This window comes from Chiloscyllium punctatum, chromosome 18 (genome assembly GCF_047496795.1).
Source record: "Chiloscyllium punctatum isolate Juve2018m chromosome 18, sChiPun1.3, whole genome shotgun sequence".
NCBI lineage: Eukaryota > Metazoa > Chordata > Chondrichthyes > Orectolobiformes > Hemiscylliidae > Chiloscyllium > Chiloscyllium punctatum.
Window position 1 is genome coordinate 94,371,141 of NC_092756.1, and position 224,904 is coordinate 94,596,044.

Below are 224,904 nucleotides of genomic sequence, written 5' to 3' on the forward strand. Positions count from 1 at the left end.
GAATTCGTGAAAGCAGAGGTGACATTCTTGGGACATAACATCGGTCATGGAAGATTGACCCCACAGAACACAAAGACAAAGGCCATCAAAGAACTTCCACATCCAACCTTGAAGAAAGAGGTGCATCGATTCTTAGGACTCAGCAGTGTAGTGCTACCATTAACCAATTTGCTGAAGAAGAGCACAAAGTTTCGGTGTACAGAACAATGCCAGGAGACATTCGATCATTTGAAATCAATATTAACCACCAAACCAGTTTTAGCTACACCAAACATTTCAAAACCTTTTAAAGTCGCCATCGATGCTAGTGACATAGGAATTGGAGCTGCACTCCAACAGGAAGGTGAGGATGGGATTCAACTGCCAGTTGGTTACTTTTCAAAGAAGATCAGCATCCACCAGAGGAAATACTCCATGATTGAACAAGAACTATTGAGTTTGATACTGACTTTAAAACATTTTAATGTGTATGTCACGAACAAAGACAAAATGAGACTATTTCATTAGAGTCTTATGTTACAGACTTTTAATTTAAAAATCGTACATTTTGCAGGTCATAATGTAATCGCAGGTGTGTTATCGTGGATTTAACTGATTTGTATTTATTTAATGTTATATATACAAGTATATGGGAAGAAGTTAAGGTTAACTTATATTAAAGTTATCTGTGTGAAGGTAATGTGTTTAAAAAAATAGAAAAGAAATGAAGCCATCTTTTCATTATGATTGTTCATTTTTTTTCTTTAGTGGAGAGGGATTATGAAGCTGTAGAAGTGTACTGTACCTTTAAGAAAGTTAGAAGTTAGCAGAACTCCTGACAGCACTAAGTGTTCTGAACAAGATACAATGTAACATGTTGGTCCAGCAACTAGTGTAGCTGGTTGCCAGGAGACAAAAACAAATTTGAATTAGGCCAATCAGTTTAAATTGTACCCCCCAAATAAACAGACTCCAATTAAGTTTGTAATTAGTATATTGCCACTATTAAAAGCCAATGATGCAATCCGATGCTTTGGAGTATAAGACCAGAAAAATTTGAGCAGTTGGGAGGAGAACTGCCAAGCCACCAGCATGTACAGACTGCCCAAAACACAGCTTTCTCTAAGGTACATTTATCTGTCAATGACCTGTGGGGAAAAAAATCCTAAGAAAAAAATCTCCAGAGGAAGATACAAAGAGAAGTTTCGACAGCGGCTGGTTTTGAATTTGAATTTTTTTAGTAACTCTTACTCGGGGGGTTTTATCGGGCTAATATTATAGAAGGGAATGTAAAACATAGGTTAGAGGAAGTAGATGTAAATAGTTGTTAGTTAGTTATTCTCTGATACTTTAAGAAAAGTTGTTACTTTTTACTTTAATTAGTTCTTGGCCTCTCAAATTTTCACAGATTACTGCATGGGCTAAATCATTTCAGTATTGCTAGCTTAAAATTAACAGAGGGGGTTTACCCCATGTCGTAACACTAGTGATTGAATAAATGACTTGCTCACCATTCTATTGTATTGTGGGGGTGGGGGGGGGCTATCCTGGTGGTAATTGGTTTCTCTTGGCTGATTTGAATATTGTATGTGGATGCTATGGGGAGTCAGAATTTCAATCATTTGTCTTAAACTGTGCAGGTTCTGAACTACTCTTGTAGTTTCAAACTTTGTGACTGGACCATTTAAATTTCTGGTGATCGTCTGGATACTGATGGTGGGGTATTCAACATGAAAGTGTTATTTTAGGGCCAGAGGAGATGATTGGACTGTGTTGTTGGATATTATGTTATTTGCCACTTAGCAGCCTGTCAGAATGTTGCACACGTCTTGTTATGCTCAGAAACAGACTGTTTAATAACCTGAGGAGCTGTGAATGAGTTTTGTGGCCACTCAGTGACTTCCCAGGCAATTTCAGACTGTAGCTAAGAGTTAATCACATTGTTGTGGTTCTGGAATCGACAAGCATAAGTTGAGACCGAAGACTTTTTCCCCCTAAAGGATGTTAGTGGAGCAGATAGGGTTTCTTTTAAAAAACAAATGTATGGTAGTTTCATGGTCACTGTTACTACATCAGTTTTTGTTTTCAAATTTATTTAATTGATGGAACTTTAATTTAAATTCCCTACCTGCCTTAGGAGTGTTTGAACTCATTACATGTTAAATCTAGTAATGTAGTCAAAATGCTACTGTGCCTGGATTTACTACTCTTTAAACCTAAAATATGTTAAGTGCTTTACAATTCTCATTTAATGCTTTCTTTTAACTATGCATCACTTCAAATACGGAGATGTGTTAAGTGCTCTCTGGGTCATCAGTCACAAGAAAAGTATACGCCAACTCAATATGCAAGCACATGGTCTGGCATAACCCCTATTCAATATTACCATCAAGCCAAACCTAAAAATGAGGTGCCAACTTGGTGAAGCTATGACATAGGACTATTAACATGCCATACAACATAAACAGAGAATGATTGACAGAGCTAAGCGACTGATCAAAATATCACTTCACATCTAATCTCTTCAATAACTCATGAATGGACAATGAAACAAATCGTTGGAGAAGAAGGCTACACGAGTTCATTTTCTCGGTGACAGTTGCAATGGGAGGAGCAACAGCAAGGACCAGAGCCCCGATGGGAAGTGGGGTAAAGTTTAAAAACTTTCTTCAGGTATGGGCAGAGCAAACACTGAGCAGGAACAGACACAGGACTGCTAGATAAGTGAGGCTTTATATTTGGGCAGCTGCTTTACCCAAAACACTACTGGAGTAGTGTCTCCCACCCATCATCCTCCTCTAACCAAAAAAATGATTCTGTGCGCTGGATTGATAAGATGATTAGTCTTTTTCTTCCTCTCTTTTAGGTTTCAGTAGGCTTGTTGGGAATTCAGAACAGTGGGAATGGAGGTGAGGGCAGTTGAAAGTTCCTCCTGCAGAATGTGGGAGGTAAGAGTCACCATTAGTGTCCCTGCTGACTGCATCTGCAGGAAGTGCACCCAACTTCAGTTCCTCGAAAACAGCGTTCTGGAGCTCGAGATGGATGAACTTCAGATCATTTGGGAGGTGGAGGGGGTTATTGAGAGGGGTTACAGGGAGATAGTCGCACCTCAATTGCAAGAAGGAAGTACATGGGTTACCATCAGGAGATGGAAAGGGGACTGGTAGGTAGTGCAGGGATCCCCTGTGGCAGTTCCCCTCAACAAAAAGTAGACCATTTTGGATACTGTTGTGGAGAACGACTTACCAGGGATAAGCAATGGGGCACAGGTCTCTGGTACAGATTCTGTCCCTGTAGCTCAGAAGGGAAGTGGGGAGAGGAGCAGAGCTTTAATCATTGGGGACTTCATAGTTAGGGGGACAGATAGGAGGTTCTTTGGCAACAAGAGAGACTCACAAGTGGTGTGTTGGCTCTCAGGTGCCAAGGTTCGTAATATCTCTGATCGTGTTTTCAGGATTCTTGCAGGTGAGGGAACAGTCCCAAGTCTATTGTAAATAGGAGTTGGAACTGTACTCCTACAGCAAGATGAGGATGGGATTCAACTGCCAGTTGGTCACTTTTTGAAGAAGATCAACATCCACCAGAGGAAATACTCCGCGATCAAAAAAGAACTATTGAGTTTGGTACTGGTTCACATAGGCACCAACAACTTAGATAGGAAGAGAGATGGGGATTTAAGGCAGAAATTCGTGGAGCTAGGATGGAAGTTTAGAGCTAGGACAAACAGTTATCTCTGATTTGTTGCCTGTGCCATGTGCTAGTGAGGTGATGAATAGGGAGAGAGAGGAGTTGAACACGTGGCTACAAGGATGGTACAGGAGGGAGGATTTTCGATTCCTGGAATGTTGGGGCTCTTTCTGGGATAGGTGGGACCTCTACAAACAGGATGGTCTTCACGTGAACCAGAGGGGTACCAATATCCTGGGGGGGGGGGGGGGTGGTCAGGGCATGGAATTTGCTAATGCTCTTTGGGTGGGTTTAAACTAATTCAGCAGGGGGATGGGAACCTAAATTGTAGTTCGAATATAGAGGAGGTTGAGCATAGAGAGGTCCAAAATAAGGTTTCAGGGTCGCAAGAGGGAACTGGTAAGCAAAACGTTGGTGTGAAATGTGTCTATTTCAATGCCAGGAGCATTCAGAAAAAGATGGATGAACTTGCAACATGGGTTGGTACCTTGGATTTCAATGTTGTGGCCATTTCAGAGACATGGGTAGAGCAGGGGTAGGAATGGTTGTTGCATGATCCGGGATGTAGATGTTTCAGTAAGAACAGAGAAGATGGTAAAGGAGGTGGGGGTGTGGCATTGTTAGTCAAGGACACTATTATGGCTGCAAAAAGAACATTTGAGGACTTGTCAACTGAGGTAGAATAGGCTGAGATTAGAAACAGGAAAGGAGAGTTAGGAGTTTTCTATAGGCCTCCAAATAGCTCCAGAGATTTAGAGGAAAGGATAGCAAAGATGATTCTCTACAGGAGCAAGAGTGACAGGGTAGTTTTTATGGGGGAACTTCAACTTCCCAGATATTGACTCTGAATACTATATTCAAGTACTTTAGATGGGTCAGTTTTTTGTCCAATGTGTGCAGGAGGGTTTTCTGACACAGTATGTAGACAGGCCAGCAAGGGGCGAAGCCACATTAGATTTGGTACTGGGTAATGAACCCGGCCAGTTGTTAGATTTGGAGGTAGGTGACCACTTCAGTGATAGTGACCACAATTAAGTTACTTTTACTTTAGCGATGGAAAGGGATAGGTAAACACTGGAGGGCAAGAGCTCTAGCTGGGGGAAGGTAATTATGATGCGATTAGACAAGATTTAGGATGCATAGGATGGGAAAGGAAAGTGCAGATGACCATAATAGAAATGTGGAGCTTATTTCAAGGAACAGCTACTGTGTGTCCTTGATAAATATGTTCCTGTCAGACAGGGGGGAAGTTGTCGAGTGCAGGAGCTCAAATTTACTAAGGAAGTTGAATCTCTTATCAAGAGGAAGAAGGGGGGTTATGTTAGGATGAGATGTAAAGGTTCAGTTAGGGCAATTGAGAGTTACAAGGTAGCCAGTAAAGACCTAAAAAGAGAGCTAAGACGAGCGAGCAGGGAACATGAGAAGATGTTGGCAGCTAGGATCAGGGAAAATCCTAAAGTTTTCTATAGGTATATAAGGGATAAAAGAATGACTAGAGTACAATCAAGGATAGTAGTTGGAAATTGTGTGTGGAGTTAGAGGAGATAGGAGAAGCGCTAAATAAATATTTTTCATCAGTATTCACACTGGAAAAAGACAATGTTGTTGAGGATAGTGAGAAATGGGCTACGAGTCTACGTGGAATTGAGGTTCACAAAAGGAGGTGTTCAAAATTCTGGAAAGTGTGAAAATAGATAAATTCCCTGGGCCGGATGGGATTTATCCTCAATTCTCTGGGAAGATATGGAGGAGATTGCTGAGCCTTTGGTTTTGATCTTTATGTCTTCACTGTCTACAGGAATAGTTCCAGAAGACTGGAGGATAGCAAATGTTGTTCCCTTGTTCAAGAAAAGGAGAAGAGCCTCTAATAATCATAGACCAGTGAGCCTTACTTTAGTTGTGGGTAAAGTGTTGGAAAGGGTTATAAGAGAGAGGGTTTATAATCATCTCGATAGGTATACATTGATTAGGGATAGTCAGCACAGTTTTGTGAAGGGTAGGTTGTGTCTCACAAACCTTATTGAGTTCTTTGAGAAGGTGACCAAATAGGTGGATGAGGCTAAAGCCATTGATGTGGTGTACATGGATTTCAGTAAAGCGTTTGATAAGGTTCCCCATAGTAAGCTACTGCACAAAATACAGAGGCATGGGATTGAGGGCGATTTAGCGGTTTTGATCAGAAATTGGCTAGCTGAAAGAAGACAAAGGATGGTGGTTGATGGGAAATGTTCATCCTGGAATTCAGTTACTAATTGTGTACCGCAAGGATCTGTTTTGGGTCCACTGCTGTTTATCATTTTTATAAATGACCTGGATGAGGGCGTAGAAGGATGGTTTAGTAAATTAGCAGATGACACTAAGATTGGTGCAGTTGTGGATAGTGCCGAAGAATGTTGTAGGTTGTAGAAGGACATAGATAAGCTGCAGTGCTGGGCTGAGAGGTGGCAAATGGAGTTTAATGCAGAAAAGTGTACGATGATTCATTTTGGCAGGAGTAACGTGAATACATAGTACTGGGCAAATGGTAAGACTTCTGGTAGTGTAGATGAGCAAGGAGATCTTGGTGTCCATGTACATAGATCCCTCAAAGTTGCTACCAGGTTGATCAGGTTGTTAAGAAGGTATATGGTGTGTTAGCTTTTATTAGTAGAGGGATCGAGTTTCAGAACCATGAAGTCACGCTGCAGCTGTACAAAACTGCAGCACAGTGATGTGCACAGGGCAGACAGTGGCTCAGTGGTTAGCACTACAGTCTCACAGCACCAGGAACCTGAGTTCGATTCCAGCCTCGGGCGACTGTCTATGTGGAGTTTGCATATTCTCCCCATGTCTGTGTGGGTTTCCTCCGGGTGCTCTGGTTTCCCCCACAGTCCAAAGATGTGCAGATCAGGTGGATTGGTCATGCTAAATTGCCAATCGTGTCAGGTACATTAGTCAGAGGGGAATGGGTCTGGGTAGGTTACACTCTGGAGAGTCGGTGTGGACTGGTTGGGCCAAATAGCCTGTTTCCACACTGTAGGGAATCTAATCTAAAAAAAAACTCTGGTGCAAACACACTTGGACTATTGCATACAGTTCTGGTCTCTCCATTATAGGAAGGATGTGGAAGCTTTGGAAAGAGTTCAGAGGAGATTTACTAGGATGTTGCCTGGTAAGGTTGAGGAACTTAAAGCTGTTTTTGTTAGAGAGAAGAAGGTTGAGAGGCAACTTAATTGAGACTTACAAGATAATTAGAGGGTTAGATAGGGTGAAACAGCGTGAGGGGATGTAACGTCAAATTGAGGGGTGATAGTTATAGGACAGATGTCAGAGGTAGTTTCTTTACTCAGAGAGTAGTAGGAGCATGGGATGCACTGCCTGCAACAGTTGTAGACTCACCAGCTTTACAGGCATTTAAGTGGTCTTTGGATCGGCATATGGACGAAAATGGAATAGTGTCGGTTAGATGGGCTTTGGATTGGTTTCACAGAGCGCCGCACCGTCGAGGGCTGAAGGGCCTATACTGTGCTGTAATGTTCTATCCTTATCTTCAGTGTGAGGGAATAGAGTGCATTAATGCAAAAGATAAGGTTGAAGTATTTGCAAAATTTACAACCAGATGTGTCAACTAGCTGATCCACCTCAGCATGTGGACAGATGCCAGTCTTCAGCCAATTTGATTCACTCCCAGTGGTGGAAGTCACTGAATACTGCAAAGGATATGGTCCCTGACAATATCCCAGCATTAACACTGAAGACCTGTGCTCAAGAATTTGCACGCTGTAGCTAAGGTGTTCCTGTGTAGCTACAACACTCCATCCAGCCTGGCAATTTTTACCCCATCCGTGTATTCTCTAAAGCCAGGAAAGTTATGGAAGTGGATATTAACAGTCCTATAAAGTATCCCCTCCTTATGCTCAGCTTGGGTTCTACCAGCACCACTTCGTGTCTGACCCTGTTACTACCTTGGTTCAGACGTGGGCAAAAGCTGAAATCCATAGTGAAGTGAGAGTGTCTGCTCTTGCCATTAAGGCCACATTTGACTGTGTATGGCATCAAGGAACCTTGACTGTAATTTTGCTAAAGCCCAGGTCCAGAACACCTCTTGTAGAAGTTTTGCAAGGTGATGTCATACACCTAACCACTCAGCTCCTTCTTCAATGACTTTCCCTCCATCATAAGGTCAGAAATGATGTTAAGCACCATTCACAATTCTGAAGTAGTTCCTATCCAAGTGCAACAAGGTTTAGAATATATCCAGAATTAGACTGACGTGGCAAGTAACACTTCTGTCACAAGTGCCAGACAATGGCCACTTTCAATTAGAGACAATGTAGTCATCACCCCTTGTCATTCAATGGTATTGCCATTGCTGAATTTCCCACTATTAACATTGTAGGAGTTACAGTTGTCTATAAACTGATCTGACAAAGCCACATAAATGCTCTGATTGCAAAAGCAAGTCAGGTGCTAGGAATCTTGTGATGAGCAACTCACCTCCCGATTCCCCAAACTTGTCTACTGTCTGCAAGGCACACGTCAAGTGTTATGGAATACTCCCCACCTGCAACAACACTAAGGCTTGATACCATCCAGGTTCCTTGACTGGCAAACATCCTCAAACATTCACTCTCACCACTACCAACACATGAGCTGTAGTTTGCACCAATTACAAGATGCACTGTAGAAATACATCAAGGCTCTTGCCAAAGGACTTTCCAAACTCACTACCACCTAGAAATTCAAACTCAGTGGATTCATAGGAAGATCATCACCTGCAAGTTCCCCTCTAAGCAACTTACTACCCTGACTTGAAATATATCACCCTTTCTTCACTGTCACTGGCTCATAGTCCATGAACTTCCACCCTAACAGTACAGTTGGTGTAGCTGCGCCAAATGGACTGCAGCAGTTGAAGAAGGCAGCTCACCAGTTTCTCAAGGGTAATTAGGGATGGGCAGCAAAGCCCACATCCCCTGAAAGAATAAAATAAGTAGTGTGGGCTCTCTTTCCCTTTATCTTACTACACATTTGAGAAGAACAGCCAAAAGCCTGTAGCTATTGATGCAAGAGGTCTGTTAGTTTTGTTACCTTAGTAGTTGGTTTGTGATGCAGCGTGATACTAACGGTGGGTTCAGTTCCTACCCTGACTGAGGTTACAATGAAGGACTTTTCTCAACCTCTGCCCTTACCTGAAGCATGGTGACCCTCAGGTTAAATTAGCACCTGTTGCGTCTTTCTCGAGAGCAGCCCTATGGTCCAATAGGACAGTGATGGGACGTGACTAAAGCATGAGCAATCCACACTGCTGCTTATCCTGTTTTGTGTGAGCTCTTTGCTCCTAGTTGTGGTAGGGGTAAACTAATTGGTTGTCTAAGGAAAAGAAGCTCATGTCTTTAAACAAGGTAAGATTTATTTCATGATAGTAACTATATACAGACATTGTGAGAAAGACCAAGATAATAAGACTTATTCCTTTGCGGTCCTTCGATGGTCTCCCACCCAGTCCATGTGACATTATCATAATAGTGCTTAAGGCATTCTTTAGTCTTAACTCTTTCAGACCCTTTCATTCTATACATCAGTTGCTATTAGAGGAAAAGAGTTTACTCTTGTTTTTGCAGCTCTTAAACGTAGTACCTCTACATTAACTTGATGTGACACAGCGCAATTGAATATGTGGAACCATGTAACAAAGAAGAAGGGCATTCAGTCTATGATGTATCTACAGACGCTTTCCCCTTACTTTTCCCTTTATAACCTTGCAAATTATCCCTTTGAGTGTTTATCCAATTCCTCTTTGAAAGTTGCTACTGAATCTAGTTTCCCCATTCTTTTGGACTGTACATTCCAGATCATAAACAACTTAGCACATTAAATTATTTTTTCAATGTTCCATTGAGTTCTTTTGCCAAAAATTAGTGGCCTCTGGTTATTAGCCCTCCTAGTGGAAGCAGCCTCCCTAGCTACTGTATCAAAACCACTCATTATTTTGAACACTGTTAATTCTTTGGTAAAACGTCAACTCAGTCTTGCTGTATAAACACGTCCAAGAATTTCTGTAAAGATTTAATGCTTTCTTTCAGAGACAGGTGTGGTTTAACATAGACATCCTCAGGGTTAAACATCCCCAGCATGTAAAGCTGAGTAAGAATATCTGAACAAATATGCACTCCACTGGCATTAAAAAAAGCAAGTGAAAGTGGGGAGAAAAAAACTTCTCTCTAAAACTTTAAAATTGCACATTAGCTGAGTTGCTAATCCATCCTCATCCTGGCTTCCTCAATATTTCAGATGCCAGGCTTCAGCCAGTTTGATTCAGCTGATGCAACAAAAACTATGACTCCCAATGACATTGCTGTGATAGTATTGGAGATTTTCAATCAAGAATTAGCCAGGCTCCTGGCCAAGCTGTTATGAGACAGCTACAATCCTAGCAACCACCTAACAACAGGACAATGGCAAGATATGTCCTATTCACAAAATGCAGGACATATTCAATTGTAGCCATCTCCTGTCCCATCAATGTATTCTCCAACATCAGCAAAGTGACGGAAGGCGTTGTCAAACATCAGTTAATGTTGCACAGATTATGAACCAATGCTGAGTTTGGGTTCTGTTAGGAGCACTCGGCTCTAGACCTTGTTAAAAGCCTTGGTCAAATAATGGGCAAAAAAGCTTGAATTGAAGAGGTGAGGTGCATGTGTCTGCCCTTGACAACAAAGCTGCATTTGACCAAGTGGCATGGAAAAGTCCTAACAAAATTTAAATAAATAAGAAATGAAGGTAAATTTTCACATGTTGGAGTTTTACGAAGCACAAAAATAATTATGGTTTTAGGGGGATAATTATCTGAGCCCCAGGATATCATGGCAGGAGCAAGTTCAGCAATGCAAATGTTTCCCAATAATCACACAAGGTTTAGCATATTCATGGTTCCTCTGGTATTCTTGACACACACAGACTTCAACAACATTCTGGATTTGGTTGATAAATGCTAACATTCAAGTCATTGCATGTCTTAAGCAATGCCAGTCTCCAAAATGAGAGATCAAACCATTCAAAGGTATTCATAGACATCCTCACTATGAATGTCTTGGTATAGTATTGGGGTGTAGGTGCTACTATTGAGTAGAATCTGAGCAGGGCCAGCCATATCAATATTATGGCTATAAGAGCAAGTCAAAGACCAGGAATTATTCAGCAAATAATTCATCTCCTCACCAAAGCTGTCCGTCATCCACAAGGCACAGATGTGATGGAATCTCCATCAGGTTGGATAAATGGACCCCCAACGACGGTCAAGAAGCTTGACATCATCCACAATACAGCAGCTTATTTGAATGGATCTCTTTCCACCAGTTCACACCTTTCAACACCAGTGTATTGTAGCAGACTGTGTGCCATCTACTTGCACTGCAAATATTCATCAAGGCTTCTTCAACAGCACCTTTCAAATCCACACCCTAATACCACCTAGAAGAACATGGGCAGCAGACACATGGGAACATGCAACTTGCAAGTATCCCTGCAAACCACACACCATCTTTGACTTGAAATTACGTTCTCAGACCAAATTCTGCAACTCCCTTCCTCACAGCATTGTGCATGTTGGTATGCAAGATGGACTTGAGAGAGCTTACCACCTTTCTGTCAGCATTTGGAGAAGGACAACAAATGCTGGCCTTGCCCAATGGTACTCACATTCTAAGAATGAGTTTTTTTTTAATAAAGTGCATTTTTTTCCTTTCAGTTATTAAACTTTAAGCTTGGCCTATTGCATTACTTGTATTTTACTGTTAATATTAAACTATTGAACTTACAGGATAACAACCGACCATTCAGCTCAACTGGTCCATGCCAGTGTTTATGCTCCACAAAAGAGTCCTTCACCCTACTTTGTTTAAGCAGAAATTCTATTCCTTTCTCTCTAATGTACTTACCTAGCTCCTTTTAAATGCAGCTTTACTTTTCCACATAGGATCAAGTTCGATATTTCAACCAATCTGAGTAATTATATTTCTCCTCAATTTATCATATAATTTATGAAGAATTGTCTTACATTTATCTAATTTTGGTCTCCCCAATGAGCAAAAACTATTTTCTCTGTCTACCCTTTCAAGCCCTCTTATCATTTTCAAGTACAGGTCCCTCCACTTTTCTGAAGAAGGAAGCCCTAATTTGTTCAATCTTCCCTAAGTGCAACTTTCTGCCAGTTACTTTGTTTTAATGGCACCAGCTCAGCTTCTTAAGTTATTAAAATAAATGAATTAAAAACTGAACTGATGCTTTTGTGGCTCATTGATTGTTTCAGAGTAATTTACAAAATGGTGCCCCCAAAAGATACAGATTGAATAAGGGATCCACATTTGTCACAGTACAATTCATGTGTAAGTGCTGAACACAGCTATATTGTGCATGTGTCTTGTATATGTCATTGTACACTAATGAGGCTTTACTTATGATGGCCATTGGAAAAGGTATGCAATTGCCAATTACCTAGAGAATTACCTAGAGAATTAGTATGCAATTACCTAGAGAACTGTGAACTTGAACATCACAACTGAGCTATGTGGGAGGAACTGCTTCTTTCACATAGCATACATTGGCTGTGTTCTTGCAGGAAGCTGGAATTTTAACTTACCAGCAATTATATAGGGTTATATAAAAATAGGTGGGGAAATCCATTCAGTTGTACCTAAGAACACTTCTTGATATAAAGACGAACGAAAGAAATAAAAGAGACATGTGGTGAGGATGACACAAAGAGTCTGCGGAGGGATATGAACAGGTTAAGCAGTTGGGCAAAAACTTACAGATGGCATAGAATGCTGGAAAGTTAGAGTTATAGAGTCATATAGCACGGAAACAGGCCTTTCGATCCAATCAGTAACATAGTCCCAAAGTAAACTAGTTCCACCTGCCTGCTCTTGACCCATAACCCTCCAAACCTTTCCTATTCATGTACTTATCCAAATGTTTTTTTTAAATGTTGTAATTGTGCCCACATCCACCACTTCCTCAGGAAGTTCATTCCACGCCTAAACCTGTGTAAAAATGTGAGATTATGCACTTCAGATTAGATTACTTACAGTGTGGAAACAGGCCCTTCGGCCCAACAAGTCCACACCGCCCCGCCGAAGTGCAACCCACCCATACCCCTACATCTACCCCTTACCTAACACTATGGGCAATTTGGCATGGCCAATTCACCTGACCTGCACATCTTTGTGGGAGGAAACCGGAGCACCCGGAGGAAACCCACGCAGACACGGGGAGAACGTGCAAACTCCACATAGTCAGTCGCCTGAGGCAGGAGTTGAACCCGGGTCTCTGGTGCTGTGAGGCAGCAGTGCTAACCACTGTGCCACCGTGCTGCCCACAGGAAGGTTGTAGAGCTGAATATTATTTAAATGGAGAAAGCAGAGAGCTAGAGCTCTGAGGGATTTGAGATTCCTTACGCATTTATCACAAATAACAAGCATCCACATTCAGTGGGTAAAAGGAGGGCAAATGGAATGCTGACCTTTCTTTCAAAGGGGATGATGTATAAAAATGGGAAAGCCTTGCTAAAGCTATACGAGGCACTACTGAGGCAGGAATAAAGTTGACTGTTTCGGGCTCCTTATCTAAAAGGATATGTACTGATATTGGAGGCAGTCCACAGAAGGTTCAATAGATTAATCCCTGAAATAGAGGGACTGTGTTATGAGGAGAGGATGAGTCGACTGGAATTTAAAAACACAAGATACATTTTTATTGAAGCACATGAGATTCTTAGAGGACTTGACAGGATAGATGTGCAAAGATTGTTTCTCCTTCGGGAGAATCTAGAACCAGAGAGCATAATCTCAGAATAAAGGGTTGCCACTTTAAGGCAGAGGTGAGGAGGAAATTCTGTAAGAGGATACTGATCTGTGGAATTCTTTACTGCAGAGGGTATAGAGACTGGGTTGTTAAGTATATTCAAGGCTGAGATAGATTTTTAATCAGTAAAAGAAGCAAGTGTTATGTGGAAAAGGCAGGAAAGTGCAGTTCAGGTTATCAACTCAGGTACCATCTCAATAAATGGAGGAGCAGGCTCGATGGGCTGAATGGCCTACTTTTGCTCCTACATCTTATCTTATTTACTACAATCTTCAACTATATGTTATTCCCTTAGCTTGAAGAGGGACAGCATTCAGCTAGAGTGGCAACTGCTTAGTAACATCCAAATTAAAAGTCACTGTAGTCCTAACTAGACTATAGGGTTGCTCTCTCATTAGAATCAGATGACTGTTTATGGTTTAACCTGAGGGTCACCATGCCTCAGTTAAGGGGAGAGGCTGAGAAAGAAGAATCCTTGATGGTAATCTCAGCCGGTGCAGAAATTGAACGAACGCTATTGACATCACTTTTCATTGCAAACCCAGCCACCCAGCCAACTGAGCTCACTGATTCCCCCAATCCAAAATGAGGAATGTCATTACAAATAGTACCTTTCACAACCTTCCAACCTTCTTACAGCCAATATGGTTTTCTTAAATCTCCTGTGTTTTGTGGACTTCAAATTTTGGAACGTAGATAATGCTGCAGCAAATTGGCACTAGATTGGTTCTAAATTACTAAGGTAAAAACAATGACTGCAGATGCTGAAAACCAAATACTGGATTAGTGGTGCTGGAAGAGCACAGCAGTTCAGGCAGCATCCAACGAGCAGCTGCTCGTTGGATGCTGCCTGAACTGCTGTGCTGTTCCAGCACCACTAATCCAGTATTTGGTTCTAGATTACTAGCCTAGTGACATTATCTCCCCAAAATGTGTACAGAACATGTAGATTCGAAAGGTTGTAGTGTAGATATGTGAAACATAGATGAAAAAAGATAATTTCAAAACTAACTAGAAAAGTTCTTACAAACAGCGATATGATAATGACCTAATAATATTTTTGTTTTGCAGGAGTAGAAAAATAAATGTTAACACATGCTGTGTTCTCACTGGCCCAAGAATGGATGGAAAAAACATTAATGTTTAATCCTTCTATACAATGCATGTGTAAATCAGGGAGCAAACAGAGGAGTAGAAAGCATGTACAGGCAATCCGAAGGAGTTGAACTCAATATTTATTTCAGAAGGTTGTAAAATGCCTAGTTTGGAGATGAGATGTTATTCCTCCAGTTTGCATTGTGATTCACTGGAGCACTTGGCATGCCGAGGACAGACAAGTGCAAATATGACCCCGACCTTGCCATAATCAGTCATTTTAACACAGCATCGTTCTCGCATGCCCACTTATCTATTGTCGGCATGCTGCAGCGCTCCAGTGAATCACAGTGCAAACTGGAGGAACAACATCTCACCTTCAGACCAGGCACTGATTAGCTCTGATGAAGAATCATCTGGACTTGAAATGTTAGCTTGCTCTTGCTCCATAGATGCTACCTGACCAGCTATGATCTTCAGCATTTGTTGTTTTCAGAGAGTTCATGGTCTTCACTAGGCAATGGGGGAATTTGAATCCATGCTTCTAGAACATTAGTCTGAGGTTCTAGCCTAGTGACATTATCCCCCCCAAAATGTGTGCAAAACATACAGATTCGAAAGGTTGTTTTCTGAATGTAGATATGTGAAACATAGATGAAAAAAGACAATTTTAAAACTAGCTAGTTACATGAAGACAAAAGGAGAAGAAGGATATGTTGAAAGTGTGATATGGTATAAAATCAGGGTGCCAGGAGGTTTTTTTGGAATATAAACCAGATGGGTTGAATGGCCTGTTTCTATGCTATAAATCCTACCTAGTTCTGACAAACACTAAAGAGCACTCTCTTCTCATACAACATAATCTGTAGGAAGCATGTTGTTAAACTTGAGAGGGTGCAGAAAAAAATTACAAGGATGTAGCCAGGACTGAAGGGTTTGAGCTATAGTGAGAGGCTGAATAGGCTGGGGCATTTTTTCCCTGGAGCATCAGAGACTGAGGGGTGACCTTATAGAGTTTTATAAAATCATGAAGGACATGGATAAAGTGAAAGTAGGAGGTCTCATGACACCGGATTATAGTCCAATAGATGTATTTGAAATCACAAGCACTGTTCCTTTGTCGGGTGAAGGAGAATAATTTTTCCCCATCTCAGGGACTGTAAACTGTAATTTGGTCAACTTCTGGCTCGCCAACGTTGATTGAAGCAAATTGTTTTGTTAACTTGTTTTATTTTGTGCCGTTCTGATTGCCCAGTTATAGGAATGATGTCATTTAATTGGAGAGGGTTCAGAAGAGATTTACCAGGATGTTGCTTGGAATGGAGAGTTGGAGGTAGAAGGAGAGATTGGATAGGCTCGAACTTTTCTCACTAGAGCTTAGGTTAAGAGGTGACCTCATAGAGATTTATAAAATCATGAGGAGTATGGGTAGAGTGTCTCTTCTCTCGGGTGGGGGATTTCAAGACTAAGGAGCGTATTTTTAAGGTGAGAGGGGAGAGATTTAAAAAAGACATGAGGGGCATTTTTTTACACAGAGAATGATTCATGTGTGGAATGAACCGGAGAGAAAGTGGTGGATGTGGATACAATTACAACATTTAAAAGGCATTTGGATAAGTACATGGAAAAGTAAGTTTTTGAGGGACATTGGCCAAGCGCAGGCAGGTGGGACTAGTTTATTTGTGATTATGGTCGGCATGGACTGGTTGGACCAAAGGGTCTGTTTCTGTGCTGTGTGACTCTGTGGCTGGCTGGATCACATTGACCCTAGGAGAGCTTGTAACCAATCAACTATTTATCTGTGATATAGGCACATTGAGGAAGCAGGGAAAAGAGGAAAAATGTATCAGTTAAAGGTTCCCCTGAAAGCAAGTTTTTAAAAAATATTCTTTCCTGTGAGCGCTGCTACTTGAGACTTAGCATACACACACCTGCTATTACTTAGAGCTCTCCATAGGCTGGTTGTGGCTCACAAAAAGCTGAGCAGATCCTACTTGGGCTTCTGAAAACTGAAACTTTGAAACAAATACTGGAGAATCCCAAATGGAGCTTGTACTAGCATCTTAAAATTGTCCGCATTCACTTTCAAATAGTTCTTGACCTATAAGACAGATCATCATTCAATCAAAGTTCACACACACTGCATTCTAGACCAGTACAACATGAGATTTTGAGTTTAGACATAGTTTCGATGGGAGGAAGCAACCTTCAACAGACCTAAATGGAGACGTGTCCATCGCCAAATGATTTTGACATCTGAAGAGAACAGGGTGAAGTCAATAGACACTTGGATGATAATGATCTGATTGAGAATAGTCAGCATGGAATGGTGAATAGGAAATCACGTTTGACAAATGTATTGTAGTGTTTGCTAACATAAATTGATAAAGGAGAGCTAGTTAATATAGTAGATTTAAATTTTTGGAAAGCTTTTGTTAAATTCCCCTGCTGGAAGCTGGCTAGAAAATAATTAATGCATGTCAGATAGTAGGTAATGTACTGACATGGATTAATGGCTGGCTGGTAATTAAGGTAGTTTAAACATCCTGAAATATATCAAAAGGATAGTTATCAACAAACGTTTGTGGTAAGCTGGGTATGGAGATATTTGGACAAGTTAGACAAGGTAGAAATACTTTCAAGGAAAGAAGAAAGAGGCCAAGGGAAGAAATCAGGACCTTGGCAGCTGAAATCATGAGCACTAATGGTGGATTGATGAAAAGTGGAGATGGGCAAGGCCGTATTTTACAAGACTGCAGAGATTGCAAAGATAGGTTGGAGAAGATTACAGAGTCGGTGAGGAATTTACCTACAGCTTGATCTTACGTGTTGCTTGGCACTTGTTCTGAACCCTTATTTGGACATTTCTATGCAGAATTACAATTCCCTTGTACTTAATTCTGTCAGCATTTCCATTTAAAAGACCAAACTTTATCTTGTTATCTTTTTATACTGGGCATCAAACCAGAAGGAGCAATATACTGAAGTTCTTGTTGCAACCTGACTTTTGACTTGTTTGGTCATTTTATACATCCTTTGAATTTTTTCTGCCTATGACATTGCACCAGCCAGGTTGATTCATTGTTCTTGTGCCATGCTGGTTTGAAGTAAGGGTCTAAATCAATTGATCAAAAGGCATCGAATCCTCACCAGGTGTGGGAGATTTTGCCAGCAATAAACTTCTAAAGTGAGTGTAGATGAATTTGATATAACAATCATTATCTCTCCACATTAGCAATTCTGAAGGAAGGTCACTTGATCCAAAATATTAAGTCTCCACTGATACTGCCATAACAACTGAGTTTTTCCAGCAATTTCTGTTTTCATGCCACTTTTCTTGTTTTCAGTATCTGTAGTTCTTTCAAGTTTTTTTTTCGTTAATCATTATTCACTTTGGTAGGGATACAGGCCACTTTAGGGTTTAGAGGGATACGGGCCAAATGCTGGAAAATGGGACTAAATTGTTTTAGGATATCTGGTCAACTTGGACTGGAGGATCTGTTTCTGTGCCATATGTCTCAATGACTCTGATTCACCTTGATATCATGTTGAAGATTCAGAGAAGCTCCTAGATAAAGTGAAGCCATTTCAGGTTCGACCGTGTAAACCTTTTTTTAACCTGACCGATGCACAGATGAGTGGGAAAGGGGATTGGCTTCAAAGATTGCAGCAGAAGAGAAAATGACCGCATTGGAATCCTCAGTGGGGCAGTTAGCAACTAAAGGTGAACCATAATGAACTGCCACCATGGTATGATCTTTGTCTCCAGCAGTGCAATGCTTATATTATCTGCTATAACTAGATGTGGTTAACATGGCATTGAAAGGTTCAATAGACGCTTATCACAGCGCCTAATATTTATAAATATTACAGTCTATATTACAGTCATATTACAATATTATGTGCACTTCAATATCTTTGCAAATGAGCTACTCATTCACTAATGTGTCATGCTTCAAGTAGCCTCAATTGGAACCATTCTTGTAACTTGCTTCTGCGCTCTCTCTCCAATGCATTCATACCTTTCCTTTAATGTGGCGCCCACACTGTAGACAATTGATCATTTGCAGTGAGCACAGTGACTACACAGAGAATTCTATTCAATGTCTACAGTCTGGAATTGAATTATTCCACTGTTAGGTATACACTCACAGGGGCAAAGGCCACCCTAACCTACATTAAAACATCTTTCACCAGAAGTATTCTTGTCCCTTGGAGTAGACAAACAATATTGCTGTGGAGTAGAGAAGTAGCAATAATAACAATGACTGCCTTTGATGCATCAATGTAATTAATTCATAAATCTGGGTTAGAAAGTGTAATAAAACACGGGACTGTTAACCCATCAGTTCCAATCCTCCACAGAACATTTACAACACATTGCATCATATACCTTTTTTCCCAATTACTTTAACAATATTAATTGGGAAATCCTGCTTCCATTGAACTGCGTACTTGAAGAAATTCCTACTCAACTCAAGTCTTGCTCGAGGCATGTTAATGCTGAACTTCTGTGATCTAGCTGTTAACAGTTCAGTTGAATAATTCATTTGTATTCACGTTACCTGCTGCTCTCCTTGTTAAAATTTGGATCTCATCTCCTCAATTGTCTCTACTTAATGAACCACGAGAGTCGTCGCTTAAGCTCTAAATAACATAATCACCGCTTTTACTACTCCTTGCCAATCCTTTTTCATCTTGTTTATGCTTTTTTTTGAGATAGATTGAACACAGAACAGCACAGCACAGGATCAGGCCCTTCAGCCCATCATGTCTGTGCCAAACAGTGATACCATTCTAACTTAATCCCATCTGCCTGCACAGTTCAAAGATGTGCAGGTTAGATGAATTGGCCATGCTAAATTGCCCGTAGTGTTAGGTGCATTAGTCAGGGGTGAATATAGGGGAATGGGTCTGGGTGGGTTGCTCTTCGGAGGGTCGGTGTGGACTTGTTGGGCCAAAAGGCCTGTTTCCACACTGTAGGGATTCTATTAAAAAAAAACACCTGAACCAGATGAACTACACCCCAGAGTTTTAAGACAGATAGCTGAAGAGATAGTGGAGGTGTTAGTGGTAATCTTTCAGAAATTGCTAGAATCAGGGAGGGTCCCAGAGGACTGGAAAATCGCTAAGGTGACATTCCTGTTTAAAATGAAAGTAAGGTAAAAGACGGAAAATTACAGACCGATTAGCCTAACCTTGTCTGTGGGTAAGATCCTGGAATTTTAGATTAGATTATTTACAGTGTGGAAACAGGCCTGTCGGCCCAACAAGTCCACACCGACCCTCCGAAGAGCAACCCACCCAGACCCATTCCCCTACACCTAACACTACGGGCAATTTAGCATGACCAATTCACCTAACCTACACATTGTTTGACTGTGGGAGCACCCGGAGGAAACCCACGCAGGTACGGGGAGAACGTGCAAACTCCACACAGACAGTTGCCTGAGGCGGGAATTTAATCCAGCTCTCTGGTGCTGTGAGGCAACAGTGCTAACCACTGTGCCACCGTGCATTCCACTAATCTATTGTGATGGATGAGATTTCTGAATACTTGGAAGTGTATGATAAAATAGGGCAAAATCAGCATGGTTTCATCAAGGAGAGGTCATGCCTGACAAATCTGCTAGAATCCTTTGAGGAAGTAACAAGCAGGTTAGACCAAGGAGAGCCAATGGATGTTACCTACCTAGACTTCAGTAGTCCTTTGACAAGGTGCTGCACAGGAGGTTACTGAGTAAGATAAAGGCCCAGGGTGTCAGAGGCAAGGTGCTAACATGGATAGAAGCTTGGCTGTCTGGTAGAAAGCAGAGTGGAGATAAAAGGGTCGTTCTCAGGATGTCAGTTGGTGTTCTGCAAGTGTCACTGTTGGGACCACAACTTTTCACTTGATACATTAATGATCTAGATGAAATAATTGAGCGCATTCTGGCTAGATTTGCAGATGATACAAAGATAGGTAGAGGGACAGGTAGCATTGAGAAGGCAGGGAGGCTGCAGAAGGATTTGGACAGGTTAGGAGAGTGGGCAAAGAACTGGCAGCTGGATTACAATGTGGGAAAGTGTGAGGTCATGCACTTTGGTGGGAAGAATAGAGGCATGGACTACTTCCTAAATGGGGAGAAAATTCAGAAGTCTGAAGTGCAAAGAGATTTGGGAGTTTTAGTCCAGGATTCTCTGAAGGTAAATTTACAGGTTGAGTCAGTAGTTAGGAAGCCAAATGCAATTATGGCATTTATTTTGAGAGGACTTGAAGATAAAAGCAGGGATGTACTTCTGAGGTGCTATAAGGATCTGATTAGACCATATTTGGAGTTTTGGGCCCCGTATCTGAGAAGGATGTACTGGCCCTGAAGCATGTTCAGAGGAGGTTCACGAGAATGGTCCCAAGAATGGAAAGCGTAACATATGAGGAACGTTTGAGGATGCTGGGTTTGTACGCGTTGGCATTTAGAAGGACGAGGTGGGATCTAATTGAAACATACAAAACACTGAATAGGCTGGACAGAGTAGATGTTTGGAAAATGTTTCCATTGGTAGGAGAGACTAGGATCCGAGAATCAAGGGAAGACCTTTTAGAATGGAGCTAAGGAGAAATGTCTTCAGCCAGACAGTGGTGATTTTATGCAATTCATTGCCACAGAAGTCTGTGGAGGTCAGGTCATTGAGTATATTTAGGACTGAGATAGATAGGTTCTTGAGTATCAAGAGGATCAAGGGTTATGGGGAGAAAGCGGGAGTATGGTGTTGAAAAAATTATTAGCCATGATTCAATAGTGGAGCAGACTCAATGGGCTGAATAGCCTAATTCCTGCTCCTATGTCTTATGGTCTTATAGCATCCCTTCCAGACCCACCACCCCTATCGCTGTATCCCTGCATTTTCCGTAGATGATCCATCTAATCTGCACATCCTTGGACATTATGGGCAATTTAGCATGGTTTTTGTGGTCGTGCCCCTGGGCCCAGGGGAGGGAGGGCGCGGTTTCAAGACTACCTGCCCTCGAGGTGCATGATAAGATCCCTGAGAAGATTGATGAGTAAATATCTAGAGTTAACAGCGGATAATTAGCCTAGAAGGCATGGGTTGCAGATGTGTAAGTTAGGTGTATTGGTCAGGGGTAAGGATAATAGAGTGGGTGAATGCGTCTGAATGGGTTGCTCTTCAGAGGGCTGATGTGGACTTGTTGGGCCGAAGGGTCTGTTTCACACTATAGGGATTCTATGAGTTGGAGGGCTGTTTGCAACAAGTGAGGCTTTAAAGAAAGAGAACAGGTTCCAGCCTTCTGGTTACACAAGAGAAGGCGCTTATTTTTTCACCAGTTGGTAATGCAATGATTATAATTTAAGCAATCATTTGCTGCACCTGTTGTTTTTCCTGAAAGATACTGCACACATCCTACTCCCTTTTAATTTAACCTTCTGGGTATTATTGTGATTTCTATCCTATTCTGAATTTGTTTCTAGATTAACTCCACCTAGATTGACTACTCTGCCTCTTTAAACTTTGATGAGAGATGAATGTTGCAGTCCATGTGAAAGCATAAACCAGCAGTGAGCATTATTATAAGGCCAACTCTCCCAAAGCCAGCCAAATATTTTGGAAAGTCTTCATTGTAAAATAATAATGGAACACAGCTACTAATCAGCCAGTGAAGTTTAGTAAAATTGTCTCCAGCTCAAATTCAAAATCCTCATTTGTTAAAAGGGTAATGTATTTTTAATTTGTGCCTGTGTTAAAAATTGCCCATCCCAAAAATGGAAAGATTTTAAAAAGTTTTTTAATTCAGTGGATCTGAGCAGTTTTTGATATATTCTAATCACACCTCCAATTTTGGTGTCATCTGCAAACTCACTAACTATACCTCCAATGTTCACATCCAAATCATTTATATAAATGATGAAAAGCAGTGGACCCAGCACTGATCCTTGTGGCACACCACTGGTCACAGGCCTCCAGCTGAAAGGCAACCCTCCACCAACACCCTCTGTCTGCAACCTTCAAGCCAGTACTGTATCCAAATGGCTAGTTCTCCCTGTATCCCATGAGAGCTAACCTTGCTAACCAGTCTACCATGAGGAGCTTTGTTGAGCGCCTTACTGAAGTCCATATAGATCACATCCACTCCTCTGCCCTTATCAATCCTCTTCATTACCTCTTCAAAAAACTCAAGCAAATTCGTGAGACATGATTTCCTACACACAAAGCCATGCTGACTATCCCTAATCAATACATGTAAATCCTATCCCTCAGGATTCCCTCCAACAACTTGCCTACCACCGATGTTAGGCTCACGAGTCTATAGTTCCCTGGCCTTTCCTTACTGGCACTACATTAGCCAACCTCCAGTCTTCTGGCACCTCACCTGTGACTATCGATGAACTAAATATCTCAGCAAGCGGCCCAGCAATCACTTCCCTAGCTTCCCACTGCTCCCAAACCTCACTGCTCACTGTTTGGTCACTCTATTTGTTGCTATGCAACACTGACATTTCTTCAAATAACATTGATTGTTTGTGAAGTGCTTTACTGGGATGACCCAAGGATATGAAAGGCACAGTGATTCTGTTCCACCACTCCTCCCAGCAAAGGTATTTGTCAGCTACAAGGCCCTAATTACTGAACATTTTCAAAACACAAATTGGAATTTAAAAGTAATTGGAAGACACACGCCCTTGAAACTCTCCACAAACATATCAAGGTAGCCCTTGAGACAAAAAATCCAAAAGATGACTCGTTTGCAGGCACTTTAGCAGCATATTCTAATATTTGCATCAAATTCAGGTCAATAACCATCTTGCAAAAAAAAAGGAACTTATTTGATTTCTTGAAGGCCCCTACCATTAATCAAAGACCATGATGAATTCTTTTGCCAGTTGTAATCCATTAAATCAGGCCTGTTTCCTTTTCATAAGGACACAATACATCCTGCAGATCTAAACTTGTCCAGAAGTCGTACAGTATAGCAGGTGAGTTGAGATGAAATCATGTGTTAATAAGTAGGTTAGATTCTCCGCTCTGCTGGAGGGCAGAACAGTTAGTCCGCTGCAGCTACACATGTCTTGCTTGGGTTTGAAACCTGCCTTTCTCTGCTCTGAGGTTGTATTTTCGTAAGCTACACTCTCTGAGTACACAGGAAAATAAAGGGAAGGTACAGTCGCCATTGTCCTACTGGACCATTAGGCTACTCTCTCTACAGAGACGACTGGTGGTGGTTTAACTTGAGGGTCACCAGGCCTTAGGAGAGGACAGAGGTTGAGAAGGTAAGATCTTCGTGGTAGCCTCAGTCAATGTGGAAAAATAGGAGCATGCCATTATGCCCATCAAGTCCACTCTGCCACTCTAGATCTTGGCTAATCATCTCCCTTTTTCCAGCACTAACACGGTTCCTTAACACTACCTTGTCCAGAGATCTTGTTTTGAATTCTTTTATGGGATGTGGTTGGCCAGCATTAATTGCCCGTCCCTAGTTGCCCTTGAGAAGTGGGGATGAGCTGCCTTCTTCAACCGTTGCAGTCCACCTGCTGGAAGGTTGACCCACAGTGCGCTTAAGGAGGGAGTTCCAGGATTTTGACCCAGCGACAGTGAAGAAACAGTGATATATTTCCAAGTCAGGATGGTGAGTGGCTTGGAGAGGAACTTGAAGTTGGTGGTGTCGCCATGTCTCTGCTGCCATTGTCCTTCTAGATGGAAGTGGTGGGTTTGGAAGGTGCTGTATGAGGATCTTGGGTGAATTTCTGCAATGCATCTTGTAAATGGTTCACAATACTGCTACTGAGCATTGATGGTGGAGGGGGTAGATGCAGTGCGATCAAGCAGGCTGCTTTGTCCTGGGTGGTGTCAAACTTCTTGAGTGTTGTTGGAGCTGCACTCATCCAGGCAAGTGGGGAGTATTCCCTCACACTCCTGACTTGTGCCTTGTAGATGGTGGACAGGCTTTGTGAGGACAGAAGGTGAGTCACTCGCCACAATATTAATCTTTATCTTGAATATACTCAATGACTGAGCATTCGCAGCCCCACTGGGTGGAGAATTCCAGAGAATCACTCCCACACCTTCTAAGGGAAGACTTTCCTCCTCATCTCAGTCATAAATGGGCTACCCCAATCCTGAGCTCGTGTACCTGGCACTAGACCACCTCTTCCAGTCAGGGGTTATATCCTTACTGCCTTTGCCCTGTCAAGAGGTCATGCCTCTCCACTGGGAGAGGTGCAAGTTAAGGGCAAGGGCAATCTCTCAGCATTTCAACGTCACACTGGAATTGAGGCCTAGCAGACAATAAGCAAAAGTGGATCCTAACTGTGCCATTTGCCATGAGCCAGAGAGACTATCTGACGGACATTACCTTTGAGAATGATATGTTTAAAATGAATTTGTGCTTTAGTTTCAAAGCTAGGGATGTCTAATCTACATTACCTGCAGAAGCTAACAGGAGGGAAAAATGAGGGTGGGCAAGTCAAGGACTGCAAGATTCATATTCAATATTGAACCCTGTGTAGGCTCAGATCCAACCTAGAGCAATACAGTAATAATTCTCCACCCAGGAGATGTGTTTCACTCCAAGTACATGGAACATGACAATAAGGAAAAGCTGTGCTTAGACCTCATTTTAGGCATCTCAATAAATAAACATTGATACTGAGCCTCGTAAGGAGATAATTAAATCCCAGGTGATCAAAGAGAGAGGTTTAAGGAGCATCGTAAACATTGAGTGAGCAGTGACAACAACCTGAATAACATCGAAGAACTGTGTTAATTTAAAAAAAAGTTAAAAGTAAGAGTTTACAAATGGCAGCAGGAGGAATGAGGAGGAAGTTCTTTGGCCAGAGGTTGATGTATCTGTGGAACTTATTGCCAGAGAAGGCTGTTGAGGCCAAGTCATTGAGTGTATTTAAGGCAGATAGAAAGACAGAGTCATGTAGCACAGAAACAAACCCTATGGTCCAACCAGTCCATGCCAAACATAATCCCAAACTAAACTCGTCCCACCTGGCTGCTCCTGGCCCATATCCCTCCAAATCTTTTCTATTCATGTACTTATCTAAGTGTCTTTTAAACATTGTAACTGTGCCCACATCCACCACTTCCTCAGAAGGTTCATACCAAACACGAATCATCCTCTGTGTAAAAAACCATATCAGTCATAATCAAATGGCAGAGCAGGTTCAATGGGCTGAATGGCCAAATTCTGCTCTGATGTCTTATGATCTTATGGAATGTCATTTATTGTGCTGCTGAGTAACCAAAGTGTGGATTTGCAGTTTTGTGAAAGGACAGGAATGTTATGAACAAGGCAAGATTCTTGTTCTTTCTGCCAGACAAATAACTATTGTGACAGGGCCTTTCATTATGGAATGAATTTATAATCGTAAGTGGCAAAGTTAACTTTGTGCATTGATTAAGTTGCAATAATTTGATTAATCGAACCAATCTGATTTGACAGTAAGCCGGAGTGACAGGTCTGACCGTAACAGGGGCCTGGCTTGGATTATTGATTATCGATTACCTGCTCCATCGCCCAACAGCCTTTGGGGCAACTTCCTTGCTTTGCAAAGGATGCTGGGAACAATAATCCATCTGGCATGTCACGGAATGGACTTGCAGTCACATGAAGTTTAATCTGCTAACAAAACATAAAACAAAGGAAGCAGACTGCTTGATGGGAGGAGAACTGCTGTCCATGAGGAAGGTTGTGGGTAAGTCTTCACTCCCCATCTTCACTCCTCGTAACCCCTCCCACCTCACCTCCTCCCCCCCTCCCCCAGTTCTGCTTCTTGGATTTTTGTGAAAGTATTGAGGTTTCAGGAGTATTCAGCCTTTGCTACCAAAAGGTTAATGCAACACTCCACCTCCTAAGATAGAGCAGGGTCCTGTAAAAGTGAAACAGTTTTAAGAAAGGTGAGGCAACAGAACGTTAAGATTAAGGCTCAGAGATGGCTATCAAGTGAGCTACAGGTATTCATTTGTATACTTGAATATTCAACCAATTCCTGGAAGGATTACCTCCATTGCTACAGTCAGTGAATTACTGCAGGAGACCCTGAAGTCATCAGTAAACTCTGTTGATGTTTTACATCCACAATAACTGCTCTGCTTTTTCTTTATTCATTTGTGGAATGTGGCTGTCACACTCTATGCCAGTATTTATTTCCTGTCCCTAGTTGCCCCCCGAGAAGGTGGCGGTGAGTTGCCTTCTTGAACCACTCCATGTGTGGTAGTTAGAGTCACAATGCTCTTAGGGAAGTAGTTCTAGGATTTCAACCCAGCAATAGCGAAGCAATGGCGATATATTTCAAAGTCAGGATGGTGAGTAGTTTGAAGGGGAACTTACCAGTGGTATGTTCCCATGTACCAGTTGCCCTTCTAGATGGAATCGGTCATGGGTTTGTTTTGCAGTTCATCATGTGGATAGTACACACTGCTGTGACTGAATAGCAGCAGTGAATGTTTGAGGATGTTTGTGAATGAGGTGTCAATCATGAGGGTTGCTTTGTTAAGCTTTACAAGTGTTGTTGGAGCTGCAGCCATCCAGGCAAGTGTGGAATATTTCATCACACTCCTGACTTTGCCTTCTCAATAATGGACAGGCCTTTGGGGAGTCAGGAGGTGATTTATTCTACTAAAACCTTTACGGACTTATAATAATAACGGACCACATACCCCTGCTAGGTCTACTTAAAGAGGGCAAAGCAATCCTGGCCATAGCTTCAGGCCGAATTCAGCAGTGGGCTCTCATTCTAAGTGCGTATAATTACAATTAGAACACCATCTGGGAGGCCAGGTAGTATATGTGGATGCAGTGAGTGCCACCAGTGGAATCACAACTGGAAGAGTCCATAATGGTTTTAAATTTTCTGGACACACTTCCAGTCACAGCTGCCAATATTAGAAGTTGGATACAGAAGGATCTGTTCCTGGAAAAACTGAAACAGTTGGTGGTGATGGGGAAACCCAAGGGTTGTCACAACCAGAACTGAAACTCGGAGAGACCAGATCACAGTAGAGGTCGGCATATTATTAGGGGGATCAAGAGTGATTGGCCCAAGCAAAGGTCACTGCCAGATACTTGATGAAATCCACCTGGTGAGAAGTTATGTCTGCTGGCCAGGATTGGATACAGATATAGCTGCATTGGTGGGGCAGTGCCCAGAGTGCCAACGAGGACAAAAATTACTGCCAGCAGCTCCCCCCACTTTCATAGCAATGGCTCAGTTACACATTCACTATTCAAGGGCTCGATGTTCTTAGTCATTGTGGATGCCCACTCAAAATGGCTGGATGTGCATAGAGTTCATTCGTCAAACATGGGGACAATGATAGAAACACTGCATGCATCTTTTGCAAGACACAGACTGCTAGAAGTGTTAGACAGAGATAACAGGTTTGGCGGCAGAGAATTTACGTATTTCTGAACATTAAATGGAATTTGAAATAGAAGAACAGCTCCATACCATCCATGACCCAATGGTCTGGCCGAAGGAGCAGTCCAAATTTGAAGACAGCCTTAAAGAAACAGCCTATACCTTCACGAGATACCAAATTGTCCCAGTTCCGATAAGAGTCTGCACCAGGCTATATTGGATCATCCTGCACCTAGAGAGGGAGGGTGAGGGTGAAACAGCATCAGAAAAGCTAATGCTGACACTAGACTCTGCTAAGTGAGAGAGACAGTTTACTTTATGTCATTGGACTAATAATCCAGAACCAAGGATGTGGCTTCAAATCCTGTCATGGCAGATGGTGAAATTTAAATTCAATTTTATAAAAATCTGGAATTAACAGAAAAGTTCAGCTGACTATGACCATGAAACCATTGTCAATTGTCATAAAAACTCATCTGGTTCACTAATGTCCTTCAGGGAAGGAAACTACTGTTTTTACCTCACTCTGGCCAATATGTAAATCCCAGACCTACAGCAATGTGGTTGACACTTTACAGACCAATTAGGGATGGCAATACATGCTAGTCTAACCAGGGATCCCACATCCCATGAACCAAAAAACATTTTTAAGAAATACTTTGTATGTGACTACTTTGGATCAATATGGAAACATTCATGTGTAATCAAGTACAGAATGGATTCTTAGTGGTAAAGTGGAGATACGAGACTGGGAGCAATAAATAATTGGATGTTTTGAATGGGGGATGGCCTTCAACATCAGGAATGGTCTTGTGATAATCAACACTCAAGTCAGTGAGGGTTTATTGAACAGAATATCTCTGAGCACTCCTGAACAGAATCCATTTAAGAGTGTTGATCATGCACAGGCTTGTTTAAAATACTGCGTTCATTAAATCACTGTGAAACCTTATGAAACATCCGGAGGTGCCTCAATGGAACACAATCAGGCAAAGGTTGTGGGCTCAATTCCCATTTCCAAGCAACAAGCTCTGACCCTCCAGTACCCTACTGAGGGAAGAGGTGCATTGCTGCAGGAGCAGTCGTTTGGAAAAATGTAAATGGAGGCTTCATCTGTCCTTTCAGGTGAATGGTACTATTTCGAAGAAGCATGGGGAAGTTATCCCTGTACTGTCAGCCTATTCAACATTTGTCTGTCAATTGAGATTAATAAATAGAGTTTGTGGCAATCATCATTTTGTTGTTAGTGGGAGCTTGCTGTGCTTGAATTGGCTACCTCATTTCCTACGTGATAAAAGTGACTGCAGTTCAGAAGGTAGAAGACAGAGGGTGGTGGTGGAGGGTTGCTTTTCAGACTGGAGGCCTGTGACCAGTGGAGTGCGACAAGGATTGGTGCTAGATCCTCTACTTTTTGTTATTTGCATAAATGATTTGGATGCGAGCATGTGAGGTACAGTTAGTAAGTTTGCAGATGACACCAAAATTGCAGGTATAGTGGACAGCGAAGAGGGTTGCCTTGATTTACAACAGGATCTTGACCAGATGGGCCAATGGGCTGAGAAATGACAGATGGAATTTAATTCAGATAAATGCGAGGTGCTGCATTTTGGGAAAGCAAATCTTAGCAGGTCTTATACACTTAATGGTAAGGTCCTAGGGAGTGTTGCTGAACAAAGAGACCTTGGAGTGCAGGTTCATAGCTCCTTGAAAGTGGAGTCACAGGTAGATAGGATAGTGAAGAAGGCGCTGGGTATGCTTTCCTTTATTGGTCAGAGTATTGAGTACAGGAGTTGGGAGGTCATGTTGCAGCTGTACAGGACATTGGTTAGGCCACTGTTGGAATATTGCATGCGATTCTGGTCTCCTTCCTATCGGAAAGATGTTGTGAAACTTGAAAGGGTTCAGAAAAGATTTACAAGTCATGTTGCCAGGGTTGGAGGATTTGAGAGGGAGATGCTGAACAGGCTGGGGCTGATTTCCCTGGAGTGTCAGAGGCTAAGGGTGACCTTATAGAGGTTTACAAAATTATGAGGGGCACGGATAGGGTAAATAGGCAAAGTCTTTTCCCTGGGGTTGGGGAGTCCAGAACTAGAGGGCATAGGTTTAGGGTGAGAGGGAAAAGATATAAAAGAGACCTAAGGGGCAACTTTTTCACCCAGAGAGTGGTACGTGTATGGAATGAGCTGCCAGAGGAAGTGGTGGAGGATGGTACAATTACAACATTTAAGAGGCATTTGGATGGGTATATGAATTGGAAGGGTTTGGAGGGATATGGGCCGGGTGCTGGCAGGTGGGATTAGATTGGGTTGGGATATCTGGTCAGCATGGACAGGTTGGCCGAAGGGTCTGTTTCCATGCTGTACATCTCTATGACTCTAAGTACTTCATTGGATGGTAAAGCATTTTGGGATGCCTTGTATTCGTGAAAGGCACTATATCAATGCAACTGTGATTCTATGAATTCTTTCTTTCCTATAAAATTTAACATTAGACCAGGTAACCAAAATACTCAGTCAAGGAGATAAGTTTGCCATTGACAGAGATAATAACCTCTCTTGATTTGTGTTTTAACTCTGCGCTGATATAACTTATTACTTTACTTTCCTTTATGCTTACAGTTAATCAGATTCATGGCTTTCTCTTCCATACCCACTTGATCTCTTCTTGATCAATGTAGGTTCCTCAGGCTAGATTTTCGAAGAATCAGAAAGATTGCAAGTTCAGATGGTGAGTAGCTTGTAAGGAAACTTGCAGATGGTGATGATCCCATGTATAAGCTGCCTGTGTCCTTCTAGATGGTTGTGGTCATGGGTTTGGAAGGTGCTGTCTAAGGACCTTGGGTGAATTTCTGCAGTGCATCTTGGAGATAGTACACACTGCTGCTACTGACCATCGGTGATAGAGGGAGTGGATGTTTGTGGACGTGGTGCCAATCAAGCGGGCTGCTTTGACCTGGATGGTGTCAAGCTTCTTGAGTGCTGTTGGAGCTGCACCTATCCAGGCAAGTGGAGAGTATTCCATCAGACTCCTAACTTCTGTCCATTTGGTAGTGGACAAGATCTGGGGAGTGAGGAGTTGGGTTACTCGCTGCAGGATTCCTAGCCTCTGACCTGCTTTTGTAGCCACTGTTCTTACGTGGCAAATCCAGTTCAATTTTTAGTCAATGGCAACCCCTAGGATGTTAATAGTGGGGGGTTATTACTACTTGCTCTCATACATGCAGGTGTGACTTGGATCTGTGATGCTCCCACAATTGAGATGCTCATTCAATCACGCATTGTAATGCTACTGAATGTCAAGAGATTCAATGTGTTGATCAAGCATAGAATGGGTTCTCAGTGGTCATTGAATAATGAATAATTTTTGGTGGAGATGGTCATTGCCTAGCATTCGTGCATTTATGTGGCGTAAATGTTACATGCCACTTTTCAGCCCAAGCCTGGATATTGAACCGGTCTTGTTACATTTGAACATGGATTGCTTCAGTTCCTAAGGAGTCACAAATGGTGCTGAACATTGTGCAATCATCAGCGAACATCCCCACCTCTGACCTTATGACGGAGAGAAAATCACCGATGAAGCAGCTGAAGATGGTTGGGCCTACGATACTACCCTGAGGAACTCCTGCAGAGGTATCCTGGAGCTGAGATGACTGACCTCCAACAACCATGACCATCTTCCTATGTGTCAGGTATGACTCCAACCAATTGACATACCCATCGATTCCAGTTTTGTTCAGGCTCCTTGGTGCCGCTTTCGATTGAATGCAGCCTTTATGTCAAGGGTTGTCCCTCTCCCCTCCCCTCTGGAATTCAATTATTTTGTCCATGTTTGAATCAAGGTTGTAATGAGGTCAAGAACTGATTGATCCTGGCAGAACCCAAACTGGGCGTCACTGAGCAGGTTATTGCTGAGCAGGTGATGCTTGATAGCACTGCTGATGACACCTTCCATCACTTTCTGACAGTCGGGAGCAGAATAATGGAGCAGTAATTGGTTGGATTGGTTTTATCTTGCTTTTTGTGTTCAGGGCATACCTGGGCAATTTGCCACATTGTCAGGTAGATGCTAATGTTGTAGCTGTACTGGAAGAGCTTGCAAGTTCTGGAGCACAAGCCTTCAATGCTATTGCCATAATGTTGTCATGGCCCATAGCCTTTGCAGAAACAGTGCCTCCAACTATTTCTTGATATCACATGGAGTGAATCAAAAGACTGGTATCTATGATGCTGAGGGCCATTGGAGGAGGCTGCAATCCACTCAGCACTCCTGGCTAGAGATTGCTGCAATTGCCTCAGCCTTATCTTTTGCATAGATGTGCAGGTCTCTTACATCATTGAGGATGGGGATATCTGTGAAGCCTACTCTTTCAGTCAATTGTTTAATTGTTTATCACCATTCATGATGTGACAGCACTGCAGTGCTTTGGTCTGATCAATTGGTTGTGGGATTGTTGAACTCTATCTATCACTTGTTGGGCACCCAATTTGGGCTGTGTTAGAGCTTCACTAGGTTGACACCTCATCTTCAAGTATGCCTAGTGCTACTTGTGGCATGCTCTTCTGCGCTCTCCATTGAACCCCTGGATTGATCATCTAGCTTAATGGTAATGGTAAACTGGGTGATATACTCAGATTTGAGTTGCAGGCTGTGTTTCAGTATAGTTTTTCTGCTATTGATAGCTCACAGCACATAATGTATGCCTAGTCTTGAGTTGCTAGATTGTTATGTCTTTCCCATTTAACACCGTAATAGTGTCACACAATATGATGGAAGGTATCCTCAATGTGAAGAAGATTGGGCTTTGTTTCCATGAGGACTGTACAGTGGTTATTCTTACCAGTGTCATAAATCTGTAGCCAGCCGATTGCTAAGAATGAATCAAGTATGTTTTTCCCTCTGGTTGGTTCACTCACCACCTGCTGCAGACCAGTCTAGCAGCTATGTCCTTTAGGACTCTACTAGCTCGATTAATAGTGCTGCTGCTGAGCCACTCTTGGTGGTGGATATTGAAATCCTCCATCCAGAGTACATTTTGCCATCCTCAGTGTTTCCTCCAAGTGTTGTTCAACATGGAGGAGTACCGAGGGAGGATGGTACATGTTAATCAGTAGAAAGCTTCCTTGCCAATGTTTAACTTGATGCAATGAGATTTCATGGGGTCTGGAGTCAATGTTAAGGACTCCTAGGGCAGCTCCCCACTGACTATATACCACTGTACTGCCATCTCTGCTGAGTCTGTCCTGTTTGTGGGACAGGATATATTCCAGAATGGTGACTGTGATATCTGGACATTGTGTCTGAAGTTTGATTCTGTGAGTACAATGCTGTTGCTTGACTAGTTTGTGAGACAGCACTCCCAATTTTGGCATTAACTCCCAGATGTTATTAAGTAGGACTTTGCAGGGTCGACAGGGCCTAAATCAATGCAAGGTTCTCTGTTCAATTTCATTCCTTTTTTGATCATTTTTAGCAGCTTGTTACTGGACATAAAGTTTTATGGAAGGTGGATAAGGTTTGTTTAATTGCAATATCTGAAAGGCTTTTTAAAAAAAATTCCCACTCTTTAAACGTGAAGAAAACCATGCTGAGTTGTTGATAATAGTTCAAAAAGAAAACTCTGGTTTGATTGACAGGCCATCTGGTATTTTTTAGAAATTAATATTGCTATCTGTCACAGCAGTTTCAATAAAAGCCTTTTTTGACAATTCACCAAGGGCTATTATGAGGTCACTATGGATGTTTGGCTGATTTACAAAAGCTCCAATTATTCCAACAGGGATTTTGATTTTACAGTTTGATTGACAGTTTAAGGAGGCTATTAAATGATCGGCTGTTTTTGATATGCAATGTGAATAGAAATTTGTTTTTATAGAAGACTAACCATTTGAAGTTTTAAAAGTGCTTAATGGATTACTTGAATCGAAGAGTTTTTTTTTAAATGCCAAGTGTGTATGAGTCAGAACTATATTAGTTTCTTGGAAGTTTGTTTTGTCTCCCCATGGTGAGGTCGGTCAATGGTGGTTATTGTGTGAATGGCTATGGAGATACCATGGGGGTCTGTGGTAGAATGAAGGTGAAATGGGGGAGATGGATGGGGTGATGGGTTGTCATGGAGATGGCATGGAGGGTATGAGGGTGCATGGGATTGGGTGGAGATATAAGTTGCTCTACAGGTATGAAGGATGTGGGAGTTGAGAGGGAGCAGGGTAGTGAGGCTAACAGCATCTAAAGCAACTGGGCCAAGTCCCTGCAAAGACCAGCCCTCCTTGTGTTAGTGTCATCAAAGCCCAGAGGTGACACGGTGTGAAAGAGAACACAGTCCAAATTGAACAGCATCCATCGTTGTTAGGAATGAGTCAGGAAGGAGAGTTAACTGGAAAAGAGGATTTTAGTCATGGAGAATGGATCATGTGAGAGCCGAACAGAGCATCTGGAACTTTGTGAAGGTGCTGTTGGAGTTTCAGCGACTGGTAAACTTCTCAATAGGTGATGGAGACAATCTCATTCAAATGGGGTTGAGTCCTGGGTTAGAGCCCGGCTACAAATTCAACCTGGCCTCTGAATCCAGGTCGGTTGGTTATTCCGTGTCTTGAAAAGTTCTTTGTATTTCTTTAACAGACCAAACGCAGCACAAACCTTCTTAAAAACTGACTCACACCATAACTGTCACTCATCCTGAGAGGGATTCTCCAAACACTCTATGAAAAGGTAGCGGATTAAACAGGAGTCTGCAATCGACTGCACTTGATTTGACAAGACTGAACACGATACCCTGTGTGCAGAGAAAAAGAGAGGTACAATCCCCTTAGGCAGCTTTTCCCGATAGAGAGCTGTGCAAACTGTCAGATGCTTCCACACATACTGCTCATTGTTTCTTTAAGTTCCCTTCTGTCAGTTAATAAAAGCTCCTGTTGAAAGATAATTGTAATGAAGGACGTTATCTTTGGCACAGCACCACCTTCTACACCAAATTAAATCTCCAGGGTAGCTCCCTCGTCCCTCCTGATACCTCCTGCATCCACTGCCATTGCCCTGCTGGAGAACTGTTTGCCACAACTGACCTTTGGCCGCATTTTGTGCAGGAAAGGATTTGCATTTACATAGCGCTTCTCACAATACCAAGGACATCAGAAAGCACTCGATAGCTGGTAAAATACTTCTGAAGTGCAGCTGCTGTTGTAAAATGTGGAAACGCACATTTGGAGCAGACCTGAACACTCCCGCTCATAGTCCATACATAATTGTTAAATAGAAAGATCCACAAACAGCAATGAGATAATGACCAGATCAATGGATTTGTTTTAGGGATAATGGGTGAGGGCTAACTGTTGGCCCAGGATACCAGGGAAAACTCGTGTGTTCTTCAATATACCATCATGGGTTCTCCAATGTCCAGCTAAGACTGTAGGAGGGCCCCCAGCTTAGCATCTTATGAAGAAGATGGCACTTTGACAATGCAGCACTCCCTTTTTATAATTCCACAGATATGCATCCAGATGTCTGAATAGAGCATTCAACCACCACATTCTGAGTCTGAGACAATAGGCACAGAGCCACAAATAGCACAGTTATTAGCAACGTGGCTAATATGAGATTATAAATGCCCAGTTGCACATATATCTGTTGTATTGTGACTGAACTGATAATCAACAGATAGAGACTAATGCTAAAATGACATTGGTTCAAATCCCACAATGGCAGAAGCTGAACTTTGAATTCAATTAATAAATCTAGAATTTAAAACATTTGTCTCTCGGTTACCATTGTCAATTGTCTTAAAAATCCATGTGGTTCACTAATGCCCTGCTGACAAGGAAATCTGTTGCCCTTACCCAGTCTGGCCTGCGTGGGACTCCAGACCCACAGTATTGTGTTGACTCTTAACTACCCTCTGAAATGGCTTAACAAGTCATTCAATCCAAAGGTAATTAGGGCGGGCAACAAATACTTGCCTTACCAGTGACACCTACATCACAAAAGAGATTAAAGAAGATCAAGGTTTGTATTATTGGTTGCTTGTATTGGAAGAAGCACCACAGATGACTCAATGTTATTGGGTTGAGGTTGTTTCCCCTTGTGGGAGAGTCTAGGACATGAGGGCATCATCTCAGAATAAGGGGTCACATATTTAAGACTGAGATGAGGAGGAATTTCTCCTCTCAGAGGGGAGTGAATCTGTGGAAATCTTTACCACAGAGGGCAGTCAAGGTTGGGTTATGAAGGCTATTCAAGGCTGAGATAGACTTTTGATCAGAATAGGAAGCAAGAGTTATGGAGAAAATGCAGAAAAGTGGAGTTGAGAATGGTAAAACCAATTCAATTAATACATCTGAAATTCAAAGCTGTCTCAATGACAGTGACCATGAAACCGTCACTGATTATTGTAAAACCCAACTGATTCATTAATATCCTTCAAGGAAGGAAATCTTACCTGATCATTCCCACTACAGAGGAACTGAATCTTAACTGGCTTCTAAAGGGATTAGCAAACTGTTCACTTCAAATGATGGGCACCAAAAGAAGGAATTAAGCTTATTTTTTAAAAAGCTATTTCCGATGTTGTCTTTGGTTCTTGAGCCAATCCAGCATAGGAGGTTGAGAAGTGATCTTATAGAAGTTTATAAAACAATCAGGGGTGTAGATAGGGTTAATGGTAGTTGGGTTTTTTTCCCTTAAGGTGGGAAGATTCAAGACTAGGGGGCACAATTTTAAGGTGAGAGGAGAAAGACTTAAAAAAGACAAGGGGGCAATTTTTTTTACACAGAGGGTGTTGAGCATGTGGAATGAATTTCCTGAGGAAGTGGTGAATGTGGGTGCAATTACAATATTCAAACAAAATTTGGATAAGTACGTGAATAAGGAAGTTTTGGAGAGATATGGGCCAGGAGCAGGCAGGTAAGACTAGTTTAGTTTGGGATTATGTTCAGCATGGACTGGTTGGACCAAAGGGTCTGTTTCTGTGCTGCATCACTCTATGACTCTGTGCGTGCTACATTAATGGGAGTAGATGCCCTGTTTCTAGATTGGTCCTCAATCCTGTCTTCTCCATTCAGCATCTCATATGTGGATCTGCTCCCATTCTTTGTGAGATTCTGACAGAATATGTCTCCTGACAAGCTTTTGTGCCAGTTTCCAGATTGACATCTGGTTAGGCTCCCTCAGCAAGGCACTGAATGTGGTTTCTGAGGGAGCGGGTGGATGTAATCTCACTCATGGACTGCAGCCGATCACTGGCAGCCAAAACTCTCTGGTTTCCCACACGCTCCTCACACTTGGAATGGTTTCTGGCTTCTGCTTGAAGTTTGGATTCTTCTTGGGAAAAATAAAATAAAACACAGCCCAGAGTAGCACAGCAACTGAAACCATACTTGATGCAAGTCAGTTATTTCAAGCAGATGGAATGAATCTGTTTCTTTTTCCTTTCATTACTTCAGTACATTCATCAGCGTTCAACTGGGAATACTGTTCATGGGCTCGGCATAGCTCAGTAAACAGCACTCTCACCTGAGTAACTGGTTCAAGTCGCATTCTGGACCACAGACTGAAAAGCTGACACTTTAAGTGCACTATCAGAACTGTTAATATTTCAGGGACAATATTAAACTGAAACCGTTTGCTGTTATATTGCAGAAAATCTCATAGCCAGCTTGCTCCTATAAACAGCTGGGTGATAATGGCCAAGAAATCTGTTTATTTTTTAAAGTATTGGTTGAGGGATGAAAATTGACCAGAGCACTTGGTTAGAATTCTGCTGTTGCTTTTCAGAAGAGTTTCAGAGTTTGTGGTGCAGTGGTCTAGCCTCTGAGCCAGGGAGTCTCGGTTCAATCCCACCAAATCTAGAGATGTGCCATCACATGTCAGAAAGTGGTATGTAGAAGGGAAAAGGCCACAGACAGGCGCCAGCTCTTGATAAGAGTAATTCACCAAATGCCACTCCTCTGGATTTCTGCAATCTTTTCCTCTACAGATAACATTCTTATTTAATAACTGCAATGGAGTTTACCACACCTCAGTGATAGAGACATAGTGGTAATGTCAGTAGACTAGTAGTCCTGAGCTAATGCTCTGGGGTTATAATTTCAAATCCCATGCAAGGCAACTAGTGCATTTTGATAAATCTGAATTTGAAAGTAGACTCAGTTAGAATGAACAACAGAGCCATCAACTCATAAAGATATGCAGCATGGAAACAGACCCTTTGATCCAACTCATTCATGCTGACCAGATATTCTAAATTAATCTAGTTCCATTTACCAGCATTTGACCAATATCTCTGCAAACCCTTCCTATTCGTATACACATCCAGATGCCATTTAAATGTTGTAATTGTACTAGCCTCCACCACCACTTCCTCTGGCAGCTCATTCCGTACACCACCCTCTGGGTGAAAAGGTTGCCCTTTAAGTCCCTTTTAAATCTTACCCCTCTCACCTTAAACCTATGCCCTCTAGCTTGGACTCCCCTTACCCTGGAGAAAAGACATAGAATGGTACAGCACAGTACAGGCCCTTTGGCCCTCGATGTTGTGCCAGCCTTCAATCCTACTCTAAGATCAGACTAACCTACATACTCTTCACTGTACTAACTTCATTGTGCCTATGCAAGAGTTGCTTAAATGTCCCTAATGTCTCTGACTCTACTACCGCTTCTGGCAGAGCGTTCAATGCACCCACCACTCTCTGTGTAAAGAACCTATTTCTGACGTATCTCCTAAAACTTCCTCCAATCACCTCGTGATAGCCATTTCCGCCCTGGCAAAAGTCTCTCTTTATCCACTTTATCTAAGCCTTTCATCATCTTGTACACCTCTATCAAGTCACCTCTCATCCTTCTTTGCTGCAATGAGAAAAGCCCTAGCTCCTTCAAACTTTCTTCATAAGAGATGTCTTCCAGTCCAGGCAACATCCTGGTAAACCTCCTCTGCACCCGCTCTAAAGCTTCCACATCCTTCCAGCAATGACCGGAACTGAACACAATATTCCTAGTGTGGTCTAACCAGGACTCTAGAGAGCTGCAACATAACTCGTGGCTCTTAAACTCAATCCCCCTGCTAATGAAAGCCAACAACCATATGCCTTCCTAACAACCCTATCAACTTGGGTGGCAACTTTGAGGGATCTACAGACATGGACCCCAAAATCCCTCTGTTCCTCCACAATGCCAAGAATCCTGTCTTTAACCCTGTATTCTGCATTCACATTTGACCTTCCAAAGTAAATTACTTCACACTTTTCCAGGTTGAACACCATCTGCTACTCATCAACCCAGCTTTGCATCCTGCCAATGTCCTGTTGCAACCTACAACAGACCTTCACACTATCCACAACTCCACCACCGGCAAACTTACTAACCTACCCTTCCGCTTCTTCATCCAAGTCGTTTATAAAAATCACAAAGAGCAGAGGTCCCAGAATCAATCTCTGCGAACACCACTGGTCACCGAGCTCTGGGCCGAAAACTTTCCATCTACTACCACCCTCTGTCTTCTATGGGCCAGCCAATTTTGGATCCAGACAGACAGGTTTCTGTGTATCCCATGCCTCCTTACTTTCTGAATGAGCCTACCATGGGAACCTTATCAAATGCCTTGCTAAAATCCATGTACACCACATCCACAGCTCTACCTTTATCAATGTGTTTTGTCACACCCTCAATAATTCAATAATTCCAAAAGGTTTATGAGGCATGACCTGCCCCTCACAAATCTCCCACACCCTCACAAAGCCATGCTGACTATCTCTAATCAAACTATGGTTTTCCAAATAATCATACATCCTGTCTGTCAGAATCCTCTTCAACACTTTACATACCACAGATGTAAGACTTACTGGTCTGTAATTCCCAGGATTATCCCTATTCCCTTTCCTGAACAAGGGAATAACATTAGCCCTCTCCAACCATCTGGCACTACTCCTGTGGGCAGTAAGGATGCAAAGATCATTGCCAAACTCGCAGCAATCTTTTCCCTCACTTGCTGTAGTGGCCTAGGGCATATCCCATCTGGTCTGTGGGACTTATCTATCCTTATGTTTTTCAAAGTACTATTCATCCTATTCATGCCACTCATGATTTTATAAAATTCTATAAAGTCACCCCTCAGCCTCCAACACTCCATGGAAAAACAGCCCCAGCCTATTCAGCCTCTTCGCATGGCTCAAACCCTCCAACCCTGGCGACATCCTTGTAAATCTTTTCTGAACCCTGTCAAGTTTAACATCATCCTTTCTATAGCAGGGAGACCAGAACTGAACAGAGTATTCCAAAGTGGCATAATCAATTTCCTGTACAGTCACAACATGCCCACCCAACTCCTGTACTCAATGCATTGACGAATGAAGTCAAGCATATCAAATGCTTTCTTCACTACCCCAGTGCACTAAACTGTCCAAGTTTTAGGGAGGGAAATTTGCCATCCTGGCCTATTTGTGACTCTCGACCCAAAGCTTATATGACTGACTCTTAACAGCCCTTTGGAATGGCCCAGCATACCATCATATTTAAATGTAGATACGGATGGACAACAAGTGCAGGCCTTGCACTGTATTGCCAGAATCACTGAATGACAAAAGAAAATATATCCTTAGAGGGTGAAAATGTCTTGGTATAATATCTCATCTGAAAGATGGTATTGTTCATCACCTAGCTATCTGATGAAAGGTAGACACCTTATTGTATTTTTAAAAGCTGCTGTTTTAATTAATTTTCATTAAATTGTTTTACCAATTCTGAATTATGGCCACTTGAGGAGATTATGTTTCAAAATAAATACTGTTTATAATACGAACACTTGGCTGGGCAACATTTAAGTGAAATCTTAGCTGTTTTTATTCAATTGAAAATGGCTTTGTGCCTGGAGCAATATCAAAGGGTCTCAAGGGCATAGTTCAACATAAAATATTTTTGTTTATTATCGTCTAGTGCCAACTTTTCTGCAGCATTCAGTTCAATTCAAGGGCCCTGATTAATGTGCGTGTGCCGTTCAGGGACTCAGAGTACCACCCCTGAGTGTTTGTATCTTGGATTTATTGCGCTGTTCTTTAAGTAGGAAGGTTTAAGACTTTTTTTGCCAAAACATGGAGTCATTCTCCCATGAAATGCGTGCGCAGTTTTAGAAAATTTGGCTGTTGTCCTCCCGCAATTTCTCTCCTAACTTAAGGTCGAGTTTAAGGATGCTCCTGGAGATGCTCTTGTTCTTTAGTCAAGGGGCCATGCTGCATGAGTGAGTGGACATCTCAATTGTGGGAACATCACAAATACTACAGTAAGAAGCAAGAATCCCACACTATCAACATCCTTGGGTTAATATTGACTAGAAACTCTACTGGACTCACCACACACACCTTGCAAGATATCCATATTACAGAGGAAGAGGTGCTGCATGTCTTAAGATGCATAGAGGTGGATAACTCCCCAGGACCTGATTAGCTGTACCCTAGAACTCTGTGGTAAGCTCGGGAAGTGATTGCTGGGTCCCTTGCTGAGATATTTGAAACATCGATAGTCACACGTGATGTGCCGGAAGACTGGAAATTGGCTAACGTGGTGCCACTATTTAAGAAAGGTTGTAAGGAAAAGCCAGGGAACTTATAGACTGGTGTGCCTGACATCAGTGGTGGGCAAATTGTCAGAGGGAATCCTGAGGGACAGGATTTACATGTATTTGGAAAGGCAAGGTCTGATTAGGGATAATCAACATGGCTTTGTACATGGGAAATCATGTCTTATGAATTTAATTGAGTTTTTTAAAGAGGTAACTAAGAGGATTGATTAGGGCAGAGAGGTGGACATGATCTATGTGGACATCAGTAAAGCTATCAACAAGATTCCTCATGGTAGACTGGTTAGCAAGGTTAGAGTCGAGTGTGGTGCTAGAAAAGCACAGGTGGTCAGGCAGCATCTGAGGAGCAGCAGAGTCGACTTTTTGAGCATAAGGCTCTTCATCAGGAATGAGGGGATGGCCCAAGGGGGCTGAGAGATAAATGGGACGTGGTGTGGAGCTGGGGGAAGATAGCTAGGAATGCGATAGGTAGATGAAGGTGGGGTGAAGGAGACAGGTTGGAGAGGAGGGTGGAGTGGATTTATGAGGAGCAAGATGGACAGGTAGAACAGTTCAAGAGGGCAGTGCTGAGTTGGAGGGTTGGATCTAGGATTAAGTGGGGGGGGGGGGGGCGGGGGTGGAGAAATGGGGAAACTGGTGAAATCTACATTGCTCCCATGTGGTTGAAGGGTCTCAAGGCAGAAGATGAGGCTTTCTTCCTCCAAGCGAAACATCAGCAGCAATATGGTTCTGAGAAAATTGAAATCGATCTGTTCTGACACACGACTGGAGATGGTAGGACTTGGACTTTGGCCACAGAATCCAGAGGAAGGGACATTACTACTGCATCACAAGAGACCTTAAAGCAGCATCCCAACTAAGCTAACCAGCTTGATTTCAAATCAATTGATGACCTGAGCCTCATTGTTAGGCCTCAGTAGACTCTTACCCAAGCTTGGTAGAGCCTATCAGCAGGCAGGTGTAAGGGGGGCCCTTGCAGGACTTTTGGGTTTTTGGGAGGGTGTCCTGGTGAGGCAGAGGCCCACAGAGAAACAAAATGACCAAATTTCTCCTGGTCCAAACCCCTCTTGGCACCAAACTGACTTGATGGGGCAAGCCACATCACCGTTGTTGTTGTTGTCATGACCCCATCATATTGCAGCCTATTACTTATCTCTACAGACTGTAGACACAGGAATCGCACTCTTATTGTTGGTGACAGACAAGGCTGAGTAAGTAAGAATTCAAAACATGTTCCCAAAAGCTTCTCACCATCGACATGGCACAGGTCAGGAGATTGATGGACTGCTCTCCACTCGCCTGGATGGGTGTAACCCGAACAACTCTTGAAAGGATCGTCAGGGTCCAGAAAAAAGGGGCCTACTTGATTGTTACCATCCTACATCTCAACCACCGCTGCAGTCTCACAGCAGTGTGTACCATCTGCAGCAACCTAGCAGAGCTCAGTAGAACAGCACCTTCCAAACCCACGGCCTCCACCTTCCAGAAAGACAAAGGCAGCAGATTCAGAGGAAAATTGTTGCCTGCTATTACCCCTCCAAGCCACGCACCATCCTGGCCTGGAAATATATCACAGTTCCTTCAATGGCACCAAAACATCCTGGATCCCCCTCCTGAACAGCGTTGTGGGTGTCCCTACACCGTGTAGAGTCATACAGCGCAGAAACAGACTCTTTGGTCCAACCAGTCCATCCTAAATGTAATCTCAAGCTAAACTAATCCCACCTGCTTGCACTTGGCCCTTATCCCTCCAAACGTTTCTTATTCATGTACTTATCTAAATGTTTTTTAAATGTTGTAATTGTACCCACATCCACCACTATCCTTGAAAATTCATTCCATACACGAACCAATTGCCCCTCATGTCTTTTTTAAATCTTTCTCTTCTCACCTTAAAAATATGCCCCCTAGTCTTGAACTCCCCCACCCCAAGGAGAAGACACCTGCCATTCATCTTATCAATACCACTCATGATTTTATAAACCTCCATAAGGTCACCCCTCAACCTTTTACACAACCAGTCAAAAAGGTCCCAGCCTCTCCCCATAACTCAAACCTTCCATTCCTGACAACATCCTGGTAAATCTCTTCTGAACCCTCTCTAGCCTGACAATATCCCTCTTATAATAGGGAGACCAGGACTGGATACAGTACTCCAGAGGATTCTAGTACATCACAGGAAATGACATCACCAACCCAAAGCAACCCAAATATATAAGTAGAAAGCAGGAATTATCAGCAGTGCTTCGCCCGGAGGCCCACTGAAGATGTTACCTAGTATGGTGACGAAACATCTGGAAATGAACCTTCCAGCTCAGCGAGCAAACCTACATCCAGAACCTCAACCTGAGCTACAAATCTTCTCAAAACTCAGTAAGTACTCCAGAAGAGGCCCCACCAATGTCCTGTACAAATTGAACATAAAGTCCTACCTTTTCTACTCAAAGGTCTGAACAATGAAGGCAAGTGTGCCAAATGCCTTCTTAACCACCCTGTCTACATGCAAACTCCAAACAAACATCAAAAGATTATGTACCTGGACAGCAGCAGTTCAAAAAGGTGGCTCTTGAACATTAACACCTCACAGTTTCATAAGACTTCACCTCTTCCAGTCGGAAGAGGAGGCTAAAATTATGTGGGAGCAGACTTGTATGTCACTTGAACTTCCTCTTCCACTTGTATCAAAATCAGAATCTCTGGGGGACAATTGATTTACTCTCAACTGAGAGTAAACTCTCAATTCAAGAGATGTGGGAACTTGGAAAATATCTCAGCTGCCTTCACACCAATATTTAATCCCATAAATTTTCCAATTGCTCTCAAAGCAGGCTATAATCCCAGGTGTAGCTGCACAAACAGCAATGAAACTGTCTCTCTCTCTCTTCCCCCCTCCCCTTGTGATTTGTTGCACGGGACATGTTCAAATTCACGCTGAGTGATAGCAATGTGAGTTGCCAGCCAGATGAAAATGCTTCCCGGATTTCAGCCAAATTTACAAACTGCAAATTGAAGCCAGGTTCTTGGAATCTGTTGCAGCATCGAGGAGCCCAAAAATCCAACATTTACAGAATCTTGGAATTGTTCCAGCAAAGAGGAGGCCATTCAGCCCATCCTGTCTGCACTGGCTAGTTAAACAAGTGTTATTGTCGTGTGCCAATCTCCTTATTCCTCCTGATATCCATTGCGTATTATTTCTATCCAAATAATCATCCATATCCTCTTGAATGCCTCAATCAAACTCGCCTTCTTTGTATCTCCAGGAAGTGCATTCCAGATTCTAACTACCCACTGTGTAAAAAAGCTTTATCTCACATCACTCTTGCTTCTTCTGTAGATCTTTTTAAATTGATTCTCTCTTGTTCCTTTTACGAGTGTTTGACCCTCTCTACTCTGTTCATGATTTTGAAAACCTCCATCAAATCTCCTCTCAGCCTGCTCATTTTCAAGGAGAACAGTTCTCAATTCTTCAATATCACTGAAGTTCCTCATCCTTGGAACCATTCTTGTGAATCACTCTTCCCAGAGCTGCCCACAATACTCCAGCAGCGGTCTAGCAAATTTCTTGTACGAGAGAGAGAGACAGATGACCCAACCTTGGGAGTTAATAATACTTTGGAGGTCCACTTAGACTCAAGGCAACTCATTGACAGGAGGCGAGGGTATGGTAGGGGTAGTAGATGAATTGTTCCTTAAGAGAGGTAACACAGACATAAAGGCACAAATGACATTCTTCCGTGCTGTAATGGTACTATAGTTCAAACTGCTATCCCCTAGAGTCACTGAATGGTTCACAAATATTCAATGATGGGAGTCAAATCATGCACAATATCTCAGTTTAACCTGTAATGTTCTCATCTCGGTTCCACATCTCAAATGGCAAATCTGGGATTAGTACTGAAACCTGAATGGTCGTTCTAAGCAGAATTGTTCTTATCAGAATTGATGAAAGTTTATCGACCTGAGACATTAACTCTGCTTCTCTCCACAAACAGTGTCTGACCTGTTGGGTATTTCCAGCAATTGCTTTTTGTCCATATTTCAAATTTTCAGTATTTTGATTGTGAGAAAGATTTTTCACCCCTCTTTACAATTCTCTCTCTCTCTCTCCCTCTGTTTCCACACACACAAGCCTCCGAGATTCCAGTGCTCTGCCAAATCCATCCACAAAACCTCTTTAACTTTTCCAGCTACCCCTCCCTTAAGATTCTGATCAGGATCTGCCTCCTCAGCCACATTTCACCTGTCATAACATCTCCTCACATGAGTCAGTGTCAAATTGTGTTTGACAATACACTTATGAAATGCCTTGGGTTAGCTTGCAAGTTAAAGGTGTTATCCAATTACAAGTTGTTGTTGTGCCAATGTCAGAATAAAGTAATTTATCACTTCTTATTCAATAACAGCCCATGGCGAGTGCATGATTTTGTCTTGTGTATTATTGACACAGCTGGAGACTGCTGCTATGGAATAATTTGATGCAGCGTGTGATAACTTTTTTTTTGCTACTTATAAATCATAATGATCACTGTTGAAGTTGTGTTTTCCCGGTGTTACATAAATGTATGTTGTAAATTATTCCCGTATCCTGGATATTAGACCATAACTGTCAGCATAACATCATCATTCTATGGACACCACATCGCTGTGTATTTAAGACAGAGGTAGATAGGTTCTTGATTCGTCAGGGGATCAAAGGTTATGGGGTGAAGGCGGGAGAACAGGATTGAGAAACATGTTAGCCATGATCGAATGATGGATAGACCCGATGGGCTGAATGCCCTAATTTTGCTCTGCTATCTTATGGTCTTAGGTAGTAATGGATCTGTTCCTTTAATGTAGTGAAGGAACTGACCTTAACACAGGAAGATTGCTCTCACAAAGGAATTGAGGAATGGAAACCTCACATGATATTCCTTCCCAGTGTCTCAAGAACAGATACCACTCAAGTGCCAGGTAATTATGGGGTAAGTAAGTAACTATGCCAATGCCCTAATCTCTGAGAAGCTGAATGGCCATGGCATTAACCTTCACCAGTGCCACAGCTGAGCAACTTTCTAGCTGCCCTGTGTCGATGATTTTATTTTTTATTCAGGCGTCACTGGCTAGGCCAGCAATTATTGCCCAAAGGGAAGTTAAGAGTCAACCACATTGCTGTGGATCTGGGGTCACATGTAGGCCAGACCAGGTAAGGATGGCATTTTCCTTTCCTGAAGGACATTCGTGAACCTGGTAGGCTTTTCCACCAATCGACAATAGCTTCATTAATTCCAGATTTGTTATTGAATTCAAATTCCCACATCTGTGATGATAGGATTTGAACCCAGGTCCCAGAACAGTACCTGGGTCTCTGAATTAATAGTCCAGCTATTATACCACTAGACCATTGCCTCCCCATATTTTGGGTGAGGGATTAAACATAGGCAGAACGTTACAGAGAACTCCCTACTTGCTTTTTGGCATTGTTTGTTTTCTTAATGGAGTGCCCTTAGGACCTCAGTTTGGATCCCAGATCTCAACATGGGCGGCACGGTGGCACAGTGGTTAGCACTGCTGCCTCACAGCGCCAGAGACCTGGGTTCAATTCCCGACTCAGGCGACTGACTGCGTGGAGTTTGCACATTCTCCCCGTGTCTGCGTGGGTTTCCTCCGGGTGCTCCGGTTTCCTCCCACAGTCCAAAAATGTGCCGGTCAGGTGAATTGGCCATGCTAAATTGCCCATAGTGTTAGCTAAGGGGTAAATGTAGGGGTATGGGTGGGTTGCGCTTCGGCGGGTCGGTGTGGACTTGTTGGGCCGAAGGGCCTGTTTCCACACTGTAAGTAATCTAAAAAAACAAGAGAACAGCACTCTTGGGAGTGGAGCACTCACTCACTCTTTCTTTTTCTGGTGAGTTCCCCTTGTGTCCACTCTTGTTCAGTGGGTGCAGAGATAGCCACTGAGTCCCTTGCATGATCTGCAGCCTCTGCCATGCATGGGGCAGATGGTGTTTGGAGAGTTGGGTGAATGGGTTTTATGGAGGTCTGCACAGCTTCATCTCCACCCCATGCCGATGAAGTCTCTTGCTCCCTTCCCAAATAAACCTTTTCTATTTTGACCAAACGCAAGTCAGAGTCTCCTACAAGCTGGCAAGCAAAGGTTGACCACTTCCAGCAAGCTCTGAGCACATCCCCAAAGAGTTAATGCTGCGTCCTACTGTGACCAAGTCCCTTTGCTTCAGGCGTTCTGGTGTCAGAGTCAGGGGAGTTGGTTTTGAATGATCAGTGCTGTACTGAACCAACAATTAAGCCTGAGACACATGTTGAAGTCTACGCAGGACTAAAAACAATACAGGGTGATATTTCCCCAGCATCCAGGAGCCCAGAAGGTTGGGAGAGTTGGGGGAGAAGCTATTGCAATCTCTCATGGCTGTTTAAGCTGATGACAGGAGAGTGGCGCAGCAAAAACGTGGTAGGCCCATAACCCAGAGGTCGATAGATCAAAACATTTGCTATTTATAGGAGGACTTCTTGAAGTGCAATGGTAGTGTCCCTGCCCCGGGCCAGAATGCCCGGTTCACGTCCCACCTGCTCCAGGGGTGTGAGATAATGTCTCTGAATAGATTGATGAGAAAAATAGGTAAATGACATCAATTTTAGAAAGCAGAACACAACCTTCCCCAGCCATAAAGAAAAGGGATCAACCCAGAACATCTGGACGGTGTTGTTGGTGATTTGCAAGAAAACCTTTGCTCATATTGCAGATCTTTCGGAATCACATCAAACTCTGAGGAGCACTCTTCCTGACAGCAGGATTAACCTTCAGTGACAGTTACATTATCAGCTGCACTGATCTTCTGCAGAGATTTGGCAGAAGCCCAGCTGGTTAAGTTGTGTTCTGTCTCATCCTTGGACAGATCCTGTTATGTTTGCCAGCAACTCATTAAACATTCAGACCCTTGAGGGATTTCGCCAGCATTCCATGATGGGCCAACAACAAAGTCACAGCTTTCCGACTTACTCCAGGATCGAAATATCCTGACCTTCCACAGATTTCTGCCCTCTCTCCATACAGATTGACAGAGGGTTGTCTCTGTGGTGACTTTTTGAAAGAGTTTTGTTGCTAATGATTGAATCATCCCCTTAATCTTCAACATGATTTGAGTTTGGATACTCATATCACTCCTCAGTTCCTTGGCAAAGCGATTTGTTCTTCCTTAGACACCAGCCAAATCACCGTCACAAGCAAGCACTTAACTGAAAAAGAGCCTATACGCAGAATGTGTTGAAACCTGTTACAAGATGCTGGGTGCCATTTGCCAAATCACACCCTCAGAATTACTTCTCGATCTGTAGTAACTCACCAAGACTCCTTAGACATCACGTTCCAAGCCCATGACCACTTCCATCCAGAAGGGCAAGGGCAGCAAATAGTTGGGAACACCACCCCCTGCAAGTTCCCCTCCAAGCCACTCACCTTTCTGACTTGGAAATATATCACTGCTCCTTCAGTGTTGCTGGGTCAACATCCTGGGAATTCCATCCCTAACTGTATTGTGGGTCTAGGTTAGATTAGATTCACTACAGTGTGGAAACAGGCCCTTCAGCCCAACAAGCCCACACCAACCCTCCAAACAGTAACCCACCCAGACTCATTTCCCTACATTTACCTCTGACTACTGCACCTAACACAATGAGCAATTTTACTTGGCCAATTCACCTAACCTGCACATCTTTGGACTGTGGGAGGAAACCAGAGCACCCGGAGGAAACCCACGCAGTCACAGGGAGAATGTGCAAACTTCACACAGATAGTCGCTCATGGCCAGGATCAAACCCAGGTCCGTGGTGCTGTGAGGCAGCAGTGCTAACCACTGAACTACCATGCCACCCATTATACAGGGTTTACTGACTGCACTTGGACTGTACCAGTTCAAGAAGGCAGCTCACCACCACCTTCTTAAGGGGCAGCTAGGACGGGCAACAAATCCTGACACTGTCAGAGATGCCCACATCGAGTGAATGATTTTTTATTAAAATGCCACCTGACCCTGGCTTTAAAATTTGCATCTCCTATTCAAATCCTTTCATTACATCATCCTTTCCTAGCTATAAAATCTAGTATAACAACCCTGCACAACTCAACTCTGGCTTCTTCAGAATGCACCCCCCCACACCCTCATCCTCACCTCACTCTAATGTTGGCAACAGCGTCTTCAGTCAACTGGACTGTGAACTCTGAAATTCCCTTCCTATAACTCTCCACCTCATTCCTGTTTTAAGTCGCTCAGTTGAATCTATCTTTATTTTTAGTCCAAGCCTGGCCTCGATAGCTTCTTGTCTGGCTCCGTGTCAGATCATGTCAGTCAGCATTCCCGTGAACCACCTCAAGAAATGTCATTTTGGTGAAGATGGTACTCAAATGGAAGTTATCGTTGAAGTGATTATTGTGCTCACCCCTACCTTGTCTTCCAATCTGCTGAATGTCAGGGCGATAGAAAAAACTATTCTTCTTACAGCAATATAAAGATGTAGAGAAGAAAAGTTTGATTGATAAAATCCTGTTCGGTTAGTACGTTAATGTGTTCATTGCACATTATGGGATTTACTGAACTTGTTCTTGTGAAGTAATTCTTGGCGAGACAAGTCATTTAACGATGTAGCAACTAGGGTGTGACAAAATGTATTGTCTGCTTAGAGTTCTTAAATTAATGGTAAAAATTGCCAATTAGAGTCATAGAGATATGAGACATGGAAGCTGACCCTTCGATCCAACTCATCCATACTGACCAGATATCCTAAATTAATCTAGTCCCATTTGTCAGCATTTGGCCCATTTCCCTCCAAACCCTTTCTATTCATGTACCCATCCAGATGCCTTTTAAATGCTGTAATTGTACCAGCCTCCACCACATCCTCTGGCAGCTCATTCCATACACGTACCACCTTCTGTGTGAAAAAGTTGCCCTTTACATCTCTTTTAAATCTTTCCCTTCTCACCTTAAGCCTATGCCCTCCAGGTTTGGACTCTCCGACTCCAGGAAAAAGACCTTGTCTATTCACCCTCTCCATACCCCTCATGATTTTATAAACTTCTATAAGGTCACCCCTCAGCCTCTGACGTTCCAGGGAAAATAGCCCCAGCCTATTCAGTCTTTTTCCTATACTTCAAACCCTCCAACCCTGGCAACATCTTTGTAAATCTTTTCTGAACTCTTTCAAGTTTCACAACATTCTTCCTATAGCAGGGAGACCAGAATTGCACACAGTATTCCAAAAGTGGCCTAAAAAAAATCCCGCACAGCCGCAACATGACCTCCCAACTCCTATACTTAATGCACCGACCAACTATAAAGTAAATAGATCTTAATAAGTCACTGCATTCTGGAACACTTCTCTAAATTGAAGGAAGTCTACAGAAATAAGTAGTTTGATCATCTGATCAGAGGAATAAGGCTTCTCACGCAAAGCAGGTACAATATTGTGGCATGTTTTATCTTCAATGTTCTGTGTTGGTAATAGCAAACAAACTATTATGTCAGTAAGTCGACATGATGGCTGCAAAGAAGAGGCCTTCCTAGATGGTTCACCAAATGGGTTTTTGCTACAAAATCTCACTCAAAATCGAAACCAAGCATCACAACCTCACTGTCATCCACATCGCTCTGTTCCCTAAAGTTCTTCAAAAACATGAAGTTATTAAGAGAGTGGAGCCAAGATTCACAAGAATAGTTCCAGGATCAGGATGCTTCATCATTAAATAGGAAAAGTAGGGATTGATCTCCTTTGACAAAGGAAGAGCAGGAGGAGATTGGATCGTTATATTTAACTTTATGAGGGGTCTGGACAGAGCAGACGGGGAGAAGGTGTTCGGTCTGGTGAAATTGATCAAGAAAGAGATCAATTGACTGAAGAAGCAACATGGGAAACTTTGTAACATAGAGAAGTTAAGACTTGGATTATTTTTCTGAGGAGGGCGAATCAGCAGAGTCAGCAGAGAAATGACCTGAGGTGCATTGCTCGTTCAGAGAGCGGCACAAACACAGTGAGCTGAATGGCCTCTTCTGTACCATAACTTTTCTGTGATTACAGGACGGCACATTCATTGTATCCCTTATAAATGTGACCAACGTTTCTACCAGCTCTTAACTGATAGATCCCATCTTGTCTCCTGCTGCTTGTTGTGTCCATTAATGATCTAGAATGAATGTGGGAGGTATGATCAGTAAGTTTGCAGTCTACAAGAAAATTGGCGGTGTAGTAAATAGAGAGGGGAAGACCCTTAGATCACAGGGCGATTATAGACAGGCTGGTCAGAATCGTGACAAATCAAATTTAATCCTGAAAAACATGAAGTGATGCACTTTGGAAGGACTTAACAAGATGAGGGTACATGTTGAATGGTAAGAACCTAGACAGCACAAGCTTGGTATGCAGATCCACAGGTTCTTGTAGGCAATAGGACAGGGAGATAAAGCGATTAAGAAGGAATGGAAATATTTGCCTTTATTAGCCAAGATGTAGAGGAGCTGGTGTTGGACTGGGGTGCTCAAGGTCAGAAGTCACACGACACCAGGTTATGTCCAACAGGTTTATTTGAAATCACAAGCTTTCAGAGCGCCGTTCCTTCGTCAAGTGACAAAGATCACCTGATGAAGGAGTAGCACTCCCAAAAGTTTGTGATTTCAAATAAACCAGTTGGACTATAACCTGGTGTCGTGTGACTTCTGACCTTTATTAGCCAAGGTATTGACTACAGGAGCAGAAGATTATGATGGAGCTATATGTAACATTAATTAGGGCACAGCTGTATTACTGTATGCAGTTCCGGTTCCACACTTTAGGAAGGGCAAGTGGGGAGTGTTGCATCACAATCCTAACGGGCTCTGGGGAATGAGGAGGTGAGTTATTAGGATTCTTAGCTCCTGACCTGCTTTTGCAGCCACAGTATTTACACGGCTAGTCCTGTTCAGAACAATGCAATACTTGCTTTAATATAGCGTTTTTCACAACCCCAGTACCTCCTAAAACGTTTGCAGCCAAAGATGCATTTCCAAAGTGAAGTCACGGCTCTGTGGTAGGAAATGCTGTGCGGACAGCAAGATCACACAAACAACAACACGACGATGATCAGATATAATACTCGCTTTTGCTGTAGGCATGTTGGTTAAGGGATGGGTATCAGCAAGACCAGGGAGAATTCCCCCAAATGGTGTGATGACAGCATCTCACAGACAGCTGAGAGGGAATCATCTAAAAGACAGTGCCCCCAACACCACAGTGAGACCTGTGAACTACAATGGGTCTGACAGTTTGGGAAAAGCATATTCCCCAGCAAGGGATGTGCCTTGACTCAGGCAAGTGAGCTGCAACAATTCCACACGGAGGGAAGTACAATCAATAAAAATAAACTAGAAAATGCAAAACAGAAAAAAGTAGTGTTTAGATGCAGTGTACCGCCTGAGATGACAGGCACCATGACAGATGATATCTTCCAATTTCAAATCCATCGTCAAAAATACCCTCAGGGCTGGGCTGGAACTGGAAAGACTTTCCTCCTTGTCTCTTTTTTGAAATTCTAATAACTGCCTCTACGTAGCGCCAAGTTGAGTGATTAGCCCAATTGAATTTCCTGTCACCTTTCCTTGTCTGTTTTTAGCCTTCTGTACGAACCTATGGATTTGAATCAGGAGTAGGCCATTTGGCTCCTCGAGCCTGCTCCACCATTCAATCAGATCTGATTGTACCTTCTACTCAACTCCACTTTCCTAGCAACCTCCCAATAACCTTTGACTCCCATGTCAGTCAAGAATCTTCCCACTTTCAGTGATGAAGGCTCTTCACGGTTGCTGTTTATTCAGATGAAGGGAGGAGGAAACAGAGAGGCTATTGGCAGTGGAATGTGGAGGAGAGGAGGCAGGCTACGGTGCACTGGTTAGGCCACAAGTCAAGTATTGAGTCCAATTTTGGGTCACCCCATGTCAAGGTGAATGCGAGGGTATGGAAGAGATTTAGCAGAATGACTCCAGAGATTGGGTGAGGGGATTGGGCGCATAGAATTTCGAACATAGAACAATACAGTACAGTACAGAGATACAACACAGATTTCCAGTTCACAAGTCAGGCTCTGAACAACCACATCCCCTCCTCTCCCACAAGCACTCTCCCTCCAACCCCCACCCCTTGATGTTGTGTCGAACTTTTATCCTACCCTAAGATCAAACTAACCTACATACCCTTCATTTTTCTGTCATCCATGTGTCTATCCAAAAGTCTCTTAAATGTCCCTAATGTATCTGACTCTACTACCACCGCTGGCAGAGCATTCCATGCACCTATCACTCACTATGTAAAGAACCTACCTCTGACATCTCCTCTAAACCTTCCTCCAATCATTGTAAAATAATGCACCCTCGTGATCTTTAGAACAAGATTACGTTGGAGAAATGGGGGCCATGTCCCTTGGAGCAAAGGAGAGTGGGGGAAGCTTTGAGAGAAGCGTACAAGGTTCTGACAAGTTTGGATAAGGTTAATGATGAAAAACTAGTCCCTGTAGATGATGGTAGATGGACTAGAGGCAACCCACATTTTAGGTGTTGGGCAAACATGAAAGTGGGCTACAATATTGAGCAGTAATGACCTGGAACTCATCATCTTCGGGTAGGAGGGATGTTGGGGAGATTTTAGAAGCAGTGGTGATCAGTAATTTCAAAAGGAAACTCAATGAGAGAAATAAACTTGTATACGTATGGGGATAGATTATGGGAATGGGACTGACTGTAACGTTCTGCAGAGAGCCAGAATGGCCTCAATGGGGCTGAATGGCCTCCTATTCTACAGTACTGATTCTAAAATTGATTCTGGGCTGGACTTGTCATACAACCAGCAAAACTCCTGAGTCAGAAGTACGGTTAAGCTTTTGATGAATATATCCAACTCACCCTGATCCTGTTGGATGCCTCAGTGGTTGGCACTGCTGCCTTATAACACCAGGGCCTTGAATTCAATTCCACCCTCCCCGTGTCTGCATGGGTTTTCTCTGGGTGAACCAGTTTCCTCCCACAATCCAAACATGTGCAGGTTAAGGTGGATTGGCAATTCTAAATTGCTCCATAGTGCCTGGGGATATGCAGGCTAGATGGATTAGCCATGGAAAATGCAGGATTACAGAGATTGGATAGGATGCTGATCAGTGTGAACTCAATTAGCCAAATGGCCTGCTTCCACAGTGTAGGGATTCTGTGTCACATTTTGTTAGATCATGGCCTTTCGGACTGTGTTAAAGGCAGTACATCAATGAAATTTACTGTGGTGGCACAGCATCAAATGGCTTCTCGTTGTTCATCTTAGTGTCTACATTTCACACATCTGAACCTGGAAGGTGACAGTAGACACGAGGACACAAGGGGAGAAACAAAAACACAAATAATAAGAGTGAGTGTAGACCATTCAGCCCATTGAACCCACTCCTGTTCAACCCACAGTGTTCAACACAATCATCATGGGCTCTAGGGTTGTTGACGATTTGCCACGGCAGATTCGCCGCCAATGATTAGCCATTGCTGGTTCTCCACCAGCGTTTCTCCACTGGGGTCGTTTGACCTCTGGAGACTATTCACCACCGGAAATATATACATGTACTGATTGTTTTCCCTCCCACCTGTTCTTTCATACTTCTCAGTCCCCTTTATTTATACAACTACATACTACATATTGATTAAAAAAAGAAGTAAAATAAATATCATTTTATTGGTTTATATATAAAAATGAGTTACAAACTTTAACCAGAAAAAGGAAATATATTTTAAATATCTTTATTATGGCAGTAAAATCTCACATTAATATTAAAAAATGAAATTTTAGTTCATTTGATAGTCATGCGCTATTCCTCTAAGATATTCCAAACAATCTCTCACCATATTCAAGAACAATTTTTTGTATTCTGTCATCTGCATCTCCTATCATTCCTTTTTCGTCAAATTATTTTCTTCATGCTGCTTGTCGTCGGTAAAGATGCTAGGACTGACTGAGGGACATCAGCTACACATTCGTTAATAAGAACGCAATAAGAATGTTCACATTGCCAAAACATAATACTTGAATCACTCTTCGACAGTTTATCATAAACATCAAAAGCTTAAAAAGAAACTCTCCTGTAACGAAAATAAGTTGTGACTGAAACAACGCAAACACTACCTTAACCAATATAATGACAATTTTATATAGTTTAGATATACTTGTTCTCTAACATTTTAAACTTATTTGCGGTGGCGAATTGTCTTCAGTGGCCAATGAGCGGTGGTTAAGTGTCCTCGGTGGTCAAAGGGCAGTGGCTAATTGTCGGTGGCAATTCTGCTGTGGCGAATGGTCCCATCCAGGAGCTCTAACCCCATCTTTCCACCCGGGTGTCAATGGGGGAAGAAGATCCTTGTCTGATCGCCTCAAAACTCATACTCTTTGGGGTTCAGAGTGGAATAGTCACTTTTTAACATTGAGAAGCAGAGATTATGGATGGTTTTCATCTTACTCTGCTCGGGAATGGAGAGGCCAAAGCACAGTGACCACCCCCCCTGTGCCCTGCTCAGTTTGATTGTGGCAGACCAAACACTTCTCTCAGTCCATCGGAGGGTGGGGTGGGGGTTGGAGGGAGAGTGCTTGCGGGAGAGGAGGGGATGTGGTTGTTCAGAGCCTGAATCATGAACTGGAGATCTGTGTTGCATCTCTGTCATTGAGAAGCAGCCATGTGTGTCCACTTGGCTTCACTGATAATAATCTTGATTGAAGGTCATGGGTTCAAGACCTCCTTGAGGACAGACAGACATAGGTTAACCCTTGGGACCTGTCTCAAATGATTGGTATTTTGTTTGACTGCAAGGCTTTTGAATGAGAGGTTAAGCTATGGCCATGCCTAATTGATCGAATTAATATATGGCTCTTTAGAAAGCAGGTCAGGGAAGACCTCAATGCCACCAAAAACCGATTAACTAGTAATGGGCACAAGAAGAGCCTATTCAGCCACTCAGCTTTATTCCATTACTCAGTTGTGGCTGTACAGGACATTGGTTAGGCCACTTTTGGAATACTTTGTTCAGTTCTGGTTTCCCTACTATAGGAAAGATGTTATGGAACTTGAAAGGGTTCATGAAAGATTTACAAAGATGTTGCCAGTGTTGGAGGGTTTGAGCTATAGGGAGAGGCTGAACAGGCTAGGATTGCTTTCCCTGGAGCGTTAGAGGCTGAGGGGTGACCTTATAGAGGTTCGTAAAATCAACAGGGTAATGGATAGGGTAAATAGACAAGGTCTTTACCCCCGGGTAGGAGACTCCAAAACTAGAAGGCATATGTTTAAGGTGAGAGGGGGAAGATTTAAAATGGACCTAAAGGACTTTTTCACGCAGAGGGTGGTGTATGTATGGAATGAGCTGCCAGACGAAGTGGTCGAGATTAGAGTGGTGCTGGAAAGGCACAGCAGGTCAGGCAGCATCCAAGGAGCAGGAAAATCAATGTTTCGGGCAAAAGCCCTTCATCAGGAATGAGCATTCTTGATGAAGGGCTTTTCCCCGAAATGTTGATTTTCCAGCTCCTCGGATGCTGCCTAACCTGCTGTGCTTTTCCAGCACCACTCTAATCTAGACTCTGATCTCCAGCATCTGCAGTCCTCACTTTCGCCTAGAGGAAGTGGAGGCTGGTACAATTACAACAGTTAAAAGACATTTGGATGGATATATGAATAGGAAGGGTTTAGAGGGATATGGGCCAAGCGCTGGCAAGTGGGACTAGATTAATTTCGGATATCTAGTCGGCATGGATGAGTTGGACCATAGCATCTGTTTTCATGCTGTACATCTCTGAATTGAAACATATCATATCCTAAGGGGACTTGACTGGGTGGATGTGAAAAGGATGTTTCTTCCTGTGGTAAAAACAATGACTGCAGATGCTGGAAGCCAGATTCTGGATTAGTGGTGCTGGAAGAGCACAGCAGTCCAGGCAGCATCCAAGTAGCTTCTTCCTGTGGGAGAGTCTAGAACTAGGAGTCATAGTTTAAAAATGAAGGGTTGGCCATTTAAAACAGAGATAAGGAAATAATATTTCACTCACAGGGTTATGAAATCTTTAGAGTTCCCTTCCTCAAAGCATAGTGGGTACAGGATCTTTCAATATTTTGAAGACAGAGGTAAATAGATTCTTGATGACAAAGAGGATGAGAGATTATCAGGGGATATGCAGCAATGTAGAGTTGATGTTAAAATCAGATCAGCCGTGATCTTAATGAATGGTAGAGCAGGTTTGAAGGGCTGAGTGGCCTATTCCTGATGTTTGTTCATATTTCTAGATTGCCATTCTCCCTGTCACATCATAGAGCTTTCTGAGGTGTTTTTCCAGAGCAGTGAAGGATATTGCTTGCTCACCCTGGCTGTCTCTATGATAATGTAGCCCTTGAGAAGCAAAGGGCTTCAGGACCAGCTGATGGTCTGGTAAGGGTGTGAAATCGTGTGATCCTTCCTATCCAGGCTATATACAGAGGGATGTTTGCACTTAACTGCAGAAAGAGCCATCGCTTTTAGACTATGGATTGCTGCAAGGCAAGATATTTGTCAAGAAAGTAAATGACAGGGGGTTCCCTTTTATTTTAAGGAGATTTGTGGCCTGTGTCACACAGCTGACCAGAGAGATGTCAGACAGATAATTACATTGCTGTCTCTCACTAATCAAGGATTTGTCACAGTGAAGCCATGTGGATCTCCACAGGTCGACAACACATAGTAACAGCTGCTTATGACTGTGTCTGCTTGTTTGTGTATCTGCATGCATGTCTTTATGTGTGTCTGTGTGTGTCTCTATGTATGTGTGTGTGCCTCAATGCTTGTGTGTGTGTTGCTTGTGTACGTGTGTGTGTCTGCTTCTATGTGTGAGTATGTATCTGTGTGTATAAGTGAGTGTGTATGTCTATGTCTGTGTCTCTGTGTGTGGCTGTCTCTATGTGCGAGTCAGAGTGTGTGTGTGTGTGTGTGTGTGGTACACAGTGTCATCATTGGACAGATCATGTATCTGGTTCAGATCACGTTGCATCCTTGGTTACTTTCTGAACATCCAGCCAGCACTTTGATCAGGTGGGCTGCCTCGATTGAGAAACCTTTTGTGACCCCTCCCAGGGAACCCATTGCTTCTAGCAGGAATAACAAGTAAAGGAATTCAGTGACACTTGTTTAAAAAGAAAGTGTGTCTGTTGAACTACTCTGAGATTGTGTCCAGAATCTCAAGGTTCAGCTATATCTTAGGGGTTTGCTTAAATTCTGTTTCTTTGGTTTGTTTTCTGGGATGCTGGGGATGAACTCTACCTTCGATTGTTGCCTTGACTAAGATCTCATTCTTATCTATGAGCAGAGGTGCAGGAGGTTGTTGAAGTATGACAGTACGGAAGGCGAATCCAGCATAGTTCCTTTATTTAATTCATAATCCATTTAGTTTGATTACAGTCAATATGTATTTTCACAGTGCTCTGATTCCATACCCCATCACCAATGAATTTCTATCAATTTTAATTTTCAGTCAATAGGATTTTTGGAAGGATGGTTCCAAATTTCCAATACCATTTGCGCAGAGAAATATGTTTTCTTAATTCATTCAAGAGATGTGAATCACTGGGCTGGGCCAGTATTTATTTCCCATCCCTACTTGCCCCTTGAGAAGGTGAGATGCCTTTTTGGACTGTGCTGTAGGAGCACCCATAATGCCATTAAGGAGGCAAGTCCCAGGATTTTGACTCAGCAACACTGAAGGAATGGCAATATCTTTCCAAGTCAGGATGGGTGAGTGGCTCGGAGGAGAACTTGCAGGGGTTGGTGCTCCCATGTGCCTTTCTCCAGGTGTACATTTAGGAAGAGTTGTTTAGTTGGTATCAAGAGTAGAAACACCAGCTGATTTCTCTGATACTGAGCTTCAGAAGGACAGAGGCCAGCCACTACCTGCCTGAGGAGCAGACGGCAATCAAACTTGGGATAGGGCAGGAGGGACTTTAATATCTAATGTGAAAGGCAGCACCTCCAACAATGCAGCACTCCCTCAGTATTGCAGCAGGAGTGCTAATGTGGATCTCAAGCTCATGCCCCAGGAGTGGGAGGCGAATTCACAACCTTCTGCCCTTGAGCTACAGCTGCCTTGAAGGAATACTGTACTCTTAGTAACTAGTAGCAGTCAGAAAGACCCAGTCCATGACCTATTCCAGCATAGACAGGCTGAATGGCAGGAGGGAACATTGCAGCTTTAGAGTGCTCCCTCAATTATTGATAGCAGTACCATCTCAGACTCAGTCACAGATTCATGCCAATCTGTTAAGCAGGTATATATACGCAAATCTCCTTAGCTTTCTGTACCTCAAAATTTAAGAACAATACTAGAGGGAAAGACACCACATAGCGTCATAGAGCCATACAGCATGAAAACAGACTCTTCCATCCAACCAGTCCATGCCAGTCATCATCCCAAACTAAACCAGTCCCACCTGCCTGCTCCTGGCCCGTATCCCTCCAAGTCTTTCCTATTCATGTACTTACCTAAGTGTCTCTTAGACATTGTCATTGTGTCCGCAACCGCCACTTCCTCAGGGTGTTCATTCCACACATGAACCACCCTCTATGCAAAAGAAATTTGCCCCTCATGTCTTTTTTAAGCTCTGTCCTCTCATCTTAAAAATGTGCCCCCTGGTCTTGAAATCCCCCACCCCCAAAAGACACTTACCATTCACCCTATCTATACCCCTCATGATTTTATTAACCTCTATCCCGATCTCTCTCCAAACATTTCACTGGCGCCCGTAGACGAGTACTGAGGGAGTGCAGGAGTTGGACGGGAGCCAATGGAATGGCGTCTTCCACTGTTTGTCCAGACCAAGAGAGAAAGAGAGCACTTTCAAATTTTTACATTAATCCTCATGAGAGTGAGCTACAGTGGGAGAGACGCAAGACAGGAAGTGCTTTCTTTTTGGGCAATTATGGTAGAGCACCATCAACAGGTGGGTTTGGCCTAGTGGTGTTATTTCTGGACTGTTAATCCAGAGACCAGGTGATGTTGTGAGAACCTGGATTCAAATCATGCCATGGCAGATGGTGGAGTTTTAATTCAATGGAAAAAGAAATCTGGAATTCAGAGTCTGATAATAAGTATGAATCCATTGTCAATTGTTGGGAAAACCCATCAAGTTCACTAATATCCTGAAGGGAAGGAAACTGCCATCCTCACCTGATCATGTGACCTCAGACCCACAGCATTGTGGTTTCCTCTTAACTGCCCTCTGGGTAATTATGGATGGGCAGTAATGCTGGCCTGGCCAGCGATACTCACATCCCATGAACAAATTTAAAAAAAACAAAGGTCGTGGTGGTAGGGATGCTCTCCCTCGAACCCCAACCCTACAGTCTGATGTTGGGATAATGCCCGAAATGTCGATTCTCCTGCTCCTCAGATGCTGCCTGACCTGGTGTGCTTTTCCAGCACCACACACTCAACTCTGATCTCTAACATCTGGAGTCCTCACTTCCTGTTACAACCTGATGTTGTGTGATTTTTAACTACATATTGTTTGACAAGCAACCAAAACACATCATGTGTTTTGGACTAGAGTCATAGAGTCATACAGCATGGAAACAGACCCTTCAGCCTGACTTGTCCATGCTGACAAGGTTTCCTAAACTGAACAAATCCCATTTGGTTGCTGTTGCTATATTGAGTGCTACACATTCCTTCTCTATGTAGCATGTTATGACCCGTGTTCTGATGGAGTGAGCCATCTTGTAGTGTTCACCAATATTTAGCCTGTAATTTAAGATTTTAAAAACTTGCTTGCCAAGATAACAACGAGGCCATCTGTGACTTTGGAGCAGAATGGGGCAAATAGTAAACTTCCTTAAGCAATGTGAGTGAAGAATTAAGAAACAAAGAGAGAAAAGATTGTGAAGGAAGGTGAATTAGAGTCAGTATATAACATGTTCAGAATAAAGAATCAGAATTAGGGAGGAAAAGGAAAATTAGATTCAGAGAGAGAAAAAAGAGAAAAAGAATTAAAAAGTGATATTTTTAATATAGGATCTACAGTTCAGTTGTTCATTTTCTGGGCCAGAGAGGTAAAGTCGAAGTCATTGACAAATCTCATGGTGTTACAAAGATGCTCAGAAACCTGTTAGACCATAACCTGGCGTTGTGTGATTTTTAACTTTGCACACCCCAGTCCAACACTGGCATCTCCAAATCAAATTAATAATTACGAGATGTAACCTTCCAATGAGATTTTGATGTGGTTTCATGTATCTCATGGTGAACTGAAGAATAAGTTGCAGTTTTCAAAAAAAATTAATATGTCAATTTAAACTGAACAGCAATTTTTAGTAATTTGCAGCTCACAGGATAGCTTCCTTACCAGGGGTTCCAAATGAATAATAGCATGTATCATTTATTAGGGAAATGCATATTCGTGTCATCAGCTGAAGTTTTAGAATCATACAGCACAGAAACAGACCATTCAGCCCAACTTGCCCATGCCAACCGGGTTTCTTAAACTGAACAAGTCCCCTTTGCCAGCATTTGGCCCATATCCCTCTAAACCCTTCCTATTCATGTACCCATCCAAATGTCTTCTAAATGTTATAATTGTATCCACCTCTACCACTTCCTCTGGCAGCTTGTTCCACACACATGCCACCCCCTGTGTGAAAACGTTGCCCCTCAGGTCCTATTTAAATCTTTCCTCCCTCACCTTAAACCTATGCCCTCTAGTTTTGGGCTCCCTTACCCTGGGGAAAACCCTTGGCTATACACTCTATCCATGCCCCTCATAATTTTATAAACCTCCATAAGGTCACACCCTTAGCCTCCTACACTCCAGGGAGAAAGGTCCCATTCTATCCAGCCTTTCTTATAACTCAAAAGCTTCAGTCTCGGTAATGTCCTTGTGAATCTTTTGTGCACCGTTTCCAGTTTAATAATATTCTTCCTATAGCAGGGTGACTAGAATTGTACACAGTACTCCTCCACAAAGTTCCAGGTATTAAGCCAGATCATGAAGTATCACTGTGCAGTGTTGACAGATGCAATCTGTTCTGATATAAAGCAATAGTTCCATTCCCATGCGATCCTTTATTACAAGAAAATCACTTAATAGCAGCACCATTGAAACCAATAGGACTGGAATCATGCTGTCGCCAATGCAGATAAGGAAAGTTTAAGTTCTACAAATATTTGTCTAAATTCTTCAATCATATTAAAGAAATGAGCATTATAGCAGAACCGACTGTATTAATTAAAGTCATACAGCACAGAAACAGACCCAACCAGTCCATTGAGACCATGTTACCAATCTAAGCTCATCCCACCTGCCTGCTCCTGGCTCATATCTCTGCAAACCTTTCCTGTTCATGTACTTATCCAAATGTCTTTTAAATGTTGTAACTGTATCTGTATCCACCATTTCCGCTGGAGATTCATTCCACACACAAACCACTCTGTGTAAAAGGTTACGCTCATGTCCTTTTTAAAACTTTCTCCGCTCACCTTAAAGGTATGCCCCTTAGTCTTGAACAGCCCCACTTGAGGGAAAAGATGTCTTCTTTTTCACATTATCTATCATCCTCATAATTTTATAAACTTCTCTAAGATCACCCTTCAACCTCCTACACTGTAGTGAAAATGTCCCAGTCTAGATTAGAGTGGTGCTGGAAAAGCACAGCTGGTCAGGCAGCATCCAAGGAGCAGGAGAATCGACATTTTGGGCAAAAGCCCTTCATCAGGAATGAGGCAGGGAGCCTCCGGGGTGGAGAGATAAATGGGAAGGGGGTGGGGCTGGGGAGAGGGTAGCCAGGAGTACAATAGTTGGATGGAGGTGGGGATGAAGGTGATAGGTCGGAATGGAGGGTGGAGTGAATAGGTGGGAAGGAAGATTGGCAGGTCGGACAGGTCATGAGGATGATCTGGTGAAGTCCACATTGATGCCCTGGGGTTGAAGTGTTCCAAGGCGGAAGATGAGGCGTTCTTCCTCCAGGCGTCGGGTGGTGAGGGAGTGGCGGTGGAGGAGGCCCAGGAACTGTATGTCCTCGGCAGAGTGGAAGGGGGAGTTGAAATGTTCGGCCACGGGGCGGTGACATAAATTTCAAAGAATTATGTACCTGAACGCCTAGGACTCTCTGTTCTACATTACCCATGCCCTACCATTAATTGTATAAGCCCTGCCATGGTTTGTTTTACCAAAATGTAGCACGTCACATTTATCCAAATTAAACTTCATCTGCCACTTCTCAACCCATTGACCCAATTGACCTGTCATTTGCAGGATATTGCAAAATCAGGCTATGGATGTAAGACTCTGGATTCTGGGTCTGTTGAAATGTTGAAGCCTTGCAGAATGATCTTAGTAGAAATGGAATTAATGCATGTGAATGGAATTCAGTCATGGATCTGTGACAGTCTAATGGAATAGGAGAAGATCTCAGCTGACAGCAATTCCTTGCATTTATATAGCACCTTTAATGTGCTAAAGCATCTCAAGTTAACGTTAGCAAACAAAATTTAAGACTGAAGCACAGAATGACATACTAGCGCAGCTGAGTGAAAGATCTGTCTGAGAGCTTGGTTGAAAGGAGTTTCGTAGTGGTGGAGGGAGTTACAAAAGGAGTCCCCGAATTTGGCTGCTAAGGTACAAATTAGTGATGGGCAATAAATGCTGGCCTAGCCTCATTCCATGAATAAATATTAATTTAAAAAGCCATCAGTAGTGAAGACCATAAGACATAGGAGTAGAAGTAGGCCATTCAGCCCATCGAGTCTGCTCCTCCATTTAATGAGATGATGGCTGATCTACTAAACCACAACTCCCCTTGCCTCCCTTAGCCCCATAACCAATTATTCCCTTCCTGATTAAAAATCTATCTCGGTCTTCAGTGTATTTAATAACTACAGCCCTCTGTGGTAAAGAATTCCATAGAATTCACTCCCCTCTGAGAGAAGGAAATTCCTCCTCTTCACAGACTTACTTATGATTCTTTATTCTGAGATCATATACTGAGGTTCTAGACTGTCCTACGAGGGGACGCAACCTCTGCCTGTTGAGATTTTTGAGATGCATAATTGGCCAGAATTGGAAATTAGATTAGATTAGATTAGATTACTTACAGTGTGGAAACAGGCCCTTCGGCCCAACAAGTCCACACCGCCCCGCCGAAGCGCAACCCACCCATACCCCGACATTTACCCCTCACCTAACACTACGGGCAATTTAGCATGGCCAATTTACCTGACCTGCACATTTTTGGACTGTGGGAGGAAACCGGAGCACCCGGAGGAAACCCACGCAGACACGGGGAGAACGTGCAAACTCCACACAGTTAGTCGCCTGAGGCGGGAATTGAACCCGGATCTCTGGCGCTGTGAGGCAGCAGTGCTAACCACTGTGCCACCGTGCCGCCCACCGTGCAGATATCTCAGAGGATTGTAGGCTGGAGAAGATTCCAGAGGACAGGGACACCCCTGCGCAGTGAGAATTGTGGAGGGATTTGAAAACAAGGTTGAGGATTTTAAAATTGAGGCATTGGGAGTTGACATAGTTTAAGCAGCTCAGGTTGAATGAGATCGTTTCTCCTTATGGACTTTGAGTGACTTGGGGCCCTGAAAGGGAAGGGTGGGAGATCAAAATTAGTTTTCAAGTAATACAGAAGTTAAAATGCAACGGTAATCAGATCCTGACAGGGGTTAAGTCTGCCCTTGTGTCTCACATCCTGAGACTGATTACATTCTCACCGATTAAAAACCCATTCCTTTTCCCTTGAATCAGTAACCTGACCTGCGTTTATTGTAATCATGAAACAAGGAACAATGCCTTCATGCCCTTGATCCTGAAGTCTCATGTTGTCCAGAGGGTTTGGGGAGAGAAGGGAGGCTTGACATCTGTGACCTGTGTGTTCCTTCAATGTCAAAAAGAAGTGATCGGACTGATTTCGTGAAAATTACCTTTTGCTCAGAAAGCTGAAAGTAATTAAAGATTGGGGTTGGTGCAGACATTTCTGTAAAACCCTCCTTTTGGAGTTTGGAACTGAGTTATAAAGTGAGGTATCTTGAAAGTTCTTTGAAACACTATTATTGGACATCTTCAGTTAATTATTGAACTAGCTCCATTGAACAATAACAACCCGCATTTATCTAGTGCTTTTGCAGCATTGAAATGTCCTGAGAGAGACAGACAGTAGATCTGCGACCAAGCTATGTACACCTTTGTTAGCATGGTCAAAGAGGTAGGTTGTAAAGGAGTGTCTTAACGGAGGGAAGGGTAGTATGGTATGAGGTTAAATACAGGTGGATGTCCAAAGAGACTTGGGGGATTTAGGTGCATAGATCTTTAAAATGTCATGAGTGGCTGTAGAAAATAATCAAGAAAGCTAATGGAATGCTGGCCTTTACATTGAGAGGGCTGGAGTACGAGGATGCAGAGTTTTGCTGCAGTTATACAAACCTCCTGGTTAGACCCCACTTGGACCACTGTTGAGCAGATCTGGACACTGCCTTCGGAAGGATAGATTGTCCTTGGATGGAGTACAATGTAGTTGTACAAGAATGATATCTGGACACCAGGGCTTAAGTTATAGAGTCATAGAGCTGTGCAGCATGGAAACAGACACTTCAGTCCAACTCGTCCATGCTGACAGATATCCTAAATTAATCTAGTCCCATTTAACAGCATTTGGCCCATATCCCTCTAAATCCTTCCTATTCATGTACCCATCTAGATGCCTTTTAAAGGTTGTAATTGTGTCAGCCTCCACCACTTCCCCTGGCACCTCATTCCATACACACACCACCCTCTGTGTGAAAAGGTTGCCTCTCAGGTCCCTTTTAAATCTTTTCCCTCTCACCTTAAACCTATGCCCCTATGTTTGGACTGTGGGGAAAAGTCCTTGTCTATTCAGCCTATCCATGCTCCTCAGGATTTAAAAACCTCTGTAACGTTACCCCTCAGCCTCTGATGCTCCAGGGAAAATAGCCCCAGCCTATTCAGTGTCTCCGTATGACTGAATCCCTCCAACCCTGACAACATCCTTGTAAACCTTTCCTAAACCCTTTCAAGTTTCATAACATCCTTCCTATAGCTGGGAGACCAGAATTGAATGTAGTGTTCTCCAAAAGGTGGGAGATGTTTGGAACACTCTTCCACAAATGGCAGTGGGTGCTGGATCAGTTGTTAATTTTTAATCTGTGATAGATAGATATTTGTTGAGCAACAGTATCAAGGGATATGGAGTTAGGCCAAAGGTCAGGCATGACCTCACCAAATAGCTCAACAGGCCTGAATGGCCTACTCCTGTTCCTGTGTTCCTGGGCAGTGGGGCTTTAGTGAGAGAATTCCTGAGCTGCTGAAGGCATGGCCACCAACGATGGAACAATCAAATCAGGGATGTTCAAGAGGCCAGAACTGAATGACCACAGAGATTTTAGGAGAGTTATTGGTGCTAGAAAAAGCTAAAGAGATAGGGAGGAATAAGACCATGGAGGGGCTACAGATCAAGGTTGGGGATGTTACAATTGAGGCATTGCTTAACTGGGAGCCAGTGAAGGTCAATGAGAAACAGGCCATGATAGATGAAGAGGACCTGAGCAATTTTGGATGATATGAAGGATAGAGCAGGTATATGACACAGACACGGGAATCCAGGAGCAAAACTCCAGGAGAGAATGCCAGAAAAACTCATCAGGTCTGGTAGGATCTGTGGAGAAAGAAACAGTTAACATTTTGAGTCCAGTGACCGTTTATCAGAACTAAAAGCAGCTGGGAAATGGTGGTACTATTGCTGGTAACATGGTGGGGGTGTGGAAGAGGGGCTGCTGGTGGGGAAGAGTCACATGAATAGATGGAAATGGTGCCAAGAAGAAGGGAATGTATGCAGCAGAGACCATATTGCACAAGGACGGAAGGAGATCAGAGGTGCAGTAGAGTTACTGGTGCCTGAAATAACTCCTGTGTCCCGTTACCAAGCCACCCTTTGCTTACATGTGGAGACAGTGATCCAGCTCCCTCAGAGCCAGCTCTCAGCACCTTTGACACTCCTGTTTATGTCTGCCAGCCAGGGCTCCCTTACTGGACCAGATTAACAGTCCTAAACAGGGAACTCAGATTATGAGGTCCACCTGACTGACGTTGTTACAATCATTACATCCCTCCCCCTCTGAGTCCGAGAACATAGACCTGTTCTTTTTTTTTGGAGATCCTCCTGGGGCATTTTAGCACTGGATCAGGTTCGTGCAACTCTGCCTTGGATATGGGTGGCATGTACCGTACCCACATCGCTCAAGATAGCAGCATTGCATTGGTCATCCAAAATTTATAGCTCAATATGACAGGGAACCAGGTCCACGCTTTTGATCAGTTTATAAGGAATTGCATTGTCTTATCAATTACTTCCACAGTCCAGGTCAGAAACATCTGTATTCACAGAATTCTGCACATGAACCACATGCAGTGACCTACTGTGTCAGGTACAGTCTTGACCATGTCATGGGTCATTGTAAGTTAATGTTTGCCATCTCTGTGAAGCAGAGGCAACCTTACAATCCACGAAGAGAATCCAGTGTCTCCTCAGACAGCACAAGGGCAGAGAAATAGTTTCTTCAGGAGCAAGGAGCTGCATACTGAGTACACATCACATTGAGAGCACCATGTTATAACGTGGCTGACTGCAACATTTGAAAACAATTCCTTTCGGTCAACGTACAATCATTTGTGATTATTAGTACCACAACTTCAAAGTTTGCACCAAGTACCCTGAGTGGTGCCATGATGTCCATATCCTCAATACCTCAGCTTCCTGCTTCATCTCATCACACCTTACAAAGATGGCTGCTGGGAGACAGGACCTACTCTGTACAACTGTGGCTGATGACACAACATGGAGATTGGGCTCGCTAGTAAGGATCCTTCCAGATCCAGTGTGCCCCAAAGTCCTGCTCAGCACAATTGGGGCATGACAGAGAGAATGTGATGGGTGCCGAAGAGCTGGGAGAGCAGCAGCGATCTTCTGAGGAGGAGGATGAGAACATGGAGATGAGGTATATTGCTCTCACCATGATAGACTGGTGGAATAAGCCAGACAGGACTCAACTGACACCCACTTCCAATAGATATAAGCTGGGTGAAGTCACTATTCGTTGACTGTAAATTTCTTGCTGCTCTGAAGACCAGCAGCCCCTGTTTATTCCCCAAATGCAAATGCAGCTTTTGTGTTTGCTATTTCTTCACCTTTCCTTCAATAAAAGCTATCTTTAACTACCAGCCTTTAGGGAGAGAGTACTCAGGACAGATAGCCTCTGTAGCTTAATTCTTTTGGCTACAAGGATGGTCGATCAGACAAGTGATGATTTAAAGTATCAGATGTAATTTATGGATGTAATATTCTCCCATGCCACCCATCTGCCCTCCAAAGCTTTCCTTTATTGTCTCCCTCCCACCACATCCACTGTGAAGGGCTATTTCTGACTGCCAGCTATTAACCAGATTAACCACTGACCAGAAACTCAGCTGGACTTACCACATAAACACAGTGGCTAGGAATACTGCAGTGAGTAGCTCACCTCCTGACTCCCCAAAGCCTGTCCACCATCTACAAATCAGGAGTGTGTGGGAATATCCCCACTTGCCCTGGATGGGTGCAGCTCCAACAATACTCAAGAAGCTTGGCACCATCAAAGCAGCCCGCTTGCTTAGCACCAGATCCACAAACATCCACTCCCTCCACCACCAACGGTCAGTAGCAACAATGTGTACCATCTACAAGAAGCAGTAACTCACCAAGGCTCCTTAGACAGCACTTTCCAAACCCACAACCACTTCCATCTCGAAAACAGGGACTGCAGATATATGGGAACACCACCCTCTCAAGTTCCCCTGCAAGCCACTTACCATCCTGACTTGGAAATATATTACCATTCCTTCACGGTTGGGTTAAAGTCCTGGAGTTCCTTCCCTGAGGGCTTTGTACGTCTACCTGCAGCACATGGACTGCAATAACTCAGGAAGGCAGATCACCTTCACCTTCTCAAGGGCAACTAAGGATGGGCAATAAATACTGAAATAGCCAGTGATGCCTCCATCCCATGAGTGGGATGAGAAAAAGTAGAGGCACAGCTGGCTTTGAAATGTTGCGCTGACGGTGAGAATCCTGAAATTTCCAAGTGGCAGGAAACACTTGAGGCCCTGGTGAGGCCAAGCTAGTGGCAGAGTGGAATTGTAGAGGTGCAGTGTGTGGAAAACAAGGTAAATGATGGGGAACTGTGTGAGACAACTTGCTCCAGGCCTCGGAGAGAAACTCTCCTGTGCCGATTTTTGGGAAGGCTCAATTGTACATTTCGAAAGAGCTTCAAATGTTCCAACATATCCCAAGATTGGGAAAGTTTTAGGATAAGTGCATATCTTTGACTTTCAGTTCATTGTTCCTTCAGCTTCTAACAATGACCTTTGGTTTTCAGCTTCTTAACAATATATCGATCTCCATCTGACACTGGATTAAACTTGAAACTTGGATTCCATTCCCAGTTTGTGTACCACAAGTGTTTTCTCATATTGAGAATAGCCTGTTCAGAACTCAGTGTGGTGAAATGTGGAACTCTGTTTTGGTATATTACACAGCATAGTAACAGGGTGTGGTGAAACACATCTTGTAACCAGGGTAGATCCACACAAATATAATCCTGGTGGTTGCTGGCCACTGAATTGGCTTTAAAAAACAAATGTTGTGACGGATAACAGGCTCCTCTCCGCCTCATCTCAGCAAGTGACCCGTTTGCTCAACTTTCCAAACTTTCCAAGCAGTGGAATTGTTGGGAGAGAACTGACAAGTCAAGTTTCACGGCCAGTGTTCCTGTGATGTCTGTTTTGGATTATTCCCGAACTTCTGCCGTAAGGCATGGAGAGGCTGTCAGATAAACCACAGAAACGCTTTGCAGTCCTGCTCCAGTCCTATAGTTAAAAGCATTCCCTATCACTGAGCTCTCCCCAGCTCTGATGTCTCAGCCCTTGTCCACTTTCCCTTCCCTCCACTCCAGTGAGACTGTCTGTTCTTTCCAGTTTGGCAGTTAGACACAGCATTGTTCTGCCATTCTCACATTCCAATCTCTTCATCTGAACCATCAACATCCTTTCTCCCCCAGCACTCCACCTCCCCACCACTGCAAAATGCTGCCCCTTCCAAGCTTCATGCCAGCACTGATGAAGCGATGTCTAGACTCAAAACATTAGCTTGCTCTCTGTCCACAGATGCTGCCTGACCAGCTGTGATTTCTAGGGTTTTTTTTGTTTTCATCCCTCTCAGCCCTAAGAACCCAGTTCCTGTTTTAAATCAACAATTTAAGGAAACCACTTAATCTCATAATGAGGTTCATTTGCATTTGCTGAAAGTGAAATGGAATCACTCTCCATTCCCATTGTTTCCAGCTAAAACAAACAGGTTCAAACCTTGAATCATTTTTGAGCCACTCAGTAACTTTGGGAACAGAGTTCCATATTGTGTACTCCATGGCCATGCCTTAGCTAAACAGTGTCCAAGATTCCAGTCAATCAGTGTCTTTTTCTCCTGTAGTATAAATTGTGTTCGTTTGAAATTTGGCATTGTTGCATGTGTCCTGATGAGTGTAAAATGAAGACCTTCAGCAACACAGCTCTCTTTTCACTTGTTTAATCTTCCAAAGAATCCCTACAGTGTGGAAGCAGGCCATTCAGCCCAACAAGTCCACACAGACACTCCGAAGAGCATCCCACCCAGACCCAGACCCCTACCCTCTCCCTGTAACCCCACATTTCCCATGGCCAATGCGCTCAACCTACATATCCCTGAACACTATGGGGTAATTTAGCACAGCCAATCCACCTAAACCTTTAGACTGTGAGAAGAAACTGGAGCAACCAGCAGAAACCCATGCAGACACTGGGAGAACATCCCATGGCAGCTCATTTTACAAACACATCTGTGGCACTGCATTAGCCACCCTTCAGTCATCCAGTACCTCACCCGGATTTATTTATGTTGTAAATAAAATATAATAGAATATATTCCCTGTATTACATTTTGATTACTTACTGTATGTTTGTATATTGATTTTAGGAAGTGTTGATATTTTTACATGGACCTTTCGAGGGATGTTGATGTCTTGAAGTCTCGCTTGCTCAGGGTTTACTGTGTACCTGTTGATTATCTAGAATATTTGGTCAACCTGCCCACTCCTAGTCCCATAGGTGCTGGGTAATAAAAAGTTTGCTGTCCTCCAAATGGTCTAATTTCCAAGTGGAAATGTCACAATGATGTTCAAAGCAAAACCTGATTTTTTTTTGTAAGGAAAATATAATTCATTTCAGTTTTGCATCTGGCCCTGGCCTCTTAGATTAGATTACTTACAGTGTGGAAACAGGCCCTTCAGCCCAACAAGTCCACACTGACCCGAAACCCACCCATACCCCTAACCTAACACTACGGGCAATTTAGCATGGCCAATTCACCTGACCTGCACATCTTTGGACTGTGGGAGGAAACCGGAGCACCCGGAGGAAACCCACGCAGACACAGGGAGAACGTGCAAATTGAACCCGGGTCTCTGGCACTGTGAGGCAGCAGTGCTAACCACTGTGCCACCGTGCCGCCCACGGTGTGTGGAGTAAACTTACCCAAAACTGTTCCTCAGACCCTCACCTTCGCTGTGCCAAATCATGTGTTGTCAATTACACGCCAGCCTCCCCTGTGCCAGATTGCCATCGACTGTGTGGTCTGTGCCCCCTCAGTGAAACTATGAGCTTAAGTATTAGGTCACCATAGTGTCACCTTACCTGACAACCTTAACTTTACTCCTTTATTTTTCTAATTTATATTGAGAGGGACTTTAATGTTAACTATTACCTTATTTCTTTATTTTCAACTTATTCAATGAAGGTCTGTGATGCTTAACTTTTTAAACTTTGCTTCTTTTACTTTGTACCTGCATTCTTTGTGCCTAGGTACCTTTGTATCTAAGGAGATGCCATGTGCAGCAATGTTAGACACTTTTCTCTGAACCCTTGTACTCCTATACTTGAGTACACATGAAATAAGATCTAAATCTAAAACCTGAACGCAAAGCACCTTGGGAACATCTTCTTGTGACAAAATTGCTATTTAAATGCAAGTGGTTGTCACTCAGCTTAGAAATTGCCATTTATTTATTTTTATTCATGCTCAGAATGGGAGTGTCACCATTTCTTGTTCAGGTACAGAGTGGCTTGCTATGCCTCTGCAGACTCCACATACCATCGTAGGTCCTGATTCACATGAAGGCCAGACTGGATAAGGATGGCGGATTTCCGTCCCTAAAAGGCACATCAATCACCAACAATTTTACGGTAACTATTTCCTTTTTTAATTCCAGGTTACTTTGCTGAATTTTAATTACCTCCAGCCACCATGCTGAGATTTGAATCCACATCTGTAGACCATTAATCTGGTCCTCTGGCTGACTAGATTTGTGACATTATCAGTGTCTCTGTTATGGCTCAGTCTATGAAACACTAAAAGAATGAAGCTTGGCCATGCATTGTGAATATTTTTATGAAGTGAAATTGACCTCATACATCTAAAATTTAGCCATGCCTGGGCTCTCTCCTGTTCTATACTGTATGTCATACAGTGATGAAGTCTTGGAATTATTGTCTCAATTTTGAGTAAATTTTCTTAAACTGCTTTTTATAATAACACTTTCAATTTCTGTCAATACAAATTGATATGTTAAGCCATGATCACATTAAATGGTGTAGCAGACCTCATAGGCTGAATGGCCTCTCTCTCTCTCTCTGCCTCCTTGTGTTTTATGGTGTTAAGTGAAGAGCCAACAATTTTGAAGACAGTAGCTTGCATTATTTCTTTAAATAATTGGATTTACCAACTATTTGGAACCATGTATGTAATGAGCTGCCACATCTCCCTTCTCCCCGGCCTCTTTCCCATCATTTCCCACCCCAGACAAGCACAAACTCTGCTCACCCAACCCTCCCATCCTTCACTGCCATTCCAGCCTCCTTCCTTTGAACCATCATAATGAGACAACATTTTCTTTTTACACGGGTGAGTTATGGTCTGGGATATGGTGCCTGGATTGGGGGCAGATTCATGACTAACTTTCCAAAAGGGATTGGATGTAAATACGTAGAGAAAAGGAAATTGCAGGGCCACGGGAGTGGAGTATAATTAATTGTGTCAGCTCCTTCACAGAGCCGGCACAGGCATGAAGGGTTGAATGGTCTCTTATTTCTGTATGATTACTTAATTTACTTTTATTGGTGCATCGGCACCACAAAGGCTATCTTCTCAATGAGGCATGGACAGCTACCGCCCCATAAAATGAAAATAAACAAAAATCAAGATCTGGATCTGTCTGACCTTATGTTTCAGACGGATATTAAAGAGCCCCTGGCTCTATTTGAAGAAGTGCAGCAAGTTACCATGGGATCCTGGGCTAGGGTTTGTTCCTTCTGTCAACATGACCAAACGAAAGCAGATTAAGTGTTCATCTTGAGGCTGCTCATGTTACAGTACTGGCTCAACGACCTTCATTATCTACACAAAATAGACAATAAAAATAACTGTGGAAATATGAATATTATTACACATGGTATTGGCCAAAAAGAAAGGCTTGCACTTATATAGCACCTTACACAACCTCAGAACATCCCAAAGCCCTGTACCTCCGATTTGAGGTGATTAGTAAATGGTATTACCATTAGATAGTTAATCCAGAGACCCAAGTCATGTTCTGGGGACCTGGGTTCAAATCCCACCACAGCAGATAATGGATTTTGAATTCAGTAAAAATCTACGATAAAATATTAGGTCAATTGCAACCACGTAAACACTTTTGACTGTCACAAAACTCATCTGGGTCACTGATATGCTTTAGGAAAGGAAATCCGGTGTCATTACCCAACTTCACTCCAGAGCCACAGCAATGTGGTTGGCTCAGCTGCCCTCTGGGCCATTCGGGATGGGCAATAAATGCTGGCTCAGCTAGCAACACCCACATCCTGTGAATGTATAAAAGAAAGAACGACTTTCAAAGTAGTTGTTGCTGTTTTCTTGTGCAGTTCATTGTGCATAAGGATGACTTGCTACCACTCCAGTTTGATGGGACAAAAGATGGCCGATAGGCAATCTTCAGACTCTGCCACATGGGGGTTCACATCGTGATTGAAGGGTTGGGGAGGTGAGTTGTTTGGGAGGTTTGTGCACTCCCCCTGACACCCTGACTACTTCCAGTAATGCTTCTCAATAGTGCATTTGGTACCAGTTGGTCCATTCCCAAATCATCCTTCTCAATTCCGGTCAGTCAGAAACCAGGGATTTCCCTGAGTTGGAGGAAGATGCTTGGTCTCCTCAGGGATAATTTGAGGACATGGCTAAAATGTCTCCTGCCATGACTGAGCTCACAGGAGAGGAATCAAGCATCGGGCAGCTAAGCATCATGCCTCCCCACCTCAAAGCCAGCCAAATTGGTTTGGGAGGCTATTGTCATGTTGGAAACCAAACCATTCACAGCAAGCTCTCACAATCAGCAATATGGTTGATCACCATTCATCTGGTCAGCGAATGTAGGGGAGAGATCAAGATTGCGCGAAAGTGGGTACTGCAGGTGCTGGAGATTAGAGTCAAGATTAGATTAGTGCTGGAAAAGCACTGCAGATCAGACAGAATATGAGGATCAGGAAAATCGACGTTTCAGGCAAAATCCCTTCATCAGGATTCCTTTTCCCACACTACTCTAATCTTGAGAGATCAAGATTGACCAGGGGAGACATTGGGCAAGGTTACAAACATAGGGATGGTTCAAGTGGCTTCAGAATGTTATACAAGGGGATAGTTGGCAGGAAAGGCTGTACAGACTTGAGGACTTTGTACAGATAGGGAGATTTATCAGGGAACTCATATTCTATGAGGTCCACCTGGCTGACCTTGTTCCAATCACTACAAAAACCCTTCACCAGAGAGGGTAGAGTGAGGCTTTACTCCTCTATCTCATGTGACAAACAGTGCAGCATTCCCTCGGTGCGGGACTGGGAGTGTCAGCCGAGATCCTGTACTCAAAGAGTGATGCTTAAGCACATTATCTTCTGACTCAAATATGGGAGTGCTTCTGCTGTGTCAGAGCTGACACATTATTTATCATCTTAGTCAGTTGAAACATCCAAAACATTTTCTTTTCACAACAAGCTCTAAAACTTAATATAGGGAATTTTCAGGAGCATCATGTTATGCAGTCATAGAGTCATACAACACGGGAACAGTCCAACTCATCTGTGCTGACCAGACATCCCAATCTGACCTAGTCCCATTGGCCAGCATTTGGCCCATATCCCTCTAAACCCTTCCTATTCAAATACCCATCCAAATACCTTTTAAATGTTGTAACTGTATCCGCCTCCACCACTTCCTCTGGCAGCTCATTCCATACACGCATGAAAAAGTTGCCCCCAGGTTCCTTTTAAATCTTTCTCCTCTCACCTCAAACCCATGGCCTGTAGTTCTGGACTCTCCCACCTCAGGGAAAAGACCTTGTCTATAAAATCATGGCCCTCATGATTTTATAGGCCTCTAAATGGTCACTCCTCAGCCTCTGACACTGAAACTGCCTGGTTCTGGAAATATCTAATTGTCCGGAACTATGACATTTATTGAGTGACTCAAAGTTTTATCCTTTCAAATTATTTTTTTGGAGTTCGTTTCAAATAGCATTTAGTTGAGAATGGTCTGTTTTGAAGGTAATTTGGAAGATCCCATCGATGCTATATCTGTATTATTGTTGGTGGGAGTATGCTAAACGGATATCTGCTGCCACATTTCCTATACTGACTACACTTCTAAAGGTGTTCTTTGGTTATAAAGTGTTTTGGCTTGTCCTAAAGGTGTGATATACAATTTGCTTTATCAGTCTGCACTGCACCTTGTGGACCGTTTCCACTTACTCCCCTTGTCTGAATGAAAATGTTTCTTCTGAATTCATCATGGAATTTATTTATTTATTTAAGCTAAGCTGCTCAGACATGTTACAATACATGTCTTGGACAGGCAGGATTTGAACTTAGACTTATCACAGAGGTAGAAACACTGCCATGATCCACAGCTTTATGAACGACCAATTAATCTTTACAATCATTAGAAACATTTAGACTAATAATAAGCAATTGAGTAGGTTGAACCTAAACGCATTGGATTTTAGAAGAATGACGTTATTGAAACTTTGTAAGTTCTTAGGGGACTTGGCAGGGTAAATGGGGAGGCAATTACCTACTGCTAATATTACTGGACTGTTAATCCAAACACCCAAGCAATGTTTTTTTTAGATTAGATTAGATTACTTACAGTGTGGAAACAGGCCCTTCGGCCCAACAAGTCCATACCGCCCCGCCGAAGCGTAACCCACCCATACCCCTACATCTACATTTACCCCTTACCTAACACTATGGGCAATTTAGCATGGCCAATTCACCTGGCCTGCACATTTTTGGACTGTGGGAGGAAACCGGAGCACCCGGAGGAAACCCACGCAGACACGGGGAGAACGTGCAAACTCCACACAGTCAGTCGCCTGAGGCGGGAATTGAACGCGGGTCTCAGGCGCTGTGAGGCAGCAGTGCTAACCACTGTGCCACCGTGCCGCCCACTGTTCGGGGGACCAGTTCCACGGCAGTTGGTGGAACTTGAATTCAGTCACACAAAATCTGGAAATAAGAGTCTGATGATGACGATGAATCCATTGTCAAAAGTTGGAATATCCCATCTGGTTCACTAATGCCCTCTAGGGTAGGGAATTACCATCCTTACCTGGTCCAGTTTACATGTAATTCCAGACCCACAGCAATGTGGTTGACTCTTCACTGCCCTCTGGGCAATTAGAAATAGGCAATAAATGCTGGCCTAGCCAGCGCTACCCTCATTCCATGAATGAATATTTAAAGAAAGATTTGGAGATGTTTCCCCTTATTAGATTAGATTCCCTACAGTGCAGAAACAGGCCTTTCGGACCAATCAGTCCACACCGACCCTCCATGGGAGAGTCTAGGGTCAGAGGGCATTGTGTCAGAATAAAGGGTCGCCCATTTAAGAGCAAGATGAGGAATTTCTTCTCACGGAGCATTGTGAGTCTGTGGAATTCTTTACCACAGACGGATGTCAAGGTTGGCTATTAAATATATTCAAGACTGAGACAGACAGATTTTTCATCATTTGGGGAATCAAGGGTTATGGGGCAAAGACAAGAAAGTGGAGATTGAGGATTGTCAGATCAGCCATGATCTCATTGAATGGTACAAAAGACTCAAGGGGCTGAATGGTCTACTTCTGCATCTATGTCTTATGGCTTTATTCTCTTACTTATCAAACCTTTCTGATTACAAATCCATTACCTACCAATGGTCACGTTACATTGTGCAAACTAAATGAACTAGGGGCAGCCAATAGTTAGGAGAAAGTACTTCCACTTTTTGAACATTTTTGCAAATTGGACTTTTATTGTTTGACAAAAAAATCACTAACCAGGAACTTCACCATGAAATCAGTTGAAATCAACCTCAGGTCTCCAAAAATTCCAGCAAGAATTCTCAAATAGAATGGCAAAACTTCACTCACTGCCCTTGGAGATGTCGACTCGACCTCATTCACCCCACCACCCTGCATAGGGTCATTGAATATTGCTGACACATTGGTAGGTATATTTTTGTTAGGCAGGAGAATCAAGGATATTGGGAGTAGATAGGAATGTGGAATTTGAAACACAAACAAATCAGTTATGATCTTTTTTCAACGTCAGCACGCTCGAGTGGCTGAATGGACTACCTGTGGTCCTATTTTGAATGTTCGTATCAGGATAAAGACTAAAGGAGATCTTTCGCCCCATCTAATGAATGCTAGTGTTTATAATCTACCTGAATCCCATCCACTCAACTTCCTCTCACCCTGCCAATACTTGTTTTTTAAATCATTCAGGGATATAAACATCACTGGCCTAGCCAGGATTTATAGAATAGAATCCTCCAGGGTAGAAGCAGGCCATTTAGCCCATCAAGTCCTCACTGACCCTCTGAAAAGCTCCCCACCAGACCCACCCTATTCCTGCATTTCCCATGGCTCGCCCACCTAGCCTACACACTATGGGCAATTTAGCATGGCCAATCTACCTGCACATCTTTGGACTGTGGGAGGAACCAGAACACCCAGAGGAAGCCCATGCAACTACAGGAAGAACATATGAACTCCTCACAAACAGTTGCCCAAGAGTGGAATCAAACCCTGGTCCCTGGCACAGTGAGGCAGCAGTGCTAACCACTGAGCCACCATGCCACCCAAATTAGGCAATCCCTAATTCCCTGGAGAAGGAGATAGTGAGCCACTGGTCCTTTCACACTCATCTAACTTCCCCTTAAATATGTTCATGCTATTTGTCTCACCTACCTGCGCTCCAAGGTCTCTTTGTTCAGCAACACTCCCAGGACCTTACCATTAAATGCATAACTCCTGGACTGATTTGCTTTTCCAAAGTGCAGCACCTCACATTTATCTAATTTAAACTGCATCTGCCACTCCTCAGCTCATTGGCCCATCTCATATTCTCACTAAAATTCAGAAGTCACTGAGATAGAGCAACAAAAATAAAACAAAATAAAACATACTTGCATCTACACTATGCCTTTCACAATCTCATGATGTTTCAAAGCACTTGACAACCATTTTTGAACCAACTACATCATTTGCTGTTGTAATGTTAAGCCTTAGCCGACCTGTTGTGGCCTGTTCAATGTTCTTACCCCTCACCGATTGATTGGATTTCTTAATGACTATCTCACATTTATAATCCCTTCATTTTAGCCAACTCTCTAAGTGGAAACATTCCCATTCTCAGACTTACCAAACCTCTTTGGTAATCTTGAAGACACCATTCCTTTAATGGGAATTGGAGGCAAAGAAAATTATTCCCAAACCAGAATCAGAAGCTGTAGAGTGACATGGTAGAGATCACTGCCTCTTCCCAAGAGGAAGCAAAGGGCACTTCTAGTTAACTCTTATCTGGAGTTCTGACAAAGGATATGAAGGGCTTATTCCTGATGAGGGGCTTATGCTCGATTCTCCTGCTCCTTGGATGCTGCCTGATCGGCTGTGCTTTTCCAGCACCACACTGTTCGACTCTGATCTCCAGCATCTGTAATCCTCACTTTCTCCTAAAGGATGTGAAACATTCATTCCATTTTTCTCTCTACATATGCTGCCAGACCTGCTGAGTTTCTGCAAAAACGTTTCAGATTTCCAGCATTCACAGTTCTTTGTTTTATGTAAGCAATGGCTGGGCTCTGTATAGGTAGGCTCTTGTAGGTAACCTCTGTATAGGTAAGCTCTAGATGCCTGACTTGTTGTTTAGAATTCTCACGGTGGGGGGAAATTACAGGCACTAACCATTGTCCCAGCATTCGGTACATAGTTTGATGTTTAACAATTTATTCATTGACAAGGGCAGTCTCCCTGTTGTCCACACAAATAATTACCCCTCAATTAACAGTTTAAACAGATGGTTAGCTACCTTGTTGTTCCTGCCTTTGGGAGCTTAAAATGCACAAATTGGCTGCCAAGTGTTAATATTACAACAGCAAATGATGTGGTTGGTTCAAAAATGGTTGTCAAGTGCTTTGAAACATCATGAGATTGTGAAATGCATAGTGTAGATGCAAGTATGTCCTCTGACTCCATTTGTTTTATTTTTGTTGCTCTATCTCAGTGACTGCTGAATTTTAGTGAGAATATGAGATGGACCAATGGGCTGAGGAGTGGCAGATGGAGTTTAATTTAGATAAATGTGAGGTGCTGCACTTCGGAAAGGCAAATCAGGCCAGGAGTGATGCATTTAATGGTAAGGTCCTGGGAGTGTTGCTGAACAGAGACCTTGGAGTGCAGGTATATAGTTCCTTGAAAATGAAGTCGCAGGTAGATAGGATAGTATAGAAAGCATTTGGCATGCTTTCCTTTGTTGGTCAGAACACTAAGTACAGATGTTGGGAAGTAATGTAGCGGCTGTACAGGGCATTGGTTAGGCCACTTTTCGGATATTGCATGCAATTCTGGTCTCCCTCCGATTGGAAGAATGTTGTGAAACGTGAAAGAGTCCTGACAACGTTTACAAGGATGTTGCTAGGTTTGAGCCAAAGGGAGAGGCTGACTAGGCTGGGACTGTTTTCCCTAGAGAATTGGAGGCTGAAGGGTGACTTGTAGAGGTTTATAAAATCATGAGGGGCATGGATAGGGTAAATAGATAAGGTCTTTTCCCTGGGGTGGGGGAGTCCAGAACGAGAGGGCATAGGTTTAAGGTGAGAGAGGAAAGATATAAAAGAGACCTAAGGCGCAACTTTTTCATGCAGAGGGTGGTGCGTGTATGGAATGAGCTGCCAGAAGAAGTGGTGGAGGCTGGTACAATTGCAATATTTACAAGGTACATGAGTAGGAAGGGTTTAGAGAAATATGGGCCAAATGCTGGCGAATGGGACTAGATTAATTTAGGATATCTGGTGGGCATGGACGAGTTGGACCAAAGGGTCTGTTTCCGGGCTGTACATTTCTATTAATCTATCAGTCTTTCTTACTATTGAGATTGCTGGCTTGTTTTGGTTTCAGAAATATTGTGTGTGGTATTTGGTTAATGTTGGTGGCGTAGTGGTAATCTCACCAGATTTAAAAAGCCTGCTTTAAGACTCCAGGGATTTGCGTTCAAATCCCATTGCAGCAATGAGTGGAATTTAAATTCAGTTGTTAACTAATTTAGTAGAAGTTTCAAGAATACATCTGGAATTGAAATCTAGTCTCAGTAACGGTGAGCATGACATCCATTAACAATTGTTATGAAACCCACATGGTTCAGGAATATCCTTCGGGAGGGAAATCTGCCGTCTTTACCTGGTCTGACCTACCTGTGACTTCAGACCCACAACAATGTGGTTAATATTAAATGGCCCATCAAGTCACTCAGTACAATGTCAATTCTATGGCTACCTAAAGAGGGGTCAATGCTTTGGGTACCTATACTAGAAGTTAGTGCATTGGATTCCTATAGTGGGGCAGTGCTGTGGGTAGCTCGAGAGGGGGCTAGTTCTATGGTAGCCTATAGGATGGGGCAGTGCCATGGTTACTTATGGGAGACAGTGCAATGGGTTCCTATAGAGAGCACAGTGCTTTGGTTCTCTATAGAGTGGACAATAATGTGGGTTCCTTATAAGGTGGACAGTGCTGTGAGTTCCTATAGGGTGGACAGTGCTGTGTGTTCTTATAGGGTGGACAGTTCTGTATGTTCCTAAAGAGCAGACAGTGCTGTGTTTTCCTAAAGGGTGGACAGTGCTGTGTGTTCCCATAGGATGGACAGTGCTGTGTGTTCCTATAGAGCGAACAGGGCTGTGTGTTTTTATAGAGTGGACAATGCTGTGTGTTCCCATACAGTGGACAGTACTGCGTGTTCCCATATGGTGGACAGTGCTGTATTTTCCTATAGGGTAGACAGTGCTGTGTGTCCCAAAGATTGGACAATGCTGTGTGTTCCTATAGGGTGGACAGTGCTGTGTGTTCCTATAGGGTGGACAGTGCTGAGTGCTCCCATGGGTGGGAAAGTGCTGTGTTCCTATAGGGTGGACAGTGCTGTGTGCTCCTTTAGGGTAGACAGTGCTGTGTGTTCCCATGGGGTGGACAGTGCTGTGTGCTCCTATGGGATGCACAGTGCTGTGTGTTTCTATAGGGTAGAGAGTGCTGTGTGTTCCTATAGAGCAGAGAGTGCTGTATGTGCGCATAGGGTGGACAGTGCTGAGTGCTCCCATGGGTTGGAAAGTGCTGTGTTCCTATAGGGTGGACAGTGCTGTGTGCTCCTATAGGGGGGACAGTGCTGTGTGAACCCATAGGGTGGACAGTGCTGTGTGTTCCTATAGAGAAGACAGTGCAGTGTGTTCCTATAGAGCATACTGTACTGTGTGCTCCCGTAGGGTGCTCTACACCAACATTGTCAGTGCAGTCTCAATCAATGGGTGGGAATCAGATAGCTTCCCTGTAAGATCTGGAATCAGTCAGGGCTGCTCTCTCTCCTGCCTTGTTTTTGTGTTGCATAGAGCCATTTGCCGAATCCATCAGGAAGGATGCAAGCCTGGGAGGGGTGACTATTCCTGGCAGTGTGGGCCTGCAGGTTAAGGCCTCCCTGTCCATGGATGACGTCACCGTTTTCTGCTCGGATCCGCTGTCTGTGCACAGACTCATGTGTATCTGTGACCAATTCGAGCGGGTCTCGGGGGCCAAGGCAAGAGCGAGGCCATGCTCTTCCGGAACTGGGCTGACCAATCCTCTATCCCCTTCACCGTCAGGACCGATCACCTGAAGGTGCTGGGTATTTGGTTTGGTGGGGCTGGGGCATGCGCCAAGACCTGGAAAGAGTAGATCAGGAAAATGAGGCAGAAACTAGGCAGATGGGAGCAACGGTCGCTCTCCATTGCTGGGAAAAACCTGGTCATCAGGTGTGAGGTACTCTCAGTATTGCTATATGTGGCACAGGTCTGGCCTATCCCCAGAACCTGTGCCACCGCAGTCACCTGAGTCATCTTCCACTTCATGTGAAGATCAAAGATGGACCGGGTCTGAAGGGACACGATGTACAAAGACCGGTGCAATGGGGGAAAGAAACACGCCCAATGCCACCCTCACCCTGATGGCCACCTTTGTATGGGGCTGCATCAAGCTGTGCGTGGATCCCCGGTACGTAAACACCAAGTGTCACTATGTACTGAGGTTCTACCTGTCCCCGGTGTTGCGAAGGATGGGCCTGGCCTCGCTGCTGCGGAACGCTCCAAGTAGTTTGACTGTTCTGTATCACCTGTCCTTCATGGAGAAAGTTATGAGGAAAAACATCTTTTACCACATGTCCATCAGGAAGTGGTCAGCACGTAGTGTCCTTGAGACCCTTCGTGAAAAGGAGAGGGTGGATCCTGTCAAGTGGTTCCCTGAACAGACTGTCAAAGCCATTTGGCAGAATGCCTCATCGCCAGAACTTTCCAACAAGCACCAAGACATGGCTTGGCTGGTGGTGAGAAGGGCTCTGCCTGTGAGATCCTTCATGCACGCCCGGACTCTCAGCCGCACCGCACACTGCCCTCGAAGTGGCTGCAGTGGGGACGAGACTGTCACACACCTCCTTCTGGAATGTGCCTATGCAGAGGAAGTCTGGAGAGGAATGCAGTGGTGCTTGTCGAGGTTCGTCCCGAACAGCGCCGTGATGCGGGACTCCATGCTCTATGGCCTGTTCCCTCGGATGCACATCAACTGTGTCTGGAGGATCATCAACTTGGTGGAGGACACTCTCTGGGCGGTCCGAAACCTGTTGATCTTCCAGCTGAATGAGTTGACCCAGACTGAGTGTTGCAGACTGGCACATTCCAAGATCCAGGACTATGTGTTGAGGGATGCGCTGAAGCTTGAGGCAGCTGCCGCCAAGGCGCGGTGGGGAAAGACCACCGTGTAACATCTGCCTGGCTAAGTACAGGGGGGCTGTGCTGACCCCCCCAGCTAAATATGTGGATAGTAATTGTACAGACCTGTAAAAATAAATGACTACTCTGTCTCTGTATGCAAAGAAATGGAATGTTTACTGATGTATGGCATGACCAATTGTACAGATCAAAATATTTTATGAATAAAGTATATTTTTGAAATTAAAAAAAAATGTTCCCATAGGATGGACAGTGCATTGTGTTCCTGTAGGGTAGACAGTGCTGTGTGTTTCCATAGGGTAGACGGTGCTGTGTGTTCCTGTAGGGTGGACATTGCTATCTGCTCCCACAGGGTGGACATTGCTGTGTGTTCCTGTAGGGTGGACAGTGCTGTGTGTTCCTATAGAGTGGACATTGCTGTGTGCTCTCATATGGCAGACAGTGCTGTGTGTTCTTATAGGGTGGACTGTGCTGTGTATACCCATACGGCGGACAGTGCTGTGTGTTCCTATAGAGTGGACATTACTGTGTGTTCCCATAGGGCGGACAGTGCTGTGTGTTCCTATAGGGCGGACAGCGCTGTGTGTTTCCATTGGGCGGACAGTGCTGCGTGTTCCTATAGGGTGGACAGTCCTGTGTGTTCCCATAGCGTGGACGGTGCTGTGTGTTCCCATAGGGTGGACAGTGCTTTGTGTTCCTATAGGGCGGACAGTGCTGTGTGTTCTTGTAGAGTGGACATTGCTGTGTGCTCCCACAGGATGGACAGTGCTGTGTGTTCTTATAGGGTGGACAGTGCTGTGTGTTCCCATAGGGTGGACAGTGCTATGTGTTCCTATAGGGTGGACAGTGCTGTGTGTTCTTATAGAGTGGACAGTGCTGAGTGCTACAACAGGGTGGACGGTGCTGTGTGTTCCTGTAGGGTGGACAGTGCTGTGTGTTCCCCATAGGGTGGACAGTGCTGTGTGTTCTATAGGGTGGACATTGCTGTGTGTTCTCACAGGGTGGACAATTTTGTGTGTTCCTATAGAACAGACAGTGCTGTATGTTGCCATAGGGTGGACAGTGCTGTGTGTTCCCATAGGGTGGACAGTGCTATGTGTTCCTATAGAGCAGACAGTGCAGTGGGTTCCCATAGGGTGGACAGTGCTGTGTGTTCCTATCGAGCAGACAGTGCTGTGTGTTCCCATAGGGCAGACAGTACTGTGCGTTCTTATAGAGTGGACAGTGCTGTGTGTTCCTGTAGGATGGACAGTGCTGTGTGTTCCCATAGGGTGGACAGTGCTGTGTGCTACCATAGGGTGCACAGTGCTGTGTATTCCTATAGGGTGGACAGTGTTGTGTGTTCTTATAGAGTGGGCATTGCTGTGTTCTCCCACAGGATGGACAGTGCTGTGTGTTCCCATAGGGTGCATAGTGCTGTGTGTTCTTATAGGATGGACAGTACTGTGTGTTCTTATAGAGTGGACAGTTCTGTGTGCTCCCATAGAGTGGACATTGCTGTGTGTTCCTATAGGGTGGACATTGCTGTGTGTTCTCACAGGGTGGACAGTGCTGTGTGTTCTTATAGAGTGGACAGTGCTGTATGCTACAACAGGGTGGACGGTGCTGTGTGTTCCTGTAGGGTGGACAGTGCTGTGTGTTCCCCATAGGGTGGACAGTGCTGTGTGCTCCCATAGAGTGGACATTGCTGTGTATTCCTATAGAGTGGACATTGCTGTGTGTTGCCATAGGGTGGACATTGCTGTGTGTTCTCACAGGGTGGACAATGTTGTGTGTTCCTATAGAACAGACAGTGCTGTATGTTGCCATAGGGTGGACAGTGCTGTGTGTTCCCATAGGGTGGACAGTGCTATGTGTTCCTATAGAGCAGACAGTGCAGTGGGTTCCCATAGGGTGGACAGTGCTGTGTGTTCCCATAGGGCAGACAGTACTGTGCGTTCTTATAGAGTGGACAGTGCTGTGTGTTCCTGTAGGATGGACAGTGCTGTGTGTTCCCATAGGGTGGACAGTGCTGTGTGCTACCATAGGGTGCACAGTGCTGTGTATTCCTATAGGGTGGACAGTGCTGTGTGTTCTTATAGAGTGGGCATTGCTGTGTGCTCCCACAGGATGGACAGTGCTGTGTGTTCCCATAGGGTGCGTAGTGCCGTGTGTTCATATAGGGTGGACAGTGCTGTGTGTTCCTATAGGGCGGACAGTGCTGTGTGTTCTTATAGAGTGGACATTGCTGTGTGCTCCCACAGGATGGACAGTGCTGTGTGTTCCCATAGGGTGGACATTGCTGTGTGTTCCCGTAGGGTGGACAGTGCTGTGTGTTCCCACAGGGTGGACAGTGCTGTGTGTTCCTATAGGGTGCATAGTGCTCTGTGTTCCTATAGGGTGGACAGTGCTGTGTGTTCTTATAGAGTGGACATTGCTGTGTGCTCCCACAGGATGGACAGTGCTGTGTGTTCCCATAGGGTGCACAGTGCTGTGTGTTCACACAGGGTGGACAGTGCTGTGTGTTCCTATAGGGTGGACAGTGCTGTGTGTTCCTATGGAGTGGACATTGATGTGTGTTCCCATAGGGTGGACAGTGCTGTGTGTTCCTATAGGGTGCACAGTGCTGTGTCCTCTCATACAGTGGACAGTGCTGTGTGTTCCCATAGGGTGGACAGTGCTGTGTGTTCCTATAGGGTGGACATTTCTGTGTGCTCCCATAGGGTGGACTGTGCTGTGTGTTTCTATAGGGTGGACTGTGCTGTGTATACCCATACGGCGGACAGTGCTGTGTGCTCCTATAGAGTGGACATTGCTGTGTGTTCCCATAGGGTAGACAGTGCTGTGTGTTTCCATTGGGCGGACAGTGCTGTGTGTTCCTATAGGGTGGACGGTGCTGTGTGTTCCGATATGGTGGATAGTGCTGTGTGTTCCCATAGCGTGAACAATGCTGTGTGTTCCCATAGGGTGCACTGTGCTGTGTGTTTCTATAGGGCGGACAGTGCTGTGTGTTCTTGTAGAGTGGACATAGCTGTGTGCTCCCACAGGATGGACATTGCTGTGTGTTCCTATAGGGTGGACAGTGTTGTGTGTTCCCATAGGGTGGACCGTGCTGTGTGTTCCTATAGGGCGGACAGTGCTGTGTGTTCTTGTAGAGTTGGACATTGCTGTGTGCTCCCACAGGATGGAAGTGCTGTGTGTTCCTATAGGGTGGACAGTGTTGTGTGTTCCTATAGGGTGGACATTGCTGTGTGTTCTTGTAGAGTGGACATTGCTGTGTGCTCCCACATGATGGACAGTGCTGTGTATTCCTATAGATCAGACAGTGCTGTGTGTTCCCAAAGGGTGGACGGTGCTGTGTGTTCCTATAGAGCAAACAGTTCTGTGTGTTCCGATAGGGTGGACAGTGCTGTGTGTTCTTATAGGATGGACAGTACTGTGTGTTCTTATAGAGTGGACAGTGCTGTGTGCTACAACAGGGTGGACGGTGCTGTGTGTTCCTGTAGGGTGGACAGTGCTGTGTGTTCCCCATAGGATGGACAGTGCTGTATGCTCCCCATAGGGTGGACAGTGCTGTGTGCTCCCATAGAGTGGACATTGCTGTGTGTTCCTATAGGGTGGACATTGCTGTGTGTTTTCACAGGGTGGACAATGCTGTGTGTTCCTATAGAACAGACAGTGCTGTGTGTTGCCATAGGGTGGACAGTGCTGTGTGTTCCCATAGGGTGGACATTGCTGTGTGTTCCTATAGGGTGGACATTGCTGTGTGTTCCCCATAGGGTGGACAGTGCTGTGTGCTCCCATAGAGTGGACATTCCTGTGTGTTCCTATAGGGTGGACATTGCTGTGTGTTCTCACAGGGTGGACAATGCTGTGTGTTCCTATAGAACAGACAGTGCTGTGTGTTGCCATAGGGTGGACAGTGCTGTGTGTTCCCATAGGGTGGACATTGCTATGTATTCCTATAGAGCAGACAGTGCAGTGGGTTCCCATAGGGTGGACAGTGCTGTGTGTTCCTATAGAGCAGACAGTGCCGTGAGTTCCTATAGGGTGGACAGTGCTGTGTGTTCCTATGGACTGGACATTTCTGTGTGCTCCCATAGGGTGGACTGTGCTGTGTGTTTCTATAGGGTGGACTGTGCTGTGTATACCCATACGGCGGACAGTGCTGTGTGTTCCTAGAGGGTGGACATTGCTATCTGCTCCCACAGGGTGGACATTGCTGTGTGTTCCTATAGAGTGGACATTGCTGTGTGTTCCCATAGGGTGGACAGTGCTGTGTGCTCCCATAGAGTGGACATTGCTGTGTGTTCCTATAGGGTGGACAGTGCTGTGTGTTCTCACAGGGTGGACAATGCTGTGTGTTCCTATAGAACAGACAGTGCTGTGTGTTGCCAAAGGGTGGACAGTGCTGTGTGTTCCCATAGGGTGGACATTGCTATGTATTCCTATAGAGCAGAGAGTGCAGTGGGTTCCCATAGGGTGGAAAGTGCTGTGTGTTCCTATAGAGCAGACAGTGCTGTGAGTTCCTATAGGGTGGACAGTGCTGTGTGTTCCTATGGACTGGACATTGCTGTGTGTTCCTATAGGGTGGACATTGCTGTGTGTTCCCATAGCGTGGACGGTGCTGTTTGTTTCCAATCGGGTGCACAGTGCAGTGTGTTCCTATAGTGCGGACAGTGCTGTGTGTTCTTGTAGAGTGGACATTGCTGTGTGCTCCCACAGGATGGGCATTGCTGTGTGCTCCCACAGGATGGACATTGCTGTGTGTTCCTATAGGGTGGACATTGCTGTGTGTCCCTATGGGGCGGACAGTGCTGTGTGTTCTTGTAGAGTGGACATTTCTGTGTTCTCCCACAGGATGGACAGTGCAGTGTGTTCCTGTAGGGTGGACGGTGCTGTGTGTTCCTATAGAGTGGACATTGCTGTGTGTTCCTATAGGGTGGACACAGCGGGCAGGTGGTCCCAGAACACTTTTGTAGCCGCTGCGAGCGTGTGAGGGGTTTGTTTCAATCACGCCCCCTGTACTCGGTCTCAGTTCACTTGCAAAGGAGGCAGAGGGAGAGAAAGAAATTGTCAGCTTAACCATCTCAGTGCCCGAGGTGAAACTCACTCCAGGACTGACTCGACTCATTTTAAACTTCAAATTTCTCAAACTGTTTAAAACACCCTTCCCCACCCACCAAAGTATTTCTTTAGAAACTGCCTCCAAAATTGTAACCTCTGGTGATTTCTCACAACCTTTCCCCCCTCCCGGTGTCCCTGAAGATGATAGGAATCAAATGGAATTAAGTGAGTTTTTTTTCCCTGCTTTTGAAAGGGGCGCGGATTTGGAAGACACGTCACCAGCTGAAAGAGACTCTCACTTTCTCTCGCTTTGCTGCCTCTTTCTATTTGCAATTTTGTTTTGGGGAGGTGGGGGCGGAGATGTGTTGGATTTGTAAGAAGGAGTTGTGAGGGGAAAGCAGCCCCCTCCCGCCCCCCCCCCCCCCATCATCTACACCACCTTTCAAAACAAAAAAAAACCCCACACAAGTTGCAAATTCTTCTCCAGTGTTAGAAGCACAGAGTTGTGGGGGGTGTCGGCGTGTCCCCCTGTGTGAAGGATGCATTGGTGGCTGTGGTCCGCAGCGTTTCGACCAGACTCGATTCGACTTCACAGCCGTGGACATGGAACACCTCGGCCACTTCACCCCACAGGACTAACAGAGCAATCGGATCGATTCTAATCGACTCGTTTGAGATTCAGGACTCCGAGGAAGCTCGACGCTAAAGCGAGTCTGTATTTTCTATCTGATATACACATCCAAAAGCCAAGCCTCGTTTGCTGTTAGAACAACTCCCAGACGGTAAGAATTAATGTGTGTGTTATTTTAATAATACATAAACACACGTGAACTAGCTGAGTGCCTGTCTGCCCTATCCCTTAATGATACTGAAAACTGATAACTTTATGAATAAGGGATGACTGCATTAATTTAATTGCGTTTTCCTTTTTGAAAAAAAAACTACACGGGGTTGTTACAAAGGACATTAATACTTGCACAGTCGTGGGATGGAACGTCTCAATGTATGAGAGCTTTTTAATGGTTCTGCATTATACATTATCCCAGCTCTGGGTCACATAGTCTATACAGTATTCCCATTTTATAAACCTCACGGATCCTACTGTCTCACGACAGCTCTCTCCCTTCCCCAACCCCTCTTTAATTTTTTTTAAACTGTAAAGCTCATCTATAATACATATTCTTTCTAAAACTCTCCCAACTTAAATGAGAACGAGAAAGTATCTGATGTACAGCGAATTTGTCTTAATCATATCAAACCTATTTTCCCAGCAAAAATGCAGAAATCTTGAAATAATATTGGTTAAAATCTAGTTGATAAATTTTATTAATGAAGACTTAATAATGGGAGTGGGTAACTATTTGTCTTTAACCACTGGTCAATAGTTTTTTTTCTTCCCCATCCCCCTCCATTTAACTATTGAAAAAAAACAAAAAAAAATCCTGCTATTTGATGTTCCCCCCCTTTTAAGTTGCTTGATTCTGAAACTGATCCCTGGCGGAGTCACGAGTTATAAAGATTTTATAGCGAAACGTGAGTCGGCCTGTCATTCCCCTTCCCAAGCTCAGTTTGAGAGACTCCCACCTTTTGTAGGGACACCGTTCCTGTTCAGAAGGACTGTGTTTGTTGGAAACATGCACTGGAAACGGAGGCTACCATTCCTTACACCTCCCAGGGATGTTATGAAGGGAAAGTTACTTTGAGAGAGAGAGAGAGAGGTCAGTTCGTCGCCCGTTCCTTCAGTCAGACAAGACTCAGGTACAGCCAGGCAGTTTGTAAGGTTGTACCAAACGCCGTTTTTAAAAATGGATTCTTAAATTTGTGGGTTGTTCCCAGTGTTCGCTGAAATGTAGCTTTTCATCTGGGAGCAGGCAACAGTTTGCTGTTTACAGATGTCTCGGGGTTGGTCTAAATGCTTTCACCTTTTAATTGCATCGTTTCTGGGAGGCATGGAGCAGTGTTGTGTGTGAAGGAGCCTCTCCTCCCTCCTGAGCTTTCTGAACGAAAGCTGTAGAAGCGCCTTTGGGACTCTGCTGTTCAGCACCTGCTTACCCAGGGTCTCACGCTTCGGACGTGTCCCCTCTGATGTCTCAGTTAGAATGTGTGGATCCAAACGCTGCCTGGTTTTGCACAAGGTATGGTTTGCAATTTCTCCCTCTCTCTTGTCTGTCTCTGTTTCTCAAGACTGTGAAAACGTGCAGGCCAGTTAAGTGAGCAGCAGCCATCCTCAGTTTGTGAGATGGACTGAGTTCTGGGGCAGTTTGAAAAAAAACTTACTCACAAGTGATAGAGGCGTTTTAAAGGACTGAGAACAAAAAATGCTGGAGATCGCACCCATGGATGCTGCCTGACTCGTTGTGATCTCCAACATTTTTTGTTTTCAGTTCAGATTCCAGGATCGGCAGTAATTTGCTCCTACAAGAGTTTCAGTAGGATTTGCACAGCTGTCCGAGGTGTGGTTCTAAGGAGAAAAGAACATTCTGGATGGGGTCAAATCTGCTTCAGAGTTTGCCCTCAACCTTTCTGCCTGTCTGTATCCCAGACTGCAAGCAAAGGAACTTGCATTTACATAGTGCCTTTTGTGGCCTCAGGACCACCCAATGAGCTTTGCAGCCAATGAAGGGCTTACTTTTGAAGCAGAGTTGGCAGTTTGCAATGCAGGAAGCACAGCCATCAGTTTGTGCACCGCAAGGTCCCACATTATGTTTTCATGAGCAGAAGGTCTGTTGTCTCTAATGACACAGGTTATACACCCCAGCTTTCATTTGCTCTTTCAAATAGTGCTGCAGGTTCTTTTAAGTCCAGCGGAGAGAGTTAGCCCCTCATCCAGACCAAAGTGCCTCTGACAATGCAGCACTCCTGCAGCGCTGCACCGGAAGGTCTGCCTGTGCTATGGATTCAAGCCTTTAGCTTCATTCTGCCTGTGTTTGGTGCAGAACTCTAGGTCAAGTAGTGTTCATTGCTGGTCAGGGAGCTTTCTTTCTGTGCTTTTAGAAAGCCACCCCCCAGCTGATTGGTAAAAACTGTTGGTGTGATATTATTTTATTTTAAAGCAGTTTGGGGACTTTTCATGGCAGGATTTCAGTTTGGAAAAGCAGCCATTTGGTCTCCTGAGATATCAAGCTGCTTACTCACAGGGAAATATTATCCTAATAATGGGCCATTTCTAATGAGGTGCATGTTAAGCAGCATCAGAACATTGAGTTGGAATTGCATTCCCACAGACAATGAGACAGGAGAAGCTTTGAGATCCCACATTGGTTAAGGGGTCATGACTTGTGGAGTTTATGCTTCCTCCAATTTGGACAGAGTTGAATGAACTGTGTGCTGTCCGGTGATTGAAGAGAGAACATGCTGCCTCCTTTGTGAGCTGCTGATAGACCACTATCAAAACCCAGGCACCGCAAGGTCCCACCGAACGGCAGTGCAATTGAGTGGATTATTTTATTATCTTTTCAAAGCTTATTTTGCCGGGCATTGCCAGCATTTTGTCACCCATCCCTAATTCCCCTCGAGTTGAGTGGCTCGCTCAACTTTTTCAGGGGGCAGTTCAGAGACACTTATGTTGCTGTGGGTCTGGACACCCATGTAGGCCAGACCAGGTAAGGACTGTGGATTTCCTTCCCCAAAGGACATGAATGAACCAGATGGATTTTTTAGTAATCATCAATGATAGTTATCATGGTCACAATTACTGAGATTAGCTTCCAATTCCAGATGTAATAATGGAATTGAATTCCACCAGCTACAGCAATGGATTTGAATTTGTTACCTGTCCACTGGTTGAGCAGGGTATTATTTTCAGTGGGGCTCATGAGATTCCCCAATATTTTTAGTAAAAATATTCTCAACAACTTCTAGTCTCCTCTTCCACTTCCTTCCTCAAAGCATTGGGTTGGTTCAAGGTAGCTGCTTCCTCCCATCCCAATGGTAACCATGACAACCATCATCAGTTGTTATAAAAACCCATCTGGTTCACTTTCGCTCTTTTAAGGAGCAAAATCTTCAGTCCTTGCATGGTTTCACCCGTGTGTTTATCCAAACCCACAACAATGCAGTTATCCCATAGCTCTCCTCTGAAATATCCCCCTTGTATCATTCGATTCATGGGCATTTAGGAATGGACACACAGTCCCATCTCCCACAAAAGAATAAAAAAAAGCTCCCTGGAATGTCGGAGGCTGAGGGGGTAACCTTATAGACGTTTATAAAATCATGAGGGGCACTGGTAGGGTGAATAGCCCTGAGGTGGGGGAGTTCATAATGAGAGGGCATAGATTTAAGGTGAGAGGAGAAAGATATAAAAGGGACCTATGGGGCAACTTCTTCACGCAGAGGATGGTGCGTGTACAGAATGAGCTGCCAGGGGAAGTGGTGGAGGCTGGTACAATTACAACATTTAAAAGGCATCTGGATGGGTGCATGAATAGGAAGGGTTGAGAGGGATATGGACCAAATGCAGGCAAATGGAACTAGATTAATTTAGGATATCTGGTGGGCATGGAAAGTTGGGCCGAAGGGTCTGTTTCTGTACTGTGCATTTTTATGACTCCTTCAATATGCACTATTCAGTAAGAATTATCAGATAGCAATTAGAGAAACCAAGCCTGACTGATTTGCCATATCTCTAATTGATGGGTGTTGAGTGTGATTTACACACATTGTCTACATTAACTTGTTCTGAGATGTTATTACACACCTCTGGAGAATTTGAGCTTTGAACCTGGGTCAGAGGTAGAGTTATTACCACGCACCAAATGAATCTGTCTCACATCTGATTCGTATTCTGCTTCAGCTCAGATCTGTCATAGAGATGTACAGCATGGAAACAGACCATCCAATCCAACTCATCCATGTCAACCAGAAGTCCTAAATTAACCTACTCCCATTTGCCAGCATTTGGCCCATATCCCCGTAAACCCTTCCTAATCATATACCCATCCAGATACCTTTTAAATGTTGTAATTGTACCAGCCTCCACCACTTCCTCTGGCAGCTCATTCCAAACATACACCTCCTGCTGCATAAAAAAGGTGCCCCTTAATTCCCATGTAAATCTTCCCCTCTCACCTTGAACCTGTACCCTCTAAATTTGGACACACCACCCTGGGGGAAGACCTTGGCTATTCACCCTATCCATGCCCCTCACGATTCTGTAAGGTCACCCCTCAGACTCTGATACTCCAGGGAAAATATTCAGTCTATTCCCAAACTATTCAGTCTCTCCCTATAGATCGAATCTTCCAACATTCTTGTAAATCTTTTCTGAACGATTTCCAGTTTAACCTCTTTCCCATAGCAGGGAGACCAGAACAGTATTCCAAAAGTGGCCTAACCAATCTCCTGTACAGCTGTGCCATGACATCCCAACTCCTATACTCCATGCACTGAGCGATGAAGGCAACTCAGCCCAATCCTGAGCCATTGCGCTACTCGAGTAAATAATGACAAAGACATGAAACAGTAATAGCTTGAGCCATTTGAACAGTAGTAAGTGGAATGATGTGGTATACATTGGGTTCATGAAGAAGAGACTTTATATGAGATCATCTTCCATAGGAGTACTACACGGTTAGAAATGCTGTCCCCTCATTTAGAAATGTTAACTGAAGCCACACCTGACCTTTTGCAGCTTGTGAAAGATCCCATGGCCATTATGTTTGAAGTTGGACATGGAAGTTTTCTCTCTGCTCATGCAGACTGATTGAGCTGTTCCCTCAGTGCCGTTTGTAGGAGCTTGCTGTGTACAAATTGGCTGCCTCGTTCTCTCTAATCCAACACCACACTTTGACAGTATTTCATTGGCTGGAGAACACCCTGTAACAATGAAAGGCAAGATATATACATAAATCCTTATTTCAGTCCAAGAATATTTGTAGCTAGTACTTGGGTTAGAAAAATTAGGTTTATTGGACAATAGTTTGGAGTACTGTCAGACTTGTACTGGAATGACGGGCTTGGTGAATCCACTCAGAACTTCATTCATAACCACATTAACCACTCTGATACTTGCTTGTGTTGTGACATATAAGTTGTATGAGTGGGAATATTATGTTGATCAAATGTTGTGGTTACAATTATAAGATAACTGCTTTAAAACACTTCATTGGTATAATGCCATCAACAAGTTTAATAATCCCTTACCAAAGGCGAAGGTCATGCTTAGGTCCTGTAGTATCGAACTTTGTCAGCCCTGGGGATAAAGTGGCTTTATGAGAGAACGAGGTCCAGTTTCAATAGAATACTGGGCCTTTGGATAATTTGTAAGGAGGAGTCGCACAAATTTTGTATGCATTCCTTTGCCTGTAAGACTTTGAAAGTTAATCTGACCGAGGAGTTGAAGAAAGATGCAACAGGTGGATACAGAGAAACGATTTCCTCTGAGTCATACAATCCCCACAGTTGTGGAAGCTGGCCATTTGGCCTATCGAGTCCACACTTACCCCCCAGAAAGCATTCCACCCAGACCCACTCCCACACTCTATCCCCTGTAACTTGGCATTCCCCATAGCTAATCTGCCTAGCCTGCACATCCCTGGACACTATGGGCAATTTAGCATGGCCAATTCACCCTAACCTGCACATCTTTTGGACTGTGGGAGAAATCAGAGCACCCAGAGGAAACCCACACAGACATGGGGAGAACGAACAAATTCCTCTCAGACAGTCGCCTGAGGGTAAAACCGAACCCAGGTCACCTGGTGCTGTGAGGCAGCAGTGCTAACCATGAGAAAGTCCAGAACTGAGATGGGCGGGTGGAGGGTCTGTGAAGGTGGGGAGAGGTTTTGGTGGGGGGGCAGGGGGAGTCAAGGGGTGAAAGGAGCCACAACCTTAGAACGAGCTAAAATCAGGAAGAGTACTTGCACAGATTGGGGCAGTGAAAATCTGCAACTCTCTCCCAAAAAGACTAGGTGTTGGGGATGAAGTGAAACTTTAAAGATGGAAGTTTTTGTTGAGTTGAGGATGTGGATGAAGGGGAGTAAATAGGCCTGAGATATAGATCAGACATGCTCCAATTGGCAGAACAAGGTTGAAAGGTGGAACTCTCTTGGAGGTTACATTTTTGGTTTAGCAAACGCATTGTCTCATCCCTTCACCACGGCTTGATTTAGTTTGTCATGCATGTGACAATTGATATATGAACATGCAAAGCAGGAGGGCAATTTGACCCCTCCAGCCTGTTCCTCCATTCAATACAATCATGGCTGATCTCATCTCAATCTCATCCACTTTCCTGCCTACTCCTCAATACACTTTGAGTGCCTTGTTGGTCAAGAATCTACTTACCTCCACCTTAAAAGTATTCAATCACCCCAATGTCACTGCTCCCTGGGGAAGGGAGTTATAAAGACTCTCAGTCCCCAACAGAAAATAATTCTCTTCATCCTCGTATGTAAATGGAAGACCCATTATTTTAAACTTCCCTAGTTCCCGTCTCTCCCCAATAGGAGAATCGGCCCCAAATCATCCTTGTGGTCTGTTTTCATGCAAAGTTCCCCTGGCCTCATGGTGAATCAGTGACTGGTACCAGGAGTAATACAGAGCCAGAGCAGTGAAGGCACAAAAACAGAAATAAAATCTGGAATAACTGTGGAAATCAGATACAAAAACAGAAGTTGCTGGAAAAGCTCAGCAGATCTGGCAGCATCAGTGGAGATAAAAATAGACTTAACGTTTTGAGTCCTTCTTCAGAAAGTGGGTTTCCGCAGCAATTTATGTTTTAGTTTCAGATTTCCACAGCATCCGCACTTTGTTCTTTTATCAGGAAGATGCCAGGCCCCGATCCCAGTTTCTGTTCCCTGCGTCTGTGCTGACTTAATTGGACTTTTAGCTGCTGGAGTGGGGCACAGTTCCCCTCCATGTCCTGAGGCTGCATGTTGTGGCTCAGCTGTGAGTGTTTCTGCTCTTGATCATGTCTAAATTGCCCTAAAATGTCTGGTTGCAATAACAACAACAAGTAGCATTTATATAGCCCTTTTAGTACAGCAGAACAAATGCGCCATGGTGGTGGAATGTTCCGATTCATTCAAGGAATTGAGTTGCTGTGGTAACATGCATATTTTACCTGCTTGTTGCAGCATGGTGCCTCGGATAGTCATAGAGTCATCAAGATATACAGCATAGAAACAGACCCTTTCATTCGTGTAGAAGCTTGAAAGTTATCTCCGTCATGTGGCTGACCAGAAAACTCACCCACTCTTACTGCCTGCCATAAGTATTTGAAGGTTAATATTTCACCAGTTTGGCCACATTATTGATACACCTTCTTTGACCATCACATCCTAGTGTGGGAGTTGAACATGGATCTTCTAGTTCAGAAGTAGGGAACACACCTTACTAGACTGCGGAATCATCAAAGTAAGTGTGCAATCAAACTTAGAATCCCTATAGTGTGGAAGCTGGCCATCAGCCCATTGAGTCCACACTGACCCTCCAAACAGCATCCAACCCAGACTCACCCCAACCCTGTAACCCTGCACTTCCCAAGGCTAATCCACCTAGCCTGGACACTATGGGCAATTTAGCCCATTTCCACTTAACATGTACACATCTTTGGACTGTGGGAGGAAACTAAAGCACCCAGAGTAAACCCACACAGACACAGGGAGAATGTGCAAACTCCACACAGACTGAAGGGTGGAATTGAGTCCAAGTCCCTGGCACAATGAGACAGCTGAGCCACTTATGATGTTAGGGCCCAGTGGCTGGAGAGCTCAGTCAATGTGGGTAGATTTTAAGGAGCATTGTCAAAGAAAGATAGAGAGATTTTAGGGAGGGAAGTCCAGAGTTTGGACCAAGCAGCTGAAAACCACTGGTGAAGGAAGTTGAAACTGGAGTTGCTCAAGAGGCCAGGAATGCTGGGATTTCCTGAGAGTTACAGAGCTGGAGGAGGTAACCGAGAAAAGGAAAGGGACAAATGCTCATGGAGAGAATGGGAAGGCATCTATTGTCATAAAGACACCAGCTATTGATATCAAAAATACAGAATTGGGGTATTTTCACCATTTAAAAAGTATTTTTCCATCTGTACCCCAATAGTTTTTTGAAGGGACATGAAAAATTGTGAATGCCTTATCCAAAGATTGGCAGTGAAAACATCCAAAGGCTTGCATTAGTATAGCACCCTTTCCAGTCTCAAAACATGCGTCCGAGACAATTAAGTACTTTTGAAGACTGGTCACTGTCATGATGCCAATTTGCAGATAACAAGCTGGCCACACAGCAGCCAATTTGAAGATAACAAGCTTCCATTAACTGTAATGAAATAATGACCAGATAATCTCTTAAAGATGTTAGATGACTGTTAGCTTTGAACTCTGCTGCTTTGAAATCATGCGTGAGTAAAGAGGACATAGTTGCAACACTCTATCTGAAAGACAATTTCTCTGACAGTGCAGTGCTCCCTCAGTGCTGCACAGACTGCATCAGCTTCAATAGGATTAGGAATTGGCTCTCTGGAAGAAGACAGAGGGTAGTAGTTGATGGCAAAGATTCATCTTGGAGTGCCGTCACTAGTGGTGTTCCGCAAGGATCTGTTTTGGGACCATTGCTGTTTGTCATTTTTATAAATGACCTGGAGGAAGGGTTAGAAGGTTGGGTGAGCAAGTTTGCGGATGATACGAAAGTCGGAGGAGTTGTAGACAGTGAGGAAGGATATGGCAGGTTACAGCGGGATATAGAGAAGCTGCAGAGCTGGGCAGAAAGGTGGCAAATGGAGTTCAATGTAGCTAAGTGTGAAGTGATTCACTTTGGTAAGAGTAATAAAAAGATGGATTACTGGGCTAATGGTAGACTACTTGGTAGTGTGGAAGAGCAGAGGGATCTTGGTGTCCATGTACACAGATCTCTGAAAGTTGCCACCCAGGTAAATAGTGCAGTGAAGAAGGCATATGGCGTACTGGCTTTTATTGGTAGAGGAATTGAGTTCCGGAGTCCTGAGGTCATGCTGCAGTTGTATAAGACTCTGGTGCGGCCGCTTCTGGAATATTGTGTGCAGTTTTGGTCGCCATACTATAGGAAGGATGTGGAGGCACTGGAACGGGTGCAGAGGAAGTTTACCAGGATGTTGCCTGGTATGGTAGGAAGATCCTATGAGGAAAGGCTGAGGCACTTGGGGTTGTTTTCTTTGGAGAAAAGAAGGTTTAGGGGTGATTTGATAGAGGTGTACAAGATGATTAGGGGGTTAGATAGGGTTGACAGTGAGAACCTTTTTCCGCGTATGGAGTCAGCTATTACAAGGGGGCATAGCTTTAAATTAAGGGGGGGTAGATATAGGACTGACGTTAGGGGTAGGTTCTTCACTCAGCGAGTCGTAAGATCATGGAATGCCCTGCCAGTAGCAGTAGTGGACTCTCCCTCTTTATGGGTATTTAAGCGGGCATTGGATAGGTATATGGAGGATAGTGGGTTAGTGTAGGTTAGGTGGGCTTTGATCGGCGCAACATCGAGGGCCGAAGGGCCTGTACTGCGCTGTATTGTTCTATGTTCTATGTTCTAATATTTACTCTTGGGCTGTAGAATAGGTCTTGAATCCTTTGAATCAGAAGCAAGACAGTGGTGAACACAAATGGTCTGGAAAACGCAACTGTGTTCTCTAAAGATTCAAAGCTTCTCGACTATGACTCCATTTTCAGAAAACAAAGAACTGGGGCTGCTGGAAATCTGAAATGAAAACAGCACTCAGCACGTCTGGCAGCATCTCGGGGGAGAGAAACAGAGCCAATGTTCTGGATCTGAAACGTTAACTCTGCTTTCTGAGAACTGCTGAGTCTCTCCAGCAATTGCTGGTTTTGCTTTGTGACTCATTAATGGCTGCGTTGAGAATTTTATGATTGGATTTGGTTTATTAATTTCACGTGTACCTAGGCACAGTGAAAAGTTTTGTTTTATGTGCAGTATAAGCAGATAATGACACACAAAGGTCGTAGGGTGATTGAACAGAATGAGGAATACAAAGGTACAGTTGCAGAGAAGGTGCACAAAAAGCAAAATCGACATTAGATTTGAAGTTTTGTGAAGTTCATTCAGCAGTCTAATAACAATGGGGAAGGAGCTGTTCTTGAATCTGTTGATCCCTGTGTTTAAGCTTTTATATCTTATGCCTGACAGAAGATGTTGGAAGAGATTATAACCGGGGTGTGGGGGTCTCTGTTGGCTGCCTTTCTGAGGTAGTGAGAATTTTTACATTTTAGAAATTATCAAAACAGTGGCGACAATTTCATGTTGAAGTTCTTTGACCCATCTAGCTTGGGTATCGGTTGTTCCCAATGGTGTATCTCCATTAATTCTGAATCCCATCACAGAAAGATGCCATTCGGCCCCTCAATTTAATTAGGTCATGGCTGATCTGCAGCTTAACAGCATTGACTTACCTTAGTTCTGTGACTCCTGCTATCCTTTGGTCATCTCACTTGATGGAAGCAGAGAATTATCAAAGAATTAAGATTTAATTGGTTATTAATTTGGAGGCCACCAAAGTAGCATGTGTTGTGATTTTATGTTTGAGCTTTACTTCTAACAGATTTATTTGAAAATTTTTAATCTCTCACTGTTAGTTTTATTTCTCACAGCTCTAGTTTTATCTGGGAACAGCGCAATCCTCAGGAACTGGGTTAAAGTAAAACTGAAACTAAAACTGGAAATCTTCAACAATTGTTCAATGACGTCAATGAAATGGTTGTGTTTCATAGCAGCATGGATGGATTTCAGGGTAGCTTTACAATGTTTGGCTGAGATATAGGAAGGGTTGTGAGAGCGTGTATCTTTATGCAGTGAGTGGTAATGTCCTCATCTCACTGCTTAGGAGGGTGTGTTTGCAAAGGGAAATTGGATGGCCACTGGACGGAATTAATTTTAAAAGGGCTACCAGATTAGACTGACTGGATTGCTCCTTGGAGAGCTGGCATAGCTCTGATGGGCAGAATGGCCTCCTTGCTGTTATAAAAGACTCATAATCTGATGAGTCTCTGTATACTGACAATAGATGCAGCAGCAAAGTACTGCAGGTGCTAAAAATCTGAAAGGAAAGCAGAAAATGCAGGAAATACTCAATAGGTCAGGCAGTGTCTGAGGGCAGGGAAACATAGGTAACATTTCAGGTCGTTGGGTTTTCACCAGAACTTCATCTGGCAACCAAAAACATAATTTTGTTCCTCACTCCATAGATGATGGCAGACCTGCTGAGTATTTGTAGCATCTTCTGTGTTTAAGTTGTATCCTCACTGATGCACTCCAGCTCCCTCATACTGTCAGTGAGTATCTCTTTTTCCCCCATCGCCTTCATTCTTGAGTTACTAGCTCTATCTCTACTGATGTTTATCCTGTAAGGTTGATCCAGAACTGGGTCAAAACTAATGGATTACAAGGTGTTGTAAGGGAGGAGAGAGAGGTCTGGAGAGGGAATTCTAGAACGTAGGAACAGGAGTAGGCCATCCAGCCCCTCGAGGCAGAAGTGGTTACTGCAGATGCTGGAGATCAGAGTCCAGGTTAGAGTGGTGAATTTCTGATGAAGGCCCGTTTATCCGAAACGTTGATTTTTCTGCTACTCGGATGCTGGCTGACCTGCTGTGCTTTTCCAGCACCACTCTGACCCAGTCAGCCACTCAAGCCTATTCTGCTATTCAATAAGATCATGGCTAATCTCTGGCCTGCTCCATATGTCTGCCTTTGATCCATATCCTTTGATACTTTTGATCAATAAAAATGTATCCATCTCAAATTTAAATTTTAACAATTGAATTAGCATCGGTGGCCATTTGAAGAAGAGGGTACCAAACCTCCATTACTCTTTGTGTGTCGAAGTGCTTTCTTACATCTTTCTTGACTGGTCTGGCCCTAATTATTAGACTATGCCCCTGGTTCTAGAATCTTCAACCAGTGCAAATAGTTTCTGTTTATCTACCCTGTCTTTTCCTGTTAACATGATAGAATCCCTAAAGTGTGGAAGAAAGCCATTCAGCCCATCAAGTCCACACCAACCCTCCACAGAACATCCCACCCAACCCTATCCCTGTAACCCTGCATTTCCCATGGCTAGCCCAGTGAGCCTATACATCCCTGAACACTATGGGCAATTTAGCATTGCCAATCCACCCTAACGTGCACATCTTTGGACTGTGGGGAGTGTAATAGACCAGGCCAGACCTCTAAATAATGCTAGAAGGTAGCCTAGACCTTAATGTTTTCTTATTTTAAAGGCTGGTGTGAAGTGGATATTCCAGGTATGATGCAACTGGTCAAACCATTTGGCTTTAAGCAAAACAGAATTCATCTAAAAGCTACAGTTGAAAAACGAACAGAAGAAAACAGAATTTAGAATAACTTAAGTGTTGGAAAACTTAACCGACCCAATACAGTAACTGTTACTAATTAACTGAACCAATATTGTAGCATCCCTTAAACACACCGCTTGGCAAAAAAGGTACATTCAAACACAGATTCTTACAGGCAGGATGGAACAACATTAAGAGATTTCAGAAGAAGATCAGAGGAGTTCCTTACTGAAGCTTGCATCTCCCCTGGACTCTCACATCTAGTGACTGCAAAACCAAACTAGAAAAAACCTGAACTGGGAGAACTGGCCATTCCCCTTCCATTGTTAAAACTAGATTCTTCAGCCTTTAGGACCTTTCTTCAAAGAAAAAAGGACAAAATAACCTCAAAGTGATAGCGTTGTCACTGAAGAAAACCAAAGTACCCAGACAGAACCCACACAGACACGGGGAGAACGTGCAGACTCCACACAGACAATCACCTGAGGGTGGAATCAAACCAGGGTCCCTGGCACTGTGAAGCAGCAGTTCCACCTACTGAGCCACTAAGAGGACCACAATTTGATTGCCCCTTTACCTTCTAAATTTGAGAGAAAACAGGCCTAATTCATCGAATGCCTACTCATAATTTAACCTCTAAAGTCCAGGTATCATTCCGGAGACTACTCCAGGTGAAAGGTGAACTGATTAAAATTAAAGTCAGAAACCAGGAAGTACAGAGTTCGGGAGAGGCATGGAGCTGGAGTGGGTTGTAGAAACTGGGAGATGATCTGGGAAACATTGGATGCGGGGACAAGGCTCAGAGGGCCAGCAGTAATGACTGATAATAAATAGCAGTCTGTAATAACCATAACCATTAAAAATAACCACCTCACCATTCCCAGGGAAAGAAATGTAAGCTCAGTCCACCAGGAACAGGCGCCTGTCTTTTGGCATGTGAGACCTTGGTGAGCGTGCGAATTTGACTGTGGCTGGGAGTTGAGCTGAGGTGCCAGACCCATACTAAAAAATTTAAAAGCTTCCTACACAACAAAGTAAAGAGCAACCTGTTTTTGATTACTGCACAGAGATGGAGCAGGTGGGGAGTTGTTGATCTCTCTTCTTCAGTTTTTTTATTTGTATCTTCCCAGAAATAGTCCGGCAAGTGTTCTTCCTCTGAGAGGGATTGGCTACTACCAGAATTAAAGAAATGTGTGCGGTTAAATGTTGTTCTGAATTTTTGAGCTCCCTGTCATTGAATAGAAATGTTCTCTTGCCGCAATTGCAAACAGCTCTGGCTGCAGGCGTCCCAATGGCTCTGTGGCTGAAAATAACATGGAACAGAAAGGTCTTATGGCGCTGTGGTCATGTCTCCATCTTTGGCCCAGAAGGTCTGGTTTCAAGTACCGCCTGCTCCAGCAATAACATATCAGAACGGGTTGAGTCAAAAAACAACTTGCAACCTGGAGACCAGCAGGAACGGAGCTCAGCCATGTGCGATCTCTGGGGTGAAGAGATGTAATGGATGGGCAAGAGAGAGGGAAGCTACCCCTGTGTTAGGGTCTGTCTGTGTCAGCTTAGGGACTGGACTGGGCAAGGCTACAGTGCTCCATCAGTTATTGTGGTAGCAGGGTCACCTGGGAGAGGACAATCTTGAAGAGGGCAAAGTAGAAAAGTTGAACAACCCATTGAAAGAAAAGTAAAGGTCTAGACTTTTATTTATTCATTCACGGGATGAGGACATCACTGGCTAGGCCAGCATTTAGTGCAGTTAAGAGTCAAACACATTGCTGTAGGTCAGGGGTCACGCGTAGGTATGGACGACAGCTTCCTTCCCAAAGGGACATTAGTAGACCAGATGGGGTTTTTCCTGACAATTGTCAATGGATTCATGGTCATCGTTAGACACTAATTCCAGATTTTTATTGAATTCAAGTTCCACCATCTGCTGTGGTGAGATTCAAACTCGAGATCACTATCTGGGTCTCTGGATCAAGGGCTTATGCCTGAAAGGTCGATCTCCTGCTCCTTGGATGCTCCCTGACCTGCTGTGTTTTTCCAGCACCACACACTCTCTACTCTGGATTAACAGTTCAGCAATAATACCATCAGGCCATTACCTCGTAGGATGGTGAAAATAAGATGGTGCAGTGGATCATATGACCAATTCAGGGCAATTGTCGCCCAGCCTCTGAGCTAGGATACCTGGATTCAAGTCCCAGCTGCTCCAGAGGAGTGTATAATAATGTTTCTGAACAGTTTAATTCGAAAGTACCTGTAACCTCACATAGTACCTGCGATCAGTTGAGTGAGATAGCAGGTCACATGGCATTTTGGAGGAGAATCTGTCACGTGGTCCACTTTACAAATTTTCTGAACTAAATGCAGCCAGGCAATTTACACACAGCCACCTCCCGCCAATGGGGATGTCCAGATCATCTCTTTGCAGTCATGCTGGTTGATGGGTGAAATTCACCCTCTTAAAGGCAGCTTCTCTGATCAGGCAGCTCTCTCTCAGTACTGCCTTGTAGTATTGCTATGGATTTCAAGGTCAGGTTCCCTGTTTGACCGAGTGTGAGATGCTACCCACTCAGCCACAGCTGATGCCTGGCAGTCTGCAGCCCCCTTCCTCAGAGTGCAATGTCAGCTGGGGACGTGATTATCTGATTTGATTGCATTTGTGTGAAACGCTGTGTAAACAGTGGAAAGAGAGGCAAGTCACAAAGCCAACCCAAGTTGATGCAATGGTCAGGAGAGCACAGCAATGCTTCTACCTCCTCAGGAGGTGAAGGAAATTCAGCTTATCCATAAAGATTCTTACAATTTTTTTATCGATACACCATAGAAAAGATCCTACCTGGATGCATCACAGCCTGGTTTGGCCCAGTCCATCACACAAGCCAGCCTCCCATCCATTGAATCCATCTATACTTCCCACTACATAAGAAAAGCAACCAACATAATTAAAGATCTCTTCCACCCTGTCCTTTTGGGCAGAAGACACAAAGGTTTAAAAACATGTATCAACAGATGCAAGAACAGCTTCTCCCTCACTGTTATCAGACTTTTGAATGGGCCTCTTTGATGTTAATGTTGATATCTCTCTGCATCTTCTCAGCAGCTGTATCTCTGTATCCTGCACTCTGTTACCCTGATGCACTTGTATAGTACGATCTGCCTGTAAAGCACATAAGATAACACTTTGTACTGTATCTCAATACATGTGACAGTAATCAAATCAACTGAACGTTGTTGCTATCCTGTGTACCCATTGTCCCTTTGCTCGCTGACCCAAGTTGGCTGTAGGTCAGGCAATCCCTTGACGTTAAAACTCTCAGCCTTCTTTGCAAATACATTCATGGCCTTGCACCTCCCTTTTTCTGGAACATCCTTCAGCTTCAGAACATCTGCTCTCTTGAATTCTAACCTCTTGAGCATCTGCTGTATTTAATCACTCCACCATTAGTGTTTGTGTCTTTGGGGCCCCAACTCTGGAACTGCCATCATACAGCTCTCCACCTTCTCGCTCCCCTGCTCTTAAGAAGCTCCTTAAAACCTAACTCTTCAAGCAAGTTTTTGATCGTCTGACTTAATATCTCCCTGCAGCTCTGTGTATGCTTGTTGTATAAAACTCCTATGTAGCGTCTTGAAGACATTTCATTACATAAAAGTGCTCAATAAATGTTTTTAATAACGATGTTTTAACAAAAACCTGCCATGTTGCAGGCCTACAGTTTAAACCTGATTACAATTAAATCCCTCCTTTTAAAGAGCACTTTGCTGTACTCCTGCATTTTGATTCTTACACAGGAGTCGCAGGATGCAGCTGGTCTCTGAGGTGGAAGGTAGCAGAAGCCTGGCAGATGCTAGAGGCATTTAGGCAAACTGCACTGGGCACCCTTTAGTGATTCACAAAGTCCCTGTGGGTGGGCAATGAAATGGAAGTTGCGTCTTGCACTTTCCCTTCTTCCTTGGGCATCACTGGCAAAAGGTCAACATCTGTTGCTCATCCCTTAAACTGTGAGCACTGAGGGCCTGGTGTCTCACACACAGACCAAGCTGGTGGTGTGATTGGAACCAGGGCTGGGTGGATCTCATTGACTGTGATTTGGGTTATTAATCTGGGCCAACCAGGGAGCCTTGGCTGACAGATATGAACAGGAGATTCAGAGAGTCTCCTCACTCCAGGGACTGGCTCTGAGCTGGTTGGTCAGAGCCCATGCGCTGTGCAAATGTAACTAAAGGGTGACTCGGTGACTGCCTCAGTGCAGTTGTTTCAGTCGGGTAACTTCACTTCCTGAAGGTAAGGAACATTGGTGAGACAGGTGGGTTTTTACAGCAATCGAAGGTGGTTGTTATGATCACTGTTACTGAAACTCTTTTCCAATTGCCAGTTTGTTAATTGAGTTTAAGTTCTGCTATCTGCTATGGTGGGATTTAAGCCAGTGGCTCTGGGACACTAGATTACAAACCCAGTGAGATGACCATTGCAGCACCATCTTGGAGTGTTCCAGAGTACTTTGCAGCCAATGAAGTGCATCTGCCACATTGTCACTGTCATAACAAATGGGAAATTGAAATCATACTGTCATTAAATTACTAACAGTTTTAAAAATGAATGTTTTGTGAGATGTGGACATCACTGTCAAGACAAGCACTTATTGCCTGATTCGAATTGCCCTGGAATGGAGTGGCCCACTCTGCTATTTCAAAGGGCACTTTAACACCAGCCACATCGCTGTGGGTCTGGAGTCACATGTAGGCCAGACTGGGTAAAGATGGCAGATTTCCTTCCCTAAAGGACATTAATGAATCAAGTGAATTTTGTTTTAACCATAATTGTCAATTTTTACATATTGCTATCAGACTGGCTTATAATTTTTTTTAAAATTTGAACTCCAACTTCAGCATCTGTCCTGATGGGATTTGAGGTCACGTTCGCAGACCATTAGCCTACGTTTGTTGAATTATTAATCAAATGGTATTACCACTACAGAGTCATAGAATCCTACAGCACAGAAACTGAGCCTTTGGACCAACCAATCCACACCGACCATTCTCCCAAACTAAACTAGTCCCACCTGCCTGCGCTTGATCCATATCCCTCCAAAAGTTTCCTTGCCAAGTACTTATCCAAATGTCTTTGAAATGTTGTAACTGCACCCACTTCCTCTGGCAGTTTATTCCACACACAAACTGTTACCCCTCATGTCTTTTTAAAATCTTTATGGATTTATTTCACAATCACTGTCTATTTGAACAAAATGCCATTCAATCATTAAATTTCCCAGGACGTGCTAACCTGCGATGTTACAATCTGGAATTACAATCCCACACATGGCAGAATTGATGGGTTCTATCATTGATGGTTAGCTCTCTGGCCACTTACACGGTCACTTTGTCAGTCAGTCTCCTAGTTACAGATGGGTCAGTCCTGTGGGCAGAGTCAGTAATGTGACAAGTAATCCCAGAGTTTATCTTGTGGCCACTGGGGATCTTCCCCTGGGTCTGAGCAGTCTGGCACCATCAGTGTTATTCAGGGACAGCCAGTCTCATGCCTGTTCTGTTGCCAGTGTGATTAAAACGAGGCTGTGGATTACAGAATGCTGATTTACTTTGTTTCTTTTCTTATTCTCACTGTTATGTCTGATCAGAATGTGGCCCCATGTAGTGCTTTCACTTGGGTCAAGGGTTAAGCGTACCAGATATTCAAAAGTGAAATGCAGGTCATCGAATGATAATGACAACTCACACAACAAACATTCACCTTTGCAGTTCATCGGGTGAAGGCAGCTTCACCTTTTTTGAAGTCACATGATAGTCCAAAAGGTTTATTTGAAATCACAAGCTTTTGGAATGCTGCTCCTTCGTCGGGTGAGGTGGTCACTTCACCTGTTGAAGGAGCGTCGCACCAAAAGGTTGTGATTTCGACTATAACCTGGTGTCATGTGACTTCTGATTTTGTCCACCCAACTCAACACTGGCACCTCCACATCACGATTCACCTTTTTTTTTAATCACTGGGCAATTTTTGCTTTTATTCACTCATGAGACATGAGCGTTGCTGGCTGGACCAGCATTTATCACCCGTCCCTAGTTGCCCGATGAAAAGGTGGTTGTGAGCTGCCTTCTTGATCCGCTGCAGTCCATCTGGTGTAGGTAGACCTTAGGCAGGGAATGCCAGGATTTTCACTCAGCAACACTGGGCTACTTTTTATTCATTGACAGTGAAGGAACGACGATATATTTCCAAGTCGGGATGGTGAGTAGCTTGGAGGGGAATGTGGTGTTCCCACATATCTGCTGCCCTTCAGATTTGAGATGGAAATGGTCGTGGCTTTGGAACGTGTTGTCTGAGGGAGGCAGGTTGGAGTGGCCACAAATGGTAATCTCTCCTTTCTCAAGTCAACTCCCCGCCTTATCCTGAGGATACCATACTCCTGATACGTAAACGACTTTGATAAGCTCTTCCAGTGAGCCATGCCTCCCTTTTTCTGCTCCCACCCCTCTCCTCACTCAGAACACTTTCCACACATTACCTAGCAGCATAATGTCACACTGTAGAGCAAAGGGACATAGACTGTGCTGACTGCTGCAGAAAAGGGCACGGGCGCAGGATTTAAATTCAATTCAAACCTCTCCCCCTTCTGCAGAATTAATGGGAAGGCCACAAACTACATTGGAACCACTTTCAGGAAATTGGCAGCTCACCAGCGCTGTTTTAGTCTAGATTCTTGGGGTCTTCATACTGGCTCAGGCCAGGCCTCCAGATTACTTTTGAAAACTTTTATTAACAGCCTGTACATGACAGCATGCCGACAGAGCTGTACAGATTCTGACCTTCCAGCAGAGTCCTAGCACGTGGTCACAGTTACAGTAAAGTCTACCTCAGAGGCCTATCTATATATACCTTAAACCCTGTCTCCTCAGGGATGATTAAGCAGGCTTCCTGACAAAACTAGGATATCTCTTCACTCTATTATGAGTTTTAATCCCACCCTGAGATGTCTAAGGACTCACTCCAGTCTCTCACTCCTGAGCAATGTCTGAACTGCTGCCTCTCCGAGGAGACATTAAACTGAGACCCTGTTTCTGCCCAATCAGCAGGTGCATGTTAAAGATCCTATAGTCTACGGGAGCAGGGGAGTTCTTATATTGATGTCTCAGCCACATGACTCAAACAATCAATCTGATCATAATTTCAGTACTGTTTGTGGGAACTTACTGTGTGCAAATTGATTGCTGTTTCCCACATAGCAGCTGTTTTATGTGTTTTATTGGTTGGAAAGCATTTTGGAGTATCCTGAGGCCATAAAAAACACTATAAATAGTTATCTTTCTTTCTTGCCATCTGTTCAGGTTTCAAATCAACTTTAAACATCTCCATGAATACACATAATGAACTGATATTCTGATAGTACGTTGGCTTGGTGTAGTGTGTGTTTGTCTGTATGTGTATATGGGCTCTTGTGTCTGTGTGAATGTTGTGCATGTTTGTGTGTGTATGTGTGTTGTGTGTGTCTGTGCATTTGTTTGTGTGTGTGCTATGGGTGTATATATGCATGTGCGTGTGTGTATGTCTTTGCGTGTGTGAGAAAGACTTAGTCAGTCAGAGACCATCCCACCCAATCCTTTATCAAAACACAAAATACCAGAAACTATCAGCAAGTCTGCAGGTGGTATTATGGTTCTGCATGGTCAGTCATTCAGCGTGCGAGTCTAACACAGTTTATGAATTTGAATTCAGTTTGTGATTAAAATCTGATGCCTGTAGAAATTGCCAGGGAGTTGTTGCACTACTATAAGAACTGAATTCCTTCAGTCATGTGCTTAAATGGAGGCAACCTGTATCAGTTCTGGCCTGTATGTGACTCCAATCCCGTAAGGAGATTGAAAATGTAATTACTGGGCCTCTTGACATTTGGAAAATACCTGCCACCTCCCACCCAATCCTCCCATCATTTCTGGCCTGGAGAGGGTGTGGGTTTGAGGGGAACCCATTACTGCCTTAGAGTCAGGTCACTAACCAAACATACAGTCCAACCAATTCTGTTTTTTCTAACTCATTTGTGGGAATTGGGCATCTCTGGCTAGCTAGCATTAATAGCCCATCCCTATTTCCCCTGAGAAGGTGGGAGTGAGCTACCTTGAATCGCTGCAGTCCACTTGCTGTGCGTTGACCCACAATGCCGGTAGGGAGGGAATTCCAGGATTTTGACCCAATGACTGAAGGAACGGTGGAATATTTCCAAGCCAGGGTGGTGAGTGGCTTGGAGGGGAACTTGCAGCTGGTGGTGTTTCCAAGTACCTGCTGCTCTTGTCCTTCGAGATGGAAGGTTTGGAAGTACTATCTAAAGGTCTTTGGTGAATTTAGTGCCTGATCTGTAGAATTAACAGCTTTCTTTAATAAAGATAAAGTCACCACAGTCTTACTAGCTATAGGGCTGCTCACTCATGAAAGAGAGATAGACACTTGGTGGTGGTTTAACCAGAGGGTCACCACACATCAAGTGAGGGGAGAGGTTGAGAAGGAGAGTCCTTCATATTTACCTGGGTTGGTGCAGGAATTGAACCCACACCATTCACATCACTGTACATTGCAAACCAGCATCCAACCAACTCCGCTAACCATAAACATTGTAAGACTGACTCCAGAAGAGCAGGTTAGCTATGGGGCTTGGCAAGCTGCTGATGATGAGCAAGTAGCTGCCCCCATTCCCCACTTCACTCCCATCACCAACCCTTCCTTGGCCCACACTAGGGTGTGTGTCCATTTACCTACAAGTCGTCCATTGGGAAATTCCTGAGTGACAGCTGTTAGCTGCGGCTTGACCTCAGGAAGTGCCTTCTTGCAACAATTAGACTTTGTGGTTTCAAAATGTGCTGGCCTGTGTGCAACAGAGACATGACTTTAGCTGCAGAATATTACAAGGGTAAAACTACTGTGGAACGTGCCCCAACTTGCTCATAGCTCTGTTACAAGAAATTAATGAAGACTGTCTATAAATATTATATTTTATTAGAACATTGCTTAGACCACACTTGGAAGCTGTGCGTGGTTCTGATCTGCTCTTCATCAAAAAAGGATGTAATAAAAACTCTACATTCATATCAGAACTGAGATATTCTGCCAATCCTGAAAGTTTAAACAGGAAGGTACACTTTTCCTTAGAGAAGAGAAATCTAAGGTTTTGACCAACTGGGCCAGTGAGCTGAGGAATGGCAGATGGAGCTTAATTTGGATAAATGCGCAGTGTTGCATTTTGGTGGGTCAAACCAGGGCAGGACTAACACAGCCAATGGTATGGTCCTAGGTTGTGTTGTAGACCAAAGAGACCTATGGGTAAAGGTTCACAGCTTCTTGAAAGTGGAGTCACAGGATGTTGAAGAAGGCTTTCGGCATGCTTGCTTTCAATGGTCAGAGCATTGAGTGTAGGGTTGGGTCTTCTTGCTGCAGCTGTACAAGATGTTGGTGAGGCCATGTTTGGAGTACTGCATACAGTTCAGGTCACCCTACTATAGAAAGGATATTGTTAAACTAGACACAGAGCACAAAAGATTTACTAGGATGCTACCTGGACTGGAAAGTTTGAGCTATGAGGAGAAGCTGGGACTTTTTTTTTTCCCTGGAGCATAAGAATTGAGGGATGACCTTATAGAGGTTGATAAAATCATGAGAGGCATAGATTAGGTAGATAACCAACAGCATTTCCCCATGGTAGGAGAGACAAAAACTAGAGGGGATAAATTTAGGGGGAGAGATACAAAAGCGTCCAGCGGGGCAACTTTTTCATGCAGAGGGTGGTGAGTGTCTGGATTGAGCTGCCAGAGGTAGTGGTGGAGGTGAGTACAATTTTGTCATTTGAGAAGCATTTGGACAGGTACATGGATGAGATAGGTATGGAGGGCTATGAAAAATGCAGGCAAGTGGGACTAGATTAATTATGAAAACTGGGTGGCATGGACAAGTTGGGCTGAAGGGCCTGTTTCCATGCTGTAGACCTCTATGACTCTAACAGTTGAACTGAGAGAGGTCTTTAAGATCGTAAAGGAATCATTTGCAGGGGAGATGCTTCCATTATTCAAAAGCAACTTTTAAGATAACCACCACTGATTCCAAGCAGGTATTCAGGAGAAACTTATTGTTCTCTTAGTAGGTGTGAGTCTTTGGAATTCACTTCCTCAAAAGGTCATGGATGCAGAATCTGTAAGTATTTCTGAGGCCGAGGGACATACCTTTTCAGATGACCAAGAGGATGAAGATTATTGGGGGGGGAACAGCTGGGGGTGCAGGCCCAAAGGGCTGGATGGCCCACTCCTGTTCCTTGAAAAGACTTCTTCACTCCAAGAGGGGTGAAAATTTTTGTTCTTTTTCTGGTTGTGGTAAGTGAGCATTGCTGGCAAAGCCAGTATTTATTGTACATCCCTAATTGCCCAGAGGCAGTTCAGAAGCAATGATGGTTTGTGGTCGATGCCTGTAGGTAAGATTAGCAGATTTTCTGCCTGAAGGAAATCAGTGAACCAACATGAATAGGAAAGGAAATGGACCAAATGCTGGCAAATGGGACTAAATCAGCACGGACGGGTTAGACTGAAGGGTCTGTTTCCATGTTGACTCTAAATGGGTTTTTTGCAGCATTCCGAGGAACAGGAGTAGGCCATTCAGCCCATCAGACCCATTCCACCATTTAATGAGATCATGGATGATCTGTAGCCTAACTCTATATATAACAAGGAACTGTCGATGCTGGAGATCTGAAACAAAAACAGAAATTGCTGGAGAAACTCAGCAGGTCTGGCAGCATCTGTGTGGAGAGAGAAACGGAGTTAATGTTTCAAGTCCCTTCTTCAGAATTGAGTTCTCCAACAATTTCTGTTTTTGTTTCATGTTTCCAACATTCGCAGTTCTTTGTTTTATTTTAGTGTTTATGTCATTTGCAGTTTTTCCCATTTTGAACAGGTTCTGTTCCTATCTCTCTGATAAGATTTCTTTTCTAATCTTTCTTTGTGTTCACCAATATTACACATGTTCTCACTCCTGAGTGTTTCACAAGGTATTTGCCAAGACTCATTTCCACAATCCCATCTCATTCCTCCCTAGATCTGCCTTTGGTCCATGGCCTTTAATACCTTTCCTAAACAAAAATCTATCTATCAAAGATTAAGAGTTAACCACTGATCCTGCATCTACTCTTTGTCAAAGAGAGGTCCAAACATCTATTACCCTTTGTATGTAGAAGTGCTTCCTAACATCTCTCCCGAACAGTCTGGCCCTAATTCCCAAATGATGCTTCTAGTTCTAAAATCCCCAACAAATGGAAATAGTTTATCTTTATCTATCATGTCTTTTCTTGTTAATATCTTGAAGACCTCGATAGTGGTTTACAGTTGTTTATAGATAGTTTTCTCTAACCAACCTATTCAGGAATATTATTACACACCTCTGGGACAGGTGGGACTTGAACCTGGACCTCCTGGGTTAGAGCATTGAGTATGGGAGTTGGGAGGTCATGTTGCAGCTGTACAGGACATTGGTTAGGCTACTTTGAGAATACTGCATCCAGTTCTGGTCTCCCTGCTATACGAAAGATGTGAAATTTGTAAGGGTTCAGAAAATATTTACAAGGATATTGCCATAGTTGGAGGGTTTAAGCTAAAGGGAGAGGCTGAACAGGCTGGGGCTAATTTAACCAGGGGGGGAATGGAGGCTGAGGGGTGAACTTACACAAGCTTGTAACATCGTGAGGGGCACGTATAGAGTGAATAGTCAAGGTCTTTTTCCCCAAGGTGGGGGAGTCCAGAACTAGAGGGCATAGGTTTAAGGTGAGAGGGCAAAGATGTAAAAGGGCAACTTTTTCATGCAGAGGGTGGTACGTGTATGGAATGAGCTGCCAGAGGAAGTGGTGTAAGCTGGTACAATTACAACATTTAAAAGGCATCTTGATGGGTACATGAATAGGAAGGATTTAGAGGGATATGGGCCAAGTGCTGGCAAATGGAATAGATTAATTTAGAATATCTGATCAGCATGGACGGGTTGACCAAAGGATCTGTTTCTGTGCTGTATAATTCTATGACTTCTGACTCAGAGAAAAAGAGACTATAACTGAGGCAGAAAAGCCCCTTGACAATGCTATTCTTAATCCCAGACCTTCTACCCCCCAACCCTCCATGCTAAATTCACATTACACCATTATCCACAGTGGGATTTGAACACACATCCTCAGGGACCTTAGCTTCGAGGGTCTCGATTGTTAGTCCAGCAACCTTCACATGACAGCACTTGCCTCCCCACAGTAGAACTGACAACAACAGGGACTGGTTGAGGCAGACAGCATTGCTAGATAAACCCAATCCCTGTCCAAGAATCTCAACCTCTGATGCAGTGGTAACACTGACCCCAAAACACTCCTAAAATGAAGTATTCCTCACAGGAGAGGCGCTGCTTTGCTCCAGAGCAAGTGGCGGTGGCATTCACAGTTTGGCTACAGTCTCTCGTCACAGCAGTGCTGATTATCTGACAGTCCTGATCTCTCTCTCTCTCTCTCTTTCTCTCCAGACCTCTCATTGTCTCCTCCTGTAGTCACAGCCTAGCTATTACACCAGTGAATTGTCTGATTTCTCCTTGAACACTGCCTAACCTAATTACTTCCACCATGGGAAAATAATACTAAAGAGCTTCAGATGGTTTACAAGCAAACGGGAAATCTCATTAAAATTGGGATGGCTGCCTGACCAACAATGTGTTATTGATTCACGTGCAAGAGAAATCTGTTCCTGTAATTGGTAGGGTCTGTTGCCTGAAGCAAGCTTCATAAAGTTCCCAATGTGTGTGTACAGCATAACACACATGGTCGCTGTCAGCTGCTTAAATCATCGTACTCGCCAATAGTAGATAAACATAAAAGAACTCGCATTTATATACCTCAGGAATGACCTTAAGAATGATGTACAGTTATTGAAGTACTTTTGAAGTAGAGGCAATGTTGAAAGGTGGGAAAGCAGCTGACAGTGAGCTCCTACAAACAGAAGAAATTTAAACAGACAGTTACGCCATTTTATTGCTGATTATTGAGGAACAATATTGCTTCGGAGGAGATCTCCCACTCTCCTTGGAATTCACCTCAGAGGGATAGATAGAGGCTTCAGTTTGGTGTCACAACAGTCTGCTCCGTCCAGTGGAGGTAGAAGTTTTTGATTGAAGTTGCTTTGAACAGGAGAAAGGGATTCTCCACACCCGGGCCAATACTTAACCCTCAGTGAATATCACCGAAATAGCTTATCTGGGTATTACGTTGCTGTTTGCAGTGTTGGGAGATGTATGAAATTGGGTGCCAGCACTGCTGCCTCAAAGCGCTAGAGACCCAAGTTCGATTCTTCCCTTGGGTGAATGTCTGTGTGGAGTTTACCCATTCTCCCTATGTCTCTGTGGGTTTCCTCCCACAGTCTACAGGTGTGCAGTTTAGGTGGATTGGTTATGTTGCCCAGAGCGTATAGGCTAGGGAGGTTAACTATAGGGTGGGTGCTCTTCAGAGAGTCTATGTGGACTCAATGAGCTGAAGGGCCTGCTTCCACGCCCATTGTAGGGATTCTACAAATTGTTTGCCTTGGCCTTCTTTTGGGAGGACAGTGTCAACAATTTGAGTGATCCATCATTAGTTGCAAAGTCCTCTAGGACGGAGGGGAAGGCCTCGAGGAGGATGTAGGAATGGTTTAGGGTGCAGGGATAGATTAGAGAAGTTGGGATTGTTCTCCCTGGAGAAGAGGGGTCCAATTGGAGATCTGACCGAGCTGCTCAAAGTTATGAGGGGAACAGAGTAGGTTAGGAAAACTGTTACCATTCATGAAATGGTTGAGAACATGCGGGCACAGGTTGAAAGTTGTTGGTAAAGGAAGCAGAAGGAACCTGAAGACCAATCTCCTCCTGCAGGATGTGACTAAGGGGTCGAATGTATTACCTGGCAGTGTGGTGCAGGCTGTAATGTTCAAAAGGGAATCAGACTGCCACCTGAATAGAAAGAATGTGTACAGAGAAGGCAACAGAATGAAGCTCCTTCAGAGAATGGTCACAGAGCTGAGTGACCTTCCTTTGTTCTATTTCAGGAGACAACTAGCACAGGGGAGATTAGTGCAGTAAATGAGATCAACGTCTAGTCAAGGGCTGAGGGATAAAAGTTTACCAGTGAACTAGAAAGACTGCCCTTCCCTCCTGCGACATTGCAATAAGATCTTCTACATTGACTAAACTTTACTGAAAGACATTTATGGATTATTTAACCATGTGTCAGTCCCTCATCATTACTGCACTGATGTTGCTATCCCTCCTCAAGAACAACTTTAGCCCTCAATTGCATGCCCTGTTTGAGTTAGCCAAGGACTGAAGTAGTTGGTCAGCAGATGGCTCGATAATAACTGAAGTAGGTTGCTTCCTGTGAATAATACACTCTCATAGTCTCTAGGCCTGACCAGTACTATTTCAGGATGTTCTCCCAGTGAGAAAAACACCATTCTAATTTTATTCTTACCTGAGGGTTTCAGCGTGCAGGTCAACTAGACGTCCCCTGCACATTACAAATTAGAAACTGAGAATGTGCAGACCCCACACAAACAGTTGTCTGAGAGTGGAATCAAACCAGGGTCCCCAGCTCTGTGAGGCTGTAGTGCTAACCATGGGACCAATGTACCACCCACTCTTTGGCTCCCTTGTCCTTCAAGGATCTATTGTGCCTCCACCTTATCAAATGACCCCCATTTTTACCACTGTGTGCAGAAGAAAGTTCGGTTCCCTGAAATACAAAGAGAAAATGCTGGGAACATGCCAAAGATACTTTGACAACACCTTCCAAACCCATGACCACTTCCATCTAGAAAGATATATGGAAACACCACATCTCGCAAGTTCCCCTCCAAGCCACTCACCGTTCTGACTTGGAAATATATCACTGTTGCCGGATCAAAATTCCGGAATTCCTTCCCTAAGGGCAGTGTGGATCAACCCACAGCAGGTGGACTGCAGCGTTCAAGAAACAGCTTACCGCCACCATCTCAAGGGGCAATTGGGGACAGGCAATAAATGCTGGCCCAGCCAGTGATGCCCATATCCCACAAGTGAATTAAACAAAAACTCTGCAGATCAGGCAATAGCAGTGGGGAAAGAGAGGAATAAAGACAATGTTTTGGCTGGAAGGTGTCTATAAAAGCTGTAAAGTTTTTTGAGATAGCGTCACCTTTAAATGAGTACAATACAGAACAGGGAGGATGGTGGGACAGAGAATGAATGCTCTGAAATAGGGTGGACAGGAGTGATTAATCTGTACTGTGTCAGCAGTTGGTGGTAAAAAATGATGAGTCAAAACAAAGTGTAACATGATGACAGAATGTCCGCAAAAGTGAGAGCAGTGATTAAGATGAAGTGTTAAACCCAGTTTCAGGTGGGAGGCAAGGATTGTTCTTCTTACAGCTGAGAAGGTTGACACTAAGTTTAAGAGAGTTGTTTAAAATTATAAATAAAAAGGACAGTTGGATGAACCAGTAGCTCCTTTTAAGGTGATGACCCAGGTACAAAGGATTTTTACTGTGGGGAAAGACATGGAAGCTAGGGAACGCTGGGAAATAAATAGTGATGTCTTGTGAAAAGAGACCACATTACAGAAGAGAAGGTGTTTTAAAGGTAGATAAATCCCCTCGACCTGATCAAGTGTATCCAAGCACATTGTGGGAAGTTAGGAAAGAAATTGCGGGGCCTCCAGCAGAGATATTTATATTATCATTAACCAGGGCAAGATGCCAGAAGACTGGAGGATGGATAATGTGGTGTCATTATTTCAGAAAGGCTGCAAGGAAAGTCCAGGGAACTGCAGACTGGTGAGCCTGACGTCACTGTTGGGTAAGTTGTGGGAGAGGGTTCTGAGGGACAGGATTTACATGCATTTGGAAAGGCAAAGACTGATCAGGGATAGTCAACTTTGGAAATTGTGGTTCACTAACTTGTTGTGAGTTTTTTGAAGGGGTGACCAAGAAGATAGATGAAGGCTAAGTGGTAGACATTGTCTACATGGTCTTTAGTAAGACCTTCACCAAGGTTCCATGGGAGACTGGTTAGTACAGTTAGATCATGAAAGATCCAGGGAGAGGTAGCCAGTTGGCTTGAAGGCAGAGACAGAGGGTTTCTATTCAGACTGGAGGCTTGTGACCAGCGGTGTGCTGGGTCCGCTGCAGTTCGTCATTTATATAAATGATTTAGAAGAGAATATAGCTGGCGTGGTTCATAAATTTGTGGGTGACACCAAAATTAGTGATGTAGTAGACAGTGAAGAAGGTTATCTTAGAGTACAATGGGATCTTGATCAACTAGACCAGTGAGCTGAGGAACAGCAAATGGAGTTTAATTTGTAGTGTGGCATTTTGGTAAAACAAGCCAGAGTAAGATTTAAACAATTAATTGTAGGGTCCTGGGGATGCCAAACAGAGAGACAGAGGGGTGCAGGAACATAGCTCCTTGAAAATGGCATCACAGGGAGATGGCTGGTAAAGAAGGCATTCGGCACACTTGCCTACATCATTCAGAGCATTGAGTACAGGAGTTGGCACATCACATTATGGCTATACAAGACATTGCTAAAGCTACATGTGGAGTACTACATACAATTCTGGTTGACCTGCGATAGGAAGGAAGTTATTAAATTATTTACGAGGATGTTACTGAGACTAGATAGGCTGGGACTTTATTCACTGGAGTGTAGGAGGCTGATGAGTGCCTTATGGAGGCTTTTAAAATCATGAGGGGCATACATAAGGTAAATAGCCAAGGTCTTTTCCCCAGGGTAGGGACATGCAAAACTAGAGGACGTAGGATTATGTGAAAGAGGAAAGATTTAAAAGGGACTAAGGGACAACCTTAGTCCCTCAGGCGACTGACTGTGTGGAGTTTGCACGTTCTCCCCGTGTCTGCGTGGGTTTCCTCCGGGTGCTCAGGTTTCCTCCCACACTCCAAAGATGTGCAGGTCAGGAGAATTGGCCATGCTAAATTGCCCGTAGTGTTAGGTAAGGGGTAGATGTAGATGTAGGGGTATGGGTGGGTTACGCTTCGGCGGGGCGGTGTGGACTTGTTGGGCCGAAGGGCCTGTTTCCACACTGTAAGTAATCTAATCTAATCTAATCTAAAAAACCTTTTCAACAGAGGGTGGTGTGTGTATGGAATAAGCTTCCAGATAAAGTGGTAGATGCAGGTAAAATTACAACATTTAACAGACATTTGGACAGGTACACTAACAGGAAAGCTTTAGAGGGATATAGGCCAAACGCAGGCAAGTGGGACTAATTCAGTTTGGGAAACATAGTCAGCATGGACGAGTTGGGCTGAAGGGTCTGTTTCCGTGCTGTAAGCCTCTGACTCTACACAGGGCTGAAGGGGCTTTATGCTGCACACTTACACAATTCACCTTTGATTGTGAAATTGTGGACAGTTCACAAGTTTCATCATCCCTGCCCATTGCCAATGAATTTCCTTTCCTTTCGTCATATGGAATTTAACCCTGAAAGGTGTGCGGTGATGCACAAAAGAAGCACTAAAACTATGAAGTACTCAATGAATGGACGGTCATGACGAAGCTCAGGAATAGAGGGATCTCAGGGTGCTTATCCAGACATCCCTGAAGATGACAGGACCTGTTAATAGGATGGCTAAGAGGGCATATGGGACACTTTATCAGCTGTGACATAGATTCTAAGAGCAGGGGGATAATGCTGGAGCTGCACAGCTGGACTCAGCTGGAGTACTATGTGCAGTTCTGGTCACCATGCTGTAGATCACATTAAAGGGGGTGGAGAGGAGATTCACCAGGACGTTGCCTTGTTGGAGCAGTGTAACTACGAAGAGAGTCTAGATTGGCTGGGGACTTTTCTTTAGAGCAAAGAAGGCCAAGGTTGTATGTAATGGAGGTCTGTAAGATCATGAGGGACGGGGGGGGGGGGGGGGATAAGAAGCAGCTGTTCCCCTTAGTTGAAGGGTCAACAGAGAGGGGGCATAACTTTAAGGAGAAGAGCAGGAGGTTTAGAGGGCATTTGAAGAAAACATTTTTTATGCAGAGGGTGGTGGGAGTCTGGAATGCATCTCCTGGGAGGGGAGTTGAGGTAGGGATCCTCACAACCTTTTAAAAAGCACTTGAAATATCATAATATTCAAGACTATGCATCAAATGCTGGAAAGTGGGACTAGTAAATTTGATGGACCAAAGGGCCTCTCTGTGCTGTTTGGCAACCCATTTCACCAGTACAATTCTATCCTCAATTTTCTGTCAGCTTTCAGAATCTTTCCCCTTACTCACTGCCAGTGCTGGACCTCTCCAAACCATCTTGCTCATCCAGTTCCAATTACAATCATCTGATAAGATCAGAAGGTGGTAAAAACCTTCAAACAAAGATGAGAATGCTGCACTTTTCAGTTTATGCTGAACTTCATCCCTGGGGCTACTGTTTCTGATGTGTCTCTGCAGCTAGTTATGTTCAAGTGCTGGTGAGGTCCAGTAGTGGGTTTCTCAGCTTCCCTGTCACACAGAGAAGGTGCTTGAGAGTGGAGCAGATGTTAGGGGAGCCCGAGGATAATCCTTGTCAGGCATGATGGCATCTTGTCTCAAAACCCGTCCTTCAGGTGAGATGCTTGACTGAGATTTTCCCTGGCCCACTTCGACAGAGGAACCAGAAACACTATTTGAATAAGAACATGGACGTTCCATCACGCCCCGAATCCAAATGAGACCGAATGTCACCTGAGAAACTATTTGCATTCAGCAAGTGCCCATCCTGAACTGGGGACACCCTCTGAGCCAATCCTGTGTTTCTGACGTGCGGGCCTTGTTGACGTGTGAGAAACACCCAATCCGTGCACAGCAAGCTCCCATGATGACATAATGGCCTAACAATCTGTTTTACTGACGTCCAACCTGTACATGGCGACAAACATCCAAGTCTTTTTTAACTATTAACCTATTTTTCTAATCAACTGTTTCGAAGATGTTATTAGACACTGGGGCAGTTGGGACTTGACCGCAGGATCCCTGGGTCCAAGGGTAGGGACAGTACCACTGTGACACAAGAGAGCCATAAAAAGTCTTTTTTAGTATGTAAACCACATTTAAATCACAAGAAGTATGTGATTTTGAAAATGAAACATTCTTTCTGATCATCCAGCTTCTCTTGAACAGAGTTAATCAACATGACGTTAAATGCTTATCAGGAGGAAGTGAACTCCTCCAGAAACTTTTGATTTTATTCCCCTTTTCCTGACATCTGTACAGTTGCATGTTAGGCTGTCATGCTGTTTAAACTCAGCAATTATTCACTGTTTTCAAGGACTGACGCACAGACTTGTTTGTGACTAGGGTGTGGGTCCTGTAAATAATACATGCCTCCCCTCTGCCTTACATTCTCTCACCTCCTCCCTCCCTTTCCCCTGAACTCTCTTTATGGTTCATCAATTTGTTCTAATTTGGGAGAAGATTTGTAGCTCGGGTGCTCGTTGTTGTGGTTCTGTTCGCCGAGCTGGGACAAATCCCCAGCTCGGCGAACAGAACCACAACAATTTATTCTCATCTCACATTATTCACTGGTACACACTCTTTACTGGTACATATTCTCACTTTTATTCACTTGTAGGGTGTGGGCATCGTTGGCTGGGCCCAGCACTTATTGCCCATCCCAAGTTACCCCTTAAGAAGGTGGGGGTGAACTGCCTTCTTGAATCGCTGCAGTCCACATGCTGTAGGTAGACCCACAATGCCATGAGGAAGGGAGTTCCAGGATTTTGATCCAGTGACGGTGAAGGAACAGCAATATTTTCCAAGTCAGGATGGTGAATGGCTTGGAGATGGGTTGTGTTCTCATGTATCTGCTGTACTTGTCCTTCTAGATGGATGTGGTTGCAGGTTTAGAAGGTGAAGACTAAGGATCATTGCTGAATTTCTGCAGTGCATCTTGTAGAGAGTATACACTGATGCTGAGCGTTGGTGGTGGAGGGATTGGATATTTGTGGATGTGGTGGCAATCAAGCAGGCTGCCTTTTCCTGAATGGTGGTGTTTAGCTTCTTTTATGTTGGAGCTGTGGGGTTGGCCCAGTTCACTGGATAGCCAGTCTGCAATGTTGAGGGATACCAACAGTGTGGGTTCAATTCCTGCACTGACTGAGGTTATCTTGATGGACTCTACTTCTCAACCTCTCCCCTCGCCTGAGGTTTGGTGACCCTCCGGTTAAGCCACCCCAGTCTCCTCCCTTTCCCTCTCTCTCTGTGACAGAGTATCCCTGTCATCTGCTTAGATTAAGGTAAATTTACCTGTTGGAGCTGCACTCATCCTGACCAGTGGGCAGCATTCCATCACACTCCCATTGGACTCTTGAACTCTTACGTTCATTCTTGTGTCCGACACTGTCCGACACTGTCTGTCATTACCCGTTACTGTCCGACACTATCCGACACTGGCCGTTACTGCCCATTACTACCCGACACTGGCCGTTACTGGCCAACACTGTCCGTTACTAGCCGACACTGTCCGTTACTGCCTGTTATTACCCGTTACTGTCCGTTACTGCCCGTTATTACCCATTACTGGCCGACACCGTCCCTTGCAGTCCGACACCGTCCCTTGCAGTCCGACACCGTCCCTTGCAGTCCGACACCGTCCCTTGCAGTCCGACACCGTCCGTTACTGGCCAACACTGTCCGACACTGTCCATTACTGTCTAACACTGTCCATTACTGTCCGACACTTTCTGTTGCTGTCCGACACTGGTCGACACTGTCCGTTACTGGCCGACGCTGTCCGTTACTGCCTGTTATTACCCGTTACTCTCCGACACTGGCCGTTACTGTCTGACACTGACTGACACTGCTCGTTACTGGCCGACACTGTCCCTTGCTGTCTGACACTGTCCGTTACTGGCCAACACTGCCCAACACTGCCCATTACTGTCTGACACTGTCCGTTACTGTCCCTTACTGTCCGACACTGTCTGACGCTGTCCCTTTCTGTCTGACGCTGTCCCTTACTGTCCGACGCTATCCGACACTGTCTGTTACTGTCTGACACTGTCCCTTGCTGTCCGACACTGTCTGACCCTGCCCGTTACTGTCTGACCCTGCCCGTTACTAGCCGACACTGGCCGTTACTGTCTGACACTGTCCCTTACTGTCTGATGTTGTTCGTTACTGGCCGACACTGTCCCTCACTGTGCGACACTGTCTGTTGCTGTCAGATGCTGTCTGTTACTGTCCCTTACTGTCAGACGCTGTCCATTACTGTCCGACACTGGCTGACTCTGCCACTCACTGTCCGACACTGTCCGCTGTCCGTTACTGTCCAACTCTATCCGTTACTATCTGTTACTGTATGAATCTGTCCCTTACTGTCCGACACTGGCCGAATCTGTCCGTTATTGTCCGACACTGTCCGCTGTCCATTACTGTCAGACTCTGTCCGTTACTGGCCGACACTGTCCGACACTGTCCATTACTGTCTGCCATTGGCCAACACTGGCTGTTACTGTCCGACACTGTCCAACACTGGCTGTTACTGTCCGACACTGGCCAACACTCTCCGTTACTGGCCAACACTCTCCGTTACTGGCCAACACTCTCCGTTACTGTCCGACACTGTCTGTTACTGTCCGACACTGTCTGTTACTGTCCGACATTGTCCGACACTGTCTGTTACTGTCCGACACTGTCTGTTACTGTCCATTACTGGCCGTTGCTGTCCAACACTGTCCATTACTGTCCGTTACTGGCCGACACTGTCCATTACTGTCCGTTACTGGCCGACACTGTCCGTTACTGGCCGACACTGTGCGACACTGTCCATTACTGGCCGTTGCTGTCCAACACTATCCATTACTATCTGACACTGGCCGACACTGTCCGTTACTGGCCGACACTGTCCGTTACTATCCAACACTGTCCGACCCTGTCCCTTACTGTCCCTTACTGTCCCTTAATGTCCCTTACTGTCCGACATTGTCCGACACTGGCCTACATTGGTCGACACTGTCCATTACTGTCCGACACTGGCATACATTGGCCGACGCTGCCTGGCACTGTCCGTTACTGTCCCTTACTGTCCGACATTGTCCGTTACTGTCCCTTACAGTCCGACCTTGTCCCTTACTGTCCGACATTGTCTCTTACTGTCCGTTACTGGCCAACACTGTCCGTTACTGGCCGACACTGGCCAACTTTGTCCATTACTGTCTGACTCTGTCCGTTACTGGCCGACACTGTACGTTACTGTCCGACACTGACCGACTCTATTACTGCCCGACACTGTCCGTTACTGGCAGACACTGTCCGTTACTGTCCGACACTGCCTGACACTGTCCCTTACTGTCCGACACTGTCCGTTACTGGCCGACACTGTCCGTTACTGGCCGACACTGCCTGACACTGTCCCTTACTGTCCGACACTGTCCGTTACTGTCCGACACTGGCCAACTCTGTCCATTACTGTCCCTTACTGTCCGTTATTGGCCAACACTGTCCATTACTACCCGTTATTACCCGTTACTGTCCGACACTGGCCGTTACTATCCAACACTGTCCATTACTGTCCCTTACTGTCCGACTCTGTCCCTTACTGTCCGACTCTGTCCCTTACTGTCCGACATTGTCCCTTACTGGCCGCCACAGTCCGACACTGGCCGACACTATCTGACCCTGCCCGTTACTGTCCCTTACTGTCCGACATTGTCCCTTACTGTCCCTTACTGTCCAACTCTGTCCCTTACTGGCCGACACTGTCTGTTACTGCCCGTTATTACCCGTTACTGCCCGACATTGTCCGTTACTGCCCGACACTGTCCGTTACTGGCCGTTGCTGTCCAATACTGTCCATTACTATCTGACACTAGCCGACACTGTCCGTTACTGGTCGACACTGTCCGTTACTGTCCGACCTTGTCCCTTACTGTCCGACATTGTCCAACACTGTCCCTTACTGTCCGACACTATCCAACACTGTCTGTTACTGCCCATTATTATCCGTTACTGGCCGACACTGGCCAACACTGGCCGACTCTGTCCATTACTGTCCGACACTGTCTGTTACTGTCTGATTCTGTCCGTTACTGGCCGACACTGCCTGACATTGTCTGTTACTGTCCGACATTGTCCCTTACTGTCCCTTACTGTCCGACACTGTCCCTTACTGTCCGACACTGTCCCTTACTGTCCGACACTGTCCTGTCCTGTCCCTTACTGGCCGACCCTGTCCGTTACTGGCCGACACTGTCCCTTACTGGCCAACACTGGCTGTTACTGGCCGTTATTACCCGTTACTGTCCGACACTGTCCATTACTGCCCGACACTGCCTGACATTGTCCCTCACTGTCCCACACTGTCCGACACTGTCCGTTACTGTCCGACCTTGTCCCTTACTGTCCCACACTGTCCGACGCTGGCCTACATTGGTCGACACTGTCCGACGCTGGCCAACTCTGTCCATTACTGTCCGACACTGGCTGACACTGTCCGACACTGGCTGACACTGTCCGTTACTGGCTGACGCTGTCCGTTGCTGTCTGACGCTGTCTGTTACTGGCCAACTCTGTCCATTACTGTCCCTTACTGTCCGACACTGGCTGTTACTGTCCGACACTGTCCGTTACTGGCCAACACTGTCCGTTACTGCCCGTTATTACCCGTTACTGTTCGACACTGGCCGTTACTGTCCAACACTGGCTGACACTGGCCGACACTGTCCGTTACTATCCGACTCTGTCCGTTACTGGCCGGCACTGTCCGTTACTGCCCAACACTGGCCGACTCTGTCCATTACTGGCCGGCACTGCCTGACATTGTCCCTTACTATCTGACATTGTCCCTTACTGTCCGACGCTGTCCTTTACTGTCCAACACTGTCCCTTACTGTCCAACGCTGTCCGACACTGTCTGACACTGTCCGACACTGCCTGACCCTGCCCGTTACTGTCCGACATTGTCCGACACTGCCTGACCCTGCCCGTTACTGCCCCACACTGTCCCACACTGCCTGACCCTGCCCGTTACTGTCCCACACTGTCCCACACTGCCTGACCCTGCCCGTTACTGTCCCACACTGTCCCACACTGTCCCACACTGCCTGACCCTGCCCGTTACTGCCTGACCCTGCCCCTTACTGTCCCACACTGTCCCACACTGGCTGTTACTGTCTGACACTGTCTGACACCCGCCAACACCGGCCGACACAGTCCGACACCGGCCGACACAGTCCGACACCGGCCGACACCGGCCGACACAGTCCGACACAGTCCGACACAGTCCGACACAGTCCGACACAGTCCGACACAGTCCGACACAGTCCGACACAGTCCGACACAGTCCGACACCGGCCGACACCGGCCGACACCGGCCGACACCGGCCGACACCGGCCGACACCGGCCGACACAGTCCGACACAGTCTGACACAGTCTGACACCGGCCGTTACTGTCTGACACTATCAGACCCTTCCCGTTACTGCCCGTTGCTGCCCGTTGCTGCCCGTTACTGCCCGACACTGCCCCTTACTGTCCGACGCTGCCCCTTACTGTCCGACTCTGTCCGTTACTGTCCGACACTGCTCCTTACTGTCCGACACTGGCCGACTCTGCCCCTTACTGTCCGACTCTGCCCCTTACTGTCCGACACTGGCCGACTCTGCCCCTTACTGTCCGACTCTGCCCCTTACTGTCCGACACTGGCCGACTCTGCCCCTTACTGTCCGACACTGGCCGACTCTGCCCCTTACTGTCCGACTCTGTCCGTTACTGTCCGACACTGCTCCTTACTGTCCGACACTGGCCGACTCTGCCCCTTACTGTCCGACTCTGTCCCTTGCTGTCCGTTACTGTCCGACTCTGTCCGTTACTGTCCGACACTGTCCGTTACTATCTGTTACTGTATGACTCTGTCCCTTACTGTCCAACACTGGCCGAATCTGTCCGTTACTGTCCGACGCTGCCCCTTACTGTCCGACGCTGTCCATACTGTCCGGCACTGCCCCTTACTGTCTGACACTGGCCGAATCTGTCCGTTACTGTCCGACACTGTCCGCTGTCCATTACTGTCAGACTCTGTCCGTTACTGGCCGACACTGTCCATTACTCTCCGACACTGTCCGTTACTCTCCGACACTGTCCGTTACTGGCCAACACTGTCCGACACTGGCTGTTACTGTCCGACACTGTCCATTACTGTCTGATACTGGCCAACACTGTCCATTACTGTCCAACCTTGTCCCTTACTGTCCGACATTGTCCGACACTGGCCTACATTGGTCGACACTGTCCGACATTGGTCGACACTGTCCGACACTGGCCAACACTGTCCGTTTCTGTCCAACCTTGTCCCTTACTGTCCGACATTGTCCGACACTGGCCTACATTGTCCGACGTTGTCCGACACTGGTCTACATTGGCCGACGCTGCCCGGCACTGTCCGACTTTGTCCCTTACTGTCCGACCTTGTCCCTTGCTGTCCGACCTTGTCCGTTACTGTCCGACATTGTCCCTTACTGTCGCTTACTGGCTGACACTGTCCGTTACTGGCTGACACTGTCCGTTACTATCTGACACTGGCCGACTCTGTCTATTACTGTCTGACTCTGTCCGTTACTGGTCGGCACTGTCCATTACTGTCTGACACTGGCCAACACTCTCCGTTACTGTCCGACACTGGCCGACTCTGTCCGTTACTGTCCGACACTGGCCATTACTGTCCGACACTGTCCGTTACTGTCTGACTCTGGCTGACACTGGCTGTTGCTGTCCAACACTGGCCGTTACTGTCCGACACTCTCCGTTACTGTCCGTTACTGTCCGACACTGCCCAACACTGTCCGTTACTATCCGACCTTGTCCCTTACTGTCCCTTACTGTCCGACATTGTCCCTTACTGTCCGACATTGGCCAACTCTGTCCATTACTATCCCTTACTGTCCGTTACTGGCTGACTATGTCCGTTACTAGCCGACACTGGCCGACTCTGTCCATTACTGTCCGACACTGTCTGTTGCTGTCCGATTCTGTCCGTTACTGGCCGACACTGCCTGACATTGTCCTTTACTGTCCGACATTGTCCGTTACTGGCCGACACTGGCCAACTCTGTCCATTACTGTCCCTTAGTGTCAGACAGTAACGGACAGTATCTGACACTGGCAGTTACTGGCCAACACTGCCCGTTATTGCCCATTACTGGCCCTTGATGTCCGTTACTGTCCATTACTGTCCCTTACAGTCCGACCTTGTCCCTTACAGTCCGACCTTGTCCCTTACTGTCCGACCTTGTCCCTTACTGTCCGACACTGGCCGTTACTGTCCGACACTGGCCATTACTGTCCGACACTGGCTGACACTGTCCGTTACTGTCCGACACTGTCCGTTACTGGCCGTTGCTGTCCAACACTGTCCGTTACTGGCCGACACTGTCCGTTAATATCCCTTACTGTCCGACACTGTCCCTTACTGTCTGACCTTGTCCCTTACTGGCTGACATTGTCCGACACTGGCCTACATTGGCCGACGCTGCCCGGCACTGTCCAACGCTGTCCGTTACTGTCCATTACTGTCCATTACTGTCCAACACTGCCCAACACTGTCCGTTACTGTCCGACCTTGTCCCTTACTGTCCCTTACTGGCTGACACTGTCCTTTACTGGCCGACACTGTCCGACACTGGCCAATTCTGTCCATTACTGACCCTTACCGTCCGACATTGTCCCTTACCGTCCGACATTGTCCCTTACCGTCCGACACTGTCCGTTACCGGCCGATACTGGCCGAAACTGTCCGTTACTGGCCGTTACTGCCCGTTATTACCTGTTACTGTATGTTACTGTCCGACATAGTCCAACACTGGCCGACACTGGCTGATACCAGCCGACACTGTCCCTTACTGTCCGACACTGTCCGACACTGTCCGACACTGTCCGTTACTGTCCGACACTGGCTGACACTGGCCGTTACTGTCCGACACTGTCCGTTACTATCCGACACTGGCCTACATTGGCCGACGCTGCCCGACACTGTCCGTTACTGTCCGTTACTGTCCGACCTTGTCCGTTACTGTCCGTTACTGTCCGACACTGTCCGACACTGTCCGACACTGGCCATTACTGTCCGACACTGGCTGACACTGTCCGTTACTGTCCGACACTGGCCATTACTGTCCGACACTGGCTGACACTGTCTGTTGCTGTCCAACACTGTCCGTTACTATCTGACAGTGGCCATCACTGGCCGTTACTGTCCGACACTGGCCGTTACTGTCCGACCTTGTCCCTTACTGTCCCTTACTGGCCGACATTGTCCGACACTGGCCTACATTGGCCGACGCTGCCCGGCACTGTCCAACACTGTCCATTACTGTCCATTACTGACCGACACTGCCCAACACTGTCTGTTACTGTCCGACCTTGTCCCTTACTGTCCCTTACTGGCTGACACTGTCCTTTACTGGCCGACACTGTCCGTTACTGTCTGACACTGGCCAACTCTGTCCATTACTGACCCTTACCGTCCGACATTGTCCATTATTGGCTGACACTGTCCGTTACTGGCCAACACTGTCCGTTACTGCCCGTTATTACCTGTTACTGTATGTTACTGTCCGACATAGTCCGACACTGGCCGACACCGGCTGATACTAGCCGACACTGTCCGTTACTGTCCGACACTATCTGACCCTGTCCGACACTGTCCGTTACTGTCCGACACTGTCCGTTACTGTCCGACACTGGCCTACATTGGCCGACGCTGCCCGGCACTGTCCATTACTGTCCGACATTGTCCGTTACTGCCCGACCTTGTCCCTCACTGTCCATTACTGGCCGACTCTGTCTGTTACTGTCCGACTCTGTCTGTTACTGTCCGACTCTGTCCGTTACTGTCCGACTCTGTCCGTTACTGTCCGACTCTGTCCGTTACTGGCCCACTCTGTCCGTTACTGTCCGACACTGTCTGTTACTGCCCGAAACTGGCCGACACTGTCCGTTACTGGCCGTTATTACCCGTTACTGTGCGACACTGTCCGACTCTGTCCGTTACTGTCCGACACTGGCCAACTCAGTCCATTACTGTCCCTTACTGTCCGACACTGTCCGTTACTGGCCAACACTGTCCATTACTGCCCGTTATTACCCGTTACTGTCCGACACTGGCTGTTACTATCCAACACTGCCCGTTACTGTCCAATACTGGCCGAAACTGTCCCTTACTGTCCCTTACAGTCCGACTCTGTCCATTACTGGCCGACACTGTCCGTTACTGCCCGTTATTACCGGTTACTGTCCGACACTGTCCGTTACTGTCTGACACTCTGTTCCTGGCCGTTGCTGTCCAACACTGTCCATTACTATCTGACACTGTCCGACACTGGCCGTTACTGTCCGACACTGGCCTACATTGGTCGACACTGTCCGTTACTGTCCGACACTGGCCTACATTGGCTGACACTGCCCGGCACTGTCCATTACTGTCCAACACTGCCCAACACTGTCCCTTACTGTCCGACCTTGTCCCTTACTGGCCGACACTGTCTATTACTGTCCGACACTGGCCAACTCTGTCCATTACTTTCCCTTACTGTACGACATTGTCCCTTACTGTCCGTTACTGCCCATTATTACCCGTTACTGTCCCTTACTGTCCGACACTGGTCATTACTATCCAACACTGTCCGTTACTGTCCAACACGGGCCGACACTGTCCCTTACCGTCCCTTACTGGCCAACTCTGTCCGTTACTGTCCGACACTGGCTGACACTGTCCGACACTGTCCATTACTATCTGACACTGGCCAATACTGGCTGACACTGGCCATCACTGGCCGTTACTGTCCGACACTGGCCGTTACTGTCCGACACTGCCCAACACTGTCCGACCTTGTCCCTTACTGTCCCTTACTGTCCCTTACTGTCCGACACTGGCCTACATTGGCCGACGCTGCCCGGCACTGTCTGTTACTGTCCGACACTGCCCAACACTGTCCCTTACTGTCCGACCTTGTCCCTTACTGTCCGACCTTGTCAGTTACTGTCCCTTTCTGGCCGACACTGTCCCTTTCTGGCCGACACTGGCCGACTCTGTCTATTACTGTCTGACTCTGTCCGTTACTGTCCGACACTGTCCATTACTGTCTGACACTGGCCAACACTCTCCGTTACTATCCGACCTTGTCCCTTACTGTCCCTTACTGTCCGACATTGTCCCTTACTGTCCCTTACTGGCCGACACTGTCCGTTACTGTCCGACACTGGCCAACTCTGTCCATTACTATCCCTTACTGTCTGACACTGGCCGACACTGGCCCTTACTGTCCGTTACTGGCCAACTCTGTCCGTTACTGTCTGACACTGGCCGACTCTGTCCGTTACTGTCCAACACTGGCCGTTACTGTCCGACTCTGGCTGACACTGGCCGTTGCTGTCCGACACTGTCCGTTACTGTCCGACACTGCCCAACACTGTCCGTTACTATCCGACCTTGTCCCTTACTGTCCCTTACTGTCCGACATTGTCCCTTACTGTCCCTTACTGGCCGACACTGTCCCTTACTGGCCGACACTGTCCGTTACTAGCCGACACTGGCCAACTCTGTCCATTACTATCGCTTACTGTCTGACACTGGCCGACACTGGCCCTTACTGTCCGTTACTGGCCAACTCTGTCCGTTACTATCCGACACTGTCTGTTACTGTCTGATTCTGTCCGTTACTGGCCGACACTGCCTGACATTGTCCATTACTGTCCGTTACTGTCTGACATTGTCCGTTACTTGCCAACACTGTCCATTACTGTCCATTACTGGCCGACACTGGCCGACACTGGCCCTTACTGTCCAACTCTGTCCGTTACTGTCCGACACTGTCTGTTACTGTCTGATTCTGTCCGTTACTGGCCGTTACCGTCCGACATTGTCTGTTACTGGCCAACTCTGTCCATTACTGTCCCTTACTGTCCGTTACTGTCTGACACTATCTGACACTGGCCGTTACTGGCCAACACTGTCCGTTACTGTCTGACACTATCTGACACTGGCCGTTACTGGCCAACACTGGCCAACACTGTCCGTTACTGTCCGACACTGTTGAAACTGTCCGTCACTGTCCCTTACTGGCCGACACTGTCCATTACTGGCCGTTACTGACGGCACTGTCCATTACTGTCCGACACTGGACTACATTGGCCGACGCTGTCCGACATTGTCCGTTACTGTCCGACACTGCCCGACATTGTCCCTTACTGTCCCCTACTGGCCGACACTGTCCGTTACTGCCCGTTATTACCCGACACTCTCCGACACTCTCCGACACTCTCCGACACTCTCCGACTCTGTCCGTTACTGTCCAACTCTGTCCGTTACTGTCCGACACTGGCCATTACTGTCCGTTACCGGCCGACACTATCCGTTACTGGCCAACACTCTCCGACTCTGTCCGTTTACTGTCTGACTCTGGCCGTTACTGTCCGTTACTGCTCGTTATTACCCGTTACTGTCCGACACTGTCCGTTACTGGCTGACACTGTCCGTTACACACTGTCCGTTACTGTCTGACACTGTCCGTTACCGGCCGTTACTGTCTGACACTGTCCGTTACCGGCCGTTACTGGCCGACTCTGTCTGTTACTGGCCGACACTGTCTGACACTGGCCGTTACTGTCCGACACTGTTCAACACTAACCGACACTGTTCAACACTGTCTGTTACTGGCCGACTCTGTCCAACACTGTCTGTTACTGGCCGACTCTGTCCGACACTGTCCGTTACTGTCCGACACAGGCCAACACTGAACAACTCTGTCTGTTACTGTCCGACACTGTCCATTACTGTGCGACACTGTCCGACGCTGTCAGTTTCTGTCCGACGCTGTCCGACATCGGCCGTTACTGTCTGACCCTTTCCAACACTGCCCGTTACTGCCCATTTAATTTTCTCACCGTCATTCTAGTCACTCACTCCTCCCTCTCTGGACTCTTCAGCTCCTTGTTCTTATCTTGCATTTTCTCTTTCATTCCTCCCAGCTCTCTCTCTGTCTCTGTCTCTCTGGGAGCACTCTGACTTCTCCACAGTTTAAAGAGGAACGTTTGGGGAAGTTTGGAGCCAATAGTCTCCCCCTCCATCAACATCACTGAAGCACAGTCTGAGCATGATCACATTGTTGTTTGTGTGCAAATTGGCTGACGTGCTTCCCACATCACTACTAGCCAGCCACTTGGAACATCCAGAGAACACAGAGAATACTGGAGAAACTCGGCAGGTCTGGCAGCACATGTGGAGAGAAAAACAGAGTTAATGCTTTGAGTCCTGAACGACTCTTGCTCAGAACTGGGGAGGTTGTGAGTGGTGCTTTATAAATGTATCACCTTTTGTTTCCACTCATTTGTTGTACAGATGTCTTGCATTCCTTCCTATTTTGGAAATGTTACTTCATTTGTGGGTCAGTATTTGTTGACTACAAAATCTGACCTTCAGTGGTCAAGATCCTCATCTGCAGTTCAGATTGAAGGTGTTTATAACCAGGAACTCTGTGTCATGAGTGATTCTTTCTCTGATAAGTAGCCAGGTGATGAGTATTGTGGTTGACCTAATCAGGAAAGGTGGTGGGGTTAATGGCTTTGTCACTGTACAAACAGTCGAGATCCTATCACAGGCAACTTTCTGGAATGTGGGTTTGAACCCCATCATCGAAAATGATGAGATCTGAATCCATCAGAATGTGAGAGGTGCTAATGGTGACCATGTAACCATTGCCGTAATCGCCCTAATCATTTCAGTGAATCTCCTGATTCCCTCCCTAATCTACTGTCTTCGCTTTGGTGCTGGAGTCAAGACCATGTAATGTGGGTGGCTGTTAATGTGTCTGATGGGTAGAAATACCAGGGACTAAAAGCCATCCACAGCTGGAGATTGTCAGGGAGCTCTACTGGCAATGAGTATGCCCTCTACTGGTCACATGTCTGCCTGTCACCTCCATTTTGGATTTGGGGGAATATGGAATGATCTGGAGGAGGCCATTCAGCCCGATGAGTCTGTTCTGCCACTAATTTAGATCATGGCTGATCTGCAGCTGCCCCTGTCCTTGGAGCTTTTGAGGGAGACAATGTAGAGAGAACTTTACTTTCTGTTTAAAAGAATAGAGGGTGATTTACTCTCTAGCTAGTCTCATGCTATCAGTATCCTGGGAGTGTTTGATGGGGAAAAGGTAGAGGGAGCTTTACTCTGCGTCTAAACCTGTGCTGTCCCTGTTCTGTGAATGTTTGATGAGGACAGTGTAGAGAAAGCTTTACTCTGTGTCTAACCCCATGTTGTGCCTGACCTGGTAGTGTTAGATGGGATCAGTGTACAGGGAGTTTTACTCTGCATCTAACCCTGTCTCTGTTTGGAAGGGTTGTGTGCCTTTAATTTATTGGTGATCATAACCACTATCCATCTCTCTTGGCACCATGTGTCTGTCTCTCTTGCAGTCAGACATCATTGTGGTGCTTAGTGTCACATTGGCATCGTAATGTGAAAGGAAATGTTTGGACTACTGAAAACTAAGAGAGATAGAAAATAGTTGCATTTATATAGAGCCTGTTATACCCTCAGGATGTGCCAAAGTATTCCAACCAATTACATACTCTTCAAAGTGCAGGTATTACCTGATCAACCTCTTCAGAGATGTTCTGGAGCAGGTTCAGAATTGAACCCAGATCTCCTGTCTCAGAGGTATTGACACTATCACTGCAGCAAAACAACCCTCCCTTGTTCTAATGTACAAAATTAAAAATCACACAACACCAAGGTTTAATTGGAAGCACTAGCTTTCGGAACGTCGCTCCTTCACCAGGTGATAGTGGAGTTCTAATGCAGCGATTGTCGCTGACCACTAAGCCACAGCGAGCTTCATCGATATGGTCGATGACTAGATGGTCTGATTGAGTTGTTGGTTGAGGGATAATTGTTTACAGAAACTGGGACGAACACTTTTTTGCTCTTCTTCCAAATAGTGAACTGGGTTCTTCCCCTTTCTCTTGAAGAGTCAAGCTTGGCTTTAGTTTAAAATTTTACCTGAAAGGTGATGCTGCATTCCCTCAGTACTGCACGAGGGTTCATCAGCTGGGTTTTCTGTTGGCATTTCTCGCCTGAATTTGATGTAAAATGTTTACCCACACAGCCAAGCTGTCCAGTGCCTGGTCACCACTTGAACAGGGTGACCCATTGGCATTCAGACTCCCTTCCAGGGAGATCAGACACAATATTCAGGGGTATGGATGGGGGCAGATGAGTTCAGATGCCCTCGCCCCATTTTATGAACATATGAGTAAGGAGCAAGAGGAGGCCATTCAGCCCTTTCAAACCGCCCCCCGCCCCTCGTCAAGATCCAATGCTGGCCTCATCTGCTTTGCCACTTGCCCCAGGAAGGGAATCAATGGAATCTGGGGTTAGACAGGAATGTAGAATTCGAACAGATCAGCCATGATCATATTGAAGGGCAGAGCAGGCTTGAGGGGTCGAATAGCCCACTTCTATTGCTGTTTTGTGTGTTCATATAGAGTTGTAGGATCATAAAGGTCTACAGAACAGAAAAAGACCCTTCAGCCCCTCCGGTCTGTATTCATCGAGTCCATTGTCAGTCAAGAATCTATCCATTCATCACTACCTTTTTGAAACATTTCCTTTCCTCCACAGTTCTCTCAAGAGAAGAGAGTCTCACAGACCCCAGCCCCCCCAAACTCCCCCCCCCTCCTTCGCCCGAGAGAAAGAAATTCCCCTTGGAACTGGTAGATGCAGGTACAGTTACAAAATTTAAAAACCATTTAGATAGGTATATGAATAGAAAACGTTTAGAAGGATTACAGGCCAAATGCAGGCAAACGGAAATTATTAGTTTGGAAAACCTGGTTGGCATGGACGGGGTGAGCCGAAGGGTTTATTTCTGTCCTGTATCACTCTGACTCTGTGACCTCCATCTTAAATGTGTGACCTTAATATTTAAGCAATGTCCCCTACCTCAGGGGATTTTATGATCTCTCTCCCACTTGGGTCTTCATGACCTCTTCACCCTGAGAGGGCGAGTCAGAATTCCGATGGTGTTGAGACAGACATGTGAAAGCAGCTTTTCCACATTCCCACTGTTGCTCGCTCATTATTCCATGCCTTCTGCTGCCTCAGGGAAGACTGAGTCTATCAGGGAGGCTCCACAGGGTTCTGGGACCTCTTATTGTTTGTCGGATGTGTCTCGCCTTTCTCCATCCTGCACTCTCGTGGAGATTTTACTCACTCTGTTGTTAGGTCCTGTCCTTTGCTCCCAGATTTCCCAATTGTTTATTTTGTATGAGCTTCCTGGCCAGAAACAATCTCATGTTTTCTATAATTTTTCTTCACTCATGGGATATGGGCATCTCTGGCTCGACCAGCATTTATTGACCAACCCTAATTGGGTATTTAAGGGTCAACCACATTGCTGTGGGTCTGGAGTCACATGTAGTCCAGACCAGGTAATGCTGGTAGATTATCTTCCCTGAAGGGCATTAGTGAGCCAGAGAGATTTTTCTAACAATGGTTTCATGGTCATCATTTGACTCTTAATTCCAGATGTTTTACTGAATTCAAATTCTACCCACTGTGTCAGGTTTGAACCCAGATCCCCAGAACATTAGCTGAGTTTCTGAATTAAACGTCTAGCGATAATATCCATAGGCCATCCGAAAAACTGTCTCGTTGACTTCATTTATTTAATAATGGAGCTGGGAGGTGTAATGGGGAAATGTTGGTGTACTGGTAATCTCTCCAGATTGCTAATCCAAAATCTGATACTTTGAGGACACAGGTTCAAATCCTGTCACCAAAATGAGTGAGATTTAAATTCAATGAATTTGTCAATAACATCTGGAATACAGAGTTAGTCTCAGCTATCGTAAGCTGTGGTTGAACCCATCTGGTTCACCAATACCCTTTAGAGAAGGGATTGTGCTGTCCTTATCCAGGCTGGTCCATATCTGACTCCTGTTTGTTTTCGGAGGCTTGCGATCACTGGACTCTAGTGTAGGCAGTTGATGAATTGTAAGAGATTCTCTGATATTTCATTGAGTTTGTTAAGTAGCAGCACTTTACGTGTGATACATTTGTTGGATAAAGTATAAGACTGTGAGAGACAGGAACACTTCATCAAACCCAAGGGGACAGTGATGTTTTTAGAGGGGCCGAATGTTCATTGTGCCATCTTTGTTGGTCACAGTCTTGGTTCCAAGTCCTTGGGCTAATGCAGGGAATTCCTAGTCTTCTCACAGTAAGATATCTCTACCTTCTCTCTCTCTCTCTCTCTCTCTCTCTCTCTCACTCACTCACTCACTCACTCACTCACTCACTCACTCACTCACTCTTTCTCTCCCTCCATCTCTCTGGCCTTATGCTGATGTTCCTTATTTTTTTGATGGTCTATCTATCGCTGCGGTGCCAATGCCTTGACTAAACTCTCTTGGACAATGACCACGGGTAATTTCTCACGGATGCCAGGATTGCTGTCGTCCCCTTGCCCACCACCAGTTGAAGGTTAGTCTTTCATTCTTGGAGTAAAACCTCTTTATTTTCCCAAACTGTTAATAGAGCAGGGAGGCACCTGATAATTCTTTTGCCTATATCTGTGGAAGACAAGTTACTGTAACACAATTCGATGAGGTCGTATGCTACACAGGAAATACTGAATACAGAATAACTAGAGAAGATAGTTTTAAAGGAGGGGCCCAATTTCCAAATCTGCAAAGTCATTGGCTCCTAACTGTTGTGGTAGGAGTAGGCAACAAATACTGGCCTTGTCAATAATACCCACATAAAAGTGAAGCTCCAATTCTTAGCTCAGTAACACCTCTTCGTAACCATCACAGGAACTGTTAGGACCACTCGTTCCCCTCCTTTTTCTGAGTCATGTACTGTCCAGGATTACAGAAACTCGATTAATCAAAAAGAGACCTAAGCGGCAACTTTTTCGCACAGCGGGTGGTATGTGTATGGAATAAGCTGCCAGGGGAAGTGGTAGAGGCTGGTACAATTGCAACATTTTAGAAGGCATCTGGATGGGTATATGAATAGGAAGGGTTTGGAGGGATATGGGCCGGGTGCTGGCAGGTGGGACTAGATTGGGTTGGAATAGTTAGACCACAGAAAGGGTTTGTTTCTGTGCTGTACATCTCTATGATTCTAAATAATCTGATATGTAACAGGGGATTCCTCTCACTGGACTTACAGGACTCCAAGAACGGTTGCTGGGCAGATTTGGGAGGGGTATAGGAGCATCTAGAAGTTCCCGACGACTGATATTAATGGTGGGTTTCCACCTCCCCCAGAGTTTGCCTCCCAGTGGGAAGAGACGTATCTTGCAGCTGAAGCTGATGGCAGGCGCAAGGGACTGATTTGAACCCTGTTTCTAAATCTGCAGTACAGAAACAAAACCTGCCCCAACTAAACAGTACAAGCTGAGTCAGAGGGGAATGGAGAAACACGGCTCTTTACCAGCTTCGGATGCTGTGATAACCTCTCCAAGAGCCATGTGGAGTCACTGATTAATCTCCCTGTGGTGCTCATTAAGCATGAGACCTCTGGGTATTAGGTATTGGCCTGCCCAGCTAGAGTTCATCACCTGAGCCCTTTACAAAGAAGATCCATCCCCAGTCCCCCAACCCCACTTGATGGTTTGCATTGTCAGTAATGGACTTTGCTTGTAAATATTGGATTGGCTACACGGGTGACGACTGATGGTAGGTAAAAGAGAAAAAAAACAAAAAAATGTCATGGTGATTTTGGTGGTGGGAAAGTTGCTCAATTGTGTGTGGTAACACTGCTGGGTATACAAAAATAGCAGATCCCAGAGGACCCCTGTGGCACAGTGGAAATGTCCTTCCCTCTGAGCCAGAACCCCCGGGGTTCAGGTTCTACCACTTCCCTGCTGTGCCGTAACATATCTAAACAGACTAAAACAAAACAAAGCAGACTCAGGGATGGGTATTCATGTCTGGAGTAAACTTCCTGAGGAAGTGGTGCATGTGGGTACAGTTACAGTGTTTAAAAGACATTTGGACAAGGCCATGAATAGGAAAGGTTTGGAGGATATGGGCCAGGAGCAGGCAGGTCTCACTAGTCTAGTTTGGGATAATGGTCAGCATGGACTGGTTGGACCGAATGGTCTGTTTCCATGCTGTGTGACTGTCTGTCCTAGGTTGGGACTGGCCTATCTACACCACAAGTAGTGGCTCTAATCTGGGGTTTAACAACGAACAATGTTCTTTTCCAGTTGGACTTCCTGAGTTCTTACAGAAACTGTTTTAATTCTCTCTCTCTCTCTCTCTCTCTCTCTCTGGGTTAATAAATATTTTCTGTCAAGAGGGAAGCTTTGTCTTCTAAGGCCCATCCCCTGGGGAGGGGGAGCCTAACGATCCCATGTTCTGCACGATTCCGTAATGCAGACGGTGCTTTGTTTAGCCCTGTCCTTGGGGCACTTTGCTGAAATCTGTATTGGCAACGGGGAGTGGCAGCAAGAGGGCATTAAACTTGAGGGGGGTCATCGTGAACAAGAACACAGTGACATTCCAGCTTCTGTGAACGAGCTGTGAATTCATGTGGCTCCTCTCCGGGAACTCTGACGAGAGGCAGGGGGGTGCCTTGCAGTGCCTCAGCCAAGCACTGATCTCCCCTCCCCTCCCCCCCCCCCCCAATTATATGTGTGTGTGTGTGTGTGTGTGTGTGTGTTTGGGGGGGGGGGGGGGGGGGGGGGGAGGTGGTGAGTGCAGTGGTGAGTGCTAACGGGCTGTTTGGAAATGGGAGGAAGGGTATACAAGGAGCCTGATTCTATCCCCACACACATGCGCACACATGTATACACACAAACACAGGCACCCTCACACACACAGACACGCGCACACACGTACCCTCACACACGTGCACACACATGCGCATGCACCCTAGCATATGTGCTTGCCTGCATGCGTGCACACACTCTCACCATTCAGAAACCCATGCACACATACCACTCAGAAACACAGCCATGCTCACATGCACACGCTTGTTTACCTGCAGCCGTGCATGCTCTTGCACACACCTTCAGTGATGCTGTCTTTTGAAGCTCACTTTAAACACCACAGCACGCCCCAACCCACCAACCTTAGGGGGTGTAAAAATTCTTGCTTTGATGAGGAGAGGGCTGTTCTCCCGAGTATCTGGGCCACGATCTATCCCTCAACGAACGTCTCTAACACAGATCAAGTCATTCTCAGGTGTCTGTGGGATCTTGCTGTGTGCAGATTGACTGCTGCATTTCCTACATTAGCTTCAAAAATGGCCGCAAGAAACAGACTTGAAGGGCCAAATGGCCTGCTTCTCCTCCTATATGTGTACATCCAGGGGCTTTGGAAGGCGCTACATCAATGCAAGTGTGGTCAGAACTGTAGAACAGCTATAGCGCAGGAAGAGGTCATTTGGCCCACCATACCCATGCCAGGCAGTGCAATTTGTCTGGTCACACTTCTCTAGCCCCATCTGTAACACCACAGTTACTTTTCTATACCTCTGGGACAGTAAGCGCAGTTTGTGTAAATCGGACTCTGTCTCTTTGTCTGTCTGTCTGTCTCTCTCTCTCTCTTTCTTTCTCTCTCTCTCTCTCTCTCCCCCCCCCTCTCTCTCTCTGTCTCACTTGATGGCTGAATGAATCATTTATACAAACAGGAACATGCTACCACTTGAGCAGGAATTAGCTGCAATGTGCCTCAACTACTGAGATGTAAATATTTGTGGAATTTTTCAAATTTACCCTCCCAAAGGGAGGCTACAACTCCCCCAGTATCAGTCACACTGGATATTGGGAGGAATTTATGTGAAGGTCACATTGCTTCCACAAGATCAGAATTAGAGTGTAAGATAGTCCCAGAAAAATCCAGTAAGGACTTCAGAGAAAATTCTCGACCCAGAGATAATCATTAGCGCAGGAAGGGATATTTTATAAATTTCATTTATATTCATGGGCGTATCTGGCTGGGCAGCATTTAATTCCCGTCCCTAGTTGCCCCTTGAGAAGGTGGGGGTGAGCTGCCTTCTTGAACCGCTGCAGTTCATCTGCTGTGGGTTGACCCACAATGCCCTTCGGGAGGGAGTTGCAAGATTTTGACCTAGTGACAGTGAAGGAACGGCGATGTATTTCCAAGTCAGGATGGTGAGTGGCTCAGAGGCGATTGGCTGAGTAAACAACAAGGAGCTATAGGCTCCTCAAGTTCCCAGGAAAGGATTAGAAGGATATGGACCAAGTTCAGGGATATAGGGTTCAAGTGCATGGATATTTTGGTTGGCATGGATCAGTTTGGGCCAAAGGGCCTGTCTTCGTGCTGTAGGGCTCTGACTCTATGAAAGTTGATAGAAGCACAAAACTAGACCACGTTCTTTCTGTCTGTGGAGAACAAGAGCATATGTGTGTACGTCACTTCTAGCAAGCTGCCCTGCATTTTATTAAAATAGTGCAGAGCCGGGAAATGTAGAAAATAGGAGCAGGAGCAGGCCATTTACCCCTTTGAGCATGTTCTGCCAACTCAGTCCCCTGTTCCTGCTTTCCACTCCATGCCCTTTGACTGCTTTAGCCCTAAGGCTTGAACACATTCAATATTTTGGACTCAAACGCTTTCTGTGGTAATGAATTCCACAGGCTCCCCACTTTCTGGGTGAAGACATTTCTCCTCATCTCAGTCCTAAATGGCCTACCCCATTTCCTTAGACTGTGAGCCTTGCTCATCAGGAATATCCTTCCTGCATTTACCTTGTTTAGTGCTATTAGAATGGAAAGGTTTCTGTGAGATTCCATCCCTTCTCATTCTTCTGAACTCCAGTGAATGTAGTCCCAATCGATCCGGTCTCTCTTTATTTGTCATTCCAGCTGCCCGTGAACCAATCTGGTAAACCTTCATCGCACTCCCTCCATCTTTCCTCAGACAATGAGACTGAAGCTGTACACAGTACTCCAGGTGTTCTCACCAACGTCCTGCACAACTGCAGCAAGACGCCCCTGTTCCTGTACTCAGTATCTCATCAATAAAGAGTTTGTGTTCAAGCCGTGAAGTGGAACTTGAAACCAGAACCTTATGATTAGGAAAGCAAATGAAATGTCATTGTTCACTGCAAGGGGAGTGGAATCGAAAAGTAAATTTGTTTTCCTATTGCTGAACAGGCAAATCTGGAAAACTGTGCACAGTTTTAGTCTCCTTATTTAAGGAAGGATATCAAGTGTTAGAAGCAGTTCAGGGAAAGTTCAAACACTCATAGAGCACAGACACAGACCTTTCGGTCCAACAAGACCATGCCAAACATAATCCCAAACTAAACTAGTCCCCCTCCAAACCTTTCCTATTCATGGATCCATCACCTGATAGATATTTGAAAGTGGGGCAGGATTGTATGTGGTGGTGGGATTGGGGGGAGAGTTTTGTTCTATGAGGCAAGGCTAGACCAGTTAGACTGTTATCAGTCAGTGAATCAGAGGAGACCTTGTAAACAACATCTTCAGAGGATTTGACAAGGTGGATCCTGGAGGGACATGTCATGGTGCATGGAGTGATTCCCCTGAGTCAGACAGAGACCAGAAATTGGGGAAAGAGTTTAAAAAGAAGAGGCTCCCATTTAAGATGGCGATAAGGAGGGTTTATTTTTCTTTGAGGGTCATTGATCTTTGAAACCCCCTTTTCGAAGAAATTGGTCAAAGCAGAGTCATTGAATAATTTCGAGGATGGTCTTAGATAGACTCTTGACCTTTGACTCCCTCGGTCTGTATTGGAGCCACAATCACAGATAGTGAGGTTAGGGCATTAATATCAGATCAGCCCTGGTCTTATAGAAGAGTGGAAGCAGAATGGCCTTACTCCTCCATTCATAACCCATTGTTTGTTTACTCCGTGGTGAGAGTGCCAGTCCCTCACTTCGAACTATGTGTTACTGACATGGGCAACCCTCCAAGCCTCAACCCACATGACACCCAATTGACCCACCCAATACATATGCTTCTCATTTGCTATTCCAGAAGAGACCTCACAGCCTCAACATAACATGCATGTTGGTGAGGCCTGTTCAGGAATGCAGTTCTGGTTTGGGAAAAGATTTACCAGGATGTTGCTAGAAATGGAGAGTTTGAGTTATAAAAATAGGCTGAGATTTTGTTTTTCACTTGAGTGTAGGAGGTTAAGGGATGACCTTATAGAGGTTTATAAAATCACGAGGGGCATGGATAAGTTGAATAGCAAGGTTTTTTTTCCCTAGGGTGGGGTGGAGTTCAAAACTGGGCAGGGGGGGTTTATTTTTAAGGTGAGGAGAAAGTTTCAAAAAAGACATGAGGGGCAATTTTTTTATATGGAGGGTAGTTCCTGGGTGGAATGAACTACCAAGGCAGTGGTGGATCCTGGTACAGTTACAACATTTAAAAAACATTTGTATAAGTGCATGAATAGGAAAGGTATGGAGGGATATCTACCAACTGCAGGCAAATAGGCCTAGTTTAGTTTGGGATTAGTTGGACCGAAGGGTCTGTTTCCGTGCTGTATGACTCTATGGCAACGAAGCAGTCAGCAAGTGCTGAAGAACAGGGCCAAGAGTTTTGTTGTTGATCTGTATTTGCATTCCAAGATCCTGTGAAACTCATGGTTTTTAAATACACAGATGGCGCTCTCTCTCTCTCTCTCTCTCCCTTTTGGCTGATAAGCCTGATGTCCATCTGAAGTATTTTCCCCCCCAGTGTCCTTTTTAATTTCAGACTGTAGCTGTCTCTCCCCTTTCTTCCAGAATTGTCACATGGTTTAGAAGGTGAACCAACCTGTATAGAGATCTTATGAAATACGACTGCAGCAGGTGGGACTTGACCCCAGGTCTCCAGGTCCAGGGATAAGGACACTGCCACTGCACCATGTGACTCCCTCCAGAGGCTTGTTGAACAGACGGTCCATGTTCCCTTGAGTATGAAAGATTGCTGAAGGGTGATCTGACTGAGATGCTTAAAATAATTCAAAGTCAAACGGGGCTTCGTTATTTCCATTTTCTCTTGACATTGCTTCACACAGTTTTCTCCCTTCACAATGACAGAGATGAGGAGGAATTTCTTCTGTCAGTGGGCTATGAATCTGTGGAACACCTTACCGCAAAGGGCTGTGTTGTTAGGTAAATTCAAGGCTGAGATAGGCAGCTCTTTAATCAGTAATGGAATCAAAAATCATGGGCAGCCAACAGGGTAGTGGAGTTGAGGATTAACAGATTTGCCATGATCTCATTCAATGGGGAACAGACTTGATAGACTGAATGGTCTATTTCTCCGTCTAATGGAGAAGTAGTGGAGTATTCCCAGGCTGCCATGTTAGTAAAAGCAATATATTATGGGTAATGAAGATCAGAAATAAAAGCAGAGGGTGCAGGAGAAACCCAACAGATCTGTCAGCATCTACAGAGTTAGTTAAACAGCATCTCACCACTCCTTCAGTGGCCGGCAAGCCCTGATCCAGGATTTGAAACCCAGAGTTACAGACCCTGCCCAATGCACTCCAACCTCCCTTACTTTATTTCGGGTAAGTTGACGTAACCTTCCGTTTGGAGTGCAGCCTTCCAGAGGTCAAATCAGGGCTCAATAATCTCCCTGTTTGATAAGAGAAAGATGGTTACATTGTGGTAATGTTACTGGGGCCCAGGTGAATGCTATGGGCAGATACTGTCTTACTGTGCCTGGTCAGGGGTCACATGTGCCTGGACAAAGTCAGAGGTCACATAACACCAGGCTATAGTCCAACAGCTTTCACAAGCTTTCGGAGTGCTGTTAGGGACAACTGCTGAAGGAGCTGGTACAGATACATATGCTCCTCTGAAAGCTCGAGCAGATCTTCTTTTCGTCACCTACAGTATGTGGCATCAGAAGAATGCATGGTAACAGTGTACTGTAAACGTTAACCCCTTCAGAATCATTGCCTTATTCAACAAACAAGACTCCAGCAATGTGACTGATTCTTAACCACTCTCTGATATGACCCTAACAAGACTCTTAGTTCAAGGGCAATGAAGGATAGACAACAAGTGTTGGCCTCAACAGCTAAGTAATAAAGGAGGGGCAAGGTTAGTCACGCACAATGTGAAAATCTAGTCCTCTCTTCTTTGAAAGGCAGCGGATGGTGGTGAGAGGTGTCGGGGGTGGGAGGGGAGCTACAAAGGGATATGGAATGAAACAGGAAAATGGTGCCAATGTGTCATGATGGTGGAGCAGGCTAAAGCTCCTAAATGGCTTCTTCCATTGGTTCCCAATGGCGGTGGGTTGGAGAACCGTGGCTGGATGGTTGTTCCTTGATGCTTGCTGCTTTAACCCGGGTGTGTAGTCTCTCTGTGGTACAGCGCTGAGTGGGAGACTTGCTGAAACCTGGTGAGAAACTGGATTTCAAAAGTAGCTTAGCAAGTGGTGCAGGATCTTGTTTCCATAGTAACACACGTACCAAACAGATAAAGCAGGTTTAAAATTCCAACACTTGGGTGCAATTTTATTGTTTAGGATCAGTTGAAGGGTGCGTTTAACATGGACCTTTCACCTCTGGGGTAAGGCCGAGAGGTAGGAGGTGAGTGTCTCCTGGTGTGGCAGTGCTTATAAAATGTTTGATAAGCCTCACCTGGTGCACACTGAGCACAGGGTTGAAGGAGGCCATTCAGCTATACACAACCTCCTGCTTTTTCCCCACTACTCTGCAAGTTCCTTCTCTCTCATTATTGACCCAGCTCCCTTTCAGAACCCACAACTGACTCTGCCTTCAGCATGCTGTCTTAGGCAGGTCTTAATGAATGTTCTCCCTTATGTCAGTCGTGGTTCCTGTTATCACTGGCACCACCTAAGCACAGAGGGAGGCTGGTCGGTCCATGCCTCCATTCTGACCCTCCGTGGAGCGTGCCAGTCTGTTCCACTGGCCTATCCCCGTAACCTAGGATGATGCTACTGAACGCTACTGATAAAGAGTTGACACCGGTACAATTCTCAGTCTGCTTCATATTAACTGGGATCAATCAGGAGGCAATGTCACTGACTATCTACAGTCAGCACTCTTCCCTCCACTCTTCCTGGGGATTGGGAAGGGAATTCTACAGAATGATCAGTAAAGAAACGGGCTGTTTTATTCTTTGGTAGAGTCTCCCACATCCCTCCTTCACCTCCCTCTACCAACAACCATATTCCCTTCTCCCTCCATGTGTTTGTTTTTAAAACATAGAAAATAGGAGCAGAGGAGGCCATTCAGCCCTTGAAACCTGCTCCTCCATTCAATACAATCATGACTGATCCTCTACTTCAACGTAGTGTTCCGCTTTCTCTCCATACCCCTTGATGCTTTTATCTAAAGATGTATCAATCTGCTTCTTGGATACATTCAGTAATTCTGGCCTCCCCACAGCCTTCTGTGGTAGAAAAATCCTCAGTCTGGCCATCCAGTGGGTGGAGAAATATTTCCTCATCCCAGTACCAAATGGTCAACTCTAATCCTGAGAATGTGTCAACACTTTGAGTGTAACCCTTCTTTAAACCAGTCTGCCGTGGTTGCTCAGTGATTAGTGCTGCTGTCTATCGGTGCCAGGGACCCAGGTTCAATTCCATCCCTGGGTGAATGTTTTTGTGGAGCTTGTACTGTCTGTGGAGGTTTCCTCCCGTGGTCCAAAGTTGTGCAGGCTAGGTGGATTAGCCTTAGGAAATGTAGGGTTACAGGGATAGGATAGGATGAGGGGGTGGGACGCTCTTTGGAGGGTTGGTATGGATTTGATGGGCTGAATGGCTTGCTCCCACACTCTAGGGGTTCTGCAATTACAAAAGTTTTATGGGTGGCTCAGTGGTTAGCACTGCTGCCTCACAGCACCAGGGTCTCAGGTTTAATTCCAGTTTCTGGTGACTGTGTGGAGTTTGCACCAACTCCCCGTGTCTGCATGGGTTTCCTCCCACAGGTCAGGTGAATTGGCCGTGCTAAATTGCCCATAGTATTAGATGCATTAGTCAGAAGGAAATGGGGCTGGGTGGTTTACTCTTCGGAGGGTCGATGTGGATTGGTTGGGCCAAAGGGCCTATTTCCACACTGTAGAGAATCTAATCTCTAATCTAAATGCGCTTCCTGGTTCCAGACTATCCAATCAGGGGAAACATCCTTCCTGCATCTAGTCAGTCTAGCGGCCCGGGTGTCCTTGGAGAAGGAGCACGCGGTGTCCACCGACACCCTGGAGTTGTGACTGGCCACTTGAGTGTTTCCAAAAAAAAAAGAAAAAAAAAGAAAAAAAAGGGAAAAAAAAATAAACATGGTGTCTCCAACTCTATTTTGATTTAGTCCCTACCCTCCCCTTCACTGTTTTGCTCACATAGCATTGCCCTGTGGTTTGAAGGGCAGTGCTTGTCACTGGCCACTCAGGTGTTTTTCATATCTTCCTGGTGGTGGAAATTGAATAAAGATTTGTGCACTTTGTGTCTTTCACTGTGTAAAAAAATAAAAAAAATAAATAAACACAGGAGCGGCCCGGGTGTCCTTGGAGAAGGAGCACGTGGTGTCAGAAAAAAAAGGAAAAAAAAAACAAAAAAAAAACACCATGGGGCAACTTAGCTTGGCCAATGCACCTAACTGAAACATCCCTGAACACTATGGGGCAATATAGCATGGCCAATCCACCTGACCTGCACATCCCTGAACGTCCGCACTCACCCCAGCCCGGATGGAAAAAAAAGAAGAAAAGAAAAAAGAAAAGAAAAAAAATATATAAACACAGGAGCCAAATAAGCACTACCGCAGTTAGGTGGTAGTGTGGGGGAGAAAAAAGAAAGAAAAAAAATTCAGGAGTGTTAGAAAAAAAAAAAAAAAAATCTAGTCAGTCTAGCCCTGTGCTGAATTTACCCCATCTCATTCTTTAGCTTCGTTTTAAACTCGCCCACACACCATGATCGTAATGAATGGTGGTGCAGGCTCGAAGGGCAGAATGGCCTACTCCTACATCTATTGTCTATTGTCTCCACCACCTCCTGTGATTGTACATTCTCCCATTCTCATCACTGTGAAGTATAGAATGGTTAGAGCACAGAAGGAAGTTATTCGGCCCATCATGACTGCCCCAGCTCTTTGAAAGAGCAATGTACCTGGTGCCATTTGCTGCCTCTTCCCTGTCACTCTCCAAATTGTTTCTTTTCGGACACTAATCCAATTGCCACAAAGGCCTCCTTTTCAAACTGCTACCTCCACCACGCTGTCAGGGAGTGCCCTCCAGACCCGAGTCACTCAACCCGCGAAAACCTTTCTCGTCACGTTGCCGTGGTCTCATCTGCCAATGACCTTCAATCTGCACACTCCCTCCTACCCAATCCTTCCATCAATGGGAACGGTTCCTCCCTGGCTACTCAGTCTCAAGGTGCTACACAGCCAATGAGGTGCTTTCCAAGTGTAGTCACTGTTGTAGCTTTGGAAAGGCAGCAGGCAATTTGTGCAGAGGAAGATCCCAAAAATTTGCTGCCACCATCTAGGGCTGACTAGTAACTGTCTGTTCTTCATGGTCTCTAGTTACTGGTAAAGAAGGTATTGCTGAGCATGCCTCGCATGAGGAATCTACCAATCAAATACTGTGGCCACTCACTGGAGCCTGAAAGATTTCAGAGTGCGTGAAACCAATGTCAGTTCATCCAGTGTCCCAAAATGGGTCTGATCACCCAATTAGAGGCCTGCATTTGGAGCTGAACCCATTTCACAACATTCCTCTACAGGGATAGTGTGAGCGAGATGTGGTTTCTACAAGGTGACATCTCGAGAGAGCGCGCACCTGTATGTGAGTGTGTGTCCAACTGAAACATTCAAAGGGGCAAAGAGTGATGCCATCTTCTCTGTGTATTGGCTTGACATGGAGCCTGCTCAGATAACTGCAGCTTTTCAAGAGCTGCATCAGTAGTACACCCGGAGGTACAGGAGGAGGCCATTCAGTTGCTTGGGTCTATTGTGCCATTTCATTAAAACATGGTTGCTGTGTGTCTCAGTGGCATCTCCTCAGTCTGGTTCCATATTCCTTGAACTGCATGCCCCAGCAGAAATGTAGCCCTGCCTGCTGTGATTAGGTGATAGACTGTTAATCCAAGCTAATGTGGACTGGGTTCATATATCAATTGAGTTGTTGCTGGAAAAGCACAGCAGATCAGGCAGCATCCAAGCAGCAGGAAAATCGACATTTCGGGCCGGGGCTCTGATGATTTTCCTGCTCTTTGGATGCTGCCTGACCTGCTGTGCTTTTCCAACAGCGCACACTCAACTGTGATCTCCAGCATCTGCAGATCTCACTGTCTCCTGGGTACATATGTCACCATACTGCAGCTAACGGAGTTCAAATTCAATTAATAACACCTAAAATATCACAATAAAATGCAAAGCGATTGCTGACCATCTAAAGTTAGTAAAAACCTCTAAACCCAACCTAAGGGACACTAGTGAATCTGTGGCAGTGTCCCTACCTCTGGGACAGGAGGCCAGTGTTTGGGTCCCACCTACTCCAGAGTTCAGTGATAACATTCTTGAGGAGGTCGATCAGGAGCCATTTGGATGCCTCGGGCTATATCAGGTTCCACAACAAGAATGTATTGTTTTCTCCAATCTGCATCAAATACCAGTAGAGTCTTGTGCTTCTATTTAGCCCCATTCCCCCCTCTCTCTCCCTTCCCCCCCCTACTCTTGACGGCTTGCATTGAATTACCTGTAAATATTTGATTGGCTACGTAGGTGAAGTACTGGATTAGTGGTGCTGGAAGAGCACAGCAGTTCAGGCAGCATCCAACGAGCAGCGAAATCGACGTTTTGGGCAAAAGCCCTTCATCAGGAATAAATGAAGGGCTTTTGCCCGAAACGTTGATTTCACTGCTCGTTGGATGCTGCCTGAACTGCTGTGCTCTTCCAGCACCACTAATCCAGTATTTGATTTTCAGCATCTGCAGTCATTGTTTTTACCTACGTAGGTGAAGGCTGATGGTTGTTTATAGTAAAAAGAAGAAAATGTCGTGGTGATTTGCTGGTGGGAAACCAGCCCAGTAATAACATTTCAAGGTATTAAAAAAAGGAAAGAGGGACTCTGGTGGTGTAGTTGTAGTGTCTCTAGCTCTAGATAGCAATCTTTTATCCAGGAGAGGATGATAACATGCCTGAGGAGATTGGTCAGGCACCATCTGGGGGTCCCGGACTACATCAGATCCCACAATAGGGAACAGGACTGTCACGTTTCTCCGGTGTACAACATATACAAAGGGACTCTCTCTTGTGGTGCAGTGGTAGTGTCCCTACCCCTGGATCAGGAGGTCCAGGTTCAAATGCCACCTGCTCCATAAGTATATAATAACATCTCTGAACAAGTTGATAAAAAAAAGGTTAAAAAGAGAGAAGAAAATGGGACTGTTGTGGTGCAGTGGTAGTGTCCCAACTTGGATAGCAGTCTCTTCTCCAGAAGCAGTGATAATGTCCATGAGGAGGTCAATCAAGAACTATCTAGAGGTCTCAGGCTGCAAAACAATAGGAAATGTCCAATCTACAGCAATTAATAATGGATTGTTTGTGGTAGTGTCCCTGCCTCTTGGTCAGGACGCCCAGATTCAGGTACATAGACATAGAACACTACAGCACAGTACAGGACCGTTGGCCCTCGATGTTGTGCCGACCTTTTGTCCTAAACCAAGATCAGACTAAGCTACTTGCCCTCATTTTACTGTCTTCCATGGGCCCATCCAAGACTCGCTTAAATGTCCTTAATGTCTCTGACTCTACTACCACTGTTGGCAGTGCATTCCATGCACCCTCCACTCTGAGTAAAGAACCTCCTCTGGCATCGCCCCTAAACCTTCCTCCAATTACCTTAAAATTATACCCCCTCATTATTGTCATTCACATACTGGGAGAAAGTCTCTGGCTGTCCACTCTATCTATGCCTCTAATCATCTCTATCAAGTCACCTCTCATCCTTCTTTGCTCCAATGAGAAAAGCCCCTCTCTCAAACTTTCTTCATAAGACCTGCCCTCCAGTCCAGGCAGCATCCTGGTAAATCTCCTCTGCACCCTGTCTAAAGCTTCCACATCCTTCCTATAATGAGGCAACCTGAACTGAACACAATATTCCAAATGTGGTTTAACCAGGGCTCTATAGAGCTGAAACATAACCTTGTGGATCTTAAACTCTGCTAATGAAAGCCAACACACCATACGCCCTCTTAACAACCCTATCAACTTGGGTGGGAACTTTGAGGGGTCTATGGACATGGACTGCAAGATTCCTCTGTTCCTCCATACTCCAAGAATCCTGTTATCTGCATTCAAATTTGGCCTTCCAAAATGAATTATTTTATGCTTTACCAGGTTGAAATCCATCTACCACTTCTCAACCCAGTTCTGTATTCTGTCAATGTCCCAAATGCAACTTACAGCAGCCCTCTACACTATCCACAATTCCACCAACCTTCGTGTCATTGGCAAACTTACCAACCCACCCTTCCTTATCCAAGTTATTTATAAAAATCACAAAGACCAGAGGTCCCACAACCTATCCCTATGGAACACCACTGGTCACCGAGCTCCAGGCTGAATACTTTCCATCTATTACCACCCTCCATCTTCTATGGGCCAGCCAATTCTGTATCCAGACGGCCAAATTTCCCTGCATCCCATGCCTCCTTATTTTCTGAATGAGCCCATCATGGGGAACCTTATCAAAAGCCTTGCCAAAATCCATGTACAGAACAACCTCAATTATCTGAACGAGATGGGCGGGGAGTATTTTGTTCAGATAACTGATTGTTTGGATAACTGATCTGATCATAAACAAAGGAAGCCATACTGGGACCTTGAGATCTTGCTTGGATAATCTTAAATTTGGATAACTGATGTTCGGATAACTGAGGTTGTTCAGTATACCACCTCCACTGCTCTCCCTTCATCAATGTGTTTTGTCACTTTCTTAAACAATTCAATAGGCTTACAAGGCCTGACCTGCTCCTCTCGAAGCCATGCTGACTATCTCTAATCAAGCTATGGTTTTCCAAGTAATCATAAATCCTGTCTCTCAATAATTTGCCCACCACTGACATAAGACTGATTAGTTTGTAATTCCCAGGATTATCCCTATTCCCTTTCTTAAACAAGGGAATAACATTTGCCAACCTTCAAGCATCTGGCATTACTCCAGTGGACAGAGAGGATGCAAAGATATCTCCAAAGGCACAGCAATTTCTTCCCTCGCTTCCTGTAATAACCTTGGGTATCTCCTGTCTGTCCAGGGGACTTATCTATCCTTATGTTTTTCAAAATTTTCAGCACATCCTCTTTCCTAACATCAACCTGTTGTAGCATATCGGTCTTTTTTAAGCTGTTCTCTGAAATGTCAAGGTCCCTCTCACTAGTGAATACTGAAGCAAAGTATTCATTAAGGTCCTCCCCTACCTCCTCCGACTCCAGGCACAAGTTCCCTCCACTATTCCTGATAGGCCCTACCCTCTACTCTGGCCACCCTCTTATTCCTCACATGGAACAAGAATTTCCTTAGGGTTTTCCTTAATCCTAACCACTAAAGCTTTCTCATTGCCCCTTCTAACTCTCCTAAGTCTATTCTTCAGTCCTTTCCTGCCTACCTTGTAACCCTCTAAAGCCCTGTCTGATCCTTGCCTCCTTAACCTTAAGTAGGCTTCCTTCTTCCTCTTTACCAGATGTTCCACATCTTGTCTTCTTTCAACCTACTGTCCCTTCCTTGCCTCAGTGGGATAGACCTGTCCAGCACTACCTTCTCCAGGGGGAGTGTGATAATATCCCTGAGGAGATAGTTCCTGAACAATATGGAGGTCTCAGGCTGCAACAGGTTTCACAATAAGAACGGAACAGTCAGGTATGACAAATCTAAAGGGACTCCCTACCTCTGGGTTAGTCCTACCTACTTCAGGAGGGGAATGATAACATCCCTGAGGAGGTCAGTTAGGAACCATCTAGAGGCCTCAGGCTGTATCACAATGGGAAATGTCCAAAGTACAACCAATATAAACCCAGACTGCACATGTAACTTCTGAATCTTTCAACCATTCCCCTCATGTTATTGATGAGATTATTGATTACTGCTCTTTGGAGGGTCAGCGTGGACTTGTTGGGTTGAATGGCCTGTTTGCACACTCTGAGGATTTTATGATTATCTAACCACCCTACCCCCGCCATGTTTTGTTGTCTCTCCGCAGGTCTGTGAGGTGAGCACAGTAATGGTCACCTTCCTTTACGCGATGGTCATTTTGTATGTTGGAAGCTTGAAGGCCGCCCCATTGCAATCGAACAGCACGGCGCAAGGCCAGGGAGCCCTGGGCGAGGCCCTGGCCCGTGACCTGCGACTCAGCGAGGACGAGACAGACGGCGACAGCTACTCCCTGGACGACGTGCTGGGTGAGGTGGCGACCCTTGGGCCCGAGGCCTCGGGGAAGGAGTGGGACCTGTACTCTCCGCGGGTGACCTTGGCCGCCCAGCCTCCTGGCGTCCCACCTCTGCTCTTCATCATGGAGGAGACGCTGGGCCGGGCAGAGATGGCGAACCGGACGGTGCGGCTGAAGCGGCAGGCCCCGAGCCCGGGCGCCGGGGGTGTTGACCCTTCCCGGAGGGGCGACCTGTCGGTGTGCGACAGCGTCAGTCGCTGGGTAACGGACCGTCGGGCGGCGGTAGACGTCCACGGTAAGACGGTCACCGTCATGATCGACGTGCCTACCTCCACTGGGCCCCTCAAGCAATACTTCTACGAGACGAAATGCAATGAGCAATCCTCAACGGCACAGGGTGGGTGCAGAGGTGTCGACAAGAGACACTGGATCTCCGAGTGCAAGACCAAACAGTCTTACGTCCGCGCCCTCACCATGGACACTCAGAAACGGGCGGGTTGGCGCTGGATACGCATTAACACCTCTTGCGTTTGCACATTAATTAACCGGACTGGCAGAATATGACCGAGCCTTACCCCCGCTCCTGTCTATCCCCTTCCCCCTCGTCTGTTGGTGTTATCTATGTGTTTTTTTTGTAAATATATAAAATATATAAATTATTTCACTTAAGTTTATGGATTGCATGTACAAAAACAAACCCGAAAAGGACCTTTATACTTTGAACGATTGTATTTATTAATCCTGAATTTGCATATTGTGACTGTTGTATTAACTTATTGTATCTGAAATATATTGTTCTTGGGGAAACCGCATCGTGCGATCACGGGCGCTTTCGGTTTTTCAGGGAGCCAACGCAGACGGACGCGTCAAAAATCCGAAAGAGCGGCGGAAATCAGAAACAATATCAGAAATTGCTGGAAAAGCTCAGCAGGTCTAACAGCATCTCTCGAGAGAAATCAGAGTTTACATTTTGGGTCCACTGACCCTTCTTCAAGAAGGAGACAGACTGAGAGGTTGACAGGCAAGATGTAGAGGGATGCGGGGGCAGATGGGATTGGATTAGGAGGGCATCAAACAGGCACGGTGGACCAAAGGTACTGTCCTGTCCTGGGATCACAATGTCAGCAGGAGAGATTTTGCCAGATCTATTTGCCTTCAGGGTGAATCATAGAATCCCCACAATGTAGAAGCAGGTCATTCGGCCCCTTGAACCTATACCAACCCTCCAAAGAGCATTGCCCCCAGACTCACCTGATCCCTGCCCCTTCTATTTCCCATGGCCAATCTATCTATCCTGCACATCACTGGACACTATGAACAATTTAGCAAGGCTAAACCTCCTCACTTCACATCTTTAGACTGTTGGAGAAAACCCACACAGACATGGGGAGAATGTGCAAACTCCACACAGTCACCAGAGGGTGGAATCGCACTCAGGTCCCTGACTCTTGTGAGGCAGCAGTGCTAACCACTGAGCCACATTCTCACCAAAGCATAGATACGTGGGAACATAGGAGCAGCAGTCGGCCATTCAGCCTCTTCCAATCTCTTTGCTTGTTTATTTGGAATGAGGGCATTGCTGACAAGGCCAGAGTTTATTGCCTATTGGGTAATTAAGAGTCAGCCACAGAGAAAAAAAACAAATCGCTATATATACTGGAAATCAGAAATTGCTGGGATAACCCAGCAGGTCTGTGAAGAGAAAGCAAGATTAACATTTCAGGTCCAGTGACCTTTCTTCAGAGTCAACCATGTTGCTATGAGTCTGAGGTCACGTCTAGGCCAGACCAGATAAGGATGGAAGTTTCCTTCCCTGAAGAATCTTAGTGAACCAGATGGGGTTTTCTTGACAACTGATTCATGGTCATCGTTAGATCCTTGACTCCCGATTGTTATCAAATTCAAATTCCAGCCTCTACCATAACTTGAACACATGGTCCCCAGAACATTATTTGGGTCTCTGGATTAATAGTCCAGTGATAATACCACCCCTCACTATGTTCACAGCTGACCATCACATCTTTCAAAGAACAGAAACCGAAACATTAACTTTGTTTCTGTCTGTCTTCTCTCTCTCTCTCTCTTCATAGATGCTACCAGATCTGCTGAGTTTCTCCAGCAATTTCTGTTTTTATTTCTTCCAGCCCTTGCTAATATCTATACAAAAAGCAAAATATGGTCGTTACTGGGATTCTGCAATAAAACGTAAGAGTGCTGGAGAAACTCAGCACCCGTGGGGAGAGAAACAGAATTAACTTTTCGAGTCCAGTATAACTCTCATGCCATTCTGAGCAGGGGTCACTGGACTTGAAACATGAACGCTGTTTCTGTCTTCACAGATGCTCCTCGACCTACTAATTTTCTCCAGCAATTTCTGTGCTTGTTTCAGCACCTGGTTCCCACTTTTGCCCCATACACTTTGATCCCTTTAGCTGTAAGTATTATATCTTGAAAACTTTCAATGTTTTGACCTCAACCACGTTCTGTGGCAGAGAATTATACAGGCTCCCCACTCACTGGGAGAAGACATTTCTCCTCATCTCAGTCTGAAAAGGCCTACCCTGTATCCTTAATCTGTGACCCCTGGTTCTGGAGCAGGGTTAGAGGTCAGAGGTTATTTAAATAAAGGACAGCAGATTCCATTCAGATTGCTTAGTTTTTTTTTGACACATTTTTGAGATTTGAGGGTTTCTCTGACCATGAAGACTGACAGATCTAAAACTGACCCACTATGGTGCCACCACTGGCAGAAGAGTGTAACTACTGCGTGATGTTTACATGCAAGTTGTAATACAAATCTGGAATGTTTGTTCGACAGGCTGAGAGATTCCACCAATTTTCCACGATATTAGATATGTCTGTGCACAGGATATTGGGTTGATGAGTCAAGCCATAGATGTGTTGTGAGGTAACAGATTAACATTATGCAGGCCCAAGGGATTTGTAACAAACTTCATCAGAGAACCAGGTGATTCTGGCATCAATGGTTTCAGTAAGTGCTCCAGGTCATTGGTGAGCATGTTGCTTTATCATCAGGATTGCAAATGCCACCAAAGAGATGTGTTTTCTTCCTAACTGACTTCATCAAAGTGAAGAATATCAGTGTAAAGGGAGCAGAAGGCTTTTCATTTTGAAGAGCTGGATCTAAATTTTACAATTCGAATGTTTTTTTTAAATTGAGGGTGATCCAAAAATTCAGGCTGCGCCTGTCCAACCCATCTCACTGCCAGTGCACAGAGACAGAGTTAGATTTGTAACCAAATTCTAAAGCAAGCAACAGAATTAAAGGGTCTATTTATTAGCAACTGTGGTTTAATGGGAAGGGTACTTGCCTCTCAATCAAAAGGTTGTGAGTTCAAGCCCCATCCCAGAAATTCAAACAACAAAATAGTCTTCACAGACATGAGTAAACCTGTATTTCTCCAGCATTTTCTGTTTTTATTTCAGATTTCTAGCATCGGCAGTATTTTTGCTTTTATTTATTTATATTCACTCAGGGGACATGGATGTCTTTGACTGGGGCCACCATTTATTGCCATCCCTAGTTGCCCCTTGACAAGGTGGTGGTGAGCTGCCTTCATGAATCACTGCAGTCCATGTGCTGTAGGTTGTCCCACAATGCCATGAGGAAGGGAATTAGACAATAGACAATAGGTGCAGGAGTAGGCCATTCTGCCCTTTGATCATGGCTGATCATCCTTTATTAGTATCCTGTTCCTGCCTTATCTCAATAACCCTTGATTCCACTATCCTTGAGAGCTCTATCCAACTCTTAAATGAATCCAAAGACTGGGCCTCCACTGCCCTCTGGGGAAGAGCATTCCACACAGCCACCACTCTCTGGGTGAAGACGTTTCTCCTCATCTCTGTCCTAAATGGTCTACCCCGTATTTTTAAGCTGTGTCCTCTGATGGCACTCACCCATCAGCGGAAACATGTTTCCTGCCTCCAGAGTGTCCAATCCTTTAATAATCTTATATGTCTCAATCAGATCCCCTTTCAGTCTTCTAAACTCAAGGGTATACAAGCCAAGTTGCTCCAGTCTTTCAGCGTAAGGTAGTCCTGCCATTCCAGGAATTGATCTTGTGAACCTACGCTGCACTCCCTCAATAGCCAGAATGTCTTTCCTCAAATTTGGAGACCAGAACTGCACACAGTACTCCAGGTGTGGTCTCACCAGGGCCCTGTACAGCTGCAGAAGAACCTCTTTGCTTCTATACTCAATCCGTCTTGTTATGAAGGCCAGCATGCTATTAGCCTGCTTCACTACCTGCTGTAACTGCATGCTTACCTTCATTGACTGGTGCACGAGAACACCCAGATCTCTTTCTACTGCCCCTTTACCTAAATTGATTCCATTTAGGTAGTAATCTGCCTTCCTGTTCTTGCCACCAAAGTGGATAACCTTACATTTATCCACATTAAACTGACCACTCACCTAACCTGTCCAGGTCACCCTATAATCTCCTAACATCCTCCTCACATTTCACCCTGCCACCCAGCTTTGTATCATCAGCAAATTTGCTAATGTTATTGCTGATACCATCTTCTATATCATTAACATAGATTGTAAAAAGCTGCAGTCCCAGCACTGATCCCTGCGGTACCCCACTGGTCACTGCCTGCCATTCCGAAATGGAGCCGTTTATCACTACTCTTTGTTTCCTTTCAGCCAACCAACCTTCAATCCAAGTTAGTACTTTGCCCCCAATACCATGCACCCTAATTTTGCTCACTAACCTCCTATGTGGGACTTTATCAAAAGCTTTCTGAAAGTCCAGGTATACTACATCTACTGGATCTCCCTCATCCATCATCAGAGTTATATCCTCAAAAAATTCCAGAAGATTAGTCAAGCATGATTTCCCCTTCATAAATCCACGCTGACTCTGACCTATCCTGTTACTACTATCCAGATGTGTCGTAATTTCATCCTTTATAATAGACTCTGGTATCTTTCCCACCACTGAGATCAGACTAACTGGTCTATAATTTCCTGCTTTCTCTCTCCCACCTTTCTTAAAAAGTGGTACAGCATTAGCCACCCTCCAATCCGCAGGAACTGATCCCGAATCTATCGAACTCTGGAAAATAATCACCAACGCATTCACGATTTCTCGAGCCACCTCCTTCAGTATCCTGGGATGTAGACCATCTGGCCCCGGGGACTTATCAACCTTCAGACCTAACAGTCTCTCCAACACCACTTCCTGGCAAATATAAATTCCCTTAGGTGCAGGTCCTTCAGCCACTGTTACCTCAGGAAGATTGCTTGTGTTTTCCCCAGTGAACACAGATCTGAAGTACCAATTCAACTCTTCTGCCATTTCTTTGTTCCCCGTAATATATTCCCCTGTTTCTGTCTTCAAGGGCCCAATTTTAGTCTTAACTATTTTTTTGTCTTTCACATAACTAAAAAAGCTTTTACTATCCTCCTTTATATTTTTGGCCAGTTTACCTTCGTACCTCAATTTTCTCTGTGTATTTCCTTCTTAGTAATCCTCTGTTGTTCTTTAAAAGCTTCTCAGTCCTCCGTTTTCCCACTTATCTTTGCTATGTTATACTTTTTCTCTTTTAACTTTATATGTTTCTTAACTTCCCTCGTCAGCCACGGCCACCCATGCCTCCTCCTAGGATCTTTCTTCCTTTTTGGAATGAACTGATCCTGCAACTTCTGCATTATACACAGAAATATCCGCCATTGTTCCTCCACTGTCATCCCTGCTAAGGTATTGCACCATTGAACTTTGGCCAGCTCCTCCCTCATAGCTCCATAGTTCCCTTTATTCAATTTTCACCCAGCTCCAGTGAAGGAACACCAGTATGGTTCCCAGTCGGGATGGTGAGTGGCTTGAAGGGGAACTTGCAGGGGTTGGTGTACCTGTGTATCTGATCTTGTCCTTCTAGATGGAAATGGCCATGGATTCAGAAGGTGCTGTCTGAGGATCTTTGGTGAGTTTCTGCAGTGCATCTTGTAGATAGTACACACTGCTGCCGAGTGTCGATGATGGAGGGAGTGGATATGGCGCCAATCAAGTGGGCTGCTTTGTTCTGGGTGGTGTCAAGCCTCTTAAGTGTTGTTGGAGTTGCATCCCTCCAGGCAAGTGGGGAGTATTCCCTCACACTCCTGAGTTGTGCCTTGCAGATGGTGGACAGGCTTCTGGGAGTCAGGAGGGGGGTTACTTCCTACATGCTGCAGGATTCCTCGCCTCTAACCTGCTCTTGTAGCCACTGTATTTATATGATGAGTTTCTGATCACTGGTAAAGTCACCATAGTTGCTGAGGAATATAAAATGCTCTCCCATTGAAGACCACTCGTGGTGCTTTAGCCTGTCCCCACCCTTCAGGTGGGTGGAGAGAATGAGAAGTTATGATCTTCACGTTGACCTCAGCCTGTACAGGAATTGAATCCTTACTGTTGTCATGACTCTGCAGAAGAAACCAGCCATCCAGCTAGCTGACCCCTCAAGGTTATCCCCAAGATATTGATAGTGGGGGAATTCAGTGATAGTAACACCTTTAAATGCAAAGGGGCAGAGGTTCAATTTTTTCTTGCTGGAGATGAATATTGCCACTTTTTAGCTCAAGCCAGGATCTTGTCACATTTGGATGTGGACTGTTTCAATATCTGATTATAATAATCAATTAAAGACCCCCATAAAATTGTGAGCATTTTAAGTCTATTCTCATCCCAAAAGTGCCTTTCATTTCTTTGATCCTAATCACATTTCTTTATAATAAGTGATATTTTTACTTTGATGTGTGTGTTGTCATTGATAACGAGATCAATCAGCTTCCTGTTGCCAACCGAAACATCACAGCCCCTTGATGCCAGCTTATCTACAAACTACAACCTCGACCCCGGTTCATAATGAGCACCAGATCACTTGCTTTCAGAAACGTGCAGTGATGTTCTGTTTTTAGTCCTCTTATTAAAAACATCAAGAGAAACAAAACAGATAGACTCTTCTGTGTGTCTGCACAGTGCTGCTGCTTCCAACTCGCCCAACAAGTGGATACACCTTCTGTACATCTGATTACTTGAACTCCTTAATAATATGAAATAGCTTTATCAGGCCACCCCTCAGTTTTCACTTGATTGTAAGAGCGAGCTTTAGACCATCACAGAAGACGCAGACAACAAAACTAGTGAATTGACATATCCTAGTCCAGTGTATTTGGAGGTCCAGTTTGACCAGTGTCTCCATTTCCCAATCTGTTTTTTTATTCATTCATACAATGATGGCATCACTGGCCAGCCCGGCATTTATTGTCCAACCCTAATTGCCCAGAGGGCAGTTAAGAGTCAACTATATTGCTGTGATTCTGGAGTCACATGTAGGCCTGACCAGGTAAGATGGCAGATTTCCTTCCCTAAAGGAAGTTAGTGAACCAAATTGTTTTTTTCCCAACAAAAATGGTCATCTTAATCTCAGATTTTTATTGAATTCAAATTCCACCATCTACCATGGCAGGATTCGAACCCGGCTCCCTAGAACCTTACCTGGGTCTATAGATTAACAGTTCAGTGAAAGTATCATTAGGCTGTTTCCTCCCCCTAAATTATGAACTTTTTCCCTCTGGGAATCACTGGTTATAATTACACCCTCATTTCTGGACAAGGTTCTCACAGGGTTGCTATGGAGATGGAAGACCTCATTTTTCACCAGGTGGTTTACTTCTCCAAACTCTAGAAAAAATGTAAATAAATGTATGGTATATGTTTATGGTATATATATATATATATGGTTTCTCAGACAAAGTGTGGTCACTTTAAAAGGTTCATGGCTTCAGTACAGCAGTGAAAAGGAGAGCTCTGCTGCCCTCTGGTGACTGATCCTCTGCAAATTCAGCACGTGACAGAGACTCACTCTCAGGAAAGTCTATCACTACAGGTGGGAATATCCAATTCGAGGGATTGATAAAAACTAGGGGTAGGAGTGGGCCGAAAGCCAAAATCCTTCTCCGCCACTCAATATGATTGTGGCTAATCCTCTATTTCAATGCCATGTTCCTGCTTTCATCCCTTGATGCCTTTAAAGTCGGAAAGATTATGAATCTCTTTCTTGAATATATTAAGAGACTTGGCCTCCACAATCTTCTGTGGTACAGAATGCTACAGGTTCACTATCCTCTGAGTGCAGAAATATTTCCTTATCTCAGTCCTAAATGGTCTACTATCTCCTCTGGTTCCAGGAACAAAACCAGAAATTGCTGGAGAAATTCAGCAGCTCTAGCAGCATCTGCGGAGAGAAAGCAGAGTTAATGTTTCAGATCCAGTGACCCTTCTTCAGCACGCCAGATTCCCCCCATCCAGGGAAAACCTGTTCAGTCCAGCCCTGTCAGAATTTTATGCATTTCGATCAGATCCCCTTTCATCCATCCAAATTCTAGTAAATTCAGACCTAGTCAAGCCAAGGATTGTGCAAAATAGATACAGAAAACAGAATTCAGAAGAAGAGTCACTTTTCTTTCTCTCCACAGATGCTGCCAGGACCTGATGAGTTTCTCAAGCAATTTCTGTTTTTGTTTCAGATCTTTAGCACCTGTGTTAGAGTCATATTGATGTACAGCACGGAAACAGACCCTTTAGTCCAACCCGTCCATGCCGACCAGATAACCTAACTTAATCTAGTCCCATTTGCCAGCACTTGGCCCATATCCTTCTACACCTTTTCTATTCATGTATCTATCCAGGTGCCTTTTAAACGTTGTAATTGTACCAGCCTCCACTACTTCCTCTGGCAGCTCATTCCATACACGCACCACCCTCTGCGTGAAAACGTTGCCCTTCAGGTCCCTATTATATCTTTCTCCTCTCACCCTAAACCTATGCCCTCTAATTCTGGACTCCCCCGCCCCAGGGAAAATACCTTGTATGTTTACCCTATTCATGTCTCTCATGATTTTATAAACCTCTATTTGTTTTACTTTATCTGATTAAAAATCTGTCTAAGCCTTGAATATATGGCCCAGCTTCAACAGCCCCTCTGTGATAAACAATTCCACAGATTCACTATCTCTGAGATAAGAAATACCTTAAATGGATGACCCCTTTATTCTGATGCCATCTGATCTGAGACTCTCCCAAAGGGGAAACAACCTTTCTGCATCTATCCTGTCAAGTCCCTTAAGAATCTTCTGTTTCAATAGGCCACCTCTCAAATAAACACAAATCCAATTTTTCTCACCTCCCTCCATAGGACAGTCCCTCCATACTCAGAATCACCCAACCGATACTTCTCTGGACTGCGTCCTTTGATTAAACAAAAAACAAAACTCTTCATAGTAATCTAGCCATGCTCTGACTAGTGCCTTGCATAGTTTCAGCAAGATCGCCCTACTTTTATACTTCATTCTTTTTGAGATAAAAGCCAATATTCCATCTACCCTCCCTATTTCCTGTTGAACTTGTATGTGATTCACTTGCACACTATTGAGCTGTGTATCCCAGGATGGCTTTGGAATATACAGCCATGGGTACCCAATGAACACAGTCAGCAACAAACCCAGACAAGCTGACAAAACGTGCCCAGAAACCTTAGCCATTTCCCCCTACATCAAAGACATCTTGGAAATGACTACCAGACTACTCCGATCTCTTGGTATCATGGTAGCCCACAAACCCATCAACACACTAAAACAGCAGCTAATGAACTTGAAAGACCCATATGGACATCAAGCGAAACAAACGTCATTTACAAATACCATGCAAGAACTGTAATAAACACTACATTGGGTAAACAGGCAGAAAGCTAACCTGGATACATGATCATCAACTAGTCACAAAAAGACATGACCACTCTCACTAGTATCCTTACATACAGATAAGGAAGGACACCACTTCAACTGGGACAACACTTCTATCCTCAAAACAAGCCAAACAAAAACATGCATGAGAATGCCTAGAAGCATGGCATTCCAACCGGAACTCTATCAACACACAGCATTGGACCACATCTACCACCGTCTGAGAAAAAGAACAGGAAATGACATCACCAACACAGGAAATGACATCACCGATCCAAGGCCCCCTAAACACATAAATAGAAAACTGGACATAACGCACTTCACTGGAGGTACACTGATGATGCTACCTCGTATGATGATGAAATGTCTGAAAACGAAACTTCTAGCTCAGTGAGCAAATCTATGTCCAGAACCTCAATCTGAGCTACAAATCTTCTCAAAACTCGATATACGGCTGTGCTATTCTGCTGAATAGTGGAGTGCAGCAGGTAAATGAGGGAAATTAAAAAGGGAATCAGGGAGTGGGGCCTTAGGTTCTTGGAAAGTGGAAAGGCTGGTGAAGTGAGGAAGATTGAAGGGAGAGCTGATTGAGGTGGACAAGGTTATGGTAGAATAAAGCAAAGTCAGAATGTTGCGTTACAGCTTTATAAGACTTTAATTCGGCCATACTTAGAATACCATGTTCAATTCTAGTTGGCTAATTACAGAAGAATGTGGAGGCTGTGGAGAGGGTGCAGAGGAGATATACCAGGGTGCTGCCTGGATTAGAGGGTACAAGCTATAAGGAGAGGTTAAAAAAACTCAGATTGTTTTCTCTGGAGTAGCGAAGGCTGAGGGGAGACTTGTTACAAGTCTATAAAATTATGAGATGTATAGATAGGGTTGACAGTCAGAATCTTCTTCCCAGAGTTGAAGTGTCTAATGTGAGGGTGCGTGCGTTTAAGGTGAAAGAGGTTATGTTCAAAGGAGATGTGAGGGGCAAGTTTTTTTACACACAGAGTGGTAGGAGTCTGGAACGCACTGCCAGGGGTGGTAGTAGAGGCAGATGCGATAGGGACATTCAAGGGACTTTTAGATAAGCACGTGAATCTGCAGGGATTGGAGAGATATGGACCAAGGGCAGGCAAAAGGAATTAGTTTAATTTGGTGTAATGTTCGGCACAAGATCATGGGGCTAAGGGTCCGTTCCTGTGTTGTACTGTTCCATGTTCTAAAGAACTGCAGGTGCTGGAAATCTGATGCATCCAGGACCAGGATTCAATCCCATCCTTGGGTGACTGTCTGTGTGGAGTTTGCCCAGTCTCCCTGTACATGCATGGGTTTCCTCCCACAGTCCAAAGATGTGCAGGCTAGGGGTTTGCCATGTGAAATGCAGGGCTATAGGATAGTGGAGTGGATTTGGGTAGATGCATTTTGGAGGGTTGATGTGGATTTGATGGGCCAAATGGCCTGCTTCTACTCTGTAGGGTTTCTATGAGCGATGTCATCTTGCACACTTCAGGACAAACACAAGAATGCCAAATTTCAAATGATCGCACTGGGAGAAAAGGGGTGTGATTGGTTAGTAGGTTCAATCTGACCGGCTGAGCTGTTGCCATGGAGAAAGCAATGGGGAATTATAAGCTTCAAACTCACAGGCAGTTCAAAAAAAAAGACCAAGGCTTTCAACATGTCCTTTTTGTTTGTGGAGAATGGAAATGGAGAAGGAATGTATGTCATTCTCACAAATGTAAATGACCCATGTGATGAGCTCAACTGATGACCTTAAATTTGTTGTTACTGCAATAATCGCAATCGGGAGTGTTCAGTATGTGTGGCCAAGTTGTGGAATCACAGCTAAGAGTAGGTGGGGAAGGGTTATGGTAGAGAGGTAGCCCAGAGATAGAAAATAAAGTTAGACAGACAAAAGGAAGTTTGATAATAAACTGGGAAAGTGAAAAGTTGATAATGCGAACCATAAGTAGGTGAAAATTGGTCAGCGATGCCGAAAGGACATGGAAGGAAATGGTCGGATTCTAAAATTATTGAACTCGATATTGAGACCCGAAGACTGCAGAGTCCCCAATTGGAAAACGAGATGCTGTTCTTCCAGCTCTGATGAAGAGTCAACTAGACTTCAAATGTAAGCTTGCTCTCTCTCCATGGATGCTGCCTGACCTGCTGTGATTTCCAGCATTTTGAGTTTTCAGGAACAGATTCCAGCATTTGTAGTAATTTGCTCCTGCTGTTCTTCCAGCTTGCACTGAGCTTCACTGGAGCACTGCAGCAAGCCTGAGACAGAGATGTTGCCCAGGGAACACAGTGGTGTGTTCAAGAGGCAGGCAACTGAAGCTTGCGTTCGCTTTTTTTAATGAATAGAATGTAGATGTTCTGCAAAGTCACCCAGTCCTGGTAGCATTGTAGAGGAGACCACATCGTGAGTAGGTAATACGTAGAAACATAGGAGATAGTCACTGGAGTAAGCCATTTGGTCCCTTGAGCCCGCTGCACCATTAATTATGATTATGGCTGATCAGCGAGCTCAATTCCCTAATCCTGCCCTCTCCTCATATTCCTTGATCATTTTAGCTCCAAAACTTATATCTACCCGTCTCTTGAAAACACAATGTTATGGCCTCAATCACTTTCCACAGGCTCACCACACTCTGGGTGAAGACATTTCTCCTCATCTCAATCTTAAAAGTTACCACTTATTGTTAAATCATGACCCCTGGTTCTGGACTCCCTCACCATCAGGAACATCCTTCCTGTATCTCACCTCTCTTGTCCTGGTAGGATTTTGTAGGATACATGTGATCTCATTCCTCTAAACACCTCTGACGAGAATCCTAACTGATTCAATCCCTCTCATACATCAGACCTGCCAATCCTGGAATCAATTTGGTAAACCTTCACTGCTCTCCTTTCTCTGGCAAGAACATCCTTCCTCAGATAAGGATACCAAAACAGCACACAATATTCCACCAATGCCTTATATAATTGCAGCAAGACATCCTTATTCTTGTACTTAAATCTCCTTGCTACGAAGGCCCACATATAGTTTATCTTCTTTGGTAGCTGAAAATGTGTTGCTGGAAAAGCACAGCAGGTCAGGCAGCATCCCAGGAACAGGAGAATCGACGTTTCGGGCATAAGGCCCTCTTCAGGTAGACTTCTTCAGGTATCTTCTTTGGTAGACTAGATTGAGAGAAGGGCAAGTAAACTGCTGCTTTACCCAGAAGGTGTTTCTGGACACTTGGACAGTGATGAGGGAGGAGGTATCTGCAATTCTTTGTTTTATTTTAGAATACTTAGCTGCTTGTTTTTGACAGGTGCAGACTTCAGAATCAGAGTCATACAGCATGGAAACACACCCTTCAGTGCAACGTATCCGTGCCAACGAAACATCACAATCTGACCTAGTCGCATTTGTCAGCATTTAGCTCACATCCCTCTGAACCCTTCCTATTCCTATATCCAGGTGCCTTCTAAATGTTGTCATTGTACACACCTCCACCACTTCCTCAGGCAGCTCATTCCATACACGCACCACCCTCTACGTGAAAATGTTACACCCTCAGGTCCTTTTTAACATCGTTCCCCTCTCACCTTAAACCTATGACCTCTAATTTTGGACTCCCCTGCCTCAGGGAAAAGACCTTGACTATTCACCCTATCCATACTCCTCATGATTTTATAAACCTCTATACTGTCATCCCTCAGTCTCCAATAAGACAGGGAAAAACATCCACAGCCTATTCAGATTCATCTTATAGCTCAAACCTTCCAGTCCTGGCTAGGTCCTTGTAAATCTTTTCTGCACCCTCTCAAGTTTAACAACATCCTTCCTATAAAAGGGCAACCAGAATTGTACATCGTATTCCAAAAATGGACTCACCAATGTCCTGTTCAGCCACAGCGTGACTTCCCAAGTGTTATACTCAATGCTATGACCAATGAAGGCAAGCATGCCAAATGCCTTCTTCACCATCCTATCCACCTGCAACTCCACTTTCAAGAAACTATGCACATGTACCCATAGGTCTCTTTGAGTGGCAACATTCTCCAGAGCCCAACTATTAACTATATAAGTCTTTCTCTGGTTTGCTTTACCAAAATGCATCCTGGTAAAACTTCTTTGCACCCTCTCCAAAGCCTCCACATCTTTCCTATAATAGGGCGACCAGAACTGGACACAATATTTCAAGTGTGGTCTCACCAGGGTCTTGTAGAGTTGCAGCAAAACCTCGCAGCTCTTAAACTCGATCCCCCTGTTAATAAAAGTAAGAACACCATCTGCTTTCTTAACAGCCCTATCCACTTGGGTGGCACCTTTGAGGGATCTATGTACTTGCACACCAAGATCCCTCTGTTCCTCCACACTGCCAACAGTCCTGTCTTTATTCCTATATTCAGCATTCAAGTTTGACCTTCCAAAATGCCTCACTTTGCATTTATCCAGGTTGAACTCCATCTGCCATTACTCAGCCCAGCTCTGCATCCTGTCCATGTCACACTGAAGCCTGCAATAGGCCCGATACTATTAAAGGCACCTCCAACCTTTGTAGCAAAATTACTAACCCAGCCCTCAACCTCATCATCCAAGTCATTTATAGAAACAACAAAGAGCAGAGGCCCAAGAACTGAATCCTGCGGGACATCACTCACATTAGACTTCCAGGCAGATTACTTGCCATCCACAACCACTCTCTGCCTCTGTCAGCCAACCAATTCTGAATTCAGACAGCCAAATCTCCCGGTATCCCATACTTCCTGACTTTATGAATGAGCCTACCATGGGGAACCTTATCAAATGCCTTGCTGAAATCCATATACACTACATCCACTGCTCAACCTTCGTCAACCTGTCCCATCACCTCCTCAAAGAACTCAATAAGATTTGTGAGGCATGACCTGCCCCTCACAAAGCCATGCTGACTGCCTTTAATCACGCTATGTTTTTTCAAATAGTCATAAGTCTTATTCCTCAGAATTCTTTCCAAAACCTTGCTGACCACATACGTGAGACTGACTGGTCTCTAATTGCCAGGGATTTCCTTATTACCCTTCTTGAAAAGAGGAACAACATTTGCCTCCCTCCAATCCTCTGGTACGACTCCCTTGGAGAGTGTGGAGGCAAATATCCTTGCCAGCGTCTTAGCAACCTCCTTTCTTGCTTCCCGGAGCAACCTAGGATAAATCCGATCTGGCCCTGGGGACGTGTCAATCTTAATGTTTGCCAAAATTTCCAGCACATCAACTTCATCAATATTGATCTGTTCAAGCCTATTTCCCGGCTCATCAAAGTTCTCATTCACAACCAGGTCCCTTTCCTTAGTGAAAACCGAAGCAAAAAACTCATTTAGGGTTTCCCCTATCTGCTCAGACTCCACACACAAATTCCCTCCGCTATCCCTGACCGGCCCTGCCTTCTCCCTGATCATTCTCTTATTTCTCACGTTTGAGTAAAATGCCTTTGGGTTCTCCCTAATCCTTCCTGCCAAGTCTTTTTCGTGCCCCCTCCTAGCTCACCTTAGTCCATTTCTGAGCTCCTTTCTAGTAAGTCTGTAATCCTCGAAAGCTGTGCTAGATCCTTACTTCCTCCACTTTACGTAAGCTGCCTTCTTCCTTTTGACGAGAAGCTCCTCTGTTCTCGTCATCCAAGGCTGCTTAATCTTACCCCTTGCCTGTCACAGAAACAAATTTGTGCATCACTCGCAACAGCTGCTTCTTAAACATTCTTCACATGTCTGTTGTGCTCTTTCTGTGGAACAATTGCTCCCAATCTGTACTTCCCAACTCCTGCCTGATAGCGTCATAATTTCCTTTTCCCCAATTAAATATCTTCCCTTGGTAACTACTGCTTTTCCTCTCCAAAGATATGGTAAACGTGAGGCAGTTGTGGTCATTGTCACCAAAGTGTGCTCCCACCGCGAGATCTGACACCTGTCCTGGCTCGTTGCCAAGCACCAAATCCAAAACGGCCTCTCCCCTCGTCATCCTGTCTACATATTGAGTAAGGAAACCCTCCTGAACACACCTGACAAAAACTCCATCCAAACCATCTGCACTAAGGAGGTTCCAGTCAATATTGGGAAAGTTGATGTCACCCATAACAAAAAACCCGGGGCATTTGCATTTTTCCAAAATCTGCTAGTCTATGAGTTCTTCAATCTCCTTGATAGGGAAAGGGCAGGAAAGTGGATGTGAGAAATGCGAGAATAGCTGCAATCCTATTGAATGGTAGAGCAGGCTCAATGGGCTAAATATAGCCTATTCCTGTTGCTATTTCTTATGATCAGCAGCTCTGTGGCCGGACACTGTCATTGCATGGGAGGGAGGAGGGAGGAGACAGCGGCCCCTGTAGCTGGGAACTGCCATTGTATGGGGGTCATGATTTGGAGATTTTGGTGTTGGACTGGGGTGGACAAAGTTAAAAATCACACAACACCAGGTTATAGTCCAACAGGTTTATTTGGATGCACTGGCTTTTGGAGCCAGCCGGGAAATTCGACCTCGGATGTCCAGGTGACCACCCTCCAAGGCAGACTTTGGGATAGGCAACCATGCAAAGTGGCTGAGCAGAGGCTAATTGCCAAGTTCGGTACCCATGGGGGATGGCCTCAACTGGGACTTTGGGTTCATGTCACACTACAAGTGACCCCACTGCACTATACACACACAAAGACACACAGACAGACACACACTCACAGACAGAACCTCTCTCATACGCTCACACAAACACTCCCACATGCACCCTCTCACAGACTTATACCCTTTTACACTCACACATACACACATTCTCACAGACACTCACCCTCCACCCCCCCACACACACACACCCACATAAGTTTGTGGGGTGAATTTGTACTTGCAGAATTCATTTTATTTTGCTCAAAAACTGCATGAATCCATGTAAGAATCCATATGGGTGGCATGGTGGCACAGTGGTTAGCACTACTGCCTCATAACGCCAGAGATCTGGGTTCAATTCCCACCTCAGGCAACTGTCTGTGTGGAGTTTGCACAAACTCCCTGTGTCTGCATGGATTTCTTCTGGGTGCTCTAGTTTCCACCCACACAGTCCAAAAATGTGCAGGTTAGGTGAATTGCTGAAATTGTGTTGCTGGAAAAGCACAGCAGGTCTGGCAGCATTCAAGGAACAGGAGAATCAACGTTTCGGGCATAAGCCCTTCTTCAGGAATGAGGAAAATGTGTCCAGCAGGCTAAGATAAAAGGTAGGGAGGAGGGACTTGGGGGAGGGGTGTTGGAAATGCAATAGGTGGAAGGAGGTCAAGGTGAGGGTGATAGGCCGGAGTGGGGGTGGGGGCGGTGAGGTCAGGAAGAAGATTGCAGGTTAGGAAGGCGGTGCTGAGTTCGAGGGTTAGGTGAATTGGCCATGCTGAATTGCCTGTAGTATTAGGTGCATTAGTCAGAGGGGAATGTCTGGGTGGGTTGCTCGTCAGAGGGTCAGTGTGGGCTTGTTGGGCTGAAGGGCCTATTTCCACACTGTTGGGAATCTAATCTAATCATTCTGTAAATCCCTTTTTTTTTAAGATTAGAGTCAGTCTGAACATTTGGGCACAGACAGCCTCACACAGGGCACCTCACACCTTCAATGCATTATCTGGGTCAATATGGCACCTATCGTCAAAGTTCAGTTGAGAATGTAACTTTAAGAAATTTACACATGAAAGAACTGAAACCAACATGCCCATTCTAAAAGATGAGAGACTTAACAAACAATCCAGATCTTTTTCAATATATAATTTTGGTTACATAACACTGTAAACTTTTTCTATAAATTCTGAGTCCTACGATCTTATACTCCACAACCATGTGATGAAGGGGCAGCGCTCTGAAAGCTAGTGCTTCCAATTAAACATGTTGGACTATAACCTGGTGTTGTGTGATTTTTAACATTGCATAGGGAGGTGGTTTCCACTGGGAGGAGACAGCGCCCCATGTGGCTGGGGACTGTCATTGCATGGCAGGGGAGGTGGTTTGCAGAGAGGGAGATAGCGGACCCTGTGGCCGGAACTGGCATTGCATGGGGTGGTCGTCTCCGGAGGGAGGAGACAGCGGCCCCTCTGGCCGGAGATTGTCATTGCATAGGGTTGGGGGAAAGGGTGGTACCCAGAGCGGGAAAGACAGCGGCCCCCACTGGCCGGACGCTGTCGCTGTAGAAAGCGGAAGTGGCCCCGCCCCCAACGGTGGGCGCGGCGGCAGCGTCGCCGGGTGAGATCACGTGTCCCTCCATGGTCAGGTGATACCGGCTCCAAGATGGCGGCGCTGGCTGAGTCTCTGTCGCTGGAGAGAGGTGAGCGGAATAGCGGCGGCAGTAGCTGCTAACCACCCCCCAACCCTGCCGCCGCACCTCTCTCTTACCGGCGGCCATGTAGAGCCCGCGAAGGACCGGAATTTCTCTCCGACATTTCATTCTTGATCCGGTTAAAGTCATGAATGAACGGGACCGTTATCCGCATAGCCAATGAGAGGTTGCATTTTGTGATTGACAACGGAATGGGCCAATGACGAAGAGGACACTATTAATATGCATGAGGAAATCAGCCACTAGGGGAAGAGGGTGGGGTTTATTCGGGATATTGTCCACAATTACTGAGAGGGTTGTCCCCCGATTTATGGCTGATATATTTCAGTAATGTATCTTCATAGTAAAATATGTATCAGTATATATTTAGAAATATCTCATTTTTAAAAGTCAGAATATATTTCAGTCATATGTCCTGTATCTCTCAGATAAATTTCTGGATCAATTTTGCGCATTTCAGGCATATATGTCAATGTTTATTTCAGTAATATATCCCTGAAAGATATTTGAAATATATAACTGAATTCTATGCTGACATATATCTAAAACATACTTCTGTAAACATTGTGTTTACCTCTAAAAGATATGAGGAATGTATGAAATGTACAAAATGTAGGAAATTATGTCTTTCAGATATATTTGAAATACATTTCTATTAACATGTATATTTCAGTTATATCTATAAGTATATATTTCAGCAATATGTCTATACATTCCAGTAATATATAATATGTATTTCACATATGTATCAGTAACATGTGTTACTGAATTAATTAAAATTAAATCAATATCACTTTTATAGAATCCCCACAGCATGGAAACAGGCCATTTGGCCCAACAAGTCCACACCAATCTTCTGAAGAGCATCCCACCCAGACCCATCCCCTTACTCTATCCCTGTAACCCTGCATTTCCCATGGCAAATTCACCTAACTTGCACATCTTTGGACTGTGGGAGAAAACTGGAGAACTTGGAAAAAAACCCATGTAGATACAGGGAGAGCGTGCAAACTCCACACAGACTGTCACCAAGGCTGGAATCGAACCCAGGTCCCTGGCATTGTGAGGCGGCAGTGCTGCCCATAGTTCTTCCACCGTTGTGCTGCCTTGTCATAAGACAATCTTGAAGTTTCTCACATCCAATTCCCCAAATATGCAGCAGACAACAAAATCTTTAAGACAGTTCGTAGGGTGTTTAACAAGCTCAATTATTCGTCATTCCAGGATAACCGATGATTTTGTATGGTCCACTCAACATCATCCCGCTCTATTTTACATGTGCACAGGTAGGATAAAGTTTAAAAATCACACAACACCAGGTTATAATCCGACATGTTCATTTGAAAGTACAAGCCTTTGGAGCACTCCCCCTTCATCAGGTACATGGTAGCTGCCTGATGAAGGAGCAGTGCTTCGAAAGCTTTTACTTTCAAATAAACGTGTTGGACTATAACCTGATGTGTGATTTTTAACTTTGTCCACCCCAGTCCAATGCACAGGTAGGATGGGCAAGAGCTGCTCAAGTTATGGCTGTAAAGTTGAGCCCTCGATTTTGGTACTGTTAATTGAAGGATATATGTTGGTCAGAACCCTAGAAAGAACCTCTCAATCTTCTTCAAGCAATAGCTTGAGGTCTTTTACATTCCACCTGAGAAGGCAGACTGGGGCAAGTTAATGATTGCACATGGCTGTCAATGAGGCACATGTCTTAAAAATGTGTTGCTGGAAAAGTGCAGCAGGCCAGGCAGCATCAAAGGAACAGGAGAATCGATGTTTCGGGCACACGTCTCCAGATTGGTTTCAGAAGCTGTTGCTGCATGCCAATAAACAAGTTAGAGGCAGCATTTGAGAATACCTCGCAAACGGGATGGGGCAGAAAGATCAGGCTTGAGCACCGCCTGCAAAGCCAAGTGTTTAATTCCTGCTTTCTGTGTGTTCCAGATGTTGCCCGAGCAATCGAGCTGCTGGAGAAGTTACAGCGAAGTGGCAACGTTCCCCCACAGAAACTGCAGACGCTGCAGCGGGTTCTTCAGAGCAAGTTCTGCTCTGCCATCCGTGAGGTCAGTGCCCAGTTGGTGATTGCAACTTTGCACCCTGACTGCATGTGCTCGTTAAACTCAGTAAATGTGTTTGCGTTTCATTGCTCTTTCTGCATGCCTCAGCCTTCGACAGAAGCTTATTTGGATGTTTTATAATTGCACCTGATTAAAAGTGAATTTTACTCTTTCTGACATGCGAGGTTTTAACAAGAGCAGAGTGAGAATTTAAAACTCGCTGCAACATGGTGTAGTTGAGGTAAACAGAATTGATATATTTTAGGTGAAGCTGATGAACACATAGAAAGGAAGGAATAAAAGGTTATCTTGTTAGGGTGGGAGGATGGGCAGGGAAGACCTTTGTGGTATGTAACATTGGTTTAGACCTGTTAATCTGAATTGGCCTGTTTCTGTATTGTGAATTCTATATAGCTCACCAGTCCATATCAAGAAGTATGTTTCAAAACATCTCCTGTCAATTCTGATGTTCAAATCCCTAAGAATTTGTCAACACACTCATAAGTAATAAGATTATTTTGCCCAAGGGCTTGTGTCTTCTGTACTGTAGAGAATATCCCTCCCAAATTTAACCTGAAGAATATACTTGGACTTAATGTCCATTTCCGTCAGTGAAGATCAGCCATTAATACCTTGCACTTGCTTACTGTTTGTCCACAGAAAATTACTGTCTGTTCTTATATTTAAGTCATTCACTTACATTAACACTTTGTGTTATAATTCCTGCACCTACATTTGAAATGGAAATTGCATATGTAAACATCACACTGTAATTACACTCACTGGCCACTGGAAATGCTGCAGGACCATTTTAGGCAGGTGCTATTTTGGATCAGTTTGTTTGCCTACGAACTATGGTTTTTAAGTGCGGATGTAGAAATGTGTAAAGAACAAAGTTAACATATTGAGTGAGGTTAGGGGCAGATCATAAAGTGTCTGCCTGCTTTGTTCCAATTATCCTTCACCTCACCTAAAACCCATACTGAGTCTTTCCTGTCTGAGTGAAAGTCCATGGCAGAACAGCTCACAGTCATTGTAAAAGTCTAGCATGTATGTGTGATGCCAAGTTTCCTTAATGTGTTTCCCGCCACACTTGATTAACAGTTTTGTTGGTATAATTATACCATGAAAATGCCACAAGAGATCTGACGGTATTAGATTATAATCCACGAGCGATTGTCTTTTGTACTGGGGTTGATGATAGTTGTCACCCCTCACACTCACTAATTTTTTAGAGTACTGTGCTGCTCCATAATGACACAGGGTGCTGTGGGAGAACTTCAGTGCAGAGGCTGCACAATTGGCTAATGCGGTGGGAGCCACAGACTTGCTGAAACTGCATTGAATTCCTGGCAGGTGGCAAAAAAAAGTGGTAGCTCCAGTGCAGATTAACTTAAGCAGTTGACTTTGTCAAACATAGTATTAGCATCAAAAGGTGTGTTTTTGAAATCTTATGAATTTTTTTTGTTTTCTTTTCCCCTGTAAACTTGTCTCTCAACAGGCTTTGTCATTTATTTGAGTGCAGGTGGTGTAAGGAGAGTAGCAGGAGGACGTAATGGATGGATTCCTGGGATGGCAAATTTGTCCAGAGGAGAGATTGAGTCAAATGGGTGTGTATTCAGTCAAGTTTAAAAGAATGAGAGGGGATCTTATCATAATATATACAATTCTGATAGGCCTGGACAGACAGGGTGCAGGGATGATGATGTTTCCCCTGGCCAGGGGGTCTAGATAAAAGGTCACATTCTTAGATACACAGTAGACCATTTCAGAATGAGATGAAGGCAAATTTTTTCACGCAGAGAATGCTGAATCTATGGAATTCTCTACCACTGTGGAGGAATAGAAAGAAATAGATTTTTAGAAGCTCATGGTGTCAAAGAGTCTGGGGAGGGAGCAGGAGTATTGTGTTCAGCTCTAATCATAGAGAATGGCAGAGCAGGCTCAATAGGCAAAATAGCCTAACCCCTGCTTCTGTTTTCGATGTTCCCATGCCTTTTTTCTCATTCCAGGTGTATGAACAGCTTTACGAGACTCTTGACATCAGCGGCAGCCCTGAGATCCGAGCTCACGCAACAGCCAAGGTACCCATGGCCTGGTGAATGCAGGTCCCTCACATGAAGCATCACTGAGCACAAGTAACAAGGTATTCGCGAACCTTGGAGAAGGCCATCAGCCACTTGCACCATCCAGTCAGGTCCTGGCTGATCTGAACTCTAACCCAATATACCTGCCTGAGAACAATCTCACTAAACATCCTCGCCTGACAAAAATCTATCAATCTCAAGTTTGAAAGTATCCACTGACCCTTAACCACAATAGATTTCTGGTGGAGAGAGTCAGATTTCCAATCGTCTTTATGTTACGAAGTACTTCCTGAGGTTACCCCTGAAAAGCCTGACTCAAATTTTAAGATAATGCTTTCTTGCCCTGGACTGTCCCACCAAATGAAACAACCTCCAATCAGTTTTTATTCATTCTCGAATTATGCACCTTATTGGCAACCATTTGTTCCCTTTCACTAGTTAGAGCTATACAGCACGGAAACAGACCCTTCGGTCCAACCAGTCCATGCCAACCATAATCCTAAACTAAACTAGTCCCACCTACTTGCGCTTGGCCCACATCCCTCCAAACATTTCTTAATCTTTACTCATTCAAATGTCTTTTAAATATTGAAACTATACTTGTATCAACCACTTCCTCTGGAAATTCATTCCACACACAAACCACAAAAGGTTGCCCCTCATGTCTTTTTTTAAATCCTTCTCTTTCTCCTCTCACCTTAAAAAGTATGCCCCCAGTCTTGAAATCCTCAACCCGAAGGGAAAAGACATCTGCCATTCACCTTATCTATACCTGTCATGATTTTATAAACCTCTATAAGGTTACACCTGAACCTCTTGAAAAAATGACACCAGCTTATAGTTCAACAGGTTTATTTGAAATCACTAACTTTCAGAATGCTGATCCTTCCTCAGGTTGACCTGGCAAAGGAGTAGTGCTCTGAAAGGTTGTGATTTCAACTTAACCTGTTGGACTATAACCTGGTGTCGTGTGACTTCTGACTTGCGTCCACCCCAGTCCAACACCAGGACCTGCACATCATTGAGAAGATGGTGATGAACTCCATTCCTAAACTATTCCAGTCCATTCAGATTGGCGCACTCCCAATGCTTTTAGGAAGAAAGGTCTAGGATTTTGATCCAGCAATAGTGAAGGAACAGTGTGTCAGTTCCAACTCAGAATAGCAAGTGACTTAGTGCAGATCCTGCAGGTGCTGGCGTTCCCATGCATCTGCTGTCCTTGTCATTCAAGGTAGTATGGCTGATGGGTTTGGAAGGTGCTGTGGAAGGAGATTTGTCGAGCTGCAGCAGTTTAACTTGGAGATGGAGCACACACTGCAGCCACTGTCTACTGGTGGTTGATGTGTTGCTATCAAGCACATCTGAAGTGAAATTGGAGCTGCACTATAAAGCAAAATGGAAAGTATTCCATCACACTCCTCCTTGTATCTTATAGATGATGGACAGGCTGTGAAGAGTCAGGAGGAAAGTTACTCTGCAGCATTCCCAACCCTGATCTATGATTGTAGGCATAATATTCACATGACTGGTTTAGAGTCATAGAGATGTACAGCAAGGAAACAGACACTTCAGTCCAACTTGTCCATGCTGACCAGATATCCTAACCTAATTTAGTCCCACCTGCCAGCAACCGGCCCATATCCCTTTAAACCCTTCCTATTCATATATCTATCCAGATGTCTCTTAAATGTTGCAATTGTACCAGCCTCCACCACTTCCTCTGGCAGCTCATGCCATACACATACGATTCTCTGCATGAAAAAGTTGCCCCATAGGTCTCTTTTATATCTTTCACCTCTTATCCTAAACTTATGCCCTCTAGTTCTGGACTCGCCGACCCCAGGGAAAAGACTTTGCCTATTTACCCTATCCTTGCCTCTCATAATTTTGTAAACCTCTATAAGGTCACCCCTCAGCCTCCAATGCTCCAGGGAAAACAGCCCCAGCCTATTCAGCCTCTCCCTATAGCTCAAATCCTCCAATCCTGGCAACATACTTGTAAATCTTTTCTGAACCCTTTCAAGTTTCACAACATCTTTCCGATAGGAAGGAGACCAGAATTGCATGCAATATTCCAACAGTGGCCTAACCAATGTCCTGTACAGCCGCAACATGACCTCCCAACTCCTGTACTCAATAATGTGTCCAATAAACGAAAGCATACCAAACTCCTTCTTTACTATCCTATCTACCTGCAACTCCACTTTCAAGAAACTATGAATCTGCACTCCAAGGTCTCTTTGTTCAGCAGTACTCCCCAAGATCTTACCATGAAATGTATAAATCATGTCCTGACTTTCCTTTCCAAAATACAGCACCTCACATTTATCTAAATTAAACTCCATTTGCCACTCCTCAGCTCATTTGTCCATCTGATCAAGATCCTGTTGTAATCTGAGATAACCTTCTTCGCTGTCCACTACACCTCCAATTTTAATGTCATCTGCAAACTTACTAACTATACCTCCTATATTTAGTCAGTGGTCATCCCACAGGATGTTGACAGTTTGGGGATGTTGTTAAATGTCAACGGGAGGGGATTATCATCGACTTTGTTTGGCTGTTCTTCACAATATCAGCTGACAAGTGGACAAGAAGAAATAGAACACCTCTGTATATTTATTCCACCTTGCCCCCAAAGGGGTTGCAAACAGACTTGGAACACTTAAGCAATGGACCAACTCCTCTGTGTTAATTAATGATCAAGGTTTACATTTTATTTAATGTATTTGTATCTCCTACTGTTTGAACACACACTACACTTATGTGAGTAAGAAGAGAATGGCCAGGAACTTGTACCTGGAATTGGAGGAGGTAGGGGAGGTCCTTAATGAATACTTTGCTTCAGTATTCACTAGAAGGGACCTTGTCGTTTGTAAGGACAGCATGAAACAGACTGATATGCATGAAAAGGTTGATGTTAAGGAGGAGGATGTGCTGGAAATTTTCGAAAACATGAGGATAGATAAGTCCCCTGGGCCAGACTGGATGTACCCAAAATTGCTACAGGAAGTGAGGGAAAAGATTGCTGCGTCTTTGGTGATGATCTTTGCATCCTCACTGTCCCCTGGAGTAGTACCAGAGGGTGGTAAATGTTATTCCTTTGTTCAAGAAGGGGAATAGGGATAAGCCCGGAATTGCAGGCCAGTCAGTCTTACATCTGTGAATCATTGAAGAGGATTCTGAGATACAGGATTTATGATTATTTGGAAAAGCATAGTTTGGTTAGAGATAGTCAGCATGGCTTTGTGAGGGGCAGGTCATGCCTTGCAAGTCTTATTGAATGCTCTGAAGATGTGACAAAATCCATTGATGAAGGGAGACCAATGGCTGTGGTATATATGGATTTTAGCGAGGTGTTTGATAAGGTTTCCTGTGGTACGCTGATTCAGAAAGTAAGAATGCATGGGATACAGAATTGGCTGGCCCATAGAAGACAAACGGTGGTAGTAGATGGAAAGTATTCAGCCTGGACCTCGGTGACCAGCAGTGTTCTGCAGGGGTCGGCTCTGGGACCTTTGGTCTTTGTGATTTTTATAAATGACTTGGATGCGGAAGTGGAAGGGTGGTTAACAGGTTTGCCGATGACACAAAGGTTGGTGGAGTTGTGGATAGTGTGGAGAGCTGTTGTAGGTTGCAATGGCACATTGACAGGATGGGGAGGTAGGCTGAGAAGTGGCAGATGGAATTCAACTTGGAAAAGTGTGAAGTGAGACATTTTGGAAGGTCGAATTTGAGTACAGAATACATGGTTAAAGGCAGGATTCTTGGCAGTGGGGAGGAACAGAGAGATCTTGGGATCCACATCCTTCAAAGTTGCCACCCAAGTTAGTAGGGTTGTGAAAAAGGAGTATGGTGTGATGGCTTTCATTAGTAGCAGGATTGAGTTTAAGAGCCACAAGGTTATGCTACAGCTCTATAAAGCCCTGGTTAGACCACACTTGGAATATTGTGTTCAGTTCTTGTTGCCTCATTATAGAAAGGATGTGGAAGCTTTAGAGAGGGTGCAGAGGAAATTTACCAGGATGCTGCCTGGACTGGAGGGCAGGTCTTATGAAGAAAGTTTGAGGGGGCTAAGGCTTTTCTCTTTGGAACAAAGAAAGAAAGAGGTATACAAGATGCTGAGAGGCACAGATAGAGTGGATAGCCAGAGACTTTTTTTCCAAGGTGGAAATGGCCATCATGAGGGGAGATAATTATAAGATGATTGGAGAAAGGTTTGAGGATGGTGTTAGAGATAGGTTCTTTACACAGAGAGTGGTGGGTGTATGGAATGCTCTGCCAGCAGTGGTAGTAGAGTCAGAGACATTAGGGACATTTAAGCGTCTCTTGAATAGGCACAAGGAAGTTATTACAGTGAAGAGTATGTAGGTTAGTCTGATCTTAGAGAAGGATAAAAAGTCGACACAACATCGACGACCAAAAGGCCTTTACTGTGCTGTACTGTTTTATGTTCTAAATGGGTCAATGGGCAGAAAAATGGCAAAATGGAGTTCAATTCGGATAACTGCAAAATATTGAATTTTAGTAAAACAAACAAGGGTAGGACTTATACAATTAATGGGAGAGGTGGTGTTGTAGAACAGAAGGAACTGGGGAACAAAATGCTTTGAAGTTTGCATCACATACAGGATGGTTAAAAAAGCGTTTAGCACACTTGCCTTCATTACTCAGTTCTTTGAGTATAGGAGTTGGGAAGTTATGTTGAGGTTGTACAGGACATTGGTGAGCCCTCTTCTGGAGTACTGAGTGCAGTTATAGGAAGGATATTATTGAACTGGAGAGTGTTCAAAAGAGATCTACGGGAATGTTGTCAGGTCTGGAAGGTTTGAATTGTAAAGAAAGGCTGGATAGGCTGGGACGTTTTTCACTGGAGCATAGGATGTTGAGGGGTGGCCTCATAGAGGTTTGTAAAGTCATGAGGGGTATGGATAAGGTGAATCGTAGCCATTTTTATCCCTAGGGAGGTGTATTTCAAGACTAGGAGGCACTTTTTTTTAAGTGAGAGGAGAGAGATTTACACAGAGGGTGATATGCATATGGGATGAACTTCCAAACGAAGTGGTTGATGCAGGCAGTTACAATGTTTAAAAGACATTGCTGAATACCTGAATAGGAAATGTTTGGAGTGATATCGGCCAGCAGATGTCAGTGGGACTGGTTTAGTTTGGGATTATGTTCAGCTTGGGCTGGTTGGACCAAAGTGTCTGTTTCCATGCTGTGTGATTCTATAAGTGACATGGAGTTGTCCCCTGTGAACTTGCCACATTTTTCCCTCAACTGACTTTTAAGAGAAAGACTATCTTGTCATTTCCCTTGATGTTTGTGAGATGTTGCTGGATGTGCATTGGTTGCCATGTTTCTTGGAGTATAACAGAACTCAATTTCAAAAAGATCGACACAGGTTGCAAAGCCCTTTGGGATCTCTCTGAAAAGCTCTATGTCTATGCAAATTACTCTTTCCTACAGAGAAAATACTCTCAACTGTGCGTCGGTTAATCTGTTTTCCTCTCTTTCTTTCCGTATCCCAGGCAACAGTTGCAGCCTTTGCAGCCAGTGAGGGACACGCACATCCCCGAGTTGTGGAACTTCCTAAAACAGAGGAAGGTCTTGGCTTCAACATAATGGGTGGGAAGGAACAGAACTCTCCAATCTATATATCCCGAATTATACCCGGAGGGGTCGCAGACAGACATGGAGGTCTTAAACGGGGGGACCAGTTACTCTCAGTAAACGGTGTGGTGAGTGTTGAGGTTTACTTGTTTTACTTATTTCTGATGAATGGGAGTGGTAGCAGAAAATGGGTGAAGCTGGCTAAAGGCCAAATAGGTTTATAATGTCTCCGGTTTTCCTTTGTTGGCCAGAAATGCCACTATTCCCACAACTCCACAGGACACAAAATAAATTTACTAGCTTGAGAAAAATAAAAATTGTCAGCCAGTTTTTTGTTTAAGACAATCAGCAAAATTATTAATTTGTCATAAAACAAAACTTAATTCAGCAAATATCTAAATCTGATTAACGTGCAGTTGGAAATAGGAAAATATAAATATGCATCCTTCCAAATAACCCCAACACACACACACACACACACACACACACAGACGCGTGCGCACGATCACACACACATAAATTAAAAGAAAACATAAGACCATAAGAAATCGGAACAAGAGTAGTCCATTCAGTCCCTCCAGTAGGATCATGGCTGATACGACATTCCTCACGTTCACTTTTCTGTCCTTTTCCTGTAACCCTGGCTTCTCCAACTGATCCTGAATCTATCCAGTGCAGCCTTAAGTATACACAAGGCCTCTGCCCTTGCACCTGTCCATGGCATGGAGCTCCAAAGGCTCCCAACTCTCTGAAAGAAGAAATTCCTCATCTTAATCTGAAATTGAGACCCCTTTATTCTGAGACTGTGTTTTCTGGCCTTAGAGTCTCCCATGCGAGGAAACATTCTAATAATATTGAGCCTGTCAAACCCCTTCAGAATCCTGTATGTTTCAATGAGAGCACCTCTCATTCTTCTAAACTCTGGTGAGTAGAGTCAACTTGCGTCACCTTTGCTCATAAGAGGATCCCTCCATGCAAGGAATCATCTGAGTGAACCTGTTTTGAACTGCATCCAATGGAATGACATATTTCATTCCGTAACAGGACCTGACCTGCTTATAACTCTCCAGATATGGTCTCACCAGCACCTTGTACATTTGCAGTAAGACTTCCCAATTCTTATACTACAGTCTATTTGAAATAAGGATCAACATTCCATTAGCTTAAAAAAAACTGTGAATGCTAGAAATCAAAACAAAATCAGAAAACGCTGGAAAAATGTGGAGGTCTGTGAGAGAAAGCAGAAATAATGTTTCAGATCCAGTCACCCTTCTTCAGTCTATAGCGATTGGTTCACTTTATGAAGTCTCTGATTTATTGGTTAAGAATCACGGTTTGCAGCAACTGATGATGGGAAATAAACTGGATTTTTTCAGTCTTGAGATTTTTATTCTGCAGAGAGAAAGACAGCTCTTTCATTTCCAGAGATTTGGTGGCTTCTTCTCCTAATCTGTTCAGCTACCTCATAGAGTCATGGAGATGTACAGACCCTTTGGTCCAACTTGTCCATGCCGGCCAGATATCCTAATCTAATCTATTCCCATTTCCCAGCATTTGGCCCATATCCCTGTAAACCCTTCATATTTATATACCCATCCAGATGCCTTTTAACTGCTGTAATTTTAGCAGCCTCCACCACTTTCTCTAGCAGCTCATTCCAAACACATACCACCCTAAACTTGAAGAAGTTGCCCCTTGGGTCTCTTTGATATCTTTCCCCTCTCACCCTATATCTACGTCCTCTAGTTTTGAAGCCTCTGAGCCAATCACACAGATATTGGTAGACAAAAGGCCTTTGTTGTTGACAACTAAGCACCATTTCACAGACTGATCAGCTACTTGTTGCCAGTCGAATCTCCTGATGAAGGGCTTCTGCCTGAAATGTTGATTCTCCTGCACCTTGGATGCTGCTTGACCTGCTGTGCTTTTCCAGCACCACACTCTTCAACGCCAGTCGAATCTCCCCTCATACACACCCCAAGGCTTCAGCTGCTCTGTAAGTGCATTCCCCCCGCCACTGCTTGAACAAACAGCACTGTAAATAGCACATACACTGAATGACAGCTAACTAGCTTTTAAAAAGTGCAGCAATCTTTTCCACAATCCTAGATTTTTATAAATAGTCCATTTCCCATTTCAGTACACAATAAAAAAAAATGCAGATTTTACAATAAATCCTAGTTAGCTTAAAACGTGTGACTTCCAAGAAGTATCTTTAAAACCCAATGTCTTTTTAATGAACCCTTTAAAAGAACTTATTAATGGATTTAATATTGAGTTCAACATCTTCAGATTGTGAACCCACTCCCATTCCTTCCCTTTCTTTAGCTTTACTTGTTGCAGTCTATGTCACCATGTCCTCTTCCCCAACCCCCCAGTCCAATGGGACTCTCTTCTTTCCAGTCTGGCCATTCTCACATTCCAATCACTTAACCTGCACAATCGGCGTCCTTTCTTTCTTCTTCTCTCTGTCTCTGTCTTTCCCTTGCTCCCCCCCAACTATTGCATAAATGTTTCCCCCTCTCCACTTCACGTCAGCTCTGATGAAGAGTCATCCAGACTCAAAACGTTAGCTTGCTCTTTCTCCATGGATGCTGCCTGACCCTGTAATTTCCATTCTCAGTCTTCAAATGAACCACTTAAAAATAAAATGAAGCATCTTCATAATTGACCATTATAGGAACAGGAGGAGGCCAGGCAACCCCTTGGGCCCATTCCATCATTCAGTTAGATCATGACTGATCTGTGTCTTGACTGCATTTACCACCTTGTACTGTAACCCTTAATATCCTAACTCAACAAAAATATATCAATGAAAACAAAAAACTGCTGATTCTGGAAATCTGACACAGAGAACAAAAGTACTAGATATATGAAGCAACTCTGGTAGCCTGTGTGGCAAGAGAAACTGTGTTAACATTTTGAATCAAATATGAATGTTCTTTAGAACTGAAAGAAGGTAGAAATTTTACACTGAAGAATGTGGAGAGAAGGAAGATCAGTATGAAGGGAAGGTATCACACAGGTGAGAGGGCGAGAGAAATTCAAAGGTTTCGTGGAAAAATTGCCAGAGGAAGTGGTACTGGCCATAAGCAAAAACTACAGTGGACAAAAAAGCAAAAGGCATGTCTAAAAATATCAATCTTAAGAGCGATTATGGGTGAGCAATAAATGCTGGCCCACCAAGTGACTCCCACATCCTATTACTGAATTGTTTTTAAAAAATCTTAGACTTGAACATTTGGTTGACCCCGCAGCCACAGCTTCTTTGGAGGAAAGAAACCCAAATTTTCACGAAGTATTCTTTGTGCTTCCTGACATCAGTCTTGAATGACCCAGCTCCAGTGTTAGGAGTCTTCCCCTCCACTTTTCTGGATTCCCCAACCACAGTAAATATTTCCCTCTATAAAACCTGTCAAATCCTAAGACCTTAATTTGTTCACCTCTTGAATTTCAAGACTCGAAGAAATACAAGCCCCCAGTCTTTTTCTTTTTGGATGTGTTATGACACACCGCTGTGGTTATCACATCCTGAGGTCAGACTTGAATTCGGACTTTGTGGCCCATAGATAGGGCTATTGCTGTGCTTCAAGATCCTCCCCAAGCCTGGTCTATGCTAACCTCATATCTTGATCCTTTTAGCTCAGGTATCATTCTGGTGAACCTACACTGCACCCTCTCCAATACGAATGTACCCTTCCTGAGGTGAGGTGAAGTGCCCAAACTGAACATGGTTATTCTATGTAGAATCTAACCAGAACTTTATACCACAGTTTAAAGACTAGTAAGACAAGATCTATCTTGAGTTTGATTAATCTTTTCTGGATGCCATTGGCATTGTTTAACCAGCTTAGTTATTGCCTTGATGTTTTGCCGAATTGTATTTTAAGCTAGGCTCTGTTTCCACAAAGAGCCTTATAAATCCCACTTCTTTCCTTGGGTTTCCTTTCCTCTGAAGAATTGTCAAGGTCAAGTGGTATCTTCTGGCTGGTGGGAACCTCTGGTGAAATGGATTGGCAGCTTTTAAGGCACCTTGTGCAATGCTGGATTTTTTCATTTTTTTGACTCTCATATACATTTAGGCAATTTGTGGATATGTCAATGTTGGTAAATTATCTGCACAGCTATAGGAGCCCATTAGAGTACTGTACTTTGCTGGCTATGCAGTCAAGTCATGATTCTTATAATTCTTGCATGGAATGTGGGTGTCACTGGCAAGACCAACACTGGTTGAACATCCCTAGTTGCCTTTGAACCCATAGTTCAATTCAGAGACTGGTTAAGAGTCAACCACTTTAATATGAGTCTGGAATCATATGTAGGATAACAAGCTTATGATGATGAGTCATAGATGAGTTTAACTCCCTTCTGTTTCTAACAGGGCAATTTATATGGCTGCAGAACATTCTGACTGCATCCCTGATCCCTCCTTTGGCTTTGGCGTGTGTGCACATACACAACTGAATTGTCAATATGTGTATTGGAATTCAAGGCACCAAGTGAGGGATTGAGGGTGGCAGAATGGTGTTAAACTTTCCTTTCTTTTTATCTTGCTGCCTCTTTGTATTCAGAGCGTGGAGGGAGAGCAGCATGAGAAGGCCGTGGAGTTGTTGAAAGCTGCGCAAGGCACGGTGAAGTTGGTGGTGAGATACACACCTAAAGTCCTAGAAGAGATGGAGGCACGCTTTGAGAAAATGAGGACAGCTCGCCGCAGGCAGCAACACAACAGCTACTCGTAGGTCTCAGGATGGCAGCAGGAATCGGTTAAACCGTTTTCATATTGTACTGACTTCATAACTTGTGAGACAAATTTACAAATGCGCTGTATCAAATTGACAAGCTGGTTGTCAAGCCTGACTTCCTCCTCCCACCCTTCACCTTAAACCACAGCAGCCAATTCATCTCCTGGGAGTGTTAATTTGATTCTAAACCAGCTGGTGAAGTATGAAACTAGACTCTTAATATTTTTCTTGCTAATAGATTTATTTACAGAATGCAGCATTACAAATGTCCGATTCCTCACAGCCACTCCACTGTGGCAACAGTCTCTCATTGTGCTCTTTTCAAAACGATTGAACAAAATCAACCAAATTAAGACAAAGTAAAAGAGAGACTGTTAAAAAAAAATCAAATGATCAAATGAAACTTACAAACTTTAAAATGCCACTCAGGGCAGAGTTAATGCTGTCCAGGCCCTGCACTGTCCACCGGCTGGGGAAAGGCCTTCAGTGTGGGGGTGAACCCTGCTTTGACTAATTAAAAAGGGGCTATAATATAACACCCCCATGTACATGTGGAACACTGACTATTCAAGACTGCAAAAAAGAATACAAATGTATTCTATCTCCGTGTTCTTTTAATAAATCAGTTAAAACAATGAAACTAATTGAGTGAAATTAAGCAGGGGCAGCCTCTCTTTATAAACGCTATACAGTAATCTACTAGATACTAAACTATGCTGTTCATCTGGTATCTTAACAATATAGTTATTGTCCCATGAATAGAGATGGCAAAAAGTAAAGAGAAACCCTTAGAATTAATATAGATGAAGAATTCTCTTGGAAAATTGCCCTCCAATAATCAGAAGTGATTGAAAACAGTCCAGAAGGCCACATGGACCATGTGTTACGGAAACTACTGCCTGTCAATTAAATAATGGAAATATTGACACTATTATCTTCAGTCCTGACTCCTTTGTCACCAACTCCATCACTCCTCCTCTGCCTGAGGCTGAACCAAACTGGTCGGTGTTATATTTGACACTGAGATAAGCTTCAAACATAATTTAACTGAGTTGAGAGAAACTAATAAGCTCAGAAATTCTCCTATCTCTCATCCTGTCAGTCTCTCTCTAAAACACTTACCTTGAAAGCTTCCTGTTTTGTAAGACCTTTGGTCATCTGCGCTAATATTGCTTTAGTTAGCTTGTGAGTTAGCTGTGTCTCAGTAATAGCAGCTCTCACCTCTCAGTCACTGAGTTGTTAGTTATAGCTCCACTCTAGAACTTGAGCACAAGTGTTAAAGCTGACACTGCAGCACTGAGGGGTTGCTGCTTTGTCAAACGTGCCCTCTTTCTGATGAAACTTTAAATCAGACTGTTATCTGGGACAACAGGATCATGTTCTGTGAGAAGGAATTGACGAGACTGGGTCTTTGTTCTCGAGAGTTTAGTGAGAAGTCACATGACACCAGGTTGTAGTCCAACTGATAAAGGAGCAGCACTCCAAAAGCTTGTGACTTCAAATAAATCTTTTGGACTATAACCTGATGTCGTGTGACTTGTGACTTTGTCCACCCCAATCTAATGTGGTCACCTCCACATCACTCTAGAGTTTAGAAGAGAGAGCTGATCTCATGAAAATATGCAAAATTCTTCCAGGACTTGACAAGGTAGGTGCAGCAAGGAGGTTTCCCTTGGCTGGTGGGGTTTGTAGAACAGGGCACAGTCTCAGAATAAGAAGTAGGTCTTTTAAGAATGAGGGAGAATTTCTTGGCCCAGAGGATGGTAAATCTGTAAAATTCTTTACCCCAAAGAGATGTGGAAGCTCAATAACTTGTATATTCCAGATAGCGATTAATAGACTTCTAATGCTTAAAGGTTTGAAGTGATATAAGATTTGTCATGATCTCGTTGAATGGTGGAATGGACTCAAAGGATCAAATGGCGTACTCCTGCTGTTACACACTGGAAGATAAACCATATTTAAGTAGAGATGAAGTCCACACATCCAGTGCGATCTTTATTTCAGTTAACCACAGTCCATAATGGGCAGCACAGTGGCTTAGTGGTTAGCACTGCTGCCTCACAGCACCAGAGATCTGGGTTCGATTCCACCCTCATGTGACCGTCTGTATGGAGTTTGTACATTCTCCCCCGTGTCTGTGTGAGATTCCTCCAGGTGCTCCAATTTCCTCCCTTGGGCTAAAGATGTTCAGGTTGGGTGGATTGGCCATACTAAATTACCCCATAGTGTCTAGGGATGTTCAGGCTAGATGGATTAGCCATGGGAATTGCAAGGTTACAGGGATGTGATGGGTCTGGGTGGGATGCTGCTTGGAGGGTCAGTGTTGACTTGATGGGCCGAATGGCCTGCTTCATACTGTAGGAATTCTATGATGATATGGATCTCATACCTCAATGATTACCAGCTGCTCATATTTATACAACTAGTTCAACGACAGTTTTTCTAATTAACCTGTTTAGAGATGTCACTTCACACCTCTGGAGCAGAGGGCACTTGAACCTGAGCCTTCTGGTACTGGGGTAGGTACACTACCACTGTGCCACAAGAGGGCCCCTTCACAAACCTAATTTTATTTCTACCCAGAAGTGTTATCCCACCACCAAAATGCTTTTGGTGCTTTTGCTTTTTTTTAAACTGGTAACCACCACCAGTAAAAGCACCTCGGTATCCGGCTGAGTGTTGACAAGCAAAGCCCATTATGGGCAATGCAAACCATATGAGGTGGGGGTGGGGTGGGGTGGGGGATGATGGCGGTGGTGTAGTGGTGTTGGGGTAGTGTAAGGAGAGCAGGAAGGGACTAAAACCAAAGTGCAGCTGGACGGGGAAATGAAGCACAGTATCCCACACAATGCCCACTGCTGTTAAGGCATCAAGAGCATTGATGTCATTAAACCCAATCAACCCTTAATGAATATATCAATCACCTGTTCATCCCTTCATGTTTTATTGGATGACAGCCCCTACCTCCTGATCCTGAACCAAGGCCTTGCCAACTCTCTTAGGTGGCTATAAAAAATACCCATGACGTTATTTCTGGTAGGGAAAGTGACTTAACCTCAATGCTCTGGGTCAACATGTATCAGTCAGTTTAGGTACAAAACCAGATTATCTAGCAAGTATCACATGTTTATGAGAGCCTGCTGCAAGCAGTTTTGTTTTCCTGTATATCATTAGCAGTGAAACAGTTTAATGATCTGCAAGGCACTATAGAAATGAAAGATATTTTTGGTGTCATAAAGCGCATGGAACATTTATTATGTTCAAGGCACCATACAGCTGTGAGTCGTTGTTATGTGCAAAGCCACAACCATTCTATCTAATCCAATCTCTGACCTACTAGAGACTGGTTTGACTCCCTTTGGAGAGTGTCACAGAAAAAAAGAGCAGCCGTCTCATCAGTTAGCTCAGTTTCCAGAGGCTTGCCTCTTTCATGGGAAAATACAAGCCATCCAACATAGAGACAGTTTGTATTCTTTGGAGAGGACATGAGTTTGAAGTCTGTATGTCAAATTGGACTACTGTGATACTGAAGCTATCCAGCCCTTGAATTATTTTATAAACCTCTCTCAGGTTTCCCCTGAGTCCACATTGCTCTGGACAGGTCCTGAAGTGAACCTGAGTAGTGAACATGTTTTAACTTCACTCTTGGTCTGGCATTTTAAAATAACTTTCTATAAACTGCCAGTTTTGCTTCCTGATCTTTGCAGATCTCTGGAGAGTCAGGGGCTTGGGGTTGTTTAATTGCCCTCAATGTTTGTGGTACTCCTGACATCAACTTATGAGTAAAATTGTGTATTATGGTGTGAGAAAAACATTTTCACTCAGTGAGTAGTTGGCATATGGAATGCTTTGCCTTGAATTCTGGTGGAGGCAGGTTCATTGGAGGCATTCAAAGAGCATTGGACAATTATTTGGATGGAAATGATGTACAGAGGTATAGGAAGAAAGCAGGGGATTAGCACATTTTGAAGAGCCAGTGCAGGCATGATGGGCTAAATGGCCACCTATACTGTAAGACTTATGTGATTCTGAATCTTTAGTTCTGATACTGTCCAGCAATTTCTAGCTCAGTGGTGTAATGTTCTCCCTTCACTTGCCATCTTCAGCTCACCTAATGTGGGTGACGACTTTTCCCAAAGTACTAGACAGGCATCTGAGTCATCAACTGGCAAAATGTGCAGCCTTCAGAAAAATGAAAGCTGAGGAGAGTTGATGGAGGAGGGGGAATGAACAAAAAATGGTCAAATTTTTACTAAGAACATTGCTTTTGTGTTTTATAAGCATCGTCTTGGAGCACTAAGATTTAAATTGACTTTTATGCCATATTGAAGTACCTCATAGCTAATGAATACTTCTCATTTTTAATCCAACATTTGTTGCCAAACCCTAACTGCCCTTGAGGTGTCTTGAATGCAACTGAGTGGCTTGCCAGCTTGTTTCAGAGGGCAGTTAAGAGTCAAACGCTCCATTTGTGTCACTCCAGACTGGGTAGGGCAGCAGGTTTCCCTAACAGACATCTGTGAATCAGATAGCTTTTTATGGTAATCAGACAGTTTGTCACTATTACTCAAGCCAGCGTTTTTATTACAAATTTATTTAATTAAATGTAAACTCTCCAGTGGAATTTAAACTTATCTCTCTGGATTATTAGTCCAAGTTTTAGGATTACAAGTCCAGTAACATAACCATTATGCTACCGTATCCATTTTTGAAGTGTAATCACTATTGTAATGTCATTGCACTGAGATTTACTCCTGATCAGTACAAAGCTGGTCACTAACATAGAATGGTATCCAATTACCATCATAATGCATGAAGTTATTCAAAATCATGAGGGTCTAGAGAGAGTAGAAAGGAAGGAACTGTTCCCATTGCTGGTAGGATTGAGAAATTTGCAAAATTTATAGAATTGATGGTAGCAGCAATGCAGAACAAGTGAAGAAAAAAAGAAACATTTTAATGCAGAAAGTGGTTGGGGTCTGGAATGTACTGCCTCAGAGTGTGGTGGAGATGGAATCAGTCGAGGCATTCAGGAGAGAATGGGATTGTTATCTGAAAAGGAAGAATCTGCAGATTTACATGGAGCAGGCAGGGAGTGGCTCCAAGTGCATTGCTCATTTGGAGAGCTGGCACAGGCATGAGGGACCAAATGGCCTCCTGTGCTTGTAACCATTCTCTGAAATCATAGAACTTATATAAATGTTATGACTTGCTTGGGCTCAGTGTATAATTCATAAAATCATATGAAATAGAAGCATGAGGGGCATTCAGCCTTTCAAGTTTAATCTACTATTCGATAAGATCGTGGTTGATCTAATGTGAGCTTTATTTGACTTTCTTGTCTCTACCCAAAACTCCTGAAGAAGGGCTTATGCCCGAAACATCGACTCTCCTGTTCCTTTGATGCTGCCTGACCTGCTGCGCTTTTCCAGCAACACAGTTTTAAACTCTACCCAAAACCCTTGACATCCTTATTGGATCAAACTTCTTTATTTTAGAGATCCTTATACAGACAAGGAAGTATTTAATCTGCAGATGTTATGTTTGGATCATTATTATCAGATGCGCACTGTGCAGCTCTCTTATCTTTTTTCCCTGGCAGGTCACTGGAATCCCGAGGATAGCCGGTTTGATCTCCTGTTTCCAGAGGTGGTCCTGGTACCAAGCATGTGATGCAGCTGTTGTGCGTGTAGCCAAGTGACCCCCTCCACACTGTAGGTCTGACCATGACAATCGCTGCGAGCTTAGTTAATGGTGAAATGGGGCATCACCTTTTCACAGATAAATGTTCAGTGCATGTTAGAGAGTTGGGCGAGGCGAAAATTCCAGAATGTGTATGTTGGCAACGTTTTGGTGTTAATGTCCTCACACACCAAAGTATAATGCTGCAGATGCTGGAAATCTAAAGCAGAAACAGGAAATACTCAGCCGTTCAGGCCGCATCTGTGGAGAGAAGCAGTGTTTATATTTTAGGTCAATGGCTTATTTATTGTTTCTGATGAAAGATCGTCGACCCAGAACATCAACTGGTTTTCTCTCTGCACACATACTGCCAGAACTGCTGAGTGTTTCCAGCATTTCCCTTTTTCTTTATAGATCAATACATCATGGGTTTGGAAGCAAGTAGCGAAAGCAACAGAAGCTTTTCAGTGAAGTTAATACCTCTCTAAATGTTAAGGACTAAAAGTAGCAAAAGTCCATAATTGTGGTAAGTCACTTATTTAAAAGTTAAATGTGAATAGATACTGCTAAATGACTGACAAAAGTAGAAATTGCTCGAAAAGATCAGCAAGTCTGGCAGCATCTGAGGAAGGGTCACTCAACCCGAAACGTTAACTCTGATTTCCCTCCCTAGTGGTGCTGGACCTGTTGATTTTTTCCAGCAATTTCTATATTTGTCACTGTTAAATAACTGGTTTATTCTCAATTATATTTCCCTGCACTGAATGGGTCTTTCACGTTGAGGTCGAAAGCACTAAGCACTGTTTTAGTTCTACTGTTTGAATGATCTATTTGGCATTCAGAACTCTGCCAGTCAAGCCTTTAGGTGGAGTAAATTACGCATTTCGGATCAGGATTGAAAGTTCACCTTTGCCATCATCTATTTTTAAAATTCGCAATTTTAAGACATGAGCAAGAGGTTGTCTGTGTTAGTTTCATTTAAAATTTCATCTTCAGCTACACTGGACTGGAGAGGGAAGGTTCAACAGTCAGGGTCAGGCTGACGGGGACCAACCAACATGATTGGGACCTGGTTACCTGAAATTTGTTAACTTTCAGTGAATTGGCAGTGGGAATATTCGAATAATCTGGAATTCTGAAGGGAATTGCAGCAATATACGACGTAACTTTTAAATATTAACTGAAAACTAAGAATTATTTGTGATCATGGAATGTGCCAGGCATTATTCTGAAACATTTCAACTTTACTCCCCCAGGCAATAGCATTGTTGCAGCATAACTTTGATTTGTGCCTGATTGTGTACACGATATTGATCCAGTGTATTTGAAATATGATTGACCTGATCTTAACTTCACTTATTTTAGGAACTCATAAACAGGAGTGTTTTGTAACTTACCTCAGACCTTTTGGACTTTAACCTAGATCCTAAACTGCTCTCCACTTAAAACAGATGTATATAATAGCCTGCCTTGATTTAGGTCAACCTTGTGTCTGACATTCCCTTGCTACGCAGTGATGGTACTGGGAATTGTCACTCCATGCATTCTCCATTTAACAGACTGTAACAGGGCAGTGTGGCTGAGCAATCTAAGGTGCTGAACTTGAGCTCCAACTTTTATCAAATTGTGGTTTTGAATTCCATTGCTGCAACATTTATATCCCTGTGCCTGTGCCAAAGAGCCTGGGTTCTGGACCCATCTGCTCCCGAGGTGTGTCATATGTCTGAATAGGTTGATGAAAAAAAATCTACTGTGAGCCATGCTGGTCAAGGGATAAAGTATTCACGTTTCCCTTGTGGTTTAGTGGTTAAGATTCAGCGCTTTCACCACAGTAGACAGGTTTCAATTCCCAGTCAAGGAACGAGGGTTTCGGCATCGTACTAATTTATACTGCTGTTATTGTGTCTTGGTAGCGTCCCTGCCTCTGAGCTGGAAGGCATAGGTTCAAGTCCTACCTGTTCCAGAAGTGTGTCTGAAAGGGTTGATTGAAAAATATTCAGAAATGCAGGGATTTTAATTGTCACCTGTTACCCATTCTTGCTTGTTATTAGGAGCCTGGTGGCCATTCTGCCCATTGGACTGTTACTAGTTCCAATGCCCAGTAATACTTCCTTGCTGACTGGTTACCATTGTGACCAGCCTGTCCTAATCTCTGGTGGTGATTAAATTGACTAGTGAACCCACTTTACTGAATAAGTGGATGTCTGATTAAAAATGCGATAAGCAGCATTTTAGAGGGAGGTACGGCAGAAAGAAAGTGGCACACCTCTCTGCCACAGTTGTAGAACTTATTGGGGTCAACATTTTCTTTTCAAGAAAATAATATCACAACCTAAACATAGGAGGAGTTATAAAGGGAATTTGGAAGTTTCCTTTGGTGTTACATTTCATTGATCTGTATTCTGAAGTCTGTTTGAGTGTGATAGCCTCAAGGCTGCTACTGTTCACTTTATTTTAAAACTGGAGTCTTCAAAGTGTCCAACTCCTGACAGAATATGAACAGACAAACTCTTAACATACAGTGAATGGCAAAACTGAACACTTCAATCTATATATAGATTACACAGCCCAGAAACAGGCCTTTCAAGCACTCCCAGGGCTGGGCTGATCTTTATGCTTCAGAGGAGCCTCCATTGTCATCTCACTCTGTTAGCACATCCTCCTGCTCCTTTCACTCTCATGTATTTATCCAGATTCCCCAACTCCTGAACCACTCTTTGTGGCAATGGGTTTTATATTCCCACCACTCCCGGTTAGAGAGGCTTCTTCTGAGTTCCCGATTGGATTAATTAGTGACTATCTTATGTCAATGGTTCAGTTCTAACTCATGTAGAAATACCTCTGTGTCTAACCTATCAATTCCCTGCGTAATCTTCAGGACCTTTATTAGGCTTCTCCTCAGCTTTATTTTTTTCGAGAGAAAAGAGCCCACTGTATGTCTGAAAGTCTTGACCTGTTGAGTTTTCACATATTGATTCCCAACCATCCAAATTTATAGAGTCATCGAGATGTACAGCATGGAAACAGGCCCTTCGGTCCAACCCATCCATGCCGACCAGATATCCCAACCCAATCTAGTCCCACCTGCCAGCACCCGGCCCATATCCCTCCAAACCCTTCCTATTCATATACCCATCCAAATGCCTCTTAAATGTTGCAATTGTACCAGCCTCCACCACTTCCTCTGGCAGCTCATTCCATACAAGTACCACCCTCTGCGTGAAAAAGTTGCCCCTTAGGTCCCTTTTATATCTTTGCCCCCTCACCCTAAATCTATGCCCTCTAGTTCTGGACTCCCCAACCCCAGGGAAAACACTTTGTTTATTTATCCTATCCATGCCCCTCATAATTTTGTAAACCTCTATAAGGTCACTTCTCAACCTCCGAAGCTCCAGGGAAAACAGCCCCAGCCTGTTCAGTCTCTCCCCATAGCTCAAATGCTCCAACCCTGGCAACATCCTGGTTACACACAGATTTTGCCTTGTCTGAATGAGTTGGTTGTTGGAGGGGACACTTTAGTTCAGTTGTACCGTGCCCCCTGGGGAATGGTGCTCTGTAAAAACGGATTCTGAGTGCTGCAGGAATCTAGAAATGTAACTAGGCAAGTCTCTGAAAACTCCCATTCCCAAATTATAGTACTTTGTGGATCTTAAACCTGCCGAAGCTTTCAAGGAGTGACCTGCCTCTCTGGGGCGACCTGACATATTGCCATGCTAAAATAAGCTTGAATGTTACTGGAACAAAGCTGATCAGATGTTAGAAATACATACAACAGTATTTTGACTTGATATGAAAAGAATTCAAATGCTGTCTTCCCTCTGTCTTGTTGGCCATTTGTCCCTACACTGTCCTTGGCCTTTTTAAAATATTAACAGTTAATTAGTTAACTTGACTATTCCTTTTTTTTAAAACCAAATTTACGATATTTTACTTTTATTCCACTACCACTTTGCTCCCATCTGTTTTTTGGAGATGGGATCAGCTGGTGATAAAAGGAGGAGCTTTAATCCAGGTTTGTCAGATTGACCTGTCACTGGCCACTCTTTGACAATGCAAGTTGTGTCTGAATGAGCAGCGCAGCTACAGATAGACAAGCCCATGAGAGACTGCCACAGCCCAATGGCAGCATGTGAGGGGATTCAGCAAAGCTATAGTAGCCTTCCAAATGTCATGTTTACAGAGAAACATACCTCATTTTTTTTGTGCAGCTTTCTTATTTTTGAAGCATGAAAATTTAGTTAAGGATGAACAGACATTCCCACGTTTTCTCCCAAGTCCATGTCGTGATGATCTGCCCACCACCTCACCATCCTGTGCTTTCCTGTTCAGTTGCTCATTGGAGCCTCCAATTTCCAACTCCAGTGAGCAATATGACTCATTAAAAGAATGCACACAGTGGTTTCTCCTTATCTTCTTCATGTGGACTTAAGGGAAGCTAAAGTTCTCTTCCCGAAGGATCCTCACCATTGTCCCCCAAGGTTCTAGCAGTTCGGTCGTCGCCACCAAAATCTCATCAGTTCCTCCACTGGCCGTGGCTTGTGACCCTGAGATGGCTTCTTTGCCTGGGACAATAAGCAGACGCAAAAGAATATTCAAAACCATTCTCCTCTGTTTTATAGTTATCGTTCAATCCATTCTGCTACCTGACCCCCTTACCCTCAACTCAAATATCCTAGTCTTTGAAATGAGTACTCATTGCACAGGCTTACATCAACACCTCTCCTTCAAAATGCTCATTTCCTGCCTCCCCCCTCCTCCAACCATTTTACACTTGCCCAGCCACCGAAAGTGTCCAATGCAATCCCACTTGCACCTAATATTTTTCCCAAGTACATTTTTGCCATGTACGTGGCCTTTAGACACTAAGTGTTTGCTATTCATCCAAAGTATCATGACCCAACATCATCTGTATCCTCACCTTCAGTCCTGCCATGCATCCTGCAGATGTGACTGGATACCAGTCAGTTTTCTCCCTCTCCCTCTCTCTTTTCTGTCAGCACCTCCACTTGAGCCCAGGGATATGGTCATTTGCAGTAACACCCCGACCGTTGTGGTCAGCTCACTCAGCACCAGACATGAAGGAAACCTGGTGCCTCCAGCTCTGTGTGTTTCATTGTCATACTGAGTTAGGCCTTTGTCTGCAGGGCAATTTCTAATTATTCACTACCTTATTCTTTAAAATGTTAATATATATTTAAAAGTAAGTGTGTTGTATATTTAAATTAACAAATAAATATTTACAATGCAGACCTCATGCTTGATAATACTTGAAACTGATTGTTCGTTATCCTGTAAGAAAAGGAAAAAAAGGGATGGCAACCAAAAGTTGTTTCATTGTTCACCTGACTGACCAGCATGGATTTGGTGTTTCTCTTCAATTACTACTGGTAACCAGAATCTATAGTAACAGGTCTTAGTATAGACCAGGAGAGGAGCAGCAATGGCACTGATCTGGGGGTCTGGAATGCTCTGCCTGGGAGGGTGATAGAGGCAGGTAATTTCAAACCTCTTTTAAAAAAAAGTACTTGGATGATGAAATGTCACAACATTCAAGGCTATAGGTCAAGTGCTGGAAAGTGGGACTCGTGTAGGTTTAGCGTAGTTTTGGCAGTACAGGGCTTCTTCAGTGCTGAATGATTCTATGGTTAAGACATAGCAAACAGTGGGAAGTGTAATTCTGCCATCTTTGCAGCCCAGGGTAGCTGAAAGAAGGTAATACTGACAGGGGCCCCAAACCATGGGTGAGGCTATACCTGTATCTATAACAGATCTCTCCTCACTCCGCACAGTCGGTGAGATAGATTACCAGCCAGTTCTGGGATTAAGTATCAGAGTTTTACAAATGGGGGTGAACTGCTAAGCAGCGCTGGACCATTGAGATTTCAATTGGTCTTTGAAGTTGAATAGTATTCTGCAAATTGTGCACTTGCCTTGCCAGTGACCTGTACACCTGTATGTGTGTTGTGAGTGTGTGTGTATGTGCGTGCCCATGCGTTTGCGCACGTGAGAGCTGCCTCATCCCTCTCATAAAATGGCCATGCTGTGCATCACCTGTTGGTCGGTTGAAGCCATGTTGGATGCTGGGTCACACCTTCCTGACTGAACAGTGTGAAATGTTGTGTTAACTGGAACTTGATTTGGGGATGTCTGTAAATCCTGTATGTAATGTAAATGTACTAATGTACGGGCATAATATGCACTGATGTATATTGTAAGCAGCTAAAGTCTTAAGTGTTTGCATAATTCTTTCATATAGTACTGCCTAATTTATTGCCCAATAAAACTAATATATAATTATTTAAAACTGTAAAAAAAATGTGGAATATTTCCTTTGCAGGCACCTGAATGGTTGAGATAAAGACACTGCAGTGCAATTTAAAATGAGATCTCTGTAAGTGTTTCAGAGCCTTAACGCTGAACATTTCTTTCAATATAATTTGTTCTGTGCCAATTGCTTGTGAGAACTGCTGGTGAGTATCTGCCTACATCTCCGGCATGGCACATCAATGCTTTAAATTTCCATCACTCAGATGACTGATGAGACATGGCTTCAGATTCTGAAATTGATGATCTGTGACACAGGAGGTGGGTAGTTTTGTTGGTTAAATGTACAGTGTGAGCTTGAGCTTGTCATGAATCATTGCCTCTTGGAGCAGAACTGTTGCGTGTAGTCACTTGGATGTTCACAAAATGCCAAATTCAAGCATGCACTGAGTCATGGTGCAAGAGTCACGTGGCTAATTGAACAGTTCATGAGTGAGAGATTTCTGCAGCTTGAGCCAGCAGAGGGCAGTGGAGACGAACGAAGCCGAATATTCACGGATATCGCTTGGAATATAGTTAAAAATCACACAACACCAGGTTATAGTCCCAACAGGTTTATTTGGAAGTACTAGCTTTCGGAGCGCTGCTCCCTCATCAGATAGCTGTGGAGCAGGATCATAAGAATTTATAGCAAAAGATCATGGTGTCATGCATACAACTGATACAATATATTGAACAAACCTAGATTGCTGTTAAGTCTTTCATCTTTTAGAATGGGTTGCAGGTTTCGGTTCATTAATATGTAAATCCCAGAAGTTCTTTCAAATCACATTCTCAAGATAACTTAAGGCACCCTTTCAATATGATCTAATGTATTTCTGATTTACTAATCTAAATGAGGAATTTAGTAGCACAATCTGACTGAGGTTATGGAGGCTGTGGTGTAATAGGGTTTGTGTTCAGAAGCTTAGGGTCTGAGTCCCAACTTAAAGATTTGATGATCACAAAAGATACATCCATAACATGGCCAAGCAAATATCAACCTGTAAATCCTTCTGTTACACCTGTTGCCAATGATTATTCTGTTTCAAGCTTTCTCCTTGTTACTCTAACCCTATTTTCATGTTCTTCCAACACTGTGTGAATGAACAGTGATACTCCATCTGAAGCACAATGGCCAAATGGTACTGCTCCTCCTCTTCAGTTTTCTTCCTGAAAGCAGGTCTGACCCACAGCACTGCACCCTCTACCTTGGAGACAGGTCCTGAACTTCCTGAACTTAACCCAGCCAGCACAGAGATTGAACCCCCATGTTGCAACCTGACCCAGAACATCTGTCCACACAGCCCAGCTTGCTGTGACAGTGTGCACTTTTAAATCCATGGTACAATTGGAGATATGGACCATGATGCCAAGGGATCTAATTTTATTTTCCTATGACCAGGAATCTGTCCCACTCTTACTGCATGCCGTTGATGTAAATTCGAAGGATTTACAGGCTGCAAGACCTGGAGTGGGACTCAAAGCTCTGGCTGAGAGACAGGGACACTACCCGGTGCTTCAAGACCTTCATTACTGTTCTTGAGAAAGAGATAACGGGCCATTGGAAGGATTCTGAGGAGACGAATAAAACTTAACTGGAAGCTTTATTAAATAAACAAAGGGGGCAAGCAAGTTAAAGGGAAAATCGGCAAGATTTCAGTATGTAAAGGAAATGGCAATGATGCAAAGAATAATATATAACAAGATGTAAGCAACTTGCATCTTTAACGTAAGAAGCAATCAAAAGTACTCCCAAGTAGCATCAGAAGAAAGAGGTGAAAGGTGGTCAGAAAAAGATGAACCTTTTTAAAATCTTTTTTAAAGAGTCTGCTCTCGTCAAAAATAACCAACTATCCTAATTCCATTTTCTAGCACTTGTCCCGTAGCCTTGGCGTCACAGGTGCCCATCTAAATACTTAAATGATCTGAGGGTTTCTGCCTCTGCCATCCCTGACAGGCAGTGAATGTCTTTTTATTCACTCATGGGACATGGCCAGCATTTATTGTCCATCTCTAGCTGCCCTTGAACCAAACATAGAACATTACAGCAGGTCAGGCCTGAAATGTTGATTCTCCTGCTCCTTGGATGCTGCCTGACCTGCGCTTTTCCAGCAACACATTTTCAGCTCTGATCTCCAGCATCTGCAGTCCTCACTTTCTCATAGAACATGACAGCACAGTACAAGCTCTTCAGCCCTCGATGTCACGCCAACCTGTGAAACCAACCTGAAGCCCATCTAACCTACACTATTCCATTATCATCCATATGTTATCCAATGACCATTTAAGTGCCCTTAAAGTTGGCAAAAGTGGCTTGCTATGGCCATTTCTGAGGGCAATTGAGAGTCAACCACATTGCTGTGGGTCTGGAGTCACATGTTGGCCAGATCAGGTGAGGATGGCAGATTTCCTTTCCTGAAGGGCATTAGTGAGTATACTTTGTTTTTCCAAAAAATCAACAATGGTTTCACAGTCATTGGTAGATTCTGAATTCCAGATTTTTGTTTTGTTCAAATTCTACCTCTACCATGGCAGGATTTGAACCCGAGCTCCAGAACATTAGTTGAGTTTCTGGATTAATAATCTAGAGTTAATACCACTTGGCCATCATGTCTAGTCCTGATCCCAGACCCTCTGGGTGAAAAGTGCCAGTGAGTTTGGGTTCTGATCTATTTAAAATTTGAAAATAGATTGAGATTAATCTGGACCCAAGACCTCTTATCATTCCATTCCCCAGGTACTTCCAGGTGAAAAAACATTTCTCCCATGTCCCATCTGGAGGTAACGAGATGAAATGATTTTGGTCGGCACACCATCGAGGGCCGAAGGGTCTGTACTGCGCTGTAATGTTCTATGTTTCTAAATATTTAAGGGGGGGCGGATCACGTGAAGGACACTGAGACGACCAGAGGCACAACTGTAAATTTGAGAAGCCTATAAACCAAAACCACCTACACATTCAGGAAAACCAAGTCTGGACCACTTTCTGAAACTCCTGGCAATCTACAGACTAAGAAGTACATTATCAACTTCTAACCATTGATTTAGTAAACAAACTGCTCCCATCATCTAGTGGATTCTGGCACCACTGAAGCATTCAGAAGGAGATCAGATCAAGCAAGGAAGAAGTTGAATGTTATCACATCTCAAAATGTCTGCAAGTACTTCAGGTAAAATGAATTACTGTGAAGTGCAATGATAGCTATAGAGGCAAGTGCTGCATCCATTTTAGAATCAATTTCTGATTCACACAGAGTATTTATGGCCTAGAAGAACATAAACTAGCCTGAGCAGGTACTAAAGGACACTGCGGCCAAATTGCCTCATTATACATTATCTTCCTATTCACTTCTGGCAAAAAATATCAAGATTGTGACAGTTTAGCTGCAATTCATCAATTATACATCACAATAAATTAGAAACAGTTTGCTCAGCACACACTGATGTTACACATGCAAAACTATCTTAACTGCTGACTGCTTTTCCTGAGCTACAGCTGGAGATTTGAAGAGGTGGTTCAAATGTGTAAGCTTCACCACCCCCTAACCCGACCCCAATGTTTAAACTTTAAGTGATCAAATGTAATGAAGAGAAAATTTACTTTAATTTAGCATTTGCATCAAAAGCAATGCAGTGTTGCATTTAAAATTCAAAGCCTTTTTTTGTGTACCTCACTGGCCTGGATCACTCTTAATCTAACTCCTCCAACCATGCTGAGATGAGCTACACTCCTCCAATTCAATTATACATCCCGGATTTTAATTGCTCCACCCTTTGGTAATTGAGCCTTCAGCTGCCTTTACCCGAAATCTCTTTGCCTCTCTTTCCTTCAAGACACTCCTTAATAGCTTAGACACCCCTTTTGCTTAGCTCATTTGGCTGCACGAATAATTTGCAATTAAGAATGATGCCAACAGTATGGGTTCAATCCCTGCATTGCTTGGGATTGCCATGAAGGACTGTCCGTCCCAACTACTCACCCTCACCTGAGGTGTTAAACCACCACCTGTCATCTCTCTTTCTAATGGAGGAGGAGCCCTGTGGTCTGGTGAAGCCCTGGTAGCACAGTAGCTCAGTGGTTAGCACTGCTGCCTCACAGCGCCAGGGACTGGGTTTGATTCCTCCTTCAGGTAACTGTAGAGTTTGCATATTATCTCCGTATCTCTGTGGGTTTTCTCCCTCAGTCCAAAGTTGTGCAGGCTAGATGGATTTGCCTGGGGAAGTGCAGAGTTATGGGATTAGGGTACAGGGATGGGAAATGCAGGGTTATGGGATTAGGATAATGGGGTGGGATGCTCTTCAGAGAGTCAGTATGGGCTCAATGGCTGAAGAGCCTGCTTTGGCACTGTCGAGATTCTGTGACTATAGTACTTTTAGCTGATGACTAAGCACTTTCCAAAACTGCAACCTCTACCACCTAGAAGGGCAAGGGCAGTAAGTACATGGAAATGGCACTGCCTGCAAGTTCTTTCTCCAAGCCACATACCATCTTGACCTGAAACTATATTGCTTCACTACCACTGGATCAAAATTCAGCAGCTTCTTCCCTGACAGCACTGTGCATGCCCCTAACTCTAAGGATTATAGCTGTTGGAAAAGGTGACTCACCCCCACCTTCTCATGGGTGGGCAATAAATGCTGGTCTAACTGGTGACACCCACATCTCACAAATAAATAACAAAAAAGCTTTTAGTTATCTGTCTTTGTGTGACTAGCTGTCAAATTATGTTTGATTATGCTACTGTGAATTACTATGGGCTATTTTATAGGTCAAGAAGTGCTCTAGTAATGCAAGTTGTCATTGTTAGACACTGAATACTACACGAGTAGACATACAGCATCTCATGTTCTTTTCCAAATAATATCTTAAACTATAAAGACACTTAGCTTTATACGGTACTATTCGTAATCACTGGATGTCTCAAAGTACTTTACACCCAATGATATCCTTAGGAAGTGCAGTAACTGTTGCAATAGGAAACACAGTGACCTATTTGTGCACAGCAAGCCCCCACAGACAGCAAAGTGCCTAATGGCCAGATGATGTATTTTAGGTGATGTTGATTGCAGATAAATATTGTCTAAGACCCAGGGTTAATTCCCTTGATTTACTTTGAAATAGTGCCATGGGATGTTGAACAGGCAGATTGGATCCCAGCTGAATGTCTCACACAAAAGACAGCACCTCTGAACCACAGCACACCCTCAGTACATGATTGTTTTTCCTCCATCATCCCCTTCCAACTCTCTGTCTTCTCCCAGTGCTTGGCATTTAATTCTGAAACATATGCACATAATAAAGTCAAAGGAACATTAATTACTGCTAATGTCACAAGGGGTATAATGGTACTTGAATTCACAATTAAGTCATAGAGGTTTACAGCATGGAAACAGGCTCTTCAGCCCAACTTGTCCATGCCACCCAGTTTTCACAATTAATCTAGTCCCATTTGCCTGCATTTGGTCCGTATCCCTCTATACCTATCCTATCCATGTACCTGTACAAATGTTTCTTAAATAACAAAATTGTACTTGCCTCAACCACTATCTCTGGCTGCCCATTCCAGATACTTACCCCTCTTTGTGTAGAAAAAAGCCCCTCTGGACCCTTTTGTATCTCTGCCTCCTCACCTTAAATCTATGCCCTCCAGTTTTCGACTCACTTACCCTGGGAAAAAGCCATTGGCTGTCTACCTTACCTATGCCCCTCATGATTTTATGGACCTCTATAAGGTCATCCCTCAGTCTCCAACACTCCAGGGAATAAAGTCCCAGCATATCCAGCCTGTCCTTATAACTCAAGTCGTCCAGTCCAGGTAGCATGCTGGTAAGTCTTTTCTGTGCTCTTTCTAGTTTTAATAGTATCCTTTCTGTAGTAGGATGACCAGAACTGCATGCAGTACTGCAAACGTGGCCTGACCAAAATCTTGTACAACTGCAACAAGAATCCCAACCCCAAACTCGATGTTTTGACAGGTGAAAGCAAGCATGCCAAAAGCCTTCTTCACCACCCTGTCAGCCTGTGACTCCACTTTCAAGGAACTATAAACTTGTACCCCAAGATTTCTTTGTTCTATAACAGCCACCAGGGCCCTACCCTTGACTGTGTAAATCCTGCCCTGGTTTGACCTACCAAGATGCAACACCTCACGTTTATCCAAGTTAAACACCATCTGCCATTCCTCAGCCTGTCTCTCGGATCCCCTCTGGCAACTTATCCACCACAGACGTTAGGATCACTGCATTTCCCTGCAGCCTTCCTTAAGTAATGGCACAACATTAGCTCCAGCCTTTGGGCACTTCACCTGTGGCTATCGATGAAACAAATATCTCCACTTGGGGCCCCTCGATTTCCTCGCTGGCCTCCCACAAAATCCTGGGATACACTTCATCAAGTCCTGGAGATTTATCAACCTTCATGCACAGGTTGCACTTCTGTAACATGGACTTTCTTCAAGATATCACTATTTCCCCAAATTCCCTTGCATCCATGCTTTTCTCAAAGGTAATGCTATGGAGAAATATTCATTTAGAATCTCACCCATGGCTCCATACATAGAAGACCTGGTTGATCTTTAAGAGGCCTTATTCTCTCCTTAGTTACTCTTTGCCCTTCAGGTACTTGTAGAATCCCTTTGGATTCTCCTTTACCTTGTCAGCCATGTGCTGAGTGGCCTCATTGACTGTGGTCTTCCAAACTCTCCAGTCATTGAGAATGGGCAGGCTTGTTGCTGGATTTCTGGTGAAGTGAATCTTTCTTGTCTGCTTTCTTTTTAATTCGCTCCTTGCTCTTCTTGATATAATGTTCCTTTTGTATTCAATCATTGGAGATGGAGAGGGTAATTGCACAGAGGGTAGTTAAGAGTCAACCACATTGCTGTGGGTCTGGAGTCACATGTGGGCTAGACTGGGTAAGGATGGCAATTTCCTTATTTAAGGAGCATTAGTGAACCAGATGGACTTTTACAATGGTTATGTGGTCACCATTGCATCTTGTTTTCTTTTGATAACTTTTTAAAAAAGTTGAATTCAAACTTCACCATCTGCCCAAAATCTTAACTGATTTTATGTAGTAGTGGTAGGTCAAACTCTTTCCCACCATAATTTACCCAAGAGTCATAGAGAAGACATAGATCCTTAAGCCCACCAAGACTGTGCTACCCAACAAACACCAAACTACACTAATCCCATTTACCTGCATGTGCTCTCTCACCTACTGTGCCCTGGCATTTCAAGTAGCCATCCAGATGCTTCTTAAATGTGTGGGACAAATGACAGCAGTAGATGCAGGTAGGGTGAGAAAAATCTATGTGGATCTGCACAAGTTTGTCATTAATGGGAAAATAACTTTGTTGTACGTGCTTTCAACAAATCGTAAAACAAAATTGGTAACTTACCACCACGCGACATGTTATACCCCTTTAAAACCACATTCATTCACAAATTAGGCAGGCAGAAAACAGTTGGTTTGATATGTAAATATGAAAATATAAGCGGGGAAAGCAAACTATTCAGTTCAAGAACCTAGATGACAGGGAAGAGAGTTATTTCAAACAGTTCTTTTGACTTTAATATTGGCAGTTTGATGTTGTTTGCAGAGCGATGGTCGATTCCCAATCCAACAGCTGATTGGGCCAACATCGGTCTTTTCTTGTCTTCTGTCCGTTTAAAATTTCCTAGAGAGGTTTTATGTCTCTTTCACTCACAGAGGGAGATGGTGAGATGCTTCTTGTTTACAGACTTCTGGATGTCACGGAGCGCACTGTGCCCAGTTTCTATAACAAACTGCAGCTGGACCAATCTGAAGACTGTCTTTAGGTAGATCTTCCTTAATTCAAAGACTCTTGGTGACTCTTGCATATTCACCTCACTGCTCCTAAAAATAATCTTGGAATTACTGAAGTGTACACCATACAATCCCAACAGCCAGTATGGTTAGCACTGCTGCCTCATAACACCAGGGATCTGGGTGACTGTATGGAGTGTGTAAATTCTCCCTGTGTCTGCGTGGGTTTCCTCCTGGTGCTCTGGTTTCCTCCCATAGTCAAAAGATGCGCGGGTTAGGTGGATTGGCCAAGCAAAATTGCACATAGTGTCTAGGCATGTGCAGGCTAGGTGGATTGGCCATGGGAAATGCAGGGTTACAGTGTTAGGGTAGGAAGAGGCGGATCTGGGTGGGATGCTCTTTGGAGGGTTGGTGTGGACTCGATGGGCTGAATGGCCTGCTTCCCCACTTTAGGGATTTTATGAACTTTAATTTGCAAAATCTCCTCTAGTACTTTTATCTGTATTTTGTTTATTCACTTGTTGGTGTCGCTGGCTGTCTCCAGATGCCCCTTGAGAAGGTGGGGGTGAGTTGCCTTCTTGAACTGCTGCAGTTCATGTGCTGGAGGTAGACCCACAATGTCATTAGGGAGGATTTTCACCCAGTTTCAGATAACTGTATAGCAGTTTCGGCCTTCCATTTTCCAGTTCATTGTCCAAAAGGGAAACAAAGTTGTTTTATCCTTACAGTGCATTCTCATCAATGCCATGTAAAGTTGTACATACCTTTATAGACCAATGACTTTGCAAAAAATGAGATGGTGGGGATGGTATGGTAGAATTCATTATCTCCTATTTGTCTCCACTACTGTCACACTGATTTAATGTGGAGATGTTAGTGTTGGACTGGGGTGGACAAAGTCAGAAATCAGACAATACCAGGTTATAGTCCAACAGGTTTATTTGAAATCACAGGCTTTCTGTGTGCTATCCCTTCATCAGGTGAAGCACTGTGAAAGCTTGTGATTTCAAATAAACCTGTTGGACTATAATTCTGGTGTCGCCTGACTTCCGACACTGCCTTCAGGCTGAGGGAATGTGTGGAAATCCAGGTCATTCTCCTCAGTTGTAGGAGATCGATGATGAATGGCAGGTTGTGCGCTTACACGGAGGTAATTATTTACTAGAGTAATAAATCTTAATTCATCCTCGGTTTTAGTCACCTTTACTACATCATAAAAATACCACCAGCAGTGAAAAGACACTCTTGTCCCAAAACATTTTGATTACTTTCTTAACAGCTTCCTTTGCTTGGTTCATCATTCTTATATTTGTGAGAAGAGGTATTATTATTGTTCTGCCTCTCTTCAGTTATTTATTGGTCTGTATTTTTTGTCCAATCGCACAGCCCCTCGATTGTAAAATTCCCACCCTTGTTTTCATATCTCTGTATGGCTTCAGCCTCTCCCTAACTCCACAACCCTCCGACACCTCCTCTCTCCTCCGATTCCTGCCTCTTGTGCATCCGCGATTTCTTTCACTCCTTACCAGGCCTTGAGCTCTGAAGTTCCCATCTCTTGCTCTCTGCTTCTCACATTTCCCTCAAGATTGTCCGCAAAATGGAGCTCGTTGACTGACCCTTTGGTTAACCTTCTCCACATCTCCTTATATGGTTTGTTGTCAACTTTTGTTTGCAAACACTGCATGAAGCATCTTAAGATGTTTCGCTGCAATAAGGGGACTACATAAATGCAGGTTTTGTTGTTGTCGATGCCAGTGCTTTGAAATAGAAAGTTACTTTACAGTCTCAGGGAGTGGAAGCAGTATTCCTTCATTATTTCAGAGAGGTATAAGGTCATCATTATTTTCTGAAATATCAGATTGTTTACAATGAGTTCGTTCGATGTCTCCGTGATTACACAGACATGCTAACACAAGTTGCTGGGAGGAGCACATTTGCAGAATCGTACTCGCCTGAGGATATATCAATGCTCACAATCTGTTGGAATGAAAACATTGGGAAGGCAGAGAAACAGGGACATGTTTAAACATATTGAAACATCGCTCCAGCTCCAAAGTCACAACATACTCAGGAACAGATCTAATGGACCCCCTATTTCATAAAAGACTGAATTTAAGGTTACGATAGAGTTTGGAGGAAACCTTGCTCTCATCCCTAAGAAAACCACAGGATAAAAACAGTCAGGATAAGAGGCAATATGTGAAGATGAGGGAGATGGTGGTTATATTTCTTGGGATGTGGGCATCACCGGCAAATCCAGCATTTGGTGCCCATCCCTAATTGCCCTGCAACTGAGAATGCACTCAGGCATTTCAAAGGACGTGTCATAATCACCCCCATTGTTGTAAGTTTGGAATGACAATTAGGTCAGACCAAGTAAGGATGGTTGATTTCCTTCCCTAAAGGAACACGAATGAACCAGATGGTTTATGCAATCATTGACAACAGTTATTGTCACTATTACTGAGACTACAGGAGGTCCCCAGTTTACCAACACTCGTACTTATGAATACAATCCCATCCAGGAATGTAAATTGTTAAGAACAAAAACAGAAGTTGCTGGCAAAGCTCAGCAGGCACTATCTGTGGAGAGAAATCAGAGTTAATGTTTCGGGTTAAATGACCATTCCTCAGAACTGAAAGGATCCCTCAATCTGAAACGCTAACTCTGATTTCTCTCCACAGATGCTGCCTGCTGAACTTTTCTAGCAATTTCTGCTTTACAGCCTCCGCAGTTCTTTCACTTTTTATTTTGTAATTTTAAGACCTGTCTTCCTTGTACTTACAAACGGCTGCTTTACCTTATCCTGCATTGTGTTCCGACTTGTACAAATCAATTCACAGACTCCAGAACTGAATCCATTCACAATCCAGGGAATGTCTACAGTTTTACACTCCAGACTTATTAATGGAATTCAAATTCTCCACATGGGATTTGAACCCACATCCCAGAGCATGAACCTGGGCCTCAGGATGACATTACCCTTCCACAGCATCTCTCCCTGCTGTGCCTAGGACCTGAGTAGCTGAAAACACAGCCACAGTGGCAGAGCAATGCTGAGGTGACCATAACTGAACAGGCACAGGGGAAACCTCAAGAGGTTAGCACTGGGACACAAATAAATCAAACCAGCTAAAAGTTATAGCTTTTAACTCAAGTGCTGTTTCTTGTCACAATGTGAAAGTGTTAACAGCCCTTGCTTGCGGTGTGTGGCTACTCACTGCAGCCCCTGACTTTTGCTGATGTGGTTTCTGTATGGTGTAAGTCATTTCCAAACAGGAGTTTGTTTATCCTTTCTCCACGTGAATCAGAAAACAGTACTGTTCTATTGTGGTGACACCACAATACCTTCCCACAAATGTTTCCCTATGATTACGGGTTGGTGCTCCCTATCATTAGCCTGTTTTTGAATAATTAGACCATAATATTTTTATAAAATTAAACACAAAGATGGGGGTGTGTTACAAGAGAATCATTTAACTGTGGCTTTCAGATTGTACCCACAATGACACCCTCCTAACCATTTGGGACTCTGGAGGTCCTTATGATGGGCATCATTACTCAGCAGAAAATGCTAGGGTTAATTCTTTCCCAGTAAGACTATCTTTTAAGTCACCTGCTTGGCCAAACGTTCAGCCACTCCTCCTAGTCTCAGTGCCAAATTTCCGATTACTATCCCTGCAAAAAGGGCTATGTGTTTCTCTGCTTTGGCATCACACAACACTGAAGGAGACCATTCAGTCCATCAACCACCTGGAGGCTTTTTGAAAGGAGGACAAATACAGTCCTCACTGGCCCTCCAAAGAGCATCCAACCCACACCTGTAACCCTGCATTTCCCACGGTCAATCCACCTAACCTGCACATCTTTGGACTGTGGGAGGACACCGATACAGACACAGGGAGAATGTGCAAACTCCATACAGACAGTCACCTGAGGTTGTTATTGAACGCAGGACCATGGCACTGTGAGGCAGCAGTGCTGACCACCAAGCCGCCTGTGGTAAGTAAAGAGCTGGGGAGTGGGGTGAGTGGGATAGCAGGTTTTTTTTCCATTCACATATTTACCTCATTCCTTTTTGTAAATTATCATGGAAACTGCTGCCAGTATACTTTCAGACAGTACATCCCAGACTGTAACAACTCGCTGTGTACAAAGTGTAATGGACCAGACCAAACTCTTTCAAATGCGGAACACCACTTCTGATAAGACTGACTGGATTTGAACCATTAACTCTGCTTTCTTCCCACAGATGCTGCCAGAGCTGCTGAGTTTCTTCAGCAATTTCTGTTTTTGTTCCAGCAGCTACAGGCCGAGCCTATCTAACCTTTTCCTCATAAGGCAACCTGCCCATTCGGTATTAGTCTGGTAAACCTTCTCTGAACTCCCTCCAAAGTATTTACATCCTTCCTTACATAAGGAGACCATACTATAGGAGGTTACTATACTTAGGGGTTGGTTAGCTTGGATGGCAGTTTTGCAAAAAGTATGATAACAACAGTGTGGGTTCAATTCCCACCCCAACTGAGGCTACCATGAACGATTCCCCTACTCACCCTCTCCTGAGACATGTGACCCTCAGGTTAAACCATGGCTGGTTATCTCTCCCTCCCTAATGAGAGAGCAGGACTATGGTGATTTTATCCATTTTTAACTGTACACTGTAAAGACACAAAATGGATTTCAATTTGGACTAAACTCTAATGAACATTTACTAAAAAGAACTTCAGCTGTCCAAAATCTGTGACTTCCAATGTTTTATTTTACAAAGAAAGTTCTGCATCTTGATCTTTCATCATCCTTCGCTTCCACTTGTTCAAAACATTCAGCTCTTGAACAACACAGCTATCTGTTGAAGGAGCAGTGCTTCGAAAGCTGTTGCTTCCAAATAAACCTGTTGGACTATAACCTGGTGTTGTGTGATTCTTAACTTTGTCCACGCCAGTCCAACACTGGCTCCTCCACATCACAAGTAAATGGTGATATCTGCGTACAAACATGTGTGTGTGGGGCAGGCTGGATTGACACTGTCTGTTGTCAGGAATGGAAAGTTCTAGACTCTACAAAGAGGGTATGAGAGGTACAACATTAAACTGAAGGGATTTAGAAAAGAAAGTTTCCTTGCTCCTTCGTGATTCACTGCAGATCTTAAATTCTTATGTTTATTTTGAAATCACCCCATGGCCTCACCCCTCGCTATCTCTGTGACTTCCTCAGCTCTATATCCTTCTGAGATCTCCGGGCATTTTGTTAAGGACCTTTCTCACATCCCCAATTTTTACCGTAGGTGTTTGTACCTTCAGCTGACTTGAACCAGCTTTAGAATTCTCTCTCCATCTTCTACTTCTCCCTGTCTTCTTTTAAACGGCTTTCAGTGACCAGCCTTTGGGCACCTTTCCTGATATCTTCATGTGTTGCACTGTGTTGAATTGTATTTTTTCCTGCTTGTTGCAATGTTAAGAGTTCTATGTAAATGCAAGTTAGTGTTTTTGGTGATGGGAAGCCATTCATCAGTGATGAATATTTTGATTGGGCACACTGAGGTGTTAAACAGCTGGGATTCCACACAATGTCTGTTTACATCATTTAAATCTCCCAGGGGTACGATCTTGTAATCCACAAGAAGATTAAAGGCATCTGTAATATTGTCATAGGTCAAAATAATATTGTCAACATGATTTTCAAAGAACTAAAGGATAGAAAAGAAGTTGCTCTCACTGTGTAACCAGCGATCACTGAGGATGTCCAGACTGAATGTTTACTCTCCAAATTTCACAGGAAAGCTTCGATCTAAATGATGCAGCCAGAGACTGTGGAATCCCAGGAGGCTGAAGTCAAACAAACACAGACCTAAAGTACAAGACAGTGCAAGATAACTGCATTCAGATAAGCCAAAGTACAGTGATGGATTGGCTTGTTTCCAATTTAGTTTGTGGAACCTTGCTGATCACAAACTAATCTGAGCTGAGATACTAATGATCCACTGATTTATTCTGAACTTATTAAAGTCAGGATTCAGTTTGAGCACAGTAAATGATGCAGCTAGAAGGGAGACTGGATTTATTGAGCAGGTCTGGGAGTGGAGTGGACGCAGTGGGAGCTGGAGACTTGCAGATACACAGTGAGAAAAGAACAAAGGAGCACATCTTCTTGTCAGTTACTCAAGCTGGGGTCTATGAGATGGAAAACAGTGAACTGATCATCGTAATCCTGGTCATAACAAACTCCAAATCAAAAGGGCTCAGTAGTTAACCAGGGACCCAGGTTCAATTCCACCCTCAGGCTGCTCTCTGGAGTTTGCTACATTCTCTCTGTGTCTGCATGGGTTTCGTCTGGGTGCTCTGGTTTCCTCCTACAGCCCAAAGATGTGCAGGTTGGGTGGATTGGCCATGGGAAATTGTCCAGGGATGTGTAAGTTAAATAGGTTAGCCATGGGAAATGCAGGGTTACAGGGATAGGGTAGGGGAGTGGACCTGGGTGGGATGCTTTTCAGAGAGTCAGTGTGGACTTGAACTTGCTTCCACATTGTAGGGATTCTGTGATTCTAAAATTGGAATTCAATATTAATGTGGAAATAAGAATCTAATGATGACCGTGAAGCCATTGCTGATTGTCAGGAAAAGCATAAGAAATAGGAGCAGGAGTAGGCCATCTGGCTCATAGAGCCTGCTCTGCCATTCAATAACACAGTGGCTGATCTTTTTGTGAATTCAGCTCCACTTACCCATAATCATTCATTCCTTTACTGTTCAAAAATCTGTTAAAAACATTCAATGAGATAGCCTCAACTGTTCCACTGGGTGAAGAGGTTCCTCCACAACTCAGTCTAACTTCATTTTGAGGCTACCCCCATCTGGTTCCCTTTGGGGAAGAAAATCTGTCATCTTTACCTGGTCTGGTCTATAAATGACTCCAGACCCACAGGAATGCAGTTGACTCTTAATTGGCCCCTGGGCAATTACGGATGGGCAATAAATGCTGGCCTGGCTAGTGACGCCCACATTCTGTGGATGAATAAATATGTGCAATGTTGAGTCCTTTCAGGTACATCCAGGGACACTGATCAACACAAAATCTAAGCTAGTATTCCTGTGAGTTGGAGTATGAATAAATTGAGCAATGCCATTGAGTCAAACTGTAACACAGCCTGACCACTATCTTAATTGTTGCTGCTGATCAGGAAATTGGATAATAATACTCACGGACTTCTGATTCATTGATGAAGATAGACATATCAGTAGGTGGTGGATGGAAGGACCTTCATATTCTTGAAGGGTTGGTTGGGAAGTTGAGTGTTTCTGAAAAAGTACTCATTTTGTTGGAGCCCTTTGCCTTGCACCCAAAGGACAAATCGAAAGAAAACAACATTTACACTGCATGAGAGGTGAGCGCTGATTGGTTGGCAAATGGACTCTGATTGGTAGAGGCATTGCCAATACATCAGTTAGTGCAGACTGACAGTTAACTGCCAAGCCTATCTAAAACTTTAAATCTTTTATAACCTGAGAGATGAACTAGCAAATGGCTGTCACCTCTTTTGAAGAGCTGAAACAGGCTTGTGAGTCAACATACCAGGCTTCCAGCACACAAAAGAAAGTAGGAGATTGCAAATCTGATCACTGAGACCCTTCGGTTCTGGCCAGAGGTTTTATTGCTCTGTTATTGGTACGTATGCACCACCCTCCTCCTTTAAGACTCTCATTAAACCAGATCACTCTGAACAAACCTTTCCTAAGATCTTTTTTGGTGAAATTCAGTAGCAAATTCCATTAAATTCCATTCACAAAGTTTCTTAGAGTGTTTTGCTATGATAAAGGTGTTCTCAAAATGCAACTGAATTTGGATGGAGATGAAATGCACTGTCTGAGAATGTGGTGGTGGCAGATTTCAGAAGTTGTTTTCGGAAGACAATTGGATCATTATCTGAATAGGAAAGATTTGCAGGGTTACAGGGAAAAGGCAGGAGAGTGGGACTTGGGCAGGTGCTCTTGCAGAGGGCTAGCATATATATGGCAGGCCAAATAGCCTCCTCCTCCTCCACCGTCTCGATTTGACAGCTGTTTTCTTCCTTATTTCTCCTTCATTCCTAATCAGTTTTATTTTGTTTGCTCTTGTGCTCTATTTTCTACCATGCACAGATTAGAATTCCAGCTCTGGGCAATAATGTAGTAGTTAAGGCTTAAGTGCCGTCTGTAATTGCCAAGCAAACCACTCAGTTCAAGGGCATTTAGGGATGGGCAATTAGCTGGATTTGCTGATGTCTTTCTTGCTTCGTGTTGCTAGATTTGATCTTTAACATTCTGGACTAGGAGAAGGGAAAATGCATCCCATTTCCCATGTTAGAAGCAAACATGTGACAATCAACTGAGAGCTGGAACAAGCACAGTTGTGATGATAACACAGTCAAATAGCCGAATGACACTGACTGCTTAGGCTTATGGTGGGAGAATAGCTGCCTGGGAAACAGTATCTGAGGTAGTAAACTTCAGTGTGGGGGGTGTGGGTCTGCATTACAGAGTTAACATCCGAGAGGTGGAAGATCATCTTGGAACCTCAAGAATGCTGCAGCTATCAAAAGAGTGATCTCTTAACTGAGGAACTACTCCAACATTTTCAGAGGAGATTTGGTTCGAGAATGGAACAAGGATGTACTACTTGAAGATTGGCTTTAGTACTGGTGGGCTGAATAGCCACTTTCTGTGTGTAACATTTCCATGACTCCAAGGCAAATAACTTCTTGGAAGAATGTTTGGTAATGCAGTGTTGTGCACAGTTTAATTCAAACATGCTTGGAGCAATAAATGAGATCATTTGGCCCATCATGTCAATTCTGGTCATTTATTCGCCACAATGAATTCTGCCTTCCTGCTTTCTCCACTTTATCTGTTTGAAATATTCATCTGGCTGCAATGATCCTTGTTTCATTACTCTCTATAAGCAATCTACCAGTAAAGAAATGTCAGCTAATCTTTCTCATTCTCTTCAAATGAGTTTTAAAGAGATAACTTCTCAACATCAATTCCCCGAATAAAAAAAATAGGTCCTCCCAACAGATCATATCAAATCTTATCCGAGTTTCCCTGCTAATCCAACTAGATCCTTGATAATCCATAATAGCCTGTTGTATACCGATTATAATTTTCAAATCTAAACCGGTGACTCATAATCCATTTTAGTTTAATCTATGACAATCTAAAATGGCCCAACGTAACTGATCTTCCTATACAGTGGCCTATACAGCCCACTATTAGTCATGATAACACTTGCTAATTTACGATCATTACTATTATATTGTGTTCATGTGGCAACTGAAGAATAACTGGGAAGTCATGCAAAAGTCAGGACCAATGAACTGAGAGCCTAGCATTTCGCAACTGGACTATAACTCCAATACAATTGTCAGGTTTTTTTAATCAGAACGGGAACCAAGAGTTATAGGAGATGGTCAGGAAACTGGAGTTGATGGTTATCAGATCAACCACACAGTCTCATTGGATGGCGAAGCAGACCTGATGGGCTGAATGGCCTACTTCTAACTCTTCCATCTACTGTCAAATCTGTGTTTTCTTTTACAGAGAACTACTTGTGTTGGGGCTGCTGAATCTGTTGGATCCACCCTTCACTTTGCCAAGTTGTCTGTGCCACTGACAACATTTTGGGCAGGAAATGAGATGTTGCTTCTTGTAGCTTCTTGTGACAGGAGATTGCTGTCATGACATGTCACATTCTGTCAGTCTCGCACCAATCTCTGAAAGCGACTGGCCCAGATGGAGTTCGCGGCCGTGCACTCAGATGCTGTGCAGACCAGCTGGTGGGAGTGTTCACTGACTCTTTAATCTCTCATTGGTATGATATGAAGTCCCCAACTGCTTCAAGAAGACCACCATCAGCGCAGCACTAAAGAACACTCATGCAGCATACTCAATGACTACTGCCCTGCGGCTCTGACCTCCATAAGTATGGAGTGCTTCAAGAGGTTAGTTGTGGCTCACATCAACTCTAGTCTCCCAGACTGCCTTGATCCCTTGCAATTTGCCTACCAAAGCAACAGATCTATGGCAGACACCATTTCCCTGGCCCTACACTCATCCCTGGAACATCTAGATAAGAAGGATACCTACGTCAGGCTCCTACTTATTGACTACAGTTCCACCTTCAACAGTATAATCCCAACCAAACTATCTCCAAACTCTGAAACCTCTGCTCTGTCCTCTGCAACTGAATCCTCAGCTTCCTGTCCCACAAGCACAGTCATTCACTCTCCTTTGAAATTCAGCAGTTTTTGTCTGTATTTGAACCAAGGCAGTAATGAGGTCAGGAGCTGAGTGAACTTAGGTATCACTGAATAAATTGATGAAAGTTGTTATGGTCCCTCTCAAGACTAGTTTTAAATTCCAGATTTATTAATTGAATATAAATCTCTGCTATGATGTGATTTGAACCGATGTTCTCTGGACCTTCTAGATTACAAGCCTGGTGACATTACAATTACATAAAGGAATATAATCAGGTCCTTCAGTTATTTTGTATTCCTTGATCTTAAAGCCATCACTTCTGTAACCAACATGATCACTTTGCATTTATAGTGTGGGAGAACACTCCTTTGCACTTCTCAACAAATCACAACATTGATACTGAGCTACATAAGGGGAAAGGGTGACTATGAATTTTATATAGAGTCTTATAGGGGGAAGGAGAGGTAGACGAGGTTTAAGGAGAGGATTCCAGAGCTTAAGGTCAAAGCAGATGAAGGCCTTGCTAACACTGGTGGAATTATAAAATGCAGGGATGTGCAAGAAGCTCAGATTGGAGGAGGGCAAAGTTAAAAATCACACAACACCAGGTTATAGTCCAACAGGTTTAATTGGAAGCACACTAGCTTTCAGAGCGACACTCCTTCATCACCTGATGAAGGATCGTCGCTCCGAAAGCTAGTGTGCTTCCAATTAAACCTGTTGGACTATAACCTGGTGTTGTGTGATTTTTAACTTTGTACACCCCAGACCAACACCAGCATCTCCGAATCAAGATTGGAGGAGTGCAGTGATGTTGGAGGATGCATGCTGGAGGAGGCTTTAGGAGAAGGCAGGGGATGGGTAAAGTGAGTGGACCCCTTTCTTAAATCTCTACCGTTTATCTGAGCAAAGTCGTTCTTTGGAACCTTTTCCATAACATCGATATCTCCTAATATATGACCGAACCAGAACTGAACGCACTATTCTTATAGTATATGCATCTGAAGCTTGGTGTATATGGGAGATGTTTATGAGAACTAGTGCCCTTAATCCCCTGCCTAGCTGCATTGAAATGGATATGGATACAGGGTTCACACTGTCTAATTCTCACTTTTGACCAAAAGTAGCTTGTTGTGTACACAAAGAGGCAAACCCCAGTATCTCAGTTCATCAGATGTACAAAACGGAGAGAAAGGTTAGTGTGGCATGAGGACTGTCACCCCTTTCTAATTTGCATGAAGACTGGAAACAGCAGAAGCAAGAGAAGACCCAACAAAACCTTGAGGACAATGGTGAAGAAGATCAGTAATGTGTGCAACCCAGCATAATGATAAGGGAGGCGTAGAGCAGTTTGATTCAAAGAGTCTAGGGGTTCACATTGTCTACGGTCCATAGTTAGTCACGATGAGTCCCTCAAAGTGAGGAGGACATTGATGATAGAGTGCAGCCCATGGCGAGAGTTTTAGTGTAAAGTGAGAGGCTATTGCATTGCAGCTACCTCACAAAGGATTCTAGCTGACCAGGAGATTACCACACTCTTACAAACTTCTTTCAGCGCATTTAGAGATGTTGCAGGTGTATAACTCAACCCGTTTAGCCATGTTACAAATGCAACATCCTGAGGTCATGGAGTCCCAAAGTGGGATTTAAATCCAGAGCTTCTTGACTCAGTGACACAGCCCATTGCACCACATGGCCTGGCATGGTTAGTCATGAGGATTCCAGAGCTTAAGGTCAAAGCAGATGAAGGCTCCGCTAATATTGGTGGAATTATAAAACGCAGGGGCGTACAAGAAGCTCAAATTGGAGGAGTGCAGTGATGCAAAAACTATTGACATACCAGGACAGAATGGAGATCATGTCAGCCTTAAGACATAAATATGGTTTTGAGTTTGCCGGCTATACTGATTTAGTTCATCTTCAGCACAGCAGTAATTACCGAGCTAAAATTGGCTCTAATTACCCTGAACTTGAGATCCCACTCCTGATTGTTATTCTGCAGTAACTACAGGTAAGTGGGTGTGGAATGAAAAAGGGAAAAAAAAGAGAAAGTTTTGCATTTTTATAGTGTTTTTGACAATGTTGGGATACTCCAAATCACTTTACAGCCAATGGAGCACTTTAGAAGAATAGTCACTTTTAAAATGCAGGGAACCCAGAAACTGATTTGTGCACAGCAAGCTCCCACAATCATCAATGTGATACTGACTAGATTAACCAGATCACTTTTCTGCCTGCCTCAACAATAAGTAAAGATTCATAGGGGAGAACAGGAGCCTTTGAAATGTAGTAAGGTGGTGGTGGCTCAATGGTTAGTACTGCTGCCTCACAGTGTCAGGGACAATTGTCTGTGTGGAGTTTGCATATTCTCCCCATATCTGCGTGGATTTCCAGTTCAAAGATGTGCAGGTTAGGGTGGATTGGCCACAGGAAATTGCTCATAGTGTCCAGAGATATGCAGGCTAGGTGGATTGGCCATGGGAAATGCAGGGTTACAGGGATAGAGTAGGGTTGGGTCTGGGTGGGATGCTGTTCATAGGATCAGTGTAGACTTGATGAGCCAAATGGCCTACTTCCACACTGTAGGGATTCTATCTGGTTAAAGTTCCAAGTATAAATGGTAGAGGGGTCAAATGAAGAGGTGCTTGAAATTGCAAGAGCAACAAAGATTTCTTTAAAAAAGGAGAATCTAGGGAATGAAATGTCAATATTTTGATCAAGAGCTGAAAAGCTACAGTGATCTCTTCCAGAAGGGGCAAAATGGAAGGCCAACAGAGGAAGGGCGGGGTGAGGGGGGTCGACCTGGGCAGAGGTAGATAATGGATGGGAGAGAGCAGCTGAGATCAGCTGCAGTCGGTGTGTGAGGATGGTGCGTGACAGACAAGTGTGACAGTCCGTGCAAGCAGATCTCCTGACTGGAGGAGCTGCGAACAGCACCTGTGAATTTGGTCAAGGGCTGTCCAGAACAACTCCCTCACTTTTCTTTGAAATAGTGTCATGGGCTCTTCGGTTTCTACCTGAGAGATCAGACAGGGGCTTTAAAGTTTCATTGTCCCCCAAGAGACACATTTCTGGTGGTTCAGTTCTCTCTCAGTCCTGGCACTGGGAATGTGAGCCTGGATTTTATACTCCGGACTCTGGAGTGAGTCTTAAACCCACGGCCTTCTGTCTCTGAGTGAGGCACAGCTTTTCACAGAGCCACAGCTGATGGTATATGCAAACAGGATGATACTTGGCTGTGATGGCCTGAATTGTCTGCCAACACCATGTTAGCTACATGAAGCGTGACCATTTGGGCAAAGAATCGTGACTGCTGGCACAGACAGGATTACATCCCAAAGAAACGGCAGAGCCCTCAGATAAGGAGAGGCAAAAAAATGTCAAAGAAAATATATAAGTCACAAGACACCGGGTTATAGTCCAACAGGTTTATTTGAAGTTACAAGCTTTCAGAGTGCTGCTCCTTCGTTGGGTAAGGAAGGAGCACTTCACCCAACGAAGGAGCAGCACTCTGAAAGCTTGTAACTTCAAATAAACCTGTTGGACTATAACCCGGTGTCTTGTGACTTCTGACTTTAGAGTGTGGCGCTGGAAAAGCGCAGCAGGTAAGGCAGCATCTGAGGAGCAAGAGAATTGACATTTCGGGCAAAAGCCCTTCATCAGGAATTCCCAAATCACCAATTTTTCTGCTCTTCGGATGCTGCCTGACCTGCTGTGCTTTTCCAGCACCACACTCTCGATTCTGATCTCTAGCATCTGCAGTCCTCACTTTCTCAGACTTCTAACTTTGTCCATCCCAGTCCATCACCGGCACTTCCACGTTTAAAGAAACCTAGCATCATGATCTCATCCTGCTGCCATCACCTTTAGAAATGATAAAGGAATTCGGCACTCACTTCATGGATGTTGATAAAGTGGCAACGGAATCAGTTTCCATATCAACTGGATGTTTGGTAGTCAATGCACTCATCCCTGTCCCCCACCACCTTCATGCGATAGAGAGGCTTAATTTCCTATAGCACTTTTTCCATATCCTCAGGATCTCCGAAAACACTGTGCAGTCAATTAAGCACTGTTAAAGCATCGTCACTGTTATAATTATAGCAGACTTTTGTACGTACAGCAAGCTCCCACAAGCAGCAGTATGGTAAAGGAGGGACAAATATTGACATGGGGACTGGAAAGAATGTCCCCAATCTTCTTCAGAATATCGGCATGGAATGTTTATGCCTGAGAAAGCAGAGGATGCCTCTCTTTAATGTTCTGCCCTAAAGAGCAGCGGTTCTGACAGTGCAGCACACCTTGGGTACTGCACAAAGTGTGTCAGCCTGGACATTGTCCTCAAACCTCTGGAATGGGACTTGAGCAAACAGATCTCTGATTCCAGAGGGTGTGACCCGAGAGCCATTACTGACATGGACACAGCAAGACTATTTCAATAAAAAAAGCTACTTCTGCTGCAAAAATGGATATTCGTTTTCTTAACAAAAAATGTGAAAAGGCTAATGCTATTCCGAGCAGATATAATGCCAGAGATAAAATTGCATTGCAATTTGTTATGTTAACATTTGCAAGCTGTGTCGACTGCTTTGTCAGACCCCCCCCTCCCAGTCTGTACAATGAAGAGCCCATAGTCAAGCAAGTCCAATTCACAAGAGGAAGTCAAAATGGGCATTCTTAATGCTGTGCATGCTTTGAGATTAGATTAGATTACTTACAGTGTGGAAACAGGCCCTTCGGCCCAACAAGTCCATACCGACCCGCTGAAGCACAACCCACCCAGACCCATTCCCCTACATTTACCTCTTCACCTAACACTACAGGCAATTTAGCATAGCCAATTCACCTAACCTGCACATTTTTGGATTGTGGGAGGAAACCGGAGTACCCAGAGGACCCACGCAGACACGGGGAGAATGTGCAAACTCCACACAGAGAGTCACCAGAGGTGGGAATTGAACCCGGGTCTCTGGCGCTGTGAGGCAGCAGTGCTAACCACTGTGCCACCGTGCCACCCTTTTGCCCTGCTATTTAAGCTGACTCAGAACTGATAACAAAGTCAGAACCTTTCTTTGGAAATCCCATAAACCCGGGATTGTACAGATGTACTGAGAATATAAGTCAGCAAGTCTGGAGACATCTGTGGAGAGAGAAACAGTGTTAACATTCCAAGTCCAATATGCCTCCTATTTGGAACTAAAGGGAGCTGGATAATGATGATTTTAAGATGTTGAGAAAGTGGGGGAGGAGGTGGAACAGGTCAACGTGGTTGTTCTCCCTAGTGATGGGAAGAAGAGATTCGATAGAGTCGTTTAAAATTGCAAGTGGTCTTGTCACCAGATAGGGAGAATTAGTTCCCCTTGGCGAGTGGTGTAGACTTTCATTCCAACCTTCCCTAGTTCATCATGTTTACTCTGGATATCAATAACTCAAGGCAGTCCTAACTACAGGGTATATCCAACTGTCCTTTATTGAAGTAAGGCACACTACAATAATAGTGATACATCACAATTCATAGAATCCCTACAGTATGGAGGCACGCCATTTGGCCCATCAAGTCCACACTGCCCCTCTGAACAGCATTCCACCCTGACCCACTCCATCCCTGTAACTCTGAATTTCCCATGGCTAATCCACCTAACCTACACATCCTTAGTCAATATGGGCAATTTAGCATGGACAATCCATCTAATCTACCCATCCCTGGTCACTGTAGGCAATTTCCCATGGCCAATCCACTCTACCCTGCACACCTTTGGACTGTGGGAGGAAACTGGAGCACCAGGAGAAAACCCAGGCAAACACGGGGACAACATGCAAACTCCACACAGACAGTCATCTGAGGGTGGAATCAAACTTGAGTCTCTAGCACTGTGAGGCAGCAGTGCTAACCACTGAGCTGTTGTACCACCCTGATTTTCCTGTACAATACTCACAATCATACGTGATCTGGTTTGTGTAGACTTATGCAAAGATCTGCCTGAAACAGTCTGCTCCATCCCAACCTCTAGTCATTGACAGATGAGTCCTATCCCTGAGCTAAATAACTATTGCTCTGAGATATACTCTCTTACATGCCTTTCCATATAAGCAGGCTCTGTGATTAAACCTTGACACTGTCTCAAGTGATTCACTAATTTGACCACTGGCAAATATCACAGATATGCCAATCACTAAGGCCAATTCAACCAATTAGATGTGGAGAAGATGTTTCCATTAGTTAGAGAGAGTAGGGTCCTAGTCCCGAGGGCACAGCCTCAGAGTGAAGGGATGATCCTTTAAAATTGAGATGAGGAGGAATTTCTCCAGCCAGTGGGTAGCAATCTGTGGAACTCATTGCCGCAAAAGGCTATGGAGACCAGGTCATTGAGTTTCTTTAAGACAGAGAAAGGTAGGTTTCTGATTATTAACAGGATCAAAGGTTAAGGGGAGACGCCAGAAGAATGGGGTTTAAAAACATATCGGCCATGACCAATGGCTGAGTAGACTTGATGGGCTGAATGGCCTATTCCTGCTCCTTTACCTCATGGTCCAACTGCCCATTAGAATGTCTGCTTATCTTCTTTGGAAGGAGGCTTATCTCACGGTTTTAATGAACCTTGACCCAGACTCACCTCTGCTAATTTTTCTTTGCATTTTTTGTGTGGTTCCATCAATGGTATGATATTTACACAGCATCACTCTCTGATCAACTTGTTTTTCTGACAAATGATATCTTTCATCTAGTGCACTGTGTCTGTTTAAATCAGTACTTCATTCAGACACAATGTCACCAGTTCAGTTGCTCAGCGATATATACACATGTCCCTTCAGAAAACATGAAGAAATGGCCCAGTGTTTTTCTGTTGATTAGACCACCATCTGATGACTAACCTTTCTGCAGAGCATGCTCCATATTTTTCTTCTTCCAGCAAATTCAACACTTCCACCTACAGAGTTTTGAGAATCAGTGGTGCCAGGTTTTAGGTGATTGACAGAAGACCCAATGGCAAAATCAGGAAAAATGATTTCAGGCAGCAAGAGGCTGGACATGGGAACACGCTGCCTGCAAGTGTAGTCAAACTGTGACTTTCAAAAAGGCATTTGATAAGCACTTGAGAAAAGAGTTTTGTATAGGATCACAGGGAAAAAGCTGGGGAGTGGGAAAATGCTCATGTGGACAATCAACACTGATACGATGGGCTGAATGGTCTCTTTCTGTGCTGAAATCATTCCATGATTCTGTTTCATTAAAAGCATTGTGATGAATTTCAACAAAGCAACATGTAACCAGTAAGCAGTATTTAATATTTTACTTCCACTGCCCTGCTCAATGCCACAACAATGGCAGTGATAAAAGGAAGCATTAAGGAAAGCATTTGTAGAAGACTGTTGTAGCAACAGAGACAATGCTGATTACAACACAATAAACTGACCATAATAAACAAAAACAGGCCATCCATAAACTAGATTAAATATGGTCCATTAGTGGAAATACTCTATTTAAAATTGCCAGGTGCTTCCACAGTAGGGTGACAGGGTCCTAACCAATCCAAAGACAGGAAAGGGGAAGGAGGTGGGAGAGGAGACAATGTGACAAAGTTTGCTGCATTGTGTGTAGAAGGCTGGCCCTCCTAAATTAAACTGATGTTACAAAGAAACTGTGGAACCTAACAATCATCAAGTGAGGTGCAATACATTCAAAACGAAAACTCTGCTCTTGCTGAAATAAAATAAAAAATGCTGCATATAGGTGGCTCAATCTGGCAAAACCAGCAAAGTAGGCAGACAGGCTGCAGTTTAGAACAGTGGAACCCTTTAGTATAATAGGCAGGGCTTTTGCTTGAAATATCGATTTTACTGCTCCTCGGATGCTGCCTGAACTGCTGTGCTCTTCAGGCTGCCCCTTTAGTATAATAGCTACGCTGATATTAATAAAACCTTTACTAACCAGACATTTATTGCAATGCCAAGGCATACGAGGCCATTGGCCGAGTGTTTGAAAATGGGATTAGAATAGTTAGATGTTTCTGACCAGCGAGGACGCAATGGGCTGAAGGGCCTTTTGCTATGCTGTAGAATTCCATGACTCTAAAAGGTCTCCTTATGCACCACAACACTTCTGTGATTTTGAAGGGGAGAATGCAGGCTGATGACTGCGTGTAAATAGCTTATTTTGCGACATGCATTCCCATCATATCTTCCAAGGTAGCTTAGAGGAACCTGGACCTTTTAAACCTGGGCATTTTTTTTGGCTCATGTACAGTCACAATGTGCTGAATGGTCTCCTGCTGCACTGAACACTTGTAATTTTGCATGTTTCATATTACACTGTGGAGCAGGCTCAAAGGGGATGAACTGCTTATGCTTCTCCTCGTTCTTATGAATGCATACTGATGATTGCATGCAATCAAAGGCTTATTCCCACCCTATCGTCCAAAAAATTGAGAGATCATTTTGGGACAGGTTGCTGGAAAGTGAATCTCACAAACCTGAGAATTTGTCTTTGCCTAGGTGCAGATATAACAGGATGAATGGCCTCCATATACATCAAAATGCTTCTGTAATTTTTAAAGGGGAGAGTGCAGGCTGACGACTTCT

At 44.3% G+C, this 224,904-nt stretch overlaps 2 protein-coding genes across 4 annotated transcripts; both read left to right on the plus strand.

Moving 5' to 3' along the window:
• The first annotated feature begins 23,820 nt into the window (after positions 1-23,820).
• On the plus strand, positions 23,821-156,395 carry LOC140489351 (neurotrophin-4-like). 3 transcript variants are annotated; one of them, XM_072588820.1, is made up of 2 exons: positions 23,821-23,873; positions 153,568-156,395. In XM_072588820.1, exon 2 carries the CDS (start codon positions 153,589-153,591, stop codon positions 154,315-154,317), a length of 729 nt encoding a protein of 242 aa, XP_072444921.1. In that variant the 5' UTR covers positions 23,821-23,873; positions 153,568-153,588; the 3' UTR covers positions 154,318-156,395. The 3 variants fall into 3 exon arrangements, with proteins under 3 accessions (XP_072444921.1, XP_072444919.1, XP_072444918.1); XM_072588818.1 differs by lacking the exon at positions 23,821-23,873 and adding an exon at positions 89,118-89,865; XM_072588817.1 differs by lacking the exon at positions 23,821-23,873 and adding an exon at positions 90,676-91,218.
• Positions 156,396-171,752: 15,357 nt separating this feature from the next.
• Positions 171,753-198,317, plus strand: lin7b (lin-7 homolog B (C. elegans)). Its single transcript, XM_072588821.1, has 6 exons — positions 171,753-171,803; positions 173,757-173,875; positions 175,882-175,953; positions 181,488-181,697; positions 186,141-186,304; positions 191,917-198,317. The coding sequence occupies exons 1-6, from the start codon at positions 171,767-171,769 to the stop codon at positions 191,936-191,938; spliced, it is 624 nt and encodes a 207-aa protein (XP_072444922.1). The 5' UTR covers positions 171,753-171,766; the 3' UTR covers positions 191,939-198,317.
• The last annotated feature ends 26,587 nt before the right edge of the window (positions 198,318-224,904 follow it).

Excerpts from the sequence above, each read along its gene's own strand:
- LOC140489351 (XM_072588817.1), top strand. The coding sequence starts at position 91,183 with ATGTGTGGATCCAAACGCTGCCTGGTTTTGCACAAG. Across the intron at positions 91,219-153,567 it reads GCTGCCTGGTTTTGCACAAG|GTCTGTGAGGTGAGCACAGT; the intron begins GTATGGTTTGCA and ends GTCTCTCCGCAG.
- lin7b (XM_072588821.1), top strand. The coding sequence starts at position 171,767 with ATGGCGGCGCTGGCTGAGTCTCTGTCGCTGGAGAGAG. Across the intron at positions 171,804-173,756 it reads GTCTCTGTCGCTGGAGAGAG|ATGTTGCCCGAGCAATCGAG; the intron begins GTGAGCGGAATA and ends TGTGTGTTCCAG. Across the intron at positions 181,698-186,140 it reads TACTCTCAGTAAACGGTGTG|AGCGTGGAGGGAGAGCAGCA; the intron begins GTGAGTGTTGAG and ends CTTTGTATTCAG.